The sequence below is a fragment of the Cyprinus carpio genome, chromosome A5, assembly GCF_018340385.1.
Source record: "Cyprinus carpio isolate SPL01 chromosome A5, ASM1834038v1, whole genome shotgun sequence".
In the NCBI taxonomy this organism is placed as follows: Eukaryota; Metazoa; Chordata; class Actinopteri; order Cypriniformes; family Cyprinidae; genus Cyprinus; species Cyprinus carpio.
The window spans coordinates 20,521,829-20,761,048 of record NC_056576.1 but is presented as its reverse complement, the minus strand read 5'-3'; the positions used below and the strand labels follow the sequence as shown (position 1 = coordinate 20,761,048).

General features: G+C 36.9%; 9 protein-coding genes, 1 long non-coding RNA gene and 1 other non-coding gene across 15 annotated transcripts; 5 read left to right on the top strand and 6 right to left on the bottom strand.

Moving 5' to 3' along the window:
• Window positions 1–7,179: 7,179 nt before the first annotated feature.
• On the top strand, window positions 7,180–7,282 carry LOC122145201. Its single transcript, XR_006160154.1, has one exon. It is a non-coding gene; the product is annotated as a U6 spliceosomal RNA (small nuclear RNA).
• Window positions 7,283–9,088: 1,806 nt separating this feature from the next.
• Window positions 9,089–15,387, bottom strand: LOC109103310 (protein YIPF6-like). The gene is made up of 7 exons (XM_019116700.2): window positions 15,256–15,387; window positions 13,463–13,591; window positions 12,885–12,963; window positions 12,690–12,732; window positions 12,471–12,596; window positions 10,863–11,020; window positions 9,089–9,796 (listed from the first exon to the last, which is right to left on the bottom strand). The coding sequence occupies exons 1-7, from the start codon at window positions 15,286–15,288 to the stop codon at window positions 9,675–9,677; spliced, it is 690 nt and encodes a 229-aa protein (XP_018972245.1). The 5' UTR covers window positions 15,289–15,387; the 3' UTR covers window positions 9,089–9,674.
• Window positions 15,388–16,287: 900 nt separating this feature from the next.
• On the top strand, window positions 16,288–17,996 carry LOC122141875. Of its 2 annotated transcripts, none has more exons than XR_006158166.1 (4): window positions 16,288–16,378; window positions 17,106–17,290; window positions 17,450–17,516; window positions 17,872–17,996. It is a non-coding gene; the product is annotated as an uncharacterized LOC122141875 (long non-coding RNA). The 2 variants fall into 2 exon arrangements; XR_006158167.1 differs by lacking the exon at window positions 17,872–17,996 and adding an exon at window positions 17,621–17,636.
• Window positions 17,997–18,482: 486 nt separating this feature from the next.
• Window positions 18,483–47,948, top strand: LOC109056558 (oligophrenin-1-like). The gene is made up of 24 exons (XM_042756381.1): window positions 18,483–19,092; window positions 23,179–23,274; window positions 23,501–23,562; window positions 24,691–24,762; window positions 25,445–25,546; window positions 25,630–25,740; window positions 25,945–26,049; window positions 27,017–27,149; window positions 28,144–28,244; window positions 28,326–28,417; window positions 28,689–28,767; window positions 28,870–28,903; window positions 29,481–29,543; window positions 30,468–30,542; window positions 30,997–31,081; window positions 31,165–31,223; window positions 34,088–34,193; window positions 35,255–35,414; window positions 35,654–35,792; window positions 38,345–38,671; window positions 40,042–40,171; window positions 43,802–43,852; window positions 46,812–46,851; window positions 46,935–47,948. The coding sequence occupies exons 1-24, from the start codon at window positions 18,939–18,941 to the stop codon at window positions 46,944–46,946; spliced, it is 2,388 nt and encodes a 795-aa protein (XP_042612315.1). The 5' UTR covers window positions 18,483–18,938; the 3' UTR covers window positions 46,947–47,948.
• Window positions 47,949–48,556: 608 nt separating this feature from the next.
• LOC109056560 (androgen receptor-like) lies at window positions 48,557–126,775 on the bottom strand. Its single transcript, XM_042756380.1, has 8 exons — window positions 124,736–126,775; window positions 108,252–108,403; window positions 105,696–105,812; window positions 57,341–57,619; window positions 55,607–55,751; window positions 54,780–54,910; window positions 53,649–53,800; window positions 48,557–52,778 (listed from the first exon to the last, which is right to left on the bottom strand). Exons 1-8 carry the CDS (start codon window positions 126,199–126,201, stop codon window positions 52,620–52,622), a joined length of 2,601 nt encoding a protein of 866 aa, XP_042612314.1. The 5' UTR covers window positions 126,202–126,775; the 3' UTR covers window positions 48,557–52,619.
• An 8,787-nt stretch (window positions 126,776–135,562) lies between these two features.
• LOC109056556 (tumor necrosis factor receptor superfamily member 27-like) lies at window positions 135,563–147,149 on the top strand. Of its 2 annotated transcripts, none has more exons than XM_042756379.1 (7): window positions 135,563–136,004; window positions 137,168–137,258; window positions 138,269–138,384; window positions 138,635–138,723; window positions 144,343–144,510; window positions 144,618–144,725; window positions 145,372–147,149. In XM_042756379.1, the coding sequence occupies exons 2-7, from the start codon at window positions 137,175–137,177 to the stop codon at window positions 145,758–145,760; spliced, it is 954 nt and encodes a 317-aa protein (XP_042612313.1). In that variant the 5' UTR covers window positions 135,563–136,004; window positions 137,168–137,174; the 3' UTR covers window positions 145,761–147,149. The 2 variants fall into 2 exon arrangements, with proteins under 2 accessions (XP_042612313.1, XP_042612312.1); XM_042756378.1 differs by having other exon boundaries at window positions 135,568–136,004; window positions 138,206–138,384; window positions 145,372–147,147.
• A 15,899-nt stretch (window positions 147,150–163,048) lies between these two features.
• LOC109056552 (cholesterol 25-hydroxylase-like protein) lies at window positions 163,049–167,360 on the bottom strand. Its single transcript, XM_019073746.2, has 2 exons — window positions 166,608–167,360; window positions 163,049–163,759 (listed from the first exon to the last, which is right to left on the bottom strand). Exons 1-2 carry the CDS (start codon window positions 167,033–167,035, stop codon window positions 163,393–163,395), a joined length of 795 nt encoding a protein of 264 aa, XP_018929291.1. The 5' UTR covers window positions 167,036–167,360; the 3' UTR covers window positions 163,049–163,392.
• Window positions 167,361–187,660: 20,300 nt separating this feature from the next.
• Window positions 187,661–198,505, bottom strand: LOC109056548 (erlin-2-like). Of its 2 annotated transcripts, none has more exons than XM_019073738.2 (12): window positions 198,355–198,505; window positions 197,374–197,478; window positions 197,207–197,288; window positions 197,082–197,128; window positions 196,086–196,147; window positions 195,706–195,831; window positions 195,066–195,139; window positions 194,188–194,246; window positions 193,417–193,508; window positions 193,200–193,289; window positions 189,336–189,415; window positions 187,661–189,250 (listed from the first exon to the last, which is right to left on the bottom strand). In XM_019073738.2, the coding sequence occupies exons 2-12, from the start codon at window positions 197,475–197,477 to the stop codon at window positions 189,071–189,073; spliced, it is 996 nt and encodes a 331-aa protein (XP_018929283.1). In that variant the 5' UTR covers window position 197,478; window positions 198,355–198,505; the 3' UTR covers window positions 187,661–189,070. The 2 variants fall into 2 exon arrangements, with proteins under 2 accessions (XP_018929283.1, XP_042612311.1); XM_042756377.1 differs by lacking the exon at window positions 198,355–198,505 and adding an exon at window positions 197,953–198,295.
• Window positions 198,506–199,540: 1,035 nt separating this feature from the next.
• LOC109056553 (fructose-1,6-bisphosphatase 1-like) lies at window positions 199,541–203,045 on the bottom strand. The gene is made up of 7 exons (XM_042756375.1): window positions 202,790–203,045; window positions 202,090–202,252; window positions 201,641–201,733; window positions 201,398–201,538; window positions 201,173–201,310; window positions 200,150–200,269; window positions 199,541–200,024 (listed from the first exon to the last, which is right to left on the bottom strand). The coding sequence occupies exons 1-7, from the start codon at window positions 202,957–202,959 to the stop codon at window positions 199,836–199,838; spliced, it is 1,014 nt and encodes a 337-aa protein (XP_042612309.1). The 5' UTR covers window positions 202,960–203,045; the 3' UTR covers window positions 199,541–199,835.
• A 1,505-nt stretch (window positions 203,046–204,550) lies between these two features.
• On the top strand, window positions 204,551–231,965 carry LOC109056550 (tetratricopeptide repeat protein 33-like). Of its 2 annotated transcripts, XM_019073744.2 has the most exons (5): window positions 204,558–204,749; window positions 205,578–205,802; window positions 218,152–218,233; window positions 225,221–225,352; window positions 229,110–231,955. In XM_019073744.2, the coding sequence occupies exons 2-5, from the start codon at window positions 205,579–205,581 to the stop codon at window positions 229,473–229,475; spliced, it is 804 nt and encodes a 267-aa protein (XP_018929289.1). In that variant the 5' UTR covers window positions 204,558–204,749; window position 205,578; the 3' UTR covers window positions 229,476–231,955. The 2 variants fall into 2 exon arrangements, with proteins under 2 accessions (XP_042612308.1, XP_018929289.1); XM_042756374.1 differs by lacking the exon at window positions 225,221–225,352 and having other exon boundaries at window positions 204,551–204,749; window positions 229,110–231,965.
• A 1,547-nt stretch (window positions 231,966–233,512) lies between these two features.
• Window positions 233,513–238,297, bottom strand: LOC109056547 (prostaglandin E2 receptor EP4 subtype-like). The gene is made up of 2 exons (XM_019073737.2): window positions 237,014–238,297; window positions 233,513–235,683 (listed from the first exon to the last, which is right to left on the bottom strand). The coding sequence occupies exons 1-2, from the start codon at window positions 237,797–237,799 to the stop codon at window positions 235,102–235,104; spliced, it is 1,368 nt and encodes a 455-aa protein (XP_018929282.1). The 5' UTR covers window positions 237,800–238,297; the 3' UTR covers window positions 233,513–235,101.
• Window positions 238,298–239,220: the final 923 nt, after the last annotated feature.

The window sequence follows — 239,220 nt, the reverse complement described above, 5'->3', positions numbered from 1 at the left end:
TATACCCAATTCAACTGTTTAGTTCATTAGTAGAGGTTCCAAGACCTGATATGGGTATATGTCAGATAAAGGGAGACATCCAAAATGACACTCTGAGACATGTAAGCGATTTGACTTCTCAGCTCAGTTTCTCTCTATTATATCAGACGTCTCCAGGCAAACAGACACACATATAGTGTTTGTATATAGTTATCAGTAGCTCTCTTGAGAACTCGCACCCACCGCTATTGTTATGTGTCAAAGACACAGAAAACAAAAACTAACAGTGTTTTCACTCTCCCACTCCAGCATGCCAGAGATCACACACACACAAACACTCCTTTACACAGGCCTACACACACACAAGAATGTGTCCCTGTCCTCCGTCAGCAATTTTCTCAAACTCATTTGAGGCACTGCATTAGAGGAAGTTCTGCGTCTCATAATCTACATTCAGCTCATTAACAGTCATTCAGATATATTCTCTATTTATCACTACATAGACAGGACCAGTGGAATTCATTTTCCAAAATTTCACTCATTACATGGAAAATGTCCCTTAAGCAACCTGGTGTAAAATTGCCTTCCTCAAATACATTCCTCATGGCTGGGTCCTTGTGAAGATTAAACCAGACACCTCAATATTAAAGTTTTATGAGTGTGTGCAGTCAATTTGATTATTAATTATAGTAATAAGGACATTGATTGTCCTTTTAGTTTATGCAGGCACTTTGACACTCTGACTGACCTGAAAACATCATTTCCACACAAAGTCCTAAGTGTCACCCTTCAATATCCCATAATTCTCTCATCATCATCCTCATCATCTCTGTTTCTCTGTCAAAAAAGGTTTTAAAACTAAACACAGAGAGAAGACACTGTAAATGACCGATCAATCACCATTCACTGACTTTCTTCACATTATCTGATTCATTCTAGCTCAATCAGGAGGAAATGACAAATCAAATTTTTAGCCAGTGCAGACTATGTCCTTCATTATTTCCAAAAGTCTCAAAATTACTTCCTGAAGGAGTTTTTTTTTTACATTATGTATAATTCAAAGGCCCGCTATGGAATATTTTCTAATAAAATGATGATTAATTTCACACCCATTTTTTTATATATTCATGTTGTACAAATGGATTCCGAAAAAAAATGAGGTTTGATCAGTTCACTCCAAAAAAATGAAAAAAGGATGACAGTAACTGAACGGAGTAAAATGAGAATATGCAAACACTTTGACAAAAACATGCTATAACTGACTGAAAGATGAATCATCAGAAAGACCTTGCACTTAGAATAAAGAGTTTCCTTAATGGCTCTGTCTGTGAGAAACAGCTGAAACATTGAATGAAACAGCATACCAAATTTGAACTGAATTGAGGTAAGCATAATATTATACTAAACATTATGTACACAAATGATATAAGAGCTCATAACAAACCACCAACAATTGCCATGATGCAGTTCCCTGCTATAACCAGTTTTGCTCTCAAATGGAAAGGTTTTGCTCATTCTTAAGCCAGTTTCATCCTTCCAGGGATATAAACATGTCATTTTTGGTTCCATCATTTCAGAGAACATTTTTATTGCATCCAGATGCGGTTGCAAAGGTATTTTAGAGAGGTGTAGTTACCAGGACATGTTTATGATATGTGCTTCTGATCTCTAATAGAGGCATTGAGGATTTGAAAGAGCAATCTGCGTACGCATCTCTCAAGAAAGTCATTTAAACTGGCTACATAGCAAAAAAGCCAGTGTACAATGAACTCAATTCGAGTTAAATTTAACACTCCCTCCATTTTGGAGTTAAAATAACACTTTCGAAAGTGTGAAATTTTATTTATTTTAATTGAAACACTGTAACTCTTTTTCCCTGCACCAAAATGTCTTCACTTTCAGTGTTTTCAATACATGTAAAGAACATGTTCTTACAAAAATTTAAAAAATGTCAAAGCAAATCAGTGCAAAGGCACAAAATACGTATTCTTATTTGGTCCATATGTATTCTGAATTTCATTTGGTTTATAGTGCTTACATTTATCTGCTTAAACCACAGCATCTCATTCATTACCATCAAAGCTGAATGCAGGGCCGTACTTAGCTGATGGTCCAATCACGTTCCCAAGGTGGGGGCATTCAGTCAGTTTACCCCTCAAGTGCGGGGCCCGGTGCACCAATTGCACCCCCCTAAGGACGGCCCTGGCTGAATGTGTGTTACTGATCACTGAACAAAGTCTTTGCCAATGGCGTTTGGACCTCCTTGGAGAAAGTTGTCTCTTTCTTTTTTTCAGGACGACAAGATGTGAATCTCTGCAGTTTCCAGCTAAGCAAGAAATCCACTCCCACTTGTAGCATCACAAAAGTGCTCCTGTAAAATTGGGGGAAAAAAACAGAATAATTTCACATCCATTTATCAAAACTATTATTAACAGGTGAAATATCAGAGACAAGTATCAATTACAATACAGTAATAGTTTACTCAAAACATTTACCCACAAATTCTGTCATTTTTTTTTATCCTCATGTGGTTTCAAACCTGTATGACATACATGTCTTACATGGTGTCTGTGGAATGGCATGAGTATAAAAGTAAACGACAAATCAGTTATTTCGCCCCAAAAAATAAAAATGATGCAATCATTTATTTACCTGACTGCTGGTCTCTGTGCATGAATGTGTGTTCACGAGGATCTTTATTAGAAAAGCAATTCATTCTAACTCAACCAGGAAAAGCACACAAGTTGTGAACAATCAAGATTAATAAAAACATAACATGAAATACAATCTATGTGCTTTTTTCTCTGAGGTTAATACATCTGCTGTGCTCGTTGCAACAGGAAGTTATCACGTTCATCTGTCAGCTGTCATTTTGACTGTCATAACAACCAAAGCTCCAGTCCGGAGTCAGTGATAAAGATTCAACTCAGTGAAGAAAGTACACAGATACTTTTTGGGGGATTTCCATGCTTAGTTTTTTTTTGTGTCACATTTTTATTAATCTTGATTTTTTTTTCACAACTTGTGTGCAATTCACAGTGAACTGAACTAATAGTGTCTCATGAACACAGAGTCATGCACAGAGACCAACAATCAAGTCAGGATGTTTGTTAAATAATATGCAAAATTTCAGTATGTTTCTCACCAAACCTTATTGTATATCTGCAGAACACTTGGAATATACATCACATGATACATAAGACCACTCTATTATACTTTTGCTTCTATTTTAAAAGCTTGATGTTATTCGCCATAGACTGACATTATATGGACAAGCACATTCAGGACATTTTATTTAAATCTCCTTTTGTGGTCTGACAAAGAAACATAGGACATAAGACAAATTCAAGGGTGAGTAAATGATTATTAAAATTTCTGGGTGAACTATCCCTTTAAGGAAAAGCATTTAACTCACTGTAAATGTATATATTTTTGTTGTAAAAAGAAAGTCTTACTGGAAAATAGGTCACAATTCCTGAATTCCATGCTGATCTCATTGTGCTGAGGCAGGGCTCTGTCTATCAAAATTAATGCACATAAATGGGACAGCACATAAATAAATGACAGTACAAGGATACCAAAAAAAAAATAATATCTGATCTGTAGTTTGCTACCCATGTGTCATATTCCAAGTCTTGTGAGGGCACAAATTCACTTTGAATGGTGAACAATTTAACTCACTCAGTATAGAGAGTTTGAGTATATGAAACATACGTACACATACATGTATATGGAAAAATCACTCAAATCCAATATATTGATACATCAACATTATGAAAACTCATTAAATTAATGCTATATATAATTACAAAATTTGGTCACAAGACACGCAATAAACAATTAACGTTACATATTGCTATTTTAGATTTGGGCCTTTTACAGTGGTTTGATTTGACATCAAATTTAATCTGTGAGAAATGTTTCAGATCGTCTAGGCACGCACAGCATACAAATATCATTATTAAATAAAACTATTTTATGAAATACATATAACTTAGTAAATAAAGTAAAACACAACGTTACTTTCGGTGTTTTTCTTGTTAAAACCAACTTCCCCGTCTGCTCCGCTTCGCGAGTGAAAGAAAATATCTCTCTGAGGAAAGTGTAGGAGCGCACAACATATTAATGTCGCTATAAATCAATATGATGTAATAAAATACATATTTTAAATTAGATAAAACGCTTCCCTTTCCAAGCAACCTCTGCGTCTACACTGCATAGTGATTCAAATCTGTAAGGAACGGTTAGGCTCGTTTAAGCGCGCACAGCATTTAAATATCGTCATAAAGTAATATCGTCTTATAAAATACATAATGTAAACGAGGTAAAACACTTAACGTTACTTATGCTGTTTTCCTTTGATAAAACCAAATTCCCCGTCTTCTCCCCATCATGAGTGAAAGAAAATATCTCTCGAGGAAAAGTTTTGGAGAGAACAGCACATAAATATCACTATAAATCAATATGATGTTATTAAATACATATTTTAAATGAGATAAAAACACTTTACTTTCAGATTTCCCTTATAGAAAATAAATGACATCCTCGTCTGTTCCGCATGGCGAGTGAAAGGAAATGTTGTTGAGAAAAGTTTATACGCATACAGCAAATAAATATCTTTATAAAACGATATGATATTACAAAACACATTTAATAAGTGAGATTAAACATTTTATTTCACCGTTTTCCGTCCTCATGTGCGCCGCATAGCGAGCAAAGAAAATGGCGTCTGTGAAAAAATATTTCTGATGGGTCAGGCGCGCACACGAGCAAATGTCCCGGATGTGACTAATAACACTCAACAGTGTTAATAAAGGTAACTCTGCATATTTACACCGGCCAGAGGGTGCTTTTTACACTAGCTAGTGTTAATCCTCTAAAATTCAACACCACAACTTTAACACTTTACTCTAAAAGTCCCCAACACTAGGATTTCAACACTGGATAATTTGCTGTGTAACATTGAGAACAGCAAATGTTCTTTTGACATTCAGGTCACAACTGCAACTTCCTCAGAGACGGGCTCAGTGTCGTCTTTCTCTGATGTTCTGCGTTATGAACTCCAAAGAGGAAAGATTCTAAGCTGAGAAATTCTTCTGGTTTTTTTTTTTTTTTTTTTTTACTGTGCTGTTGTTCTTTTCTACTTGTGCAGGACTGACTCAAGTTATCACAAACAGCAACAGCATGGATTTTTATGATAGGCACGTTCCTTTACCTTGCATTACCTGAGATATTGAATGGTATGAGAGGCTAATGGCACCCACACACTACACAACCAAGGAAGAAACATGATAAATTATAAACTATATGCTGTATGCACTATGTCCTCAACAATCTAGTTAATACATTTTGTATGGATATTTTGTCATCCAGCTTTTGAGTATGACAGCCCTGCTTTTCTGAATGCATACATTATTTTTTTAACCATATTGTTCTTTATTGCAGAAATATTCAGAGAAGTAGTTCTATACTTCTAATTTTCTGAATTCAGCAGAACATAGCAAACTTGTCTGTTTAGTTAAATTAATGCATCATCCAGGTATTTAAAGTGTACTTCTTCTTATTGGAATTTCCACACGACTCACACTATTTTACTACAAAATGGCATTCATAAGTATGCAAATTGGAACCTATAATTTATGCATGCACATGAGCACAAATGAGAGCGCTGCCAACACACTGCTAACGTGCGCTCCATTTAAACATATTGGACATACTTTCTTGCATTTGTTTGGCTATAACACTAAGGTCAGAGGCCATATATTGAGCAAATAGATCATCACCATCCTAAAGCATCTGGTGCAGACTATTGGAAATGTATTGATACCCATAGTACAATATAAACACTTTCTGATAGATGGATATCTGTTGTTTGTTGACTGTTAGAAGAAGCCCAGCCACAGAACTAGCAGATGAGGCTGGATTTTGATTGACTGCTGTGACAGAGCCATGATGAGAGTCCCAGCGGTCCTACTTCTGTCTTGAATAGCAGGTGAAAAACATCTCTAAGTCAGCTGTGCCACAGTGCAGCAGCATCCCCTAAAAAGTTGATATTTTAGAAGTTCAAACAGAAAGAAAGGGTAAGACAGGTCTGGAGTCTGAAAACGCTGTAATGATCACATTAGAGATTTGGAGCAGCTGCTCTGAAGGATCTTTCATAGTTGAAAGTGACCTTTCTCCTCTGCCCCAGCAGTGAACTTTCTTAATGCTGTTATTAATGTAATGAAACAAGCCTCTCTGTCTTGTGCACACATACACCTTCCACTGGCCTGGACCTGGGAATGGTATTGCTCTAATTTTTTTAAGTCCTGCACTTTAGTATCCCATCATGCCCTTAGGTGACCTGTGAGAAGGTTTTTTTTCTGTGCCGTAATCTCCAGCTGGCCAGAAACAGTGGCATACTCAGGCCAGTGTTCATAATGCTCCGGGGCGCCTCTACAGCAGCCTGGAGGTAGACCACAGAGAGTCTGGACTGTGATCATTCATTCTGACAGACTGCAGCTGCTCTGAAAATGATGCACACGGTATAAAGAGCCAGCCTAATCATAACAGAGCTCAGCACACTTTCTTTCTTTATATATATATTTATATATATATATACACACACACACACACCAAACACAGTACAAAACAGTTGGTAAGATTTTTTAATGTTTTTGAAAGAAGTCTCTCACCAAGGTTGCATTTATGTGATCAAAAAATACAGTAAAACTTGCAATATTGTGACATATAATTATAACTTAAAATAATGGTTTTCTATTTTAATATATATTAAAATGTAATTTATTCCTGTGTTACCACAGCTGAATTTTTGGCAGCGATTACTCCAGTCTTCAGTTTCACATAATCCTTCAGAAATCATAATTATATGCTAATTTGGTGCCCAAGAAACATTGATCTTTTTTATGATTTATCTTTTTGTAGATGTCTTTACTGTCAATTTTGATAAATATTATATTTATCTTAGTTTCTTTTAAAAATAACTTACTAACCCCAAACTTATGTATATTAGTGCACATATAATACAATTATGATTAATAATAATTATTATTATTACTGTTTTATGTGATAGTGGAAGGGAGACAGGAAAGTATGGCTGAGAGAGAGGGAATGTGATGGGAATGGGATCAGTACAGGAAACAACAGCTCTGATAGTTCAGGCACAAGGAATTCCCACCTAAAAGAGCATTTCCCTCCATAAGGCTAAGGCGGCACATATACTAAAATTGGATCGATACAGAGAAGATAAACATTGACCCCTAAAAATAATGACACGCAAACCAGTCAAGCGCCCCAAATTTTTGGGGAAGTCATGGCCTAGTGGTTAGAGAGTTTGACTCCTAACCCTAAGGTTGTGGGTTCGAGTCTCGGGCCGGCAATACCACGACTGAGGTGCCCTTGAGCAAGGCACCGTTCCCCCAACTGCTCCCCGGGCGCCGCAGCATAAATGGCTGCTCTGTGTGTGTGTGTGTGTGTGTGTGTGTGTGTGTGTGTGTGTGTGTGTGTGTGTGTGTGCGCACACACACACTTTGGATGGGTTAAATGCAGAGCACGAATTCTTAGTATGGGTCACCATACTTGGCTGTATGTCACGTCACTTTCAATTCTTCACTTTCATAAGAACAACAACCAGCAAAATACTGAACTGGCCCTGAGAAACACATTTTCTGTTTGTAAAATTGTGGAAAATCTGATCATTAACATTTATGCATCTTGCAAATGACTTTACTAAAAAGCAACGTATGGTGCATTCATAATGCACTTTCTTCTATTTTTCTTTCTTTTAAATCAGTACATATTTGAAATCAGGAAAGCTGCATCTTATTCATCATATTTGTACTGCATCTACTTCTCAAATGACTCACTTGTTGTTTTAGAAAGGACACACGCTTAACTGTTGAGTCTGAATGGAGAAGCAAGGGTTCATTAAGGTGTTTTAAAGAAACATGTAAGCAAACACAGCGGTTTGTTGAGCTGCAGCGTGTTTATGTGTCCCATGCACAGCCTGCCATCTACAGAAGCTGGAGATCTCATTTAGGCTTCAAACAATCAATCTTAGACTTTAATCAGCAGCTGGCACATCATTAACATATTAATTATATCCAGAAGTCATTACCATGCACCTCTTTTAAAGAATATTAAATGTCAGGACTCAACACATAGTATAGCTGTAAAACAGTCCTTGCTGTTGTTTTCCAAATTTACTCTTTTCTTTTCTTCTCTACTCTGTTTTCCGTTGGTTCTCTATTAATACACTTGACTAAAAACAGATTGAGGAACTTCTGCAGCACTGTCACTAATTATAAAATCCACACACAAAACTTGATATTTAAAAATTGTGCTGATCAAACCACAGGAAGCACTTAAAGGGATAGGTCACTCATAAATGAAAAATCTGTCATCATGTCATTCCAAACCTCTTTGCCTTTCTTTTATTCTGTGGAACACAATTTTCAAGAATGTTAGCAACCAAACAATTTCTATGACTATGACTTCCATTGTATTGGCCAACATGGGGGATTAGACATTTCTTAAAATATCTTATATTACATATTGTTTAAAAAAGTTATGACGGCAGGTGAGAGAATTTTAATGTTTGGGGCGAACGATTCCTGAAAGACCAACATCCCAAGAATCATCAAGATACAGACATATAAAGGTCAGAAGAAAACAATGACAATTTTCTAACACTCACACACCTTTATTTAATCAACGCACATGCTGCTTCAGTTGCAATTTATGGTTCAGGTGCTGTTATGCATTAGAAGTGAAAATTAAAGTCTTTTTTAGACATACAAAATGGAAAGTCTAATTAGAACTACTATCACATAGAGCGGCTCTGGCAGAGAGAGAGAGCGGAGTGAAGACTGTGTGTGTGAGATTCTAAATGTGAAGGAATTAGAACGAACACATTGCTGATGTGTCTTTATACGAAGAGAGACTGTGTATGGGAAGACCATCTTTGTCAGACGGACAGCAAGATGTGTGTGAAAATACTGTTTAAATGACAGACCACATTAATACAGAGAGATACAGCACTTTCAATTTAACCTAAAGATACATTTTTCATTTTCTGTGTGTGCAAAAAAGACAGCGCACATACAGCCTATGCAGTACTTATTAAAGTCCATGTTTATTTTCTTCAGGAATGTACTAACTTCCACCAACAAAAAATAAATGTAAGCCCAAACATCAATCAGAACTAAAAAGAAAACACCAAAGAAAAGAAACATTTGTGTGCAACAATGTGAGGGGACAATGTGCGGCCTGATGATAGCAGAATAATTCTCCCAACAGAGACAATGCTCAGTCAGACACAAAAACAAATGCATGCACACTCACATAGTCACTACACTTGAGCAAACACATCCACACACAAAGTCATAGCCGAGACACACAAAACATAGTAATGTTGAGAACTGCTCAGAAGGGCACTGACATTCCTCACACAACAATACATTCATATAATGAAAACATATAGGCTGTTGTTAACTGAAGAATTAGTGTCCTCCATTCCTTTTCTCTCCACTCATCCAACTGTGAATAATCCCCTTACTGTCCCTTTATGAGTGTCCATCAAAATGCTCCACCTCATTTTAGGCTAGGCCAATCACCGGCCAGCCCCCTGACAGTCTGCTGGTTGTCTTATTGAAGGAGAGGAGTTCATTTTGCAATTGGCATATGGTATATGTGTGCTAAGGAGAAGGCGAAAATGTCAGGATCATCCAGCCGATTACAAAGTAGAACAGGAACACTGGATACACGACCAGGGCTTTCCTATTGGCCGGTTGGCTGTCTGCAAGAAATGCTGTGGAGGCTGTAAATGAAAGACATACATAGAGATATGAGCTCAGATCTCACTGAAAACCTGAAAAAAGACTGTGTGTACAAGAGAGAAACAATGAAATCAAGTAATCTGATGAGTAAACTGACATCTGTGTTAATGGATGTTAACTGATTTAATTTATTTTGTAATTTATAATTGATAAGAATGCTTATAATTTACATTTTAGCCAGCACTGCAGAATTTCTTTCTTTCTTTCATTTTTTTTATTTTTTTTAACTGTTTTTTGTTACTGTTAACTAAAACTAAACCACTACAAAATAGTTTAAGGTAACTGAAATAATACAAAATATAAAACTGAAATGAAAACTTAAAAATTGGAAATGTTGCCTTGGCAACTTGCTTAAATAAATAAGTTTAATGAACTGAAAATAAATAAATGAATTAAAGCTTTATATATATCTATCTATATATATATAATACATACACACACACGCAAAAAAAAAAAAAAACATATAACAAAAAAATTTTAAAAAAAAAACAGTTAAATTGTTTAACACACACACACACACACACACACACACATATATATATATATATATATATATATGTGTGTGTGTGTGTGTATGTGTTATAAACAATAAAAATAGCAAATGCACATAGCACAATTAATTAAACTAAAATTAAAAGGAAAACTCGAGAGCTAATTAAATGAGAGCTAATTAAAAAATATATAAACTAATATATAAGTAATACTAAAATAATACTGGTCACTACCAGGGTATTCTATTAGGAATAGTGTTATTGCACCCCCTTTTTTTGCACTGTGAGCCATTCAAATGTAAGTTTTATTTATTTATTTTTTAAACTAAAAACAGAAAAAGAAACCATTAAATGAGTCTGCACTGCCTCCTGGTGGTGGCTGCACGCACTGCCTGAGGAGCTTGTCGGCCAATCAAGTTCATCGGGTGCACCAGCAGACAACATAAACGGATTCTAAAAGTTTCTTCTAATAACATCAATCCAGTTTATTTAAAAAGAACAATCTCGGGCCTTTAATCAGGGATTTCTAAAACAGATAAATGATTTTGATTCTTACCAAACGTTGACCAGCAGAAGGAGGCGGTGACAACTATGAGACGGACAACAAAACCGATGCTGCTTAAAGCTCCCAGAAGAACGATACGGCAAACTATCATAGCCACAGTCAGAGGAAGAATACAGTACCCCAACACACACAGACTCTGGAAAAATGATCTGTACAGACAAAAAGTGAATAAATTAGTCAATGACATTGTTTCAGTAATGTGCTTAAACTCAGCTGTAATTATTATGCACTCTAAATTGTCTAGAAGAAGCTAATGAACAGTTTGAAATTCAGTCAGACTCATGTTACTAACAAATGAACAAACAACCTTTACTGTGGTAATGAGCACTGGGGGGGAAGAGGGGTTTCACCAAATAGAAATAGAGACATCTCTTTATAAAGGTCAAAATCCTGCAGATGTTTTGCAGAATGAGGGTTATCATCTCTTTCTGTAATGTGAAATCTCAGAACGAAAGATGATCAAAAAAAAAAAAAAACTGCAGGATGGAACTTGATTTTAAAAATAATATAGACGGATAATAATTTAAAATCAAGTCTTACAAACTGAAATTTATCACAGTTAAAACTGTTTTTGTGAGACAAGGTTTGCATACCAAGTGCCACAGTTTTAGGCATCAGATATCAACATCTTATTTAAAAAAAAAAAATGTAAAAAAAGTATTTCAATGTGTCTAGTGACATCATGTCTTGAAATTTTGAACATACTCAAACTTGAAACGCTGGGCATTAGGGGGTCAAAAGTTGTTCTATTGTTCTCAAAGATTAAGACATTTAAATGACTAGATTATACTTTAAATATGATTTTATATGAACATTTATTAAAGTATTTAAGTGATAAAATCTATTTGTGTGCTGAATTTTGTTGGGAAGTCAGAACTTTCACTTACTGTATCAAAAACTGGTGAAATTTTGCAACCCTAAATTCCCAGTGTTGCAATTTTTAATTATACTGGATACAAATTTTGCTAAACAAATTGTTTTTTATGACTAATGGCTTTCTAAAGGCATATTTAAGTGTGAAAAAAAAGGAATATCAATGCTTGGGTCTCTGGGGCTAAAATAAACAATTACTATCACCCCCACTTTGTTTCCTCACTGGTCAGTGGCTGCTAAATCACAGCAAACCATTTGGTTCGGCTTAAGACACTTCTTTTTAATCAGGGTATCTGCAGGATTTTTTTCAGGACCTTTTCAGAACAGCAGAAATATAGCGGTTTCCTGGGTAACGGCGGTACACATAGCAGCACAGCGGCAGAATTTGAAAAGTGCAGCACTCATGCAATCAAATCAAATCCTTCTGAAGTTTAATCGTCACATTAATTCCTGTCTTTCCATCCCCAAACTGAAGACCTCCTGAAATCATAATTAAGACTTTCTTGTACCATTTAAGACTTTTTATGACCTGAAATTTAATACAACCAAACTGAAGACTTTCTAAGGACCCGTGGAAACCCTGTTAATGTGCATATTCAGTTACCGACTAAATAAACTGACAACATGAAAACCAAATTAACGCAACACTTCCTCCAAAATGAAGATCTGAGGTGCTCTCTTTTATACAAGCAAATAATATAAATGAAAATTTGACTGTTTACTCACATTGTTCCTCCCAGGAGTTTGGAGTTGAGGGTTATGATCACAGAACCAAACCAGATGATGACAAAGACTTCTGCAAACTGTGGCCTGCCATCCTCCCCACTGTCAGCAGACCCACCCTGCATCATTCTAGTATAGACAATATTATCAATATATTATATTTACTCCAGGCATAGTGACAATAGTTCTTACTGGCACTGATCTGACAGTGTTAATACTCACAAGGCCAGAGTGACACAGAGGAGGAGAGGTCCCCATAAGTCCCCTAAAAACAACACATACATGCTCTTTATTAGACAGATGCTGAACATTTAGCATTTTTAATATTAAGTGATAATATATAGCCCACATCTTATATGGAATCTGCTATTGACAATGTGTCATCAGCAACTGATGAAATGTAAACGATAGACTCACAGTCTTTGAGAAGTGCAGAACTTTTCTTGGGGTACAACACATGGACAAACTTCTGTCCAACGGCCCTCAGGTCCCTCAGCTGAGACCCACAAACAGAGCAGAGACAGTAAGAAACTCTGCTTAAACTCAGACAGAACTACTGTTAAATGTGCAATTATTATATACGATTAGGATATTTCTTAATAGTTTGAATTAGCCTTTTTATAGTTTTAGTTTATTTTAAGTTTTAGTAATTATGTTGTGTGCTTTTGGCATTTCTTTAAAATAGTTATTTTATTTTTATTTCAGTTTTAGTGATTTTAGTACTTCAGCTTAACCATATTTATTTCAGTTAGTTGCCAAGACAACATTTCTAATTTTCATGTAAGCATTTCATCTAATATTTAGATTTTTTCCCCCTCAGCTTTATTTCAATTACTTTTACTAGCTTAGTTTCATTGAACAAGAACAACACTGGTGCACTCAGAATCTTTCCCCTATTTAAAAACATCCACACTAAATATCTGAACAAATGTGCATTATCTATTCATTTTTGCCAATATATCGATCACTTTCCTGTTACAAATGGTTTCACTTACAATAGTGTCTTTGACAGGCTCATCCAGTGTTGAGAAATCATCGTCAGTGTTCTGTGAGCCCACCGGCACAGATATATCTCCCTCCACTGGAATGTCCTCCGAGATTGAGATGTCAGACAAACCTGCAAACTGGGACATGAAGAAAGACTGTGTAAATCATTCCTGGCAAATCCAGATACACTGAACACTTTGCATGCAGTTCACATTCATCTATGCTAGTGATTCTAAAAATGTGGTCCACTGGGGGTCTGTGTGTTGATTGTCTTCTTAAACAAGGCAAATAAATATAATTATGATTAACTAGAAGCGCTAATATTGAATTAACTCAATATTAACATTAACATAATTTGTAAGTGTTTCTGGTTTCTTAGCGATAAGAAACAGTTACTATAGCAACTGAACAGTCAGCTCATTTAGCTATAAGAAGAAACAGTCAAAAGGATTTCAATTAAACAAGAATAAAACAACAGTCAAGCAAATTACTGAATGGTGAAAGTGAGACTGTTTCAAGATATAGGTTATATACTTATGATAATTTGTACACTATTTAAAACTTCAGTTAAACTTTGTCAGGGATCAAGGATACCTAAACAGGCGAGCCAGTGTTCCTGACTGTTCCTCGGGCTCTCTCTGCCCGGTGTCATTAAAAATGTGCCCAATGTTTGTCACACTGAGACTTTAAGGTTTTAAATGATATAATCTATATCAGGGAGGAGCCAAAAGTTTATTTTAAAGTAGTATCAATCAGTAAATGGGGAAAGGAGAACTAATGTCCTACTGGGGCAGCTGTGGCCTTATGGTTAGAGAATTATACTTGTAACCAGAAGGTCACAGGTTCGAGTCTCGGTGCTGGCAGGAGTTGAAGGTGGGAGGGAGTGAATGAACAGCGCTCTCTTCCACCCTCAATACCCATGGCTGAAGTGCCCTTGAGCAAGGCACTGAACCCCCAGTTGCTCCCCGGGTGCTGGATATATAGCTGCCCACTGCTCCGGATGTGTGTTCACGGTGTGTTCACTTCTCACTGCTGTGTGTGTGCACTTGGATGGGTTAAATGCAGAGCACCAATTCTGACTTTGGGTTACCATACTTGGCAAATGTCAAGACTTTCACTTTCACTTTCACTCAATCACTGAGAAACATGTAGACAAAATCACATTTTCACAAATATACATAAAGGAATAGCAAGGAACTTTTTAACTCTTCAAAACTAACTGAAATGCACCAAAACGTCATATCAAGCCTACATTACAACTGACAAAACTGAATCTAGTGGAGATATAAGGAATATAAAAATGTAAACATCTCTCTGTCACGATTATTCCTATCGTTAAATTATTATTATTTTTTAAACATTTTAGACTGGGGCGACTGTGAGACTGTCATAGTTAGAATGTCTGCACTAGCACAGCGAATAAATAAACACTTAAATTGGTACACGCTAGAGAGACAGTCAGTCAGACAGACAATGATTTTTCACTGTCACTGTTTACATAGTTTAGTAAGACTGCGCGATAAAACGCGTACTCGTGTTTTCCACAAGAAAACATCAAATCTGTCAGTACGGACATTTGGGCGATGTTTCAAAAACTCGTTTAAGGTAGTAAATGTTCTTTAGAGATGAGAAACGACCATCTGCGTTTACATGTATTGAAGAGCTTTACTGACACATTTACAAACTCTCCAGCTTCCATTCAGGATCGGTAACCATGCAGACAAAAATAAAAACTCCATGAAAAAGCTGACAACGTGTTTTAAAGATGTTTAAGGTTTTAAAAGCATGTTTTGTCCCTTACCAATCGCTTGTTAGACTCCTCCACTTCCGCCATCTTCACACGGATACGGGCACGTCATCGGACGTATGACGTCAAAAACGCCAACGTGCCACTAAGCGGATAATAATAATAATAATCACCAGTTTGGAGAACATCGTTAATTAAAAAAAAGCAAATTAGACTAATATTTTTTACGAATATATAGTTTTTGATGAATGAATCAATGGTTTGTACACTTTGTCATGTTTTTGTAAAATATTGTATATTTTGTTTTGAAAAAAAGGATACTAATAATAATAATGATGATGATGATGATAATATATAACAATAAAAGATAATAATAATAATTGTAGTTATTATTATTGTTGTTGTTGTTGTTGTTGTTGTTGTTGTTATTATCATTAGTAGTTAAATGGACATGTTAACGGTTTTACATGTCGTTATCGTACACTACGCCCTATGTTTTAGCTGCTTAGAGCCTAGAAATAATATTATCACAATGAAAAATGCATTCAGATCTATAAGAGCGTCGGCCTCATTGTGGGTTTAGGCTTAGTGGCCCGGATGTTGTCTCTAATTGGGCAAGCATGGTGTATCTACATAATAAATATTTTATTTAAACTACTAACTGTATAGTTCAATGCACTGGCTATTTAAATTTCCACCTTTCACTGTTTCAGGTCCAATGATTTTATCTAGATCACTGCTGACGTGCCACTTTAGCGGCATGTCACGTTAAAAGTGTTACTTTTCAAAGCGCTGCTCAGTTTAAACCAATCATAGTCGTTTATGATTGCTGAATATCATGATCCTTATTTAACAATTTAATATAATTTCTAGGCGCACGTTTCTATTTGTATTTCAGGTACCAATAGCTTCAAATAACAGATTTAAACGGTTATATTTTTTAGTCTATATATTGAGTGCAGTGCAAAGAAATGCACCTTTACATTTCAGTGCAACTCCATGGAGAATTTCCTTTTGTTAACCCTCAAGCGCCCCAAAGAGGAAGGAAATGGTACATCCCATAAAAACCAATTATGATAAAAACAACATTGCCAGGACCCTAGATTTTTTTGTGACAGCGCCACCTACCGAATCAGATCACCGAGAACAGATGGGCGACATGGACAGCAATCAAAGCGTGAGTACCGATTTTCAATTAAGGTTTAATTTTATAACGTTAAAACGATGCAAAGTTAGAGCTGCTAACTATGAACTAATTTATTTCCACGAATGAAGAATTCGTGTGCTAGTTTTATTAATTATTAATTCGAGGCCATGATGACTGTAAATAAGTAAATCTAGCCAGCACATTAATTAAACTTAAAAAGATGATGTTGATGTGAAATGTCAGATTTACCTGTAGCTTATTGTATTAGTGTGGAAACTTGTTTAATGCTCATTGTTTTACCATATCAAGCATAAATCATCTTTCGTAATTAAACTACGCTGACTGTCTGGTTGCAGCACAATATTTGTTATTAGTCTGTCGTTTTGGCATTGTTTTGCAGTGATGAATGTGACGTTTGGCTGTTTTAATAGTTCAATTTTATGCCGAATCTGCAGGTCTACACCACATATATTCCATGGTTATCATGTGTTAGTTTCTGTCATGTTCTGCATGGCCAATATGAAGTGATTTTATGGATTTGGTTAGTTAAAGGCATCTGAGGTGCATTTGGTGGTACTTTAACAATGTTCACATTTATTCATCTTTACAGACTAACTCATAGTAAAGCTTCACCAAGGGCCTTAATTAGGGATTTACATTAACAGTATCTTTTAACTATGCTGCAAATCATTGTATCTTTATCTTAAATGTATCAGTTTCCTCAAAATATTGTTTTTGCACCATGGTTTGCCCACAGGGTGTTCTCAACGGGGAGTGGTTACATACAGTAAGCTATCCTCTTCCCGGGTGCCTGTCTACCTCGACAGTGAGGAACAACAGGACATCCTGTTTGCCTGTCTGAGAGGAGTACTACACGGGACACCAACACAACTGAGCTTCACAGATGAAGTGCAGTTCATCTGTGGTGGTCTTTTTCCAGAGGTATGCCGGATCATGTAATGTGTTTGTGTGTGTTCCTGCACTTACAAAATCTACTGTATATCATCTGCATGCTGGTGCTACTTGTGTATGGACCCATGTATAATGGCTTGCTGTTCAGTATGGTATAATAGTTTATTTAAATGAAATGTTTTTTGATAGGCCATCATATATGCCCTGGCTGTCCTACGGAATTCGTCTGCCTTTCTGTTCCGGATTATCATTACAGGTCAGAGTAGAATATTAATTATTTTTGCACAATGCCCAGTGCACCCTTTTGTTACAGATATTTCTGTTAGCCCAACGGTGATTGTTCTCTGATAACTATTTCAGGAAAGAGGAAGAATTTAATAGAAGGATTGACAAACAATTGAGGAAAGAAGGGAGACCATTAAGTTGGTGGGTATTGCTCTTATATACTTAAACATTTGAAGTTTAGAGTTAGGTGTCAGTAACATGATTATTCAGTTTGGTTATCTCTCTCTACAACCCCAAGTTTTAATCAGAAATATATATTACAGTTGAACATGTTAAAGCAAATGTTTCTTATTTAATTCTCTCTCTTCCTCTTTATCTCTCTCAAGAGTTGAACCCTACAGTCATCGTGTCCATGCAGCAACAGATGGAAAAGGGGGTCTTTTTTTGTGCTGTTGCATTGTATAATTCCATAAATGACTATATATATATATGTATATATGTATGTATGTATGTATGCATAAAAATATACATCTTGAATCATTCTTGAGTCTTGTGTCTTGCCTCTATACAACCTTTAAAATATCTGGCTGTAATTTAGTGACTGCAAATGCTTTTATTTATCTTTATTTTACCTGATAATGAGCTAATTACTTAAACTTAAGGGGGTTAATCGATATACAGTATATTTCAAGAAAGACGTTTAATGTACTCCACAATTGTATAAAGATTGAAATACATTTTTCATTTATATTTGAAGTGTAAATTCATTTGTTTAAATTTAAAATTGTGACTCCAAGCAGGTATTACACATTTTGTAATTAACCTCTGATGCATTTTGAATCAAAATCACAATTGAAAAAAAAAGAAAAATGTTCCTGCGATTCAATATCTTTGAAACTAAAACACCAGGGTCCTAGAAATGCGGTCCTGAAACTGCAACCTCCGCTATATCATCCAAGTCGGTAGGTGGCGCTGTTTCAAAAATTAAGGTCCTGGAAATGCTGTCCTAGTAATGCGGTCCTGAAACTGCAGCCTCCGGTTGTGCAAAACACCCTTCTCTACTAGTGACATTTTGCCGTCCAATGATGTGGGAGTACTCCGTATGTAGCCCTGCCCGCATTTTTCAGTCCCTCCGCTCCCAAAACAAGGAAAAGTGTTGGAATACAAGTACCTTCTTAATCAGCAATTTTAAATTTTACTTTGCCACTCAAATTTCTCGACTGAATTAGCAATACCGCGAGATACGGTCACTACTGGAGCGCTGGATTATAGCTTTTTTATTTACAACTGCATCTCATCCAGTATGTCAAAAATGGGGAACTTTATCGAAACCGACTTATCGAAATCCACTTGATTAATAGCGACGAGTGATCAAAAGGCACGTTAGTCGTGGTTTCGTACTTTACTGACAACAAAAGGCCGGTTATATTCATTGATCGGTCAGAGGGGGAGAATGGGGCATCCTCCGCTGGAGTTCAGCGACTGTTACTCCGACAGTCCAGATTTCAGAGAGAGACTGAAATGCTACGAAAACGAGCTGGAGAAAACCAACAAGTTCCTAAAGGATGTCATCAAGGACGGGAACAATGTGATCAACGCGATTAAAGGTAAACTGCTCTTCTCTGGGGGAGGTCTCCGCCTTTGCACACACGAGAAGACGAATAAAGACATACAATCAAGAAGTGCATAATTGTGTTTTAATGCAAGAAATATATTTAGTTAGATTCGTAAGGCTTTTTGCATGAGCTTTCACTGGTCTCTGGTTAGTTTTAAAGGAGATTATTGTGAGAAAGGGGAGGGAGTGATCTGGCAGATGGTGAGCAGCTCTTGGAAGATCCCCCTCAGAGATGCTGGCAAGCCCTTTTAGGACACTGTTGATTTATTTATAGCAGGCACCTTTCATTTTCCAAATTATTAAATGGAATTGAATTGGAAAGTTTAGAGATGGTGTGAAAGTGTCAATAAGATGATGAAAAGTGGAGGAGAGCCAGTAGTCATGTGAATTATGATATTATTAACTATCAGCCTTTCCTCACTATTCTGCTTATCTCATAGAAGTCAACTGAGGCACTTTGCATCCTCAAACCAGAGGATATACCACATCCGTACATACCACGATAGATGATATGTCTCTCTTCCTCCTTCCTCTTCTGTTGTTTGGCTTATCTCTGAAGTGTTGTGAAGAAACAAAATACAAAATGGAAAGTTTCTAAGACCACAGCCCTTCATTACCACCACTGTTCCTCGTTAATAAAAGAGGAAATGTCACTGCAAACAATGCACTTTAGGCAGAAGCCTGTGCTTAATGATGAGCCAAACTCAATACGGCTAGCTTATATTACAGTAATTATAGATATTGATATAAAAGTTATTATAGCTGTAGCTGGAGGTATCCCAGTGCATAGCTTATGTGTGGGCTTCATTGTCTTTAGGGTGCTGGGAATTTTAAAAGTGTGATTTTCAGGCCTGTTCATGGAAATCAATAAAAAAATATAAATATAATACAATCATAAAACTATTACAGTCTTATTAAATTGTAAAAAATGTTAAAACGTTTTTGCATGGTGTTATAGTTAATAATACAATTAGTCTAGTTATGTATGGAGCGATTTAACAGATTAAATAAAATACTCTGTGAATATTTTAAATAAAGTATATTAAATAATTAAGAGAATATTAAATAATTAATATATTAAATAAAGAGCTCCATGTCATTGCCAGATGATTTCTTGACCTGATAGTTTTGGCTGATTGTTGTTCAGTATTTCCGTCTACGTTTCACTGCCTTTGTTTGGATAGAAGATTTGGCAGCTGGTCTTGTTAATGATAACTTCATGATTCAGCCTTAATTTATCTCCTAGACAGAGCTTCTCAGGCTTCCTTCCCTAATTTCAAGGAAAGTCATAAATGCACAAGTTTTCTAAAAACACAGAAGTGCTGATAGTGTTTTTATTTAGCCTGAGGAAGTACGCAAGATACTAATTCGACTAACCATAAGCCTTGCTTTATACCTCGGAGTGGAACACTCCAAAAGCAGAATGCTGAGGCATTAAGGCAGATTTCCTTATGGATCTGTGCAGCGCACAGCGGCTGTAATTTGATGACTGCAGTCTGCTCTCAGATGCTTCCAGTGTGTTGGAAGGAGTTTTCAGTGCTTCAGTACCTGAAGGAGTCACTGGAGCCCAACATAAACTTTCTCGAGGGTTTCTGCTGTTTGAAGTTCTGCAGTTTCTAAAGTCATATGATCTGACTCAGAGGTTTCAAAATGCTTACTTCCTGCATTTATGTAGTAGTTTTGCACTTTCTGAGGAATATCGCTGTGTGGATAATATGAAACTTAACACAGGAAGTTTAGCATTTTCTTTTCTCAAACGATGAGGAACCTCCCAATACATAAAACCAACCAATAATCAAAAAACTGAGAATATCAACATCATGACAGATCTCCAGAAGGATTGAGAAAGCTTTCATATTAAGCGTAAATAAATATGCTTGCCAATACAGAACGTGAACCAATAATAGTTGCTGCTGCTGTCATTTCAAATCCAGTAATGACCGAATAATTCCACACAGCACTTTTTGGCACCTCCCATTCCAACGTGATCTGTTTAGTTCTGCAGTTTCAGCTACACTAACCGGTTCTTCAGCCAAATCTGGTTGTCTTTTACCAGGATGTGGTTCTTGGCTTCAGCTGTGGTTTTGTAGTTTATAACTTGCAATACAAACAGTGATTTAAATGCTTTGTCATACATGCAGTCATGCATTTCAAGAACTCCTGTTACATCATTTCTAGCCTGATGTTGCAAGAGTAAAATAGCTCTCTTTTAAGATCTGTGTGTGGGTTTGTCAGAGGGCTGAACAGGGCGGGTTTTAGAGAGTGTAGTCCGTCATGCCAGCTCCTCATGCTTTAGACAAACGCACTCTTTGTGTCCTTTTCATCAGAGGGGATATAATCGTTTAAGCCATCTCCTCTGTTAGCACCGCTCACTTCACAGAGGCGCAGGCCTACAACACAGAGCACAGCCAGAGAGTTAGAGATAGAAAGATTGATGAATGGCTCACATGGCTATTGATCAGTAACATAAGGCTGAAATCAAATAGAGTTTCTCTTTTCTGGATGTTATCAGAATATTTACATTAAAAATATTGGAAAATATCAGAATATTATATTATATTACCAAATTAATTTTGAGTAAATACTATGCAGTCGTTGAATGACTGATTTGTTTAAGCCTATATTTCAAAGAATAATTTATCAAAATGTATTTGATTTGTTTATGATAGTTGACCTCTACACTCTCATTTTTCCACAGCTTTACACAGCCATTTCTTGAGTGTTTTTTTTAAATCTGAGGTGTCAACAACCATTGCTAAAATGGAGGACACATTAATTTGATCAAAAGTGATAATAAAGAAATTCATAATGTTAAGATTTTTATTTCAAATAAATGGTGTTCTTTTGAACTTTCTGATCATCAAAGAAGCCTTAAAAATTGTCTTCCACACAAATATTAAGCAGCAAAAGCTGTTTTCATCATATTAGAATGGTTTCTGAAGGATCATGTGACACTGAAGCCTGGAATAATGATGCTGAAAAGTCAGCTTGGCCATCACTTACATAAATTACATTTTAAAATATATTCCTATAGAAAACTTTTATTTGAAATTGTAATAACATTCCACTTTTTGTACTGTATTTCTGATCAAATGAGTGTAAGTGTTGAGCGTAAGCATCATTTTTTTTTAAAAAAAACATTGTAAAATCTTAATTATTTAGGTGGAACCATGATCTGGAGAGTTAGAGATCCACTGAGATCCCAATACTGGTTTGTTTTCACAGTGTTTTGTTCAATGAACTAAACACTTTTAAACATTAGGCTGACCTGGGAGAATGTTCCAGCGATTACAATACTGTGAAATGCTCTTGGATGAATGCATCTGTGGCCTGTCTTCCTGTGTGTGTGTGTGTGTGTGTGTGTGTGTGTGTGTGTGTGTGTGTGTGTGTGTGTGTGTGTATGTGTGTGTGTGTGTTCTGGAACTGTACTAGAGCGTTTGAGACCAAATCCTCTCTGAGCTCCACAACATCTGATTTCACTTAGCAATAAAGCTGATTTTATTGTTTCTCAGAGGTTCAGTAATTAATGGCTTCGTATGTTAAATGGCCAACAACCAAGCAATGTGGTGAAAGGTTGTTTGAGGTAGAATTTCCTGGCCATGGTTGTCTTTCTGTTTTAGTGAAATGGAGAGTTGATATAGAGAGTGTTTTTTGGGGGCTGGGCTGAAGCCAGAGACAGTATAAGGCAGAGGAAAAGGACCTCTTGAACACAAATGTCCCAGTTTTCAATTAATAAAGCCAAGTGCCTTATTAGTAGAGGCGTTGTTTGATTGTTTACTCTGAGACATGCATGCACATTAGCTGGGGTGCATGGTTTGAGCTACAAAAACAACATTTAAGATACGTTTATTGCCAACGTTCCAGTTACTTGCATAGAAAATAGTCGCCCTGGTATGTGGACGGACTGGGTGGACTGGCTTTAAAGCTGCCAGCATGTGCGGCCCATATGTTCAATCAGGCAATGTTTTCCTATTGATATTCTTCATAAGTAGCAATTTATTCTGACCAAATAACAAAACCTACAAAAACTAATGTGGGTTTTTGATTGATTTCTTTATAATTTTGATGTTATTTCCAGAGTACTCGCTAGGAGTGCAGAAGTTCTCTCAGACCCTTCAGTCGTTCCAGTTCGATTTCATCGGTGACACTCTGACTGATGATGAGATGAACATTGGTGAGTCAACAGCAGCTCTTAACCTGATTGGACTGGTGCTCAGTGTGTCCATTTCATTTAAGTGATTTATTTGCTGTTTTATTACCATACCGAGTTTGTATGTGGAATGAGTGTGTTGGACTGTGCCTGCATGTTTGTGTCAATCTCTGGCAGTAGTTTTTGTGCATGCATGTGCATATGTTTCATTTGTATGTGTTGCTTATATGACCATGTTTTACCTACACAGCTGAGTCATTTCGAGAGTTTGCTGGTTTGCTGCAGGACGTGGAAGAGGGTCGAATGATGCTGGTTGGTTGAGTACATTTCCTCCCATACCCTTGTAAAACACTGTCAATCATAATCTAATCTCATATAAAAACAGCACCTAAGATCCTCAGTTATGTCAATCATTAACATTCCGCAAGATTAGCCTTCTTGTGTTTAGTGCCAGTTAAACATGTTTGTGCCCAAACCTGAACATTCATTAGAACTCAAGCTTGATTCTAAATCTTATCTGTTGTACAATCATGCACAACAGGAAACTCCAGATGCGGAAAAAAAAAATTACCTCTTCCTTCCTCAAAAGATCTAGGATGCATTCTTAAGTAATTATTTTATGAGAACAATACTCATGCACACTCATAATCCAGTAAAGTGCATGACATGACTGAAAGAAATATTTGCTGCTACATACAATTTTATTTATTCCCCATCTATGAGGGGAAATTCCCAAACAATTGTTCCTTGTATAATATAGATCAGAAGTAATGAATCCATGGACATGAACAAAGCAAATCAATAATTTTGTGAAATTTATTTATTTGTTTTTTGTTGAAGATTTTATATTCATTTTACATGAATATATTTACTGTCACTTTAATGAATGCATCTTTTGCTGAATAAAAGTATTAATTTCTTTAAAAAATACTGACTCCAAACGTTTGAGTGGTAATGCAGAAATCAATATCAGAAAGTCATCTAGGCAAACTTATGACAAACAGTGTCACACATCACATCTCATATATGATGATATGAGCGACACAGTGGTTTGTGCTGATATGGAAAAACAGATAAATAATTCCATTGTCATATAGACAAGGAATTATATTAGATGTAATATATAAACAAATAATTATATATTTATTAATATATTGAAATATTTAAAAATGCAAAATAAGTTTTTGGCTGTTAAATTTCTTAATTCATCTGCCATCGGCCTTTGTGACTAAGTTCATTTTGTACCCTGCTATGTGCTTTCTACTCAGGACCCCTGACTTTGTGTCACTCAGACATTCATCTGCTTAATTGTGACAGCTCTTGACCTCTGACCCCCATATACTAAACAGAAGCAGGGACAAGACTTTATTATAGATACAGTAACAGACTTTTGGATGAAAACAGTTGTGCGTTGTACTCACCCGTCTTTCTCTCTTGCAGGTCCAGAATGCTTGTGACTTGCTTATCAAACCTTTGGAAAAGTTTAGGAAAGAGCAGATTGGGTTCACAAAAGTGAGTGTTTATTATATACATTTAGACACATTAAGATACACACACCACATTGCCACGTATGTGTGAGCATACTCCTCATCCACACGCCTCTACTTCCTTTCTCAAAGCCAAGAGTTCAACATATCAAAACACACATGGGCTGAGTGTTTGCATGGGCTTTTGTTTGAATGTGATTTAAATTTGAATCTCACACACACACACACACGCACACACACACACACACACGCACACACACACACACACACACACACAACTAGGCTGGAATAATGTGTCAGTAACTGGAGCATCTATGGAAAAACTATTTAGTTTTAGAGAGACTGAGAAAGAGTTAAAGATCATGATTCTAGAAGGAAAGCAAGATCATTTGTAGGAAAAACGACGTATGGAAAGTTTCAGAATTCCAGAGACTTTTGACTGGATTAGACTCTTTCCACAGCAGCTCACTTCAGTTAACGTTACTGAAGTATCAGTTTCATTTCAGCAGTGTTTCAGTGTGGCTTCTCAGAGAATATTGGTTGTGAGGAACCAGTTACAAGTTTGCAAAATAAAGTATAAGAGCAATTGACTTATAATGCTTTTTTTATTATTATTATTCATTAGAAATGGGTTTAGTGAACTGGACCACTTCCACTCCAGTTTTCGGTCTTATTTTCTCGGTTTCATTTGTTTGCTTGTGTTTCAGGAGAGAAGAAAGAAGTTTGAGAAGGAGAGTGAGAAGTATTACTCTCAGTTGGACAAACATATGAACCTGTCCTCCAAGAAAAAAGAGACACAGCTACATGAGGTACATTTGTAAATACAGTAAATTAAAATGAAAAAAAAAAAATGAAACCCAATAATACAATCTTTATTTTTGTGTGTTTATAGGCTGATGAACTGTTGGATAAGGAGCATCAGGCATTTTATGAGTCGTCTGTTGAATATGTGTACCAGATCCAGCAGGTTCAGGACAGGAAAAAATTTGATGTTGTGGAGCCTGTGCGTGTCAACTTCCTTTTCCTCTAGCACACACACTCTTAATTTATATATGTTTTGTAGTACCAGATGGTTTACTGTGTGTACAAGAAGGTGCATGGGAAAAAAAAACGAGACATGCATTGATTATATTGATGCTGATACAAACAATGAATTGACCAAAGCATGTTATACTTAAAGGGGTGTGTCCTTGTTTGTGATTGACAGGTTTTAGCATTTCTGCAGAGCATCCTAACTCTGAATAATCTCACTGTGGAGATGACACAGGACTTCCTCCCATATAAACAGGAGCTTCAGCTCAGTCTACAGAACGTGAGAGCTTCACCAATCAATAATGAGTCTAACCTTCCATCCATATAGTCACATGAATAATCAGATCAGCAGAAGACGAGCCATTCGATATGCTGCCCTGTTGCTTTGTCCTTCACTCTGTATATTTAATTATTTCTGAGTGGTGATTTAGCAGATTTTATCCAAAGTGTCTTTCAGTAACTGTATTACAGATTACTGGATTCACTGTGCTGTTGTGAACATACATGTTTAAAAAATGATGAAGAAAATGAACAGTATTCCACCACTAATTAATAATATGATGTATACATTACTTTACACAAGTTTCTGAACTTATTATTTTAAGATTTTTATATAATTTTATATATTTTAACATCAATTTAAATTTTTTTCCCTACTGATTTATAATTAAGTTATTGAGTTTCTTATTCTTACCCAAGGTTACATTTATTTGATTAAAGAATACATAGTATAAACAGTAATATTGGGAAATATTATTACAATTAAAATTACTGTTTTAAATTTTAATATATTTAAAAATGTAATTTATTCCTGTAATGGCAAAGCTGAATTTTCAGCATCATTATTCCAGTCTTCAGTGTCACATGTTCCTTCAGAAATCATTCTTAATTGCTGATTTAGTGCTCAAGAAACATTTCCTCTCATTTTTAATGTTAACATTGATTGTGCTGCTTAATATTATTGTAGAAACCCGGATATTTTCTGTTCTTTGATGAATAGAAACTTCAAAAGAAACTTCAAAATTTGATTGATTTAATGCATTCCCGCTGAATAAAGTATTCATTTCATTAAAAAAAAAAAGACTTGCCCCAAACTTTTGAACTGTACTTTGGTTAATATTATTTATAATTAATAATAAGGAGCAAAAAACATTGGCATATCCATTGTAATGACTCTGTTGACAACTGTATATATGTTTTTTGTTTGTATGTGCGATTGGGTGCCACTGGTGGTGTTGTTGCTGTAGACCCGTAACCACTTTGAGAGCACCAGAGAGGAGATGGAGGAGCTAATGAAGAGGATGAAGGGGTCCACACAGATCTGTATCAGACACAGCCAGCAGGCAACTATGGAGGGATACCTTTATGTGCAGGAGAAATGTGAGTGCTCTTTACTTCTGCAGCGATGCATGTGTAGCCCGTTGTCCATTACCACAGGCAATTATTTCATCTCATCTGACAGTGTGCATAAATGTGCAGGAAACAGAGTTTAGATAGAGGCATGAAGCTCATATAAGTATTTACATGAATTCTTCAGTAAAACATGTTAGCTGCTTTGTTCATCTATAAAGTTGTCTGATTCCTTTTTTTGAGGCAGAACTACTTTTTTTAGGTGGAGGAACTTGGTTATACATAATAGGTGGAGATTGTAAAACATCAACAAAGACTTGTTGGTTTTGTGCATGTAGTCACATCGCATCCTTCTCATGTACATATGTACATTCTTGGTATAAAATATGAGACAATTCAGAATGATTGTAGTAATCAACAGCCTGACACAAATGAAGTCCACTGACCTTCAGTTTAAAATAACCCTGAGTGTTATTTTAAAAATCCAACCACTAGCAAATATTTCTTTGTGAAAGAAAGAGCATCTAGTAATTGTCTGTAAAGGTCAGTGTCCACACACAACACAAATCTTAATAGGAGTTATGATAGTCAATAAAAGATTTCATAACAGAGTTTTCTGACTGGTCAAACACAGCATTCTACAGTAAAAGTTTTTGTATATTGACTTATAATGACACTTAACTGTGTAATTAATTGTTGGCACTGGATTTCTGGTAGCTGTGCTAGATTCATGTCTCTGTGGTACAACTCTGCAATCTCCGTCTTCTCACATGACAAAATAAACCACATCAATATTTTATGACCATTTATTTGGCAAGTAACTAATAAGTGGGATAATTTACATTTAGCTTGTCTTTATAGCAGAATAAACCCCAGAAAAGGGATGTACGAGACCCCTCCATTTCCCCTCCGGGGTCCGTCACCCTGTCATGGTTTACTCTTTGCGGTACTGACTGGCTGACCCTATCTATAATTCAAATGATACGCATGTTATTAATCTTTTAGTCTCTTTTTGTGTCTCTAGGGGCTCTTGGTGTATCCTGGATTAAATATTACTGTAAATACTTCAAGGACAACAAGCAATTCATCATGATGCCAGTGGAACAAAAGACAGGAACCAAACAGGTGCAGGATTATTACAGATACGATCATTACTTTGTGAAGTGTCAGCCCTTTTCTCTTTATTTGTCTCTTTGTTTCTTTTAGACCACAGCTCACCTCACACTGAAGTCCTGCGTACGCCGTAAAACAGACTCCACTGATAAACGCTTCTGTTTTGACATCGAGACAAATGAAAGGTGAGGCTCCTATCTGTTATATTCACTCATTCTCAAGTCTGTTTGTTCACTCTACCAAGTGCACCTATAACAAACCTTTTAGTAGGACCAGAGGAGGGCCAGTAAACTGGAAAGTTCATATTTTTGGCAAAGCAGTTAAAAACAAATTGTGAAGTTGTTCTCTAATGTGAAGGCAATTGTTTGATAATGCGTATGTTTCACAACAAACAACAAGATGCTGAATTTATTTTGTTGCAGTTTGTCTTAGGTTTTTTGTGCTGTGTCTCCATAGGTGCAGCCCTGTCCTGCTCCAGGCTATTTCTGAGGTCAACAGGAAGCAGTGGATGGAGGCCATGGACGGCAAAGAACCGGTGAGTTGAACATTATCTCTCCTCAGGCTTCTTTAAGAGCCCACACTACTGTCATTCTCTGTGTATGATCACGTTTCTGATCCGTTGTGGTTTCTGTTCCAGATTTATCATTCTCCGATTCAAAAGCAGGCAGAGAGTAAGTGTAACTTCACTTCATCAGGGCAATAGTGTATTTGTACAGGTGCTTATTTGTATCAGAAAATCACTGATATTTATTCCCTACTTAATTGTAAATAACAATTAGACATGCCCAGTCCTTCAGTTACACACTATATATATATTTACTTATTTATTTGCATTGCTATTTGCACTTCTGGTTAGATGCTAACTGCATTTCATTGGCTCTGTACTTGTACTCTGCACAATGACAATAATGTTGAATCTAATCTTATCTAATCTAATCTAAAAACAAGAAAATCTTACCGACACCAAACTTTTGAATGGTAGTATAGGTGTGATAATATCTCAGGACCTTTTTCAGTGATCCATGTTAGCTATAAAGAGAAAAGCTGCAGAACACACAGGAAACTCTCAGAGTAGATGGAGAAAATGCTGCTTAATAGATTCTGATACTTACAAGGCTGTGCAATACCATATATAATTATACCATAAACAGTGTGCAGTAACCTATTGAGAAATGCATACAGGGATGATGAACTGTGTTCATTATATGTAAAAATATTATTATTATTATTTTTTTTTTTTTTCCTCAGTGGACCTAAATGACATCGGCTTCAAGTTTGTCAGAAAATGCATCAACTTTGTGGAAACAAAAGGTACCATCACACATTAGACTAGCAAGAATATCAGTTACTTATTTTAGTTTCTGGAATGATCTCATATTCATGTCACAAGGTTGTCACCTTTTCTCAAATGACTGACACTCTCTGCGGTTTCATGGCCACCATATTCTTTAATCAGTGATGAGAGACAACACAATGCCACTGTTTATTGGATTCATGTCTCAAGTGCAGCCAGCAGAGGGCAGCAGCACACCATTTGTGTTCACACCTGTGGCTACAGCGATTTGAGCCAACTGTAAGAGAAAACATTCTTTTCCAGAAAGTTTATACTGCAGAACTGTGGCCAAAGAACCAGAAACACACACACACTGGAACATACGGATTTTTGTCAATAATATATCATATGAGTTAAAAGAAAAAAACAAGTGATATAAATTGATAGCAGACGTGTATATGCTCCCCCTCACATTTTCTTCCACATGACAAGTCATTTGAAACCTGGCTGTAGTATTTCCATGGCTGTTATAGCATGGCAGTAAAATGAAGAGGCCGTTCATGCCCATTAATATGCATGATTACATCATTGTGTTGACTGTGGGAGCACCGAGCACTAATGGCTCTGTTAGAAGCGCTGATGTTTGTGTTCAGCAGTCTCTGAGTGTGCCGTTACTCAGGTTTCCCAGATGTTTAAGACCAGCCCTATTGTCAGGCACAACATGGTGTATGTTAACAATCAGTAAACTCTGGCAAGCTATCGTTTGGGGTTATCGCACCTCTAATGACGGCTGAGTGTGAACCGAAAGTGGGCCAGTTCCACCGCTCGTTTTCCAGTGGAGCTGTACTTTTCCACTGTGGACACTCCCCCTTTCTGTCTCCTTCATGGCAGGTTCTCCAGTTTTCTCAGTGTATGAATCATGCTCTGTCTGTCTTTCCTCTTCTTCTCTTTCTTTCTGGTAGGGCTGACTCAGGAAGGAGTCTACAGGACTGTGGGCAGCAACATTCAAGTACAGAAACTTTTGAATGCCTTCTTTGGTGAGGAAATGGCCAAAAGAATCTGCTGTACAGTATGTGTGTGTGAATGTGTGTACGAGAGGAAGACTTTCGAACATGCTCTCACACAAACATGCACTCATTGTGTTTCTAAAACTTGTAAACCAGATTTATACACACACTTTTACAACCAAATATACAAACAGGCTTTATTTCTTGTTAAGAAGCTTATCATGTTTTATGTGGGCGATAAATTTATTGTCTCATAATTCTGAGTCCAGCTTATTGTGGCGTGTTTAATATCCGCAGTGAGCTTTGTGAACTTCCCAAATTTTTTACACTGAGGGAACCAAAGCAGAGATATACGTCCATGAGAGCGTCCTTGAGCTGTTACAAAATCCCTGACACATATTCAACCACAGTAACAACCATCTGAGGAAGGCCATTTATCTCTCTCTCTCTCTCTCTGTCTTCATCTGTCCTCCTCTCTCTGTAGACCCAAAGTGTCCAGCGGATGTAGATTTCAATTCCACTGACATGGACATTAAGACCATCACTAGTGCTTTGAAATTCTATCTGCGGTGAGTTAAGCACACATGATTGTATTATGTTCAAAAATGCCTTTTTTTTTTAATGTGTACTTTACATTTGCATGCTTTTCTAGGAGTTTGAGTGAACCGCTGATGACTTACAGCCTGCATGGAGAACTGATCTTAGCAGCAAGTATGACAGCCAACACACACAGACAAACACTTTTATGTGCATGTGTGTATTTTCCATCTCTTATGTGGGTCAGTCTTGTTCAACTCAAGCGTAGTTATAAAAGAGGGAAAAAAACAAGTCCAAGTGCACTGTTTGCTCTTTCAGTACTACACAATACTATATCCCACATCAGTGATCCTCAACCACGGATATATGTACCACAGTGGGTAACTAAGCAGGTTCCAGGGGGTCATTTAAATTATACTCTGTTAACCCTACACAACAAAAGACTGCAAGTTTTATACATTTGAATGACACTGATAACAGAATACACTACTGTTCTTTGTGGTATATATATAAGAAATGAATACCTTTATTCAGCAAGGATCTATTAAAGTTATCAAAACTGACAGCATAGACATTTATAATGTTACAAAAGATTTCTACTTTAAATAATTGGTGTTCTTTTGAACTTTCTATTCTTCAAAGCATCCTGGAAAAAATCTATCATGGTTTCTGCAAAAATATTAGTAGCACACCTGTTTTCAACATTCAAAATCACAGGAATAAATTATAATTTAAAATATATTAAAATAGAAAAGTTTAATTTTAAATAAATGTATTACTATTTATACTGAATTTTTGATCAAATAACTGCAGCCTTGGTGAACACGAGACTCAGAAACATTAAAAAAGACAATTCCCCAGCCATTGTTATTAATGGTATTTACCGTTGTGTATTATATTTTAATACTTAATATTAAACTATAAATGATGCACACACACACATACACACATTTTTATTTGTACCATGAGTAAATGCTTTGTGTCATCCTATAGGCACTCTGTTACAGGACAGTCTGGAAAACTTTGTAAACTTCCTTATATTACATTGTAGTTATTAAGTTATGTATTACATGCACAATTATATAGAATTCTGAATTGTGAACCGAAGCAAGACATCGCAATATTGTCGGGGACCCTACTGTTTCTATTTTACAATGAATAAATTGAGGAATAAATTGCATCTTATTTGTGCATTCAGACTTAAGTTCTCTGAAAACCCCTGTCACAGTATCTAGTGCCCGGTGAGTGCCTGTGCTCACGCTGCTGTAGTCAAGCATGCAGCTGTACGAGTAAAGGCCATTTTCAAGACTTGACATTTACATGGCCGTTTAATAAAAGCATCATTAAAAGAAAAATAACCTCTTCTTGTGTTGATAGATTAATATTTTCTAATGTTTGATGCATGATGTCATTATCCAAACTGACCTGCACTGCCTGTATTGTACTGGCTTTGCATAGTCTTTCCTTTTGTTTAAAATATTAAGCCACTTAAGGACATTTTACAGTATTTTTACAAAGGTGATGGGTATTATTAGTTCTAAAACTAATGTGTTTAACAAATAGATACATTTAATTACTAATAATATTCACAATAACAAATTCTGTAAAAAGTAATATAGTCTATTTAGCATTATTTTTGGCTGTGTAGGGTTGCCAGCAATGTAGCATATTAATACACTTTAGAATGCAACTCATCTAATCAGAAATTAGAGACAAAACCATCTGTTTTGAGGCATTGTGTCTGCATGAGTTGAGTGTGTGTCCATCTTTGAGTGTTTTCAATGAATTGTGTCGAAAGTGCTGTATTGTAATCCTCCCCATAGTAAGATTAAAAGCCATTAAAGCAGCTTTGATTATTATAGCTTGTCTGCTTGCTTGCGCTCAGATTACACACAACTTAACAAATTCAGTGGAGCAGAGAAAAGGGCTACACCTGCCGAGGGATTACTGGCTCGTGCTGAACACTGCTGAGAGAGGCATTGACGCAGGTTCACACACGCTTAATCTCTCTCTCTCTCTCTCTCTCTCTCTCTCTCTCTCTCTCTCTCTCTCTCTCACTCTCTCTCTCTCTCTCTCATAACTGCGTTAGACTGCATTAATAACTGCATTAGCCTACATACCAGTGGCCCAAGCCTCTCTTTATTATCTCTAAAAAGACATTTTGGAATTTGCAACAGAAGGTTTGGGATGAGTTACGTAAGAAATTAGTTCAACGCACATGAGATTTCAGAACGGAAACATGACAAATGTCTTAAAATAAATCATCTGAACAATGTCTTGAGGTGTGGTTGTATAGGCAGTTAATAAGATAAGAGGTAAATCTGATAAGAGGTTAATCCAGCCCTGGGATCGCTTCAGTGTGCTTTACTCACTTGGCCCAAGTGACATCTCAGTTTGTTGTGTTGTAGAATTTCTTAAAAAAAAAAAAAAAATGTGTTTTTTTTTTTTAATTTTAAAGACATCAAGAGAGTTTTGTCTGACTCTTTCAAAGATGCTACAGCGTCTCTTAAAAATGCTGTACACCGTTCAAAAGTACGGCTGCTCTTTTTAAAGTAGCTTTGTTAGGCTTCGCCACAGGCTGTATTTTTAGATAAAACTGTGTTTATCCCATAGTTCACAATAAATGTGCCTGTACTGATCCTTTTAGGATTTTACAAGTTATCCTTGGACAAGTTGAAAGACGTTCGGCAAACTGCCGTGAGATGTCTGCAGCAAGAAAGAAAGAAACACTTCTAGAAACCACTAGCTTGCTAACACAATCAAACGGCTCTATTAGCTTCAACAGCTCTATTAGTCTTAGTGTAGACGGAGAAGTGCACTGACACGCACTGTCTACTTTATTCTACCTTTACGATGCATTCTTTAAAGTGTTTTCCTTTGGTATGTTATAATAGGAGTCATGACAGTGAGATGTAGCATGAACCGCTCTTTCCATGGGTGCGAGTCAACACAGATTGTGGCACAACAGTTATGTTAATAGAGAAATCTGTGGATCATGTACAAGTGTGTGTGTGACTTTTCCTACATTTTTTCCCCAGAGTCGGAGAATCTGGATTATCGGTTAGGGGCGGTTCACTCACTTGTTTACAAACTCCCAGAGCGGAACAGAGAGATGCTGGAACTACTAATCAAACACCTGGTCAGGTAACACGTACACACATAACACATGCAGGCATGCGTGAACACAGAGCTGCTAATGCTGAAACACACACACACATACACAGACTGTGGTTTTTCTAAATACTACCCAGCTTGCTTGCTTGTGTACCTTTATAATTATATATTCAAACTGTTTTAATTAATGTGACAGATTGTATGTGAAAGTGTGTGTTCTGACAAACCTGACAGTAAATAACCTGATCTATAGCTCCATGTCTCATTTGTGTGTGTGTGTGTGTGTGTGTGTGTGTGTGTGTAAAATATCCTGAGTAAAGCATACAGCATATTCACATAAGTAGAAAATTAGGATTATATTAATAATGTGTTGGTAAGATTTTAATTTTTTTAAGGCTACATTTATTTGATCGAGGGTACAGTGGAAACAGTAATATTGTGGAATATTATTGCAGTGTAAAATAAATAATGTCATTTATTCCTGTAATGTCTAAGCTGAATTTTCAGCAGGCATTACTTCAGTTGTCAGTGCCACATGATCTTTATAATTTAGTGAAATAACATTTCCCATTATCAATGTTGAAAACATTTGTGCTGCTTAATATTTTTGTGAAATAGAAAGTTCGAAAGAACATCATTTATTTGAAATCATTTGTAATATTATCTTTACTGTAACTTTTAACAATTTAAATCAACCCTTCCTAAAAAAAAGTACAAAAATTTTAATTTAAAAACATTCAAATCATATATTTTAGCAAGTATTTTTATATGTGCCAGAAAATATATTTATGAAATCGATATGAAATCCTCCATACATCACAGTAAACCAAACTTTAAATTTTAGAAGGCATAAACACATTTATATGAATAACGAATGTACAAGCCAGTGACAACACCGCACTTCCCAAAACTTTCTCACCCTGGAAGTGGGCAAGTGGGCTTATTATAATGAGCCCTGCATTAAAATAAGTAGCAGACACTGCAATCAATATTTATCGGTTTAATCCAAAGTTATACAGCACTTATCACAGGGATAATCCCTACATCCTATCCCAAATCTCACTACATTATCTCTGTGTTTTTTTTTTTAGTGTTTGCAGCCACAGCAGTGAAAATCTGATGACCGTGTCAAATATGGGTGTAATATTTGGCCCCACTCTCATGAGAGCAGAGGAGGAAACTGTAGCAGCCATGCTAGATATTAAGTTCCAGAACATCGTCATGGAGATCCTCATTGAGGGCTACAGCAAGGTCAGACATGCCCCAGTTTATCTCTGTATATACAGTATTTTCATACAAGCAAAATGCTCAGACAGAAAACAGGTATTTGTGCTCTAAAATATTTCGTAATCAAACCAAAAATGCTGTGATTTATGAGAGATTCATTTCAACATTATTTTGTCACATTTTCAGTGGACTTAACAGTGACATAGACTGATGATGTCTTTTTTTAGTTTTTTTGTAATTACTGCTGTCTCTGATGTTCGCAGATCTTTAAGGGTCCTCCTGAAGAAACCATACTGCCTCCTATTCCTCCTCCAAGGGTAACACCACGGAGACGGCAGCCAATCACAATCTCAAAACGCCCACCCCGTCTCTACCCCAGCCTACAGCCTCCAGTTTTTGAGCGTAAATAGCCTTCAGAATGATAGCCATCATCAGCATCACCATCTCATCGCCATATAATGCATATTTTTTACCTTATCCGTGAATTATTATAAATATGAATTATATTTTTAAGGTTTTATCTTTACCATATATGAAAATTATTATTTTTTTATTTTAATTTTTTTTATATTGTTATTTTACTTTTACATATAAAAAAGATTACTTAATTTTTTTAAAGATCTGTGTAGCTCCAATAAGACATACTATATTATGTGTTTCAGATTTATATGTATATATTGTTTTGTTTTTTTCTTTTTTTCTGCTTTGTCTTACATGTTTCTTTTTTGCCTTTTTTTGTTCCTTTTTAAAGCAAAGCCTGCTTTTGTGCTGCAAGCTTAAACACAGTACACACCTAAACACTGAAGTTGTGAGCAGGCGCACACACATAACAGCTGATTGGGTTTCATATGTTCTGGAAGGGACCTTGGACTGGATCTGTTTCTCCTTAAGTGGTTTTCTTTAAATGAAGAAAATACAACCAAACCTCCCTGATCTTCCTGTCTCCCACACACACACACAGACACATACACACACTCCTCATGTGCCAGTTTGGAAGCCCCTCCATGCACATTGTGAATTGTATGATTAAATCTGCAGGATCTCGAGGTGTGTATGTGTGTCTGCTCTGATAAATGTTCGTTCTCTGACATGGTGTCCTCCCCTCATTGTGAGCTCTGTTATGTAGTGTTTAACAAAAGTCAAGCTAATAGTACACTCACTAGAGCATGAAAACTAAACAACTACCTGCCCTTGTGCAGTGTGTGTGTGTGTGTGTGTGTTTGTGCATCAGCGCCAATGGGTCTGCAAGTGTGTGTCTTTGCGCGTGTGCGTGGATGCCTTCGTGTGTGTCCTGTTTGCGCGTGTGCGTGCGCACTTGTGTTTTTAATGCGCGCATGCGAGTGTTGGTATGCCTTCGTGTGTGTCCTGTGTGCACTACCCAGTGTGTCTGAGAGCTAATGCCTGCATGTGTTTACGACTCTCAATCTGTTTTCCATTGCCTTTTGGACCTTTTTCCTCTAATAAGCTATTTTCATTATTAAAATTTTTCCTCCCTCTTGATCAAAAATGAATTTACATTGCGTTAATCCATTAATATGACTCTCTAGTTCATTTGTATATTCATGAAATTTTAGCTTATTAAAGCATGCTGGATCTTTGCTTCTTCAGATCAGTGGAATACATTTTTCTCCCTTCTGTTGTATTTTTAAATCCAGTCATTAATCTGAGTAGATCATAATGGCTCGTTTCCTGTTTGTTGAATTAATCGGTGGTGGGATCTGTGTGTTTGTGTGTGTGTGTGTGTGTGTGTGTGTGTGTGTGTGTGTGTGTGTGTGTGTGCGTGCGTCAAGCCACCTGTTGATTCATTGAATCTTGGATTGTGCACAAACTTGGCCCTGTGTGTATGTGTGTTTCCATGTGTTGAGAATACAGATAAAGTTATAGAGTATTAGGAGCAACTGTGTGTGTGGGAACCCCTGCCAAAATACGAATGTGTTTGTGAATGTGTATTCATGCAAATGTGTCCATGTCCAGTTTGGCTAGCTCACACACATCTGGTTGTTTTGACTGATGCTGTTCACACACACACACACACACACACACACACACACACACACACACACACACACACACACACACACACACACACAGCTGTGTTTTAAACTCTTGTCTGTTTTTTTAAATATGAGACCTAAATATTAGACCTTTTAAATATGAGACCTGTTCACACACTAAACTGGAGTCAAACCAGACTGTCAATTAGTTTGTCTTTCATTCATACCTCATTTCAAATCTTTTTTTTTTTTTTTTTTTTTTTTATCCAATATTTTTTTCTCAGTTAAATAAGTGAAGTCTATAAAAACACCTTTCCCTGCATAAAAACCTTCTTATTGTATGAAAGAAACAGAGTCTGGTTTAAATGCCAGTACTGAAGAGAATTTGTGCTCGTAGATATATACTAAAAGCAGTTAGCTTTTACCATTTCAAGGTAATAATGCTAATTCCACACAGCAGAAAATGTAATTTTCAGGAAAGTCAGGTAAAAATCGTCAGGCTTTTCAAAAGCTAGTCTTTGACCGTATGACTTGAGTTGATAACAATCAGCGTGTTTAAGTTAAGCCGTTCATGACTTCTAGACACGTATTCTTTCAGTTTAAAGCTTCCATTATGTTCTGGTTGTGTTGAAGCTGTTGGAATGAAATGACTCATTTTGGGTAATTTGATTTTGACTAATTCAGCCTTTATTGGCTTGTATTTCTCGTATTGTGGAAACACAAGAGGACAGAGCATCTGTTAAGCTGTTCTCTTTATTTATTTATCATAACTATCACAGTCTCCTGTTTTTAAGCCAAAACTACAGGAACAGGAAATTTAAAATTTTAACGACACCCCTGATACAATCTCCCCCGTGGGGAATGTTCAGGGCTAAACTCTTGCAATTGGGCTCCTGACATGCCTGATGTTTAGTAGCGTTTTATCTAAACTGCCTGCATTCACCAACTCTTTCTTTGCAGGGAGAGAACAAAATGGCGCCACCCACAATGACGGTGAACCCGAGGGAGATACCAGCCTCACCAGTCCGTTTCCTCATCAAAGAACAAAACTGGAACCTCCTTCCGTCGCTCCTCCATCCATCCCGCTTTCCTCTCCGACATCTCGGAAGCCTGCTCACCCCAGACCTGCTCTCCGGCCCTTGGATTCTGATGTCAGCAGGCTTGAAGTTAGGACACAGGATGGTCAAAGGTCGGACGCCATGGTGACAGCCAATGGGGAATCAGGAGTGACAGTGAACAGAACTATATCTTTTCAAGCAAAGAGGTCACCACTCAAAGCAACAACTGGTAAACAAGCAACACACATGGTTAAACTATACATCAGTTACAGTTCATTCTGATGTTTTTGAGGGACCCTAAAATCAAACATTTCAAAACAAACATATATATATATATATATATATATATATATATATATATATATATATATATACACTCACGGGCCACTTTATTAGTTACACCTGTTCAATTGCTTGGTAACACAAATTGCTAATCAGCCAAACACATGGCAGCAACTCAATGCATTTAGGCATCTAGATGTGGATGTGGTGAAGTCGACTTGCTGAAGTTCAAACCGAGCATCAGAATGGGGAAGAAAGGGGATTTGGAATGGTTGGTGGTGCCAGACGGGCTGGTCTGAGTATTTCAAAAACTGCTGATCTACTGGGATTTTCACGCACAACCATCTCTAGGGTTTACAGAGAATGGTCAGAAAGGAGAAAATATCCAGTCAGTGTTAGTTGTGTGGATGAAAATGCCTTGTTTATGTCAGAGGTCAGAGGAGCATGGGCAGACTGGTTAGAGATGATAGAAAGGCAACAGTAACTCAACCATTCGTTACAACCAAGGTATACAGAATACCATCTCTGAACACACAACACGTCGAACCCTGAAGCAGATGGGCTATAGCAGCAGAAGACCACACCGGGTGCTGCTCCTGTCAGCTAAGAACAGGAAACAGAGGCTACAATTCGCACAGGCTCACCAAAATTGGACAATAGAAGATTGGAAAAAAACGTTGCCTGGTCTGATGAGTCTCGATTTCTGCTGCAACATTCATATGGTAGGGTCAGAATTTGGCGTAAAGAACATGAAAGCATGGATCCATCCTGCCTTGTCTCAAATGGTTCAGGAGCCTGGTGGTGGTGTAATGGTGTGGGGGATATTTTCTTGGCACACTTGGGGCCCCTTAGTACCAATTGAGCATCGTTTAAACACCTCAGCCTACCTGAGTATTGTTGCTGATCATGTCCATCCCTTTATGACTACAGTGTACCCATCTTCTGATGGCTACTTCCAGCAGGATAATGCACCATGTCACAAAGCTCAAATCATCTCAGACTGGTTTCTTGAACATTACAATGAGTTCACTTTACTCAAATAGCCTCCAAAGTCACCAGATCTCAATCCAATAGAGCAGCTTTGGTATGTGGTGGAACGGGAGATTCGCATCATTTTACTTTTCTATATTATGGACACTCCTATGACCTCTAAATGATTTCTGTGATGTTAAAACATAGTTTGATTGATGACCAAAGTATGGGACCAGCAGTTCCATGTGATCTCCAGCTAGCAGAACACACATGTACAATAATCCCGATGCAATGAGTCGGTCAGTTAAAATGGTTGTAACAGGTTTGTGTATGTGTGTGTAACAGGAGAGGCTCCGGTACTGAAAGGACGATCTTTCTTGGATAAGAGTTCCATCTGCCGGCCACCCACTCGACCACCGGACCCACCCTCTCGTCTCCTCAATAAAACTCCACATGAAGACACTCCAGCCTCATAGTGAGTACACATCACTCACCACAAACCCTACTTCACTGTGATGCTACTGCTGATTTAAGATTAAATGATTCTCTGTGGAAAAACTCCAATTACTTTTTTGCAACATGATTTGTTTTTCTTTCTTGTTACATATTGTCAAGAAGGTGAAATATTTGAGTGGCACCCGTGCAGCAGTGACATATGTTTTGGTAAAGGATATATCCACTTTGCATGCTGCTCAGGTGTGATTTAGGCACATTCATCCAGGTAGATTTGCTCCAGATTGTTCCGGTTACTTGCTTGGCACCTGTCCACTGCAATTTTCAAGTAGCGCCACAGATTCTCAGTTGGATTGAGTTCAGGACTTTGATTGGGCCATTATGAGATACATTTCTGTTCTTGTGCCACTGTGATGTTCATTTAGCCTTGTGTCTGGAAATACTGACCTTCTGAAGGAAGAACTTTCTCCCAAGCTTTGTTCTCTTGCAGTAGGGCTGAACAGTTTTAGGGATGCATGTTATATATTGGAATCAAAACCGTTATCAGTTATCACATATTTTAGGTCAGTATTGGATGTTTAATTGTACATTGATTTCCTCTATTTTTTACACTTAGATGACATTTTCCATCGTCTAATGCTCACTAAAAGTTGATTTTTGAAAACACTAATAATTTAATAACACTGTCAGTGTAATCCTTACGATTGTTTAAAATAAATACTTTTCATACATTATAATGTTGTGATGCCTAAATTCACTTAAAACGACTGATTTAGTTTTTGAGTATTTAGACAAAGTAGTATAGAATTGAAATATCGAGAACAATTTTGTAAAATAAAAATATATTTGAAAAATCTTGATGTGAAATGCAGCCTAAACATTGGATATCTGTTGTTGTTGCTCCTTCAAGACCCAAAAGACAAAAAGCATAAAAGTCCATTGTGACAGCAGCTCAGGTTGAACTCAGGGTGTGCAAGAACTACAAACTAGGAAGTCTTTGTCTCCAAACTAAGTCATGTTTTGCGTAAGCTTTCCTGCTGACAGAAGGAGTAACTCAGACCTCTTTCAGTTGAGCCAAAAGTGAACTGAGTGAAAAAGAACCCAGTTCTCTCATGGCATTAACATTATACCTGAACTTAGGGTGGACTCAGAAATCTATCCTCTTGAGTTGTCAGAGGGTCTCTTTCTACTTTTTATTTCTACAGTTATTTTTAGGAACCCAGGAAACTTAAATATTAAGGGTGAATTGTTATTATATTGATTGTTATGAGTACTGAATTTGTTGTGCAATAGTTATGTTTCTTGTCATTTATTTACTTTAAACCCTCAAGCCTGTTTGGAGTGAAGTTCACAATAGTTTTCACTCTCAACATATGTTTATTATTATTTTATATATTTTGGCTGTTTGTGCTTTAATAATTACACATTTCATATTGCAAATTTGATTCTATTGCAAATAATTTTGCAGCGCTGTATTGCAGTACTTTCTGTATTTTGCATCGTCCATTCCTCCTCCTGCTTTTATGAACATGTCCAGTTCCTGTTGATGAAGAGAAGCCCTACATGATGGTACTGCAATACTTTGGCATGTGGATGGTGTTTTTTTTTTTGGTGGTGTGGGCAGATATACTGTAGATTTGTGCCATCCAGATTGTTTTAAGCTGACCAAGATCTGATTGTTTCCCGCATTGCAGCTGGATCACTATTATGCATTTTTGGCGAAATCCTGACATGCTTTCACATGATTCTTTTTGAGGAATGGCTCCTTGCTGCCACCCTCCCCATACAGGCCAGTGTTTTGCAGGACTATTGCGATGGTTGGCTGGTGTCTGTTTACTCTGTTGTCAACCAGTGATCGCTGTAGATCCTGCGGAGCGATTGTTGGCCTCTCTGTGGTCCTCTTGGAAATTTTCTGGTTCACACAGTTCACAGGAATGATCTTTTATAGGCGCATCTGGGTGGCCAAAGGTTATCACTGGGACATCCAAACACTTGGATATAGAGTTATGTTTTTCCAAAATGTATGCATTTGTTTTACTATAACTTGGACCCAGGATTGCTCTTAACCTGTCATTTGCACATCAGTCCTCAAGATTATCTGGAAGAATAATGATCCCTTAACTGTTTCGTTTTTATCTAGAAAATTCTACGGGTATTTTAATGGTTCACAGGTAGTAGTCAGTTCAACGGAATTTGTGTCCTCATTAACACAATTGCCATCTGTGTAGACTTAAAACTTCTGTATCAAAGGGATTAATTTATTATTATTATTAGTCTATTATTATTATTATTATTATTATTATTATTATCATTTTTTTTTTTTTTTTAACAAATTCTTTTTTTGATAGACACATTCAAATAATATTGAGTTTCTGTGCTTGGAAATACAAATATCCCAGAGAGTTCAGTTTGAGTGGAGGATCTGCAGGGATTAAGTGAACTGAGAGAGTTAGTAAAGGATCTGAATCCTTTCGCAAGCCATTGTAAATATGCTCAATACAGCTTTTAACTATAGAAGACCGCTAATCTTAAATCAAGTATAAGTTTCTGCTTGTCATATCCTCATAATTACCATTCTGTGAGCAGGAGCAGGGAGCAGTAATCTTAGACCAAAACATGTGGGTGTGCTGGCCGCGGTGTCAAACACACTCATGTGTCTTATCTCAGAACGGCTTCAATCAAATTTCTCTTGAAAACACGCATGCACTCAAGCATACTGGCTCTCTCATTCTTGTGGCAGACCAAGGGATGAGTTGATCTTTTTGTTTTTTGATATAGGCTCCTGAAAATAAGGCATGTGTATCTCCATCGCTTATTTGTGGCGGCCACATTTCTTATAAAAATATTGCAGAATATTGAAAAATTTTTAGTAACTTGTCAGAAGCTTGTTATTAATAATAATAAAAAAAAACACTTACACACAAAAAATAAAAAAAGTCTTAATTAAAATCTAATAAGGTGCAGTTATTTAGAATTAGTTTAATTAAGAACAATATATCGAATGTAGATCTTCACAAGTGAAAGCACAGCAGTAATAGCTGTGTTACTCATCAGCAGAATTACTGTAAAATTACAGTCAGTACTATTTCTAGAGCTCAGAATTTCAATTTTTTTTTTGTCAAATTTGAAAATCTTGTTAATATTTGGTTTTACTTTTTTGCTGCTTTTAACATTGTCAACAAAATATTTGTTTTAATAGACTAATTTTTCAGTGAAGCAGAATTTGACTTGACAAAATAAAATACATTAAGCATGACTATAACAAAAATGGCATAAATTAGCTCTGCTTATTAGTGTTTATTTGTGTGTTCTGTCATATGTCCTTAATAGGAACCATTCACATTCACACACGCTGAGATTCATTGCAAATGTCAGTACATGTAAAGGAGATTTCGTGTAAAGAGTAAGTCATAGCTCACATTTGGGATTGAAGATTCCAGCTTCAGCCTCAGAAGAGACTGCAGCATTTTTTGATTACAATAATCTAATGAAGAATTTTCTTCACAGAATGTAAACAACATGAACATAATATGACAAATATGGACAAAATAGTTCTGTTCAGTCTTGTTGTATTTAGTATGATCCCAGCAGATAATTTCCTGTCATGATCAGTTTTGTATTAATGCATTCTTCTTTCTCTCTTTCCCCATAGTGTCGCCTCCAAAACCAAATTTTTTGAGAATGCTTCAAGGCAGGTGGGGAGGTATGTATGCGTGTATTTGAGGGCATACGCTGGCTCAGGAGTGTGTGTGATACTTACCTTACATCTTTGCATACTTAACTGCAATTGTTCACTTTATTTTGACAACAGGAATCGTTGTTTCCAGCAGCTGTCTGACCTCACTTAGAGCGGAGCCAGTAAAACCTGATGCGCTTTCAATGTTTGTGCTTTCAAATAAAGTTGTGTTTAATACACAACCATCCTTGTGTTACAGACCAAATAAAAACGGAACTAGACATACATCCGATCAGTTGTTTAGTCCTGCATGATGGTTTAGTTTAAATCTTTCAAATAGACATGTAGTTAAGAGCAGGTAATTCCATCCATGTCTGGGAAAAGTTTAACATTCACACAGTCTTAAAATAATAAGTCTGTTTTCCAAGCAAATTCCAAAGAGTCCATTTATAAGCTTCAAAAAGGATGTAAAAGCACCATAAAACTGTCATAAAATTGTTCCATATGACTGATGTGCTGCTGTATATTCTGAATCAGCTACGTCTTACAATATCTTTGTGTGAGGAACAGTCTGTTCTCGCTCATGTTTGACTCAATGTCCTTCTAGGCTGAATCTTTTCAATGAATTGCTCTGAACCAGTACTCTGAATTTGAATCAGTGATCTGAGTATTCCTGTTGCTCAATCAAAAGAGCATAGCCCTAGCAAGGTCATGGGTTTAATTCCCAGGGAATACATGAATTGAGTCAGATGTTGTATAACTTGATTTCAGTGCAAGTCATCTTGGATAAAAGCATCTGCCAAATGCGTAATTATAAATGAATCATTCATGTAAATACTTTAATAAGTAATCAGACTGATTCAGTCCAGTTCAATTCAATGACTCAGCACAGCAGTTAACAGCACATTGAAGATTATCAGTAAATAATGACTTCATGTGTCTTGATTCGCTTTTGTTTTGTACTTTTAGAGCTTGACATCCCCTGGTCATAAACTGGACCAGTTTAATGGCACTTTTATGGGTTTTTGTCCATTTATTAGATGCTTGAAATCTCCAGTGCTCAGTCATTATTACTGCATGAAGAAGAGCGACATTCTTCACATTTCTCCATTTATGTTTCACAGAAAATAGAATGTCATATATTTGAGTAAATGATGACAGAATTTTCATTTTTGGCTGAACTATTCCTTTAGGCACAAGGGTTCAAAAAAGGCTACAGTGTCTGTAAAATGTTCTAAGACACAACCGGAAACTACAGATAAGTCAGACTAGTTTTGCAGTCAGAAGCGAGCTACTGCTGAGATGGACAGTTTGTTTGTGTGTTTGTGTGTGTGTGTAATCTAAAATCGGTATGAGCTGATCTTTTACTAAATTCTGAATTAGGAAATATGAGATGATGGGCAGTTTGGCTGCCTGTTTGAGTTTTGGAGGATTCTCTTCACTGCTCATGGAGGTTCTCCAAGCCCATGCACACACTTGTGTAGTTCAAGTTCAAGTTCAAGGCCTTTCACAATGCTAGAACACATCCCTGACGGAACTCTCAGAGGATACTAAAATAAAAGGTTTGACCAATGCAAAGCATCAAAGTCTGTAATGAAGCAGCACACTTGTGCGATGCGACACATAAAATCTAATGTACCGTTGATAGTGCAAGTGACATTTGAAAGGAATAATTTACCCAAAAATTAATGTCATAATTTTCTCGACCTCATGTCATTCCAAATTTTGAGGATTCTTCATTTTACATATACTTTATATATATATATATGTGTGTGTGTCAGTGTGATACAGTATATATATGTGTGTGTGTGTGTGTGTGTGTGTGTGTGTGTGTGTGTGTGTGTGTGTAAATAAATGAAACAGTTGGACGTCATGAACATTAAACATCATTGGCTTTTGCATCAGTGTAACTTTAGTATTATTTATATAAGATTATAGTTTTTACTAATATTTTAAAGTATAAATGAAGTATTTTAATTTTCATTTAGTTTACTGTTATACTAATATTTTAAAGTATAAATGAAGTATTTTAATTTTCATTTAGTTTACTGTTATTTTGCTATGTGATTGTCTTTTATTAGTTTTACTTCTTTCTTAAATTATTTCTATTAAGTTCTTTTTAAACACTATTTATGACCCTGGACCACAAAACCAGTCATAAGGGTAATTTTTTCGAAATTGAGATTTATACATCATCTGAAATCTTAATTAATAATATTTCCATTGATGTATGGTTTGTTAGGATAGAATAATATTTGACTGAGATGCAACTATTTGAAAATCTGGAATCTGAGGGTGCAAAAAAATCAAAATATTGAGAAAATCGCCTTTAAAGTTGTTCAAATCAAGTTCTTAGCAATGCATATTACTAATCAAAAATTAAGTTTTGATATATTTACAGTAGGAAATGTACAAAATATCTTCATGGAACATGATCTTTACTTAATATCCTAATGATTTTAGCATAAAAGAAAAATCTATAATTTTGATCCATACAATATATTTTTGGCTATTTCTACAAATATACCCCAGCGACTGAAGACTGGTTTTGTGCTCCAGGGTCACATTTAGGTTTAAATATATCAGTTGTAGTTTTTATTTATTTCGAGCTCATTTTATTGCTTTATCAAACTTATTTCAGTTATCATTCAGTTGTCATGGTAAGATTTCCAGTTTTCTTTTAGTTTGTTTTCATCTAATATTTGTATTTCATTTGAGCTTTTTCAATTAACAAAAAAAGATGTAACCGTTTTAGTTTCAGTTAACAATAATAACCTTGCTGACCATGTCTCATGACCAAACTTATGACATCAAATCTGCACCATATTGATTTGTGAAGTTTGAGTTATATGGAAACATTTGAAGCTCGTCCCTTTGTACTGCAATTGTAGGCAAAACAGAGTCCGCTTTTGGGTTTGGAACACTATGAGTATCACTAATGACTGTATTTTCTTTATTGGGTGAACTACTGTTTTGTGTCCTACAGCTCCTCTCCGAATGTCTCACCTGCAGCTTCTAGAGATGAGGTACAGCATGTTCATTCTCATTTTAATTATTGAGCTAACCTATAATGTTAATGCTCATTATTGTCACTTGTTTGTCTTTGCAGAACACTAAGTAAGAACTTCTTTCAGTCACAACTTGTCGACCAATTAACGCACATCAGTGGTCACGAGAGCACAGGCCGGCGTCTGGTCATGGTTTTGAGAGATAAATTATTAACACTTCTTGACTTCTTTTGTGTGTGTGAATGAATCAGAAAGGGTACTTTTTTTTTTTTTTTTTTTTTCTGTGATATGTCGCCAATTTCTGCACTTGCTTACTTTCTTGTAAAACAAAGTCTTTGATTCTTGCTTGGATCAGAGAATCTTTTTTTTTTCTTTCTTAAACATTTTGACCTTCCTGAGCACAACAGATAGAACTCCCTCTTGTTCTCTCACTCATTGTGTCCCTCAGTATCTCCCCTTCTGTGACCTACTTAAGAGACGGATAAGACGTAAGCTTTTATAGTCTCACTCTACAGACACACTACAGACTTCACTTTAAGAGCCATAGAAGGTGGTGCAGCCCAGATGTATTAAATAATATTCAGAATCAACACTAATCAGTATTTAATTATGCAGAAGCTGAACATGCTGTTATTATCTCAGTAATTAGTAACTGGAAGGAGATGAATGACCTGGGTGGAGGTTTTAAATGTTTTTGACAAGCAGAGTAGTTACTGTAATAAAGCATTTCTCCTTTTATCTGGTGGGACACACTAGTGGTGTTCCTACAGAAAACCCCCAAAAGGGATTGAGGAACTTTTGTTACTTCAACTAGTTCACAGAGCAAAGTATGCTTCAATACGCTGTTCTCTCCTTCTTTCTCACCCCCCTTTTTTCCTTTATATAATATCAGTTGACCTTTCTGATATAGAGGTCAGTTTCGATATTGAGCTTAACCGGACTTAAGTCTCAAACTTTGACTGAAACATGAGCCTTTATCGGTTTCTTTGGTCAGTGTGAATCTTAAATGTGAAAGCTAAAGATTTTAAGTCTCATTCTCACTTTCACATAACTGTAAATGTGGAAATAAGAAAAAAAAAAAAAAAAGTACGTCAATATATTTTTTTTGTACTTCAGATACAATAAGGTTGAAATTTTAGGTCACTTTATGCGGGTTTGGCATGAACTCAGTTTTAGATTTGAAGCAGACTGGAGCGCATTCATTCTTATGTAATATTATTATCATAAAGCTTAAAATTTCCTGTTGACATTTATGTATTTTTTTTTTTTTGTAAATATTTTGTTGTTTCTTAAGCTGGTTGTCAACTCTTGAAAAGCTAGCAGTCACTAAACCTTGTTTTTTTTTATGTACTTCTTCAAGAAAATGCAACTTTATTAAAAAAAAAAAAAAAAAAAAAAAAAAAAAAAAAAGATGAAGTGTGTTTGTTTTTATTATGAACAAAAGCCATAGGTAAAAATGCACTGAGCTGACCCAGAGTAGAAATAAATCTATACAATGAAATGGCCTTGTGATAATATGAAGAACAAACCTCTGGAATCCAGTTGAATTCGAACAGCTGCGCATCAGCCAAAATCTGAAGTGCAAAAAAAAGTCACAGCCTAAACAGTTTAGATAAGTTCCCACCACAGAAACGCTTCTCGTGCCCAATTGCTTTTGCATGATATTGTTTAGGTCCACCCATTCAGATTGTGTCTCACGAAAAAGTTGCAGAGAACAACTTTCAAGATTTTCAAATGTTTTTTATTGAATTGAAAGCGGTAAAACACAAACAAACTAGATTTACACAGGCTCTACACAACAAGAATCAGATAAGCGATTTTCCATGAGTAAAAATCAGTTCGCAAACTGCTCGAAAGAAATCGTCAGTTAACAACTGTCAATACAACACTACATAGCAGTACTAAATAATCTGCGAAAAGCATGCATGCACGCACACACACACACACACACACACACACACACTCACCCACTCACACATACACACAACTGCTGTAAAAAAGACTATAAAGTTACAAAGATTTAAGTAACAAACATCATTTAAGAAGCCAGAATTTCCTCTTCTAGTCACATAAAGCCAAACTATCTAGCTTCTCCTTCTGCATATGGAAAAGCAAAAAATATCCCTTAACACCAGGAAAAGACAGGAATTATTCACACCAGAGAAAAAAAAGCTGTAAAAAAGCATTCACTAATGATTAGTTGTGTAATTGCTTGTATCAGCCAGCGAAGAAAGTTAAAAAACCAAGTCTTTGTTACATATTTGGGAGTTTTTATATGGTTTACAAAGCTGAAACAGGACATAAATAGATACAACTCTGCCGGCAAACAATTCATATGGTTTCACTACATTTAGTTTCTGTAAACCAGTGTGGTGCTCTCAGTTCAACATACAAGATAATACACATTAGAAACCAAAGTTACTTTCCTCATTGCTGGGGAAAATATATCAGTGAAAAATCTTTTGGTAACATTTTTTCCCCCAAGTAGAAAGAACAGTTTATAACCACAGGAAGCATCCTGGTGACATGCAGACTGTTATTAAGACTCCAGGTTCTCTTGTTCATGTGAGAGTAGAAACATTGGTAGGATCCAAGCAAACCTTTTTTTGTCATCAACACAGGCCAAATTCAGTATTTTGCAAAAGACACCAAAAAAAAGGCCCTTTTTGCTTTCTTCCCTTTTGTAGGCCTACCTAAGGGCGGCCGAGCAGTGCCTGCTAACAGATTTACAAGAGCGCATATAAACACACACATATGCTTTTGCTATTGGTTGACCAAACCGCACACATTAACAGTAAACCCTATGACTTTAATTGAAAACCAACACGCAAAGTTCTACATCATAGCTCATAGGAGATGTGTTAAGAAAGTCACAAAGCAGCTTATGGGTCATTCAAGCACGAGTCGGATCACGAGCACTGCGCGAGCCAAACGAGCTGTTACATCTGACTGACATTACAAACAGACAATATTATAAGACAGCGAGAGAGCGCGTCTCTCGCGATGTCGAGTATGAACGAACTATATCTGTTTAACATGCAAGTGCCCCCTCCGAAAGTCCGCCGGCTAATGAACGACTTTGTGATTAGACTTTGGCTTCGGCTCTGTCCTAAAGTGCTGCAGGTTTGTGGTGAAAGTCATGAGTTCTTTTTTGGCAGGGTAAAAGTGCAGTTTGGAGTTCTGCAAATTCTAATGAGTGCTTTTGGGTCGTCTAAATGGGTAAACACCTGCGTGTAATTGCGCGGAGCTCGGTGCTGTCAGCGCAGAGGAGCTGTCTCTGACAGCCTATTCTCTGCCTGGCACATTTAAACCGTCAACATGCTCCGCGGCGACAAGAGCTCGAGCAGTTAAACCACATCTCGTCGTCTCAACTCAGCGGAAAACTCAGTGCTCTGCCGAAAGTACACCCCAGGTCACCCCAGTCCTGACAAAGACAACACAGCGCCACGATTTTAGGGCTCTTTAAAGAGTAATCTACATACATAACGCTGCAGGCATTATTCAATCATTTAGAAACGGAGAGCGTGCGGAGGGAAGAAGTTGACACGACGTCTAGAAAACACGCGCTGCGCCGGAGTATGAGGAAAGCGAGTAAAGATGTTCCATTCTGACAGATAAATAGAGAACGCTTTAATTGAAGCGAAAGCGGAGTAAAAACACATATGCCTTTTTTTTTTTTTTTTTTTTTTTTTTTTTTTTTTTTTTGTTTGTTTTGTCTTTTGTCTCGTTTAAAGGGATTGTTCACCCATAAATGAAAATTATTTACTCACCCTCAAGTATTTCCAATCCTATAGTAGCCTAGTTTCTTTCTTCTGTTGAACACAAAGATATTCTGAAGAAGGTTGGTAAAAAAAAAAAAAAGACTTCCAATGTATTTCCAGACCCCCAGCCAAATCCCCCCAACAACCAGCAAATATCTGCTTGCTTACCAACGTCGTCTTGTGTGTTCAACAGAGAGAGAGAAACAACTACTACAGGTTTAGAACAACTTAAAATGTTGTAAATGATGACAGAATTTTCATTTTTTGGGTGAACCATCCGGTTTACACCCTCGTTAATAAAGAGGAGTACTTTAGCACCACTTGTCGTTGATTTGCGACAGTTGATGCTGGTGATTAAGATATTTGGTACGAGTTTCTGAAAAAATAACAGTCCAGCGTTAGCACATACGCATAGCTCGTTTTTAGTGTATTTTAATTTTTTTTTTTTTTTTTTTTAAAGCTGTGCACCATTTGAAGCATGTTTTGGTATTCTTAAAGAGCCCGTTAAAAGAGTGTGTTAAGCATGTGATTGCTTATTGCTAGCGCGGAGAAATACAAATCCCTCAGTGGCACTTACTATAAAGGAAAGAGGAAACTGTACTGTAAAACTATTGACTACATCCAAACATTAGCACATAGAAAGATTTAAAAGGACCACGCTTAACTTTTACAGATATATATACAAGAACATTACCTTGCCAAATTTTCCATTAAGGACAGTGAAAGAGAAAGAGAGAGAGCAACTTCATAAGAGCCTTATCGGAAACAGTCCTGTTTCCTAACAATATCCATTTAGCTTACTGGAAATGCAGTTTGGTTTGTTTGAATATCTAGGGCTTTATCATGCAATTGTCTGTTGTTTTGTTGATGGATATGAAGACAGCATGCATAGATTTATATATATATATGTGTATATATTTGAAGATCTTTGTTGACCCAGGCGTTGCTGTATTTATGTACAAACTGTCAACAGTATACCCCAAAACCTGCACTTAAATTTCCAGGTTGCAAAAGAGGGCACTGAGCCCCGTCTTAACGAAAGTCTGCTGTCTGGAGAAGACAACTCTTGATGACATTTTTCTTAAATTTATTGTGCTGTTCTTTTATTCTTAGTGGCAAAACCCAACTGTGACAGATTTTCAATTAAATGAAAAAGTCTCAAATTTTCTGATCCCAAAAGAATGATGCCTCTTTTAAAAGCTTTTAAAGAGCCTCTACATTTCATAAGAAATGAATGAAGCACTTGTTTTACAATCAATAAACTAATAAAGCAGGGAGGAGAGTGATAACCAGCCTGCAGTACTGAAACACTGTTGTAATACTACAATACTCTATTTAGTAGTGTGTTGTTTAACTCACAAGAGTAAAAGTCACAAGCGAAGAGATCCTGTCACCGTTTGTGTCATGTTCGGATGTATTTCTCTATGCATACTGCTTTGCTTCTCCTGATCTCTCAAGTCATGGACAATAAATAAAACCTTTTTATACTGCGATGCATAGAGAGGAGGCAGGTCACAGACTCTGTTAGAGATCTGCATAATGTCCGGTTGTGTTTTTTTTTTTGATTAAGGGCTCAGATGAAACTTCAGTGATAATTTTTTTTCCCAACCTGTCCACCAGGCAACACGCTGTAACTCTTGAAGGATAACTGTTGGTCGAAAGAAAGAACAAAACCTGCTTCACGCCATGCTGTCAGTTTGAGAAAATGAGCTCAAATGATCTCTGAGGAGAAGATAGACAACTGTAATGATGTAATGGTCCCTCTACTTTTCAGGGCCATTTTTCAAAAGGAGAGAGAGATGAGACTGATATAGAAATGGAGGGAGGGATGGAGAGAGGGGGGGAATTCTAAAAAATGGAAAATCAAAAAAATCAGTATCGTTCAGTCCCATCGCTCAATTCGAGTCCAGATTAAAAGCATGGCAGGCTGGTTTAGGCTGGATCAAACTGGATCAGACCAAACTGACTGGCTCATATGGCCTGGGTGGGGTTGGTATGGATGAGTTGTTCAGGGGTGTAGTCTCGTCATTTGTGAAACAGGATTGGTTTAGACAGGCCAGCGAGGATCTTTGGCACCTGGACCGAGATTATTTCTGCAATCATTTCAGGAAAGCACACCTTTGTGGGCAGGGACCGAGCTTGGACAAAGAGGTCAAAGGTGAACTGGTGCAACTTCTGAACAATCTGGGTGAGGGAGAGAAAGAGAGAGAGATAAAGAGGGGAAAGGAGAGACAAGAATAAGCAAAATGACAAAATGAAAAACTGAAGGGACAGAGAAAATCATAGCATGTTTAAGGAAGAATTCACTAAGAATGAATTGTGGCTGTCAATTGTGTCATTATTTCCATGTGCTGCCTGTGTTGTTTTAGAATCAGATTTACTAAAGGAATTATGCAAATCAGTTAATGGCGCAAACACAGCAAAAAATTTGTCGGATGTCGCTTCAGATCAAAGCAACTGCCAAATGCAAACAGGGCTGAGTATTGTGAATAAGGTGCATCAATAATGAGCCTAATTTACATAGAATGGTGTGTTTGCACTGGAAAAAATGACAACAAATTAATTGAAATATAGTGCAGGATATTTCAGTGCATTTAGCACTTGATTAAACTGGATTGCAGATGGTTAATGAACAATATGCATGCATACAAAAGTAGCACAACTTTTTAGTGAATTTGCCTGTAATTGTCTTATTTGTGTATGGACATATACGTATATTACTGTTCAAAAGTTTGAGGTCGGTAAGATTTTGTAATGTTTTGAAAGAAGTCTCTTATGCTCACAAAGGCTGCATTTACTTGACAAAAAAACATCTTGTGAAATATTTGACATTGTTATTATTTAACATTGAAATGTTCTGTCACTATGTTAAAGCCTTTACTGTTACTTTTGATTAACTTAATGAATCCTTGCTGAATAAAAGTATTAATTAATATTACTGACGCCAAACATTTGAACGGTAGGGTCTCATGGGGCCAATATTGCATGTAACACACAAATCATTATGCTTGGTGTATGGTGTCTCTATGTGTTTTTTGTGCATGTGTTACTAACTGGTTGCAGTGAATCCATCAATCGGGTCAGCTGATGGAAGCGCATGGCGCAGTTGGTCTTCCTGCCATAGTTGATTAAACGATCAAGCTCGTTTATATATGTCAGACGCAGCTCATCAAAATACTTCTGACTCTTCAGCCCTTCCACTGGAACTGCAGTAACAGAAATAAAAGGTTCACCTAAACTTGCATCCATACTGTACTTGCATACACTTGGAAAAAGAACATGTCATTAAAATGTACTTATGTTGTGTTGCTGTACTGTGATAATGGTGCTGTTTGTTTTTAATACAAATAGCAAATACACTACATATAGTGTACGAAGGGAGCTCTTAAAATAATCTGCAAACTTTAAGTTTAAAAAAGTTACTTCTTGCTTTTTTTTAATAAATGCCTGGTGAAAGGAAGTACTTAACCTTCAGGAGGTCAAACTAAATTTTATATGGGCTTTATTTTCTATACATTTAATAAGAGGTTTGAAACTTTTGTGACCCTGTTACCATAATGTAGGACATTTATGCAGTTTCAATGACTATATTTTATGTAGTTAATATTTTCTAGCATCAACATTAAATTACATAAATAGGGCTTATCAATAATATAAAAATAGCATAAATAAAATAAAATATCAAATTATGTCTAAATTAAGCTATCACTTAGCAGCGGCTAAAAAATTTGTTCAAAAAAAATTATATAATTTATAATTAAATATTTAAAATCATGCATAAACCGGGAAAATCACACAATAACAGAGTTGAAAACACAACAATATAAACGCCAACACAATTTGAGGTTTTGGCATTAAAAAATATTTAAAATATTTGATACTGCAATGATTAAATATCAATTCACAAGAATGTAAAAAAAAATTGTTGATTTGCTGAATACAGTGTAAAAGTTTTCTGGACAGGCTTATGTCACCAATTCAAGACGCTGGATATAGACATTTTAGATATACGTTTACATATAGATTAGTTTCCATCTTATCTTTCTCACAACAGAAAACAGAAAATATGCCTCTAATTATTATTATGATTATTTTTAATCTGTCATTAGGAGTTAGTATCCATTAGCACATTGGCAGAAAAAGTCTGTTCTGAACACACACACACACACACAGCAGTAGACTTACTGATGCTGAAAAGAAGGAGGGCCTTCATGCAGAGGAACTCTTCCTGTGTGACCTGCAGCAGCACAAACTCCTGCGAGAGGTGCTTCATCTGAACACAGTGCTCGTACATGCTGGAGATATGCATCCTACGACTGACAAATAGGGGGCAGATTATTTGACATACACAGAGAGAAAGAAGCAAACAAAGAAACATCTGACAAAAACAACTTTTTAACACCCGCTAATTACAAAACAGTACTGACTACTGAATAATGTGGTCAGTCAGCTAATGACTCCCAAATCTCTCACTAAATGAAATGTATTTCATGCCTAAAACACAATTTCTGTCAGCAGTAGTGGTATGGGATATGGCCAAGATGCATTTAGGAAGTAAGTCTTCTATTTCAGATATTGGTGAAAAAGGCCATTGAGAGCATATGAGCCCCCCAAAAAATCCAATCTCTCCTGGGATTGTGTTTGTGACAAAGATCCTCCACACCATAATAAGCCAGCAGTAAATTATAAATGAATCTTGGAAGCATCCATGACAAGACTGTTATTGTGTGCATGAAGTACAAGATATGTACCTGCACGAGAGAGAGAGAGAGAGAGAGAGAGAGAGATGGAATAAGGTAGAGAAAGGGCCACTGAGGAGAAAAGAAAGAAAAATGAGTGTGAGGAAAGATGGATTAGTAAATTTACAAAAGACAAACAAATGGACAGAAGAAGAAAATGGAATAAGAGAGAGAAGAGAGAGAAGTCAACAATGCAGAACACAGATGGGTGCCGGACACAAAAGAAAACAGGCAAATAAGAGCAGAGCGGATGTGAAAGAGAATGAGACTGACTCATTGAAGACCAGGTCCGGCGCGAAGTACAGCATCCGCGCATTGGCGTTTTTGTAGGACCTCCAACCCAGAGCAAAGACCATCACTCCCATCCAGGTGTGTTGTATGACCGTCATCTGATCATCCACATGCAGGTTACGGAAACCTGAGAGACAGAAAAGATGGGAGAGATATTTGTGGTTTGTGCTTGCTACCTATAGCTTAGTTTGTCAGCTGCTTGGGCACTTTTTTTCTCTCAGAAAAATTCATTTACAACTCTATTTCAGCTCCTTCAGCTCATGCCATGAATCAGACTTCATATATATATATGCATGTCCAACCAAACAAACCAAACAAAACAATTTGTTGAAGACCAGGCAGCCTATGCACCGCTTTCAGGAAACAAAGAGGAAACACGCTTAACTTTCTGGGATAAACTTGATCTCTCTTCCCGCATAACACATTCATCACTGGATTCAGTGGAGATTAAAATGCCAGGCCTCACAGTTTTAATAATGCTATCAATAACAGGAAATTGGAAAACCGCAACAAATCACATCTCCATGATTTCATCAACCAATCACACACTGTCACACTATAAGCTTCAAAAAACAGTTTGTGTCAAGCCACACCCCTTTCTCTCTCTATGGCCCCTACTGCTGTTTTTCTCTCAGTATTTGATGCTTTAATATTTTAGTATGACTGATGTCTGCCTTTGCTTGGATTTATCAAACCCATTAGAATGAAGTGCATTATACAACACCTCTCAAGACTCTGAATTGCAAATACAAACCATAATTAAATCACTGAGAAAAAAATAACTCTCCACCGATGTCCCGACTTCACCAGGCAGGGTCTCCATCTTGTTATTATACTATTGTGTCAATGAATATTAAGTGTGTTACAGATAAAGAAAAAGAAAGATCCTTTAAAATCTAGTTTCTACATAAAATGACTTTTTGTATTCATGGCTGGTTTCATATGGTTTTTAAAAACATTTAATTAAAAAAAAAAGAGTAAAAACATATATTTTCATTACACTTTAAAAACACTAGTATACGCATTTTAATAATTATTTTCAGAAATATTTTATATTATATTGTTGAAGGTAAAAAGTTATTGTTATTATTTTTACTACTACTTTTTTGCAAATATCATGAACTATTAATTCATATATATATATCAAGTGTTTATAAGTGTTTGGTTGCATCCCATAACATTTTACTAACCCTGTCTTGTAATGAAAAAGTCAAATGATCAGATGTAAGAGACTGACTGATCTTAAAAAAAAAAAACATGAGGATCTGCAGGGGTCCTCTTATTACCTGCTTAATGTTTCTGCATGATGCTGGACCACATGACTCTAATTTGGTGGACAAAAGGTTTTAAATAATAAGCAGTAAAGCAGTGTTGTTGAAATATAGTTGTTGTTTTTTTTTTCAAATAAATAATAATAAATTAATATATCAAAATACTTCAAAAAATAACCGAATTCAAACTACAGCATTCTTTCAAAAAATGTTTTGTTTTTTTTGTTTGTTTTTTATCAAGGCTTTTTCTTAACTGTGATATCTTGACCTATTTGATTATATCTCCATTAAAAACATATCAAAATAAATTTTTGATCCAGAAATGAAAACATGCTCATCATAGAAGAGGTGTAATCAAATTTGTGTCCAATCATGTCACTGACCCCTTTATAAAAAGCAAAACAGTGTAACTGAAATAAGTGAAAATTTGATATGCTTAAATTACCTGGAAGTCCTTTGGCCCACTTCACTACCTTGACAAGTTGCCTCTCTCCCAGCTCGTTAAGGCTGGTGAGGAGAGCAGCTGCTGAGTCAGGCTGAGCATGATCATGGCCGGCGTTCACCACCTCGGGCTCGATGGCCTCCAGGATGTTCAGGAAGATCAACTGTGAGTGGAACGTCAGGCTTGGCTTAGGCGACATGCACTGGGCTGTCTCTGATGGGCCCTGAATGGGGCCGACCTCCTCCGGACCTTTCATCTGTCCGATCTTCCTCAGCTTGCGGGCTGCGGCACAGAACAAAAGCAATATATGGTAAAAAACAGAGTGGGAGTACTGCTTTGTAAATTCAGCCTGCACAAGAACACATTATTAATCTCGAACACTTCTTTATTTTATCTAGCACATATTATTTAGGAGGCAATGAACCAGGTGGTCTCTAAATAATGAGGTTGGCATGATCTTATTTCTGCTCTTGAATATCTCTATTCAAAGGATAAAAGCTGCACTGCGACGGCTAGTCTCTCCGCCACATTTTCTCCTGCCAGTCAGCACAAAGAAAGATCCCCGGCCACAAAACACACCCGAGACCAATTTGCTTTTTCCTCAGCTGCCACTACAACAAAGGACTTGACAGGATTAGCGGAATTGTGTTGATAGATTTCAGTAAGGTGGAGCAGAACTACAATCAAGGATGCAAAACATGTGTTTTGCCTAATACTTGTGGATGTACGTTCTTGCACCAGAAACACCCATTAACTACGCACAACAGAGTAAAAGCATCTGTATTCTGAGGCTGCTGCTAATAAAGTGAATTAAATGAAGATGTAAATATGAGTGTGTGCGTGCATGTGCTTTAATTAGTTGCTACAGTAGCAACAGTTTAGCTTCTGCTCCAGAGAGTGCCTGTGGTTTTGTTATGATGCCTAACACTCACAGTTTCCACTCTGAATTATAAATCAGAGATGCTCATTATTCAATGGGCAGCATTTGGGTGAGGAACAAAATCCGTTGAGATGATTTAGACTTTAATGGCGCATTACGAACGCCGATCCAAAATGTAAAAAGCAAGTTCTATTAAAAAAAAAAAAAAAAGGAATAATCTGTGAGGCAGCTGATTTAAATGCTTAAAAAGCTCTTCATTGCTGGCTAAGAGGACAAGCTCAAAATGAAAATGAATCAGTCCTCTGAGATCCCCACAAAAAGGAGGCTCCAATTTTGCTGACGAGCGACTGGAGCCTCTCTGCTTGTGGTCTAAAATGAAGTGTGGTAAAGAGATAGTGAAGGGGAGAGAGTGAAATTATAATTTTATCCTGAGATAGTTTATCAAAAGCCTATGGGTTTGCAGTAAACTTGTGGAAAGGTACCAAAGACACCACCACCGACATTCTCTCTTCAAAAGACACATAGAATAAATCTGCCATTCCGGCTAATACAAGCACAAATATAATGTGGATGGCAAATAAAGCAAAAAATGCTGCTGCAAAACACTGTCTCTTGCACCTATCTTTGCTCATTTTGCTGATGTGTCTTCAGTATTGAGTAGAACTGAGATATGAAGCATATGTCTGAGCTTGCTTCAGTTTCAAACAGGCGCAAGAAAGACTGAAAATTAAAAGGAAGACCTATAATTCTATCTATTCTGTAATGTTAACATTCAGAGTAGGGACTGTGGCAGATATACACCGATTGTGCAAATCAGCTTTGCACGGCAATGGCTTCAGATACAAGTTTAAACAAGTACACGCCATATCCAGTACTCCTAAAAAGATAAAGGCCAGCCATGAGAGAAGATGCATCATCACCTTATCTCTAAAATGAAACTGACTCAAATGGGCGATTCTGAAACTCAAAACTTTGAAAACACATGTGAAGTCATCCAGTGGAGTTTCTCTGAAGGTGAGTAATTGGGTGAATGGCATCGCTGACAAAATCATCTTGAGCAGGAACTGGAGGAACAAGGTGAATGTGTTAAAACCTCACAGATGAGTGAGAAGCCAGCACTCAATAGCGAATGCTAAGATAAGTGAACAGTTTACTGTTACATGAGAGAAAGCGTTTTGTTTCAGAGTTTTTGGCATTCTGGGCTCCACTCCGAATCTGTGAAAAGTTTTGAATGATGCGAACTTTAAGCCATAATGACAGATATGTGCATAAACATTTCTGTCTCTCACTGGCAGAAAAACAGTTTTGGGACTTTTCGGGAATAAGTAACTGGATGCTATAAGTTTTCAGTCTTAAAAGTGTTTTAAATGTAGGCATGAACTGACAGACCATTTGTGAGAATGAACAAACAACTAACAAATCAACTAATAGAGAATTTTAGAATACTTGTTTGTGAAGAAACGTGATTATAAACTGAAAAACTTTTTTCTTTCTTTCTTTGTCTCTGCTTTAAAATGGTCAATTTTAATTAAAAATGCCACTCTTTAAGGTGTAATTTTTTTTAATAATAATAATAATAATAAACCTTAATACTTAGAGGCCATTTTAGAAACAATAATTATATACTTGTCAGAGACTTTCCTTTTTTATTCTGCGGATAAAACTCAAAATGTGTTTCTGAATCAAATTGACTGGGAGGGAGCAGGTTAAGAAAAGTGAGCACAAAACCCTCCAATGAGGTAAAATGTTCAGGAAAAAACAGACTAAGCAAGAAAACCTGTAAGAGAGAACTTCAAATAGACAGAGACATGTTAAATTGCAGCTAAAATCACAAAATAAGCCACACAAGTGATAGATGATGCAAGACCTGATCACCCTGTCAGGGTTTATTTTTGACTGTACATTATCTCTTCTGTCATGTTTGAATGTGTGATTTCTCTATACGGTTGTCACAACTTCTGAGTAGGTGTGATGTTTTGCACAATTATGGTATTTTGTGAAGAAAACAGTGCAGTAAAGAAAAAAATATATACAGTTTTTTCATTGAGCTGATCACATTTCTTCAGGGACTCATTATTTCTGAGATGTTTACTATGACAACAATTCCAACAAACACAACCAAAAAGAAGACAAAGGATGAGACGAAGAATAGTGCTAGCATGACAGTGTGAGTAAGCAAGACACAGATAGGATGCATTTAGTTGTAAATTGATCCACAGTGTCATTTGAGTCCGAAAGGTAAAACGCGAGTCACAAAATTTAAATGGTTCATGGAAGTGGGCTGGGCCGTCCGCTTGTCCACTGCCATCTGCTCTGTTCAGATGCTCAGTTACCACAAACAGATGTTTGTGTGTGATGGTTTTACAACCATACTTGTGTGCTGTCTACTACTGGTTTTTGTCAACAGGATGGCTTTAGTTGCACAACTAAACACTTAAACAAAAACAAATTAACAAGAAAACCAAATGTGTTGGGGGGGGTCTAAGTATGAGTCTGAGCTGTAAGTGGACCTGAAATATGATATGTTCTGTTAGGAGAAATGTGCAAAAATTTAATGAGAAAAGAGACTGACAAATTAAGAAACACCAGCAGTTTTTAGCCAAAGCTATAAAATATTTTAAAAGGACATTTTTCACTGTTACTACCCATCGATATTCTTAAACACGTGTAGGCTAATACGTTTAAAGTTCTTAATATTCTTAATATAACAGTTAATATATTTATCTAATCTGACTGTTTGATATCCAAGCATAGCAAAGACTTCAATTTTTTTTAATATAAGCTAATTATAAAGACTACAGACCTACCCACAGCACTACTGCTAAAAGAAAACTATTTGCATTTTGGAATAAAAAGACTTAATTTTTATCCTAAATCCGCACTTGTATAAATGACTTCAAAGGCAGGTTTAGCAAATATATAGTTGACTCCGAAGTATAGTATAGTAAAACCACACACACACACACACACACACACACACACACACACACACACACACACACACACACACACACACACACGCACACGTTTGTTTCTGTGAAAAGTGGGGACATCCCATAGGCGTAATGGTTTTTATACTGTACAAACTGTATATTCTATCACCCTACACAAACACTACACCTAACCCTACCCCTTACAGAAAACTTTCTGCATTTTTACTTTCTCAAAAAAACTAATTCTGTATGGTTTATAAGCGTTTTGAAAAATGGGGACATGGGTTATGTCCTCATAAGTCACCCTCTCCTTGTAATACCTGTGTCATACCCATGTCATTATACAAAGTTGTGTCCTGATATGTCACAAACACACACACACACACACAATCCCTCAGCAGGGCTCCCATTATCAGTAATTTATGGAGAAAGAACTTCTTAACTGAGAAGTCAAAACAAAAATCAAAACCAGATGAGATGTTTACCAAAAAATTTAAATAAAATAAATAAATAAATAAATAAAAATGGAATTTAATAAACATAAAAGCATCTGTGTTGTTGGTGCGTTTAAAGCCGTAAATCTGCTTTGCCTGATGTCTTTATGCAGACACACATACAGTACACATATACATATCTCTTAAATTCTCTTATACTCTCCAAGGTTGCATTTATTTAATTAAAACAGTAATATAGTAATTTATTCCTGATGGCAAAGCTGTTTCTTTTAGCAGCCATTACACTCCAGTCTTCAGTGTCATATGATCCTTCAGAAATCATTGTAATGTTCTAATTTGGTGCTCAAGAAACATTTCTTATTATTATCAATTTGAAAAGAGTTTGTTGCTTAATATGTCTATGGAAACTGATATTTTTCTCAGATTATTTTGATCAATAGATTAAAAAACAGTGTTCATTTGAAATTAAAATATTTTGCAACATTGTAAATGCCTTTACTGTCACTGTGATCAATGTAATTTGTTCTTGCTAAGTAAAATTATTAATTTCTTAAAAAAAAAAAAAAAAAAAACCCTGACAGCTCTAATTTCTATATGCAGATATGTTGAAATACACCTTTCCATTCCATGGTGCAACCCACTTACAATTAGACAAAAAAATTAATTAAATAAATTAAATTAAATGTCCACAGCTGTTTTACTATTTCTGCCATTATAAGTTATAATTTCTATACTGGTTAAGATGTTATGAGAGGACTGTAACACTAAACAGCTGAAGTTCGTCTGGCACCATCTCGCCACAAAACCCACCTACAACCATTCTATACATTTAAAGATACCTCCACATAATGCAGGCACCTAGAGAAGGAGCTGTACCTTCACTTTAAACATACCTACACCTACAATCCAAAACCTTGAGTTAAACTGTCTCCAAGTTTCTGTCTATAAACTCCCAGTGGCTCTTAAGTGAAGTTTATATAATTCTGAAGAGAGATAAGATTATGAGTCAAATATTAATACATCAAAAACGAGCAATGAATAGGCCAAAGTCCAGAGCCAGGGGGATCTGAGAACTGTCTCAATTGTCTACTTAGAGCCAGAAAGATTTCACTATTTTTTATAAAAAAAAATTATAAAAAAAACAAACAAACAAACAAATGGAGCTCATGTGTCATGAGAGGAAATAAGGAAGATGTGAGTCATCTGACACCACACTTTTATCACACACATATGCACACACACACAAAATGCGCACATCGGGCCACCGTTGCTAAAAGTGTGACAAGGTGCATCGTTATAATGACACCTCATCTGATAATTACAGCCCTGATACCCAGCCATCCCCTGCAGTGCCATACACTGCTCCTGAAAAACCAGAAGCCAGTTTTACTGTCATTACACACAAAAGTTCTTTAAAATAGAGAACCTAGAGAAACCAGCACCTGCAACTGTCAGGGGCAAGTTACAAATTACACAAAAAAGACTTAGGCTTTTGTTTTCAATATGGGGATTGACAGCACTGACTTTTCTCAGCTAAAGTCCTGAATATTTTCTTCCTGCCTCGAGCCTTGTTGCATTTTTTGTTTCCATTGCTTGAGTCAATGGTTCTGCGTCTGCTCTTTAGCTGCTCCAGCAACTTTTCTTTTGTATCTATTTTGACTAAAAATACACTGCAAAATATAGTTTTTTCTTACTTAATAGAATTTATATTCTATAGGGATTTACCAAAAAATGTACACTCTGCAACGCCTGACAAACTTACACAATGTACATTCATCAATTTGCAAATTAGAGGCAATTTGCGTATTTGAAATAAATAAACAACTTAATAAATAAATGGTCACACTTTAGTTTAGCGACTAATTCTCACTGTTAACTAACTATTAAACTATGACGTTTGCCTCAATAAGCTCATAATTTGCTGCTTATTAATAGTAAGGTAGTTGTTAAGTTTAGGTATGGGGTGGATTAAGGGAACTAAAATATGGTCATGCAGAAAAAGGCATCAATGTGTGCTTTATAAGTACTAATAAACAGCCAATATACTAGTAATATGCATGCTGATAAGCAACTAGGTAATAGTGAGACTTGGTCGCTAAAATAAAGTGTAAATAAATAAACAAATGTTATATTAAATAAATAATTGTTATATTGAATAAATAAATGTTATTAAATAAAGCTGGTTGTCCTGAATCTTCAATAAACAAGCTACAGGTAGTCCAAAATGCAGCAGCTAGAGTCCTTACCAGGTCAAGAAAATGTGTTCCTATTACCCCAATTTTACTCTGCACTGGCTACCTATTAACTTTTGTATCAGTTACAAAATATGACTAACTTTTAAGGCCCAAAATGGTTTAGCTCCTACCTAAATAGTCTTCTACCACACTAGAATCCATCACGCTCCCTAAGGTCACAAAACTTTTTTCCTAGGATAGCAAAGTCCACTAAAGGAGGTAGAATGTTTTCACATTTGGCTCTCAAACTCTGGAATAGCCTTCCTGATAATGTTTGGGATTAAGACACACTTTCTCTGTTTAAATCTAGATTAAAGTCACATCTCTTTAGCCAAGCATTCACATAATGTATCTCATAACCCTGTACTTCAGTTACATCTGATCAAATGCACATTAACATTCTTTTGCTTGGGTTGAACACACAATTTTTTGCTTAGTTGGAACAGCAGCTACGCTAAGTTTTCTCTATTTCCTCCTCTGTTTCTGCCATGGGATTGGCATCCCGTAGTTACTAGGAATTACACAAGCTTCAGTCTGGATCCAGCCCTTACAAAGACCTGAGATAACCGAACACCTGAGAAGAGATGATGCAAACCCCTCAGAGGACCTCAGATGATGCCAACCCTCAGACAACATACAGAACTACCAAATATTGCTATAAGTCTGATTTCATCATATAATCTTGCTGTTAATAGTGCTCACTGTCTGTTTGATTACATGACATTATCTAACTGCTTGATTTTTACCAAACATTTCTGCCATATGGAGAATTAAATATGTTTGTAATAAATTAAATATGTTATATTCACATCCATTCTACAACTGCATTGACCCACATGACACACTGTCTCATTGCATTACAATTAATATGCTCCTAATTACCAATCCAATCAATTATTCTCTTAATTCAATATATTACAGATTGTCTACAGGGTAGCTAATGAAAAGACACTCTGCTTTCTGTAAATATTTTTTTTTCCAGGTCAATAATGCTAAAATACATTAATGCAATTCAATAAGTCAAGTGATTCTCAATATTATTTTTAAGCAGTATCATTACTGTAATATTTTTGCAATCTATATAACTTCTACAATTTTTTAAAACTGAACCATATGATTTATTTATTTATTTTTTCCCTGAAAGAGCAACTTGTCCTGTTTTTCCATATCTACATGTAGTTTACGTAAAATATGGCTAAACTTTGTGATGAACTGGTGGACAGGATGAAGGATAGTTGAAAAAATAATATATTTTAAAGATAAAGATAAAGATAAAATAATTTGTCAATTAAACTCAAGTAAGGTGACCAAGTTTACAGTGGTCCTTCCTCTGAAAATGATGTCAGTCAAGTCTGTACATCATCATCACATTTGAAAAAGATCACTACAATTTCAGGGTTCATCATTCACAGTTAGCTGGAGCTCCTGGGAAGCACGAAAGGAATGTGCACTCTGCTCCTGACTGCTGTAAGTCCTTCAGTCACTACTGGCACTGAAGTTCCTCTGTTGCTCTGTTGGCATCTGCAAGCAGGCAAACTTTTTGCTATACTGTACTGCCACCATGAAGAATGATGTGAATGTAATTCTACGTGAGCGTGTGTGTCTAAATGCTTTCCTCTTCAGATCAGTGCAGCTTTACAGCTTGTTTTACTGAGGATTAGAACAGCTCAGTGTGTGAAAAGATAAAAGATTTCCAATATTTCCACTAACAGGTTGCTACATTATCTTCTCTAAGTCCTTCAAAATCATCTGAGCTTTAGGCCATGTATAGCTGTTATTAGAAGCTGCTGAAAGTTTTTTTTTTTCACCAGAATGATGGGTTGTCTCTAACCTTTTTAAATTTTTGTCTCTTTTTTTTCCATTCTCTGTTCTGCTTTCTACACACCTTATCTCTTAACCTCCCCCTCTTAGACAAAAAGAAGATTCAATCTGATTATGACTAAAGCTGTAGATCTGAGGGGCCTTGGGGAGAGAGATTACCTGTGCTCCGTTGAACTCAAATTTCTAAAATAGATAGTTCTGGCTTTGCTATCTGAGCCACATTTGAAGATGTAAAATACGTCTTTGTTTGTACACACCTATTTCCGTACGTCGACTGATTCTACATCAATGCATCACAATGTAAGTGTGATTCTTAACACCCTTAACCATGGTGAAACTAATCTTCTTGAGGTTTATTGATTTAATAAAACTCACACATATAGAAAAATTAGAATGATAGGGCCAGATTTACTAAACAAGGCACATTAGTGTGAGAGCACAATTCTCCCAAAAAAAGAGATAATGGGAGTGGAAATTTCTGCGGGTGATTTACTGACTATGCACAAATTAAAGAACTCAGACACAGCTAGATCATTTCCATAATGACCAACACAATCTACCAAGAGCAATGCAAATTAGCGTCTGCTTTAAAGGTGCCATGTGTAAAAATTGAGGTAAAAATATCCAAAAAATGACCTACACGCATCAAAAGAATGAGAAGAAATAAGGGCGATGATGTCATTAAAAAAATGTCAAGTTATAGTGCTGCAGAGATATCAACCTTAATTAGCATTAGCATTACTAGCCACGGCCCGACAGGTGTCGTAATACCAGTTTCGGCCATGGGAGGCGGTATGCGGGCAACATAACCACCAGCCAACCTGCAATACACGAATAACTCGCACGGCTTGTGGGCGTACTTGAACCTGATGTCAATCGTGTGGAAAGTACAGCCCACTACTTCATTTCAGTTCAGGGAAGAGAGCGGAAGGATGGCTGAAGCCCTTGGCAAGAGACACCTACCACCACCACCCGCTACTAGGAAACAACCGCGCTCGGAATCACAAATCAAATCCGATAAGAAAAGGAGCCGAAACAGAGTAAACATCGGCACTGCTTTCCATCGCTGGAGACAACTGATGGACTTGAAAGAAATGAGGTTCGACTCCGAACTTGCAACATTTATTTTGGATTGGTAAGTAAGGTAAGGATTGGTAAGGGTTGTTGTGAAGGTAGGGGCGGAGCATAGAGACTATGCCGTTTCTCGTTTGTTACTCTAGAGTAGACCAATTCACTTTATTGAGGCATACTGCCCCCATCTGGTATGGAATGTGGAGTATGACTTTATTTTTTTGCCAGACATGACACATGGCACCTTTAAGACGTTTTTTTTTTGGCCATTAAATAATGCCGCAAATACCAGTAATTTGACGAGCACAAACATTAGTAAATCTCCTCCCATAAATTTTGTGTCTAAAGGGAAACTCCTACAAATGCATTTTCAATAAGGTCAGGAGCAAAGATAACTGTCCACACCTTTTCAGCGCTAATATGTCACTGCATGCGCGTCTTCAGTAAATCCTTACAGTACTATTTTAAAGCCAAAAGACAGTTTGTGTTGGTGCAAGCTGTTAGTAAATTTGACTGAGAATAGCTACTGAATTATCCCCTGGAACACCTCCAAAATACTACAAAATCACTCATTCAAAACTGTCATTTTAAAAGGCTGAACGGGAGTTATCAACATCAAATGCAGTTTAATTGTGTAATTGTTTAACAAGTCTGTATAATAAGGTGTGATAAAGGCTTTATTAATCTGTGGCAATGAGGTGTCCTGAGGCTGTACGAGTTTACAAAACAGAGAATAAGTGTTAAGAAACTTGACAGACATAAATAGATCTATTGATGAGATCTGTTTAGAAATTTCCAAAACAAAATCAACTTATCTGAAAACAGAGGGGAAATAAAGTAAAATGATTAATGGTGAAATCAAAGCAATGCATGCTAATGCATGCAAATATTTCCTTTTTAAAAATGTATTTATTTAATTTTACATTAAAACTCATTCATTCTGATCTGACTAATTAAAAAAAATATATTCTGACTCTCTATAGTCAAGCACCTGGTAAATTACCTCTTATTTATTTATAATCAAAGTAAATCATTTCTTTACATTTTGTAATTTAATCCTTATTCCAACAGTTAAATAGTTTACCTAAAAATGAAAAGCCAAACAGCATGAGGGTGAGTAAATAATGACAAAATTAAAATTTTTGGGTTAACTATTTCTTTAATACAGCAGAAAAAAAACTAAAACACCCTAAAATTTAAATATATTGTACACTACTGACATGTATGAGTAATGAGTAAAAAAAAAAAAAAAAAAAAAAAAAAATTATGAGTACTGCATATTGTTTCTTGTCTTGTTATAACTGTGACAGATGATCAACCTCCCCTTTTAACATTGTCACTACACTCAGGCTCATGATAAGCCTGGAGGTACAGACACATTTGTGATGGGCAATACAATCATCAAAATAGGAATCTACATGATCTGGAATGGTGACTGCACCTAAAAAGTATGTGTGATAGTGAAAGTGTGTAATGAAGTACTCCTAATTGTTGTTCTTCATTACCCTGTGGCTTATTTCATGCATGTAACTTTTTGTAGTTTACATACTAATTTGTTTGCATTCAAATAAATGACTAAACCTGGGTAGCCACAGTAGATGGACAAAATGTCCACAAAACATGTTTAAGCGACACAGGTTTCACAGTATGTCAGTGCAGGAAAACCTCATTGCTGACAGACACGAGCAAACCATACGATCATAACACTTTATCAACACATCATCGACCTTTTGACATGATTAGCATACACTACAACCAACCACAAGGGGCAGTGCTATACTGTATCTCCTTTTGTTGAGGTGTACAGTACCACATTGGTGTCCACTGACACCTGAGAGGCTTAAGGTGAATTATCAATTATTGGAGATTGCAAAAGGTGTTACCCAAGGATCTGTGCTCGGGCCCCTTTTATTTTCCATTTATATAAACAGTCTTGATTATGACATTCAGGATGCCAATTTTCATTTTTATGCAGATGATTCTGTCATATATTGTAGTGCCTCTTCTGGACAGCAAGCCCTGTATAAGCTTCAATCAGCTTTCGATGTTATTCTGTCACGGCTTTATAATTTAAAACTTGTCTTGAATGCTGATAAAACCAAGTATATATGATTTTCAGGTTCAATTTTTTTTTGAAAATGATTAAAAAAAATGAAGGTAATGTGACTGAATTAGTAAGAGAGTACAAATACCTTGACATCATTGTTGATTATGTACGGTATTATGTATCTTTTATGATTATGATTATGTATCTTTTAGCTTTCATATTACTCAACTGAAGAAAAAAGCAAAAATTAAGCTTGGGTTTTACTTTAGGAACAAGTTTTGTTTTTCATTTAATGCAAGAAAGAAATTAGTTTCTACTACTTTTTAATCTGTACTCCATTATGGTGACGTAGTGTATCAATTTACACCATCATACTGTATCTTCTTTCTTCTTTACATGCTGTATATCATGGCGCTCTAAGACTTATATCAGATTGTAAACCTTCAACTTTGTAAACCTTCAACTACATTGTACTTTGTATAACAGAGTAGCTTGGCCTTCTTTGTCTATCAGAAGAAAAATAAACTGGTATTTAATCATTTATAAAGCCATCTTGGGGATGTTGCCTCCATATCTTTGTTGTCTTTTACAACTGAAAATGTTGAGAAATTTTTCCTTCATTCTCAAAATTATTATACTCTCTGTTCCTTTTGTTTGAACTGAACTGGGTAAGAAGGCTTTTATGTATGCAGTTCTGTCTGACTGGAATCTTCTTCAATACAAAATTTGCTGTCCTTGGATAATTTTAAAACAGTTATTCTGTAAATGGAAGATGACTCAATGATATGTAATTGTTTTAAGTGTTCTTAGTTTGTTTCTGTTTTGTACATTTGTGATGAAACTGATTGTATTGCTGCCAATTTTGGCCAGGACACTCTTGTGAAAGAGATTTTTAATCTCAAGAGAGGTTTTCCTGGTTAAATAAAGGTTTTTAAAGAAAAGTAGCTTTGCTTTCAATTTATTACTTAAAGAAACCTTTAAGTATTTATTTCATACCCCAGTAAAAACTACTAGCCTAACTTATTATTAAAGTTATTATTAAAGACAAGTGAACAGTCATTAATAAAATAAGAACAAATACACAAAAATTAATAATTAAGTGTGAAAAAACACTGCATAGTTTTCACTGTATAAATAATCTAGATTAATACAGATTAATCTTTGTTAAAGCTGTGTTTTGTTGTTTGATTAACTTAAATGACACAGACAGCAGCAGGTATTTATAAGCTGCTGTAACTTTAAAACCTAATTCACAGGCCCAGTATAATGATACACAATTTCTATATATTTCTATTATACATTGATTACTTTCTGTTTTACTTTCACTTCCCTTAAGACGTAACTGACAATGTTTGCGAGAATACTTGTGGAAACAGGTATTTTGAGATCATTTTGAGTGTATTCATCCTTTTAAGTGCAAGGAGATGCAAAAGAGGACTCTCTGAAACATGGCTCTCTGTGCACAAGTTGAGTTTTTGCACAGAAAACAGCAAACAAGTACCAAATTGAGTTATCTTTCACTTTGTCTCTTGCTTGAACAGTTTAAAATCGCTTCTGAGCATGATTATTTGAGATGTGTGATAGGTTCACTTTTTTAATTCACATACTGCCAAAAAAGAACATTTTAGGACAATACTAGTAATGAAACTAGCATTTCTTAAAACTTTACTAAACCTTTCCTTATCAAAAGTACAGTTAATAGTATGAAGGTGCTGGAGTCTGGCAGGACTCAAGCCACAACAGAATTAACTAAAAAAAGACAAAGAGCTGCATTTAAATTCACTCATCCTAGAAGTGCTCTGGACAATACATTACTGGTTGGGTTCGCATCAGAACTGAATGAACTCACTAGAATGTCTCTGACTCAATAATAATACATCAAGTTAAAGCAATGTCCAGGGTGATGCATGTTTTCCCAGCATGCATCGCAGCTGCTAGGTTTATAATTACTGGTATAGCTCAAATCATGTTTCTTGTTGAGGAAGGTTTTACTTTTCTGACTTTTTTGACTGACAGACAATAAAATAAACAAATAAAAGTCCAAATACTTAGCAGCTCATTGAAGGAGACACTCGAGTCCTGTCTAGAGACCAGAATATCATATAGACATGGGGGTGGGCTATTTTAATTTTAAATAAATAAAACCATATTTTAATGTTGAAAATATTACAATACTTAACAATTACATTTTTTATATATATTTTTTGTCTTTAATATTAATTTATATAATAATATTAATTCAACATTATGTTTCATGTCATTTTATTTTGTGCAATACAGAGCTCCAGACTAAAATGGTTCCAACACATTTGCAACAATTAAAAAATACAGTGTAATGTTACAGAGTTTAATCTACCTCTCAAAAGCCATCCACAAAACAATGTAAGCTTGGACGAAAGTGCAACCATCTATATCAAGCAATGTCATCTGGCAATCCAAAAATTATTTGGCTCCTACATGTTTAATTTAAGCAATGGTGGACACAAATTAGTTACTCCAATACTGTACCTAAGTACATTTTTATGTCTATATGTTATCAAAGTATTTTTACAGTGGGAAACTTTAATTTTGACTGCATTAAAAAAAAAAAAAAGCCATTATTTCAAAGCAAAGAAATAAATAATATTAAAATAAAAATAGGTGGCAATCAGTTTCACTGGTAAAGCCCTCGCTCATGATTAGAGCTCCCATAGTAAGCTTTGCTTACTCTGCTGTCATATTACACAACAATAATGGCCGCATTGGGAGTTATCCAGAAATGCACATTTGCATTTTTACCCTGCATACAAACTAGTGGACAGCTAGTTATCTGATGATCGCGCAGCCAACAAATGGTTGATTACAGCAGCATATGATTTGTTTATGTTTCAAGTGGTCACAAATTTTTCACCCGTGTTACGGAAAATACTAAGCTTGTTATACAATGCTTAAGACAGTATCTGCACTAAATTTAAAAAGATTTAATAACTAATTCTATATGGATTCACAAGAGAACTAAAATGTTTATGCAGTTTAAAATTAGACACTGTAGGGATTGTTGGTTCTTGTGTATCACCATGGTTGTCAGCCATTTTGAATCAATGCTGAAACACACAATTCAATGTAAATTGAATGAATTTAAAAATGTAAATTGAATCAATGTAAAAAACACACAAAATTAAAGAGTAAAAAAGGTAGTCATTCATGATGGTTCAGATGTAACATACTCTGAATGGTTAAAAGTGGCTTTTAAAGATCTATCCACTGTAGTGGATTTCATTCATCAAATGGTTAATGAATTTTGAAAGTTTAATCTTCTTATGTTGCATGGTGATTATTATTAAAAGTTTTATTATTTGCAAATCATGCATATTTAATGTTTGCATCCATCTCCTTTAACTGACAATGATTTACTAGTTGGTTACAATAATCATGATAACTCAATAATGTCAGATTGAGCTACCTGTATAACTTCTTTTTGTGTGCCTTAGATCTCTTTCTGCTTTAACAGGCAACTTAAGCAGGGGGGAAGAGCATGTTGATTTAATCGGAAAAAAAGAAGAAAAAAGTAACAGTAGAAAACTGAAAAAGAGTGGAGAGAGCACAACAATAGTCTGCAGTGTGGTCCAGACAATATTATTACTCTTATCAGGTTAATGATATTGAAGTCATTTACAAAGGTATGATGATTTACATTTGCCAACAACAAAATGCACAGACACAATATAGACAATAAAATACAGCAATATGCATGAGTGTTTAAAAAATATACCTGAATGCTCTTTCACATTTATAATGTAACATTTAAGACATAGCTGATGTTAATTGGGCTAATGTGTTAACACACTCACAGCAGGGATGGATGGCATTTCTGATGCAGAGACTAACACAGTCAGTAAATCATTTAATAAAATAGACACTGATCTGTAAATGCTCCCGTTCATCTGCCCATAATTCTAGAAACTCTCCTATAAAATATGCATATTGCAAATTTCAGAGATATCAGTAATTTATGGAGACTGAATATCTGTCAGGGAAGACACATAGCACTTTTCTGTTACTATAATAATAATTATAATTTTTTTCTCTATTTTAATCATATTGAATATTTGCAAAAATGTATATATTTACATGTAACAGTTCAATTAATATGACTTAATATGACTTATATCAAGTCACATTTATGGGGGCACCTGTGGCCTAATGGTTAGAGATTTGGACTTGTAACCCGAAGGACGCAGGTTCGAGTCTCGGTGCTGGAAGGAGCTGTAGGTGGGAGGGAGTGAATGAACAGCGCTCTCTTCCACCCTCAATACCCACCCTCAAGTGCCCTTGAGCAAGGCACTGAACCCCCAGTTGCTCCCCAGGTGCTGGATATATAGCTGCCCACTGGGTGTGTGTTCACGGTGTGTTCACTTCTCACTGCTGTGTGTGTGCACTTGGATGGGTTAAATGCAGAGCACCTATTTCCGATCATGGGTTACCATACTTGGCAAAATGTCACCACTTTCACTTTATATGGACTGACCTAAACAGTCAGTACTACATACGGAATAGGTCTCTGAGGTAGGTCTTACCTGGAGTAGGGATGGAGTTACTACCAACAGAGATGGACAGAGTGGAACTCTTGAACTCCAAGGATCGATACTAGGCCCTTTTATTATTTAGTATTGCAAAGGGATTGCAAAGGGATACAAGTGCATTATTTTTACACATGCGAGACCAGCATTAGCAGCTGAAAAGTTAAATGTTGCTATGGAAAGTATTACACAGTGGTTAGAGCAATTGTGTCTTACCTTGAACACTGGTAAAACAAAAGGGATGTATTTTTCTAAAATGACTGTGTTTTCTTCCAGTGCAGATACTTTTCAAAATGGTGAAAAAAGACAGAAATTGTTACTGAGTTTAATTATCTTGGTTTAACGCTGGATCCAAATCTAAGTTTTAAAAAACATGTAAAGAAATTGGTGAGGATTATAAAATATAACTTGATAAATTTTAGACAAGTTAGACAATGTCTACCCACTGATGTAGCCAAGACTTTTATGCATGCTACAATCTTTTGTCATCTGATCATCATCTATTAGTGATTGTGTAGTTCCTTTTCAACATTCTGCCTTTGGGTTTTCATCTTTCTCAGTGAAAGCTATTATTTACTGGAACACTCTACCAGAAGACATAAGGATGTGCACATCTACTGACATGTTTAAATTAAAGCTAAAATCTCATTTAAAATCAACTCAAATCTGTAAACACTGATGTAGTTGTGGCAAAACTGAATGTTATTTTTACTGTTCTTTTTTGGCTCTGATGGGATGTGTATAAGTATTACTGTATTGTATGTGTTTGTTGTTTTGTTCTTATGTTTATCTGTGATTATGATTACCTGCCAAGGGACCGTAGATTAAAACTAGCCATTGGCTAAATTCGGTACAATGCATAAAATTGAAACATTTATGTTAAAATTGTACATGGTCCCTTTTCAAATAATCAAGTATCATGGAGGAATACACATTTGGGATTACCTGCAGGGAATCACACATATGGGACACCTACCCTAATACAGAGACTGACTGGAGCTCTGGGCATGCTAACACAAGTATTGGGCCTGACGTCAGACTCCTCCTGACGTCAGACTGCTGGGGGTGCTGGAGGATGCTCAACTAGGGTTCGTCATCCAGGGAACTCTACTGGGAGTGGCGCAGCAAGCATGACACCAAGTCAGTTCTTCTGGCCAATTACCTGTTACCCAATACACAGAAAGAAACTGGCTCTACACAAAGGTTGTAGAACCTCGCCAAATTGTAAGGTGTCACCTAGCCCGCAGCTCTGCAGAAGACTACTGGAAAGACACCTTGTGCCAAAGCCCAGGAGGAGGCTACACTCTGGGTGGAGTGAGCCCTCAACCCCAGAGGGCACGGCTCGCCTTGGTATTGGTACGCCAAGGCAATGGCATCCACTACCTCTGCTTGGAGTCAGCCTTCCAGAAGGGCTCTGAGGGAAGGAGTGGCCCTGTTCCCACCATCTCCTGAGCAAAAGCAGCTCCCCTCATCTCTGGTCTGCTGGCAGCCTGGGACACGGGGGGTGCTTACAGGCTTTGGACATGGGCGCTCTCTCTGCCTGGAGAATGTCAACGTATGCACTGGCCACCACGCCATAGAGGGTAGTGAGGATGGAGAAGGTCAACGTATGGCTTCTCACTGTTAAAGGGGCTTTCCATCACTTCATGAGCTCCTCATGCATTTCCGGGAAGAAAGGAAATGGGGCAGAATGCGGTTGTGAGCCACAGCCCGTGCCGAGAAACCAAACGTCCAGCTGCGAGTGCTCAGGGCTGGGCAGGGTATTCACCTCCAACCCGTATTGTAGATCATGGCTGCCTGGGTAAGTATGGCATTCAGCTCTGGGTCCAATTTGGCAGAAGCCACAACACCCGGGGGGAGGTGGGGGGCAGCCCCGACAAATCTTCATCCTCAGAATACGATAGCTACAACGCTACAATGCCCCTGATGCTACAGTTAAAATCGGATCCTCTGGGGTGCCCCAAATGAAATGCTGGGACTGCCATGTGACGGGCCAGCGGAATCATCTGGAAGCTGCATGGGACAAATGCTGCATGAGGAGTGGGAGGTCCATGGGGGCTGGCCCGGAGGATTTGCTCCCACTGTAATCCTCAAATCTCCCAGAGCACTAACCAATGAGGCCCTGTGCTGTGCAGAGGAACCAGGATGGGTAGTGGCAAGGGATTCTCCTCCTTTTCTGAGAAAGGAGAAACATGACTGTAGCATTGTCATTGACATGCACTCATGTGTGGGCATGAACCATCCACAAATGCATCTTCAGCGTGATCTAAGCCCAGACTCGGAAGACAGCGTTTGGGACCGTCATCAGGGGACAGGAAACGACTGCAACCAAGAGAACATGGATGGAGTGGCATCTTGAAGAAGACGCAGACCGTCTGTGATTTGCTCTTTTAGAGAAAACTGCTCTTTTATTGTTGAAGTTCCCAGGGGAATCACCACTGCACCGGGGAACACAGCTGAAAGCACCATAACACCAACAGCCAAAGAGAGTGGGCACACGAGGTGAATGACTTTGTAGAATGTAAACATACAAGCACTCGGCTCCGAAGCAAAAATCTGAATAAGTGGAGGCACACTGCCACCTAATGTACCCATATATATACGGGGAGGTGGCTCGGCATGCAAAATCCACTCACCAATTCTCATTGACCTTTTTCCCTTAAACTCAGAGGTGATTGGGGTAGTGACCGACAGATAGGGAACTGAGATAACCTGCATTTCAAATGAATGCCCTATCCACATAATTACTAAGATACTCTATTTGTCTCATTTATTCCTGTGATGGCAAAGCTGAATTTTCAGCAGAATTAATCCAGTCATCATTGTCACATGATCATTCTAATACGCCAATTTTGCATTCAAGAAACATTTAATTTTTGGAAACAATAAAACATTTTTCTTTGATGGATTCTTCGATTAATAAAAATTTTTAAATTATCATTTATTTAAAAATGGAAATCTTTTGCACATTACAATGTCTTAATTGTCTCTTTTGATCAATTTACATCAAATCGCCTCCTTGCTCAGTTAAAGTATTAATTTCTTTTAAAAAAATAAAAAATATTGTCTTTTTCACTCCTAGTTTATATTTATAACTATCCCACTTCCTACTAGTTGAATTGTCTTGAGGTATACATTTCAATTACAAATACAATTTCAGTATCCAAGGTATACAGTATGTTTCATCAAAATGTAATTTCCCTGGGAAAAGCACCATGACCTTGGAGTCACTTGCACCACAATCTGCTAGTTGAAAACTATATGGAGAAATTGAGACTTAAAGTTTGCCATTTTTCCCTTGAAACAACACCCCTGATTTGCAGTTTATACCAAATCTTTTGTTTTATACAAAGATATAATCATGTACTTGACGGTGCCTCAAATAATTTTATATCAGTATATCATTGATCTCTTTATTCAACTATGTTGCATTTGCTTTCCACTTCTACATACTGTAATTGGCTCCCTTTCCCTGAGGAATGCCTTAAAATGCCTTTGTTTATATTCGTTTAAATGTCTTCAAATTTCATGGGCTTTTAGGGATTTTATAGGACCAGGAACCAAATGTGCTGCAGGTTGGACATGAACCTGCATCCCCATAAGTGCAATGCACTATCCACTCTGTCACGGCTCTGACGTCATGGGTTCCTAAACTTTATTTTCTACCTCCCATTGTTGACAGATCAATTACAGTTGTTGCTGTTCACTATGAGCTCTAGTCAACACGCTACTCATAATTGATGCCTTTAGTTTGCCATGCTGAAATTCAAGTTTGCCAGATCTTTGACATATAAAAAACAGGCTTAGATATACACACACACACAAACACACACGCACACACACGAACATTTAAGCCAAGTGGAAACAAACTATGGTGATATTGTTAACTCTAACAGGAAATGAGGATCATATCAAAGCAATGATATTTGACAAGTTACATCAGAAGTCAATGAAACTATAATGTGTTATTGCACCAGTCTAAATATCTTACTGTATTCTTAAAATAACACAAAACAAATCTAATCCAAATAAATTCAAGACTTCCAAAATTGATAAGAGACTTTATGAAAAAGACAAGCCCAAATACATTTACAATATTTTAGAGTTATTTCAAAAATATTTTTGCAAATACCTAGATACTGATATTGAGATTTCTGAGATTTCATTATAAATGTTTGTAGAGTATGCAAATTTAAGTAATAAAATGAACTTACTTAGAGTGGTCATATGCGCCGTTCGTACGGGACACGTCCCAGCCAGGATTTTAATATTGCCTAAAATATCCAGGTTTTGGCTGTTTGCACTGTGCAGGGGTGCATTTCCCAAAAGCATTGTTAGTCAACTATGGTCGCAAGTTCCGTCGTTACCAGCGTAGTTCAACGATTCGGTGTTTCCCGAAACCATAGTTCAAACGAACATTCGCAAACTGCATCGCAAACTTGTGTCGTTGGAACGACATCTCTTCACCTGTGGTTAGAGTCATAGTTCGTTGTTAGTTTGCTGTGTCGATGTCGTTGATTGCGCCGCACCTGGACTGTGTTCTATTCAGAGTTATCGACCCTATGCCCTATTCCTTTCGAAGATTTCACCATCCACTTTGAGTGATTTGGAAGAAAGTTGTGGTGCATAGATCTTACCTAATTCACCTTTAAATATTTAAATCACAAATTCAGTTTGAAACTATATAGCAGCATGGTCCTCGCAATTATTCTCCCTTCGAAGTGCCCTCTGAAAGCATTAAACATGCCGATTGGAACGCAGCCTTCATTTTGTTTGCACGAAGAAAAGATGAGTTTGTCAAGTGAGTATTTTAAAACAAACATGAACGCATATTTCTCATATAACAATATTGGTAAAACAGTATGTTAAAAGTTTTCACTTATATTAAATGTTAACACTCAAATCACAGTTATTTAAATGAATGTACCCAAATAAAGTAACAAAAATGTACCTACAAATAAGTGAGGGATTTTGTTGTTTTTAAGGATTTAGAATATAGAATATTCTCTACAAATGTGTGTGTGTGTGTGTGTATATATGCACCCTCTTCAGCCACCTACAAACTGCAGAAGTAGCCCACACAAAAGAGTCATGTGTGCTTCCAAGCCATTTTGCTACAATGTCATTGAACATCCCCTTGTGATCACACACTATTTGAACATTAATGGCTGGATATCCCTTCCTGTAAATGTACAAGAGCTCATTTACCACAGGGATTGACACTGGGATAAGGGAAGCATCAGTGATGACAATAACTCTGGAGATGTTGTCAATACTGTTGATTGGCCAGCTGGATTTCTTCAGGAGTTTGGGGGCAAATCAGGATGTTCTTCATAAGCTGTAACAGCAAAGGTGTTACTGCTGTCACAGTTTTGCTGACTGAAGATTTGCTGAGTCCCAGGCCATCACCCACCACCTCCATAAAATTTCCAACAGCATAATAATGCAGTGTATAGCTAACAACTGAACTTAAGGCGTTGTTTCTTCTTATTGCCCTCTGAAGATGTGAAGCCTGATGTTAGAGGCCCAGGCAGGAGGGGGGCCTGATGTTGAAGGGCCAGACTGGAGAGGGCCTGATGTTAGAGGCCCAGGGTGGAAAGGGCCTGATGTTGGAGTCCTGAACTTTGAAGGCAAAGGCCTGGTTGATGCACATGTATCTATACCTCCAAGGATCCTTCCAATGCAACAGGCCCCAGGATGGCCAAAACGTGCCGCAGCCCTCCGTTTTGTCACACTTGCGAAGTCCCTCCACTTATTCCTGACTTCTTTTGGGCTTTGTTCGTATCCATAGCCAGCATCATTTATTTTTTGAGTGATTTCTGCCCAGATTTTATTTTTTGTCAGTATATGTAATGCAGTATTTTTTCAGCTTTGTTAATAGCTGGACTTTATTATTTTCCACCTCCTCCAAAAGAACAGAAATTTCATGCTTTGAAAATTGGGGTTTTCATGTCATTTTAACACATGGCTGAATGTCAAGAAGACTTACATATTAAAATTTGTGATGTAGTAAAACACTACATCACAGTTTTTAAAAAAAAAAACATGTATTTTTATCAACTTGTGCTGTTATGTAGGCCTATCAATATTAAATAAGAAATGGTATTTATATGAAATTGTGAAATTATAGACATTGGGATCAGAAAAGAGCACATTTTTAAATCTGTGTGCATAAATGTATATAATATATTACAGAACAAATTAATGATTCGTTATTACTCGACTCCTACGTAACGTCATTTCAAAAGCGTAATTCGAGTCGAAGAAAAGATGAAATAAAACCAAATTACTGTAGGTGGCGGTATGTGCTCATGGCTCCAGTCAGCCATTAGATCGAAGAAGAAGAAGAACGACAGCTCAAACCAATGTAGTTTGAACGATGGATCTGCGACACAGGTACCATGGTTTCGGGAAACAGTCGTGACTAGCTAGTTCGTTTCCATAATGATGCATCATACTATGGTGGTTAATCAGCGAGTTACGTAGTTGTACGGGAAACGCACCCCAGGTCGATTACTGTGTGACATTCATGAGAGCTATAGAGAGCAGAACAGATGGCTCCTCATGCTTTCGAATCTCTCTCGCACCTACTTTGGTGTCTTTTTTGATCAGTACCCAGCAACGCTTCAAGTCACACGAACAAACAAACACATGCACATATTTGCATTGCTTTGATCGTTCCCTGTAAATCTCACCTTCTCGCGCATAGCCCCATTATTGGTCAATTATGTACAATACCTGCATGTTATTGGTCAAACTGCTTTGGATGTTTTAGGCAATATTAAATTCCTGTCCAGGACGTGTCCCATATGAGCGGTGCATATGGCCACCCTAAACTTACTATTATTTTTACAAGCTGATTTGATGAAAATTTTAAACTACAATACAAAACAACAAATATTTCATTCAAAATGGGTAACTACAGTAGATTTCAAGCAATCAGAAAGCAAGATTACTTAAAATGTTTCACCCCTTCACCTACCCTATATTTATACTTCTGTTCAAATAAATACCACTCCTGCACTAATTTTAAAGAGTCCTCATATTAAAGTCTTTTTATAGGTTACTCTCTTTATTATGCATTCTGTTTTATTATGCAGATTATACATATTATTTATTATGCATATTATTAACCCCCCCCCCCCCATTATCGGGTCAAAAATGGCTACTGACAATGCAAAAAGTGTGTGTTTCTCCATTTTTATTTCTTTTGTGCCTGTTAAAGTGAACCTAAGCAACAATATAACTGAATTAGTAAATTAAAAGATGCACAAATGCCTCCAGATAATGCTAAATGTCACTTTTTTGTTTACCATATAAGGCATAAAAAATGACACATAATGTTCAATGCCACTTGTTCACACCTTTGTAGCTTTAACTACAAACCTTGCCATGTAACTAATTTGTAAGAGCATGTCTAATATTTTTAAAGCTGGTCTATACCTGAATATCAAAGAACATTCTTAGAACCAGAATCACGATGAGTTAAACTTGAAATTAAAATAAATCATAGTAACATATTTACACCCAGTAATAGTGTTAAATTGTTTGTCATTTAATAGATATATAATCAGTAGACACATGCCTTGCATATAAAAATCCCACTAACCCAATAAGCCAATAAAACCTCTCAGACATATTTAGATTTAACATCTTCTGCTCCATCATGTCTGAGACCCCCCCACCCCCACTCAGCACAATAATAGCTCATTTTCAGGAATATTCCCATTTAGACTTTAAAGTGAAAGCCTACTAGGTCAATTTTTCAAAAAAAATCTAGAGCATGTATTTCCGTTGAAAAACATAGATGTGTGAAAATGGCCAAGCATGCTGGAGCAAACTTCTTTAATTTAGGGTGGACCATTGACAAATCCGGCTCTTCGCAGCTCTGGCCTGACTGGTTTCTGATCACTTTGGAGCAGTGGTGTCCAATCCTGGTCCTGGAGAACCCCCAACACTGCACATTTTAGATGTCTCCCTATTCAAACACACCTGATTCAACTCATCAGCGAAGACTCCAAGACCTCAGATGTGTGTGTCAAATAAGAGAGACACCAAAAACGTGCAGTGTTGGGGGTTCTCCAGGACCATGGGCCGGATTCACAAAAACCTTCTTAAGAAATAAGTAAAGAAATTTCTTAAGATAAATTATTAAATTCCAAGAAGTTTGTAAGAATGTTCTTAAGTGCAATTGTTGAAAAATTCTTAATAAGTTCTCAAATATATTCTTAAGAACATCTTAATTTTTTTCTTAAGAAGAAAATAACAGTTGTTATCTGAGTGAATACATGACGCACTGATAAACTCAGATATTATTGTCTTTTTGTGCTTCCTGGAGATTATCCTAATATTTATAATAAGCATGCACATTATGTTTGTCGCGAGATTGACTGGCACTCAGCTTCACGTTTTAATGCGCCATGTTTTTGAACAGGTACTTTTAAAATAGTCTGTCTCAAGCTGCAGCGATATGTTTCATTCATTTTTGTGCTGTGTTTTTGCGCTCTCATCTGAGTGAATGCTTGCGGTATGTGTGTCAGCAAACGCATCCTGTGCATTCATATTCGCTGAATACTGCCAAAAATTATGTTGTATTTATAAGCTAAAATTAAAAGTGTTCAATTAAAGCTTCCTATCTGACTCGTTTTAGAGTTGCTACTGAGTTTTGAAGTCAGCAAAAAGTAGCCTCACACATATAATCATGACTAATCATGACCGATCATTGTTTACATTATCACTCAACGCTGTCACTTCAGAAAACTTGTGCGCATCCCTATTAATAGCCCTATTATGTGTTATGTAGCTAGTGCTGTTGTAATGATTAAATATAACAATTAATTTGAAATAACCCAATAAATTAATTAAATAATTCTTACTGTTTGGGATTTTAGACAAGTCTGGGGCTGTCCTAAATTGAAAAAGTTATTTACAATGATTTTAAGAAGATTCTTTTCAAGAATTTGAATTCTTCTCAAGTTTTGTCGTAAGAACAATCTTAAGAAAAAAAGATTCTTAAGATGATTTGTTAGGAATACAAAATATTCTTAACTTTTTTTCTTAAGTTAAAAAATAATAAGAAAATGGCAGTTGAGAAGAAATTTCTTCTTAAGAATGTTTCGTGAATCTGCCCCAGGACTGGGAAACACTGCTTTAGAGTATCGCACAATTATGTAAGGTTGCGTGTTAACACACATGAAATACATGCAGCCACTGCCAATTACATTAATTAGAGCACTAAGCCATAAGCCATACTGTTCCCTTGAAATTCATAAACCTTACTGATTATACAAAATGCCAGCAACAATATGATGAAAGACTGTAATGTTCAATAAGTATAGTTTTATTATAATTTGTAATAGTAATAATAAAGTTATTAATTAAACATAATTACATAATTTTATTTAAAAATTATATATATAGTTCATAAGAGAATCAAGTGTTGTGAATAAAACACTGGGTTGTCAGCTCCAACATAATATATTCCTCTCAGGTTGTAAAGTCCTTTTAGAGCTCTCCTGCTCTTATTTGCTTTCCTCTCTCAAAAATGAATGTGTTCTAAAACAGTAATTGATCCTCATTTCATTTCACCTTTTCTTCTCATAAATCCAGTAATTATTCCTTCATATGCAAACAGGTAAATTAAATCTGATTCTGCCATGATGTGCAATCAAACTGTTTACAGTTGCCTGAAATGTATAATTCACATTTAATGAAGAGTGAGAAGAATAAGAAGGGGGAGTTGGGGTACTGAGCAAATATTACAGAAATTTTGACTTGGTATCTTCATCGAAATTATACTTACTCACAGAGAGGCTTGGTGTGTGCAACTGTGTGTATTTGTGTCTTTTATCTGTAGTCTGATCTTTGCATAACACACTGTAAATAGGTCAGGTTAGAGTGACCTGCTCGTACTTGCCTACTCCACCCACAGGAAATTAATGCCAACACAAATACACCAATCTCCCAGCCTTGAGCTCATCCCATACACACATACACACACACACACCCACACACAAACATATAATGATTATAACCTAAGTACACTCCCATCAAATATTTAATATCAATCCCCATTAAAACGCATAACAAATAAAACAGACCCATGCACACAGAGACTGGTTGTGTTGGTATTAATTTGCAGTGGGTGAAGCCAACCGTGTGTGTGTGTGTGTGTGTGTGTGTGTGTTTAATTCAGAAAATTCATTACTGCCTTCAACAGCTGATGTCAGACTGACTTCAGAGAAATGTCCTCTGATTATTTTCCTGAGATCTTTCATAGTTCATACATACACACACACACACACACACACTCACACACACACGCTGAGCTGTTTTTCTGAAGCCCGTTGGCCATTGCACAAGCTCCGTCCTGAGCCAATGTGGAATGTGTTACATAGTTGTGAAGCTTCTGAATAGACTTGGACATAAACGGGTTGAGTTTAATTGCACTTTGGTCAAAAGTGCTGAGAGGTCACCGAATGCCCAGAAGAACAGTTCTAAGATGACGTGTGTTTACATGTATAAAATGCCACCTCTGCTGTACTTGCATTATAGCACCTTTATTTTGCAAGGAAATACTCTTGAAAGAATAGGAAATACTTATCACTGCAGGATACACCCTTCACCTTTACAGTAGCAAAAAAAAAAATGTCTTAAATAATAGAGCATTAAGCAATTACTACCATTACCTTAGGATGCATTAATATACTTCGATGGGGCTACTAACTCCAAGGTTGCTGACTCAGTACCAAGTAGGATTCACCCAGGAGAGTTTGTAGTAAGACTACAGTTCGACTCCACAGGTCCTGTGTCTCTGAAGAAGGCACTTACACTAAAGTGAATAACAAATGTCAATTATTGCTAAAAAAATAATTTGTAAAATGACCCCTCTGAGAGAATACACATACATAATCATCACATGAAGTTCTCTTAGTAGGGACAATTTAAAGTCAGTCAATCTATACAGATCAACACAAAGAAACAAATGCTAATTTCTGCAGTCTTTATGTATTAGGTTTTCCTTGACTTTGCTCTGCTTGTCATTAGACGATAAAGAAAATATAAAAAAAGACAGAACTTAAACAGCATTTTCTCATTTCCTTGTTTATACATAATACATTTGCTTAAACAATTACACATTTGACCACTAGCTTTTGAACACTGATTAAACAATGCATGGGTTTGATTATTTTTAAAAAGGTTATTTTTATTTTCCTCCAGCTTCATTATATATAGCATCAAAAATAAATGCATGTTAGTATAATAAAATGCTCTCACGACACTTTACCTGGGCAGTATTTCCCAAAAGTATTGTAACCCTAAGTAGATTGTAGAAACCATTTTAACCTTATACTTACAATGCTTTTTGGTAAAAACAGTTTTGGTTAATCAACAGATGACGGTCTCATGTTTACTCCCACATTCCACACATTTATATTACCAATTCAGGAAAAGAGTGGTGAAGAGCTGGTACTGAGTAATTTATCAAACAAAACCATAGCTTAAAAGCAATTAAAGTGTTAAGAATATAAATAGAAGACAAGATGATAACTAGCAAGGCAGCTTAGAAAGAAATTAAAAAATAAATACTGTCAAGTGTGTAAATAATGTTATCTTTACTAGCTTAACAGTTTAGTTATTTAGACTGTTTACTTGTTGTAGACTTCTTGTATGTTTAGCTAAATACTTGAATAGGAATGCATTTGCCTTGATTTAAACATATTTCATGGGAAGGTCTCATTTCTATCTGCCGCCACAGGCACAGAAGTGTCTTTTTCAGAAGCTGTTCTTGTATCTGCCACTCTTGATTAAGAGTCTAAGCTCACAGAGTTTCTCAGTTTCAGAAAGTTTCACTCAACTAATTTCTACTCCTTTTAAGGGCAAAAAAAATCATACTTTCTTCTTGACAAATGACTTTCTGCTTTTGCTGCAGTGTTAAACTGAATTTAGGAATTTTACTTTTTGCTACAATTTGTTGTGCTGATTTGTTGTGAGGTTCTTTTCACTGGTGAGCAATCTCTTTGAATACGCAGCTCCAAAGATCACTTCATTTGAATGAACCTAATGCTTGATTTATTTTCTTATAAAATTAGTACAATCTTATCGAGAACAGTGGGAAGTTAAGGTTTTATAATCTTTCCCAAAGGAAAGATGCGCTTCACATTTTCAGTGTGTTGCTTAGCTGGCTAACATTAAATGTATGCATCTCATAGACTTGAGAAACCTGTTCAAATCGATGAAAATAATATGTGCCACATTAAAATCAGCATTTGAATGAAAGGTTAGCAAGACCTCAAATATTTGATATCTTTCTTTTTTCAGATGAAGATTTAACATAACACTGAAACAGAGCAGTATTACAGCTCAAAGAAGTCTGCTACAACAGATTCAGACCCAAGCTATTTTAACAAATATTGCTGTTTTGACTTCATTCATCAAGTTAATACCTATTAAGTTCTGTATCAGTTACAAAATATTATTACTTACTTATAAGGCCCTTAATGGTTTAGCTCCTGCGTACCTAACTAGTCTTCTACCACGCTACAATCCATCACACTACCTGTGAGGTCACAAAACGCTGGACTTTTGATAGTACCTAGGATAGCAAAGTCCACGAAAGGAGGTAGAGCTTTTTCTCATTTGGCTCTCAAACTCTGGAATAGCCTTCCTGATAATGTTCAGTGTTCAGACACACTTTCTCTGTTTAAATCTAGATTAAAAACACACCTCTTTGGCCAAGCATTTAAATAATGCATCTCATAATTTTGGACTGCAGATATATCTGATCAAATGCGTATTATTATTCTTTAGCTTGGGTTAAACTAATTCATTTTACTTGGCTGGAACAGCATCTACGCTAATTATGTCTCTATTTGTTTCTTTGTTTTGCCACGGGATGTAACTAGGATTTACACAAGCTCCAGTCTGGATCCAGAACACCTGAGAAGAGATGATGCCAACCCCTCAGAGGACCTCAGATGATGCTAACCCTGAGACAAGATACAGAACTACCACATTTTGCTATAAGTTTGATTGCATAATTGCTGTTAATAGTGTTGATCGTCTGTTTGTTTACGTCTTTTATTGATTTTTCCGAACATTTCTGCCGTATGCACATAAACTGACAGTCACCACTGATAAGCTACTACTAAATATTGTAGAAACTTAATTTTCTGTAAAGTTGCTTTGCAATGATTTGTATCGTAAAAAGCGCTATACAAATAAACATGAATTGAATTGAATTGAATACCAATTACTGTAAGAAAAAAAAAATCCTTAAAATAATGCAAAATAAAATTTACTGCCAACCAAAAACATGTCTGTATTATGTATGTATATATAAATGTATTTACGTACTTATTTATAGATATATATATGTCTCAACTTTAAATATAATTATGTCTCAAATTTTGAGTCTCATATAAACTGAACAGAAAATAAAGCAGCTAATATAATATTTGGTTTGACCTCCTAAGCTTAACAGTCAGCATTTTACAAATACTAGATATTTTTGACCATTTTTGTAAAAAAAACAGTTTTTAAGAAGCATGTTTAAAACCCTATTTTGTACCTTATTCATAGAAAATGCTATGAAACTAATCTATGATGAGCAAATTGGTCTGACCTACAATGTAGCCAATGTAGTGCAAAATCAAGCCGTTGCGAATATAAATAGTAACGTTGGTAAATGGCTTTAAACTTGAAGCTGTGTGACTGAATTCTTGGTAAGAAAGCTTAGATTTGATTTCAAATGTTCATTTTTTATTGATTTACCTCTCAGGTGACATACAGTACAATACCCAATCACAAACTGGCTCTTCACACTAAAGAATGTGGGGGGGGGGGGGGGACACCATGGGACAGAGATACGGCAAAAGAGAGTGGCAGATGGCTTAGGAAATCCAGACAGAAGGAAATGTGATATAGTGGCAGATATTGCCCATGAAAAACAACACTGAACACCAGCAGCACTTTTATGCACTGACTGTAAGATCAGAAGTATGTAAAGCATGCTTAAGAAAGGGTGTGACTATCTAGGACATCTTGTTCCAGGTGTGATGATGAACATGGCCCTTATTTTGTTTGATAAAACAAGTTCCCTATCAAACGCTACTCTCGATGCTGCGTTTCAATAACGCATAGGAGAACATTCTTTGTTTGACTGGTTGTGAAGCACGTGTGTCAAACACACCAAGAATTGGCTTAAATAACCTCCGTGGGTGACGTCATTGGATTATGTGCACCTGAGGGGATATAAACAGAAGTGAAACAGACACACCTTCAGGTTTCTTTGTCTTCAGCGGTCTTCAGAGACCGCACCATGTGTGTGTATTCATCACTGTTTGTGCTGTTAAAAAAAAAGAAGAAGAAAGAGATCATGCCTGTCAAGAGATGCTTGCCACCTTGTGCACAAGTCATCCCTGATGATGATCCACACGATTACTGTCTGGTGTGTCTCTGGGAAGAACACGCACTTCCCCATTTTCCCCTTTTTCCCTGATCTCCATGATGAGTTATCTCGCTCGTGGAGTAATCCCTATTCATCTTGTGTTTTTGTACATACAGCATCAATTTATTTGACTATCATGGGTGCTGGGGCGCATGGGTATTTGGTGATGCCCCAGGTGGAAGAGACGCTTGCAGGCTATCTCTCCCCTGGGAGCTCATTGTCTCTGAAGAAGTCAACGCTCTCCACCAAGCGCTGTAGATTAACATACTTGCAGGATGGTGCTGCCCTGCACACCACGGCAGTTTTGCAGGCATACCAGGTTGACCTGCTGAAAACCTGAGCACAGGCAGGAGTGTTAGTGAGGAGGTGTTTTCAGAGCTATGCCAAGCCACAAATTTGTCTCTTTGCGCAACCAAGTAAATGGCCCTCACTATCGGTCATTCTATGGCTGCCACAGAGAGACCTCTGTGGCTCAACCTTGCGTGCAGCAAGAATAGGGACAAGGTGTTCCTACTTGATGCCCCCGTGTCGCCTTCCGGCCTATTCAGTGACTCCAAAAATACTGTCATTAGTAGGTTCTGTGAGGCCAAAAGACACGCAGAAGCCTTTGACAAGTTTCTCCCCTACTGCGCTCATGTGTCGGGGCTGTCGGCCACCTAGCCCCAACACAGTCTGGTTCATCTGTGGCCAGAGTCGTGGCCAGGACAGGGGAGTGGCTCGCCACTCTCAGCAGCCCAGTAAATAGCCGGATCTGTGGACAATCATTTAATCTAAAAAGAACTCCTGAGGGTCATGCACCTAGTATTTTGGGGATGTGTCCTCTCGGGAAGGGGTGCAAAACATTCCAATGGCCCACTGTACAATCTCCGCCACCACTGGTGTTTCGGGGAGTAGCGGTCTCCAGCGAAATGTTACATTCGTTTGCCCCCTGCCACGTTTCTGGACACCAAACATCTAACATCCCCCCAGCAAAGCGGAGTGTCAAAACTAGTGCCCGTTTCAGAAAAACTGGCAGCGTGGAAGCTACTGCCAAATTTCTCTCCGTGTGTTGAAAGGACTGTAGATAATGGCTTCAGTATACAATTTGCGCATCATCCTCTGCGTTTAAACGGCGTGGTCTCCTCTTCTGTGAAACTGGAACAAGTGCACTTGTTGAAACAAGAATTGCTAGCTCTGCTGGACAAAGGGGCCATAGAACATAATACTACTAAGGTTCCTGAATTTCACTTTCGGGGTCAAAGCTTACCAGTATCGGTTCTTCCATTCGGCCTAGACTTGTCCCCCCGAACATTCACAAAATGCATGGATGCAGCACTGGTTCCTCTGCGCCTCCAGGGCATCTGCATTTTAAATTACATAGATGACTAGCTGATTTTGGCCCAGTCTCAAGTGCTTGCGCTTCTATGTTGGGATGTCGTCCTAGCTCATTTCGAATCTCTGGCCCAGAGATTAACATATTTGAGGGTTCTATGGGATTCGATCACAATGTGGGCACAGCTGTCTCCTGCAAAAGAAAGTGAAAGTGAAAGTGACTAAAAAGAAGCCAAGTATGGTTGACCCATATCATGCTAGGTCATTCAATTACTGTCCATTACTTTCAAAGGGTTCTAGGTCTCATGGTGGCTGCATCCATGGTGATACCTTTGGGCCTCCTCACATGAGACCGTTTTAGTTGTGTCTCAGAGCCAGGTGATTACATCCAAGGGCCAGTACCCAGTGTCATACAACATGGGCTGGTTTTCACAAAACCATTGTAATTCCAATAATTCTAACAGAACACTCTTCCCTAATTTGCTTCCCACTCTAGGCACATGTTGTCATTGCAAGATCCCTCATTGGCTGGGGTGCGGTCCTAGATGGCCATCCATCCCAAGGTATCTGGAGTAGAGGTCTTCACAGTGCATCCGAGACCCGTCGACCCGGGATCCGACCCGGGACCCGTACGGGTTTCGGGTCTATATTTTAAATGATCAGCCGGGTCCGGGTCGGGTCCGAATCTATTACTTTGGGCCATGATCAGACACTGCTTGTGTTTTTTGTAACTTGCAACTTGTAAAATTAGGAAAAAAAAGTGTGAGCTAAATAAAAAAAAGCGATCTCTCTCTCTCTCTCTGCTGTTAGAAGCAGAGCGTGCAGACTCAGAGTTAATGCAAGTGCAAGCACGGTAATAATGGAAACGTTCATGAGCGATGTGCAAAAAAAGCTAAAAAACAACGAGTATAAAGAGGTAAAACCTACGAGGTAAAACCTACCCAGAGGTAAAACCTATAAAGAGGTAAAACCTACCCAGATTCAGACTCGACACAGAGCAGAGAGCAAAGAGATGATAGCAAATAAATAACGTCAGCGGCCATGGCACTGAACGAGCAATCGTTATTATAGTTCAAAAGGGCAAACAGTCGAAGTTATTATGCGAGTTAACTTGAGTCAGAATGTACATGTGCACAGTTTCATTTGTCATCCGTCACCGTGACATCAAGTGGACTTTTGAAGCTGAAATAAACAGTGGATTAAGCTTGGACTTGGAATAACGAGAGGAATAACATGGATAACTTTCTTGTTGGAGGATTGTAATGCATCACAGGCAGTCAGGTACAAGGAAGAGAGACTATGGCTAGGCTACTTAAATTAGGTAAGACAAAAAGTTGTATTTTTCGCAACAGGTTTATTGACTTGTAATAGGAATTTATGGTGGAATATGTGAAAATCGGATTCCAGTCGGGTCTGTGTCTTCCCGGCGGGTTCGGGTCCAGCTTCCAAATAATAGACAGGTCCAGGTCAGGTCCGGGTAGGCATTTCTCGGATCTACACGGGTCCGGGTCCAGCTTTTGAAATTATAGACGGGTCCGGGTCGGTTCGGTGTAGTACATTACGGGTCTCTTTCGGGTTCGGGCATGAATTTTTTGACCTGTGAAGACCTCTAATCTGGAGATCAATTACCTCAAAATGATGGCTGTATTTCGGGGCCTGAAATACTTCCCCTAGCAGTTAAGAGGCTACCATGTCCTAGTGCGGGTTCGTATCTGACCCCAGTGGGGCACCAACTAAGAGATGCTCCATCCACTAGAAAATCTTATGCCCTCAGATGGAGTGTTTTAAAAAGTTGGTGTATGACACACCATGCAGACCCATTTCACAGATAAGTTGTTTCAGTGCAGGAGTTCTTGCAAAAAAAAAAAAAAAACTGTCCTCAGGTATATGTCCTGGTACTCTCAGAGTCTATGTGGCCGCCATTTCAGCTTGCCACACTCCGATCGATGGGGTCCCTATAAGGAAGCACCCTCAAGTCACCAGCTTCATTCGTGGAGCTAAGCAGTTGAAGCCACCCACCAGAGCAACTGTCCCTTCGTGGGACTTAGCTATAGTGCTCGAGGGTCTGGTTGGGACCACTTTTGAACCACTAGAGTCAGCACCTGTGAGGTTTCTGACTCTAAAGATGTTTTTCTCATGGCTATTACTTCTCTGAAGAGAATTGGGGATTTTCCTGGGCTGGTCAAAGCTATTTTGCATCCTCACCCTAATTATCTTCCGAAAGTTCCATTCTCAACCATATATCCGCTTATTCTTGAAGCCTTCTGCCCCCCACCATTCACGACACTTGAGCAAGAATGACTTCACTTACTGTGTCCAGTAGGGCTGTGCGATATGGGGAAAATATCTAATTGTGATTTTTTTTGACAGATATTGTGATTGCGATTTGATTTGCGATTTTAAATTGCAAAGTCAAGCTTCAGCTCAATACTGTCAATAATGTGCAGCACAGTAATCTTACAGTTTCCATTAAACCATTACAAAATTCCTTTTTGTTTTTGGCATTATTCCAATAGGAATTACTGTTGTTCTATTGGTTGCCATCTGCCATATTACATCCCACCAACAGAATCCATCAAATAGACACCATTATAGTTTACATTAAAACCAATACAATTCCCATTATTACCCTAAAATCTATTCAATTTTCAGTTGTGTTTAAAAAGGGGTTCTATTTTTTATTTTTACTTTTTTCTCAGCAGGCAAGATTATAATGGTATAACTACTTTTACAGAATTAACTTAATTTCACTAGAAAGATTTGTTTATTTTTATAAATAAAGAACTGTATGTCTTTAGTCAATTATTAAAGTATTACATATGTTTCATTGTATTTGGGATTTTAAGAACAAGTGGAAAATATCCTGAATGTTTCATTTCATCCAAGTGAAATAAGCAAGCAGTTATACTGAATTTACATTCGTTTTAAATGCGGAGTCAGGCGAGAGTCGTTGCAGGTTGCGCGTGCGTCAAGCCTCATCCATACTAAAAAAAGCACACCAAGAGATAACCGCTGCAGGGCCGCGTGAATATAATGGAGCATTACGAAACAGGCTGCGTGAGTGTGGCAAGTGTGAACGGCTCGTCCGTGACGTGGGATTCGCACCGCATGGGAAAGAGAGGAGCGAGTACGAGAAGCATTCCGAGACAAAGGCTGTGTGTGCGATCTTCTGAATTGGGAATAGCGAACATGCATTATAAACTTATTTCAAATTAATCTGTTCGGGAGATAAAATATGTAAGATAACGTTCACATTTAACATCTAACAAAACCTCTAAGAATGTATCTTTTATTCTCCAGTATTGAAAACAGAACTGAGAAGGGAGCTCTTGATATGCATTGTGACGCAGCTCTTGCAAATAACCTTTTTTTGTTCATTGTCCATCGTTTCGAAGCTTAAGTTACTTTTTTGTTAAGTTACGTTTTTCTTTAGTTTTAATTTGCCTAACTGTCGATCTGACCCTGTAGACGCCATAATCCCACTCTGTCACTCTCCTGCTTTCTGTTTTTTTTTTTTTTTAATGGTGGGCATTTACGCAGGCGGCTAGAGCAGTGCTGATTGGGGAGAAAGGAGGTGCACTCACTCTATTGGTTAGTAAGACTGCCACACAGGGCTGGCAGTCATGCATATGGTCTGGAAAAGAGTAATATCACGTCCACATCGCGGGCTTTTGAGATTAGCAAATCCCAACATCTCAAATCGCGATTAAGATTCAATTTCGATTAATCGCACAGCCCTAGTGTCCAGTACGTGCTCTTCAGAGTTACGTCCACCACACTACCCAGTGGGGTACCCAGCCCGCTATGGGGGCTGCAACTGGGGGGCGGATGCCCCTAGACAAACAATGTCACATTGGGTAAGGGATGCTATTGCCCTAGCATATGAGGCACTTGGTCAAGCTTTGCCTCTAGGTGTCAGGGCCCGTTCAACCAGGGGGTTACATCCTCTAGGACTGTAGCAAGAGGTGTCCCTTTGCAGCAAGTGTGTGATAAGGCAGGCTGGTCGTCCCCGCACACATTTATCAGATTCTATAGTTTAGATGTCCATACTACTCCGAGTCAACATCCCAAAGTCATGTATGAGACCTCTTCAATGTTTGTGCGCACACACTACACAACCTTGAGGGGTCTAGACACTTCCAGTCTGGCGGCATTGGTATTCGCATTCCCATATACATTGAAATGCAGCATCGAGAGTAGCTTTTGATAGGGAATGTCTCAGGTTACTTGACTGTAACCCTGTTCCCTGAAAAAGCGAGAATAAGATGCTGCGCATCAATGCTGCACTGTAGGCGTGCCTAGATGTCAAAGACAGACAAAGACAGACTTTAGGTTGTGTGTCCGTTTCACGTCTATTTATAACCCCTCAGGTGCACGTAATACAATGTCATGTAACGAGTCTGACCTTTGCATTATGGAACCTCCTTTTCTGTGTTTCTAAGTCATCTTCCACACTCTCTTGCCGAATCCCTCTCCCATGGTGTTTTGCCCTCTTTTTCCCCTCCTTCTTTTCTCTCATATGCCCAATGACTTTCATTATGTATTCAATTTTCACCTAGACCCCTGACGATCTTACAGAGGAGCAGAGGACTGTGTGACAGTGTGTGCACATGTGTGTGTGTGACTGTAGTGTGAGAGGTGTTGAGATGTTGTTAATATGGCCTCCAGCTGCCAGAGAGGGTCTAGAGGGGCAAAAGTGCCATAATTCAATAATGTGCTGATAACACTCTTTCTCTTCTCTTTTCTCTACTCAAAGAAAGACAGCTCTCCTAATCCTCCCCATCCTGTCATTTTTTTCTTTTAGTTCCTTTGGAAATACCTCACATCTCTTACATTTTCTGCCAAACTTCATAATCTCACTCACACACTCTTTCTCAGTTCTATTTCTTACTTCTGTAATTTAGCAGCTGATGGAAGTTGTTACTGCTATGACTGATTTTAGAATAATACATGCTCTCGTTCCATCTCCCGTTCAGCATGTGCTCTATTATAACTTAAGATAGGTGCGTTAGAGTCGGTGTCCAATTGAAACTGGATCTCTCCTCCTCATTTATATCCCTCAATGTGCTGCCATCTCCTTGGCAATCAAAGAAAACAACCTGTAATGGTGCACTATATAAGCCGCCTGAGAAATACAATAATTGCAGGTCATTGTCACCAAGTCAAGAAGTGCACCTATCTGCTCAGGAACTTACTGCTTGATTAACTGAAAGCCATGCATTACTTCACAATACAGCACACCTGAGAAATAATTTGGATTAATTTCCTCTCTGATTATTATTCCAGTTTATACATTATTGTATTATGAACAAGCCTGTATTGTAAAACTCTGGCTTTACGACAAATACGCCAGTGGATGTTCTAGATAAATAATAGCAATTATATGCAGTTTATCAAGGTCAAGGTGCTTCTGTCTATAGTTGCATGAAAAATAAACAACAACAACAGCTAAGTTCTGCTACAGAAACCCTCAACTTCATTTTTACCTTCATTTTTGTACTTTTCTGACTTCATTGAATTTCTATATTAAGTAATTTGTTGGCTGTTAGTTAAATCTGTGCACTTATAAAAGAACCTCCTGACTCTGAGTTATAACAATAAACTGTTATATGAATACTGCTGCTTCTGCTGCAAAAAAATAAAAAAATAAAATAAAAATCCTGACTGGCAACGATTAACATTTTTGATTGTGAATAATCACGTGATTTTTCTGTGATTAATCGCATAATTATGCACAAAATTCAATAATGAATTCAAAAGTAGTGTATTGCACACTTTTATTTTAAAAGTACTGCTGTATAAACAAAAGTGCAATAACATTTGGTTTGCAAACACTTTAAACAAATAAGGTGCTTTTTTACAGCAGTATTCCCTTTACATACAGTAATAGCAGTTAAAATATTTATTGTAAATCTCAACTTAAACATTAATGCAGTGGTTCCCAATCCTGGTCCTGGAGAACCCCCAACAATGCACATTTTAGATGTCTCCCTATTCAAACACACCTGATTCAACTCATCAGCTCATTAGTGAAAACTCCAAGACCTCAAATGTGTGTGTCAGATAAGACACCAAAAGCATGCAGTGTTGGGGGTTCTCCAGGAACTCCAGGAATATGTGATATATAGATACAAGATAATTAAGGATGTATTTTAGACCACTATACACAGCTACAAATATTTTATCCTTGTCGTTCATAACTGGACTTTTAAATTGTATTAACTTTGTAGTCTACAGCACAACAAAGTAGGACATAGCAACAAATACAACTATAAACAGAATTAAACCAGACAAAACATAAACATTTAGCCAACTTAGCCATGTTAGAACACAAATAATCAAGACAAACAACGTTGGACAGGCAGATCACGTGGTCTGGCGAATTCTGTCATTTCGCTTCTGAAATGCTCCTTGCTGGAGCTGTATCAGGCCACAGACGTGTGCAGTGTTAATAAGAGGTATATAGTCTATAGTCTGTCTACACTGGACGCGGCAAAGCAACCATTGCAACTCATTTGAATTTTGTGTCAGTATGTCATAGATAGAATGAGGCAGCAGTTTACTGTTGGAGATTTGTCATGTCGCGCTGCATCCAGTGCAGAGTATGTGAGTGGAGCGGCAACAATTTCCCCTCCATGCTCCGCGGCTAAATTATTTCACTATGCTTGAAAAATCAAAGTTCTATTCAGAAATTATATTAATTGAAAAATAAATGCATAATACTAAAAGAATAGTTTTAACATAGTTTATTGGAACACTACAATTAGCCCAAGTCCATATTAATTGACTACTCACTTAGTTTACTTGTCTGTGCAACTTCTCTCTCTACTATAATGAAGCTGAGGGTAATTACTTCAGAAACAGAAAGAATATGATGTTACTTTTCAATTTTTCTTTATTCCTGAATGTATGTGCGCGATCTGTACGTTATGTGCGAGCTTGTATGCTCTGTCCGTGTGCAGCAATATAGCAGCACATTAGTTTCGAGTGGAGATTAACAAACTGTACAACTTACAACATGCTTTAACCTCCAGCACTCGTCCATCGCCATTTTAACCTTTGTATGTGATCCACATATCTGTCAAGCTAACTAATTATGTTTAATGCGTGAGTTTGAATAATTTGTGCTTGTGACGGAGTGGTAGTCGAGCGTTCTATCATCTAGCGTTTTATCATGTTCATTTTGTGATCAGAGGGCCATGTAAAGGGTGGGTTTTAGTTAAGCGCAGCGGAGTGCTGGCCCGCCGATGGAAACGCAGAGTGATTCTGGCCTCTGTGCTACAGGTCCGAGGCTATTAGCCCCACCCTGCTCGTTTAAAGCACTGGCTCGCACTGGCCCGACAGTGGAAAAGCGGTTAATGATTGGGGGTTAAATATTTGAACAGGATGATGATGTGTACATCTTACTTATTCTGTTTAAACATCTCATTTATTAATTTAGACCTACTCTTTGGTAAGCTACATAAGACATTATTCACAGAAGACTGAATAAGTACAATTTATTCCAATGATCCTCTTCAAAACGTTTTGCTTTTTTGAGTATCAATGAAGTAAATTTTAAAGTTGTAATTTGTACTCAAGCAGTACTAAAGACATAGTCTTTAAATTACAGTTTGATTAGTCTATAAATTCTGGGTTTAAGTCAGATGGAGACAGATTCAGAGTTAATTAATCTATTCAAAAAATGAGATGGAAAGATTGAAAGAGAATCAGTGATCACAATCAAGCTGATTGGAACTCATTACCCAGTGACCTACTGTATACAGTCTCAAACAAACTAAAAAAAAAAAAAAGAAGTCATAAAACACTTTGAAAAAGCCCTAATGAAATGAAATGGCCTGTTCTTTGGAATAATCTACAGCATTTGTTCTTAAAAAATTAAATAACTTTTGATGAAGAATAAGTATGCTGTAATTTAAGTGATAAAAGCAGAATGCAATAAACTATGCTTTGATTACGTCTGATCCATTATCCATTGCTGACTGCAAATCACATGAAAATGTATTAAATTAGTGGAAGCCCTTTGGAGAGACAAAGGAGAGAGAGAGAGAGAGAGAGAGAGAGAGAGGAGAAGTCCTTAAGAGAGGGAGACCTCTTAATGCAGACCAGAAAGATAAACCCTTAATAATTCATCAATAATTCATCAGCAAGTGTCCTAGAGGGAAAGAGAGATCAAGGAGAAATGCCTGACTGCACTACTTCAATAAAGAAGTTCCCCACAGATAATTTGAACACACGCCCCTCATGCATTCTCTCTTTTCTCTCTCAAAGCAGTCTTTAAATTGGCTCAGCTGCTATGGACCTGCATTACCAACTCAATTTATATACAGATTCAGAGCTTCGTACAGAAACAGGGTTCAAAATCACCACTCACCACTTGCCATATCCATGTAAACATTGGCTTTGGTGAGTCAAGGCTTGTTCAAGATAAATATATTAGTGTTCACACCAGCGGATGATATTGTCTGTTTATTCTAAGCACATGCTCATCTGCTGCTCTGAATTCTCGAGCTTGTTATAGCAGGATTGATTCTGATTGGGTGTCAATGTTTTTATCATTCATCGGCTAGAAAAAAATCATTCTGAAAGTGTGCTTTCAACGATATAGTTTCTCTGAGCTTTTATCATTATAGCTGTGATGTGGACTCTTATTCCTTAATATTGAGAACTGTTTTTAGAAAATATCTTTATCATTATCTTTATAGTTATTGTCCTTGGTGTGAACAGGTATTTACTCTTCAGTTGGCTGGCAACTTTATTAGGGATGTCAATGTAATACATAGTTTAAGTGGAAGTCTAAGAATAATTGCCTGACTCATGCTGATGGAAGCGACATGAGCGATTTAAATCAAAGAAATACAACCCATATCCAAATTAATCTTTTTTGCGACTTGTACATCCTGAGTGGAAAATTTACTGGATTTTTTCCCCCCAGAACTGTGTGTGACAGGATACATAAGATATTTCTCATATTAAAAGTATAGTTCACCCCGAAATTTAAATTGTGTCATCATTTACTTACCCTCAAGTTGTTCCAAACCTGTATGAATTTCTTTCTTCTATTGGACTAAAAAAGAAGATATTTTGAAGAATGCGTGTAACCAAACAGTTTTTGGTGTCTCATTTATAAAACTCTCCGTAGATTTCATCCTAAAAGTGTACGTAGGCGCAAAAGCTTTCAGATTTATAAAATCATGCGTAGTCCAGAACCTGCCCAATAATCCCTTTATAAATCCCAGTCAGAGGAAGATTTTGCATATGTGCATCTCCACCTCATCTCCTCCCTGAAATAACCACATATGGAGCTTACAACGCCTTGTTTTACTATGCATAACCTCATCTGCATATCATTTCCATGCATATTCCCATGCACTTTACATTTATGTTTAACACCGAGACATTAAGGAAATATGATATGGGGACTATAATGTCATTTATACCATACACATACATTTTTATTGCTAAAAATGATCCAGTATCCTGTTATGTTTTAAAATAAAAAAAAAAAAATAAAAATAAAAACAAAATCATTTAAATGGGAAGAGGTATGTATTTTAGAATAGAGTTGATCACATTATTTTACACTGGCCAAACAATGTTTCAATTGTTTTAAACAATTCAAATCAAATTAAATGCAGTTTTGCTGATGAACATCTTTTAGCTATTTTAGTGGAAACAGATAGGCCAATATGCAGCTGCGGTTGTAAGCTATTATCATTGGTCCTATACCAGACAATGGACCGTTCGACTACTGAATCCAGCAGTGTCCACCATAATATAGAATTAAGTGTGCATCATTGATCATTGTTCTCACTAAAATATTTCTCATAACATATGATCTGTAGTTTAGTTTAAAGATGAATTATTGTGCACCTAAAGCACTCCTCGCTGTCATTAAAACATAGCATAGGCTACCACAAGAAAATTATTTAGCCTATTGTTAATAAAATTATGTAATTATGTATTTTGTAAAATTATGTAATTTCAGTGTTTATCTCCATTAATGCGAGTGGAGTATTTAATGTTAATGTGTATATGAACATGTGAGTACGCAACGTTTATAAATGAGACCCCTGGTCCTTTCTGACTTCCATGGTATTTTCCCATACTACGGAAGTCAATTAGGACCAGCAACTGTTTGGTTACCCACATTCTTCAAAATATCTTTTTATGTTGAAAAGAAAGAAAGAAAGAAAGAAAAAAAGAAAGAAAGAAAGAAAGAAAGAAAGAAAGAAAGAAAGAAAGAAAGAGACTCATACAGGTTTGGAACAACTTAAGGGTGAGTAAATGATGACAATTTTCATTTTTGGGTGAATTATTCCTGTATTACTGGGTGAACCATGACCAGTGGAATTTGTTTCCATGACTTAAAAAGAAAACCTAGGGTGAGATAGCTTGCTCCTTGCAGTGATCGAGCCAGCGAACTTCTCATTGCTATGCCTGGGCTGTAAAGGAATAGTTCACCCAATGTCATTATTAAAATGTAAGTCAATCTTCTCTGCTGAGGTTATTCGAGGTCATTTTGTGAACAAATTATTCTTTTGAGTCAGTTCTTTTCCATGATTGATCTGAGCAGGCCCAGGTCTTGACGGCTATAGAAGGGTGGCCTGGCAGATATCCTGGGTGGGCATTTCTTTAGTCGTCATAATCATCACATAGTCTAAAACAGGGGTCGGCAAGTAGGTTTGGCATTGGGCCAAACAAAAATTTGCCACTAGATGGTGGGCTAGAAATTAATTGATGAAAAATGCAACTAGAATTGCCTGTGACAGACTTTTACAGTGTCTTTTGTAACTGGTAGTGAGCTGTTACTCTGTGTTAAGAATACTGGAATACTTAGAATACTGGGTTCACACAGATTTTTTGGTCACAAGACCAAAGTTTTTTTTTTAACCGCAAGGTCTAGAGATGTGTTTTTAGAAGGGGAATTTCTTTGAACTTGAGCGCCGTGTTTTAGAATGATGTATTATGCACGAAAAGCTGCTATAAAGACCTGAGACGAGCGCAGCATTCAAAAACAAATTCAAATTCAAAAATCTGACATCCAGGAAATATGTCTTAGGCAGCAGTTTTACCACAAATAGACAAGAGATACCACAACCACCAGAACTAATTACTTTTGTCTGCTTTACAATGGAACACAAGCTTATTGCGCACGATTCCCTGACATTTAACAGATGCATCATTTTGCATCAAGTTAGAACAACTTGAACAGCAACAAACAATAATAATACAGTGAAATAATCAACTTAGACCATCTAGCCCTCTATTAAAGATTAAAGAATTATTTCATCATACCTTTAGCTTACACAGTAGTGCTGCATTCTTAGTTGAACCGCTTACATGGAAAGTTTGTGTATCAGATGTAACAATTAAAATGTGACTTTGTGAAATGGACTGTCCTAAATTGTTGCTATAGTAGCATCATGTTAATGCTAGAAAGCCTATGCATTTGGCAACTGTATTTCTTTTGATTAAACCATTATATTTCATAAATAAAATCAATTTTCACACTCATCTTGAGTGAGGGGGTGACGCCTATTTTAGAACCAGCCGCTATCAAAATAACCTGGCTGCAGGCGCTGGACAGATATTAATGCTGGCGGAACAGTTTTGGCCCGTGGACCGCCTGTTGCCAACCACTGGTCTAGAAGATATTTATACTGTACATGTTGCTGTATAAACTATATAAACTATTTTATATTTACACTGAAAAAAAGCTTTCATGGGCAGCCTAGAATATCATGCACTTTTTTTTCTTTATTGAATAGTAAAAAAAAAGCCCTCTTTGTTCTCTTTCTCTGGATCATTGTTTCTACACTGGTGACTCTTTTCAACTAACTTTTTTATTTAAACCAAACAAATATACAATCATGTATAGAACATTGGAGGGACCAATTGTTTTAAGGAAAATATAAATACCAGGGCCCATATTTACAAAACATCTTATGGCTAAAAGTAGCTCATAACTCGCCAATTTAATTTAGTGTCAATCATAATTTTAGGACTCCTAAGTCACTAAGATCAAACCACAAACTATCCTAAAATGGCTGTTGCCGCCAATCTGCCTCTGAAACATCTGATAAAAATGACTTTTTAAAAAGGTATCGCCTTTGGTTTTGGAGGTTATCCCAACTCTAAATTTTCCTTTGATTATATCCTTGTTTTCATTAACCAGTTGGGTAAGAAGTAACAGCTGTTCTTGCATCCAGAATTTTTTAATTTATTTATTTATTTATTTATTTTACGTTTGGATGTATTACTATCAGCCATGATTATGATATGCATATTCACTAATTGTTTACGAGAAGCATACATGTAAGAGGCTGACAATTAGCTGAACATATACTTGTTTAATTAGTGACAGCCTGCATTTTAAAATCTTTATTTGAATGTGACAACATTTTTATTTTTAAACCGTTATATATGGCAACATCGTGCTCTACAATATTTCTATGAATAAATCTCTGAAAGAGACCCCTCCCCTATCAGCCAATGACTGTGTGTATAGTTAGTAAGCATGCTGACATCAACCATAGCAACAACGTCAACCCCACCCTTACTCTTAGCTTAAGGCTTCTCTATATTCCTCAGTAAAAGTTTGTCTCAGCAGCTATGTGAATAGGTTTGAAGAGAAAACTCTTTTACTGCTATTTAGGAGAACTCTTAGAGGTAAGATAAAATGTTTTGTGAATACGGGCCCAGAGCACTATGGTAATAGTATGTGTAAATGGATTTACGGGAATAAATTAAAAGAAGAAAAAGAATAGTAAAAGAACAAGAATAAGAATTTTTGTAAAGTAATCAATCTGAACTGCAAATAATATTTTTATTTTAAAATATGCACCCATTCAATTTCAGGTGTAGACCTATTGTTGAAAACGCAAAACAGAAAAATGCTATTGTCATCATAATCAATTATAAATTACATGAATCATGTAAATGGCAGACCTACTTTCCATTCAAAACCGTGGAATTTGACGAAACAAATTCGAACAGTTTGCATCACTGGATATTGTTAGTCGTTACGTGTCTTATACAGTTGAGCCGACTGTTGCAACGAATGCAACTTTCATCGCAAAAGCTCTTTACTTTCAGTTTTCATTCTTACATTCAGCATTAACAGCAATCCAAAAGGGGGTAAGCTTGCAACTGAACTGTATAGCCTACATGCATTTTAGATGCTTATATTATGCTCTTGCACCATCCAGCTTTTCTGCAACAGACTAGTCTAGTGCCACCAACAGCTCAAAGTTGCATTCATATTTATGCTAATAACTTTTGAACAGTAAAGTTTAGAAGAAAAAAAAAAATTTCCCCATTGATTCCTTGGCTCATGCTGAGTCAAATGCATACTAAAATTTTAAATTGTACAGGTCAAGATTTTTTGCAATTTTGAATTATTCGTAAAACCTACTTTTTCGAACTCGTTCTAGACATTGTGTCAAAAAGTTATTAAAAGCTTTTTAAAAAACACTACCATTTTCAAACTAATGGCTTTTTTAATCTTGCAAAATTTTTACGAAGAGTGCAAAAAATGACAGTTTGCCCAAAATTCATACAAGTTGTTAAGCTGAGGCTACCTGCACAGTTTCAGTGCAGTGCCCCTTACTGGTCAGGAGATATGAAAAATTGCTATTTTTGCTTATAACTTCTGAACAGTTTGCCCAAAATTCATACAAGTTGTTAGATTCAGATCGCTATGCTGAGTCAAATGAAATCCAATTTTCCCTTATGAGCCATTTTGAAATTATGACATGTTTTTAAAACACATTAGCGTATTCATTAAATGGGTCATCAGCATGATGCATCACTTTGTATAGTTGAAAACCGTTCAAGATCAAAACCACAGTTTAAAAATAAAAAACTTATGCAACATTCAAAATTATCATTTAAACAAAACAACTTTTGTAAATATCTTCAAAACCGTTCAAGATCAAAACCACAGTTGGAAAAATGAAATTGGAACTAATTACAGTACAAATCTTGCAAAATTTTTAGTGACAAAAGAATGCAGTCAAAGTCGGATATGGATCATTTTTTATGTTCTCATAAATATAAGTGTTTAAAAATCCAAAACAAAATTAGACATTTTCACCAAATTTGACACACTTGTGTATAGGCGCAGTCTGAGGACACAAAAGATTGGTGGGATTGCCACTTAATGGTGCTATAATTGAACAAAATATGAAATTGGAACTAATTACAGTACATTATTATGACATAAAATGCTATATTTTATTTGTTTGTCATTATGAAACTCAGTATGTGCCACTGGTATGATGCCCTGAAGGTACTCAAAAAGTTTTGAGGCAAGAGTTGTAATGAAATTTTAAAGAATGCTAATAGCTTTTGATTATTTTTGCCTATTACAATAATACTGGTCTTAATAGATTCCTTGGGTCATGCTGAGAACATAGATACCAATGTTGCCATAGTTGACCAAGCTTCCTGTCCGCTATTTTGATTTTCTTTGATAACCTACTTTTTTTAAACTCCTTCTAGACCGTTAGTCCGATTTTCACCAAATTTGAGTCAGATCATCTTCAGACCATATTCACAAAAATGTATGGATTTTGTGTCGATGGATGAAATCGTTTTTGTACCCTGTACCCAACAAGATATTTCCTGCATGTGTACCCATTAATCGTTAATACCGCATTTGATGGCACAATGCCAAAACGACTCTGAGGCTGTATCTCTGCAAAGCCATATTGACACCAAACTTTGCATGTGTCACTGTCACCTTACTCTGACCACACCACCTCAGTTTGGTCACAAAGACACCTATTGGTTGACAGTGATAATTCAGCCATTTTGCCTTGAGTGTTACAAGCTCTTGGTGCATAAAGAAGATCTGTAAAGTTGCAAAGACTAAAGTCTCAAATCCAAAGAGATATTCTTTATAAAAGTTAAGAGTCGACTACTCCTACCTAAAACGGTTAATTCGAACATGCCCCCACATGTATACGTCACGATATTCTCGCTGTTTCCACCGCTGCCATGTTGTGGAGATGCTGTGTGTTTCATTGTGAAAGCGAAACTACTTTGTTTGGCCTTCCAAAAGAGGACACAACTAGAAATCAGTAGTTAAATTGTATTTACAACACTGTTGTATTCAACCCAAATATTCAGATGTGTGCAGCTCATTTTACGGAGGACGAGGACTGTTTCCTGTGAAAGTAGCCTACAATGCTGGTATCTGTTTCTATAAAGTTGGGCAGTTCAGACTTTGCAAGGAGTGTCTGGCACTTCTGACTCACAGTCCGTAAGTACGTTTACATATTTAAAAAATTTGCCACTGACGATTCAAACACGAGTTTTGAGTAGCGCTTGTTGTTTGTCATTTCTCCGATCACAAATGCAGACATGGTTTTATGTTTACGCAGTGCGATATGCAATGCAACCCGTAAAAAGACAGTATAAGTCATTATAATCAGTAATTATATCCACACTGGATGCAACAAATGCCTCGTTTATAATGGGTTATATTGTTTTTGTCTTATCACGATGGGACACGGCATCAGAGTTTGGTAAGGCAGCGTTTCCCAATACCAGTCCTCTTATCACATACAACGTTTGTTCTATTCGACCAAAAGTGCCCTGCGAAGTGGACATCACAGGATATTCCGCCATGATTCCAGTTCGAAATGAGTGTCGAATTCAAAGGTCATTAAAGTGTGTGAGACGTGAATTTAAATTGTATTTATTTACAAAGTAAATGATGTCACACTTGTCTGTGTGTGAAGACGCTGCAGGCAGCAGCACAAATCAATCAATGAATGTTCGAAAGTAAGTAAACTTCAACAGATTTCCCCTGCTCAGGGAGTAGGGAGCAATGAACATGGTCCAGGGATCATATCAATCAGAATGCAGTTCATGCATGTAGCTCTCTTCTAACGAGCTGGTTATATGAATCAGGTGTGTTAACTACGAGAGACATGCAAAATATGCAGAGCAGGGGGGTATGAGGACTGGGATTGGGAACCGCTGTAGTAAGGGCGTGACATTTCCGTCACACGCTTGAGGCATTCATAATGCACTGGATAGCTGGCCAAGCAGAGCACACCTCGCTTTTCAAAACAATGAGTTGTAAAAATCAACTCGTTTCAGAAAGGCGGAGCATAGAGGAGCAACAATAATGTACATTTTGTGGGAAATAATGTGTTTTTTGAACCTTAAACTGCATAAACACATTGCATTACACCAAATACACAAAATAAGGTTCTTTTTAGCAACGTCATATGACCCCTTGAAATATGTCTTTAATTGCTCATTGATGCAGTTGGTCTGATGCTCCCAGCCATGCTGGCATGACTTGTCTTGCCTTCTTTGTGCTGAGCCCTTTAATTGCTGCTTGCTATATTTTTTATTAGTTTTTGCTTTTTTATTCATTTTTTATTTTAGTTATTTTATTACATCAAGTTAAACTAAATGAAAATGAAAAAATGTTCCTTGGAAATTATCTGAACTATCATTTTTTAAATATTAATATAATATATATTCTTTTTTGGGGGGGAAAATAGAAAAATGCTATGCTATTTTATAACCACTATATAGCACATCAGAGTACAGCACTAAGAGAGTGCAGAATTTACCTCCCAGGGTCATTCCGGCCTCGAAACACTTCTTCAGACGGCAGGATGGGCAGTTCTTCCTCCTCAGTTTATCTATGGTGCAGTCATTCCTGCTAGCGCAGAGATACTTCTGCTTCCCTAGAAGAAGAAACAGATGGTTTTCAGAAGTTATAACTTAGTTTGATTCAGTTGGCAGCCAAACAAAATAAACATAAAGAAAAGACATTGACATACAAAACACACACACAGATAAAACATAGGTCAGAAAAAAACAGAGAACACACACACACACACATGCAAAATGCTCCAATTAGAGGGAGCTGTTAACGTGACAAGCCAGTCTGATAGGTCACAGCCCTCACTCTGGTCACCTGGGGACACCCAAATGAAAAGTGCAGAGTGAGATTTGAAAAGAGGTTCTATTGTCTGTGTGTGTGTGTCTTAATCAGGAATACAGAGCCACCGCTGAAGTAACCTACACAACTGCAGTCAGGTCTGACATGAAATTACAATATGTAACAGGCATCCACTGCCAGACCTACAGTACGTACAATTATAACAAGATCTGAGATTAAAACATCAAAATCAACTGTAAATCAAGTGTAAAAGCAATGCAATTCACCTCACCACCAGAATCAAATTTAACGGATTAATTCACATAAATACTGGATAACACACCATGATAATACATGATTTTACATAATGCCAAAAAAAAAAGTACAAAATGCAATCAGATCTTGCAGGTAATCTTTTTATAAAGCTGAAGAGTATAATTTTAACTGCTTTGTATGTGTCCAGGAAACCTGTTTGAAAACAGGGAAACTGGTGATACTTAATTGTGAAAAAAAATACATCACCAAACAAATTCAGAAATTAACCTTACAGATCTGTCTATTATTCATAAACAAAAATAAAGAGGCCAGAATAAGACTGCCCCTCTTAGTATATTGTTGTCTCTCTCTGTCTCCATTAACAGTTGAAACAGTATAATAGTGTGATACTTCTGTATTTGATTAAACTGAAGTTCATTGTTGGCTGTGAGGCAAGACCTTTTAACTCCTCTTAACTTTGATAAATTGTTTTGTTCCACAATCTGTTGGTGTTCAAAGCAAAAAGGCATCACTTTATCAGAAGTGTGTATTATTGTTTCAGTTTGAACATTTATTTGCAGGATGAACATGGGTTTACAAAGTGTAAACATTATTAAACTTTGCACACTTGTATACATCATAACATTATCACTGATATACATAATTTTTTTTAAATTTATAGTGAATATATTTGTATATCGTGTGTATATTCAGTTTATCCTCAGTCTTCATTTACCTCATGTTTTTCCAAATCTGTATGACATCCAATACACTACCATTCAAAAATTTGGAGTCAGTAAGTTTTTTATGTTCTTGAAAGAAGTCTCTTTTTGTGCTCAAGTGCATAATTTAGGGCAGAATTTATTTGATCAAAAATACATTAAAAACAGTAATGTGGTGAAATATTATTACAATTTAAAATAACAGTTTTCTATTTTAACATATTTTAAAATGTAATTTATTTTGTGATGGCAAAATAAATTTTATGGGGCAGTCATGGCCTAATGGTTAGAAGGTTGCGGGTTCGAGTCTCAAGTCTGGCAGGAGATTATTGGTGGGGGGGGGGGGTGATTGTATAGCGCTCTCTTCCACCCTCAATACCACGACTGAGTTGAGACCCTTGAGCGAGGCATCGAACCCCTAACTGCTCCCCGGGTGGCGCAGCAATATGGCTCCCCACTGCTCTGGGTTTGTGTTCACTACTGTGTGTGTGCAATTGAATGTGTTAAATGCAGAGCACAAATTCTGAGTATGGGTTACACTTCACTTTCAAAGCAAAAATTTCAGTCTCCAGTCTTCAGTGTCACATGATCCTCCAAAAATATTCTAAAATGCTAATTTGGAGCTCAAGTATTATTTCTTATTATCAATGCTGAAAACAGTTGTGCTGCTTTTTTTTGACATTATAAAAGTCTTTACTGACAGTTTTGATATTTTTTTTAAACCATCACTTTTAAATAATAGTACATTTTATCTATGTAACACAAATCTACAACAAAACTATCTATATTTCATGGAACACAAGTTTTTCATGAGGATATCTCAATGATTACTAATTGTTTATGGTGAGTCTTTACAAACCTCACAGCCAAGTCTGTACTTTACAGGGTCGTAGGTATTAGATTTCCATTGCCACACTTTCTTTTGGGTTGCATAATAGGGAAAGAATGTGTCCCTAATTTGTGCATACTTAAGATACAATGTGTCGCCTATTTGCTCTCTGTCTTTCTCTCTCTTTAACTGAACTCCTGAAAGCCTGTGTATGACGTGCCAATTGTTGGCTTTTAAAGTGATATGATTAAAAACAATAAAAGGACACATGGTCAAAAGCATATTAATTCTATGGCAGCTTTAAATGCAGCTTTAATGACAGTTTATAGCTGCAGTTAAAAGTTCTAATTAAAGTAATAACAGTCCTCACATATGGTGAATATATTTAGTCGCCAATACAATCCATATTTTGTTATAATGGGTGTGTTTATGTTACCCTCAGCAGCTCTCTTAAAGAAAACTTTGCAGCTTCCACAAGTGAGGGCTCCATAGTGACATCCTGATGCTTCATCAGAGCAGATTAGGCATCTCCTTTGTGGAGGAAGGAAAAAATCCATTGGGAAAATGTCACTCCTCCCTCCATCAAACCTAAAAATAAAAACACAGCATAAACTCAGGGCATAACAAATCACTGACATAAATGTTCTGCTCTCTGTTATATCAGCAGAAGAAAACAAATACATTGCAAACATGGAACTTGTTCTTCCACTGTAATGTCAATTGTGAAGAAAAATATGAGGTCCATTATCAGTAATTCGAACAGAACACACATATCAGATCTCATCCAAACAATCACAGAAATATAGGAGTAATGGGCGCGTATCTGTACTTTCAAATGTTTAAAAAGAATAAAAATTGTGTAAGATGTAGCTTAATTTCTCTGAAGTTTTACAGAAAGTCATTTGCAGGTCCAGCACTCAGCTATAACATTCACTATGAAAATGCACACTTGAAAGCTGGTGCATGTACCTGTGTGTATCATCGGCCCAAATGATGGTGGAAAGTAGAGGTGACATTATCCTAATGCAAGTGGCAGGTCTCTAATGAAGGGTAATAACTGCTTTATTCCTTAAGGAATGATGGAAAGATTCTGAGTTAAAGAGAGTCATTCAGCATGATTATTCTGTTCTGATGATGGCAGCCAATTCTGTCACCACACACACAGTGAGAAAGGAAAAGTGAACAAAATGACTACGATTAGGACAAGGGCATATTTCTGATATTTTCTTGGCTGTCTAAAAGAAGTGGTCAAATGTTCTACATTATAATAACTTTTTTTTTAAAGAGAGAGTAAAATAAAAAAGAGAGAACTCAGGTAAAGCATTGTGGCAGTCCAGACCTACATAAAAAAGTAAAAAATCTCATTGCCACCTTTGTTTTTCACTTTTCACCTCTTTTTTTCTTGCATACACATGGTTGGGTGCTGCTGCTTCATGCAATTTCTGAGAGTTTACCGATCTGTGTGCTTGACGACAAAAGATAGATCAACCCGTAGTAGAATGGATGAATGGAAAGATGGCCATTTCAACTAATAATGGCAGGAAATAAATAATGGGAAAATGACTGTCCACTTCAACTTGAAACCATGTCTGCATTAGGTATGAGACATTTATAAAAAAACATGTACATCTACAGTTTAAAACTTTTTCATTACATTTAAACAAGAAAGGGGTGAATATTTACATTCATTTAACAGTAATAAACAACATTAACCTACAAATATATTTTACTGAAACCTTTTAAAATGCCACATGGAGACTTTAGTGATGACATAAATTGTAGCATTTGATTCAGTGTGACAATTTATGTGAAATGTTTTTTCAAGCCATTTACACAGAACGTAATTTTGCTCATGTTTCATTAATGAGGCCCGCTGTGAATATATCACCCCATTTTCCTGTGTATGAACATACAGTATTGGGTATATCAACACACTTTTTTCCACATTATCTGTGCTTACTGAATGGGAAAATTCTGTGAAATTCTGTCAAAAGGCAAGAATAATATTGGTAGCTAAAGACACATTCAAAATCTATTCAAAATAATTAATAAATGAACACAAGTGTAGGAGTTTTGTAAATTTTTCCAGAAATCTTCTGCAGAATTCTATGCAGATTCCAGGGAGGCCTGCATATGGATAAAATCTCTCTAATGTAATGTTGTATGGGAGTTCTGACATTCTCTGGAGGTGTTTTGGTTGTTTTACTCACACTTCTGACCTGCCAGCTGCGGCACTTTCCAAACAAGCCATATCAATCACAGGGTCTGGGTGTCTCTCACGATCAGCATTATGGCCGCTATTGCATTGACCTCATGCAAAGGCATGTTTAAGAAGGTCACTTGGGCTAAAAATAAGGTCGCATTAAGGTTCTGAGCCAGAGTAGTCACACCACACATGCTCTCACCAGGGACTCAAGCAGTGTTTGTTTGCTCTCACTTACTATTTCCACTGACACGTTCTTTAGTCTTCCTCATTACTGTAGATTAGACATAACTTGATAGCTTAACAACACTCAAGGGACATTTTTGAAATACTAAATGGGGAGTGTGTGTTTATCTTCACCTTTGCTTAGTAAATTTATTGTCATGCTTCGTGCTTATGTCAGGTTTGCATTTATTTCCCATGCTCCCTCAGCTGCTGTGAGGCTTGTGTTTGCCATTTCTCTGTCTCCAACATTAAAGGAATAGTTAACCAAAAATAAACTAAAATCAACCCAAACCTTTCCAAACCTATCCAATACCACTTTAAACCCATTAAAATATATAACAGAAAAAAACAAAAACATATTAAAAAAAAGAAGAAAAATATTTCATTACAAAAAAAGTTGAAGTTGAGTGAATGATGACCAAATGTTCATTACATTAATGTCAGAGTTGTAATACTGATGAAATGTAGATGTTTTCGGTATTGTGGGCTCTGGCCTAATCAGCTCTTGAACTGAGCTGGGGTGTTAATGACACCTAAGTATAACACAGAGAGACTGTCTGTGTGTGTTATTATTACTGATGAAGGTAGAGACAGGGAGTATGAAGTTAAGATCGAGTGGGTATAAGTTTGCATGTGTGAGAAGAAGACTGCACCACAACCAAGAAGTTGATTGGACACAGAGTAGACATAACTATACTCAGTGACATGAGATGTCAAGGGTACTCACAAGGACGATCACATATAACAAACACTCACATACATGCCCTTTATATCACTTCTTCTCTCCCTTCCTCCCTTCTTTTCTTTTACACTAAACTTCAGTTACAGTTACATGATAATGAAACCATACACTCTCACAATGAGTTATGAATAATCTACAAAGGTCTTCATAGTGAAACACTACGCAAAGACAAACAAGTAAGCATAAACACATTTCATGAGCACCAAAAGAGATTCAAATTGTTCATTTGCTTCTTTCTTTCTGTCTTTCTTTCTCAAAATCATTAACTCACCCTCATATCTTGAAAAACCCATGTGACTTCTGTGGAATATAATGTCACTGTACAAGAAAAATCAACTTGGATATTCTGCTAATAATAATTTTAAACAGACAGGTATTTGTCAGTCAATTGTTTCATGTGGTAACATTTAAATTCATTCAAGTAAATTTTATTCAAGTTTTATACTAAATTATTAATTTATCAATTATAAATGATATGATCAGCCTGATTTCATAACATTAACCTAGCTTTTTAGGTCTTCAGATATGCATTTGTAAGCTGCATGTATGCAGTCCACTGAAGAAAGAATATCACACAAAGTGGTGACAGAATGTTCATTTTTGGGTGAACTGTCCATTTAACAAATATTTATTTCATGTAAAACATAGAGGCAGAGTTGTGCACAAATTATAATTAAATTGAGAATACCTTTTAAATTCCAATTAAATTGCTGAATTTAAACTGAGATATTAAACAAGATGCATAATTGCAACAACAACTGGAATACTAAAATTACTAAAATTTAAACAAAGTTTCAGGACAAACTAAAGGAAGTTTGTCATGACTCAATAAATAAACAAACAAATAAATAAAAAGTCTTTAAGTTTGAAGGTTTGCACTTTCAGAATGAATGAGAGATACTGAAACAGAAATTTGTATATACCTTATATATTTTAACATATTTTGGCCTATTTCTTTTCCCAGAATGCATTCCTGTGTTGAATTACTTTGAAATTCAATTCAGTAAATTTTCTGTCATTTCAGTCCAACTTCCTATGGGGTGTGTGGCCAATTCAACACTCAATCCAGGTTATGAATAAAAAGAGATTTTTCAATTCTGAACTGAACACAGATCCAGAATTTCCATCAATTCCCTTACAGGTGAACACAAGAAACACAGTGAAGTTTTTAGGGTCCTTCATTAGGCTGTAAACACATCCTGAGTCCATGTGTAAGGTGACAGTGATGTGAAAAGTGTAACGAGTTTGTAGGTGAGGTGTCTGTGTTTGCATGTGTGTCCTGTGATGTTTCCAGAGGTGATTAGGTGAACGGCTGATTTAGTGGTCTCGGGTTAAGCTAACAACTCAAATTTGTCACTTACTTCATCAACACTTGCTGAAAAACAGGTATACAATTTATCGAAGAGTCACACACACAAGCACCAATCCCCCAACAACCAATGGAAATGGCTCAGCACCTATGGAAAAACATGAAATATTCTCTATTAACTTTGACCATTAAAAAAAAAATCAATTTGGATTCAGCAACCTCTCTGATTAATGGAACTCACATTGTATACCTGCTGTTCCCTATCTGTCGGTCACTACAAGTTTTTTAGATCTAAATGTTAAGATTTTTGCTTCGGAGCCGAGTAGTACATGGTGTTACCTTACTACAAAGTCAATCATCTTTGTGTGCAGGAAGTGGCTGCAGCGATTCACCTGGGTGCTACGACTAAGTTTCCTATAAAAGAGCAAATCACGGACAACTCGCGTCTTTTTCAAGATGCCGTTTCATTCGTTTTCTTCTGGATGCGGTCGCTTCCTGTGCTCTGTTGACAGCCACGATCCCTGTCTTCAGTGTCTGGGCCTTCAGCACGCTGAAGCGGCGTTCGTGGATGAGTCATGTGTCTTCTGTGGATGGATGTCCATGGCATCGCTGCAATCGCTTCTCTCCCTCTTCAAGGGGAGTGGAGCAGACCCCTCTGCTGGTACCCGTCCCAGTTTCTCTGTCATGAGCAGAGGACTGCTGGCTAGCACTCTGGGAGATTTGAGGGTGACAGTGAGAGCTTCTCCGCTGGGCCATGCCCCAAGGACCTCTCACTCTTCTCACAGCTGTCCCAGCGTGTCATTCGGTGGGCCGCCAGAGGATCAGATGTTGATCGCAGCATCGGGGGATGGACTATCGTTCTCTGAGGATGAAAATTTGGTGGGGCTGCTCTCCTCAGGTGTTGTCGCCACTGCCGAATCGGACCAAGAGTTGTCTGCCATGCTTGCCCGGGCATCTGTGAGCATCGGGCTGGAGGTAACTACACTGCCCAGCCCTGAGCGCTCGCGGCTGGATATTTGGTTTCTTGACGCGGAGTACGGCTCACAACCGTGTTCTGCTCCGGTTCCTTTCTTCCCGGAGGTGCATGAAGAGGTGATGAATTCATGGATGGCCCCTTTTATGGCCAAAAGCCGCTCGTCTCCCTCTTCCGTCCTCACTACCCTCGATGGCGGGGCAGCCAGGAGGTACATAGACATTCCCCAGGTGGAGAGAGTGGTTGAGGTGCAGCTGTGCCCACAAAACTCAGCCACTTAGAGGAATCGTCCGGGTCTCCCGTCCAAAGCCTTTAAGCTGTCTGTGGCTCTCGCTGCCAAACCTTACAGTGCTGGGAGCCAAGCTGCCTCTGCCCTGCATGCCATGGCTATCCTGCAGGTACACCAATCCAAGGCACTAAAACAAATGCACGAGGGTAGGACAGACCCAAGGTTGATGCAGGAGCTGCGCAAGGCGACTGACTTCGCTCTCCAGGTGACAAAAGTCACACCACGGTCCCTCTGGAAGGCGATGTCCACTCTGGTGGTGTAAGAGCACCATCTCTGGCTCAACCTGGCTCAGATGAGAGACATCGACAAAGTACGCTTTCTTGATGCTCCCATCTCCCAGGCTGGCCTGTTCGGCGATACTGTCGAGGACTATGCCTAGCAGTTCTCAGCAGTACAAAAGCAGACTGAGGCCATTCAGCACATCTTGCCCCGACGTGATCCTCCAGCTGCCACCGTTCCGTCGCGGGCCATGTCTTAGCCTGCTCGTCGCCATGGGCCCCCTTTTGCATTGTCCCTTTGGTGCTACTCGTACAGAGTTTTGGAGCATGGCTTGAGCTACCCAACCCATCATTCTGGCTCATTCAGACAGTTTGACTTGGCTACACGATTCAGTTCGCCAGGCGACCTCCCAAGTTTAATGCCGTTCTTGAGACTTCAGTGGCAGTCTGAGAAACCTCTGTCTTGCGCAAAGAGATTGCTGTCCTGTTGGCGAAGAATGCAATTGAGCCGGTCCCTCCAACCGAGATGAGGAAGGGGTTTTACAGCCCGTACTTCATCGTACCCAAAAAAACGGTGGCCTTTTCTTGGATTTGTGAGTCTTGAATCGGGCCCTTCACAAGTTTCCGTTCAAGATGTTGATGCAGAAACGCATTATCAAATGCGTGCAAGCTCAGGATTGGTTTGCAGCGATCGATCTGAAGAACGTGTACTTTCATGTCTCGATCCTTCCTCATCACAGATCGTTCTTAGTCCTGAGATAGGCATGACACCACTGTACACATTGTGTCGCCATCACACTGATGTGTCGTCACCTATTCAGCCCCTGGTCGGACCTCGCTTTTCTATGGGCCAGGGTGCCCTTAGAACAAGTGTCCCGGCATGTTGTTGTCACAACAGATGCCTCCAATATGGGCTGGGGCGCTACGTGCAACAGGACCTCATGCTCCCAAGTGAGACTCTAATATGTCATCACAACATAATGTCTCCATTCCCTCAATCAGGGAACGAGGGTTACGTACGTAACCGAGATGGTCTTAATACACACAAATGCTTACTTTTGAATGGCTATTTCATAAAATTTTGTTCATTCAATTCCAAAAATCAGCCAATAATCCCAAAATGCAAGAGTCTAGTCAGACTCGTTATTCATGATGTTTACCTTTGATAACTTTATACTTCCATGACTCTATTATGTTTTCAACATTATATTAAAAGGCTGTACAGATATAATTTATGTGTTTGGGCATTATTCATTATTAGCAGCTAATATTTAGGCAGTCGCATGGAGTTTTATATAGCAATATGCTTCAAAGTCAGAAAAAATGTCCAGGACATCTGTTAATTTTTCTGTGAAAATCTATATTTCAGAGTAAACATCTATACTTAATGTACAAGGGTTTCATCCAATATACTTGTGCATCTGTTGATTTTATCTTGATTTCATGTGTGGATTATTATGGTTTTATTTGAAAAACAGAAGTTTGCAGAATGGACTCCAATGCGAATCTCCTGTTTCAACACCTCTGGTAAGTAATAATTCATGTGATAAGTGGTCAGCCAATGTTAAATTAATTATAAGAAAACACAAAAAACACATTATTTACCCCATTTGCATCTCCAAGGTGTCCTTTGCACGTTTTTTTTCTGTTAACATCAATATTTATGACTGTTGAATGTCCGAAAACTTGACACTTGGTACTGTATTTGTAGCCCATGTCTTTTACTTTGCGAGACACAAATAACTTGAATTCTTTATCAAGCTCACTATCACTCACTGAAAAAGTCTGTGGGCCTAACTCTTTAAAAACTTGAGTAATGAGTAAAAATTGAGTAATGAGACCAGTTATCATTTGCTTGACCAGTCATATTTGGTTGATAATACATTTGCACTTTGCAAACAAATAAATAAAAGGAAATAAAAAGCTATACATGTTTTTCCTTGGGTGGGGGAGTTATGGAGGGTGGGCACTCACTGGCAGAAACTTATGTCAGTGCCTATGGTCACACACATACACTCAGATCCAATTAATTAAATGAGGCCTTTATTTCAAAACATCCACCCAGTATTGGCGTATGTGTGTGTGTGCTGCATGTCAGGTGTGTTTAAAAAACAAAGCAATAACGTTCCAAGGGAAAGGACTCAAGGGTAAACAAATAGGTCATCGGGGAAGGGGGACAGAGAGACAGAACACCTTCAGAGTGGCCCTGATTAAATCCTTCTAGTCAAGACCTCTGATGTCACCATAACACCACTGGGAGGGCCTGAGCAGCTCCAGATGGAGGGCTCTGGACAGAACACGCATAGATTTAAGGAATGTTACCAAGAGACATTCACGCTAAAAACTTACTATAAGACTTTTGATAAGCTGAGAATAGTTTGACATTGCGACTAAAATTTGGGTGCATCCGTTTCAGATGTTACTCAGGACAAGAAACAGCATGTAAAACGTTACCGTTTTGAATGAGGAAACAATTAAATTAAATTTTAGCACAAAAGGAATCTTGTGCAACTCAAGGCATGTCGTATGATTACTGACACTCAGCCTGGGGCTCATGCAAGTAGTGGGATTTCTCACTTAACATTTCTATTTGAAAATGATATTAATATCATAAATTACTATTTTTGAGTTGCTCTGTAGATGAAAACATCACGCAACCATGTGGCTCATTAAAGCATGTGTGAGGCACTGGGTGAAGCACAAAGCAGGGCTGCTACAAAGACTCACGTACAGTATAAGAAAATGAGAAAGTTTTTCGCCATTCTTGAAATATGCAAATAAGCCCCCGTGTTGATGAGATGACAACGCCGAAAGGTTAGATCCCAAAATTATTCCTTTACCATCCTGCCAGCTGCAGTGTGTGCTGAGTGTGTGCAAGGCCAGTTCACTTGAAGTGTGTGTGGGCATTCATGTGTGTAAGCATCTTAAAGTGCTGAGCAAGTTTAAAACTTCAGTCCTTCACCTTTTTGAAAGACATCTTAATAAAATAATTACCACTGGGGATAAAATATTTTAAAATGTAAAGAACGTCTCTTTTACACTTCCTCACTCTTTTCAAAATACTGAGACTTTTCCCATATATTGAGAGTATTTAGTTCTGCAGAACAGCACATAATGCATGCAAATGCTATAATGACATCATGCCTGCTGAAAGTGTTGTTTATTAACAGCCAATCACACAGCAGAAATAAACGTGACAACAGCCAGTCAGTGCATATCGCTAATAAGTCTGCATGTTCTGTGTGTCTCTGTGTGAATGAGTGGTATAGTTTACTCTACTACACAAAGTCAAACAGACATGACGCATATGGTGATTTCAGCATCTGCCGTCTCAATATATGAGGACATGAACACATACACTTCTTCTACAGAGCTGCTCAGAGCTTCACGATAAACTGCCCAAAAAAAGTTTGGTTTAACTTGAAGAAATTATGGCAGAAATATATTACTACTGTTTACTAAAATGTACTTCTCAAATTAATAATAATTATTATATTATTTTTAAGGAATATCATCCAACCAAGATATTTTTTTGACCCATGGTTTAATTTAAACAGTTCTGTTAAGCAGCATTTTATTTGACAAAAAATAAAAATAAAAAAAAAAAAAAAATGCAATGTTTTGTTCTAAATTAAATGTTATACTTTTTATTTATTAATTAAGATTTATTAATTATATTAATTAATTGTGCACCATTTCTGATTTGTATTAAATCATAAACCACAGAATCCAGGGGGAAAAATTGAAAACACAGAATTTAGGGAAATATTTAATGGATTTCATAGAGACCTAAATTAATGGTTTACATGTTCACATTTATTCTCAAGGCCTAACAGACATGTGAAAAGCATTTCCTTCCCCATTAATGGTATATGAATATTGTGATAATATTTTGCCCAGCCCTGTTTTAAAGTTTACTTATTCCTCTAATGGTAGATTTCAGGATTATTTGATAAAGAAATCTTAAAATATCAGTATTTAGAATTTTTGTTAATATGTAAAATTCTTCACTATTTATTGTTTAGCCATTTAATTTGTCCTTACTAAATTTTTAAGTTCTACAGTATGCATTTCTTGAAAAAATTAAATAAAAAACAAACTTACTGATCCCAAACTTTTGAACAGTAATGTATATAAAATATATGAAAATTATTTCTAAACTGTTAATTTTTAACATTCATTTCACCTTTATTTCAAACTAGTTTCTTCATAATTTAACCTTGGTGTAACCTAAATTAGTTAGGGGTGATTTATGTGACATGAAATGTTATTTTTGAATATAGAATAAAAGGTTCATTAGTTGTTACCACATGAAGCAAATTTTTGCTATCTGACAAGTTTTTACAGTCAGTCCACCACAGCAATTCAGACACTTGAATCAGTAGGTGTGCCCAACTAAACCACAAAACACCATGCACGATTATAACCGTCATTTCCATAATTTGATCATCCTTTGATGAATAACTACTGTCATGACCAAAAAAATGCACACAAACATCTGTATCAAATGAAAGTCAGTTTACCGACTGCTTTCCACAAATAGCACTGGCCTTTGTGAGAAAGATCGAATCTATAATGAGTCTAACATACATAAAAAGAAGTGTATTTCCCCTCAAAGAAAAACAGTGGCTTTACTGAAATACAGTGCTATATGTCAGTGCATTTTGCACTTGCATCATGGGTAATTAATGAAGAAGATGCAGGTTTTTGTGTTAAAATACAGCCCATAAACTATTTAGTGAATTTGCCCAAATGTGTTATGTGTGAAGTCTATCACTGGATACACTAAACCGTTATATGTGCACTATCTAACACACACAGTATTAAGTCTTATCACACAAAGCTTCCAAAAGAAGTCTGTCTCTGGCAGCATCACATACTTTGTAGAGTTACACATAATTTAGAACAGAAAAATAGAACAGTGAGAAAGGTGACGAGGGTGAAGAATATTACTTTAAAGCTAGATCAGTCTGTTAATTCTGCTTATTTAATCTGCATTTATGTCAAATTTTTTCTTCTTCTATAGAATAAGTATCACAATTATATATGACCCAGAACCCTCTAACCTGCATGTTTTGCAGCGTTCTACAGGTATCACATGAAAAAAAAGAATAAATCAGCACATCATCACTGACCTTTAGAGCAAGAGTAAAAAGTCAATATTCAAATATTAACTTTTAGGTTTTTAATTCTTAAACTTTTAATATTCTTTGCTTGTGCTGTGTTTTTTTCAAAAAGCACATTAACCTTGAGTGTAAGCCTGTCAGAATTACATTTGATAATTTTTGCTCAAATCTGACCATTAATGGAACACATCTGACTTATAACCTAGTTCATAAATGTCAGTTTTTCTATCAGTGACATTTGGATGTTCTTATTGATTTGAAATTACCCCCCCCCACCCCCAACACCATTAAAATCTAACAAAACAAAACCTGAGAACACAAAACATTAAAATTCAAATGGCTACTAATTAATACTTTTTTTTTTCTTTACTTTATTAATACTTTATTTACATAGAAGTAAATAAATAAATGAAAAATAAAAAATGTAGGGCTCTCTCACTCACTTTCTCTTTCTACTAGTAAGCTTCAAACTTTTTGGAACGTTTGTAAAAAATAAAAAAATAAAATGACTAAATGAATACAACAATAACAATGTCAAAAGTCCTGTAAAGAAAAGGTGCATTAGCCATCTGACACTGCTCAAGCCAGTAATGACGAATGCTCTTAGAATTGTTCTCTGTAACTGTGATGATAATGAGAAGCCCAAACACCACCCTATGTGAGCTGTGACCACTCCTGTTTGCTGTCAGCAGCTGACTTGAATGTACACTTTTGTTTAAAGAGTTAGAACTATTAACACAAATGGATTTGTAGCTCTTTGCATTTCAGTAAAGCAACATGCCACATTAATTCATGCATTATAATTTCTAAATGTACATGTACAATATATAAAACAGCTGATTGATTTAGCAAAAAAGAATTGCTAATGTAAATAACAAATTTCATTATAGACTAGTTAGGTCACTGTGCATGGTGAACCCCATTGGTGATGGCACTTCAATACCATTCAAAACCATTTTTGCACACAAAGTATAGCATACATTATTTTGACATTAAAAAAATGTGCAAAATCTACCTTACTAATTTTATTTTTCCTTATATCAATATGTTTTTTGTCATGCACATAATTTTTTATTTAACATATTTAAATATACAATATTGTAAAAGATGCATAATTTATAAAAAAAGGGGTGGGGGTATTTTTTTTTTAAATACAAAGAAATCTGTTATGGAAAATCTGTTATAGCCAAACCTGAAACAATAATCTCATTCAATGGCTGATAATCAAGGGAAGATGGTATCAGTCATGTGGGTAAGGGACTTACTACCCGCCATCTAACAGAGATGGCTCTGATAAAAAAAAAAAAAACGTTTAAACGAGAAAAACAAGAAAAACTAGAAAAAATGCTAACATCTGCACCCAGCACGTTCCATCTGAACCAGGATAGCACCACTTGTTGGTTCGTATTGGGCCCGCAATTTTAATGTATAGCCTACATTTTTGCTTTAATTTATTTTCAAGATCTGAGATAAACTAGCTGTTATTGCTTTCAGTAGGCTTATGTCTATAAATGTCATGCAATATGATATTCAGACTCACATTAGACACATTTAACATTGAATAAAGCAGGGATCTCCAACCCTGCTCCTGGAGAGCTACCATCCTGCAGACTTCAGTTCCAACCCTGCTCCAACACACCTGTCTGTAATTATCAAGTAGCCCTGAACACCTTGATTAGCTGCTTCAGGTGTGTTTGATTGGGGTTGGAGCTGCTGAAATCTGCAGGACAGTAGCTCTCCAGGAGCAGGGTTGGAGACCCCTGGAATAAAGCATATAATCAGAAGCCTACCTGAGATCATCATTGTCATAGTTTTTATGTTGTTCCAGCAGCGACGTCTTAGAAACAGAAACCGTTTCTAAAATAGAAACTTTGTGTGTCACCGTCGTGGCTGGTTAGGACAAAAACTCTGATTAACATGGAAATGATACCTTTTAATTTATTCACTATATTTGTTTTCATTGCCTATATATATGTTTTCATATATATGCCTATATATATATATATATATTTATATATATAATATGCTAAAATCCTATGACTTTCTTTCTTCTGTGGAACACAAAACAATATTACTCTCTTTAACCTGTGGAACACAAAAGAAGATTTTGAAGAAAGCTAAAATCCAAACAACACTGGACCCCACTGACTTCACTGTATGCACAAACAAAGAAAATATATTTCATGTTCCACAGAAAAGGAAGTCACAGACATTTGAAATGACATGAAAAGGTATAAATTACGATGGAATTTTAATTGTTGAATGAACTATCTATCCCTTTAAGCAATCATTTGTTCTAAGCACTGCTGATGTGCAGTTCAGCACATAAGGCACTCTTTAAATATGACTGCTATAACTACACCTAAAATAGTCAATGTAGATGCATTGCAAATAAAAACACTTTGACAAAGGGTTCTCAGAACAGAACTCTTTTAGGGTTCTCAGTACAAGCGTCATATGTTGGTTCTACCTAGAACGCTTTGTAAGGAACCTTTGCCTTGTTTGGAATGTTGTTTGACCAGAACTGAATTTGACCATGGTGTACTTCAGATTATTACATAACAGAGACACATGTACACAAAAACTCTCTTGACCCCACTCCCCCTCCCCCTCAAAAATACAAAATAGTTTTCTATTTTTGAACCATCCAATCATCAAACTCACTGCTTGTTAAAAACGTTCAATTTTTCAAAAACGTCCAAAAAGAACAAGCTAGTGGTCAAGTAGATCACAAACCATTAATATTTTAAACTGTACATGTAGCCTAAGTATGAACAATTCTTACTCAAATATATACTGTGTAGCCTAGAACTTTGTTGTGCTGTTCACAAACCACTTTTTCTGCCTAAAGTGGCTTCATGTTGTTAGATTTATGTTAAAAAGACTTATTATGTGTGATATTAGGTCAAGACCAGTGTGAAGTCTCGCACACTTTGTCTCATTATTTTGGTCTCTGTGTGTCAGTTTCATGTTTTGGCTGGTGTCTGCATGAACTGGTATTTTTCACAAAGATCAAGTGGTTTTGCCTCCAACACAAACCCCAAAGATTCAAAGGTTAAACACACAACTAAGCTCAAATTCCTTCCAGAAAAAAAAAACAAAACACACACACTCCGTATAGACTAAAACACAGCTTCGGACAAATGCTTGATTAAGACTGAAGCACCAAATGCTCACTCAGATTCTTCAGACAAGTGCAGAGACATGCAACTGTTTTTCTCCGTAGTCTTAGTTTAAGGAAAAGTTTCATTTCAGCCTCTGCATATTTTCTTATCAATGTTCTGCTTTTGTTCCAGCTTGTACAGGTTTCATTGAAACCACTTTAAAAAAAAAAAAAAACACCCAGCACTGTTCACTCAAGTCAAATTAGATTTATGGTAACACTTTATAATAACTTTCATTTATAAATAATTAACAAACATTATATAATGCTTAACAGATCATTGGTTAATATATATTCACATAGCTAGAAATATAAGATAATGTTCATGTTAATGTTTACTAAACATTACCTAATGATTAACATATGATTATTTAATGTAAATTGTAATACTTACAAATGTCAGTAAACTTTCAGTTCATATGATCTTCATTTTTTTGTTTGTTGTGTAGACCTCTATTTATACATCTTAACAAATGATCTGTTAACTATTTGTTCATGTTTTTGCAGTACCCAATCTAACGTGAAAACTGTTCATCATTTGTTTATAAATGTTTACTAATCATTAATATCTTCATGAGCAGTCATCTCAATGGCAAAAAGTGTCCCGAAAGAACTGAATTTACCCTGTTCCCATCTTTAATAATCATTTATTAATCATTTGTTCATGTTTTTGCAGTAGCCAATCTAAAGTTGAAACTATTCATCATTTGTAAATGTTTATAAATGATTACTAATCATTAAGTATCTTTATGGGCACTTAGCTAATGTAACAAGGTTTGTGTAAAGGGTGGCTGGTTAAGTTTAGCTAAATGCTTGATAAAGACATAACAGATTGTAATTTTGGTGCAATTTTTTTTTATTGCCTCAACACTCAGTATACTACTCTTCAGTATATCAATAAACAGGATATTCCATGAATCATAAATAAATGGGGAAACAAATAATTTTTAAAAGAAAATACTTCAGTTCATTTATCAAAACAATATAATCTAAACAGATTGAACCATGTTCCCTCATAATAATCAAACTGACCCCTGTACACTTCTGACCCCTCAACCAACCCTTAAACCTGACCATACCACCAAACCTTTTTTTATTTTATAACATCTGTTAAAAGATCCTAACCTTACCGATATTTAGGCAGCAAAAGTGCTGTGTATTAACACAAGCTTTTAATCATTTTATAACATCTGTTAAAATCATTTGTAGATTTAAGGTAATTGATTGATCATATGGAATTAAAAGTTTAATGACATTTGTAAGCATTTTAACTTACATGAAAAAATTATTTGTTTGAATACTATCTTATGTTTAATAGGTTTATTAGCAAACATTTACAAGCACATTATCTCACGTTTCTAACTCTTTGAATATATAAGAACTAATGATCCATTAAGCATTAATGCTTGTTAATGATTTATTATTGAAAGTTATTATAAAGTGTTACCAGATTTATTTATGCTTAAAGAGCATTCTAATACCACAAATGCTAACAAAGTGAGGTATCAAAAAACTAAATATATAAAGACATAAATGCTTAAACAGTCCATTTATGCAATGCAATTTAAAAATGCCTGTCAACTGAAATGCATAGCATGACAGTAGGACCTGCATGTCGGAGTATGAATCAAAATGTGCCCCTTCCATGTCTGTGTCTGTGAGTTATTAAATGAGAGAATGACTCAGAGCAAGAATATGCAGAAGTTCAAGGATATGAGCTTTGAGGCTCTTGGCATGGTGTCTTTGCGTTTGGACACGACCGTGTGGGGTTGCCTTGATGGCAGTATCCCTGGAACCCAGCAACCCTGAGGGAGGAGGCTGGCCTGTGTGTTAAAGACTATGAGTCTCTGTGTTAATGTCTACAGCTGTCTCTGTGTACTGCTTTACTTGGCTGCAGAAATAAAGAGAGGAACTTCAAGCAAATTAACGCTTCGTTCAGGAATTACACATTTAATTCCTAGCTAATAAAATGGTCATGAAGCATAACTGAATCCTGATCCATTAATAGAAAAGCTATAAAGAACAGTCCTATACAGAACTGAAACTGAACATGAAACTAGGGGTCCATGTGAAAGAACTAGGCTACAGGGGGTATGTGGAGAAGATTTATAAAACAAAGCCTTTTCTTTAAAATATTTCACAACTTTTCTAACTATTTGAATGAACTTATTAGAACTAATAATCTGATGAGCGGCCTAATGTATAATTGTATCAAATTTTAATGAAAGTTATCATAAAATGCTACAAAGAATTTTTATTTTTTTTATTCTGGGGGCCCATGGGTAGCTGAGAATCTGGATGGGAGGTCCCTGGGTCTGTGTAGGTTGGAAATCACTTAAAAAAAAAATAATTATGCACTCCAAATGAGTGCATATGATGCTGTGCATTGTTTCTTGCTAATTTCTTGCTAATTTCGTTTAGGCATTAATTGATCATAATAAATCAAATATAGGCTATAAATAATAATTAAAAAAATCTGCAAGTCAGGCAAACTCCTAACTTTTTCACTATCCTCCGTAGTTGCATCTCGGGGTACAAAGATGCGCCTGTTATTATTTTAACGCGCACTGTTTTTTTAATTAACTTATTCAACGTAATGAATTAATTGTAACGCAGAACATGATTTGTGTTAAACACACACTCAAAAACACACACACTGTGCCGCCTCTTACCTGCCATCCGCAAATGAAGTTACATCCAGCCATTTGCCCATCTCGTTTTTCACGCAGGGCACGTTAGGGTAAGGAGGACGGGTCAACATCCCGTTGGGGTACCACTGTTCAGGTGAAGGTCGCTCCCTCGGAACCAGAGCCTCGCTTCGGCCGTACTCATAGGGGTTACAAATAAAAGACGTTTCGTGGCCAGATGCGTAAGTGGTCCTCTGATTGGGAGGCCCGTACTGGCCGTTACTGTCCTCAGTGTACCTATGCGGGTACGCCCAGGTGTCATTCAGTTCACGGGGCATCATCTCTGCCTTGATTTTGACATTATAGAGATTCACGTAATCCTCAACGGGGCCCGCGAACTCGCCGGACATCTCCGCGTGTTTCGAGAAGCTCTGGCTCCGTCCGTTTTCTAGCTCCGGGTGCATGAAATGGGTCATGCTCGCGGGCAACAGTTGTTCAAACTGGCACGAAGCCGCTCGCGTTGCGTCCATATCCGGTGCTGTCGTTGTTGCCGTAGCTTCTGAACTCAGGTTGGTAATGTCCCCGGACAGGCTGCCAAACTCATGCAGCTCCTGTACATCCGCGGTTAAGTGTGATCGAGACGTGCTGCTGCACTGCAAGGTCGTCCCCTCACCTGCTAGCTGCTCCAGGTCGCCACTTTTAAACATCCCGAGCACTTTGTCCCTGCCTCGCAGCTCTGTGCCTCTTTCTCTTCCCGCCGCGAGAGTGTACTCTCTGTCTTTCCCTCCTGCCTCCCTTTCGCTCACTGAGCAGTTGAGCATAGGCATTCCAAAGAAATAGATTTCCTCACTACTACTTTCAGTGGTCAGGGTCGGCGGCGCATGGTGCGGTCCCACCTCGCCCAGTTCGCTGGACTCCATAGCTAAGCCCAAAGACACGGACACGGCTTTGCACAGCTCTCGCGCCGTCTCCGAGATGCTACTGCTGCTGTTGTCGCCGTCGCCGCTGCTGCTGGTGCACGCGCGACTTCTACTCGCCACACTTGCGTCACGACTCGAGCCCAATTCGCGCGTGTGAACTTCAACCGTACCGCAGCCCTTCTGTCCGCTCTCAGCGCCCCGAAATAAACTGTCGCGACTGCCGCTGCTTTCGGTGGCATCTGCGCGGCCCGAGCCGCTAAATGACAGCGACGAGTCGCTTTTGCTTCCTGTGGAACTCTTGAGAAAATGAATAATGTTTCGGCTCGCCGCCGCCTGCATCACTAAACTCGCACTCTCGCACTCTTTCTCGGGGCAGCATATTATTTCTTTGCCGGGGGACAGCTTGCTTAACCGCATTTCCCTCGACGCGGTCTCCTGGAGGCAGCCGCACTTCTTGGAGCTAGAAAAGTCCAAACTCTCGTGGTTGCTCGCTCTCGCGAAGCGCACGTTTTGAAAAACGCTTTGGTAAATTCCGTGAAAAACGGCGTCTGGGGACTCGCAAGCCTCCCCCAGCCCGACCGGAACCTCCATAGTCTAGAAACAGAGTACAACACAGGCCGTGAGGGTTTAAAGGGGACTCACCACAACAAGTTCATCTACGAAATCCTTGAAAAAGTTCGAGTCAGACAGACATGAAAGAGCTGCGCAGCGTGAGACCGTGCAAGCAAATAATAATCCAACGAGCGCTCAGCCGGAGACGCATAGGCGGCTCTTAATAAACGTCAACAGGAAAAGTTTTCCGAAAATGAGCGGATGAAAGTGAATCCGAAAGGGGATGGGAATGTCTCCGCCGCTCGAGTTGTTTTCCGTCTACTTAGCGCGCACGCGATAAGATTTGCGTTGTCTGTTCTCAATGATCAGTCCGAGCCAATGCGGCGGTGTCTACAGTACCCTGAGCACTTCTTAACAACCCACACTTTCTTATTTTAAGTACAATTACAGCACTTTTCTCTCGTGTCAGGTACTTTCCTGGGCTCAGTAGAGGTAATGCTGGGAGAGCTTGCTGTGTCACGGTGTTTTGCCGGGTAAGCAGTTAGTTTACGGAGAGTTCGCTCAGGAAAGTCCTTGAGCGCTTTAACTGTCAAGACTAAAAAATACAGCCACAGGAACGGCGCCAGTAATACGGGTAAATAAGAACACGCTGCACATAAGAGCAGGAGATCACAACTCACTTTCACTTTGTAAAAGATAACACTGATGTATATCATAGGTTTAAAAAAGGTGAAAAATACAATAAAATCAATGAGCCCCAGTGAGAGCCTGCATGATATGCACTTTATAGGAGCTCTGGTCCTGTGGAAATGTTTCTCATGACATTTATTTTTGAGCACACATTAAATCTACAATGGGACTAAGTACATAAAAATTGCCATTTGAAGAGCAAAATAAGATGTTGGCTATTTTTTAAGAATGGGAGAAGACCATAGCTACTTAACATACTACTTAAGCATTTAATGTAAATTAAATTAAATTAAATATGAAATTACATGGTTTGTATATGTGTAATTTAATAGACTCTAGAATGAATGATAAAATTTAATATCAGATTAATGTAAGGTCAGGTTTGTAAACATTTCAAATGCCCCATCAGGGAGAATGTAAACGTTTGCATTGAGATGAGAATTTGAAATATGAAAAATATGAATGTCTCAACAGTAAAAGGAAATGAGAAAGAGTCAGAATGCATTGGATAAATAAGCTCTGCATAAATAAATCAATGAAATCACACTCTTTTTTGGACTGTTGTTGCTTTGATAAAGGCAATGCACCACTCTAAGTAATTAATTAAAGCTTGAAGATACGAAAACATCAAGACAATAATTACATCTTACTGAACAGTCAGGTCCTGAGGTGTCTTCTCATTCACATCCAGCCATGAGGACCAGTTTGATCAAAAGGCCATTACTGTGACTACTACTACAAGTAGTATAGTGTTATTTTTTATCTTATCTTTTATGAGTGCAAAGGCTAATATCCATTTATTCACTGTAACTAACTGTGATCTTTATTATTTTCTTAATTTCTTTGCAGGATTTTAGCTGTCATCAGTGAGAATATTCATTATTAATCCCTGTTGTCAGTTGTATCAAAATGAATTACACTGTAACATACAAAGTCTCAATTATTTCATATATGTTACAGGAAGAATGATTTTCTGGCATGCACTTTGCCCTATTAAGAAGTGAGAGTTTAGAGAAGCACTTAACATAACCCGCAAGCCTTCCACGTGTTCAGTGAAATATTCGTTGTTTTGATGTAAACAGTGTCTGAATTGGAAGTGGAATGCTGCAGTGAAGAGTTTGAGGTTATTCAGAATGAGTGTCTTTATTCAGAATTAACTGGTGAGCAGCTGTAGGAGGAGCTGAGTGAGGGGCGGAAGTTGAGAGGGCTGTTCAGTTTTGTTTTGTTTTGGTTTGGCCGGAGATTGCTGAGATGAAGGGAAAGTGCTCAGTTATGTTGTTTATCAGTGGAGGCTGAGCTATAGTTGTATAGTTGCTATAATATTATGTTGAAAGAATATTCCAGGTTCAGTACAAGTTAAACTCAGTTGACATGTGTCCTGATGTTGATTATCACAAAAACTTATAAAAAAAAAAATAATAAAAAGAAAAATCTGGGTTACTTAAAATGGAAGTGAAAGAGCCAATCTGTAAATGTTAATACTTACTGTTTCAGACATACAGAAATTAGGAATATGCACAATTTTATTTGTATTTTTTTATTAAACTTTTATTCCATGACATAATGTATAAAAACTCTAAAATGATCATAAAAATAACAAGAACAACTTTACAGCTCAAATAAACAAGTTTTAACAGAATTAAGTGCTTTATAAAACTCTAAACTCCACATTTCTGCTTTTAAGAAAACTGGCCCCATTCATTTCCATTGTATGTGGTGTCTCACTGTAAGACAAAGGACAGGTCTAAATGATGTTAAGACTGATGTTAAGACAGACAGTAAAGAACCACTTAAGTGAATGTGTATATATATTTAAGTAAGTGTATATATAAAGCAGTTTTTGAGGTTGCTGGTGTTTCTTCATCCCCAGGGACCAGTCCAAAATTTACCTGTAAATATTTTGCTAAATGAGAGAGACAAACTCTCTCTTTCTATCTCAGACCCAGACATTTCTGTACATTAAAACACTTAGCATACATAATTCCACATAGCAAGTCATCTTTTCAGGACACTCAGAAAATATCCAATACTTTAAATCAAGTTTACTCTAAACATTAATAGTTTTGCCAAAATGATTTAAATGAGTTTGTATGTCTCTCTGATTTTCCTAAAGCAGCATAAGGGCAAAGATGTGAAGTATTCAAGCCATTTGTGGTATTTGATCAGCTATAAACACATGGGCAAAATTAAATAATAGAAAATGAAGGCACGGCTGCTAAAACAATTTTACGGCTATACTGAAAAAAAAAACCAAAATGTACTTAATTTTTATTTTGCAAGTTTTTGCACACATTTTTTAGTTAAGTTAAAGGGGTCATATGATGCGATTTCAAATTTTCCTTTCTCTTTGGACTGTTACAAGCTCTTGGTGAATAAAGAAGATCTGTGAAGTTGTAAAAACTAAAGTCTTAAATCCAAAGAGATATTCTTTATAAAAGTTGAGACTCATCCACGCCCTCGTAAAATGGCTCATTGTAACACGCCCCCACATCTCTACATCACTATGTGGGAAGATTTGCATAACGCCACCTAGATGTTCATGCAAAGAAAGAAGGCATACCTTTTATTCTCAAATCGGCTTTCACAGTGGATGAAGTTGCACCCAGCCCGGGGTCATCACACGTGGTTGCTGCAAGACCAAGGTACGCTCCTTCGTAGAATCCGCTCTATTTTCAGAGAGATGAGCCTTGTGAAAATCGACGCATTTAAGAAGGCGGGGCATAGAGGAGAAACAATAATGTACAGTATGTGGAAAATAATGTTTTTTTTAACCTTAAACCGCATAAACACATTTCATTACACCAAATACACAAAATAATGTTCTTTTTAGCAGCATGACCCCTTTAAGTCAAATCTAGTTAACTAAGTTTGTAAAATTAAATATGTAAAATTAAAAGAGAATAAGTAAAATCAACTTGATAAGTTTGTTGAGTAATTTCTACTTAATCACTTGAAGTTTACTCTGCAATACTCAAGTACATTTTACTAAATCATTGTTTGTAAACTTTACTCTAACAGTGTAACACTGAAAAAAGCCATGCTATTATAGCATATGGAAACATATAAGTAAACAAGGCAATGGACAGCTTGTTACACTTTTTCTAAGATAATATGTCTAGTCTACACAAAATAGTTAATACACAGAGACCTCAATACATAGTACACAATGCACAATGATGATAACAGTCAGTGTTTGAGTGTAAAGGGTCATTTGGAGTAGAAAATGAACCACAGATGTCACAAAACAGTTACTAAACCTAACAACAAAAGCAACCATAAAACAGTGTAAATACAACTAAAAAAAGTAAAAAAAAAGAAAAGAAATAATTTATATATATATATATATATATATATATATATATATATATATATATATATATATATATATATATTATATATATATATATAAATTATTAATGTATGTATGCATGCACACCAGTATCATAACTTTGATATTTACTCCAAAAACATAAACAATTCCAAGTAATATACTTATATGCTCGAACTTTAATTTCTACATGCTTGATTAAGTACTGATATGGGATTTACTCTTTTTTAATTCTTGCCTGAACTAAATTATTTAATGTATGAAATTAGTTTTTCCATAGCATTTACTTCAGCACATAACCATTTTTATGTGTAGTGATTGACAAAACAATTTAAAATTGAAATGATTGTGAGCAATTGTTTTTGTTATTCAACTTCCTAAAGAGAAGCATTTTGTGAAAAACACGTTTCCACTAAATAACCTTTTGTATAATGGAAAGGTTCCATAGTTGTTAAAGGTTCTTCATGAAACCATATACGGCAATAAAGAATATTTATTTTTAGGAATGTGTGTGCAGTCTGCTTCTTTTAACAGTTGATCAAAATGGCATCCTAGTGAAAACCTTCGTTGTTTAATCTTTTTTTTTTTTTTTTTTTTTTTGAGTGCATTTACATATACACATTTAGACATATGCAATATATTCTGGCCTCATTATTAACAGAAGTTTTACAACTCAGGAGAACTTTAAAAAAAAGTTGAGTAAGTGTGAGAAAAAAAACAAAGCAATATTTCTCCAGGCTAAAACATTTAGACAATTCCTCCATTTTCTAATTGAAGGTTACAAAAAGACAGCACAAAGGGGAGGGTTTAATATTTTCTTATCTATGGCTCTGTGTCCAGAGAAGAAGCCAACGTTTAAGGTTTTTTTAAGGGCGAAAGGAGTAAAGAACAAAAAGACGCTTGATACACAACCATTTTGTCTGTCCATTATGTTAAGTTTATTTACAAGCAAACACTTACACATTCCAATCCAGTCCAGTAATTTTACCCCAAAGAGATGAAAACGAGAGAAAGAAGCAGACAGAACGACAAATGGAAACACAACCTAACAAGCTGCAAGAAGTTTATCATTCTCTGTGGTGTCAATGCCATGCCAACAACTGAGGATTAACATCTGCCAGTGAGATGTGGTCTGCACTAATCAATGAGGCCGGGTGTTTCATAACACGCATCTAGTGTGTGAGAGCATTATCATACTCCTGCTTAGGGAAGGTCTTCGTTTCTCTTGCTCATATTATATCACTCATCCCCCTCTGAAGTCAGCAGACATTTCTCCTGCGTGCCAGAGATCACTACAACCTCTTTGGCTGTGAATCATGTGTCTGAGAGCTGTCAGAGCAGGTGAGGTCACTGACTGTTTATATACCGGCTGCTCTGTGGTCAGTGGAAGTTAATGGCATAAGCTCCTCCTACACTTTCATGTCGTGCCATTTGTTGTTGCTTAGTTGGAGTACAGCAACTCCTCTGAGTACGAGTTAAACTATTTCCTCAAAAAACAGTGATGCACCTGCAAGTGTATTCTTCTTTTACTATTTTTTTTTTGTTCATCTTTCGGCTTGCACAAGCTGTTTTGAATCATTAAATCTCTAGAGTGAATGCAAAATTTCCACTATGGGGTCATGTCACAGCTGTAGTTAACTTTTTATCGTGGAGCTTCACGCTCATCAGTGTTTTTTTCCTTTCTGTTGATCTCATCCTATTAAAATGTTAGCCATGAGTGTCTCTTTTTGACAAGTCAAACTTGTTTTATTAACTTTCATTTATTAAAACATCCAGTCAGGCTGAATTTCGGGTTACATAACCAGAACTGCCGCTATCCATAGGCAGAGCAGGCAATTGCCTAGGGTAGGGGTGTCAAACTCAATTCCTTGAAGGCCAGTGCTCTGCGGAGTTGTGTTCCACCCTGCTCCAACATACATGGTGCATTCAAGCCTTCCTGGAAAGTTCGAGTTTCTGGGTTGGCAACAATATGACTTTTTTTCTAACAATATTCATTATATTAAGCTTGGAATTCAAGATTTTCCACATAAAGTTCAAAAAAATTTTTTTTTTGATGAATAACAATAATATAATATTTTGTATATGTAACTTATGAAGGCGATATAAACTGAACCATTATATATTCTTTTAATCAACAATATAATATTTTGTTTATGTAACTTATATAATTTTATTGTACATTGTAAAAAAATGTTATTCATTTCAACAAATTTACTGTCAATACAGACGCTGCATATCTATCTTTGGCTGCATCCATTGCAATCAACATGTTTTGACACGACCCCAAATCGGAAATTTCGAGTTTCCCACTGGTAATAACGACTTTGTGGTGGCGTTCACGTGCGTTCAATTCGTAAATATGATCTATCCCACATGATTTGAACGCACCATTCCCATGTAGTTTTCAAATAAACCTGAAAGACTAGTTGGATCAGGTGTGTTTAATAAGGGGTGAATCTAATCACATTGTCCGGCCCTCCAGGGATTGAGTTTGCCACACCTGGATTTAAGGCGGAGCTTCCTAACCGTAACATCCCCTATCACTAGCAAAGCTGTCAAAGGTGTGCCTTTTGAAAAGGAACCGCCCCAGTGACAGCTTTTGTACCTTTTTTCTGAGAGTGTACACTAGTCCACCAATCAATACAGGCACTTACCAACTGATATACATTTTTGGACCAGTTTTTACATACTAAGTCATGTTTATGTATTTCTCAAATAACCTGGTTTTGATACAGACAATTTGGCACGTTTGTACTTTCTCTGCAGCAGAATTATACCTAACTAAAGTTCATAAGCTGTTTCTGGGACAGAAACTAAACAGAACTGAGGTATTGTATGATCATTTGTGACTCTGGACCACAAAACCAGTCATATGGGTCAATTTCTCGAAATTGAGATTTATACATCATCTGAAAGCTGAATAAATAAGCTTTCAATTGATGTATGGTTTATTAGAACAATATTTGGCCGAGATACAACTATTTGAAAATCTGGAATCTGAGTGTGCAAAAAAATCTAAATGAGAAAATCACCTGAATGAAGTTCTTAGCAATGCATAATACTAATCAAACATTAAGCTTTGATATATTTACAGTAGGAATTTGACAAAATATCTTCATGGAACATGATCTTTACTTAATATCCTAATGATTTTTGGCATAAAAGGTCATTTTGACTCATGCAATGTTTTTTTTGGCTTTTGTAAAAATATTCCCCACCGACTGAGACTGGTTTTGTGGTCCAGGGTCACATTTGTGGTTTTATTTAGAATTTATATGACAGAATCCAAGGTTTTATATGAGTGCATTAGCTTTTTTGTTAAAAATAAGTGGTTTTGACGTTCATTGATATGTCAACTAAAAGGCGCAAGTGAATTTCTATAGTGTAGAAATGGTCCACACATTCATGAAATCTAAGTGACACTTATCCTTCACAATGTGTGCTGAAAATTGTGTCTAATGATCAGCAACTAATTACTATCATTATGTGAAACAAGATAACACATTCTAGTAATTTGGTGACAGAAATTAACACTTAATTCTTACATCATTTGCTCACCCTGAAGTTGTTCAAAACTAACATGACTTTCTTCTGCATGTGGAACATTAAAGAAGATATTTTAATAAAAGAAGATATTTCATGAAAGTCTAGTATGGACAAAAGTCTATGAATGTCAAGTATGAAAAAAAAAAAAACATTCCAAGACACATCTTCATTTTCTTTACACATTCATACATCTTTTGTGTTCCAGAAAGCAAATCAGGTTTGGAAGTAATTTGAGTAAAACAAAATAAATATATGCTTAGTAAAATTATGTCTACACTGCCGGTCTGAGGCAAATCCCTTGAGGCAGATTCTAGTTCTGAGAGGAATAGTGATGTTTTTAGTGGTTCTTGTGCCACTTTAGTTTTTCCTCTGTCAACAGCAGGTGCACAGAGACGTCCCCGGGGTCATATCAACTGTCATCAAAGATGAATTAGCTTTCCTATTCAAACCACTTATATTTTAATATGCCCCTGTAACTGTACTAATAGTTAATGTGCAGAACTAAGTCTTTAGGTGTCTCTCTCTCCAGGTGGTTGAAGTTTTCTTATCTGAACTATTCCTGAGTCTGGCTCTGCTCTACGGCCTTCAAACTCCCACAAACACACACATTCATACACTCAGACAGACACAGACACATACGCTCAGACAAGCACACATTTAGGCATGATCCTAAAATTAAAGCATTCCAGTTCGAAATCTACAAAATAAATTTATTTGTGTTAATCAGTCACACTGTATTTTTGCCTTGGTCTGAAGTTCGTCATTATAGACTTTGTCTGGGGCACCTACTTAGAACAACATCTGTCTTAGACTTAAATATGAAGTTGGACGTCAAAACACATACACATGCGTCTTTTTAGAGGTCAGAGCAAGTCTACGCTTCTGATAAGGATGTGTGTGAAGTGGAAAAGGACAGTAACGGGCTGAGATAAGATTCAGGGATGAGGTGAACACATGGACGTCCACGACAGCAGGACAACAATGACCAACTATCTGTGAAACTGTTCTGTTAATATAACATCCTGCCAATCTGTAATTTGAATTGCTTAAGATCGGTTAAGGGACAAAACAACCCGTACAAAAGTTCAGACCTGGTCCAGTTCAGACACAATAACCCTGACAAAATATAAAAATACTCCTCCATGCACTCTCTCCCACTTTCTGTTTTTATCTGTTTTTTCTTCCTTTGCCAAAACTACTATGACTGCTATACAAGGCTACAGTGCCCTCCTACTCCCTCCCTCCCTCACTCTCTCACTCACACACACACACACACACACACACACACACACACACACACACACACACACACACACACAACAGTCTCTGCAGATCTTTTCATCAACACACCACAATCACTTAAACAAAAACGTTCCACTTATCAATTGCACTTAAGAATTTCCTAATAATTTGTGTGTTTGATAATTGTAAATAAAATTGATACCTTGTATTCTCAGTCGAGTCAAATAAGGCATAGCAAACATGGCCTGGGTAATGCAGTCTAATAATGGAATGCAGTATAATATAATGTACTGTAATGTGATATAATGTTATGATCTACAAATGAATATGAAAATGAATTAAATATTAAATGAATTGTGCTAAAGCCTACGTCTTATTAAGTAATGTAAGGTTTAAGTCAACTTCGGAGGTCAATACGTAAATTCATTATTGCCCCCTTGTGTCCTTAAGAGGTTTCTGCAGCGAGTTAACCATTAAAATCTTAATAAAAATGCGGAAAAGCTCTTAGAACATAGCCTATTCGAGAAAACACCAAATAATAATAAAAATAATAAAAATAATAATAATAAATATAATTAATAATAATAATTTTAATATAGCCTATACACGTCACATTTATATTGCGACTGCTTTTGGTTGAGGAACAGGACTACGCCAGATTAGTATAAATAAACAAGCTATCCAAAAAAAAAAAATGTTGTAGGCTATTTAAAATTCACATTCAGTCCTTTGTGAGAAATCCTTTGGAATCCCAATTTCCATTCAAGAGTATTCCTCAATGAAATGGACTCTGACCATGGCCGTGGAGCTCGAGCATCTCCGCTTCTTCGGCTGCTGCTGTGGATTTCTGTCACAGCAGTGCGAACATGTCGGGACATGCCTGCGTGTCCCCCGCGCGTATATACACTTGACTGGCCAAATGTGCCAGTCAACTTCAACCACAAGCTAAACTGGACCGAATTTACCCAAAGCCACAGGAGAGGGTTACTTTAATGGGACAGAGAATTAAGTGACTGCTGATTGTCCCTGCCGCAATGTAAGTGTGGATGAAACTGTCCCTAAAATGCAACTTTACAGGAGATTCGTTATGTACTGTAGGAGCCGGTGCACTGCTCACTACTGTAGGCTACTTCTGAATCGTAGCAGTGCGCCCTACTTAGTTCAATTTGACTACCTCTCTTGGATTTTCTGCCTGAGTTAGATTATTCCCAACAGATCATTTAACGGAGGTATTTTTATAAGATAGCACCTCAGTGTGCGCCCTCGCTTGATCTGTTTCTCTGTGTTCTTAGATCGAGAATGGATGAAAATGGATGGATATTAATCTTTATTATTGAAACAAACGTAAATAGCTGACTATAACCTATATTGCATGAAACTATTTTCCTCTTTTGTCTTTTCTATTTCCTTCTATGATAATTCACTATACACAATAAAATGGACTGCACTTAATGTTTCTAAACATTAGAAAGATTAAACTTATGACTCTGTGCATGCTGATCTTGTAGCCTAATTCAAACTTTTGAGGCATCAACAGTTTAGTCAAATATTTCGTTCAAGCCAAACAGTTGCATTTAATATGTACATTTAAAAATAATAACAAAAAATATAAATTCATATATATATATTTCATTCATATCTAGGCTAGATCAAATTTAACCTTATGCTTTGATTTTTAACTTAATTTTTATTCAGTGATTACTTCATCTTTAATGTAAAAAATGTCATTTAAATGTTTTAAGACAATAAGAACTACATTGTTATCAAAATCTGCCTTTCACGTTAAAAAGTACTAATAGCCACCATGATAATACAGGTGGTACGATAGAAAGGTACATTAATGAATCATCGTAAGTGAAACATTGCAATACTTGTGTATAGACAGTGAACAGGGTCACACACAAGACTACAATAATGCAATAAACATTACCTAAATAACAGAAAATGTAATACAATCTTAACACAACACCTAATGTACATTACTGATAACAAAAATAAGATTTTTTTTTATATATATATATAAAAAATATAATCATATGTGAAGTGTCATTCAGGGACTTCTGTGAATGTCCTTTTACTTTTTTTTTATTGAGTTTTTTAATTGAATTTTGAATTGAGTTTTGAATTGAGGATTTGTGTGTATTGTAAGCCCATGTTTGCATGCTATATATGTTAACTCTTTGTTTCTACTTCTCTTAGATATGGAATGGATTGTTCGATGGACGAGTATTACCACAGTGGTCAATGCCACAAATGCCCACAATGTCCACCTGGCCAAGAGCTGAAAGAGGTGAGAGAAAGAGAGCGAGACTGAGTGTGAGTGAACAAGATAAATCCCCTGCTGTGTATCCAAAATTTCAAGATTATTACCTTAAAGCAAATATTTGAAAAGTCATTCACTTTATTAATCAAAATTTGAGAAGCCCAGAGGCTGTGAGAAGAAGACAACACCTATAATTAACCGGCACTTATTTGTAAACGCATGAGGATGAACCCCTGCAGTAAAAGTCATCAACACCTGTTGATTGCCTTTGTAAGACAGTATATACAGTAAGCATGTTGTTATATTTTTAAACATTTGATTATTCAGATGTTTAATTTTGTAGTAAATGCTGGACTGATGGGTTAGTAGTCCTTGACATACAACCTAAGGATAAAACTAGTCCTTCATTCTATTTCTAAGCTTTAATAGATACGTTATCAATATTTTTATATTCTTTTTCAATATTTATTTTATTTATAAAATATTTAATTTTTATATATTAATATATTTTATTATATTTATTTTTATTTAAATATAACCATAGATAGAAAAATATTGATAATGTGACTCTGTTTTTTTTTTTTTTCAAATAATTTGCAATTTTGAAAATTGAAAATTGCAGTTGTCTTCTGTTCATAACTATTTTAAAATGTAATTTAACCTATTAAATTATTATAAATTGCCATTTTGTTTTGTTAAAAAATGTGAAGGTCTCTCTTTTATTTTAGGTCTGTTTTATGTACATGATAAATCAATATGAAGATGTAATGTTAAAAATGTCCAAGGAGAGCCCCAATTTGTGGACTGTGTAAACATGCTGTAGTATCCCATTCCTTCCACCAGAGGCTTACACATGACCTTAAATGACTTACAAACAGGGCTAGGTTATGAAAGCTGCGTTCTCAGAAAGACTTTGACACATCAAGTGTACTTATCATGTTACTGAATATGTTTGTGTGCGTGTGGGCTGTTAGGACTGTGGTTATGGTGTGGGTGTATCATCAGTGTGTGGCATATGTGATGTTCGGTGGTTTAAGGAAGACTGGGGCTCTCACCCTTGCGCACTGTGCCAGAACTGCCGCAGACTCAATAGACACCAAATCAAGCGCTGCACACACACAGACAACGCAATGTGTGGAAACTGCCTCCCTGGGTAAGACTTTCTCTCTCTCTCACACACACACACGCACACACACACACACACACACACAAACAAACACAAACACACACACACACACACACACACACACACACACACACACACACACACACACACACAAAACAACCTTTATGAAACCTGATCTGTACAGCTTACATGCAACATTGCACCCAAAATTTTTAGACTCACACACACCTGTATCCTGGTTTTCAAACCAATTCCTTTTCTTTTTTTCAAATGGCAGTTTTTACAGCAAAATACGGCTGGATGGACTAGAAGATTTGGAATGCCTTCCATGTGGCCCCGCCCCCTTCAGAAACATACAGTGTAGCCGTGAGTACAATACTGAAAAATACAACTTACACCAGCATGACTGAGTCTGAGCACTGTGTCAGATTAAAAACTTGTCTCCAGACCCCTGTGTTCTGTTCAGTTCTGTTATGCTTCATTCAGCTGTTTTTGAACAAAATGTATCATATTTGACTGCCCCATAAGCAGAGCTTCAGGGTTGGCCTGTGGTAAATATGACGCTCAATCAACTTAATTATTACAGGGATTCATTAAAGCAAATTAAATGAGAATGAAAATTCTGTCATCATTTACTTACCCTCATATTGTTCCAAACCTGTGGGAATTTCTTTCTTATGCACGTAACAAAATAAGGTAATTTTAGGGTGTACTCACACTAGGCATGGTTGCCTTGAACCGAGCCCTGGCCTGCACTCACACTTGCACTACACTTTCCGGGCCGGCATACGTCACGTGTGAGATAATGGAGAAACCCACTTTCGCACTTTTTTTTTTAAATATTATGCCTAATAAATTTATACTTAATGCTTTGCCTTGATTTTCATTTGTAAGTATCAGAGAATCATTACGAAGGCAGCTGACATTAATTAAAGAATTTGCAGCTTTAAATTGCAGACTAATTAAATTTAATCAATAAGGCGAGAACCAGACCCATTATAAATATAAATATACTTGATTGAATTAAATTAATTGAAAAGTGTAGTGTAGTAGTAGTAATAGTATACAGTATGTTTGCAGTCGTAACGATGACAGTAGCACACACAAAATAGTATCTGTTTCAAGCCTAACCAAACTGTGCTCTGGCCCACCTCTTCCAACTTTGCCAAGGACTGCTAAACGAAGTGTGGTTTGATGATAATTTTGTAATTACTAATCATTTCAAGTGATCATTTCATTTCATCTTATTTTTAACATAAGAGTAAACTAAACACTAGATGCAAAAGTGAGCGCAAGCAGCCCATATTGTTTTTTCAGCACCCTTGTTAAGGGGTGGTTCACCCAAAAATGATTCATTTACTCACCTTCATGTGATTCCAAACCTGTATGAATTTCTTTCTTCTGCTGAACCCAAAAAAAGATATTTTGAAGAATGTAACTAAACATTTGATGCGAGCCAGTGACCATAGTATGGACTAATATACTATGGAAGCCAATGGCTACCATCAACTGTTTGGCTCTGTGTACCTTATTCTGGTCATTTGTTTTTCTACTTAAAAAGAAATAAAGACAAATGAGAAACTTTTGTTTTGTTTAAGAAAGGGAAAAACAAAATTTAAGTGGGACTTGTTTTTGTATTTTTGTTCATGGGTAAAAAATGTGATTATGGTTTCATATTTGTTTAGAATGTGTCCCTTTCGTCCCCCATCTTCTGTACTACACTGTATACGGGGCAACCGTGAGCTCAGTTCATTTTCAATAAGAGAGACACAGCAGGTGAGATAAGCTTATTCACGAGAATCCTGCATCTTTGTTGAGTAGGTGGTTTGCGGCGCTTACAAGATAAAAAACAAACAAACTGTATTTTCATGGCTTGCTGCATGTTATTGACAAAACAGAAATTACTTTATTCATAACCAGTAAAACGGCATTTGACTTTTACTGTGATATAAAATGACATGGAATAAAATATGATACACACCATTTATTACATTAACATACACAATATGGCTACTGCACTTTTCAGTTTAAGAAAAAACTTAAATACAACAATATTTAAAAAAAATACTAAAAAAAAAAATTTAATCAATAAATATCACATAGAGCACAATATGGCTACTGCACTTTTCAGGCTGGAGACGATTTTAGTCTCAAATATAATTCACGCAAAAAATAAACACGATGCACACGACGGAGGAAAAGAAACAACACAAAATATGGCTACTGCACTTTTCAGGTCGACGGAGGCGTGGCGTGATCCCGATAACATCGGAAGGAGTTTAAACTCCATCATTTTTGGTTATACAAATAAGGCACCCACAATAACAAAAAAAGTTACAAAACCCTTTTGTAAAATAAAGAAAACAAATAGGGTGTGCTTTCTGCCATCTCCAAGAACATCTTTCTGAAATGTGTCACAAAAATGAACCGATGTTCAGCGAATACTTGCCTCACAGACATAAGAAACAAGAAAGCTTGAAATGTCTATTTTTAAATGAAACAATTTAAATTGAAAACTTTTTTTATGTAATTCGTATGAAACCAACAAGAGGTAGGCCTAGAGTGTTTCCCATCTGAGCTCATTATCTGTAATGTGGTGGCACCCACGCACAGCGTCCACTATTCATAAGGTAATCATCTAAGGAAATAAGGCTAAGGAATAAACCTTGTATTTACCTCAGAAAAAGAACGCGATGCGACACTCAGCTTGATCCAGCAGAGGATATCATTTCTGACGAGAAAATTATTAATTCTTACTTACAATAGTTACATTAACTTGTACTTATTTACTAGTTGAGTTTTTCCAAAACAGTATACGTGGGAGACTGAATCTATGCAGGAAATAATCCTGCTTCAGTTCATAATTCCAAAATATAGCCTATAATTGGGTTTTAAATTGCAGTATTGCAGTAGACTAATAATTGCGGTGAAAACTTAAGTGAAATTTTATTATAAATAGCATTAGTTATTTTTATGTGGGGTTGAGTTTTTCTCATGCAACACAAAATTTGTTATACAAAAAAATCTATTCTGCTATTGTTTGTAATAGCAAATGTAAGAAAATATGTGAGGTTGGTCTTAAATAGGCCTAGAATAAAATGAGCAGGATAAAATCAGCAATCACGAGTGTATTTCATTCCATGTCATTTTAGATCACATACAGAAAAAGTCAAATGGCATTTTACAGGTTATGAATAAAGTAATTTCTGTTTTGTCAATAATATGCAGTAACCGTGAAAATATAGATTTTATTTATTTATTTATTTTAATCTTGTTAGCAGCCTACATGACAAAGATGCAGGATTCTCATGACAAAAGCTTGTGGTTGCCTCGTATACAGTGTAGTACAGAAGAGGGGGGATGAAAGGGCCATTTCAGGACCACCCATTCGCAACAAATATGAACGCAAAATTAAATTTTTTACCCATGAACGAAATAATGAAAAATCTAGCTTAATTTTCCATTTCTTAAACAAAAAAAAAAAACGAAAATTTAACCATTTCTCTTGATTTCTTTTTAAGTAGAAAATCAAATGACCAGAAGGTAAACGTCCTGTGTGGTTACCCACATTCTTCACACCCAGAAGATGCCAGGAATGTAATTTTTTCTTCTTCTTTTCACCTTTTTTGGTATTTTAATGGCAGTTGGCAAACCATCGTAAAAGGTGCATTTCTACTACATGGTGGACTAGAATATGTGGTGATTAATGGCATAGTGATGGGAGTAACTCTTAATCAATTGAACTAGTTGCTTTGCAAAAAGATTCACTGTCCTTGTCCCAAATGGCATCCTAAATCCTCGTGATAATCCCCACTTTTGTGATGTAATGTCGCTTTGACTGTCGGGAAGAAGTCTGCTGCGGAGCTCACCTCAATCTGGGCTTGGCAGAAGTGCAGATCGAAGGAACATAGCAGCCATGAAGTCCCTGTCCCTGTCCCAAATGGCACACTTAATGTCCACTTTCAGTCTTGAGGACTCACAATGGCCGCTGCATGCACGTGTCCATTAAGTCCATGAGACCGTAGGGTGTCCCATTCATAATTTTTGCTTTCAAAAGGGTGCTCACGAGCATTCGCGGCTGCTATGCGCCCTCAATGCGCACTTTTGCCGAGCCCGCACTGAGGCGAACTCCGCAGCAGACTTCTACCCCACAGTCAAAGCGACATTACGTCAGAAAAGTGCGGACTCAGGAGAAGACCGTGAGGGTTTAGGGTGACATTTGGGACAGGGCCAAAGGGGAAGCTCATGAGCACCCTTTTGAAAGCTAAAATGATGACACCACACATGAAAACACCACACGCTGGCGACACCTCCTGGTCAGAACAGTGTTAAAGCAAAGTTTGCCCAAATGTACAGAAAGACACCTTTTTCAAACCAATTACAAAAGTGTCTATAAAAAGAATAATCAGTTAAATGTAATCTAATAATCATTAAATACCCTTAAATATTAAGTGCCTGTACAATTTGTGTTCTTTTATAAATGTTTTATAAAGATATTTTTAGGCAGGACTTAAAACTGTGAACCACTGATTCAGAACAAAATATTCACGAAGGTTTCAAAATCACCCATGGCACAAGGGAAGTACAGTAGCTTATATATTGGGCTATTTTTCACCAAACTCAATCAGAATACTTTAAAATGATCAGCATATATATTTGTGCATTGGTGCTACAGAGTCACAAATTCACTGCCATTACATAACTGAATTCACCCACCCAGATATTTATTAAATTGCCTCCTTTTTGATCTACAGAAGAAAGAAAGTCATACATGTTTGAAACGTTGTGAGGGCATGAGTAGATGATGACTTGAGAATGATGAGAATTGTCTTTTTTTTAATTATCCCTTTAAGACGGACTGTTATTAAAGATTTCCACATCCTGAAACACAAACCCATGTTACTATATTGCAGATATGTACATACACACATTCACCTTTTTATTTCATGCTTAAAGGCACACTTCCTTCACGTTTTCATCATCTCAAAGTTGTGGTACTCTCTTCACCCCAGCATGCACTCGTTCTTTCCATGCTTTAATGCTCTTAACTGTGCTTCAGTTTTTACTCCTTCTTTTCTCACTGTTTTATCTCTATTCTCTTTATTCTCTCAACATGATTACGGGTGAAGTAAGAGGGGAGGTATTTATCCAGCATGGATCAGACATTGCTCTTTGAAAGTGCTCAGCAAGGACTGAGGGTCGATCCTCCCTAAACCCACTCCATCATGGATTGACAAGAGGTTTTTAGCATTCTGCTGATCAGATACACTGCCAGCAACAGGAAGAGCGATGTTTTAAAAGCAAGGGAAGCAACAGAATAAGGCAGCTGCAGTTGTTGTGTTTTTAAAAGTGAGAATCATTGAGATATTTACAGAGCTATTGATTCATGACCATTTAGTTGTTGATGTGTGCTGGTTCTAAAATCTTTGGAATCTGTTGATTGTGTTTTAAAATAATAATTTACATAGACAAGAAAATTCAGTCATGATTTCTTCACTCTCATGTCATTCCAAACCCTTATTGCTATGATTTTCAGTGGAACACTAAGAAGATTTTTTTCAGAAGAATATGAGTAAATTGTGATCATGTTTGTACAGCACCAAAAATGGCACCATAAAAGTAGTTCATTGGACTTCATTGTGTTATATTCCAATTCTTAGGCAGCCATACAATTAGTGTAATGAAATGTAGTTGTTAATGATGAATAATCTTACTCTCCAGTGAGCTACTGGATCACTGAGTCAGTGATTTGAACTTGAGAACTGAATCTAAACAAATTGTTCTTTTGACCATTGAAGTTTTTTCAGTTGTCTGTTTCACAAATCAAGCCGAGCAATTCATACAGTATATATCAGCCAAGTTAAACATAGTAAAAAGACCTGAAATATACAACCTTCAAAAAAATTAATTACCAAAAAAAAAAAATAAATAAATAAAATAAAATTACTGAATTGCCTGTTTACTAACTGATTCTTCTGTTTTTAGGAGGAGAAGCGACTGGTGCGGCAAAATTCCAGACCTCAGCACCTCCCATCCAAAATGTATCATCCATAGTGACCGCTTGTGCAGCAACAGCTATATTAACATCCATCCTATTTGCAATTGTGTGTGTCACCTACCAGACACGGGCTTCACTCAGGAAAACATGCAAATGTGTGAATATACATGCACTGAATATACATACATAAGTAATCCACTAAACCACTAGGTGTGATTTAAAACATAAATGTAACTCACATTCATTCAACCTCTACTCTCAGGTTGTTTATCAGTAACAGTCAATAACAGTCACCAAGACAGTGACGCAGCTTCGGTTCCCATAACAACCCTACATACAGTGATGCAGGATGCAGAAGTGGACACATCAAGTAAGTGTGTATGACACGCTGTGAATTACAGCTAGATTACAGGCACAATGGCAAAATATCACCTTCAAAAAGAGATTCAATGTCTATTTAAAACAAATGTCTTTTCACGTCATCATCACCGATGCTGTTAAATGCTACACATATTCCTTCTATCTCTTCTTTGTCTGAAACTGAGATCTGCCGGCTTCAATCTTCATTTTTACTTGTAATAAACACCTCTTTGAGACCTGATGACACACCCACTGTTTCTGTCTTTGTTTAATTAGCCACATACTGTAATTGTAGGTGCACTTTCACACCCTCAACTGTAAGTTAAAAGTTGTTCCCTAATTGATATTTAAATCTGAGTTGAAAGTTATGGAGCAATATAAATTAAATCCAGGATCAAAAGGATGCTTTAAATGTAAAGTTGCTTATTTTTAAACAGGGTTTTTAAAGATTGTTGCAACAGAATCATTGGATAAACCTTGATTTAATCTAGATTTAAGCTTGATCCTTATAGGTGCAGCCCACCCATAATATTTATTGAGAAACATAGCACTAAAATCATCTGTGCTTATAATTACAGTATAGCAGTGATGTATTTAAAAAAGAGAAAGAAAGAGATGCAATGATTGTCTGACTTGTTTGGTCTGTGTCCTATAAGATCCATGCCCGCTATTGAAGGATCCCTGCACGCTTGATGACATCACCACCACGACAACCTCTGATCTTGGCCTGAATGGGTGTGAGGTTCTTCATCTGGTGCGAAGCTCGGCCTGCACTGATCCTGCAACAGGAGTCATCATGCAGGCAACAGAAACACCTGAAGTTTCTTTTTCAGACTCTGCCCTTTCCAGACAGCATGCCATTCTCACTCTAGTAGGAGGACAGTCTACAGTGAGGCCCTGCTGTGCCGTAGAGCAGCAGACAGCCTGGGGACTTCATGCTCCGGTAGAATGCACTGAACTGGACCTTCAGCATCTCTCGACCCCCAGAGCTCCAGACATTAAGACCTTCATAGCCAGAAATATCCCACAGTGCCCCCAGGCCTGATGCTGCAGGACCTGGAGAGTAGAAAGCGAGAGGGGAATCTGGAAAAGGAGATTGTTAACGTAAAAAGAGATAACAGCTGCAAACCTATGATCATGGTAATGAGTCACCTAAGGATGCAACATACACACTCAGTACAAACTAGTAAGTGAAGCAAGTGTGTTACTGTAGTTTGACATTTCTGCAATTTGAGGAACAGGTTGTTATGAGCACAAAAGGGCATTAACAGAAAAAAAAATATATCAGTTATCACAAGTCACACATTTGGTAGAGTACATTGATTCATTGAACTGCTGCTGCTACTCCACTTTGTAAATACTTGTTGACTAGTCGCCAAGTACCTCAGTGATGCGGGTCATGTTCCACATTGATTGGTACATGTTTACTGCTTCAAGTGCTGGAGTTTATGAAAAGTGGGCTTAATTTTGCTAATCACTGGATTTATAACTAACACTACTATTACTATTACTGATGACAGCCTCATACAATAGTACCTGATTTACTGTTTACTTTGCTCAAATTTTCTCCAGTTTGGACTGAAGAGTAGTACGCTGCCAAAGCAAACCAAACTGGCTTATGCCTGAGCTGTTTCACATTACTAGGCTTTGCCACTGCATTATAACTAAAAACCAGTAATAATTTTTCATCAATTTGACAATTGATTTTTTTTCCATCAATTTATTGTACACTAAATTTAACTGACAGCCTGTGTAGGAAAAAAATATGCTGGAGGAAGGGAATTCTGGCCATATCAGGTTGTTGTGTGAAACAGGCTTATGCTTTATCAGTTATTATACCACGGGGCTGTTGATGTCCATATCACTTCCTTAAATTATTTCAGTTATTTCAAAAGTCCTGATTTACAACAGCAAGAATGAAAATACACCAAATTATTTCCATGTTTTGCCACAAAATTACATTTTATTATGTATGGCACATACTCTTGTCCTCCCGCTCTCTGTCCCTTACTAACACACACACAGATAGTACAGACACACACTCGCACACGGAGATACAAGCATAGAAATGTGTTGTTAACACTGCTCAGACAAAATTATCAGTTAAATAGTTTATCAACTTAAAGGCTACTTGTTATTGTTTACTAGCGAGGTAATAACAGCACTGTACTTGAAGCAGATGAACTGTTTCACTATTCTGCTGTGAATATGCTGATGACATGCTGCTGCCAAACACTGATGAGACACACACAGACTCTGGTAATTCAAACAAACTTAATCTCTCTCTCTCTCTCTCTCTCTCTCTCTCTCTCTCTCTCTCTCTATCTCATAACTGCATTAATAACTACAGTAGATTAAAGCTTCCCAAACCTGTCCTGGAGGTCCCCCTGCCCTGCACCTTTTGTATGTCTCCCTTATCTAACACACCTGATTCCACTCATCAGCTCGTTATTAGAGACTGCAAGAACTAAACTGGGTGTGTCTGATTAGGGAGACATTCAAAATGTGCAGGGCAGGGGGTCCTCCAGGACAGGTTTGGGAAGCACTGGATTAGAGAGTTTTAAAGGGTTAGTTCACCCAAAAATGAAAATTAGGCTGCATCCTAGGTGTATATGATTTTCTTCTTTCAGACAAATCCAGTCGGAGTTATATTAAAAATAGTCTTTGATCTTTTAAACTCTATCATTGCAGTCAATGGGTGTTGCATTGCTTCAGTCTAAAAGACGTGAAATAAAAAGCGTCCTTCCATAAAAAAAGTGTCTCATACGGCTCCGGGGGGTGAACAAAGGCCTCCTGTAGCGAATCGATGCATTTTTGTAAGAAAAATATCCATATTTAAAATGTAATAATCACTTGAATCTAACTTGCGCTCACTGTTGTAAATGGAAGCAGTTCCGGGAGCATGACGTATGAGGTCAGCTTTGCACATGCGCCACTCAGAAGTGATGCACGCAGAAAGGCAGCGGAGAGATCAAAACAAAACAACGGTCACTAATTAAAACTACAAAACTAGGATTTGTAAAGAAGAATGTTGGAGGATTTCGATATAAGCCAAGCGGTAACTGGTTTTCCTTTTGCTAATGTAAGGAAACTTTGCTTCTTTTGATCCTGTAAACAAATGTTGGTTTTCATGAGACTCACCAGCGCATGCGTATCGCTGACCTCATATGTCATGCTCCCAGAACTGCTTCTGTATACAACTGTTGGCGCATGCTAGATTAAAGTGATTATTACATTTTAAATATGGATATTTTTCTTACAAAAACGCATCGAGTTGCTACAGGAGGCCTTTGTTCACCCCCCAGAGCCGTGTGAGACACTTTTTTTTATGGACAGGTGCTTTTTATTTCGCGTCTTTTGGACTTAAGCAATGCAACACCTGCTGACTGCAATGATAGAGCTTGAAAGATCAAAGACAATTTTTAATATAACTCTGACTGGATTCATCTGAAAGAAGAAAGTCATATACACCTAGGATGCCTTGGGGGTGAGTAAAATGCAGCCTAATTTTAATTTTTGGGTGAACTAACCCTTTAAGGACATAAACCTGACAAATGTCTTGAAATACATCATCTTAACAATGTTGTGAGATGTGGTAACCATAGTATAAATGGAATAATTGACTCCGGTCTGTTGAATTTTTAGAAAATAATGCTTCACTTTGTGGCCACATCACCAACTCAGTCGCATCACCAATAAAAACGCCAAATTATTTTTATTTTACGTATTATTTTTATAAATTACGTATCACCACCTTGGGTGTGCATTATTTTCTAATAATTCAATGGCCCGTTGTCAATTTATTTTCTTGCATATCCTATGCCTGAAAGTTGCAGGTCTTAGATGTGGCTAAGTAGATTAACAAAATTAACTATTAAAAAATGGATCATGTCACAACATGCCGTATTCGCGATACTGACTGCGATAAAGTTTGACATTATTGTGTCCCTTATTATAATTCATCTCAATCAGTAAGTTGTTTTCGGCTGCATTAAAATTTAAAGAATCTCAGGATGTTTTTTGAGAGTGTTAAATGCATCTTTCCAACACTTTCAGAGCATCTATAGCCTGTTAGTCCTGCAGGGAAACAGTATCCTCTTTCACACAGAGATTCCAGAAAATACATGGATAATGTGTCCCGTGACTTGTCTCGGGATTGTTTGATTGTGGTTCATTCACACTGCCAGTAATTTTCTGTAATCTGTGTGTGCGTTCATACAAAGATCCCATGAAGACACATGACATTAGGATGTGACATGTTATGTGACGCGTACTGTTCCACTAACTGGCGAATGATCTCAGCTTCAGCGCGGATAGTGGGGAGCTTCCTGATCTCTGCTTCATTCCAGTTTGCACCTTTTTTTCTCTCCCTGAACGTTGATCTGCCTTTTTAAACACCCAATAAAAGAGTTGCATGATAACGTGCGCCATCACTACGACACACCCTTTACGGCATTGTTCCTGGCTTTTGTTCACACAGGGGTTGTTCTGGTGTTGTGTCCAATTGCAACCCCCTGCCAAATTATTACCCACCTCGTTCATGTCACTACCTGATTGCCTAATCCTAACCCCACCAATACTAGGGGTAATAATCTGGCAGGGGGTCAGAATTGGGCACAACATGGGGACTGATCCTAGCAATGTTAGGTCCCCATCCCGGGATCAATCCTAGGACATGTTTATGTTCAAACAGAAGGCACTCTTTTCCAGGATCAGCGCACTATGTGAAAGGGGCTTCAGATTTTCCACTTTTTTGACCTTTTTATTTTACAGCAGTGCAAAAATGGAGATAAATTATTTTGGCAATGTGATAAAGGACCTGTGCACCTCTGTTATTTTATACACACACAGAATATTCCAAGATTCAGTATTTTGGCACGATATAACGGTATTTATCCAATAACTCAGTTACACAAATTAAAGTAGGCTACACAGCCTCTGACGTATACAGTAAATGAACTGCACAGAGGACATGATGTTTTCGATATTCCTAAAAACATAATTTAACCTTATTACAACCAGCGTGTGCAAACCTGTCTTAAAACACATGCATTACAGTTCTTTGAAGAAGACTGCAGTTAGTCGCCTGAGGAGCGAGCTCTATTGTAAAGAAAAGTGTTATTGTGTGTGCTGGCGCCAGCACTTTAGTCAGCAGGTGTGTCTGTGAATACACAAAGATGTGTTTGAGGTGGTTTGGTGGACAGATGCAGGTGGGATGCCACAAAAACTGTACACTTACAATATTGCAATAAATATTTGACTTTGCTCTGTCCAAACAGGTTTTTATATGCCAAATGTTCGGCCCTCCGAGTGGCAATGGCATCAAGCTTCATTAGAAGGTATTGGGTTTATTTTATAGAGAGCTCACACCAGATCATTCTGAATCGTCTTCCAAGTATAAAAAGTATAAAACTTAAAAAGTATAAAAATATGCAACAAAAATGATAATTCTGCAATGAAGATTATGATACATTATTCTACCATTTTATTCAGGTGACGTTGAAGTGCATAAAAAAAAAGGAAGTTTGTTAGAGCTATTTCCTGAGTAGTTTAGGAGCTGGCATTTTAAGTTGCTGTAAATGAGTCATAGCAATGACCTTCAAAATGGACCGCATCAAAAAAGGCATTTAAAGAAATTGTTAATCTTTTTGCACCTTAGATACATATTGCTTTTCATGTATAAAGCTAATATAAAAGCTTAAACAATTTAGCATTAATATGTTATTTTTCTAGTGTAAAATGGTGCTAATTTCTTTTCTGTATATTTTGCATATTTGTTCTGCTATATATTTAAAGAGTCTTGTGTTATTGAGAGTTCTATTTTTTCATCAGTATTAAGTGTGGCATGCTGTGTTGTATGTAACAGTAGGATTTTTTTCTAGTTTGTTAAGAGGTTAATCAGAAACAGTATTTTGGCGGGAAACGCAATGATGCTATTATTGTCAGTGTTGTTTTGTTAAGTATATTTCCAATAAATTGTTTTTCTACTTTTTTTTTTCATTAAGCTAATGTCACATTTATTTTGTTGATTTAGTTTGCATCAGTACATATGTGTCACAAATGCAATGTGTAAAACATATTAAAACAATTATTTGGGTAATAACAATTTTTCTAAAATAAAAGGTTGACCTTCAACCTTTTATATATCAAACTGAAAAATGCTCCAGCTTCACTGAAAGAAAAAAGATGTATTCATTTCTAAACACAGAAAGTTTGTATTTAGCAGCATGTGGCTATTTGCTGAAACTTTGGGTAATTTGATGTGTTTTTTTCTCCTCAGATATTTACATGTGTATTTGCATTTTACAATAAAGCTCAAGATAAGGAAAAACTAAATACGGGAGCTGGGCCTTCGAAACGTATTCCAGTAAAAACGTGTAATCCAATGTTACATGCTTATATGGGATTTAACTGATTTCTCACATCATCACATTTTGTAAGCAAATGGTTTACTGTAAAGTAGAACGAAGAGTACCAATCTGTCTAAGCTGAAGAAATCAACAAAGAGATAATACACTCCTGAACAAAATCTTAAGACCAGGGGATGCATTGCAAGTTTTACACATTTCGCACTAGTGGATCATAACCGGGTTGTAAGTGCTGCTTCAAAATGCCAAAAGAAGAAACAGGAGCAAGAGACAAAAAACAGAGAGTAGGCAATTTATTGAAAACTGCATTTAAACTCAAACAGGCTGTTCATCAGCTGATCAAAAGTTAAAGACCATAGCCATAAAAAGGTCAAATCTGCACAAAAATATGCGCTTTCATGTCATTTTTCTTCAAGCAGTCATACTGTCAAGATCTCCTGATGGCAAAGGCAAAAAGGCTTTCTCTCTTTGAACGTGGCAGGATTGTTGAGCTGCACAAGCAAGGCCTCTCGCAACGCGCCATCGCTGCCGAGGTTGGACGCAGTAAGACAGTCATTTTACATTTCTTAAAAAATCCTGAGAGTTATGGGACAAAAAAGTCAAGTGGTAGACCCAAAAAGATTTCACCTGCACTGAGCCGCAGGATCCGACGGGTTGTCCGTGAAGACACAGGTCGATCCTCGACCCAAATTAAGGCCCTTACTGATGCTGACTGCAGCCCAATAACCATAAGACGTCATCTGCTAGAGAAGGGCTTCAAGAACAAAAAACGTCTTCAAAGGCCACGTCTCCTCCCACGACACAAACTTGCCCGTTTAGAATTTGCAAGGGAGCACCAAACATGGGACATTGAAATGTGGAAGAAAGTTTTATTCTCTGACGAGAAAAAATTTAACCTGGACGGTCCTGATGGCTTCCAACGTTACTGGCATGACAAGGAGATCCCACCTGAGATGTTTTCTACGCGGCACAGTGGAGGAGGCTCCATCATGATCTGGGGTGCTTTTTCCTTCAATGGGAAAATGGAGCTTCAGGTTGTGCAGGGGCGTCAAACGGCGACTGGCTATGTGGATTTGTTGCAGCGGGGCATCCCTCTTGACCGAGGGCCCCCGTCTGTGCGGTAATGACTGGGTCTTTCAACAGGACAACGCTGCAATTCACAACGCCCGCCTGACGAAGGACTTCTTCCAGGAGAATAATGTTGCTCTTTTGGACCATCCTGCGTGTTTCCCTGATCTAAATCCCATTGAGAACATTTGGGGATGGATGGCAAGGGAAGTTTACAAAAACGGACGTCAGTTCCAGACCGTGGATGCCCTTCTTGAAGCCATCTTCACCACATGGAGCAACGTTCCCACCAGCCTCCTGGAAACAGTCGCATCAAGCATGCCGAAACGAGTGTTTGAAGTGATCAACAAGAACGGTGGGGCTACTCACTACTGAATCCTTTTTTGACACTTTTAGTTCTGTTGTTCGTTTTATTTTTGGGCTATGGTCTTTAACTTTTGATCAGCTGATGAACAGCCTGTTTGAGTTTAAATGCAGTTTTCAATAAAATTGCCTACTCTCTGTTTTTTGTCCTCTCTTGCTCCTGTTTCTTCTTTTGGCATTTTGAAGCAGCACTTACAACCCGGTTATGATCCACTAGTGCGAAATGTGTAAAACTTGCAATGCATCCCCTGGTCTTAAGATTTTGTTCAGGAGTGTATATCAACACCCTCAAAAGTGAACACACAGGAGCGGTCTGTAGAGCCCCCTACCGGGCTACTTGCTCAATTGCAGATCATTACTGCAAATATCCATGTTGACAGAGATAGTTGAGATGACAAGGAAGAAGATGAGACACTAGTGCATCTAACAAGCAGAAAAACGTTTTTTCACATTCCATTAAATGACATTCAGCTGTGCCATAGAGCTGAGTGCGTTTATAAGAATCCACAGGGAAGAAAAATCTCTTCAATATCCCCGCATAAACAGAGAGAAATTGGTTTCTTTCTCCTGCTTCTCAGATTTTTTCTTTTTATACTCCTGAGAAAAAAGATCCCAGTAATCTCCCATGTGTCTCCTCTTGAGTCTCAAAATGTGCACAGATTAGCCAGGATATCAAAGTCCACAAGACTACTCTTAAAGGAATAGTTCACCTAAAATGCTCCAGTTACTAATGTAACCTTGGTTCCCTGAGATAAGGGAACGTTCATTGCATAGTGATGTATAGTGCCAGTTTATCAGGAAGTGACGATTTTGTTCTCTTTGACTCGTTGGATGGAAACGAAAATGCTTGGTCACAAATGTTTTGTGTGATATTCCAATTTTGTGCATAAATTAAATTCACAACTTTGGATGGAAACCCGGCTATTGACGCTTATGGGGAAACTCCCGTTTACTCTGATACTGAACCCTGATTTGTTCACGAGCAAATTGTTAAAAGGGGAGGAGCCAAACGCTATATAAGTCGCTCTGAGCGCCATTTCGTCAGAATCTTTCGACTGAAGTGACAGTCATCAATTCGCGTACAGGCTTATAGCATTTGCAGCCTATGCAATACTCATTCCCTTATCTGAGAGAACCAACATCAGTAACTGGAGTGTTCCCTTTCGAACAGTCTCTCCCGTTGCGCCGCTGATGCTTATGGGGAAAATGCAAAATGCTGATTTCTAATAAAATCAAATTTATATCAAGCACATCAAGTTCAGCTCAGTAGAGCTGTTTGGGTCCTCCAGCGCCATGGGTTGCTACTACAGTTGACTGTTGATATGGTCAGACGTACAATGAAGAGAGTAGAAAGCGGCGCACAAACAAATGAAACTTTCAGTGAGTGAAAAAACAATGGCATTCTCAAAAAATTTGGAAAGTTGACGGGCCCTTAAAAAGTCAGTTGTACAAAAAAAAGTCAAATTTGGTTGTATCAAATTTAAGGCCATAAGTCTTAAATAGTACAAGACAGTCTTAATTATGATTTCAGGAGGTCTTGAATTTGGGGACAGAAAGACGAGATTTGTAATATAGCTTAATGTGATGATTGAACTTCAAAAGGTTGTGATTTCATTGAATAAACATGAGCACTGCACTTTTCAAATTCTGCTGCTGTGCTGCTTTGTGTACTGACTTTACTGGGGAAACTGCTATATTTCTGCCACTCCTAAAGCACCACCTGCTGACAGAGAATGAATTTGCATTTTCAATAAGCCTGTCTGCTGTTTTTGTTCAGCCAAATGTGAAAATCAACCAATGTTTTTACGCTACAAACACGCAGAATTGAAAATGTGAACTGATGGATTGACAAGAAGATAATGCATTATAAAAGTTTAAACAATTAAAACAATAAAATATATTTATGTTATTTAATATAACAATTGATTGATGATAATTGTTTAAATTAATATAATTGATACTTTTGACTGCATTTTCTTTAAAAAACGGTTTAAAGGCTGAAATGTGAAGTTTATCATTTTATATTATTTCTTTCTTTTTGTTTTTGTGAAAACCTGTATCATAACTGTAAATCATGCTTTTTACAGTGATTTTAATTTTATTTGTGCATGCTTAAAAAAGGTCTTCAAAAGTGTTAAATATGATCTTAAATATCCTGCAGATACCCTAGTCTGGCAAAAAACATATGTTCATGTTTTTATATGTATTTGTCTGGACTGCAGCTGGTGAAGAGGATTCATTACTGGACCACAAACAATGTCACAGCGGTGTTTCGTTCCTGAATGTATCTACCTTACATTTTTTCGAGTCAATGATTCAGTGAGCAATTCAAAAAGACTGTCACTGGCCCTGTTCCAAATGGCACACTTCATCTGCACTTGCAGTCTTGCAGACTTACAATGGCCGTCGTGTGCGCGTGTCCGTTAAGTCCACGAGACTGTAGGGTGTCCCATTTCTCGTGAAATGTGAGTCAGGTCCGCTCCATGGACAGTGCAATTATTAAAGAATACAACACAGAGTAAAATATACATAAATATAGGTATGTAAGAATGAAATAAAAGCAATAAAAATATAAGAATAAAATATATATAAAAAATTATACTGTAGAATTAAATACAGAATAGAAAATAATGTGCATGAAAGTATACTGTAGTCTTAAATATTAAGAGTCACAGGAATGTACAAAAGGCGAATGTGCATATGTGCATTCTACTGTAGTCTTAAATATTAAGACACACAGGAATGTGCAAGAGGCAAATGTGCAAACAGGTTGTGACACTGTCAATATGAGGCAGAGAATGATGAATATCTTACTGATTAAGTGAATATTGAGTGGAGACATGTAGATGTTAAGAGGCTGGTTTTGAGTTTAGGAGCCTGATGGCCTGGGGGAAGAAACACCTCCTAAGTCTCTCAGTTTTTGCCATCAGGCTACGGAAGCGCTTACCAGATGGCAGCAGAGTGAAAAGACAGTTACTAGGGTGGTTTGAGTCCTTGATGATTTTAACAGCTCTGCTTTTGCAGCATTTGAGGTAGATGTCCTGCAGCGAGGGAAGAGCAGACACTGAGATGCGCTCAACTAAGCGCACAACGCTCTGCAGGGCTTTGCAGTCTTGACTGGAGCTGTTCCCATACCACACTGATATACACTGAGTCGATACACTTTCTGTGGTCCCTGAATAGAAAGTTTTCAGGATTGCTGGTGAGACCCTGAATTTTCTCAGCTGTCGCAGATGGTACAGTCTTTGCCTGGCTTTATTAACCTGTGTTTGAATGTGGGTAGTCCAAGTTAGGTCCTCGGAGATGTTTACACCAAGGTACTTGAAGCTGCTCACCCGCTCCACAGGGGTCCCGCTGATCATAAAAGGAGTATAGGGCTGCTGCTGTCTCTTCCTGAAGTCAACAATCAGCTCTTTAGTTTTGCTCACATTCAGAGAGAGACAATTGTTCTGGTGCCATGATGTAAGTTTCTCTCATCCAGGTATGCAGTCTCATTATTGTTGGAACTGAGGCCCAGAACCACAGTACCATCAAATTTAATAATAGATGTGGAGCTGTGGGAAGACTCAGGGGACTCAGGACACAGTCCTGTGGGGCTCCTACGTTCAGGGTGAAGGAGCTGGAGATGAACTGGCCTACCTCACCACTTGAGAGTGGTTTAGACGAGTTTAGACCGAGGTCTATAAGTTTAGAAGCAAGCTTGATAGGGACTATAGTATTGAAAGCTGAGCTATAGTCGATAAATAGCAGCCTAACATAGTTCCTGTTATTGCTGTCAATGTGCATGAGAGAAGAGTGCAGGATATGAGAGATGCCATCTTCAGTGGATCTATTGGGGCAATAGGCAAACTGAAGAGGGTCTAAAGTATCCGGGGATGGAGGAGCAAATGTAGTTTTTTACCAGTCCCTCAAAGACCTTAATGACTATTGATGTGAATGCAACTGGGCAATAGTCATTCAGACAAGAGGGTTTATTGTTCTTAGGCACAGGGATGATGACAGATTTTTTTAAAGGAGGTGGGAACCACCGAGGTAGCAAGGGACTCATTAAAGATGGATGTAAACAAACCAGTGAGTTGATCAGCGCAGGACCTCAGAACACGGCCAGAAATCCCATCACGTCCGGCTGCTTTCCTGACGTTCACTCGCTTTAGGACCCTCCGAGCCTCGTCCTCCAACACGGTGATTACATGATTATCACTACACTGACTGCTGCTACCTGACGCGCTGATCGGCAGACTCACGCTGCTTAGATTGTTTTTTAAAGCGGCCGTAGAAAGAGTTTAACTCGTCAGCCAGCAACGGATCTTCTCTCACCTCTGCAGAGGATTTATTTCCAAAGGCACAGATGGTCCTTAGTACCTGCCACATGCATTGGGAGTCATTGAGCTGAAAATGAGACTCTATTTGTTCCCTGTATCGGAGTTTGGCGGCTCTTACTGCGCATTGGAGAGCATAGCATTATGCTTTGTACTTGTTCATGTTACCCGACAAAAAAGGCATTGTATGCAGCAGTGCATTTGTTTACTGCAGCACGGATTGTTCTCTCCACCCACGGTTTCTGATTTGAGAAGGTACTTATAGTTATTGTTTCAGTTGCTTGCTCGCCTAGCATGTTTACAAAGCTTAATGCTACATCTGTGAACTCGCTGACATCAGATGAACTTGCCCGAAACATGTTCCGGTCTACGTCATCAAGAGCCGCCTATAGCATGGCTTCAGAGTGGGTGGACCAGCGCGTCACTTATAAAACACTAATGTCCATCTATTATAATTAATTATGAAATATTTATTTCTAAAGCTACTTTTTGTAATGTCTATCCAATGCTTTACTCATCTAAAACAATGTTTTAAATGGTCTTTTGGGGGCATATTCTCAGCTAAAATTGATGAATGATTAATTTGTGATTAATTAGATCTAGAATTAGATTAATTAGCATATAGTGGCTACTCATGGTGTTACTGATGATTTTGAATATGAATGGATGAATGAATAATTTTACATCTATTTATGTATTTTTGTATACTGGATTTGTGCAGGTAGTGGAAGACAATTTGAGCTAGAATCCTAGTAGTTTCCTTGGAACATATTTTTTCTTTAAAATACAACCTTGTAAATAGGATATTTAAAGATGTGAATTTATTTACAATTAACAATAAATGAAATGGCTCCAAATGATCAGATGTTACGGTTACAATGTTTTTTTTTTTTTTTTTTTTTTTTTTTGAAAAATATGTACTGATCATGTGCGGTTTATTAAAGTATGACCAGCTCAGAGTACAGACAGACAAGTAACCATATACAAAACAAAAAAAAACTAATAGAAACAAACAAATCATTCATACAAATAAAACCAAAAAAGACACAAAAACCAGAAAATAGGAATACAAGTAGTCCAGGACAACTCAAGTGGTAGGCAGGCAGCAAACAATCGTACAAGGTAATCCAAAGCAGAGTCAAACACGGGAAAGTAATGCTCAGAAATGTAGCCAAGGCAAACAAGACTTCACAGTGAGTCAAAACAAACACAAAGGGTTTAAATAGTCTGAATGATGAGGGACAGGTGTGCAGTAATATGGGTTCCTGTTAATTGTAGTCCAAACTGAATGCTAATACTTAGGTGAGTGAGACCTCTGGTGGCTGATTGAGGAACCTTAACCGGTGTTCGTGGCAGAGTGCAACAGAGGGTGGACTTTTTCACTAGACTAATGGATGTGTTATTATGAATTATGTGTTATTCTGGATTATGTTTCAAACATGCAGCTTTTCACTTCACAAGACTTTAATTTATGGACTGATTTTTTTATCAGCTGTTTGAACCTCTCAGTCTGACAGCACCCATTCACTGCAGAGGATCCATTGGAAAGCAAGTGATGTAATGCTAAATGTCTCCAAATCTGTTCTGCTGAAATAACAAACTATTACTTGAGGCAGTTGTGGCCTAATGGTTAGAGAGTCTGACTTGTAACCCAGAGATTGTGAGTTTGAGTCTCAGGTCTGGCAGGAATTGTCAGTGGGGGGAGTAAATAACCAGCACTCTCTTCCACTGTCAATGCCACGACTGAGGTGAGACCCTTGAGCAAGGCACCAAACCCCCAACTGCTCCCTGGGTGCTGCAGCAGTATGGCTGCCCACTGCTCTGGGGGTGTGTTCATGGTGTGTGTGCTCTTGGATGGGTTAAATACAGAGCACAAATTCCAAGTATGGGTCGCCACACGTCACTTCCTTTTTTTTTTTTTTTTTATGTTTACAACTGGGTCATTGTGGCTAATTTTCACTGCTCTTACGAAATTTTAGGGGAAAAAAATCTGAGACAATATTAATGTTGATATGATACTGCAAGCACCATTAAGCTATAAACCTGTGAGCAATAAAATCTCTTGAGTATTTTAGAATCATATTTCTTAGAATATTATAATAAAGATTAAAAATCAGAGACTATGTAGATTACCTCTTTTTAATGATGATGTTTTAAGGGAATTTAAGTTGTAGTGGTTGTACTTCCTCCCTGGACTACTTAATTAAAATTAGTTAATGTATAGAGACTTAAAATTAAAATGGAGATGGAAGATGGTGGAGGGATACATTGTCAAGGGACTGAGGCTACTTACAAGCTCTTGTGCTGTGACTGACAGGACGAGATGTACAAGCTCTTGACTTGAACTTTCTTTTAGGAAACAATTTATCAAATAATATAGCATGCATGGGAAATCTTGTCAGGTGCCCTGGGAATAAGAGAAGAATGACGGATGATGAATGACAAGACTAAGTTTGCCAAGGTTAAAATAATGTTAGTGGGATACATTCTTCTAATACGTTCAAATTTCAAACTCAGTACATTTGTATATTTGAACCCCCCCCCCCCAAAGTAATTTACTTATAGTTTACTCATTTACTTCTTTGCAAAAACTACACCCATGACTTGTTTTAAATTTACTTATAGTTTACTCATTTACTTCTTTGCCATCATTTACTTACCCCCATGTTGTTCTACACCCATGACTTGTTTTATTTATTTAACTAATGATATGTTCATACTTCAAAAAGGATGCACAATAGCCATAAAGTTTCATAGAAGTACCAAAAAAAAAAAAAAAAAAAAATTCCATAAGGACATTAAATGGCCAATTAAGAGCAAACGTCAATAAGATTAAATACCTAAAGCTGTAACAATATCACAGAAGCAAGAGCTCTGTTCCAAAAACAAATAGCACGGTTATCACAGCCAAAGGTTAAAATGTTTATTTAAAAAACAGCACTATAGCGTCTGTGATATGGCTTTTATAATAACAATTCAGCAAACAGGAAGTTATAGAGTAACTTGCATTTTAGACACAATTTGCAAGTTATGTCTATTTTGCTCCATCAATGAAAATATCTACAAAGGAAGTCAAAGCACAAACTTTGAACATATATTGAGCCAAAGCAGCCATAGATATCCAAACAGTAAAATAATTTTCAAGTCAAATCAAATCACCTTTATTTATATAGCACTTTATAAAATACAGATTGTGTCAAAGCAGCTTTACATTGTTAAAAAAGAAAATAGTGTGTCAATAATGCAAACAAAATTCAATTCTGCTGTAAAGCAGCTCTAAAAAGAGGACAATATTAACAGTCAGTTTTTCAGTTAAAGGCAGTAAATTGTTGATTCAATAAACCAACATGGTTTAAGTAATCAGCTGAATTCATATGACTTACTCTCTCATGAATCAGTGCTTCTGAACGATTGGGTTGGCTTGATTATTTAATTATTTACTCATATGGAATGTGCCGCCTTGTTCGGTTCATGTATGAATCAGTGATTTTGAAGGAATCAGGTGACTGAGTGATTCATAAACGCACTCATAAAGACTCATGAAGTAACTTGTTGCCAACTACTGGAGAAACAATGTCTCCAGAACCAGTCACTAGTACTTCAATGGAGAACACATCTTAAGACATTCATAGAAAACACTTTTTGAATTTTCAAAAAAGCAGTTAAATTTGTTTGAAACTGAAGCTCCTCCACTGTTGTATCACCACTTCAATGAAAGTCACAGAAAGAATTATTGATTTTGGCAAAAGAGGGTCCTGGAGGGAAATCAGGAATAGGCTACTGCTTCCTGTGAAGCCACCGTGGAGTCAGTATTTGCAGAAAGAGTGAAACTTAAAAAGAAAAAGCCATTATGGTCAGCATTTATGGCAGTCAGTATGGAAAATATTCCAAAAAGTGACAGCTTCTGTTATATCAGGGATTTATCCCAAGGGATATCCTGTTAGTCAGCTAAATGGGACTTGAAATAATATTCCTGTCATGGTAATTGGAAATACAGTGTCCTAAATCTTTCTGTTGAACACTTCATCCACAAATGTTTTTTCCTCTTAAAGATGCCCTCTAATATCAGTAAGTAAAATGCATTCTCATTATAAATAAAATAAAAAAAGAAAAAGAAAAAAAAAGATTATAGAAAATAATCCTAAATTTGAGAACAAAGTAAGTCACATTAGTTTGTAAAGACATTGGGGTGAGAAAATGATGACAAAATTTTCGTTTTAAAGTCTGTAGGCATTGGAGGGGATTCAAAGAAGTAGTGACTCACCTGTTTCTCTGTAATATGGGGCCTCCAATCAATAATACCAGTGTTTCTTGGTAAAGTGAATCAAACAGAGGAAAACTTCATTCATCAATTTAAGGTATAAGAACAAGACTAATTTAGAGTTAACAAAGGAAATGCTGAAATAGTGGCAAAAGAAATAAAGATAAATTCAAGTTAAATAAAAAGAGTACCAGTTTTGTTACTTTATTTGCAAAATTATTTTACACAGAGTAGCCTGATCTATGATACTATCCATGCTCCATGATTTTAATGAGCAGTTATATTTTACCAATCATATTTCACATTCATATTTTAGGTTTAAGTTAAAATATTCAGTCAAAATGTATTCTGCTGTGATTCCTTATCCACCTTATGTCCTCTTCCTGTGGGCTCACATCTCCTAATGCCCCGTATGCCGTTGACAATATGAGTGAAAGTGAGTGAAGTGATGTGTGGCCAAGTATGGTGACCCATACTCAGAATTTCTGCTCTGCATTTAACCCATCCAAGTACACACACACACACACACACACACACACACACACACACACACACACACACACACACACACACACACAAACACACACACACACATACAGCAGTGGGCAGCTGTGGCACCCGGGGAGCAGTTGGGGGTTCGATGCCTTGCTCAAGGGTCTCACCTCAGTTGTGGTATTGAGGGTGGAAGAGAGCACTGGTTATTCACTCCCCCCACCGACAATTCCTTCCAGACCTGATACTCAAACCTGCAACCTTCGGGTTACAAGTCCGACTCGCTAACCGTTAGGCCACAACTGCCCCGAAGCACCACGATGCCCCGTGTTTGGCACTCCACGTAAAGTTAAATGGCACCTACACTTCCTGTAAAACTTGAACTCACACTTCATCAGGAACAAATCTTGCTTTTTGCTTTGGTTTGATCTGTGTAAGTGACACTGGAAATCTTATTTGCATATCAAAATAGGAATGAGCAAGCTCTTAAAGGAAAGTATGTTTATTAGGGATTTTGAAAGTTCTGAACTGTACTAACAAGATAAGTTACTGCTTATTTGGCTTGTTTCCATTACATTAAATATAGGCTTGTGTTCCCTGCACAAGCAAAAAGAATGAATGATACCTTGTAATTCACCAAAGTGCTGTGAGGGGAACAATAGTAAAAATGAAACGGTGATGGATGTTCCTATGAAGGCTATACTGTTAATTAAAAATGTTGGTTTAAGGAAAGGCTTTTTGGCACATTGGAAGGTAATGATGACGTGCGTCCATACTTGTTGCAGTAAACAGATGGGGTGGTCTTCACTGGAAAAAATTAAGCAAGATTCAGTTGAGTACTTAAAATGAAAGTTTCTCAAACCATCAGGTATAGTTTGGGGAAATTAAGTGGTATAAAACTGGTGATTTTAGCCCTGCTTACTAACATACTGTGAGTGTCCTCACTGTAAGTGTCCTCGCTGTAAGTGCCATGGCCTAATTTACTCTCCAACTCAAGAGCCAAGTCAAGCCATTAAAGCAATTAAGTATATGCTAGCTTGATGAGAGCTTGACAAACTCTTTGATATTGGGCTAAAAATAATTGCTATAGAAAGTATCTAAAAACTCACATCGTATGCTCACTAAGGCTGCATGCATTTACAATAAAACAGTAATATTGTGTAATATTATTATAAACTGTGATAATATTTCACGATATTACTGTTTTTATTGTAAATGCATGCAGCCTTGGTTAGCATACAAGTCTTTTTACAGAAACATAAAAAAAAAATCTTACAAACCTCAAACTTTTGAATGGGTCTGTGTATATTAAAACACATACTTATTTCAAAATATAAGGTAGAAAAACGTTTTACTCTCAGATTGTACAACTTTTTAGTTAAAACGTTAGCAGTTAGAATGTTTTTCTTTTTTAAAAAGGAAAACAGAAATTTACAAGCTTTAATATTTGTATACAGAAACATTTGTAAAAGAGATGTGTTTAATGCATGTTATCAAACCTTAACAAAATAACTAAAAACACTTGATAAATATACAACATGAAAAAGTCAACATACATAAGACATCTACACAGTTTAAGCTGAGTACAAAATCAAGCCAAGAATCTAAGCTTTCTGATTATTATAAACAGAATTACCTTGAGGTAATGGCTTAAATTTGATAAGAAGAAAAGCAAAAACTTGGTTATTATATGTCAGTTCATATAGAGTGAAATCAGATACAATAGGTACTTCAGATACTTTTAATACTCTCATTCTCACTGTCATATAATGTCTCAGTTAACCTGGATTCATCCTTTCTATTGTCTCACTCATTTGCTGAAATGGGCAATGAGGTCCCGAAGATGTAATCCCAGTGTCTGAAGTAAGGGGCGAAGTTCCCTTTAAAGTGCTGATGGTGGGCCAGGTGGTGCGGCGCCCCGCCAAAGCACGGCAACAACCGATGCAGTGCCCAAGGAAATTCATATCCACAGTGGTCCTCCACAGCCATCCAGGTGTTAACCAGATGGAAAAGGATTTCGCTAAAAGGGTGGCAGCCCACAAGCATGGCACTTGTAAATGCAAGGGTTTGTAGATACAACAGTTCAGAAATACTGGAGTCTTGAGCTGCCAGAGCAAAAGTGTCCCTGTTCTGATGGTGAATGCGGTGGATGTTGTGGTATAGCCAGGGAATCCTGGGGAAAAAATTCAGACATTTGATTCAGTTATATAATAATATAAATATAAATCAATATATTTAATATAAATAGATACAGAAATTATGCATAAATATAGGCCTTGCTAAAGTTACAAGTTAAAGTACAAGTGGAGACAACAAGTAGAGTGAGCTATAAGGATGTGAGCTATAAGTGAAAAAGTGTGAAATTGATGTGACGTGTGGTGTCCCATATTCTGTATTTGTGCTTTGTATTTCACCCATCCAAGTGCACACACACAGTAATGAGTAGTGCCGCAGCACCTGGGGAGCAGTGCCTTGCTGAAGGGTCTCACCTCAATCATGCTACTGAAGGTAGAAGAGAGTGCTATACATTCACTCCCCCCACCTACAATCCCTGCTGGTACTTAGACTTGAACCCACTAATTTTGGGTTACAAGTCCAACTCTCTAACCATTAGGCCACGGCTGCCCTAATGTGGTATGTCATAATGACATCAACAGATTATGAAAGAGGAATGGATGAGTGTTTTTTTCTATATGAAGTGTTGAACTGTGCACATGATAGTTGTATGTGTTTATGCAGTTAAATCCTTTGAAGTGTTTGGAGTCAATGGCACTGTTACTAGTGCAAATGCTACTGGAATATAAAGAGGGTTTTTTGTTTGCTCATGGCGACGCAGGTTTGTAATCTGACCCCTTCTTCCTCTACTTTACATGTCTTGTCTACTCTGTAAACTCTATAAAGAAAAGGCAGTTTAGTTAAGAGCTTGGATTATTTGGGACAAGCTTACTTTGGAGTCAGATATAATAAATTTTTGACATACTGTAGATGCATTACACACATAATAGCTCTACTGGGACAATGGACCAAATTTTTTTGTCCATTAAAGGGAACTCTAGGATGAAAATGTCCCCTTTTTCGCTACATTATAAATACCCAAAGGTTAAAAGGATAGTTTGTCAAAAAAATGAAAATTCTGTCATTAATTACCGTCATGTTGATCCCATCCCCTAAGACTTTTGTTCATCCTCAGAACACAGTTGAAGATATTTTAAATAAAATCTGAGCGATTTCTGTCCCTCCTTTGACAGCCTAAGCAACTTTCAATTTGAAGGCCCAGAGAGGTAGTAAAAACATCATGGAAGTAGTCCATGTTACACCAGTGGTTAAACTTTCATTTTCTGAAGTGACGGGAATGCTTTTTGTGCCAAAAGTAAGAAGTAACATGGACTACTTCCATGAAGTTTTTACTACCTTTCTGGGCCTTCAAATTGAAAGTCACTTAGGCTAACAGAAACCATAAACAGAAACCACATGAATAACAAAAAAAATAGAACATTGTACCAAATTAAGAATGAAACTCTTAAAAAATGTTACTCTTAAGAGGGTGAGTAATTAATGACAATTTTTTGTGTGAACTAACCCTTTAAGGTTTGGCTGGTTAGCGTGACCTTGGCAGCCTCTACTGGTAGATCACTTGAACTACACTAGCAGGTAAGTAGATAATCTCATTTTCAGGTCAGTTTTTGTGCTAATGCCTCTATTGGAGGGGTGTCAAACTCAATTCCTGGAGGACCAGAGCCCTGCAAAGTTTTATTCCTACCCTGCTTTAACACCCATACCATATGTAGCTTTCAAATTAAGCCTGAAAGACTTGATTAGTTGGATCAGGTGTGTTTAATTAGGATTAAATCTAAACTACTGTATGCAGGGCTCCTTTCCTCCAGGAATTGAGTTTGACACCCCTGCTCTATTGCCATAAGATCGGCACCCAAAGGTAACACTTAAGTCAAATTTAATCCACTGAAAAGCATTAAAATGGATTACTGACAGGGACTAAAGATTACTAAAGATTATTGTATTTTAATTAGATCCCATCACCATAATAAAGATTCAAATGATTGAATATTGTTGGTGTAACATAATTTTACTAAAAAGAAACATTAAAACTGGGACAAAATTTTCACCAAAGATTGCATTCTTCTGGTTAATTTAAATCACTTTTGGCATTTCATAATATCTCAAATATTTTATGACGATATAAATATAATCCATATAGAAGCAATATTATAATATTTAAATAATACATTTCAATTATTAAAATATTGAAATAATTATATTTAATAATGCCATATAATTATAATCTAGAAATATCCATATATATATATATATATATATATATATCTATATATATATATATATATATATATATAATATATATATATATATATATATTTCTTTTTTAAATAGGGCTTTAGGGCTTTTAAGGAACGAATGTTGTTCCTCAGAAGTCCACTAAGCTAAGAACACATTAAAACGCAAATGAAAAGATTAACTGTGCTCGAAACACTTCTTTTTTTCTCATAAACTGAACCCACTTCATTCTAGGGAGAAAAAAAAATATGGACTATACTGACTAGACTATTGTGCCTAAAAATAAGAAAAAAGGCCCAAAACTTTAAATTCCTGCATTCTCAAAGACATATGAAGTTAATACTATATAAGACAGAGAGTGAAACGGAGAGAACGCAGACAGTCTATGAAAACATGAAATAAATATCCAAGTAAAATGTTTAGAATGACTGTTAGAGGTCAGTATGACAAATGTGTATGTTTGGAATGTGTGCCTTTAACGTTTTGGGAGAAAACTGATTGTTTTTTTTTTTTGTTTTTTTACAAATGTTTGCACATATACACAAACTGCACAAAATGGATGTCAGCCGGTTCCAATACCAAAAAGATATTTATAGCGTCTTATTTAATAAAGCAGTTAAAATGACAGTAAATAAATATAAGATTTAAAAGTCTGTCAGTTCAATTTTCAAAGCTCCAGATGTGCAATGTTGGAAGCTCCATATGCTTACTTGTGAGTGGTGTAATGAGAAATGAAGAAGAGCGCATCGAATACGAGCATGCATGAGACACATTCCCTGAAGGCATGGAAAGAGGACGGCGCTTTCTCCGGGAAATGCGTGCGCCGAAGCGACAGAAACAGCGCAGTAAATGGTAAAACGCCAACGATGTATTTCCATAAAATTCGAGTAGCACATCGAAACCACTGATGCAAGCCAACGACTTCACGGCGTATCCTGTACTTTTGGAGCCATCCCACATGTGGACTGAAGACATCCAGAAGCATGAAGGGAGCAGAGAAGATGAGATGAGTGCTGAAAGCTGCGCACACGCTAAAGTGGGGTGACATGAGGAGCAAATGACGTTCCGCATATATTAAGTCCCAAATCCACTGAAGAAATCTATCGCCTCCGAAAAACAGTAAGAATACAACAATCATCCTTGTGAACTACTATTGTTTCGACCGCAGATGGTGCAACAGCAGCGGTGATGTGCTCCAGATGGGCTGTCTTTTGATGGGAACCGTTTTCACCGTACAATGTGAAGATCACTTTCATTCTGACACAGCTTTATACAGGCAGCGTAATGTGAACGCAAGCCACGGCGAGAAAACTGCTGCTCTCCTCCTTTGTTGCGACATCTGCTAGAGGAAGGATGCCACTTTATAGCTAAATTGAAAACTGAACTTAAAGTTACCAAAAGTTGGTAACACTTTATAATAACTTTAATTAATAAATCATTAACAAACATGTAATGCTTAACGGATCATTAGTTCTTCCCATATCTAGAAATGTGAAACAATGTGCTTGTTAATGTTTACTATTAAATGTATTAAACATTACCTAATAATTAACATTTTATGTAAATTAAAATGGCAAATGCCATTAAACTTCTAATTCATATGATCATGCACATCTTGAAAATCTACAAATGATTTTAACAGATGTTATACAATGATTAAAAGCTGGCGTTAATGCACAACACTTTTGCTGCTATTGAGGTGTGATATGGGCAAGGTTAGGATAAGGTTTGGTGGTATGGGTAGGTTTAAGGTTGGATAAGGGGTCAACAAGTGTATGGGGTCAATTTGATTACTATAAGGGAACACAATACAATATGTTTTTATTGCATTGTTTTGATAAATTAAGTATTTTCTTGAAAATACAAATACAAATCTCATTGTTCTGAAAAGCGAGGTGTTCTCTGATTGGCCAGCTATCCAGTGCATTGTGATTGGCCGAATTCCTCAAGCGTGTGACTGAAATGTTACGCCCCTTAACATACTATGCCGTCTCCCAGGCCAGCAGCACAAGACTCAGCCCAGCTGCTCTGCTCGTACACATCCCATCATCGCTTTCTTTTAGCAGTTCAGTCAATGTACAGTTAGGAGTAACTGAATAACTCGCGATATTGATTTATTTCGCGTATGTAAACATAAAACCATGTCTGCATTTGTGATCTAAGAAACAACAAACAACAAGCCTACTCTACTGCTCAAAACTCGTGTTAGAATCATCATTGGCAAATTTTTTAAATATAAAAAAAACGTACTTACAGGCTGTGAGTCAGAAGCGCCAGACAGTCCTTGCAAAGTTTGAACTGCCCAACTTAATACAGTCTTTGTGCCACAGACGTACAGTAGGGTGACCAAACGTGCCATTTTCCCAGGACACTTACTGGCCAGGATTTCTATGTTGCCAAAAATATCCAGGTTTTGGCTTTGGTTTCCTGTTTTCATACTTAATGAAGGTAATGATCGTTTGACGAAAAACATGCAGACATTGTACGTAATCGACCAATCGTGGTGCGTGAGAAGGTGGGATCTACAGAGAACGGTCAAGTGTACATATTAGTGTTCGACTTGAAGCAGCACTTAGCATACCGATCGGTGTATGACATCAAAGTACCGTGAGAGCGATTCAAAAGCACAAGAAGCCATCTGCTCTCTAGAGCTCTCACAGTACTTTGTCATACAACAATTGGTCTGCGCAGCGCAGCGCAAACAAAGCCAAAACATGGATATTTTAGGCAATATAGAAATACTGGCCAGGACGTGTCCTGGGAAAATGGCACGTTTGGTCACCCTAGGAAACAGTCCTCATCCTCCATAAAATGCGCAGCACACATCTGAATATTTGGATTGAACTGTTCTGGAACAGTGTTGAAATACAACTTAACCACTCAAAACTAAACAGCGACTCCACAACATGGATAAACAAAGTAGTTTCGCTTTTACAGCGAAACACACAGCGACTCCACAACACGGCAGAGGCGGCAACAGCGAGAATAAAAGTTACTCCTTCTTTCTTTGCATGAACATTTGGGCGGCGTTATGCAAATCTTCCCACATAGTGATGTAGAGATGTGGGGGCATGTTAGAACGAGCCATTTTAGGGGGGTTTGGTTGACTCTTAACTTTTATAAAGAATCTCTTTGGATTTAAGACTTTAGTCTTTGCAACTTTACAGATCTTCTTTATGCACCAAGAGCTTGTAACAGTCCAAAGAGAAAGGAAAATTTGAAATCGCATCATATGACCACTTTAACATAAATAGTTTGTAAAGTGCCTATAGAGAATGGGAATGTGTCATCACAGCCACAATGCGTTCTGGGAATTTAGGTCTTTACATGGCCGGTTTGAAAAACATGCTTTTTTGACTGTTAGAAAGCTGAAAAAGCAGAGGTATTTTCTGCAGACATTGATAAGGGGTATGTCATAGCTCTTATCAATGTCTGCATTACCTCTGCTTTTGATTAACACCATGTTGATACAGCAAGCGTTAATCATTCCAACGTGATCTTAAGTTGAATCATATAAACATAAAATAATATAAAATGTCTGCATTCACTACGGAACTCGGATGAAAGTTAAACTGAAACTTGGTATGGTAAACAACTCAAATAAAATGTGTCTTAATAATTGATATCTGTAGATTTATTATATACAGTGATTTGCATTAAACACTCTTAAAAATAAAGGTGCTTCATGATGCCATAGAAGAACCTTTTTGTCTAAATGGTTCCACAAAGAACCTTTAACATCTGAACATTGATGAAAAGGTTCTTTGTGGCGAAAGAAGGTTCTTCAGATTATAAAAAGGTAAGAAGGAGAGGGTTCTTTAAAGTACCTTTGACTGAATGGTTCTTTGTGGAACCAAAAATGGATTCTTCTATGGCATTGCTGTCAAGAACCTTTTGAAGCACCTTTATTTTTAAGAGTGAACTGTAAGCCCTCACACAACAAATAGAAGAAAATCATATATGGAAACGTTATCTTGTGGCAGCTTGATGATACCCGCCCACTTGTTTGTACGGATTAAGTTTCATTCATTCATTTATTTGATCGCTTGCATTGTTGTTCGGCATCTCTATTCTTAAGAATCTTCACCTTGGTTCATTCAAGTCAAGATATTTATTTGCATAGCATCCACAATACACACAGTTTCAAAGCAGGTTCTAGTAAGTTCTGTTACCTTGGGCTTAATTCTTTACACTGAGCAGTTTTACTGGGCAATATGACGATATATAACAATGATAAATGATCCACTGTTTGAGATCTAGCTATGTATTCTCCCCTTTAAAAAATAGCCATGGTTTTGCTACTCTAACCAAAGTGTTTTAGCAGTTAGCCTATATCAGTACCACTGTGTAGTGAATAATGAATATTTGCAGCCTCTCAGACAAACCACAGAGCATTTTTTTATACAAAGAGATTTACATATTAGTCCATTATATTCTAAGAGTATGTAAGTTGGTTTTCAAAAAAATATTAATAGTAAACGATCAGCTTTTTCTGTGGTGATTTGCGTGTTTACAATCTGTGCTTCTGAGCATGACCTAAAACATGGCGGAATCCAAAGCGGTGTGACGCAGATTCCCATTCTCTATAAGATATATTTTCAAAACATTTGTAAATGTAAATATTATCATTAGCTAATATGTGAACTGGGGTTTAATGACATTTGTAAGCATTCAAAAGCACATTAACAAATAGGCTTGTAAATATTGTATAATTTCTGTAAAAATCATTGGTAGATTTTTAAAACGCATTGAAAGTTTGAGGACATTTGTAAGCATTTCAATTTACATTAAATAATGATCTGTTAATCATTTGGTAATGTTTAATAAGTTCATTACTTAACATGAACAGGCACATTATCTCATATTTCTAGATATGTGAATATATATTAAGTAATGATTAGTTAAACATTATATAATGTTTGTTAATGAATTGATGAAAGTAATTATAAAGTGTTACTGACTTATTTTCTTCTGTGGAACATTACAGCTTTTCGAAAATGTAATATTTTGATTAATGTCTAAGTGTTGTTTTTTTGTTCATACAATGGAAGTCAAGGACAGCTCTTCAGAATATCTTTTTTGTGTTCCACGGAACAATGATACGTAAATGATGACATCATTTTTTATTTTTGAGTAAACTGTCCTGTTTCTGTTTGAGGTTTTAGAGAACACTGATAGAATATGCATTGTTTTAATGTTTGTTCACACTTTATCATTTTTAGTATTATTTATTTTTCACTTTTCAACTGTCTTTTTTCTATACTGTATTCATTACCTTTAATTGTTGTTGTAGCTGGAGACCCCAAAAATGAAACATTGTGTGTGTCATGCCTTTTCAAATAAATCAAATTAATAGTTAAAACATTTCACTAATAACAACCACATATAGAATATTACAGTTTCTTTATTAACAGCATATGTGTATGTTTTGTGTGGAGCTCATAATGTGTGCAGCTGAGACCTGGTGGCCGTGGGAACAGAATACTCTCTCTCTCGCTCCCCCTTTTCTTTCTTTTTTAGGTTATAGCAGCAGAGATCAGATGCCAAATTGAAATATCTTTCACATTGTCAGTTCTTTATTTTTGTCACTTCAGTAGACAAGGAGCATAAGTACCTCACTGCATAAGCTTTCAATTTACTAAATATTCTAAGCACACAGTTTGACTGTTGGTTTTGGATGTGGTCAGGTAGTGCAGTCAAAGTCTACTTGGGCAGTCATTCGTTTATCTTGGTATACGTGTGAAAATAGCAGGAAGAATGGATTACTAACTCTGAGTGCTTCCAGTTCCTTACTGACCACATATCGCCAATAATGATTAATTTCCCAGGACACAGTAGTGAATTCCACTGTATTGAATTTGTCATGGTTTATTTTTTTATGATTTAATACTTGATATGTTGTAATATTCTATTCCTGGCTTATCTGTTATGGGGTTTGGTGCCTCTCATTCACTATCTCAGAGGCACATTTTAATGAATGTATTATGAAGTTGGTTCTTGAACTATTTAATTCAGTTTAATTTACATTTCACATTTAAATACAAAACATGTTGTTTTAAAGTACTGTACAGTCTAAATAGACAGACAGATATAAACAACAAAGCATCAGTCAATGATAAAATTCTAAACCCCAGACAATAATAAATGCTAGAGAATAATAAGATTTTAAGAGTGGATTTAAAACTACACAAAGAAAGGGGAGACCCATCATGAAACGAGAGACTGTTCCTCAAACTTGGGGCCACAACCAAGGTTGATGAAGGGTCCCAGCTGTCTTGATGGGGAGTAGGAGGTCAAAAGATCGCTGAAATATTGAGGGGCAAGCCCAACCAAGAACTTTAATACAAACAACAGAATATTAAAAACTTCACAGGCAACCAGTGATGAGAGGCAGATCACAGGCAGATCCCTGTTAGGAATCTGGCAATAGCATTCTGCACCAGCTGTAGCTGGCTGAGAGATTATTGTGGTAAACTGACATAAAGCATTTTATAGTAGTCAAGTCTTACATTTACATTTATGCATTTAGCAGACGCTTTTATCCAAAGGGACTTACAGTGCATTCAGGCTAACATTTTTTTACCTAACATGTGTTCCCTGGGAATCAAACCCACAACCTTTTGAGCTGCTAACGCAATGCTCTACCACTGAGCCACAGGAACACAGTCTTGATCTATTAAGGGCATTAATCATTATTTCTATGTCATTCCTGGACAAGAACAATTTTAATTTAGTGATAGCTCCTAAGATATATATATAAAACTGCTCCTGACAGCGCTAATTTGCTTTTCAAAAATTATAGATGTCGAACAAGACTCTGAGGTCTGAACATTAGATTAAGGGTGCTTTCACACTTGGTTCGCTTGCCTGGTCCAAACCCGAGTTCGATTGCTCCCCCCTCCCCCTGCTGGACTCCATTCATATTATGTTATTTGGGTCCAAACCGTGGTTCGTTTGCATCATCAAGCCAGCAGCTGTTTATCCCGTTGCTTAGTAACGGCGGGGCAGGAGAAGGCATCAAATGCATAACATTGCTCTCTGCACTTTTATATATTTACGCTTTTGAACCGTTCGTTTTGTTTACAAAGCTTCGGTACATAACCGCACTTATGTCTGTCTTACGAATGTACTGCAAATGATCTGAAGAACATTAACATCAGCAGCGAACCATACCGGAGTTCACATGAACCGTACCCCAGACCACCCTTTTTAAGCAGACTCGGGTACGGTTCGCAGGTGGGCACATGAGTTCGGAAGACAGCGTTCACATCATCCAAACAAACCGAACTCTGACGTCAATTGAACCCGGGTGTGCACCAAAAGTGCTAGTGTGAAAGCACCCTAAATGGATCCTCCTAACTGAATTTGAATAGATGAGACAGAGCTAGGAGAGCCTAGGATCAGCACTTTGGCTTTGGAATCATTTAGCTGCAAGAAGTTGTTAGCCATCCAGAGATTAATTTAATCAAAGCAGTCCAGCATAGTGGTTACAGCGCCTTAACTGTCTGAGTTTATTGGCAAATAAATATAATATGGGTATTATCTGTGTATCAGTGATAGGAGATATTCGATTTCTGAAAAACTGAGCTCAGTGGAAGCAGAGCGAACAACAGTGGGGATAGGATGGACCCCTGAGGAATCCCAGAATGTACAGGCCTGCAGGAGCTGAGGATGCGCTTAGGTCTATTAACACCAAAATAGCACAAGAACCAGCATCCAGAGAAAAAAGAATGTCATTTGTCATCTTCAGAAGAACAGATTCTGTACTGTGGTTTAGTCTAATAGTTTATAGTTAGCAGCATAAAGCAGGGTAAAGATCCTTTTGTTAAAAAAAATGTAATGCTGGAATTACCCAATTTGCCAGTGAAGTGTTAACAATTGCTGTGACGTGTAGCCACCGTATCAAATGCAGCTTTACAGAGGCAAGCAGGCAAAAGACCCAATTAACAAATAAACATTTTATCTTAGCTGCCAGTTCACTCAACAGAAAGCATTACCTGATAGAATCAACAAACTCGTGTTTGTTCTGCACCATTTCTTCTGCCACCCTGGAGAGAAATGAAGATCATCTCAGATGATGCAGATCAGTAGTTGGATGTACTGTACCTTATTAATTTCCAATTTCATCCCCTACACTTAAACATAGTAAAATGTAATAAAAATTGTTTATGTTTGGCAGATTAGATAACAGCTTTAAGTCTACATTAAAAAAAAAAAAATAATAAAAAAAACGAATTAAGAGTGCTTTTACACTGGCAGATTAGTTCAAAACAAGGCCCAGTTTGCATGAAAACTGGCAAAGTGACTTGTTCATTAAGTAAAGTAACCTGCATGTGTTTTAGCTGATGATGACATCATTAGTTCAACAAAATGTGTAGGGGATGAAATTAGAAATTAATAATGTACAGTACATACCAACATTTTAGTGAGGTAAAGTATCAGAGCAGTAGTAGTATTTCTTCACCACCCAAACATCGTAACAATTACTCAGATTTCACAGACAGATAAGTGCCACCGGTTTCCAAAGACACTATTACATCCATCAATAACAGCATGTAATTACTGAACTACTGGAACTTATAATGTTTATTTCCTGGGAATCATTATTCACTTTCATTAATAAACTAACCATTTTGCCAGGAAATAAACATTATTAGTTCCAGTAGTTCAGTGATTGCATTGGAAACCGGTTGCACCTTTCTGTCTGTGAAATCTGAGTAATTGTTACGATGTTTGGGTGGTGAAGAAATACTACTACTGGTCTGATACTTCATTGAAACCTCACTGAAATGTTGGTAAACTTGTCAACACTGCCAGAACAAAGGCACACACGACACACACAACTCAAAGACATGCACAGAGAACTCCATGACATCCGGTGGCATCTCTGCATAATGAACAAGAGTATCCATCCATATAAATTAATGATAACTGCTGCTTTTTTCAAAGCTGGATGACAATTACGTGTACATAAAAAGTAATACAGACTTTTAGAAGAAAAAAAAATCCACCTTATTATTATACCTTGTGCCACACCATATAAGCTATTTGCAAATCCAAACCAATCCAAATGGTTCAAGTTGTAAGAAGATTTGAACTGTAGCGCTGCCTCTTCTTTTTCTTTCTTTTTTTTTAATTAGGGTACATAAGCTTAGATCAATTAGGCTTGCAGTAAATTCCAAAAAGAAATACAAACCCTGTGCTAACTGAAAGAAAACACGTTGATAAAAAGACTGAATCCAATATTTGATAATAACGTAAAGAGAAATTTGTAAGCAGTTTTGTGTAGGCTGGTCATTTTTGACTGGAATAGGGTATATATAGGAATCATGGAGTTAAATTTAACACCTTTTAAGACCTTTTTTAAGACTCTTTCCATACATTTTAAGAACTCATCGCCACTCCAAGTTTTAACCGGTTACATCGGTGACACGTTAACTTACATTTACTTTATATAGATTGTAAGATAGCACAACTAAACAGACTTACTTTGTGATAACTCCTCATCAATACAACATAATTCAGAAGAGGGGAACGAAGCACAAGAGAACTGAGAGACTAACCAATGCAACCCAAGAAACAAGAATTAGACCAATAAACAAAACAACTGACAAAACTTATTGAGGAGGGAAAATAAAGCTCTCTGAGCTAATGGGGCAACGAGTTCACACAGTATATTCAAAAGATGTATTTGTCACATCACTTCTTAAAACTGTCTGCAAACCATATAGTTTTTTTATGGAACACTTCTCATGACAAACACCTGACTGATCAGGCAGTTTACCTGTGATTACGGAGTGCTTGATTTGACTTGACAGAGTAATTGTGATTGCATGATACCATGTCCCAAATATAAAAATGTAATTTCCATCCCTAAAATGCATATTTATTATAAACACAGCTCAAATTATTCCTAGGTGGCCCAAAACATTTAGCACAGTTTTATTACAGGTAGAATTCAAAAATGTTTCAGTACAAGCATCTTAACCAAATGTAATTTAAGGTTTTTTTTTAAACCTTTAACCCACTGGGGAAAATCAACCCATGGCAACAGTTTAAAAGCAGCCCAATTTAATGGAAAAATACAACAACAAACCTGCATCCAACACAAGCTGCAGAAGTCAGATTTGACTGATCACGGTTCAAAAGTAAGGAGAGATAACTGACAAGATGTTGGAGGATTTGCTCCTCAATGGATCCCGAGCTCATTGACAAATATCTTTTATCGTAAGATGTGCTCCCTTTACACAGTGCGCACGTGATTGTGAAATCGAAAGTGAACTGCAACTGCGAGCGCTCATTCAAAAGGATTTAAATACCCCATATATTGATAGCGGCACCCTAATGAGCGAAAATTATATACACTATTAGAATGTTTACGGGAGCGGACACAAACATTGTGGGAGCGGATGGGAGCAACTTTTAATACTTTTTAATACCCCGCGGACACCCTGTTGTAACACAGTGGTGGAAAAAATCCAATAAAGTACAAAACTTATCAAAATGCATTTTGGAAGTTGTTATTCGCTGTGTAAGCAAAGTCAGTTTTAATTCAATATAATAACATTTATAAAAATCCTCTCCAGTTCTGAATGACCGGAACACAACATAAAGGTTAATTTGAGAATGAGATATTTGTTCATAAGAAATTTTGATAATACACAGTTTATATGCAGTTGTATAAAAATGAGGCTGCAGTGGGGAAAATATTTATTTGATCGCCCGCTGATTTTGTAAGTTTGCCCACAGAAAGTAAGGGTCTGTAATTTTTAGGGTAGGTATATTTTAATGGCTAGAGACAGAATATCAACCAAAAACACAGTATATAAAGGTTAGAAATTGATTTGCAATTCAGTGAGTGAAATAAGTATTTGATCCCCTACAAACCAGCAAGAATTCTGGTTTCAACAGACTGGTTATGTGCCCATGTGGAACACAGATTAGTCCTGAAGTTATTCCTAATGTCAGCTTGTTAGGTGTATAAGACACCTGTCCACACAATCTGTATCTTCCATTCCAACGTCTCCCACCACCATGAGCAAGACCAAAGAGCTGTCAAAGGATGTCAGAGACAAGACTGTAGATCCGCACAAGGCTTGAATGGACTACAAGACCATCAGCAAGAAGCTTGGTGAGAAGAAGACAACTGCTGGTGCGATCATTCAGAAATGGAGGGAGTACAAAACAACCATCAATCAGCCTTGGTCTGGAGCTCCATGCAAGGTCTCGCCTCATGGGGTAAGGATGATCATGAGAAAGGTGAGGGATCAGCCCAAAACTACAATGGAGGAGCTTGTTAATGACCTTAAGGCAGTTGGGAACAGAGTCACCAAGAAAAACTTTGGTAACACACAACACCACAATGAACTGAAATCCTGCAGCGCCCACAAGGTCCCCCTGCTCAAGAAAGCACATGTATGTACAGGCCCATTTAAAGTTTGCCAAAGAACATCTAAATTATTCAGAGAAGGCTTGGGAGACAGTGCTGTGGTCAGATGAGACCAAAATTGAGCTATTTGGCATTAACTCTACTTGCCGTGTTTGGAGGGAGAGAAATGCTGACTATGACCACAAGAACACCATCAAAAAATACAATCACGGACTTAGAAACAATAATGACTTGATGATGAGTGGAAAATGGACGGGATGAGGAGTGGACCAAAATCCCTCCTGAGATGTGTGCAAACCTGGTGACCAACTACAAAAAAACATCTTACATATGTGCTTGCCAACAAGTATTGAGTCATGTTTTGCTCGGGGATCGAATACTTATTTTACTCACTGAAATGCCATCAGTCAATTTCTAACCTTTATATAATGCATTTTTTGGTTGATATTCTGTCTCTATCAATTAAAATAAACCTACCATAAAAATGACAGACCCTTCATTTCTTTGTAAGTGGGCAAACTTACAAATCAGCAGGTGATCAAATAAATATTTCCCCCACTGTATATTGAAATACTTCAAGACCACTTCAGCGTTAAATTGAGCAGCTGTTCTGTTATCATGAAACTGATGTTTATTAACATCACATCTCGTCCAACATTTTTTTGGAAAGTTCACAAGAAAGCATTGAGCATATTTATTTTCCTGTAATGTTCTCAATGTGTTTCAACAAACTGCACTCCAGGTATTTGAATAAAGGGGCAAAATTAAACCATACTCACATAAAAGTCAACCAACATTTCACAAAGTACAAGAGAGTAAATCTTGTCAGATTTTTCTACTGCCTTTTTTTTTTTATCTGTGTAAAATACATACTTCTCCTTAACCCTTTCCACTGAAGTTGATGTTTTTTTTCTGAGTGACATACACAAAAATAATGACTCATAATTTGAAGACTGTAGCAAGGAGAGTCAAAAGGTTGGTATCGTTTGATAGAAAACTTTCTGTACTTTTTAGGGGAAATTATTTCACATACATTCTCATGATGAGAAATAGGTGATAAAATAAGAAGAATTAGTGTGGTCAAGGAAAATTTTTCATATTCTTATTTGACGTTCAATATCTCATGAAAAGATAAAGAAAAAATATTTTTTGGTGAATTTTGTGTTGATCATGATGTAATCAGAACTTCCCAACCACAAACAATTATGCTTGTTTTATTCTACTCAAATGACATATTATTGTCTGAGCTGTATGATGTTTTTGACAGAGTAAATGGCACAAAAAAACATTTTGTAAATTATAATTTTTTTTTTTTGTCATTTATCAGTGAATACCTCGGCACTACTTTGAAGTTAATCAAAGCAGCTACATGCATTGTAAAGCACTGACTCCAAGCTTTTTTTGTTTATCAAGGCAGTGGTTTGAAAAATATGATTAGTAATATTTTGGTGGAGGGGGGCTTCCCGCCCACGGTACACTTCGGTTTAGAGGGACTGCTCAGCGCTCCATGTTGTGTTATTCCATTCAGGGGTTGCTAAGTAATTTGATTTTGAATATTTGTGTGAGAAGTGTCCTGCTGGGTGTAAAGGGTTAAAGTGTTAGTTCACCCAAAAATAAAAATTATGTCATTAATGACTCACCCTCATGTCGTTCCAAACCCATAAGTTCATCTTCACAACAGACCCGGAAGAGAAGAAAATGCTGAATAAAGTCGTAATTTTTGTTATTTTTGGACCAAAATGTATTTTCGATGCTTCAACAAATTCTAACGGACCCTCTGACGTCACATGGACTACTTTGAAGATGTATTTATTACCTTTCTGGACATGGAGAGCATACCATACATACATTTTCAATGGAGGGACAGAAAGCTCTCGGACTAAATCTAAAATATCTTATACTGTGTTCCGAAGATGAACGGAGGTCTTACGGGTTTGGAATGACATGAAGGTGAGTCATTAATGACATAATTTTCATTTTTGGCTGAACTAACCCTTTAAACAACAACAACAATTATTATGATTGATCAACTTACATACAAGATTCTTACATACTTACAAATTCAAATGTAACACTGAACTACCTGTATCAAGCATGTCTTTAAGCATGTCACTTGAACATGTCACTTAAAATTGAACACAAAGACTTCATAAGAAAACTTTACTGTATAAACAATTACGCACCCAATACACAGCCAATTTTTAATGTACATGAAATAAAGAAACTGTGAACTTGACAAACACACACACACACACAAAAAATAGACAGTGATTTAACACACTCTCAGTGCTCATGCAAAACACAGACATGAACAGTCAAGGTCTTTGGGAAGCTGATGATCTCTGAAGTTTTGAACAAAGAATCACTGCATGAAAAGAGTAATTTCCGGGATAAATCTGACACTGGAAATTTCCGTTAAATTTAAGCTGTACAATGCGTGTACGAAAACAAACCATCAAAGACTACAGAGATACAAATATAGACCACTCACACAACTATGATTGGGGAAAAGTCTAATGCCCAATATGGCCACAATACCGAAGGAAGTCCTGCATTCTAGTCAAAAGAGCCAATGGTCAATCTTTACAGACTGGAGGTTCTTTGGGGGAGGGGCTCTGTACAGATTTGCTTGTTCTTTACTACAGTCCCTGTCATTTGTTGACTACAGTCTGTGTGCCTGCTCTGCTTTTGACAGGAGAAATACCACATTGCGTTCAGCGGTGAAGTAAAAAAAACTCAATATTTGTAAAACATGACATTAAAGGTACGCACAAAATGTTGCATCATTGTGGTGTGTTTAACTCAGGGCAGTCAAACTCAATTCTTAGAGGGCTGGAGCCTGAAGAGTTTTGTTCCAACCCTGCTTCAACACACATACCATGTAGCTTTCAAATAAGCCTCAAAGACTTGATTAGTTGAATCTCAACTCTGCAGGGCTCCAAAATTGAGTTTGACATCCCTGGTTTAACTGCATGTAAGATTTAATATGGTGGGTTAAATGGTCTTCGCATAGAATAACAATAAATTTGTAAAAATAAATGCATTTACATTGTTATTGAGAAACAAAATAAACAGAAGAAAAAAAATGTTCAGCAGTTTTATTAAATATTTTGCATGACATGACAAGAACTGTTTATTATCAATCATAATGCAAAGGACATCCACATCACATCCCATCACATATCGAGTCCTTTCAGTGTCATCCTCTGGTCTTTGCTCCAGTTCTGTCTCTGTTCTTCCAGTGTTTGTAACCACGTCCTCTGGTTACCATTGAAACAGCCATAAAGGAGACAGATGTCATGAAATAATTGAAAAACTTTGTGCAACAGCTGAAGCAAACTGGAAAAAACATGTTTTTAAATGTAATTAGAGCTTAAGCAACAAAAGTAATGGGATAGGTCACTTCAGATTTTGTTGCTGATTTGAAATATGTAATTTGACAGAGTTCAGCCAGCAGTTTTTGAGATTTCAGGATTCCCCATTCATTTAGATAGGACTTGGTTTGGATGAGCTGCCCAGAGGCATTGCAAATATGGCCGCTGAGTGAACAGACTTTCTTTGAAAGGGACTTTGGTCCTGTACACGTCCATACACTTGAGATGCACGGAGCTCCAGTGATTGCACACGCAAGACGTGTTTAGAGATTTCCAGTATACCAGCCCTTATGAAAATTAACAATGGTTTTATTATAGTAAAAGTGTAGTTACCATGTTATTTTGGCAGATTGATTGCCAAATGTATAACGACAGCTTTACTACAAATATCATGGTTAATTCATGGTTATCGTAGTTTAACTACAATAACCATGTATTTTTTGTTATGTACCATGTTAATTGTCGTAAAGGACAAAGCGATATCATGTTTTTTGGGGTGTTTATCAGTTAAAAATTTTTTAACCAGTTCTTTTAAATTTGTAGGCTAGTTCCAAATTGAATTGAGTCTTTTGATTTAAAGAATCGCAAACTTTGAGTGAGATTAATAAAAAAGTTAGCTGTTAGTAAAATGTTTATTAGTTAATGTTATTGAACAGCTGACTTCTGATTCACGTGAGACAGCCTTGGAAATATTGTGTCTCAGTGACAATTTATTAATATATAATTTTCAGTGCAGTTTATATTTCACTCCTTTTGTTCATGCTATGTTCTAGTTTAAGTGTAGAAATCTATCATGTATTGTTTTATTATGATGTGATTTACTGTATATAAAATAATCTAATATATATAATGGTTTTAGGTCAGACAGCAAATGCTGCCATTCTTCTGGAAAACTGTTGATCTTCAAAGAACAGCCATCAATCAGGTAACTTGTACACAGAAAGAGTTTTTCAATTCCATTCAATTACCCAAGTTATCATATACTTTATTCAGTTACAAAATTCGCCATACAGCACTTTGACTAGCTTTGATTTTTCCCTATTCTTAATGAAATGTATTTTAACAAAGTTTGGGAGAAACATTTTCAAATAATCCAAACAATAAGCATCAGAGAAAGTCTCTATTTCGCCGCATTTCTCACCTCCTTTCCCAGAGGACAGCAGGCCAAATATGATTATTCTCTCTGTTATATATACAGTGGGTATAAAAAATAATCACATTTTGTTGTTTTGCAGCCTGAAATGAAGACAGACTAACTACTAGAAGACTCTACTAACTTTGCACATCTAGACTTTGCCATATTTGCCCACTCTTCTTTGCAGAACTGCTCGAGTTCAGTTAAATTTGATGGTGAGTGTTTGTGGACTGCAGTCTTCAAGTCATTCCACAGATTTTCAGTGGGATTTAAGTCTGGGCTCTGACTAGGCCTTGCAAGGACATTCACCTTTTTCTCCTTCAACCACTGTTTGCTCAGTTTTGCTGTGTGCTTTGGGTCATTGTCATGTTGGAAGGTAAACCTTCTTCCTATTGACAACTTTCTGGCAGAAGGCAGCAGATTTTCCTCAATTTGACAGCATTATGCTCCATCCATTTTTCTTTCTATCCTGAGAAGTGCTCCAGTCCCTGCTGCAGAGAAACACCCCCATAACAGGATATCAGCACCTCCATGCTTTACTGTAGGAATGCTGTTATTTGAGTTTTACTGGATTTCCACCAGACATTTCGTTTGGTGTTGAGGCCAAATAATTACATTTTAGTCTCATCTGCCTCCAAATCTTAAAGTTGCATTTTGGTAAAGCTCAGTCATGACTACATGTGGCCTTTCTTGAGGAGTGGCTTTTTTCTTGCAACCCTCCCATACAAGCCACATCTGTGGAGAATGTGTGATATTGTTGTCACATGCGCACAATGATCACTCTTTTTCATAAATTCCTGCAACTGTTGCTGTAGGCCTCTTGGGAGCCTCTCTGTCCAGTTTCCTCCTGGCTTTTTCATCCAGTTTGGAGTGACGTCCTGGAAGGTCTGTGTTGTACCATATACCTTCCACTTCTTAATAATAGATTTCACTATGCTTCTAGGCATTGGTAAATCCTTTGAATTTTTTTTGACAGTCCTGACTTGTGTCTAGGCATGGGCCGATTACCGGTTTCAAGGTATACCACGATCTGAAAATTTCACGGTTTCAAAACCACTAATATTTTCCATTATACCGTTCCTGCAGTATGCGCTGTTTTCCATGTCTCCTCAAAGACTGAAAGAGTAGGATTCCCTCAGGCTGAGTGCAGTGTAGAGAGTAACACTGACCCCTCCTCCTCCTGTTGGTGTGAGTGAGAGGTCAGTCACGTGTGTAGGATGGCCGAACTTAAGGCTCGGGTACACTTCACATTCAGTGTTCCTTTCCATCTCGCATACAGCTTTCAAAAGTATACTCAACCGCAGATGAGTGTGGACGGAGTGTGTACCACGGGGTGCGCGGCTGTCCGCGAGCCCTTTTGATAATGAAAATAACGTAATGCAGATGGTGCACGGATGACCGAAATATACTTTGGCCTCTACGCGATCGGCAACCGGCCGTTTTTTTGCCTTATTGCAACTCTCTGTTCTGGATTTGCACAAACTGCGTTGCAATGCAATCATTTTACAAAATGTTATTTAAGTGAAAATATGAAGTCTGTTATTGCCTGTTAACACAGGCCAGAGACTCTGAAGATGGACACACAGAGAAAAATATTGTAGCAGGCAGATCACTCACTGTTCATGATGCACAAACTATTGGAAGAAAATCCTCAGTATTGATTTGGGGGTTTATATGAATGTGTTTCTGAGGAGAGCTGACTGTCTTCTGAAAAGTTTACGTGGGCACAATGCTTGTCAGGAACATTCTGTTTTTGCTTTAAATTGGGTTATTATTAAATCAGATTATGTGTATGATTATTATTATATAACTAAATGATATGAAATGATATAAATGATATGTATATGAATTATATAACTAAAATTAAATAACTGTAATTACAGATTTAGGTTAAATAAATATGTCAGTGTTTATTTTTTTCTTTTTAGGAAAAGAAAAAATAAACATTCTATTGTGTCTAATATTCTGTATGTTGCTCAAAAACAAAATATACTGTGTCCAGCGGAATTTTTTATTTTTTTTTACCCAGTCATTTAAAAATAAAATTTCAGAGCTGTAACAACAATATCGTGATACCGTGAAACCATGATATTTTTGCTTAAGGTTATCATACTGTCAGAATCTACCACTAGCACTACCAAGGCCTGAAATCCTCCAGGAAAGCTCTTTTCAAGCTGAGCTAATCAAAATGACCACAGCTGATCACAGTTGAAAGTCAAATGGCTTTGTGTGCCACTGAGAAGGTGATTAGCTACACCTGATTGAGTTTACAAGTCATTTTCATCCTTTTTCCAACTCAATAAAAAAAAAACTTACGCGCAAAACTGAGTAGAATAAACTTGTTTTGGTCATTCTGAAATGTCTGAGCAATGCCTGTCATCAAAGCATTTCTGTATAGCTGTCTTAAAAAACTGCGTTCCCAAACAGCAGCCATCCACCTCCAAAATCAATGTCCATATTTATTGTTTAGTCTGCACGCTTTGAGGTGCAATTATGAAAATTATTATATTCAGTGGCTTCTACTACTGTTATTAGTGATATTTAGTGCCAGTTTATCAGGAATTGATGAATTAGTTCTCTTTGACTTCTTGTGCTTTATTCGCAAATGTTTTATGCGGTATTCCAGTTTTGCGCACTAGTTAAATTTGCATCTTTGGATGGAAACATAGCTAGTGATTCTGATAATTTTTTTTTTTGTTTGTTTTTTTCCTGACATGTTGGTGTTGTATCTTTCACTTGGATGTTATAAGATGCACTGAAGTAAATACTGTACAGCAGCATAAAACAAAAACTGATTATTTTAAAGGGCGGTGATTCTTTTCTACATACGTGAACTTGAGAATTGATGTACAATTCAGCTAACAAAAGAGCTACCTGTTATCATTACATTTGTTAATCGTGTAACACATCATTATTCTAACTTGTGCTTAAACAATGAAAACTACAATGTAGACAAAATGTGTTTTTTTTTTTTTTTTTTCATCTGAAGGACTGTGAAAATGTGACCCCTTTGAACCACTAGTGACAGCTTCCACAAGATAAATAGAAAGGACATGGCAGAGGATGATAGAGGTATTGATATTTCACTGAAGTTAGCCTACGGTACTCACTGTTTCACACATGCATACGTTTGTGTTCAAAATTTTACATTACATTGCAGAATATGCATAATGTTACTGAAAAAAAATAATGTTAACGTTTAAGCTGCAAGTTAGAATTATAGTGGATTAAAAAAAAAGGATGCAGTAGTGCTTCATGTTTGTTTTGTGATAGTGTTTCATGAGTCATGAGTTAATCTCATGCAGTTTAAATGCCCGCTGTTCTTCAGAAAGATCCTCTAGGTCCTGCACATTCTCAGGTTTTCCAGCATCTTTTGTGTATTTGAACCCTTTCCAGCAGCAACTGTATGAGTTCAGATTCATCTTTTTACACTGGGGACAATTGAGGGACTCATACACAACTATTACAAAAGGTAAACACATTAACTGATGCTCAAGAAAGTAACACAATGCATTAAGAGCCACAGGGTGGAAACTATTTGAATTGGATAATCAGGGTGATCTGTACTTACTTTGGCTTCTGTGAAAAGAAGTTTAAATTAAGTATTTTATGTAGCTTATGAAGGGCAGTACTAAATGAACAAATATGAAACAAGAAAACTTTACTCATCATCATTGTCCTGTTCAAAAGTTTATGCCCCCAGCTCTTAATGCATTGTGTTTCCTTCTGAAGCATCTTGTTTTCACTTTTATAATAGTTGTGTATGAGTTCTTCATTTTTCCTCAGGGTGAAAAGATGGATCTCAAAATCAAAAGTCACTGTTGGGCAGGGGCCAAATATGCAGTAGATGCTGGGAAACCAAAGAATTTGTGGGACCTGGGGGATTTTTCTAAAGAACAGCAGGAAGTTGAACTGCTCTGGGCTGCCTTTCCCAAAACATTGTAAGCCTAAGGCCTCGTTTACTGTACTGTACACTGCCAGTTAAATGTGACCCAATTCCGATTTTTTGCTCATATGTGACACAGATCGAATCTGTTCTATGACAGTGTAAATGGGAAAAAAACGCATGGATTCGGATATTTCAAGATCGGTTTCAGTCCTCATTCATATGTGGAAATAAATCAGACATAATCATATATGTGCCAATGCAACTGTCATGTAAACAGGCAGATCGGATTTTCTGCGACAATTTGGTACTTCTCCGCGGTTTAATGATATTCTGGCAAAATGAGTGGAAATTCACACGGACTATTTTGAGCTACAGGCAAAAAAAATAAAAAATTATTATCTTTATTTGTACATTTTCTGAGAGGATAACATTTTCTCCGCTCGCTTCTCGCACTGACTGTTATCCGAAGTGCGTGCATATAACGGCGCTTCTGACGGTGTGCGATCACGATAAATACACACAAATACAGAATTACAGTATTTCAGAATTCACGCAAACAATCTGCTCTGTCTTAAGTGAACGCTTGGGGAACTGTTGGGGGAAAACATCTGATGTGTAACATTATATTAGGTCCGTGCATTACAGTATAGGACGTCTGTATCATTATCATAATGTTAATCTAACAATAAAAGAAAAGAGAGAATCACTCGCTGCACTTCTTTGAACTGCTTTTGTAGTATTAATACATTTATTTGTAATGAACACACTTATTTTTACATTTGATTGTTTTTCGTACATGAATGCTTTAGTTTAGATATAAAATGATAAAGGTAATACATTATGTTTTTTTTCTAGGCTATTTGCTCTACTGTTTTTTTTTTTTTTTTTTTTTTTTTGCATCTGTTCTTACAATATTTATAATAGCAAAGATAAAATAAAATAGCTGTATTGTGATTATTAACATAGTAATTAATAATAAGAAAAGACGGAGGACTTCACTATCGACTGGGTGTGACTCAGTCTTTTTTTCTCCGATTCCAACAAATCATAAATCATTTTGAAGGTCTTTTAAGGGAGAATTTCATTTTCCCCCCATTTTTTTTTTTTTTTTTTAATTGCTCATTGTGACTGTGACTCAGTCAATTTTGATGGTATGGCAAATGAAACACATGAATCTGGCATGATGAGACAGAAGACAGTAGAATCCATTATAATCAGTGATGCTATTTACAATGGATGTGGCAATGTTTATGATCCCTCTTATTTTGTTAAAATGATTGCAGGCAATGTTTATGATCCCTCTTATTTTGTTAAAATGATTGCATATTGTGATGGGGTATGTAAACTTATGAGCATAACAGTATCTTCTGTAGCTTCTGAAGGGCATAATTAAATGAAAAAATATGGCATTGTCCCGATGGTGACATTAAGATTTGTACAATATGTGTGTATGTGTGAATCTCTGATTGAAATGGAGTGGTAATCACTGTCCTGACTATGCTGTGTCCACTGCAGTGTTTTTGATAAGTACACATATTTTTTATTGTTTCTTTTTAAAATTATTTTTTTAAATCAGTTTTATGATTTACTTGTCTGTCTGTTTGCAAAATATATATTTTTTTTCTCAGTGTAAATGATTAGTTAAATGTTTGTTGAATAATATTTGAAAAACCGGAAATAGCTAGAGCACATACACGGCAAATAAAACGGAACGGAAACAGAAAAAGGTTAACGGGTTCGTGAGCTCACACGAAGAGTCCGGAAACGCGCCTTTTCATGCAGTGTATTACACAATCTGCTACAATGTTTAAAACTTGTCAGTTTTAACTGTGTTCAAATAAACATTCCCCTTTAAAACAGTCTCACTAAATTAAAGCCTGTCCAAAATTTCCAAAGACCGTCACAGTAATGAGATCATTTTAAATGCACAAATATGAGGTATGCTGTTCATTATTAGGAACATCTATATCTATATATCAGTGAAACACCTTTTATTTCCTTCAAGCAAGTGTCTTATTCAGACATCATCAACATTCCTGACAACAAGTGAAAGCGAGCTATTGATCCACATGAGTTATTCACATGAGGTACTAGAATGAGATACTGTACATGATATTCATACTGCAAACTGCAAAAAAATAATGTATAACAATTTTTAGCAATGAAAAAATTCCTGTATATTTTGTAATAGAACCTCAGTTTAAGGGAAACTGAAATCATTTACAGAACATATTTCAAACATGACAAGCTAACAACGTCAAGTAGAATCAGCATTCCATGGGTGAGAAACAGCCCACAGACATGCTGCTTTCTAAAGGTCAGTGGTGAGACTGCGACAAAGACTCATTTCTGATGTAGTCAACACTCAAATCCACAGAAATGTGAAAATGACTGGAGAGTTTATGCAATTACAGTCCTACTCTGGGTTAATGAGTGCTGTGCTGGAAAAGGCACAAAACGCCTGGCGATTTAAAGGGGGATTTCATTTTAAAGTGCACTGTACATCGCTTAGGATGAGAAGTTTCTTGCTATATTCAAAATAAAACTCTGCACACAACTGTTATATGTAATTAATGATGCTGTACTTTTATATTCAACAATAACAGCTTTATGCTACATTGTTTTCAGATGACATAACTATTTTGCAGGTTTACACAACCATCTTCTCACTACAAATTGTTACCCCTTGAAAGACTTTCTCAGTACTTAGAGTGCTAGATTTTGATATTGTTCTAAATGTGGTTACCATTTGATTTGAATCTTCACAGACTCAGCAGACTGTCCTTGTTTTCCCCCCATTAATGACACTATAAATTAATTTATATTTTGGCTTCATCAATGGGGGAAAAACAAGGGCAGTCAGATGATCAGTAAAAATTCAAATGGCAACAAAATTTAGAACACTATCCTGATCTAGAAAATACTCAGTGTTTCATTTTGTAAAACCAGTAAAAGAATCCCTGAGGTATAAAAGCCTTCAAGACACTAAGATGTCCATCAAATACATAATCCAATCCCTCAGTGTAAAAAAAAAAAAAAAAAAATTCAATGTCTCTTTAATTTTATAAACTTGATGCATCTTAAAACATTTTAAACATGCACAAATCTTGTACATGCATTCCACTGGGTTCTAATCTCACATTCAAATTCATATTCCCACCCTCTGTTCTATTTAAGTATAATATTCTGGTTAACCACCACTGGTTTGTGATCAACTCACGAGGGTATAGACAGATATTGTGTTTGGTCCCACTGATACAGCTCCGTGTTAATTTACTAAAGTGGTTCCAGCTGCACTGATTGCACCAGTGCAGTCTAATGACTTGCCATTATTCTCTTTCATTACCTGTTAATTTATCCTCAGTGCTAAAACACAACTTCTCTCATCATTCCAAGTCCAGTATGCCCTCTGAGAGGGCATCTATGGCTTTAGAGGCAGTTGAGGAGGAGCTTCCTGGTCCTGAATCCATGAACATGTGAGGGATCTCACTTCCAAAGTAAATCTTACTATTAGCTGCAATTGCCTTAAATTTCATCAGCTGAAGATATTCAGGGGTCAGCTTCAGCTGAGAGGAGAGGAGAGAAGAAAAGTTAAAAACGTTAATAAAACAATGAGCACAATAATGATGGGGTGCCATTTTAGGAGTTTACCTTATTGCCCTCAGCTGCTCTCTGTGCAGTGTAAAATTCTGCATCTGCTTTTGCTTTCTGCCTAGCAATGAAAGCCCCGTCTATAAAACCAGCGAGACATATGAGAAATCAAAATCAACACAATAGAAACCACAGAAACATTCAGAGCTGTGTGATGAGGGATTGTCAGTTCCATTTAAATTCATCCTAAGAATACCATTTCACAATTATGATTATGAATATATTCAGGTGGTTCACCAAAACCTCAGTGTCTCCCCTCAACAATCTGTCATTCTAATGATATAATCATTCTGAAATTTTTTTTTTTTTTTTTTATCTACATTACAATTTATAATGAATTTATTCCAAAAGTGAAAGTTTCCAATAAGGGTGCAGATATAAGCCAGTAGTATTCAGCTAGTCATGTGATCTGGTAAATGGAGTAGTGCTGCATATACACTGTGTCATATTTACTGCAATGACATCCTGGCCCTTTTTGGTTGAAACCGTTCACATCTTCAAATTTGTATTGTAAATGTAAATTGAGTAATCAACAGACAAAACCATAATACAACACATACCAGTTGTTATGCAATTGCATTATTAATAAATATTTACCCTTTTTTTTTTTTAGCAGGACATTGAGAGTTATTCGACTTTGTTCTAGCTACGATATGAACTGTAGGTTCTTCATTTATTTTTAGCATATTATTATTAATATATTAAAGGGATAGTTCACCCAAAAGTGAAAATTTGATGTTTATCTGCTTACCCCCAGGGTATCCAAGATGTAGGTGACTTTGTTTCTTCAGTAGAACACAAATTATGATGTTTAGCTCCAGTCGTTGCAGTCTCTCAGTCTATAATGCATGGCACATGGTAACAGAATCTATGAGAGAAAAAAAAAACCATGCACAGAAAAATCCAAATTAAACCGTAATACTGAACAGTATTTATATAGTTTGTTTTTTTTAACCTCTGATTCACGCAATGCTGTGAAGCGCGTTCACAAGAGTTCTAACCTATATAAATACTGTTCAGTTTCTTGCACAGACCGATCGTTTTGTGTCTTTACACATCAATGTGGAGGGAGTTGAGGAGGAGCTTCCTGGTCTGCAGGGTTTAATTTGGATTTTTCTGTGCATGTTTTTTTTTTCTTTCATAGATTCTGTTACCATGTGCCATGCATTATAGACAGAGACTGCAACAACTGGAGCTAAAAATCATAATTTGTGTTCTACTGAAGAAACAATGTCACCTACATCTTGGATGCCCTGGGGGTAAGCAGATAAACATCAAGTTTTCATTTTTGGGTGAACTATCGCTTTAACAAGTTATTTATAGGAATTAGTAGACAGAATGTTACAATTAACTGCCTAACTACATTTTACAGCTAAAGCTGCTGCCATTTTGAGTGTTTCAATGCTATAATGCAGCAAACAGTTACAAGAGTTTTCAGGAGATTCAAAGCTGACAAACTGTAATTATGAGTTCTATAAGGACATGAATGCACCCATCATTGACTTTGAATTTTGAATCTTAAAATTGACATGGTGTGAACACCTTAGTATCTCAACATGTTGGCCCTCATGAGGCAACCAGCTTCCATGTAAAATAAAACTGCTTTTCTTAGGTGACTGAAATGACTGTGATCTCATAGACAAATTCTCATAGACTGTCCATAAATTCTAAACTAATGTTCGCATTAAACCATTACACTGTGGCATTTAGTACGCATAATTCAGTTTTTCTCCCAATATTACTGTAAGAAGTAATTTTACTTAAGGTTAACAGCCCAGCAGAAAACACAAGGGCCAGTAAGAAGATCATTATTAAAACTACTGATTGTTTTTACAGAAACAGTCCATTCCTTTCCACTGAGCTTCTTTCAGATTTTGGAACAATTCTATGTAAATGACAAATGATGAACAGATATGTTACATAATGCATTTTGCAAGTTAGTGTCTGTCAGTGGACAAACTGTCTTGTTTTGTCGATGTCCTCTACTAATAATAATGACCTGTTTTATGACATCCATTAGTCTTGGGCATACATTCATTTATTCTCTCTGTAGTTTTGTTTTTTGCTTGTGTCATTTTCACAGTTTTCACATTAAGGAGACAAAGTCCTAGATTATTGTTGAAAGTTTTGAACAATGTGCTTCAAAATGAACTGCATGCTGGTTTGGTAGACAGATGTTGTTAATTATTTGAATAATGACCGACTTGACACATTATTTGAAAACCTGGCCTGTACTGCAAAGAATCTATCCCTTTCTTGTACGCTGGTTTAAAACGGAAAAAAAATATACAATGTCATTCAAAGGTGTTTGGTAAGATTTGAATGTTTTTAAACAGGACTTTTTTGCTTACCAAGGCTGCATTTATTTGATCAAAAACACAGGAAAACAGTGAAATTGTGAAATATTATTACAATTTAAAATAACCTTTACTATATGTAAAGAAAAATGTAATTGATTCCTGTGATGGCAAAGCTGAATTTTCAGCTGTCAATAATACGGTCTTCAGTGTCACATGATCCTTCAGAAATTATTTTAATATGCTGATTAACAGAAACATTTCTTATAGGAATTGTTGTGCGGCTCACTATTTCTGTAGAAACTGTTATACATTACTTTTCTGAAATGTTGTTTAACAGCAAGTTTAAAGGGATCACATGATGTTGCTAAAAATGAACATTATTTTGTGTATTTGGTGTAATGCAATGTGTTTATGCAGTTTCAGGTTCAAAGAACACATTAATTTCCACATACTGTATATTATTGTTTCTCCTCTATGCCCCGCCTTCTGAAACCCATCCAGTGGGGACATAATTACTGATTATAATGACTTATACTGTCTTTTTACGCGTTGCGTTGCATTGCGCCGCATAAACAAAACCGTGTCTGCATTTGTGATCGGAGAAACAACAAACAAACAAGTGCTTCTCTACACTGCTCAAAACTCATGTTTGAATCATCAGACTGGATCAGGATACAGACTGTGAGTCAGCACTATTTGTCAGAACACCGGCATTTGTAGGCTACTGGATCAGGAAACCGTCCTCCGTAAAATGCGTTGCATACATCAAAATATTTGGGTTGAACTGTTCTGGAACAGTGTTGTAAATACAACTTAACCACTGATTTCTAGTCGTGTCCTCTTCTAGAAGGCCAACAAAGTAGTTTCACTTTCACAACAAAACAGCGTCTCCACAACATGGCAGCGGCGGCAACAGCGAGAATAAAAGTTACACCTTCTTTCTTTGCGTGAACATTTGGACAGCGTTATGGAAATCTTCCCACACAGTAACAAACACATTTAGAGGCGTGATTAAATGAAATTTTAGAGAACTCATATACAAAAGTCTTAACTTTTATAAAGAATATCTCTTTGGATTTGAGACTTTAGTCTTTGCAACTTTAGAGATCTTATCTATTCAGAAACAGCTTGTAACACTCCAAAGAGAAAGGAAAACTTGAAATCGCATCGTATGACCCCTTTAAAAGAGCAGCATTTATTTGAATAGAATCTTTTCGTAACTTCTGACTTCTTACTTTTGATAACAGTAATGCCTTATAATCAGTTTAACTGCTGAAAAACAGTATTTATTTCTTTAAAAAAAATATACTGGCCCCAAACTTTTGAATGGCAGTGTATATGTTTTTCTTTTATATGATGTTATATTTTATTAATGAACCAGGTATATACTGAAATGGTAACGGAAAACGGTAATTTCTTCCAAACACTGACAGTTATTTTGACATTATTTTATATTTTAATACAATCAGGGCCCAACTGCCCCATATGATTAATCAGGGATGTTTTCATTTTCCTACCATGCAGTCTAAGACCTCGGAGGGAACATGACAACACATTCACCTACCTTCAATTTCTGAGATCTTTTTCTCTATTTCTTTTTCCATCACTTTCTGTTCAAATTTTATTTCAGACACCTGAGCCACCTTCTCTGCCTCTGCACACATAAAAAAAACAGAGCAACATTCTTTCACTTATATATGAACTGCAACTTCATCTAAATCCAACCCATATGATTATACCCGCTCATCAGGCTGAAAACTAGGAAAAACATCTTTGTTCACCGATGACAGCCTTTTTCCTCTCAGTCTCTGCCTCCTTCTCTACCACCTTCTGAGTCTCAGCCGCAACCAGTAACTTCGTTCTCTCACTCTCCCTAAGAGACAGAGACACACACACACACAAAGAGAGTAACAGGGAACAGATAGTTTCAATTAAGTTCAGCTGATAAGGATTGACAGAAATTTCTTATATAAGATCAAAATACATTTTTGCAGTATAAAACAACAAGTTAAGCTGTAACCAGGGTCCAAAATTAAGACTCACCATGCACCATATGTGAGAACAATGCTACTTGCCAGTTGGCCGGTAACTTAACTGCAACATAACACATTTAGTCTCACTAATGAAAATGATGAGTGAAAGTGATTCTATTATTGTGTTAACCGAACTTACCCTCATTGAAAGCCATTGTTAACCAATTATTTGGACATTTGTGCAATTTTCCTCAAACTTCACCACCAAAACTAAATTACGTAACAAATTTGCATTCAACAGAGAATGGCTCATTTTTTATGTATGATACTGAGTAATTTATTCTTCTGTAGATCCTGTAAGTAACTTATTCTGTAGTATACTAATATGCCACATCAATAATTATATTTGAAAAAATGTGATTCCTTTGTAATAGAGAGAAAATATATAAATAAAGGAAGGCCAGTACATTTATTACCTGTACATTTACTGTTTGGAGTTGTTAATTTTGGGCCGTTGTAACACAATCAGATCATTAACAGCCATTACATGCAACATGCAAGAAGTTCTCATAAACTCACATTAGTTCATAGTTCCTGCGGATGCTTTCTGGAATGTTTGGTTTGGTGACACGGACCGCCTGTTTAGGAGGGAGAGGAACAGAAGAAAGAGAAAGCAAAGAGAGGAGACAGACAGACATCACTTTTGTTAATAAACAAAATTTAATTAGATATTTGGCAGAACACTGTTCTCACAAAGAGACCTTGTTATGCAACAATTTATACTTTTTTTTTTTTTTTTTTTTTTTTTTTTACTGGAAGAGCCTTGGGAGACAGCAGGAAGCATGAACACACAAAACCAACTTTGATCTCAGGAAAATGAGTGGATATGGTCAAATACTCCTCATGTGAATCACAGCTCAATGTGTATCATGTGAATGACAAATTACTTACAAAAGCTCCATTAGGAAGGAATTGTGAATCAAGTTACTGATAATCTCAGTATCATCTTAACGAGGTGATGACTAGCATATTTTTAGTGCTACCAGATGAGAAACAATAACAATGGAAATCTACTGCTTGCACAGCTGATTATCATAACTGCTGTTTTTAAGGGTCTTTGCTTGAGTCTGTGCAAAACTTGGTCCAGCACCAAAGGGATTCGATGAAGGAAATCTGAATCTTGCCAAACCAAAGCTAAGTGAAGAAAGATAAACTCATGCACAAATACACAAAGAGCTAATATGTACAGTAGCATCTTATCTTAGGTCTAACAAAATGTCAAAACAATCAAATCTTGAATGTTTTGTTAATGAGTTACGAATGTTTATCTTTCCTGAATTCAAACGAATTGTTAACGTATAACCGGTGCAGAAAATGGAACGCCGACAAGAATGGAACTCAGTGGAATGGAACAAAAAAAAGATTGAACTGCCAAACCAATCTAAGTTGAACCCCACCTGAATGATGAGTCCAGGTGCCATGCTGGTGAGATCCTCCTGCAGTGTGAGCTTTAGATTCTCGTCTATTTGATCTAAGAAACAACAGGCGACTTAAAGAATGACAGGTGTTCACAGAATTTATACCCCTAACTTTTTGTTTTCTCATCACACACAACAACTGCGAATAAAAATCACTTGAGGAGCTTATGGCACTAACAACATGTCAAACATCTCCACATTACCACTAGAGGGTTGTACCACCGTTACTATTAACTACCTTCACACCATTATGAACTGCATTCATGGATGAAATCTAATGCTATTATGTTCTCAAAATATATTTTTTACAAATTCAAATTAATTACTGTAAGGAGTAACTGTAATTAAAGGAGTCATTTTTTGATTCCTAAAACTTCCTAGTAAATTATATATTGCACATTCAGTGTCTTCACATTTTAGTAGGGAAAAAGATGCATAAAATTATTTAAATAAAACAAAAAACTGCATTCACAGAAATGCACTTCTAATGGGAGTCTATGCAAAGCAGCTGCACTGAAGTATAGATTTTAAAGCAGCAAAATCTTACCGAACTTACTGGCATCAAATCATCCAACATGGCAACAACGCCCTGATTAGGACATTAAAGCACATCACTTACCGAATAGACCTATGTAGACCTCCTGAAGTGCATGCACACTACAGAACTGATTCAGCTCATGGTGAACCTTGTTGAAAATCAGAGCTTTGTCGTAGTCGGCAGTGAAGTTTCTCACAATGCTATAAACTGCAGCAGAGCAGACAATGATGTTAAGAGAGAGATGAATAGGGCACTTAAAAAAAATGACAGTCATGGTCTGGGTTGTTGCTTAAATTCATAGGGAGCAGGATAAATCATATATTGGCAAGTAGGCTGTGCCAAAGAGGCACTTAGTGGGCCCTCCCAAGTTACAGGGCCCAGGGAAATGTTCCCAGCTGTCCACCCCTAACAACAGACTTTTTAGTGGTTCTACATTATAAATAGCAAAAAAGTAATTTTACCTGCTGAGGGAGCAAGATAGTTCACCACCTCAATGCGATCAAAGTAGATCATTACACCTCCACTGCAGAGCAAAAAAAACACGTTGATATATACATGAATGAGTGAGTGTGAAAATCTATTCCATAAAGCTCCCTAAAAGCAGCATGTGTCTGCGATGATACAAGATTGACAAACTGTTTTATGACCAGAATGTATAAAATGTCTCGTAGTTTCCACACTACTTTCAGCTGTGATAAGAAGAAACAAATCCTGAGCAACAAAAAGTTATTTTAAATTGTAATAATATTTCACAATCTTACTATTTGTGCTGTATTTTTGATCAAATAAACAGATTTAGTGAGGGACTTCTTTCAAAAACATCAAAAATCTTACTGAACCCAAACTTTTGAACAGCAGTGTACAGTATATACACATATGATAATACATTTACCCACATTAAGTACACATAATCGTCAAATAATCATTACATTATTCTTAACTGTTTACAGCAACAATCCGAAAAGTCTGGGATTTATTTTTAACCAGTCTTTCAGTACTTTGTCCAGTGTTATTTTTATAGAACAGTAGAGAGATGAGAGGAAATGATAAGGAAAGGAGGGAGGGAACAGAATTGTGAAATGTTCTGAGCCAAATTTAAACATCTTAGCTTAAACTCTATATTAGATCAATTCTAGCTCAAACTCTAAGTGTCCACTCACAAATGATGTTCTACCACAAAGTTAAACTTTCAGCCTTCAGTCCAGGATTCTCCTGAATTGATGATCTGCTGTGTGTACAGGCTTTAAAACCTGCAAAATGACTTATATATGATGTTGGCTATACAGAATTGCAGGGAAGAGTTTACCAATTTTGAATTTGGTATCCAGAAATAGGGGAAACCAATTGCCCATTGAAATGCTGCTCTCACTCTCATTTTGCATGCATATGAATGAAACACAAAGTATATGGTGACTGCACCTCATAGAAGATCTGATGAATATTCAAAAATACCTCACCTTGTGCCACATGGAACGTTCTTTACTTCATCCGTTTGTAGGGTTGTCTTTACGAAAAGAGAGAGGATGCAATAAGAAAAAGAAACCTATCAAGTTAAACCATACATATATTGTCTGTCTTTTACCTGTACAGACTTGAATGTAGTAATGAACGGCAGCATCAGATGAAATCCAGGGCCACTGGTGGTGGTCAGCAGAGCTCCACCTCTGAGAGAAGGGAAGCACACACCGTTATACAATCTACAGTATAAAGTAAAAAGAGCAGATTAATGGCAAATCTTGAGCAGCTGACCTGTAGTAGACACCCACATGTCCTTCATCAATCTTATGAAGAGCAGAAAACACTGCGGCTCCTCCTATGGCGAGGATCATGGAGGCAACTGCACCCAATGTCATTCTTAACACAAAAGAAATGTGTTAACCAAAATATGATCAAAATATGATTTATTGTTGTTAGCTTATTTCCCATTTACATAACAGGCCATCATCTTCAAGTTGGAAACATGTGTTCCAATCTTAGCAGTTAGACAACAGACGTAATCCAACAAAGAGACAACTTAATAGTAATTATTAAAAATTCTTAATACATATGTTTAATTGTAGCCTGCTGAACTGATGAAAACAACCTAAAGTGGTTTGCTGATCTTAGCTGATTTTTCCAGCCTGGTGAATATTCTCTTGTGCAACAGCGATAAGAACTAGTTTTAGTGTTGCGTGTGTAAACATGTTATTGCTAAAAGGCGAAACAACATTACTGGTGTGAAACCCACGGAAAAGTAGTCATTAGAGTTCATGACAGACTGAGAGAGCGTGTGGAACACTGACATGTGACTTTGTTGCTAAGAGGATTGAGAAAACCAAGCACAAAGACCTGCATGCAGCTGTCCGTGATATTGATTTGAAACCATCACAAACGAAACCTCAGTTGAGTTAGCCAGCACTACGGGGTGCAAAGCTCAGGTTTTAGACACAGAATAAGAAACGGGAACTCTGGACTCAGCCACCATTGCTCGTTCAATGCATGACTTGAGTATCCATAAGTTGCCGCTGGATGTGGCTTTTCTCTTCGCGTGTACAAATTATTTAACGTTACTCTTGTGTCAAAATTACAAACATTCTCCTGTCGGCAAGATGCAATCTAACTAACAGAAAACATGACTAGCTAGCTTTAAAAGATATGTATACAGACGAAATACATTGGAGAGCCCGTCAACGCGAGATTACAACACGAGAAACGACTTTGCGGATGAATGCGAACTAAAAGCGATGTTACCTAAGTATGTTACTGTAACTCCTGCGTGATGGCCGATAGAGACACCTGCGATCGATGAGGAAAATACAGCGACGCTCTTCTGCGTCTGACGTCAGCACAGTTTAACCCACATTTCCGCTGTTGTTCGAGCACCACACCATTAGATGGGGACAAATATCTTCCTATAAAAGCAGGGTTGGGGCTGAGGGCAATGCGTTATTCTTTAATACCCTAATTTATTTACCTCATTGTTTTTATTATTAATTATATACATTTGTAGTATTATTATAGCTATTTTGCATGAGATTTTCCTTATAAAAGCTTCCGTTTTCATTTTAATTTTAGGTTAAGTTCGGTCATTTTTATTTCAACTTTAGTATTATTAATTTTAGTATTTCAGCTTAAATGTTTTTATTAATAACAGTACATTTTTACATTTATTGTTTCATATAATATTTATATTTTATATTAATTTATTAGTTTTTTATATTTCATTTATTCAAAAACATTTTTTAATAGTTTTAGTTTTAGTAAAAAAAAAAAACACACTGTAAAAACACTGATTTGCCTGTATTGTTAAAGCTTTTACATGAATTTTGGAAACTAACATGCACATTATTCTTGCATGCTAATTACATTACTATGAAGCCACCAAAGAGGGCTACAACAGGCCTTGGGCGACTACAATTTATTTTTGTTTTTTTCTTCCAGTTTTCCTTTTAAGTGCTGCTGGTCCAGGAAACATCTTGGTGGGAAGCAATTGCATCTGTAGTTGGTTACCATGTTTTCCAACAATTTCTGATCATTAAATAATTTGATTGTTTAATTAAGCGATTCATTTCATCAAATAATCACTCCCTAAGTTGAATTTTTTGGAATCTTTGGTTATTTGTCCTGAAATTGCTTGATTGATTGGTCAATTAAGTTTGTGATCAGTAAAACCTGTTATGTGACTTTTCACCGTCTGATCTTTGGACTTCATTTCTTTAAGAACTCTTGCAGGGAATGTTACTGAAGAAGGCTTACTGCTGAAACGTTTGATTGTTCTCTGCTGCAAAATTAAAATAAATCAAAAAGTGATTAAGAAGATTAAGCGAGCGTGGATCCCTGACTAGAATATGATGTGCTGATAGACTAAAGCTGAGCACAGTGAACTTTATTTTTTCATGATCATCAAATAATAAAATGAAAAAAAAAATTACATTGACACAATCAAACAATACTGGTTTAATTTTCAATATGATCAGACATGTTTATGGTGCTTAATATTAGACACTGTAAAATATATGACACTGTATTATATATTTATAATCTCTGCATAACTAGGGCACATAAGAGTACAAAAAAAATTAAACAGAACAAACATGGAAACTTCTTGTATCCTATACAGATAATGGATGCTTCTTGTCTTGTCCTTGCCCTTTTTCGCTTATTTGTTTTTGAGATTCAGTGGGATGGTGGTGGTTGTAGTAAATGGCAAAAGATGCTCATCTGGTTGCATCTCATTTTGAATGTTTCTTGAAGATGGAGATATACTCCTGTACATCATCAGGGGAGCCCAGCACTACAGGAGCCCTCTGGTGGATTGAGTCAGGTTTGATGTCTAGAACATTCATGGCTCCTGTTGTTGCCATACCGCCAGCCTGCTCCATGATGAAGGCCATGGGGTTGCACTCATACAACAGCCTCAGCTGGAGCCCAGAAAAAAAAAACATGAAACCATGTGAGATTGTTGCCTTAAATACACTTTAAAATTCTTCTTTTTAAAACTCAAACTGCTCATGATGTTGTTATCATTGCAATTCTTTCTCCTCACCTTGCCCTTCGGGCTCTTGATATTAGCAGGATACAGGAAAATTCCACCATAGACCAAAGTCCTGTGCACATCAGCTACCATGGAGCCCACATAGCGCCCTCCATAGGGCGAACTTCCATCCTGCAGGTCAGAGTGAGAATGTTATCTTTACTGTCAGTGGAAGATGCTAAATATGTTGTCTATTCACTGAGCTGAATTTCACAGATTTTTTATTTAATGCCCTACTGCACATTTGGAAGAGAAAATGGTACTGAGAAATTATTCAGTCAAAATAGCTAACATAACTGAGTGAAAGCAAAAATGTTTTTACATTTAACTTTGAGTACTTTTCACCCCTAAGAAATAGTCTTACAAAAACTAACTGCACTACCATTCAAACGTTTGGGGTCAATAATTTTTTTTTATTTAAAGAAATTAATACTTTTAAATTGACTGAAAGTGACAATAAAGACATTTATAATGTTAAAGAAGATTTCTGTTTCAAACAAATGCTGTTCTTTTGAACTTTTTTAATTCATCAGTGAATTCTGGGGGAGAAATGTATCACAGATTACACAGAATTATTAAGCAGCACTGTTTTCAAAATTTGATAATAATAAAATGGTTTCTTGAGCAGCAAATCAGCATATTACAATGATTTCTGTAGGAACATTTGACACTGAAGACCAAAGTAATGGCTGCTTAAAATTCATTGTTATCACAGGAATAATGTACATTTTAAAATATTTTAAAATAGAAACAGCTATTTTTACATTGTAATACTATTTCACAATATTACTGTTTCTACAGTATTTTTTTTTATTTGTATGTTTTTTTACCAAATAGCTTGGTTGCATGAAAGACTTCTTTCAAAAAAAAAGTAAAAATTAACCAAAACTTTGAACAACGGAATATCTTAAGTCTTAAGTTAAGATCTGACTCTACCATGAGAGTAGCCGTAATGGTTGCTAAACAGATAACAGAAAGATGTTTCTCTAGCACGAACCCTTCAGTGAAATCTATTCAAAATCTGGAGGCTCATACCTCTGGGAATTTCTTCTTTTGCAGATATTCTGTGACATCTGGGTAAAAATGTGCTGCATAACCTTCATTCAGACTGTAGATCTTCCCCTTCTTCTTAATTCTTACATCCTGGTCTACAAGTATAAACTCACCGATGGCCTAATGATGGAGGAAGAAAGATTACGTAGTAATGCAACTATTTAAAGTTAAATAGAATATCAAGCATGTAACATAATTCTGACTTACAGGATCAAGCATGAAGCAGTTGACTCCTTGGCCTGTGGAGAGAACCAGCATGGTAGCACTGCCATAAAGAGCGTAACCTGCTGCCACAATGTTTCTGCCACTCCGCAAGGCATCCTTCTCTGAGGGTTCATCATCAGTTTCCTGGAGATCATGTGCACACAAACAAACAAAAGCATTTTATTAGTTTTTAGATGACTATAAAGAGAGATTTGTTTGTACTGCATTTGGATCTGAAAGCTGTACCTTTCTGTAGATTGCAAAAATGGTTCCAATAGAAGCTAAGCAGTCAATGTTTGAAGAGCCATCCAGAGGGTCAAAGCAAACCACGTATTTGCCCTGGGCAAAATAAATAAGTAAATAAATGAATACAAAGTCAGGTAGTTTATTGGCTTATACACAAATACAGTACATCAAAGTTGTTAGCTATTACATACAGATTTGATAATGCAACAAGATCAAATTATTTTACAGACCAAAACAAGCAAGTCAGATAATTTTCATTTATTAAAAATGTAGACTAAAATTATATTAACACAAAATTGCATTGTATGTAAATCAGTTTTAAGAATTGGCCAAGTTATTAAAGTGTTTGAAGGGTTTACTTTGACATTTTAATTAATTTAATTTACTTTAATTAATCAAGGGTTTTCAGGTTACACAACAACAACAAAAATACTGATGCACACACTTACCCTTTTCTCTGGTTCTACGATGATGGCTTGTTCATTTTCTTCAGACACCAGAACACAGGATGTGAAGGAGGATTTAATCATGTTTATAACAAGATCATTGGACAGGACATCCAACTTTTTCACCTGGTCACCTGTAACATTTGTGCTCCCGGCAATTCCATAGCTGATAAAAAGAAAAAGAGATTTTTAACAGAGACTGATTCGTGAAGAATTATGTAGTCTTTATGCTTTCCTCACAGTGCCGATAACTTCAACCTTTGTCCCCTATTTCAGCAAGAGATGCGGTCTAATCATTGCCTCAGTCTGCAGTGTTTGTTTGCAAAGGAGCTGAAATGTCCAGCCACTGCGACAGTACACTTATATACAGTAAATGTATATTCAAATGTGCAAAAACGATGCATCAGGAAAAGCTTTTTGCACATATGGAAATGAAAGTTTAAACTATTGAAAAGGTTCTAATCAATGGGACACTAAAACACATTGTATAGTCTGAGAAGTGATAGTGGCTGCACTTCGAATACTAATATATAGAGAAAAGTCTCCTCACTTTTTTGTAAAATTAGATGCAAAGATGACAGAAACATCATATTAAAATTAAAAGTACTGTATATAGTCAAAAACGTGTTGTTTAAAATGGCCACAATTTCTTTGAAAGTCTGAATACTTGTTTGGTGCTATAGATGCATCAGCAGATACTCACAGATTGGCAATGCCAGCTTTTCTGACAGCAGTGGAAATGGCTTTGATGGCCGTGCACATGGAGTTGAGAAGGGTTGTAAGCTCCCCTGTTCCTTTGGCTTTTTTACCCTCTTCCAAGACAAATCTGGTGAGGGTAACCACATTGGTATCAAATGCACCTCTGTCTGACATGATGACTGACTGCTAAAGTGTAATACTTCCTTGGGGTTCCTGCTGGATTCCTGTCAGAAAGGATGTATTAGAACTAAGTGTAGATATATGACTGGGTTTAAAGGGGGAGTCATGGTAGTTTAGCCAATTGCAGATAGAGTTAGAAGGGAGGGGTTAGGCTTCTTGCACATGTAGTGAATGCAGGTGAGGGCCTGGCCGAAGTCCATAGAGTTTATCACAGATTTTAGCTTGAGTATGGGGGACAGTCACTTCAAAACAATGGAGCTGATTGGATCATTTTGGCTTATTTGATTTGTGATGGATTGACTGACATTTTGTAATGTAAATCTACTTTATGCAACAAATTGTATCCAGGTCTCAGTTTTAAGATCTGTGCTTACAAAAAAAGTAATAAAATGAATGGATGATAAAATCACTAACTATACAGTAGCTTCTATTTTACAGAATTGCAACATTCATTAATTCATCTGTTTACCTAAAGATCCACATATGATAGTTGTAGTGACTAATGATTGATCGGCATTAAAGAGCTGTCAGCAGAAACTGTTCATGTGCATGGGGTGTCTGTGATCAATGTGCAGTTCAAAGGTTAGTGCCTGCAAAAGAATGGGGCAGTGGGATTCTTACACAAGATTATAACATACAGGCACTAAATAACTATTCAGGTTTCTTAGTGTTTCAACACTGATCTTTGCTGGTTTGATTTCCACAGTTATATATGTCAGTTTGAACACAGGGCTAAAATGATGGTAATACCATACAATAATGCACTTAATATGGATGACGACGACGATGATGATAATTAAATATGATTAAAATAATGTTAAGGCCTACTATATATATAATCAAGATCAGGCGAATCTTTCTTTCTTTCTTTTTGTTAAATTACAAAATAAATGCCCCTGTTTTTGTCATGGCATGCAGCTTTTTATGCAATTAGCTTTTCATTGCCATTTTTGTCAAAAAAATAAATAAAAAGAATAAATAAAAACAGGATTCCCAGACTCAGAGCCAGTCTTGTTGAACTCTGAACGTCTCTTAAAGGGGTCCTATTATGCTTTTTCACTTTTTCAACTTTACTTAGTCTGTAATGTTGCGTTTCTGATTCTGATTCTGATTGAGCATAAAAATATCTGCAAAGTTACAAAGTGCAATTCAAAATGAGATATTTTATTTAACAGAAATCACTTTTCAAAAACTACAATTAATGACTCATTTGGACTACAAAGCATATTTTCTGGGATTTGTGATATCACAGAGATCGACGAATGGGATGAGTCCTGGTTGAGCTGCACTAGAGAAGGCAGTGAGTGTTATCACTATGCTGGAGACACGTTAGTTTTCCCAAAGCAGACAAACATCACGCTCAAATTGATTTGATGTTGATGCAATATTTAAAACATTTCCCAACCTTACACAAAGTGGAGCCAATCACAAAACACACTGACCAAGCACCGAGAATAAATCCCCAAACACAACACACAATAACCCATCCAACCAATCACAGCACATTTTGTATTTCAGAAGGCGGGCCTTCATGTGATGCAGAAACTATTTGAGCAGTTCATGCCAGACTGGGGAGAGAGATGTTAAAATAATGTAAAATATGTGAAAAATAATGTGTTTTGCGAACAACCTATTATGAGAACCTGTTCTAGTAAAACCTCCAAAGCAAAATGGAGACTTTGTAAAAGAGCATAATAGGGCCCCTTTAAAGCTGGCCCTGTACCTTTAAGAATTTTTACAGTACTTCCGGGTTAGAGGGCTGAGCGGATAAATCCAAAACATCTGTGAGTAACGCATGGATGGAAACGCGATCTGTCGTTGATGTGGGGGCATTTCTATTGATAAATCATTAACTTTTTCAGCCGCACGCTCAAAATTAAAGATTCCATACAAAATCCAAAAAGTAAATAATCTACAAAAAATACAGAAAATTCAATATTAACTAACACAAAATACTTCAGTTCATATTATTTCACACAATATGAATGTGTCCTGTGCAGTAAATCGCATTGGACTGTAAAAACAACCACATGCTACTTCAGGACTTCATCAGCCTCAGCCTTCTACATCTTCTTTGATTTCAATAGCAAATATAGTGATACAATATAGTGTTGTGCAAATTTAGTAATCGAAGATTAATTATTTTGTCAGTGCTTTTGCATGAGAAAAAGCAGTGTAGTATTAAATAAATATAGAGCAGTGTTTGAATGGTGATCATGTAATGGTCTAACAAACAAATCGGTCTAAAACTTTTAGAATATGTTGTATACAATACATGCATTGTAGAAAATACCAATACCTTCAAAGTTTGGCCTCAGAATAGTTTTTCAATGTCCTTCTCATGTCTTGTACTGAAAACTTACTGTTAAAGGATATACACAGACAATGTTTTTACATTTTATGTAAATGTGGTGAACTTGTTAATGAATTGAATGGATTTTCAAATAACAGATCTGAATCACTCTTGGCAGTGCTTATTTGTATTGTTAAAATTGTTCTTGAAAGCATGTGGCTGTCCTGTTAATTGTTACATTTTAATGTAGTATTCCCAATTGTTAGTCTTACAGTAGCTGTTCCCTCTTTTGGATTTTATTTTATTTTTATTTTTTCAGGATGGCCTCCTTTGGCTGGAAACGTAAGGTGGGGGAGAGAGTTTCCAGGACGACAGTGCAGCAGTTTGAGAAGGACTCAGAGCAGGTGGTTGACGAGGATGTGGAGGAGGAAAGAGTTGATTGGCTGCATGTCATCAAACAGCGACGAGAGGTGCTGCTGGAGGATTGTGCTGCTAAGAGCAAGAGACTAAAGGATGAAGGAATGCTCCTCGCCGAGGAGGGAAGGTAGACCTCTGTTTGTGTGCTTGTTAAATCCAGCAGTCTTCTGTTTTTAACAGAGGGCTAAATATTGCAAGTTTGGATGAGCTATTAGACAGCCCATATGGGAACAGCAAGAAGTGTGTACAGAACAAACCAAGTCTCAAACAACATTGCTTCTACTGGTTTTATTTCTGTTTTTATTTCTTAGTTACAGTCTGAAGCACGATGTATGGTATGAGTCAATAAGTTAGTCAGTGAGTTGAAATTATGTAAAGACATTAAATGTTTCCACAGTGTTTTGTGGGTGCACCACTGTAATCTATTCTGTATTGTGGTCCACAATTCCCTTGCTCATGTACACTTGAAATTAAGTTTGTAATTTTTTGAATGAAATGGAATCTTTCATTCGACTATGACACAATAAATTAATCAGAAGTGAAAGTAAAGAGAATTATAATATTACAAAAGATTTTTATTTCAAATAAATGCTGTTTTTTTTTAAACTTTCTATTCTAAAAAAAATCTGATTACAGTTTCCACTAATTTTTAAGAACTGAAATGGTTTTCAACAATGATAATAATAATAAGTAAAGTTTCTCGAGCACCACATCAGCATATTAGAATGATTTCTGAAGTATTCTGATTTCATGTGACACTGAAGACTACTGAAAATTCAGCTTTCCCATCACAGGAATACATTACAATTAATTTAAATTTTAATAATATTTCAAAATATAACTGTTTTTAAGTGTTTCATCATTTCACAATATTGCTATTTTTACTGTTTTATTTTATTATTTAAATTTATTTCAAAAACATAAAAAAAAAAAAGAATCTTACTGACCCCAAACATTACTTGGCTCTATGTCACGTCACATTTTTTTAAATTTTATTTTTTTAAACAGTAGCATAGACACACATACAGACTGGTAGGACACTGATATCCTGGTTCTGACAGGGAGCTTTCTGCTTGATCACATAATAAGATACTTGTTGGCCCATGGAAGACCTTTCTCATCTTACCTGTTTTTGAGTAAATCTCTCTGTTTTTTACACTCTGGAGGCATGTGCCAGCCAAAATCCTTCCTGGAAAAACTGACAGCTGTTTTGCCTTTACGGTTACTCAACTGTTAGCTGTTATTTAATCAGGTCAGTGCATTGGCCAGCAATATGACATAGCAGTTGTTGTCAATGATAGAAACAGAGTTCTTGGAGTCTTCAACAAAGAAGATAAACAGCGGGTCTTACTCTGTCGATTATAACAGTGCCACATTGATCCAGCAGATGGGGCTATGGGTTCTCTGCATGTGGATGCCACTTGTTTGAACTGATTTTAAGAAAGAGTTCACCCAAAATATGCTGGCTCATACAAAACTATTATATGGCTTCAGAAGACTTAAAATATAATGCAGAATATGTGTGGAGTATGATGGTTTTTATGGTGCTCTTTTTGTCGTTTTGGAACTTGACTGCCCAGACCTCATGCAAATGAATTATTTAGACATTTTTTAATTATATTTCTGGGTTTGCTATTCGTTTAAGAACATTGACTTGCAACACACTATTTACATTATTCATCCTGAATGAAAAACACAGACTGAGCTCATATTAGCAAGGATAAAGCTGTTTATTATATCACTTTTCAAAACAAATCTTGTGCTTTATTTATTTGAAGTAGAAAAAAATTACATCTATCTACTTTTATTGACATTTATTCTTTCAGTGATTGGATAAGCCCGACACGGTCGGAGAGGTCTAGGCAGGAGTTCATTACAGCATGTAGAAGCTGAAAATTTTAGCACTCAAATGAGACTTTCAGTTTTAGCTTGTCTGTGAAAAGCTCAACCAAAGGTCATGAAGCAGGACTGAGCTGAAAGGCAATACACTCTAATGTGCGCGTTTTGCTTTCATTATTTATTTTCTAAGATAATAAGTAATTATGTCATTGTTTAATATGCACTCTCTTCTCTTGGAGGCAGCATTTCTTATATGAATCTCTGTAGCAGGTGTGTCCACATAAACATTAGGATGATCTTCATCTCTTTGAGTTAAGAGGGTGTTACGAAATACAAGACTGTGAGGAAAAAGGGCTTCTTTCTCAAGTTTCTCATCCTTTAACCACTTAACCGGAACAATAAGTCAAATTAGGCCGCTTGTATTCTCACTGTCCAAATAAAAAAAGCTATAAGCGTCATAGCCAGCAAGCACTTGAAGAGGATAAAAGAAAAGCTTGAACTTACTGGAAGATGATTTAAAGGCATGGATTAAACTCAAGCTGCTGTTATTGTGGCCTTACTCTGTAAAGCCTTAACAAGTCCATGAGAGGTCGGGGTAGAGTGTCACTCTTCAATTTTACAACCTTTTAGCTTCTTTTCTTCTTCACAACTCTCTGTCTCCATCCTTGTTTGGATTCCTTTAAAAGCTGTAGTCTGAAATGTTTTTAATGGTATAATTAAGCAGCACTTTGGCTCTAACCGTGTAATAGTGCACTGTAGGCCACTGCTGCTCGTGATGTGATTACCGTAGCACTGTGCCAATATTTGTTGCACCTGCTTTTTCAGAGAAATTAAAGAAAGAGGCCGGATAGTGTTCCCCAGAAAATGTGATGAAATGTGGGATGTTGAATTTATTTATTGCCAGATCAAGTCAAGTAAATGACAGGGCCCCAGGTTTTAGGATTTATGTATAATTACCCCTCTTGCTAATGGACAGTTTATCCCTGTAGTGTTTTTTGGCTGAAGATTTGGTGTTTTGCGTTTGGCAAATACAGTCTTACAGTTGAGCTCATAAAATTGACTAAACACAGCAGGTAACCGTATAATGTTCAAATAAAGCTCGTTGATGGGCGCGATCTCGTTTTCGCTCCGGTCGATGCGTGCGCAGGCGCGTTTTTCTGGGAGAAATGTCCATATAAGGAGTTCCACTCTCGTTTACGTCATGAAGAGCCACGATCGAAAAAAAAAAACCTCTCTGAAACTTGTAAGATTTTTGGTAAAGAAATACTCTGTCATACGTCCAGCGTAAACAACTCTGGGTAGCACTTTATTTTACAGTCCTGTTCCTCATGTACACTGTAAGTACACTATAAGTACATGTAAGTACACGTGCTGTAAAATAAAGTGCAACCCAACTCTGAATGCATGGAACAGCATTGTGTGAATGTATTGGAGATCTGGAACAAATTGAAATTAGTGAAGGATGCATAAAATACCCACATTTACATATAAAACTTCATAGTTTGTGGAACTGCTCATAATCAATTTATATATTTTACAATCTGAATAGGATGATAGCATTACTCAAAGAAGTTTATGTATCTCTCAGAGATTTGTATTGTAGAAATGTAGTGTACATCTGGAAGTATCAATGCAGATTTTAGCCAGTGATTTTACATTTCATCATTTAGCAGATATATTTTTCCTAAACGAGAAACCATGCAAGCTATGTATCATCAGAGCCAACAATATTTGCAGTACATTAGTACAGATTCTACAGCAGGTCACTTGAGTTGACTGTCTCATTCACATTCTTACAAAAGACTCAGACGTCTTTATTACTTTAAATCACCTTTAAATTTCACAATGCTTGGAAGCCATTATAGCTGGGGTCAGTGATGATTCTCCCTTAAATAATGGTGCTGGCTAATGCTTTACACCAGTAAGTGAATACCCAGCAGCCCCTGAAGAGGCGTGTTGCCCTTGGTGACTCTTATAATCAAGTTTTTTTGGAGAATAAGTGAATTGTGATGAGGAAATTACATGGAGCTGCAGGACAGTTGGAACAGGTCAGATCAACACAATGCACTCACTATGAAGCTGCATTTGATGCTCACTTTGCTCCTTTGTGTTTTTATACCTGAAAGGGTGTGAAGTATGAGTGTCTGTGAAACATACTCAGTTTGCTTCAAAAAGATGCAGGTAAAAGAAAATATTTAATTTCAGTCATGTTCACATAGTGGGAAATTATCTTAATCTGTTAGAGATATGTAGAGATCTAATAGAGATTTTATACTACATAAGCATATGAAACAATCATGACTGCTCAAGATAAACAAGGGACTCATGAACAACTATTGAAAAACGAAAAACATCCCGGTAGCGACACACAGTATTTCTGTAAGTTTCAAGCATATGTAAACTTTTGAGCCAGCATTTTATTTATTTATCTTTTAATTCAGCTATAATTTCTTCTTGTGAACCTACATCTGTTATGTGAAATTGTTTCATCAGGGCAGTACTAAATAACTAAAAAGCAACATGCAAATTTTATTATCTCTTTATTTTATTAAAATTAACATTTGGAAATTTTTGCAGGGATGTAAATTGAACATGAATGATAATGTTACATATAAATTAGTTTTTCGTAAGTTGAATTGCGGTAGGCTCATTTGTAAAATGATGCAGCAGATTTTTGAAAAAATTTTTAATTTAACATTTTTATTTGTTTTGTGTTATATATCATATAAAGTTCAAACAACAAACAAAGTTACCAAATTTCCAAGATAATTAAATTGTCATCAAGATTACTTGTCAAACAAACAAATAAATTAACTTGACCTAGCAAAATTGCTTAGAATAATCCTTTAAAAAAAAATAATAATAATTGGTAGATAAATGTGTCCCCCCCCCCCCCCCACTAAGGCCACTGCATATAAATGTTGTATTGTTATCCAACAGAAGTGCCATGCAAGATGCAGTATATTTATTTCTAACCCTTAAGTTTAGAAAGCTGGAATCTCAGCAGTTTGCTTACTTTGCCATTTATCCCTGAGACCAATTAGTTATCCCAATATTAACTGGACTATCACTTTTGATTTTCTATTACTTGGTGGGGCTTTTCTTTTTAATAAACTTCCACTCATTTAGATCAAGGTTTACAGCCAGAGTTACAGAATTTAAACTGTTGCATAGTTATTAACCTGATAATGCAACACTTTAACCAGTTTAATATGTGAAAATAATTTGGATATGTATTTGACTCTTTTGCATGTGACTTAAACCAAAATGAAAAAAAAAAAAAAAACAGTCAGGTTGGAAAATCACTTTTGTCACTCAAAATTTATCTTAGTTATCCATTAGATTTTTTTCTTAGTGTGAATCATAAAATCATAATTTATGCACAAGATGAAGTATCACCCATGTGATATCGCTCTATATCAGCATGCCTGTGATTCTGCCATAGGCACGATATAGATACTGTAAGAAACTATAGTTCATTCTGACTCTGTTAAACCCAAGGTACTGCATGTACTTTGTCACTGCTATGCTGCAATGAACATCTTCATCAAGATCTTCTTACATCCTCATCGTTTTTTCTTACAATACAGATCGATATCACATGGGTACGAGTGTGATATTGCATTTATACAACAGTTCAACCGCACTATATATAAATAAGTGTGTAAATAAATAGGAAACAACCATTGAGTGTCTTAAAAAAAACATTTTGTATGCAGAATTACTTCCTTCTGCCACAGATTCAAATCAAGGTTGACAGTTTAACACAGGGGTTCTCAACTCTGGCCCTCGAGGTCCACTTTCCTGCAGAGTTTAGCTCCAACCCTAACTCAAACACACCTTAACAAGCTCATCAAGGTCTTTAGGATCACTTGAAAGTAACAGTCAGGTGATTTTGATCAAGGTTGGAGCTAAACTCTGCTGGAAAGTGGATCTCGAGGACCAGAGTTGAGGATCTCTGGTTTAACAGCTGAGCCCTAGCCTCTGTTACTAATTTGGAAACGTCACTTAGAACTAGTAACAAAGGAATGTTGAGTTGCTTCATTGAAAGCTCACTGTATTATGTAGAGTTGGGTATTATGAGAGAGTACTCATTTGACTAGTGTGATCGCTTCAGTCCATACCGTGCCCGAGCACTGTTCATTGAGCAGTTACTGTACTACTTTTGTGTGCGCTACAGTCTTGATTACGACAACAAACATATACTGTAACAGATTATAACGGATATGGTTCCCATCTTATTGATGAACATTAATTGTAGTGTGCGAGAAAAGCTGTAAGTTCAGCTTCATCAGCATCATCTGTCTTCTGTACTAATGTTCTGATACTTGCAGGACCATTAAAACATTGAAATTCGCTGCGCTACATAAGTGATAAATTTATTAAACTGTCTATTAGTGAAAGCACTTTTCTTCCTGTTTTCTTCAAATCAGAAAATTGCATCATAATGACTTAAGTATGCTCCGGCCCCAGAACATTAAGTGCAGTGTGAGTGCAGGCCAGAGGGCTAAACGGTTCACATGGCGATATTGGGTAAATATCTCATAGGTGGAAAACATAGATATGTATAGGTAGATGCCACATTCGACCTCTCCAGATATGTCCGTGGAACGGTCAATATGTCATCACTCACAATAAAAATCAGTTTCAAGATGCCACAACATTGCGCCGCCTATGAAAACACTTAAGTGTTATAAACAACACTGAAATTTAAATTCTGAAGAAATTGGATAAACTTTCAAAGGTAAGAATGTGTTGGTTTGTGTTTTTAATATATATTAACTCAGTATTATAGGTTTTTAAACTATAGTATATTTGAAGTGTCGTTTTGGCTAACGGCATCTTGTATTGTGTTAGTTTAGCTAAATCATCTGCTTAAAGGGTTTGTTCACCCAAAAATTAAAATTATCCCATAAATTACTCACCCTCAAGGCATTCTAGGTGTATATAACGTTCTTATTTCAGACAAATCCAGTCGGAGTTATATAAAAAATTGTCTTTGATCTTCCAAACTGTTTAATGAAAGTCAGTGGGTGGTGCAGTGCATCAGTCCAAAAGAAGTGAAATAAAAAGTGCCCCTTCATTATAAAAAGCAAATCGATGCGTTTTTGTAAGAAAAATATCCATATTCAAAATTTAATAATCACTTTAATGTAGCTTGCGCCAACAGTTGTACAAGAAGCAGCTCCAGGAGGATGGCGTATGAGGTCAGCGATGCGCATGCACCGGTGAGTCTTGTGAAAACGAATATTTGTTAACAGGAGCAAAGGAAGCAAAGTTTCCTTACTTTAGCAAAGGAAAACCAGGTTACTCATGGCTTATATTGAAATCCTCTGACATTCTTCTTTACAAATCCTCAATTTGTACTTCTAATTAGTTTGTTTTGATCTCTCCCCTGCGCTTCCGCATTCATCACTTCTGAGCGGCGCATGCACAAAGCCAACCTCCATACGTCATCCGCCCGAAACTGCTTCCGTGTACAACAGTGAGTGCAAACTACATTTTGCACTCACTGTTGGTGATTATAACACAAGGTGATTATAACATTTTGAATATGGACATTTTTCTTACAAAAACGCATCGATTCTCTATAGGGGGACTTTTTTCATCCCCCAGGACTCTGTGAGACACTTTTTATTAAGGATGTATGCACTTTGTTTCACTTCTTTTGGACTGATGCACTGTAAAACCCGCACACTGCCATTAAACGGTTTGAAAGATCAAAGACAATTTTTAATATAAATCCGACTGGATTCGTCTGAAGCAACAAAGTCATATACACCTAGGATGCCTTGAGGGTGAGTTATTTCTGGGCTAATTAAATTTTTGGGGTAAACTAACCCTTTAAGTCTATTGTTGATATAGATATTCATACATGCTTATAACTAGGGTTGCAGACAGGTAATTTGCTCTTGAGTGTTCACGGACCTGCTTTGACCATTCCGATATGGCGGATGGCTTACGTATAGCAGCCCATAGAAACAGACTCTAATAGGGCAACTACCTATACATATCTATGGTGGAAAGACCTCTCAGCCAATCAGAATTAAGGACCAGAAAGAACTGTTAAAGAATTGTTGTATCCACTTTTTTCCTGAACACGGAAGTCTCGCCCGACTGGAAGTGTTTCTAGTAGTTTCCGGGCTCAAGTGTTTCTAGTCAAATTAACTTTTTTTTTTTGAGCTGATAATATAATGTTAAATCTGTGAAAATGTTTTTTAAAAGCACATGGCACCATAGTTTCTTAATTTTACATTGTCACAATTGCCGTCTTTTTGCAGCAACTCACCTATCATAGTTTAATGTAGGTAATGTTAGATGACATGAAGCGGCTGGAGGTTAGCTGCATTGAAAACAGATGAGCGCACAAATCCAACATATAGCACCCAATCGGGGTGAAGTTAGGCATTCAGTTTTTTATTTAATTATACATTAAACAAAACACTATGTCATATTAGCATATGCAGTTCAGTTTAGCAGAGTTGCCTGTTCTGACCAGTGTGTGAAATCGGCCAAATTTTATCATATGAACACCCTACAATCCTTGTCTCGTTGATGTTCAGTAAGTTATGTCTCATGAAAAAAGTGACCGGACACCGGATGGTTTGTGTCTCCTGTCAGTGTTGTTGACACGTGGGAGCTTTTCCGCTATTAGTGGGACGATTTCCTGGGTGACATTCATTTAGAGTTAAACTGTCCTGCCATACTTCATTAACTGGGATGAAATGAGACCATTTGTAAGTTTCCATCGCAGAACTGATTATGCATATCTGTAATTTAAGTTCTGAAAGTGCTAATAGTTCAACAGAGACAGATTTTGCTACCAAACAACAGAAATAGCAGGTGACTTCAGTCATCATTTTCCTAATGCAGAACTCAACTTCAGTGTCCATGTCTTGCTGATAAATTTGTTTTATTGTTTTTGTTTTTTTATTAGTTTTTATTGTTTTTGATTAACATAATCTGTGATATTAAGACTTAATGCTTGAATATTATTAAATTCCCCAGTAATCATTTTGTCTTTTTTAAAATCTGCCTTTTTAAATTAAATAACGATTAAGTTTGCAGGGGGTTCATGAAACATTGACGTCTAAGGCACATTTACAAAGTGACAGACAAATAGTAATTTGACACTGTAGTGTCATAGTTCACTTACAGTAAGGATGGCCATAATAGTGCATAACCTTGCACAATTTCACGTGACTCCTGGCTCAACATGGCTATAAAGACAGTGCCATACAGTCTGTGTCTCAGCGTCAATGCGAGGGGAGGAACAGGGCTTCCAGACTTTACAGAGAAAAAAATCTTTGTCAAATACTGTACCCATATACCAGCACATTGTACTGTGATGTTGTAGATGTGTTGCCTGTTCAGGCACCATTGGCACACTGTTTACACTGCTAACCAATGTGCCCAATTCTGATTTTCTGCTCAAATATTTTTGGGGGGTCTTCACATGATTTGGTTCATATCAGACATTGGTCAAAAACATCAAAAAGTGATGCTACACTGAATTGCATATATTGAACACACTTTCTTTCCTGTTTCAAGTTGTCTCAATCTGCAGTGCAAATGCCCAAAGTCTGTGTAATGAGACATTTCATATGATGGCTTCATTCATGTACAGTAATGAAGATCCGCATTATTTTTTAGAGACCTGACAGAGATTCTGTATGTTTAAGTGCTTTCTTCATGTCTTTTGTCTCACAAAACATTTGTAGCACGTGGGTTTTATTGCAATTATGAGGAAAAAAAAAATGACAAGATGTTTTTTTGCAAACACTTACGTTTCTACTAATAATACATAGTAAGATTGTGACAGCGCATATTTGTAATTTAATACTAATTATTAAATAGCTGGCTGACCTTTGTTCCCATAACATTGGCTGAGGTGTTCCAACATATTACATAATGCTGTTAAAGTTAGTATTAAATACAGAAAGTACCATGTATAGTATCAATATGAAGTTTCATTTACCATGTTTTGCAAGGTCAGCAAATTTTTATGGTACTCTAGTGTGAGGTACATTTGAAAATAGGAAAGCAAGTACACCTTTCCTCATAACCACACCCACTTTTGCAGGTACAGTAACACTATGTACTCTTTGCCTTTCAATAGCTTATGAGGTGTTTCACAATCATGTACTTGGAAAACATCTAGTAAATTCTTTTAACTGACTTTGAAGGGGTTTTTTTTCTTTCCCTGAGGGTGCTTTGATGAAATCCCTTATAAGGAAGCCCTTATCTCATCAATTACCACAGGTCTTTGAAAAGTACCTGATGCTTACTTTTAATCACTTTACATTATTTGCATGATAAACACAGACATGGCACAGCTTAAGGACGCTTGACCATTTTTATGGACTCTCAGAAAAATTCCATGTTGTATTTGCACATCTGATTTGTAACACTAGCTTAGTTTTTATCTGTGAAGAGGAGGTGACTGCTTGATCTGGAGAATTACGGGAAATCGTTAGGGCTTAAAAGTCAGTATTTTAATGTGGTAATGAGGTCTGACCCCATTGCCAGCATTTTCAACAAGTGATTTCAACAAATTTGAACTTCACATTTCAACCTTTCTGACGTAGGTGCAATAATTACTTTGGTTTTCTTAGAAGACTGCAATTTCTGACATAAAACATTCAGGCGTACAATGTACCTGTCAGTTTATTTTCAAACAGTTGATCAGTTAACTAGTGAACGGTTTTCAGTTAACAAGCATTTTGGTTTCTTTCACAATGAATTCATTGACAACAAACAGAGCAATAAATTTATGGAAAGATAAGTTGACAATACTGATTAAGTGTTTGCTTCCTCAAACAATATGGGCTGAACATTTACTGTCAAATTGTCTACTCAAGATTAGTAGCATGCCAAGAATTTCAACACAGCCCAGTATGTGGGTTACATTCATAACATTCAGTTTGGCTCCTTTTTAGTCCTTAAGGTTTTATTTTGTGAAAACTGACTCCTCATATTCTATTTTCCCCAAGAGAATATCCTAAAAAGTTTAATTTTATGATGTAAGCATCTGTAATATGTCTAAAGTTTAAAGTCAAATAGCTCTGAATTGTACTACATTGTAGGAGACTGTTTTCTTTTGAGTTTGGAGTAATGATTATAGTCTTTATAAGAAGTTGATTTTTTTTTTAACCTCATACCCTGATGAGATAACTTTTTCTGGAGAGAAGGAAAATAAGAGAAGACTTGCATTTGCAAGTGTTAAACGTCATCAGATATCCTGTTTTCCCCCCTACATATCTTTACGTTGCTCAGTTTTTGTGAGGTTCTCTGTGTGCATACATACATTATATTGTATAATTTGCAAACCAGGAAGCTCTCATCATGTTTATGCTTCGAAACGTGTTTGTCTTTACTTTATAGCCAAGATTGATTTATAAGAAAAGTCTTGATAAGCCACTCAAAAGTGGCTATCGCTGTTCTAGTTACTAAAATTGACTCTTTTTCTAATGCTTATCAGTTACCAGACTATCTTAAAGATGTATTTGAAGTAGCTGTTGTTTCAATGTAAATTTGCTTTTCATTTAGCCCAACAAATATATGTTGTGGAGATGGTATGAATAAGGCAATTAGTTTAGTTCGTTCATTGTAGGTGTTGTATAATAATCAGTTGTATGTGTCATATGAATCCACCTTGATAAACAGATTTTGCAAACCTGGTCTCATAAAAATACGTACCTCTGTGCACTTTTTTTGTGCAACACCGTTTTTACGCACCTTACTGCACGTTTTGCCACAGGTCCAAAGAGAAATGTCCACTGAGTGGCACTAAAACACAGGTTCTATACCTGAACCCTGGCACGGTTTTATTACGTTGATGTAGGTACGTATTGCGGCGGTTCAGAATTCAAATATCCGGGGACTGTCGCTAAAAGTTAATGCTCTATCGTGTTGGAAATATGCCCTACACAAAACCCATCCCTAAACCTACCCGATAGTGTTAACAAATGCAAAACTGATATAAAAACGCATTTGTTGATGCAACCGTGCCATTTCAACTTCATTTTGTGCAGATTTGAATTTTTTTGTTGAACTGTGGTTACACGGGATTCAAACCGGAGCTCCTCGCCTCTCAAACTACATCTCTGTACTCTGTGAGCTACCGAACAACCTTTCATCTCTGAAAACCCATATATATGAAGCTGGATATGTGCGATGCTAATGTTCAAAAGCATCAGTTTTCAAATCTCCCAGCATATTTATATCGTTTTGAAGTCACAACATGATATTCTTCAAGTAGTCGTGCGAAAATTACGCTTTATTATTCGAAACTCTGTAAATTTGTGTGAAAAGGAATAAAAGGTGTCAAGAGTTTTACTGCCTCTAGTGTTCATTTCTTTTGAAACTTAGTGATGTACTTATTGGTACGTATTCGTCTCTCGCTAAAAAGTGCACCCAGGTACGTTTAGGATTTTGCATGCTAGAGGTTTGGCGTTTGATGACAATTTGATTCCAAGTGTTATGACTTAATAAATCTGTGCAGCAGTGTTTGTGTTCTTTTACTGTATGTGCATTTGCACTATTTTCTGTGTGTTTGAACATATTGTAGATGTTATGCGTGTTTAAAATTTTTAAATAATTTACCAGAATATTTTCTGTATATGTGTTTGCTGTAGGAACTGGGAGGCATTGAAGAGGTGGGACGAGGCCATTCAGCTCACACCAGACAATGCTGTGCTCTATGAGATGAAGTCACAGGTAAAAAAAAAAAAAGAAATCAGTTCAGTTCATACACTACAAAATATGCTTTTAATGTAAATGTAATGTAATGTAATGTCAGTACCTCGATGGTGCCGCAGACGGCTGCTTCAGTGCTTGGCTCTCCAGTGTTTGTACTGTTTTTGTTCGTTTTTCCTGTTTTTTGTTTGTCAAACACGATCAGTTTCACCAGGGATGAACTGCTGAATATTCGGCAGAACACACCAGAAAATCTTTTACCGGATTTCAATTATTCAGACATTTTACTGAACGTAGTAGCGGCGCTGATCAAACGCTTCAAAAAGCGCAAACGGGGAAAGCGAGCTGGTGCGCTTGTTAGACTCAGGAAGCGCGGATTTCGAACGCCGTTGCCTAGCATCCATCTGGCAAATCTCCGCTCTCTACCCAACAAAACGGACAAACTCCATCTGCTTCCCCGGACAAATAAGGATTTATCACACTCTGCTGCTCTGTGTTTCACGGAAACCTGGCTCAATGACGCCATACCGGATAGCGCGCTCCATCTGCCGGGCTTTCAGCTGTTCAGAGCGGACCGCGACGCAGAATCATCGCGGAAATCGTGCGGCGGCGGGACATGCTTTTATATCAATGAACGGTGGTGCACAGATGTAACTGTGTTAAAGAAGATGTGCTGCTCAGATCTAGAAGTGCTTTTTGTCAACTGCAAGCCGTTCTATTCGCCGCGGGAGTTTCACTTTTTCATTCTGGTGAGTGTTTACATCCCTCCGCAAGCGCACGTAAGCCTGGCTTTACAGAAACTCGATGACCAGATCACAGAGACAGAACAACAACACCCGGACTCTGTTTTAATCATTCTTGGGGACTTTAATAAAGCAAATCTCTCCCGTGAACTGCCAAAATACAGACAGCGCATCACATGTCCCACCGGAGACAGTAATATATTGGATCACTGTTACACCACAATAAAGGATGCATATCACTCTGTTTCACGAGCAGCTTTGGGACTGTCTGATCACTGTCTGGTTCATCTTATACCAACCTACAGGCAGAAACTTAAATCTGCTAAACCTGTAATATACATAATATATATATAAAGAGACGGACCAACGAAACAGAGCAGGATTTACAACCTTGTTTTGACCTCACTGATTGGAGTGTTTTTGAAGCTGCTACCACCGATCTGGACGAACTCACAGAGACTGTAACACCTATATTAGTTTTTGTGAGGATATATGTATTCCTACCAGGACTTATTTAACATTCAACAACGATAAGCCGTGGTTTACAGCAAAACTCTCAGACATCTTCATCAGGCCAAAGAGGATGCCTACAGAAATGGGGACAGAGTCTTGTATAATCAGGCCAGAAACACGCTGAACAAAGAGATTAAGAGCGGCTAAAAGGACCTACTCTAAAAAGTTGGAAGACCAGTTTACTTCCAACGACTCAACTTCAGTGTGGAGTGGACTGAGAGCCATTACCAACTACAAGACACCATCCCCCTGCACTGAGGCTAATCAACGACTTTCTAACGACCTTAATGAGTTTTATTGTAGATTTGAAACACCCCACATCCATTCTGATCATCTCTCTACACAACCGTTAACACCTCCATCAGTACCCCTCTCCCCCCTCCTGCTCTTCAAATTAGTGAAAACGATGTGCGCCAGGTCTTCAGGAAGAACAAAAGAAGAAAAGCACCAGGCCCAGATGGTGTTACACCAGCCTGTCTGAGAACCTGTGCTGACCAATTGGCCCCCATCTTTTCACAGATCTTCAACAGATCTCTGGAGTTGTGTGAAGTGCCGTCCTGCTTCAAACGCTCCACCATCATCCCCGTTCCAAAGAAACCCAAGATAACAGGACTTAATGACTACAGACCTGTGGCTCTAACGTCTGTCATCATGAAGTCATTTGCAGAAAACTGGTTCTGGCTTATCTGAAGGACATCACTGGAGCCTTACTGGACACCCTGCAGTCTGCTTACCGAGCAAACAGGTCTGTGGATGATGCAGTCAACATGGGACTGAACTTCATCCTGCAACATCTGGACAAAACAGGGACTTATGTGAGGATCCTGTTTGTGGACTTTAGCTCGGCTTTTAACACCATCATCCCAACAGCCCTCCAGACCAAACTGACCCAGCTCTCTGTTCCTAGCTCTATCTGTCAGTGGATCACCAGCTTTCTGACAGATAGGCAACAGCTAGTGAGACTGGGGAAAGTCATATCAAACCGCCGCTCCACCAACACTGGTGCCCCTCAGGGATGTGTTCTCTCCCCACTGCTCTTCTCCCTCTACACCAACGACTGCACCTCCAAAGACCCCTCTGTCAAGCTCCTGAAGTTTGCAGACGACACTACAGTCATCGGCCTCATCCAGGACGGTGACGAGTCTGCTTACAGACAAGAGGTTGAGCAGCTGGCTGTCTGGTGCAGTCTTAACAACCTGGAGCTGAACACACTCAAAACAGTGGAGATGATCGTGGACTGCAGGAGAAACCCCCCTGCACTCCCCCCACTCACCATCATGAACATCACTGTGGCTGCAGTGGAGTCATTCAGATTCCTGGGAACCACCATCTCTCAGGACCTGAAGTGGGACAATCACATTGACTCAATTGTTAAAAAGGCCCAACAAAGGTTGTGTACTTCCTTCACCAGCTGAGGAAGTTTAACCTGCCACAGGAGCTGCTGAAACAGTTCTACTCAGCCGTCATTGAGTCTGTTCTGTGCACTGTAACTGTCTGGTTTGGTTCAGCTACAAAATCAGACATCAGAAGACTACAGAGAACGGTTCGGACTGCTGAAAGGATTATTGATGATCCCCTGCCAACCCTTCAAGAACTGTATACATCCAGAGTGTGAGGGGGCTCAGAAAATCACTCTGGATCCCTCTCATCCAAGTTACCCCCTTCTTTGAACTTTTGCCATCTGGCCGGGCGTTTCAGAGCAGCAAATACCAGGACAGTCAGGCACAAGAACAGTTTCTTCCCCCAGGCAATCTACCTCATGAACAGTTAAATGTTCCCCACTTATGCAAAAATGTGCAATATTCTTATATTTATTTGTTACCCCCTCCATCCAAGTACATCTTTGCATCTTACTCTATTCTAATCCATTGTCATCTATAGCACAACTGTTCATACAATTTATTTATTTGCAATCTCTTTTTTTGTTTTTTTGTTGTTGTTGTCTCTGTGTACTGGAAGCTTATGTCACTAAAACAAATTCCTTGTATGCGTAAGCATACTTGGCAATAAAGCTCTTTCTGATTCTGATTCTGAATTGTAAGTCTGCAATAGTGGAATTTACCGTAAATGTAGAGACGCACAGCTGTTATGTACTGTAGGCTGTTGTTTTCATTTCCTCCTCCCCAAGTTTCACTCTCCAAACCCACTCCCTGTCTGTGGCTCTTTATAACAGAACGTTTTGACATCTAGGGTTTTTTTTCCCCGTATTTTCCTTTTTCAACTCTCACAGTCTTGTGCCGATACAGCACTAACTGTATCTTACAATAGAGAGCATGATGGACATACTGCACCTGTCCTTCACTCTGGATGGAATTATTATTCCTTGAGGACGCAGACGATTTAAGATAGTGGTCCTGAAAATGCAAAACACATTATCTTAAATAAATGATGCCATTTAGCACATGCTTTCTTGTGTCTTAATGTAGGGAAATCCCTGCTGGGTTTAAGTGTCTTGCTCAAGAGCACAGTGGTGATCAGACAAAGCTGTTACACTATGTCACCAGTCACATTTACTTGGGATCAGACATGGGTTCCTTCATGTTAGTAGCCAAACTGTATAAACAAACAGTGCTGAAGGAGGGCTGTGCTGCTTTTATTACCTACCTTACTAATAAATAATAATTAAAATTACTTATACAGTTATTGCTATATATATAAAGCACAGTTCAGATGTTTGTCATTTAAAATTTTAGGTCAGAATGTTTTAAGGTCATAAGAAATGTAACACAAAAATTAAAAATGAAAGTGTATCCAAATGCATCACTACTTTATCGATTGTATTTTTGTTATTCACTGAATGTTGGTTGAAATAATGTCATGAACCGGATCATGCAGTTTGCTTAAGCTGATGGTGGGGTGTTTATGAAAAAATTTTATAGGTCACATTAATATGTTAGCAGCTCGTAATGAATAGTAAACCTATTTTACGGTAATGAATGACAGCGTTAAGTCCATTAAAGAAAAAGAGCAGTCTGACGACCCTCCAGGCGGGCTGCTCCTTCAAAATGTTTGCAAGCACCTGCTTTTGTACAAATCAAATGGTAACAGGATATGTTTGTAAAACATTTGCATAATGCTCACAGAAATCACTGATAAAAATCACAGATTAGATAATATTATTAAGATGGAAGAGCTGGCAGAGCAGATGGTGGTCAGGTTATGATGAGTCAAAGATGCCCATTAGATTCAGTCAACAAATGACCTGGTCTGCCTTTTAATTTTTGTTCCTTTATTTGTTAACTCATTCACTCATCTTACCTTTAATATCCTGTCTTTCACTCTCTCCTGTCAATTTTCCACTTCTATGATCTCATCTCAGCTTTAGCTCTGACAGTCTCAGAGTCTGCTTCAGGACATTACAGTATCTTGGATCTGGCAGAGACAGATCGACTGAAAATATCAGACAGGTTTTTTTTATTTATTAAGCATTTTCATCTCTTTGACAACTTAATTTAATTTAATTTTCTACTAAACAGAGGGTATTGATAGATCTAAATGTTATGTAATTAATTTTAGTTTCTCTCCTTAACTTGTTCATCAGGATCATAGCAAAATATATATGTTTTGCCATTTTGCCATTGCAGGCATTCAAAATGATGACAAAGTTCTGTGACAAAGTAGAACCAAGTCTGATTTAAGCTTTAGACTTTCATGATTTCAACATATCTGCAATGCAAGCTCTTCTCAGGAATGGTCTTGGATTGCATCATTTGGATTTCTCTTCTATTTTAGTTGACTGGTCTGTACAGAATTTGCTGAATGGCCCTAAATCTTGACATAGATGTTTGCATACTTGCTTACTCAATCATACACACACATGTATGTGCTATAGATGTACAAATACAAGTTCAGAGACTCTGAGGTGAATACACACACACACACACACACACACACACACACACACACACACACACACACACACACAATTGTTTGCTCGTTAATTTCACTAAACATAGGACAGATTACAACCAGCAGCAGTCATTACATCCAGTCACTTAGTCTGTTCTGTCTTCTTGTAACCCTGTTTTGTCTTTTTAATCCCTTCACTCTCTCTTTTTCTAAATTTTCCATCCTCTATTATTGCTCACTTTTAAACTCTTCTTTCATTGCTCTAGATCTTATCTTTGGTGTAAGTGTCTAGGCTTTGATGTCTGTGAACACTGTTTTTCATGGCACAGATGAGTGTGAGTGAAATGACAGGTTGGGCTTTAAAACACTTTCAACGGATTGATTTTCTGATTGCATTTTCTATCAAAGCAACAACGGTCACATATTCTCATATGTGGGTGTAAACATTGGAAACTGGATCAAGCCTAAATCAAAAAGTCTATGTGAAACTGTGAATGTAACGGTGAAAGAGCAGGTTTTACAATAAAGATAAATGCATGCATATAGACATGTTTCTTTCCAAAAAACTGCATCTGGAAAACTTATAAAGTTGTTTTTCTACATGCTATAAAGAGTTATGTCAGAATGATCACGATTTATTGAGCTGAGTGCACATGAACAACTACTTTCTTTCAAATTGCTTTTGATCATAATACATTACTGTGAATGTTGACTTTACTCTTTTATTTGTTGCACCCAATGTGCATTTTTTTTCTTCCTGCTACCTATATAAAACTCTCCAGTCAGTCAATTTTATTCTGAACAAAATCACTTGAACTCACATCATATCATTATGACTTCCAAACTCATAAGTGGGAATTTCCCAGAAGCACTTGAGCGCAGCATAGGTCAGAGATTCATTTCAGCACTGGTTGCAATTACAAGATCTGGCTAGCCTTATTTTTCCCTTCTTGTAGTGACCTTTTCCTGACTGATCACATGATCATATTCACAAGAGGTGAGTCACCTGAAAAGAGAGAGAAGGTGATGATTGAGTGTGTCCCTCATTAGTAATCTGATCTCATTGAAGTGGTTGGTTGGCAAGGTTTTGCATCGTGATAATATTTTTTTGATGTTTAAAATTAAATTTTACATTTTAAATTACATCAGCTTGGTACCTGTTGTAACTGGGTAAATATGAATAGAGTTGCTAATTCTTGACATTAATTTGTAGACCAAAATTGAAGGCTAATATGTTACTTCAGGAAAACAAACTGAATATGGTTTTTAGAAGAGCCATGTTTGGAAGTCAGACTGAAATTAGGTTTGTGGTGAAAATTACTTAGTTTTGTTATTCTATAAAATATACTTAGTCATACCTCAAAATTGTTGTATTCTTAAAAAATGTAATTTGCTAACAAAGTTGCATAAATCAATTTTTTGTTAATGTTGGAATAACCTACACAACATTTGCCCACATTTTTGCAGTCTGTAAGAGTCATTGCATGTTGCCATGAGAGCCAGTCTGAAGATTTTGGCCAGTTGGAGGAGACTGATTTCACAGAAACTCCTGTAGTGTATGTTGGGCACAGACTCTATATTTATCTTCATAGTTCCAAACTGTGATTCCATTCAGTTGGAGGAGTCAGTTTTAGAGCTCATATTGTTTTCATTTGTCATGCGTCTTCTAGCAATGAGGTGCGTTCTCTGTGACTTTGTGTTGGAAACAACCGATAGTCTGGTAGCATGTGATCATCGTTCATTTGGTGTATGATTCCCAGTTTTTCTCTGTAACCATTTACAAAGTCTGCAAGTGCTTGATGCCAAGTCTTTTAAAATCTGTTTAGATTTTAAAATTAGCATTGAGAAAATATTCCAGGAATTGAGTCCGTCAACTTCTAACCTTGTAATGTGTAACCCTTAGGTGTTGATCACCCTTCAAGAGGTGTTCCTGGCTGTGCAGTCTGCAGAGATGGCCACCAGACTCCGCCCCCTCTGGTGTGAGGCGTGGCAAACTCTGGGCCGCACCCAGCTAAGTCTTGGCGAAGTAGAGCTAGTAAGTAGATTTTACGTAATAAGCTACAATTATCTAGTCATTCCAGTTTACGCCAAAAGCATACAGTTAAATCTGCCCTATCAGGTCTTACCATAAAAAAATTCATAGAACCTCAGAACAACAGAGTCATTTCTTTCTTTTTAAGAGAACAAACTAAAATAATAATAATATTGTGCATAAATATGTGTATAAATGTGATATTTAGTCCAAAGTTTCAATTTTTTTTCTGTAGTAGTAGATTAAATAAGCAGAGTTCCATTCATTGATTACAGTTGGACTGAGCATTTTTTTTTTTTTAATAAATGGTGTAAATGTTCTCTTTTATTATATCCCATCCCACAACATCAGGGCCCTAGGCAACCACCTAAATAACTCACATGAACAGCCAAGCTTGGAAGTCAGTATATTAGGTAATGAACTGTTTTAACACAAACAGTTTATTCAGCATTTTGAGGCATCTGCTTTATTTTTAAGCAAACATCCTCTAGTCTCCTAGCCAGCATCCCTCTGTGTTATGGTATCAGTGTCCTTGTCAGTCAGTATGAGGTGAGAGTCCTCTTGCCACTTATCCATCACTCAGATGGAGTGTCATTGTGATGAAATGTGTAGTTCAGTACATCCAAGCCCAGGAGCATGGAAGAGTACTTTAAAGAGGAACACTGCCACACCTTACATGCCCCGACCTGTGTGTGATTGTGTGTATTAGACAGACATGCTCAATGAAAGAAAACCTTGCAGATCCTGCAGTTCTCCAGCAAGTAAGTATTTGCATGTGTCTGTTGTAATCCGAACGCTCATCGTGCACACTGAGTTTGACATCTTGGCTAGAGATTGAATAAATACTTTACTATTTTGGGCTAAGCATGCCTTGTCAAGTCATTCACCAAAGAGAAAAATAACCTGAGGATGGAGAATTCAAATGAAATGTTAGGACTAATTTTTACATTCTGTGATTTTTTTTTTAAAGAGGGCTATAGTTTTTAACAGGATCATGGAACACAACTGCTGCGGTGATAATTGACGTCTTGTTGAAAGGGTATCCATATCAAGCACAATAACTATTTTCCTGCCCAAATCTTTAATTCATAGTACATACTTTTTAAGATTTATTCAAACTGTGTCAGTCTCAAACGGAAATGTGTAACACCAATAAGAGCACCTACATTTGCTCTAATGAAAATAATTACTTTTAATAACATTTACATATATCGGGTCATAGTAGAGTTCATAGTATAAATGTTTATGCGTTGTTGAAACATTTGGGAACGTTTTGATCACTTGTAATGATTTTTAAATGAGGCCTGTCTCTTTTCAGTTTTCTTTGATTCTGATTCATAGTATCCACCATTCTTCTTACAACATTGCATAATTTGACAAATTCTTTAAAGAAAAACAGCTCACAAAAGATTAATATCCAGTCAATTTTACCACATTACGAGCACATTTTACTGAAAATCATGCTTTTCCGGGAAATCTCCAGTGCATTCCAAAGGAAATTTCCGAGATAAAGACGCTGGAGAAGAAGGGTCAGAGTTTTTTTTTTTTTTTTGTCTTTTTAGTGTATTTTCATATATTCTTGCACAAAAGGTGTACAGTTTTAAAGTACACATGTTTTTCTCTGAAATCGCTGATATGTATTTTATTTGTCTGGAGTCATGACATTTTGATTAAAAGTTTTAAAGTTAAAAAAAAATGAAATGTATTCATAATTGTTCACAGTGATATCATTAACATGCATTTAGGAAGTTGATAGAATGAATTTGCGTTTCATACCTACTGTTATTGTTATAACCACAGAAAAATATCAAGTAACTTTTGCATTTGTAAATACAGTATACACAAAAATAATCTTATAGGATTCAGCACTTTTCAGTTTGGTGTGTAGGTCACTCCTTATGGAGGAACAAGATTGAATGAGTCTATACCATGACTTCAGCAAAACTGTTGAAATCATCTCCGTTAAATCGATCAGGACTCTGGAGGAGAAAAGGTCTCCCGAAGCCATCTGATGGCTTTATTCCTCATTAAAGGTTTTCCTCGTGACAAGGGCTGGGGATTCTTGGCTCCTGCTCACACTGGCTCTGATATTCTTCCTCTCTCAGGCTGATATGTGATCTAGTGTTTCTGTTGAAGGAGTGACCATTCCTTTGTAGATTGTTGAGTCAATAGGGCAATTATGAAGGTAAAATGCCTCACTAAATCCTATTTATGAATGCATTATTTTCCCAGGGGATGAAAAGAAAGCAAATGCCATTCTTTTTCTGTAACATGAGCAGGGTGACTGATTCACAGCAGGAACTAGGCTTTAGCCCTCATATAGAATGAACATATGTTAGTTCAGTTCTGCATAGACTAAACGAGCTCTTCAGCACTCAAGCAGCTATGATGATGTGTGCACATAAAAGCCACCTGCTTAAAATAATTATTTAGTTTTCTGACAATCATTTTAATACTGTGGATACTGGATATTGAGTGTAGAATAGATCTGAGATATGCAGCAGTTCAGTGTGTGTATTGAAAGATGTGTTGATGTTTCATTCTTAATAATGTGCTTTGCAGCAGCGTTTTTTTTTTTTTTATGCGAGCATGGATGATGTGATTTGTGAAGGCTTATTATAAGTCCTTATTTAGTTTTATTGAGCTGAAACCACATGCTTGTTTCTTTTTAACTTATTTCTTAAAGTGGGTTTTTGGGAAGAAATGGGAAATTACTTTTGTGAAAGTGAAGTTGTTTTAGTACATTTTCATTAGTTCTAGAAGGCTTCAGAGGTTTATTTTATCATGAAAAGAGCAAGGAGTCATGAATGCTCATCTGGTTTGATTGTACAATAAACATCTGTTCATGCTCATTTTGGAGTGTGCTCTTGAAGAGTCCGTGCATGTTATATTTTAGCAAAACGCAACAGAGGGCAGAACTAGCATTCAGTGTGCCACTGCTTTTGGTCATATCAAACATTTAAATTAAAATAAATACATCAAATAATTTAAATTAAACTGAATTGGTCTACTTGAGATTGCAGTTAGGTTAGAAGAGTTAGATATAAAGATTAATCTCAAGCTGTATAGTAGGGGTGCACGATAAATATCGGCCGATAATTAATGCACACCTCGTAAGTAAAGCCGGTTCTCTAATCAGCAGTAAATTCCATCAGGTGCGTAATTTCATATAGAGCAGCTGTTACTACACAGAGTCGTTGTTAACTGACAAGCTGCACAAATCCATGCTGATAATGAACGTGGATTTGTGCAGCTTGTCAGTTAACAAGGGCTCTGTGTAGTAACAGCTGCTCTATGTGAAATCATGCACCTGATGGATGCATTCAGTTAATCAGAAGTGACAGTAAAGGCATGTATAATGTTGCAAAAGTATTATATCTCAAATAAATGCTGTCCTTTTGAACTTTCTATTCATCAAAGAATCCTGAAACGTTTTATTAGGAAACATTGAAAATAATAATAAATGTTTCTTGAGCAGCAAATTAGCATATTAAAATGATTGAGGACTGGAGGAATGGCAGTTAAAAATTCAGCTTCGCCTCAGAGGAATTACATTTAAAAAAATATTGAAATACAAAACAATTTTAAATTGCAATAATATTTCACAAAATTAATGTTTACTGTATTATTGACCAAAAAACACTTTTACAATAAGATTTCATTTAACATTAACTAAATATGAAAAATACTTCTAAATCATTTAATAATCCTATTTGATTTACATTTCCACACGTTTTATGTTTCCCTCTGTGTGTTCCAGGCTGTACGGTCCTTCCAAGTGGCATTGCACCTGCATCCGTCTGAGCGCTCCCTCTGGGAGGAAGACCTAGGCTGGGCCTTACAGCTCCTGAAGCAACAAAAAGCTCTCCATGAAAGAGCGAAACAGGAAGATGAAGCCCGAAGGCTCCTTGTGGAAGCTCCTGAGCTGAAGAGCGATTATGATTTTGAAAGCGATGAAGTGATTGAGGCTTGCACAACCATGGCTGATAGACAGAAAAAATATGAGGACTTAAAGAAAACAGTGGTTGTGGATGCACGCGGGGTCGCCAGAGAGGTGATTGTCGAAGATGACCACAAACCCACTTCATCCTCACAGTGTTGTTTAGTCAAGGCACGAGGACTCTGAATGAAATAGAGGCTGGAGAAATTGTTGAATAAAGTGGTTATTTTTGTTTTCTTTGTGCACAAAAAGTATTCTTGTTGCTTCATAACATTACGGTTGAACCACTGATGTCACATGGACTATTTTAACATTGTCCTTCCTTACAAAATTTTGTGGGCCAGAACTAAACATTTCAGAAGCGTTGATATCTTTGCAAATTCAGAAAGCTCTCGGATTTCATCAAAAATATCTTAATTTGTGTACTGAAGATGAACGAAGGTCTTACGGGTTTGGAACAACATGAGGGTGAGTAATTAATGACAGAATTTAAATTTTTTGGGTCGGCTATCCCTTTAACAAGGTTACTATTCCCAGTAAATTTGTAAAGTGAGCACCAAATCCCCAGAAGAATTTGAAATGCTTCTGGATCATTTTCACTCAAACGAGCATAAATTCCTTACTTAAGGATTCTGTGGTTATTTCAATTTTTAGTGTGGCTAAACATAACCTTTTAAGTTTCTAAAATAGCAGAGCAATCCCTTCTTAATGTACACTCTTGATTAGCAATTTCACCATTCCTAGTTGGCTTTTAATTCAGTCCTGTTTTATGTGAGATGTGAGCCCTCACTTGGGACCCTAGGATTGTTATAGCAGTGTGAATCACTGATGAACTAGGGGTGGGTGGATCAATCTTAATATTGATAGTATCGATACCAACATTTGTATTGGTATCAGATCGATACCAGCCCGATGAGGTTAATTTTCTCTCCTCTATGCTTAGTACATTGCTTCTGCTTCATCAAAGACTAGGCATGTCTTTCTGTGTACATACGCTGCTCCTTTTCCATCTTGTATGCACACATTGCTCCTCCTTATATGGGAGGAAAATGCTTAATGTGAAACTTTGCAAACTGGCCTCATATTCTGGGCTTTTCTGCTTGTCTGTAAATAGTATTTTCACATTAAGCGTTTTAGAATGTCCCACTGAGACAGAAGTCTCTGGCAGAGTCCTTTCAGAAGGGCAAAGAATATCCATGTAGCGATGGTGAATGTAATATTTTAGTGGTAACACTTTAGTATAGGGACCAATTCTCACTATTAACTAGTTGCTTATTAGCATGCCTATTATTAACATATTTGTGGTTTATTAGTACTTATGAAGCACTTATTCTGCTTGACCATATTCTATATCCCTAATCCTACCCAATACTAAACCACATAGTTAATGGTATGTTAATAGCAAGAATTGGACCTTAAAATAAGGTGTGACATTTTAGTCATATAAGCAGTATTTATTGTTCATTTTCAAAGTGTAATCAGTTCATTTAAATGCATGCTTTTAAAAGAAAAGTATCTGTATAAGAATTGGCGATACTGGTCCTGTATTTACTTGGTATCAGATCGATCACCCACCCCTATGATGTACCAGGACTGAGTGGGAAGAACATGACACACACACACACACTTGCTCTATTATCTATCTACAGACTTTTAGAATTTAGTTTTACTTAAATGAAGTAGTAGTAATGCAGTCATGGGTTAAAATGTCACACAGAAGAGGAGATATGCAGGGAGCAATATTTTAGTTATTATGGTTTATTATAGGATTACTGTATATAAGGATTTTATCAGCTTGGTTCCTTGGTGAGAAATCTCTGGAAAATATTCAGCTCCAGGACTCTGTGAAGTTGGTATCACCAGTTCCATTCTGATTGGCTGTGTGCTACACAACCTCAGGAAGTCAAAACTTCTGGGTTCTCAGGCTTTCATTAGACAGTACCAGGCTGCTGCAATGAGTGTTAACAAGGGTGAACTAGTCTCTGGATTTGGCAAAATCTGTTTCAGAGGTAAGAGAATCATTTCAATCTTTCTTCTTCATCGCAATGATCATCTTCTCGCTGGACTCCAAAGAAAGAAGAACAATGACACCTGCTATTCTTTCTCAGTGCCTCTCCATCCGGCGACTTCAAAAAGCAAATGTTCTGCTAATTGGGCAACTTCCATTGGAATTTGACTCATAATGTTGTGTCGTGAGTGTGGCACATTCAGGGCCAGCCCTTCATGCCTCTGACCAGCACAGAGGCAGTGCTCACAGAGAAAGACTGCCCTCATTGTGAGAGCATGAGTCTTGCTACACTCACAGATTTTCTTTCTTTCACGCCCCCTACTTTTGCTTCCTCTGCCTTTACCTCCATTGATGGCGCTGAGCAAAAGGGCTATGAGAAGCACCCCCCTCTCAAAGAGGGCATCATGGCACATCTATGCTCACCCACGGGTAGAAAAATTCTGATGAAATGGCACTCGCCTTTGACTTGTATAGGCAGTTGGCCCTGCCTGTTTTGGCAGGCTGAAATGCCATTTGTTCGTGCAGCTTCACGAACATTAACCAATCAGGCTTCAGTATTCAGAGAAAACTGAGTTTTCCACTAGGCAGTGCTCGTTCCTGTTATCTCATGGCATCAAGGTTACGTTAGTAACCAAGGCATTTTCTGTGTAAACTATACTTCTTTTTTCTTTTTTCATTCACTGCCCTGCCTCTCGTTTTTAAAAAGTAATAATGAGTTTGGTGTGAATGGCCTCTAGGCAGTTTTTGGTTGAATAATGTGCTACAGGTTGCTGCAGGTTTCTCCCAACAGAATACATGACCTTTACATCTTCATAAAAAAAAAACAGTACTCATTACCCAAGCCAAATATAATGACTAAAACTACTTTGTTCCCCTAAATTTAATTATGTTCAAAATGAAATATGCTGTACTCTATTATTCTGTACTAAGTAGTTTCATTGTGACAAGCCTTACATGTATACAGTATGTGTTTTTGGCTGTTACTGCCACGACCCCCTTATTTATAGACATTCATATCTGCGCTGATACTGTTCATCTGTGTGTGTGGGCTGCAAACTGGGAGGTTTACATCTCTAATGCTTTTTATTCGGCTCCTGTGGGACCTGGCGGAAGCTTCCGGCATCCTTCTGCCTCCCGCTAATCCTTTGCTAATTGTTGCTTTATTCAAATAAATGAGTACACTAACGTCTTCGCTAATGATGATTTAGGGAGGTGCCTGAAACACATGGACTGTGGACTGTGCTGCTGTAGGACTGCGGTAAAAGATCACTTTTGTCAGTTTTCATTTATGTATCCGTATGGTACCAAGACAGGTGGCAGTTTGTACGTCATAGCAAGTGCACAAATGCATGATCCATGCTAAGAATACCTGCAATGGAGAGTAGAACTGATTTCCCTTCATGAACTAATGAAATTATGGGATGTCTAGAGTTGGTGAAGGTCTCCAGATCTGTCCCTGTGCATTGGTCATCATCGTGCAAGGATCATATAATGATACCCCAGTGAATGACTTATTTAGTTGGAACCAACAAAGCAGAGTTATAAGTCAGAGTTTATTTTTTTAAAGATGTGGATACAACATGATGAATGAGATTACTTTATCCAAGAATTTAAGAGGTCTAAACATGACCTGACCTTACCAGTCATTTATTCTCCTTAAAATATAATGAGCTCTGACCTTTTAAAAAAGTGGACACAAGGATTGCTGACACTTTGAAAACATTACATTTGAAGCTATATTTTAGGTAATTATGGTTCATCTGTCTTTTTCCACATACAGATCCAATAACCTATGCTGTGTGTGAGCAGGATGAGTCTTGGTCTTGGTCTAGGTCTTGGTTTTAAGTTTGGACTTGTCCCATCAGTAAATTGTTTATAATTTTTGAACAGATCAGTTTTGTTCATTGATTTGCTCTGGATATAAGACGTTGTTGCATCTTTTAAGTCATATTTATTTGCTTGAATGCCAAATCAAAGTAGAAATTTTCTTTTATTCCGTAATACCTAAAGCTGAGTGATAGCATCTTCATTTGAATTCAAAATCTGTAATAATCTAAATATATTTTATATATTAAATTGATTTGTAATACTTGGTGGGACTGTGAAATATCAATTCATCCAAATTATTTCAATGATATTTGAATTATTTTATAGCTGCTATGCTTATATTAATATTTGAGTGCGAAAACAAATAGCATAAGATTTTTGTTTTCAGTTTTTCTGTTTGTTATCAATTCAGCAGTTTATTTCAGCATGAAATAGCTGGCCATTGCACATTCTAGAGGGTCACATCAATGGTAAGAGCAAGACAAAGTTATCTTTGTGTTTGAAAATGAAACAGTGAAAATGTACACAGTAATGTTGAATCATTTAGATACATGCAGCAGATGATGATGCTAAGTAGCTTGAATTATGCCTTGTACTGTTTTGCTACACATAAAAATGTGAAATGAAACAAAAACCATATAACTGCTTCAACATGAGTAGAACTATGTCAAACTCGACCTCACAGAGAAGAGATAACTACAGTCCACAGATGTCTAAAAAGACTACAATAAATTAAAACATAACAAGACAGCGTTCACATTTTAACATCACAAGTATGTACAGATGAACTCAATAGCTCTTCCTTGACAACCACTGACCGAACAACACCTTAGTGACAGTTCAGATTTTCTTCAGTGGTTACAAGGATTTAAAAGTGCAAAACATATGACCTTAAAAGACATTCAACATCTTAATAGCTTTTACAATTTCACCTCCTATCTACATATACTTTAATAGAAACAAAAACTCCATTAACAATGTGCTGTGTATTATGTGCCTCTTACATTGTACAATGTGTTTTCAGTACCAATATATTTTGTGATGTGTTACTGTTAGCTAACATGGATATGAAATTGCTTGCTTAATTCACAGAATGTTGTACATATTATGGAAATTCCATAGAATGTACACTTAGCTACATCTTACATAAGTCTGAAATAGTGGACAGTTGTTTATGCACCAGTGGAAATGAAAAGTGTTCTGGTCACCTTAACATAATGAAAGGAAAATTTTAAACCACGAGTTCCAGAATAAGAAAAGCTAACAAGGCACTCTGGTTTCTTGAACTTGTGACCTAATGGCGATCTCAGCAGAATGTCTGTAAAAAAGGGAACTTAAAGCAGGGCAGTATATAATTGCTCATGAGTACAACCCACAAGGTCATCCATCAGATCTAATCAATATTCGGAATTTCAGAAGAAGAAGAAAATTCTCAATTAGGTCAGTTAAAAAGTCAGTTAGGGCCCAGTCACTGAAATTTTATTTGTCTAATATGGAGGCCTTTTTTTGCAGAAATTCACAAGAACTTAAAATAAATTAAAGACACATTTCTAAGAGCTCTGTCATGTGCCTCGCTGTTTAGAATATGCATTCAGCATAACCTGTTGCTTAACAAAACACATTCTTTTGAAATGCATTGAGTTACTACTAGAAAATGAGCCCAGTTTGCCTCTCCATTTTAGTTTGCCTCACCCTTTCTAGAACCACATCATGCATTTTTTTTTTTTTGCATGTTTTGACCTAGATATATTCTTTTTCCATCTTTAGTAAGCAATTTTTTCACATTCGTGGACCAAGTTTAGTTCTTTGATTGGTCTTTCTCTTAAAACTTTTCTCTTTAGTCTCGTGAGTTTTAGGAATTCTTTCTTTAGATTTTCGCTCTGAGAAGTTCTGATTCCATTCTCAACACTCACATCAAGCTCTTGAAATGTATTTCACCTCCTGACATGTTGTATTAAGTGAGTTTTTCAGCATATATCATATGCTTCTTTCCTGTAAGCTCAAAGTCTCATCTGTAAAGGTCACTTGCAGCGGCTGGTGCTTGGAACACTGCGCCTCATTTGTGTTGGAGTGCGTGCATGAATGTGATTTCACGAAGTCCGTGTCCATTTCTGTTTTGTTTTCTCCACTGCTGAGCTCTACGTCCTGAGAGTCCCGCAGAAGGGTTTGCTCTGTTGAAGTTGAACACGTCCTGCTCTGCATAGAGTCACTGCAGCAGCCCATTTCCTGTCCCGCCCCCAGGGGATACAGGTATGTCTGCGACGTGCTGACCACGTGCAAAAGCGAAGGCAAATCACGAGACATGACCGATGAGTTGTGGATGCCAGTACCACAGTGGAAATCTGTAGAGTTCCTTCCGTGTCTCCTCCCACCGATACGGCAGACGAGGCACTTGATCTTTTCTAGAATCTTCTGCACGACTGTCTTTCTCAGCAGGATGTAGATCCAGGGGTCCAGAATGGGGTTGATAGAGGCAGTTCGGATGGCCACAAGGTCTGGGTTCAGCGGTATTGTCGTCTCTAATGGAGGATGATACAGCTGATTCACAAACACCCGCACCTAGACAGGAAACAAGACATTATCTGTTTACTCGCAGGCCCAGTTCTATACGGTGCAGAGCACCCTCAAACAAAATCAATAGCACCCTCAGTTAATGCTGTAATAATGGCATTTCATTGCAGATTTGGCAAACTATCCAGTTCTTTATGGTTTGACTTTGACCTTTGGAGATCGGTTTCTATTTCAACATCTTTTGCAGCATTGAGCAATGTAGCCAATATAAGACATATCTGTTGATTTCTTGAACCCAACAGCCAATCAGAGGCAGTTTTTGTTCAGGTGTTATGTTCAGCACGAATCATCTCATCACAACAAAGTGCAGACACGATGTAAATAAGAATAAAAAATTATATTATATTATTAATTCAAACAATTAGGCTAATATCAAACAATTATTAAAACTGCCTGTATATCAAACCCCGTGTTTTCCGCGTAAAAATAAGGGTCGTTTTTGGCTTTGGACTAAAACAAAACGCAGAAGGGCTTATCGAAAAATGCAAATGAATTTTCTCTTCATTCTTTCGCGTTTCACCAGGAATATAGCCAGTTCCCCAGTAACCGCAGTAAACAAAGCAGCGCAGCACCTGATTTTGCAACTTGCAAGCGCTCATATTTAATCAATTACACCATAGCCTTTTGAAGTGTAAGCTATATTTCAAACTGCATTTATATTTGTTTTTGTTTTTTTTCACCGGAGCACCACCTGAGTCTTCTCCTGCCGTCCCATTTCTACCAGTGATCCTTTCCTTCCTTCCCGCAGTACTGTTATAGGTTGCCAAGTTGAGAGGACAAGTGGGTTGAAATTTGAAGGTGTCGATTGTGACAGAAGGATGCGTTTCATTCAAGATCTGGCAACTGGTCAACCTTGGAATTTGTTGACGTGATTATTCATAATGAGGTTTTGGCCAAAGAGAAGCCCAGGATAGATGTCAGTATAAATTCTTTGTTTGGGCCATACAGATCACGGGAGTTTTACCGGAGGCGAATGTGGCAAACATATAAAATACGCCCAATGGGTTTTTTTTTTATAAAAAGATAAGAAATACGGGAAAATGTCTAAAGAGGGTGATAGTGGGATAGAATTGTAAAACACGGGAGAATCCCGTGAACTACGGGAGGGTTGACAGGTATGACCTAGTTAAGCCACGCATCTCAGTGTTACCTACACAAAACACCACCAATGTAACACTAATGTAATAAACTGATCACAGAGTAAAAGTAGTTTGTCTAAATAAAATGTAACAAGTGATGGTTTGCACAGGCAAAATATCCCATTTTTTAAATTAATATAACAACATTTTATTGTGCATGACCTCCACATGCCACTTACCACTAAAGGGATGGAGCAGATGAGCACGACAATGGACGTGGCTGTGAGAACAATGACCATCTGGATCTCCGCACCAGCCAGACGCGCGAAACTCCGCCTGCGCCTGATCTCCGCGACTCGCGCCTGGTCCGTCCCCAGCGAGGTCCTGCGGACGAAGCGCTTGTGCATCATAATGAGAGCCGCGCACACCAGCACGTTACAGAGCACTGTGGCGAGGATAAGGACGGAGCTGAAGCCGGCGTACATGTAGGAGAAAGTGGCGTTGGTGCTGTCGTTGCTATGCCAGTCAATGAAACACCAGGTTCCTGGATGCTGTCGCACCACGGATCCCAGTCCCATGCTGGGAAGAGCGCAGAAGAGTGCATTGGACACATAGATCACCACGAGCGTCAAGCCTGCCACCCGTTGGTCCACGTAGTGGTTGTAGAAATACGCATGAATGATGGCGAGGTACCTCTCGACAGACATAGCACAGATAATACTGAGACCTGCCAAGGAGAAGAAGAGTAAAATGAAGCCGGAATACTGACACAGCGGGATCCCACCGGGCCACTCTCCCTTCACATAGGTGGCAATGGTGACTGGACTCGCAAGCAGTGTGCCCAAGAGGTCAGTCACGGCAAGTCCACACACCAGAGTGTAAAAAGTGGTCTCTTTTTGCTCTTTCCGCGACTTTCGAAGCACTACGATAGCAATCACGTTCCCGACCACTCCAAATATGAACATAATGACCGGGATGGTAGGGTCCCAACCTTCCTTGCCATGACTCGTGCTCGTTTCGTTCATCTTCGCCGAGCTGTTGTTGTTTTTTGTTTTGTTTTGTTTTGTTTTTTCACATGCAGGTTGATGTTCAAATCAAATCATGCGCTTAAGGCGCATTACGTGAAATGATGACTTCCTCAATCGCTGTCAAAGATTCCACGGTCATACTTTCCACATCTACGTTTCACGCATTGTTAAGCGTCTCCAAAATCTCAAAAGCGCGTCTCGGATTAAGATACATGTTGACTCGCCGGAGTCGGGTACACTTGCGGTCTTTCACAAGTTCAAAAGTTCAGTGCTGTCTTTTTGCTCGAGAGAGGTGTGTAGTCCACGGTTGCCCTCAGTCTCACTAAACTGACTCACATCACAAGTTTTTCCTTGAGAGCTTTCTGCCAGCTCCGCCCCTTGCGCGCAGCCTAGCACGCTCCTGTCACTGCAAGTTGACACACACGTCTCTGCATAAAATATCTAGGCTAATATTAATGTACCTAATTCGTTAACCCTAATTCGTTAAATAATCAACAAAATATGATTATTTTGTAACCATAATCATATTTTCAGTCCTCAGCATGATTTAGTCCACTGAAGTTTTCTGTCTGTTATTATTGTAGTTGTGATGACAGTAGCTCCAAAGCCCCAGCACGTCATCCACCTCAAACCTAAGAAAAATATATACTTATAATTTAACAACAACAAGATCAAAACGCTTGTTACAAAATAAACTGGCCTAACCTAAGTAGCATAGTGATTTATAATTTATGCATGACATGTTCATAACGTGTGTGACAAAATATAGTGTTATCCATTTTATCTGGTTCTTAAACCTTTAATTATTGACAATGAGATTTATATAGATGTGCAAAAAAAATTACAGTATTAGTTTCTTTAAGCACTTTTTTATTTTATTTTTATTTTATTTATTTATTTTTTGCCTATGACCTGGACAGTTCGGCAAGGTTTTCTGAAGACAATAACTCAATCAGTGTGCACAGCCTTTGAAATGTCATTAAACTAGCTGTTTCTGGATTTGTTTGTTTCCGTCTTGTGGTGTTCCTTGTGCTTAATGACGTCAGACGTATGCTCAAGCTACGCCAGACACAATGTCATTCAAAGCCAGCTACACACAACAAACATGTATGAGATGTATGAGAACTGAAAACAGTGTGGTTTTCTGTGAGGTTTGCATCTGTGGAAAAATGCATTTTTGTTTTGACTGCTATGAAGCTATAAAGGAAGTGTGTGGGCATAAGGTGTTTAAGAAAGTTCACAATAATGGTCACGTACCAGTAAGCTTGTAGAAATGCACAAGAAATTAGTGACTATCAATCACAAGCCCAGATCAAAATATCTAAAGGGTTAAAGATAACACATTCAATCTGAAAATAGGGCAGAAGTTGACACAGTTTACACACTGGGTAATGTTCTAAGAGCATCTCTTTTCAGTT

Coding starts and splice junctions, on each gene's coding strand:
- LOC109103310 (XM_019116700.2), bottom strand. CDS start 15,288: ATGGCGGAAGTGGAGGAGTCTAACAAGCGATTG. Junction 13,592..15,255: donor AGGAGTCTAACAAGCGATTG/GTAAGGGACAAA, acceptor TTCATGTCCCAG/TTTGCAGGTTTGTCTGACAT. Junction 12,964..13,462: donor AGCCTGTCAAAGACACTATT/GTAAGTGAAACC, acceptor TGTGGGTCTCAG/CTGAGGGACCTGAGGGCCGT.
- LOC109056558 (XM_042756381.1), top strand. CDS start 18,939: ATGGGGCATCCTCCGCTGGAGTTCAGCGACTGTTACTCCGACAGTCCA. Junction 28,245..28,325: donor AAAAGACAGGAACCAAACAG/GTGCAGGATTAT, acceptor TGTTTCTTTTAG/ACCACAGCTCACCTCACACT. Junction 28,418..28,688: donor GACATCGAGACAAATGAAAG/GTGAGGCTCCTA, acceptor GTGTCTCCATAG/GTGCAGCCCTGTCCTGCTCC.
- LOC109056560 (XM_042756380.1), bottom strand. CDS start 126,201: ATGGAGGTTCCGGTCGGGCTGGGGGAGGCTTGCGAGTCCCCAGACGCC. Junction 55,752..57,340: donor GTGGGCCAAAGGACTTCCAG/GTAATTTAAGCA, acceptor TCTGTCTCTCAG/GTTTCCGTAACCTGCATGTG. Junction 54,911..55,606: donor CCGGACCTGGTCTTCAATGA/GTCAGTCTCATT, acceptor CCTATTTGTCAG/TCGTAGGATGCATATCTCCA.
- LOC109056556 (XM_042756378.1), top strand. CDS start 137,175: ATGGATTGTTCGATGGACGAGTATTACCACAGTGGTCAATGCCACAAA. Junction 138,385..138,634: donor TGTGGAAACTGCCTCCCTGG/GTAAGACTTTCT, acceptor TTCAAATGGCAG/TTTTTACAGCAAAATACGGC. Junction 144,511..144,617: donor ACTCAGGAAAACATGCAAAT/GTGTGAATATAC, acceptor CTCTACTCTCAG/GTTGTTTATCAGTAACAGTC.
- LOC109056552 (XM_019073746.2), bottom strand. CDS start 167,035: ATGATTGTTGTATTCTTACTGTTTTTCGGAGGCGATAGATTTCTTCAG. Junction 163,760..166,607: donor TCTCATTACACCACTCACAA/GTAAGCATATGG, acceptor TTTTTTCCCCAG/GATTCCCTGGCTATACCACA.
- LOC109056548 (XM_019073738.2), bottom strand. CDS start 197,477: ATGACATTGGGTGCAGTTGCCTCCATGATCCTCGCCATAGGAGGAGCC. Junction 196,148..197,081: donor AACGTTCCATGTGGCACAAG/GTGAGGTATTTT, acceptor TTTGCTCTGCAG/TGGAGGTGTAATGATCTACT. Junction 189,251..189,335: donor GAGCAGCTGAGGGCAATAAG/GTAAACTCCTAA, acceptor CTCTCCTCTCAG/CTGAAGCTGACCCCTGAATA.
- LOC109056553 (XM_042756375.1), bottom strand. CDS start 202,959: ATGTCAGACAGAGGTGCATTTGATACCAATGTGGTTACCCTCACCAGA. Junction 201,734..202,089: donor TCGTAGAACCAGAGAAAAGG/GTAAGTGTGTGC, acceptor TATTTTGCCCAG/GGCAAATACGTGGTTTGCTT. Junction 200,270..201,172: donor AAAAGAAGAAATTCCCAGAG/GTATGAGCCTCC, acceptor TCTGACCTGCAG/GATGGAAGTTCGCCCTATGG.
- LOC109056550 (XM_019073744.2), top strand. CDS start 205,579: ATGGCCTCCTTTGGCTGGAAACGTAAGGTGGGGGAGAGAGTTTCCAGG. Junction 205,803..218,151: donor CTCCTCGCCGAGGAGGGAAG/GTAGACCTCTGT, acceptor TGTTTGCTGTAG/GAACTGGGAGGCATTGAAGA. Junction 218,234..225,220: donor TCTATGAGATGAAGTCACAG/GTAAAAAAAAAA, acceptor TGTAACCCTTAG/GTGTTGATCACCCTTCAAGA.
- LOC109056547 (XM_019073737.2), bottom strand. CDS start 237,799: ATGAACGAAACGAGCACGAGTCATGGCAAGGAAGGTTGGGACCCTACC. Junction 235,684..237,013: donor TCTGCTCCATCCCTTTAGTG/GTAAGTGGCATG, acceptor TTTCCTGTCTAG/GTGCGGGTGTTTGTGAATCA.